Source organism: Mus musculus, chromosome 12 (assembly GCF_000001635.26).
Source record: "Mus musculus strain C57BL/6J chromosome 12, GRCm38.p6 C57BL/6J".
Taxonomy (NCBI): Eukaryota; Metazoa; Chordata; class Mammalia; order Rodentia; family Muridae; genus Mus; species Mus musculus.
In genome coordinates, this window is record NC_000078.6 from 58420692 (window position 1) to 58709049 (window position 288358).

The 288358-nt window shown below is 38.9% G+C and overlaps 3 long non-coding RNA genes across 3 annotated transcripts; 2 read left to right on the forward strand and 1 right to left on the reverse strand.

Moving 5' to 3' along the window:
- The first annotated feature begins 16238 nt into the window (after positions 1 to 16238).
- On the forward strand, positions 16239 to 228344 carry Gm30687. The gene is made up of 3 exons (XR_381631.1): positions 16239 to 16583; positions 227535 to 227599; positions 228208 to 228344. It is a non-coding gene; the product is annotated as a predicted gene, 30687 (long non-coding RNA).
- Gm40428 lies at positions 21310 to 30969 on the forward strand. Its single transcript, XR_872782.1, has 2 exons — positions 21310 to 22026; positions 30442 to 30969. It is a non-coding gene; the product is annotated as a predicted gene, 40428 (long non-coding RNA).
- Gm40427 lies at positions 87231 to 97574 on the reverse strand. The gene is made up of 3 exons (XR_872781.2): positions 97469 to 97574; positions 95655 to 95706; positions 87231 to 88826 (listed from the first exon to the last, which is right to left on the reverse strand). It is a non-coding gene; the product is annotated as a predicted gene, 40427 (long non-coding RNA).
- Positions 228345 to 288358: the final 60014 nt, after the last annotated feature.

A 288358-nucleotide genomic window follows, 5' to 3' on the forward strand; every position in this document is an offset into this window, starting at 1 on the left:
TGTGTGTGTGTGTGTGTGTGTGTGTGTGCATGTGTGTGAAAGTGTGTCTTATTTATTTTAAGTTGGTCATGAATTAATACTTTGTAGTTTTGGTCTGAAGAAATAATATCTAAATGAAGCTAATATTTCTTCTGTAGGTGCTGACATAGTGGTTAAGAATGATTTATTTGTCCCGACTAGAAATAAAATAGTCTAAACAGTATTTTGGGAGTGGATATTGTGGATCCAATAGGAAGGTCTCACAGTTTTGGTTTACCAGATCAAAGTCATTCACTGTACTACAAAGGGTTTGTACTGGATTGACTTTGTAAGGGATCATCCATAGGAGCATAATAAAGAAATATAAAATGGATGCTCTGTGCTCAATAGCTATCCCTTCTGTTCTGGTTGACATTCATGGCATGTGCAAAGAGAAGGCTATCTGTCAATTCAAAATAATCCAGAAAGCAGTGGTCAGTATTCCATACAATGTTGTTTAAGAACCGAGGTATTGAAATACCTGCTAAGATTAATGTTGAAAAAACAAGCACCTATTTTATAGCTTGGATCTGAAATGCCCTCTGAGGGCTTATACACTGAAGTCTGGTTCCTAGACCATGGCACCACTGACAAATGATAGAACCTTAAGGAAGAGAGTCTGCGTACAAGTAAGTTACATCACTGGGATGCGATATTAAAGAAGACTGTGGGACACCCCCCCCTTCTCCTTTCCATTGCTTCAAGCTACTGTAGAATGAATAGGACTATGCCAGACAGTCTCAAAATTATATGTTATTGCCATAAATCCAAGGTAACAAAGTTAGGCAGACATAATCCAAAAGCTTACTCCTTGCAAATTGATTATCTCAGGAGTTATGGCAGAGCGATGGAAAGCTAACTGGCACAACCAGGATATTCCTTAGCAGGAACAACTCACAGAACTGTGTAAATAAATAGGAAATCGTTTTCTGGCTTGATGCAAGGTGGACTATTAGGGTTTTATAGAGTGTGATCACCTGGATCTACATCAAGACAGAAGAAGACAGGATAAGTATAAGTATTTTTCAGAAAAGATGCCTTAGAATATTCATAAATATATAGTAAGACATTAATTTCATAAACTACAGTGAGATTTTGCATTGTTTGTCTTTGTTTGTGTTTGACTTTCTTTTAAGACAATGTCTCACTATGCAGCTCATACTGGCCTCAAACTCAGTGATCCACGTCCCTTCGCTTAGTCTGCTGGGATTAAAGATCTGTGTCACCATGTCCAGCTAGAATGATATTAATTGTATACAATGTGAATTTCTTTTAAATCAGATTACACTCTTACGTTCAGTTTCATGGAGCAATACTAGCTAGAGCTGAAATAATGAACAGTCCCATAAAATGGTAAGTGAAACATTGTATAAAGACAGCTTTATCAACTGAAGATCTCCCAGATTCCTTCTATAGGTTAATGCAAATAAAATCTCCAAGCTGTCAGAAGGAGCCATGAAAGCACTCATGTTTAAATGGAAACAAATGGCTATCACTGTGCTAGATACGGCCTTAACTATGGCTAAAGAGCTCTTCGTCTGCTTACACAGCAAAGAGGTGTTTCTATAATAAAGCTCAGGAAGCTATCTACTTGCCCAGGTCAGCCAGCCACTGTCACAATAACACTGCTGTAAACCCGCCAAGCCCAGTGGCAGACAAAAGGCATATGCAGCAGGTCACTGGGGCATCTGAGTTTCACATTCCCTCATGGAGACTTCCCTGTACAGGGTGATGCTCCAAGTGCCAGAGAGGTTCACAGTAACGTGCTGCCTTTGAAAATGTACCTCAAAACTGCTCTGATCAAAGCAATTCACTCCTTCACTTGGAGGGGATTGTATGTACCCCAACCCTAGAGAGGAGTAAGGGCAATATTGGAAAGGACAGAGGATGCGGATCAACAGCCATGTTATCTACTTCATTGGCACGTTCTACAATCCAATGAGGACTGAGGCTGCTTTTGAAATAAAATTCTACATCCTTACATAAATATTTCCAATAATAATATAGATCTTTCCTTATTTTAGAATATTATTAAGAAAGACACTAAGTAAATATTTCATGTGAAAGAAGCACAGCACCTAAGAAATATCAGCTAATATGATGCTTAATGGCGACCTGTGCACAAGTCACTGAGAAATCTATGAGAAAAGGAGATTATGTCATAGGCTGTCACACCCTTGTGAAACAGTTAACTACATACAGAAGGGAGGAGGTGAAGTTACACACGCATGGAATAAGTCATTCCTGATTACATTTCTAGTAGCATGTAGGAGTTATAAATTATTGTGTTAAAACAGAAGCTCATTAGAGATGAAACAAATTTATTACAAGTACCCCAAGCAGAACTGCAGAGCAGTTGCCTGGACTTACAGAATGTCTTTTAAAGGATTCAGAGGTCAGCCCTGAGACATTCTCTCTAGGAGCATAGAGCTCTGATCTCATTTAGCTCACAGTTGCCTTCACAGAGAATTAAAGGGGCTGTCCCAAAACTCTCAGACAGTTAAGAGTGAGGTCTAAAAAGATCAAGAAAAAAAAAATGTTTCTGAATTGAAGAGAAAATTGTCCATTGGACCAGATAGTTAGGATAGTGGTTGTTCAGGCTACAGCACCTATAATCTGAAAAATAAGGAATGCTGGAGCTGCTATTCTGTGTCTAGAGAAAGGGAGAAACAGAAACCAAACAGAACAACATGTCTAATGGAGCTAGATAGCAGACACATTCAAATCCAGGATACTTCAGATTCTCTGGGCCACAGTGGAATACTGTTGAAATCAAGTTTACCTTAGAAAATAAATACATTTGTTTCAGGCGGCCACAGCATTTATCTGAATAGAGTTTGAGTAGCATCGTGTATGACCCAGAAACCACTAAATCTGCAGGGATGACTGCAGCTGCAGCACTCCTCTGTGCTTTAATTTCTCTTCAGCAGTGTCATTTACCTCCAGTCCACTGTGGTTTGAAACGTCTGGAAATAAACTATTTATATAACTTAAACTTTATAGTATTCTGAGCAACACTATGAAATCTGAGCCTGCCTACTCCCTCCTACCTGACCATGAATGACCCCTGTGCTCAGAGCATCCATACTGACTATGCAACTCACTCACTGGCCACATCTCTCTCTGTGGTAGCACAGTGCTTGTGTTTAAATATCCATTTAATGGCCCCAAAATGCATTGCAATTTGCATATGCCAAAGAGAAGCCATAAATGACACCCTGAAATAACTGAAAATAAGGAAGTCCTTGACTGAGAAAAATGTTTATTAAAAAATAAAAATAAAAATGTACATTGAGGCTATTAATATCTCTGGTCAATTATTACTGGTAATGTTTTACTTTGGCTTTTTTTTTTTAACAAATATTACCATATCACAGGCTTGCATGCAGAAGAAAAATCACAACACATACAGAGGTTGGATTTCAGACACTGACTGAGGAAGTAGAATACATCCTAGTGGATAAGAAGAATCTACTGTATGTCCCTTTTTTCTCCAAGATCTGTCTTCCATGAGCCTCTATTTCATTTATGAAAGGAAATCTTATTAGAAGAAAAGAACTCAGTATATAGAGGCAAACATACTAATCAGAGGCTACTTTAAGTTCCCTTGTGAAGAATAGGAACTTTTCAAATCTATCTCATATCATAAAAAAGTAGCAAGATGCAGTAAAGTTAAGAAAACAAACTAGTGGGAGTATATACACTTCTAAGATAAACACCCAACACTTACTTAATAAATGCAAAGTGAGGTGTAATGAATGCTTAAACAATGAATAATGAATTCAATTGGTGGATTTGATGTAACTTTGCCTATTCACTATGAACCCTAACCTCTTCTTTCTTAGAATAGAAATACTAAGAAACACTAGAAATAGAAACAAATAGGTTAAAACCAAGGCCATTGGCAAGCACAGCTAACAAATTACAAATGCTATAATGTGTGACTGATATTTGTTTATATGAATATCAAAACTCTCAACCATGCTGCAGCACATACAGGTAAGGAAATATCTGGAGTCTGGGAGTTCAAATAACAGTCTCAAAAATAATTCAACATATTCTTCTTTAGCAGATAATATAAACATAAAAATCCAACAATATTTGATTCAGTATATTGGACAAAGTCACTAAAACAAAAGTTACACTTCTTGTTTTGCCTTACATACCAAGGTTTGACTCCCAAATGTTCAGAGTCCTAATGTAGCACCCTTTCTTTTGGAGAAATAACCCATTTAACCACTGTTATGTCAGCCTCCTTTTGTGAACATGATGCCCATGAAATTCATATGTGTTGATGTACATACCCTGAATTATTCCCTCTAATTGCAAAAAAAAAAAGTTCAATTAAATTAAAAAAAAAAAAAACATGGCTGCTTGTTCGCCCAGCCTGATGTTACACATTTAGTTCATCACCTGTCTTGGGCTAGTGGTGATAAAGCGTCCATGAATATTCATATCCCAGGGTTTGCGGGGCACATATTTGCATTTCCCTTGGAGAAATTCCTGAGCTGACTTTTCTGGTCAGTTTCTGGATAAGTGTGTGCTAAAACATAAAAATCTACCACTAGTCCCCTAAAGGCAGGAAATCAATGCCTATAAAGTCCTCAAAGAAAGAGCAAACGGAGATTTATGTGTCTAGTCAACACATAGATTAGATGTAAAGACAGAAAACAGACCTTTTGCAACATGAAATAGATGTACGTTTGCTGAGGCTCTTAAAAATTTGTAAGAAAAAGTGCTTCTGCTTTCCAGAGCAAAAGCCTGACTGTGAACAGAAAATCCGCTTAGCCTCAGAATTTAAAAAACAAATATGAAAATTTTTTGTTGTAGACTAGAATGCAAATGCCCTAGTCTAAAGCCATGTAGAAATAATAAAATTCATTGCTGTTGGCTAGAGAAGCGAATGGTGAAGTTAGATAGTATGAAGGAGCTGATCTTTCCTAGATACAAAATTAAAGGATATTTAAAATGGATAAAATAATAGATGAATCTATAAAAGAAATTAATAATCCCTAAAGTATAAAATCTGTGTAAAATGTCTCAGGGGGCAGGGAACAAATGAGGGTTAAAGTTAGCATGCCTTAGCTGTAAACCTGTTCATAAAGGAGGCCAATGTAAAGAGTAGATGACTAAGTATATTTCAAGTCAATCACTGAGAAACATAGACTGAACAATTCTAGGTGGGCTAGAGATAGTAAAAAGAATTTGTCTAATTGGCAGACATTTTCTGGACTTGATCTCCAGCCCTCAGGGGGCGGGGAAGGGACATACTTTCTTCTACAATTAAAACAGAAGACGTGACAAAATATGATGCCAGATTCAAGAACATTTTTGTAAGTCAATAAATTGATTTTTCCATGAAAATAAGGCTTCTTATGAGGCATAACGCCAAAGCTAACAACACTGTCTGCCAAACAGACTCATTTGCAACAAAATCCCAGTGTCCAGACAGCACTGTGAACCCAGAGCTCTGAAACCCAGACAGCACACACTGTGAGCCCAGAGCACTGTGAGCCCAGAGCACCATGAGTCCAGAGCTCACTGTGAGATGCTTAGTGAAGGTTCCATTCCACCCCAAAGTGCCCTGCCGCCTAGAGAAAAGCAGAGAGGCCTTACAGCCCCAGTGAGCTATGTTAGATTCTAGTTCACAAGCTGTGTCTCTCAAAAAATCTGCTGAAGTGTTTTTTCTTCCATTACAAGCATTAAAAATACTTTGGAGATTTATCACTTCCTGTAGAGTTAGCACCAAGGAAGCTAAGAGCTCCCCACAAGAGTGTGCTGGGCCCCACTTTCCCTGTCTGTCCACTGACCAGAGATCATGTGAGACTGACAGCTGAGTCAGAGGTATAAGAAGACAAATGGTGATCTTCCGTGACAGAAATCGCTTTCCCATCCCCTAGGCAGCCCCCGCACTCCATTTGTGTTAGGTCTTTGCCTGTCCTCATGGTTATAAGAAGCCTGGGCCAAGCAGCCCAGGAACAGAAGTAGTGCAGGTCAGCGTCTCATGGAAAGGGGCGACAGACAGAAAAGATGCATTAGAGCAATGAAGAATATGGATTTTGATTAGTCTGACCATATTTTTAACTAAAATTATGATAAAATCCAACTAAGAGTCTATCCTTGCGTACAGTAATACTACTGTGACTCCTCTTGGCTTTCAGACTTGGCCTCAGATACACGCATTAGAACCCTGATGGCACACTCGGTGCTATTCAAGGACACTCCATGTAGGAAGGGTGCTTTACCGCAAATACATTTTAGAGATTTGGATTATGCATGAAATGTGGAACATAAGGTAATAAAATGCAAAATACCATCCATCCTCTGAGTTCATTTAAAAATTCCATGGCCAGAAAAAGAGTTGCATCAGATTCAGTGCAGAGTCTCTCCACCCCCAAGGTGAATGCTTTTTCTAAGGCGACACGGGGGCTCTGAGAGGAATGAACCATTTGAAATGAAAATGCCCCCAGGGAAATGATGAAGAATGAGTGTTAAAATAAAAATGTTCTCAGCTCTCTCTCTCCCTTTGGTGTAAGACAGGATTCTATAAGCTCTGCCCCCTGACCATTATAAATAAATACACAGAGACGAAGTCACTGTCATACAGATGAGAACTGCTGTTTTCCCTATCCTGATTCATCTGATTCTCATCCCCCAAATAAAATAACCAACTAATTTAAAAAATATTACTTTTTGTAATAACAGGATTGTACAAAATCCTTATGATGTCCCTATCCAACCAACACAGTAGGCTTTCAATAGCTAACGTGCATGGAATGGCACAAATAAAGTTTATACTCTAACCTTCTTTAGGAGTTATGACTACCAAAACCCAGGCAAATGGAAAGCTTGATTCTGCTGACAGTTTAAAACTGTGGGGTTACAGAGGATGCCACACAGACGATTGTGTGTCCTACAAGTGATAACGTGGATATCCAGTGTTTATGAAAATGACAGGACCTTTCTTGGCTCTTGGATGTACTTTGAAGTCAGAAGCCAAGGTGCTTAATGAACATTGTCATGTAAACTTTCACTGACCAGTGGCCTCCAGGTTATGAAGTTCATGGATTATGGATCTTGGAGTTAATAAGACGTGGCCAGCTTTGCTGGAGAAGGGATGAGCTGGTCAGTCCAGTTTCCATTTCAGGTGTCCAGTTGCCCTACAGGTTCAGTCACATACTCAGTGTGGTTCCCAGGAAAGAGGGACTCCTTTAGGGGGAAGAGATAAGGGAAAACCTTGCTTCTGGCATCCCTCACCTCTGGCTAGGGCAGAAGCAAAGGCGTTTTGTCTTAAATATTTCTGGCATCTTTATCCTCTGGCCAAAACAAGGCTGGCCATCCAGGCTGGAAAATAGAGGAAAAACAAAGAAACAAACAAACAACCCTTCATTTTTGAGTCTTTACCCTAAAACTGCCTGGCTATTTTCTGTCTTATCCTTATTATAAAGAACTTCTCTTCTGGCTGCCAGTCTCACAGGGGATGCAACTCCAGCCCCTCAGGCCCACCCAAAGGAGGATTCATTTTAGATCTTGAAAAGGAGTATTAGTTTGTCCTTCTCCAGTAGTACCCACAGAGGGCTTCTCACCCCAAGACACTTAGTTTGGTTCAGAGCTTCATGGGAGCCTAAGGAAGTGCATGGATCCTAAGTAAACTACTCCAGCCTTACTATGGCCTCATTCTTGCCTATTTCCCTGTTTATTGAAGGGCATTATCTATCTCTAGGTGTGATATTAAGGGTTAATCTTGATTATCAATTTGATAGAATTTAGACTCATTATGGGCACACACTCCTGGGTGATTGTTTTCAGAACAGTTTAACTGATGGTAAAATACATTCAATATACGGATGGAACCATTGCACAAGCTTGAGGCCCAAACTGCTTAGAATCAAGAAAGAGGGTGGAACATCAGCACTGATCTCCAATTGCTTCCTGACTACACACACAATGTGACCAGCCATCCTCTGTATCCTTCACCATACCTGCTCTCTCCACCGTGATGAACTGAAACCTCAAATACTACAACAATAATGATGAGAAAAGTCACTGACACACTGAGTCTCAGTCTGGGAAATTGGAACTTGGTAATTGATTTCAACATCACTTGCTGCTATAGAACACTGTTTTCTGAGCACAACAGACATCACCATCTCAACGAGAGCAGCGGTGACTACCCACAAGAGACCCTCAAGATTAAGCCTATTGGTGTTCACTTACAAAAGATCGGGGTGGGGATGGTCATTAGACAGGCATCTGAGATTCAAGCCACCCACTCCTTCCTACACATTCCTCCAAGCTGTAGGTGTACATAAATTTCCTTTTTTTTTTTCTTTTTTGATTGCACTGATCTTATAGACTCATGAGATGATATAGTCTGCAGAGTGCACAAGGTCAGATGAAGAGCAAAGGATTTCTTCTATGTAGCTGAGGGCACTCAACAGGCATGATGGGGTAGAAAGCTTTGGGTCATCTATACTATAAATAAACCCTCAAAGATGCTAAGTCACCTTGCCTAGTTGTAAAGGCCCTGCTGTCAATTGTATGGAACACACGGGTGTCTAGGACTGATCTATTCCAGAAGGTGAAGCATTGAATTGGTCAAGAAGAAAGACACCAAAGAAGAAGTGTAGCTGATGTACCATGCCTCGTGCACATGCTGCACCATGCCTAGTAAACCTGATGCACCATCCATAGTGCACAGGAAACAGCTCTGCTTCCCTCACTCCACAGCATCTGCCTTTGAAAAGGAGCTGCGGTCTTGAAATAAGGAATGGGCAAGAGAAAAAGCAAGAGGGGAATGGACCAGAAAAAGAAAGAACAAAGGAAGATGAGAGAGCCAAGGAGACACAAAGGGGGCATGGTGGGTAGGAACTGAAAGAGATGAGGAAAAAAAATCTTCAATAGAAGCCAACTAATAGACAAGGAAAAGGGCCACGTCTATTCCCAACAGAATGAGACTGATCAGAGGAAAGTGTTAGTAGATTGTCACAGTGTTCTGCCTCATGCTACATAAAATATTAGGGACAGGACAGCTGATATTTAAATGCTTAATAGATTCTCAGTCTTCCAAAGCATGGAAAGAGCAGTGCCCCATGATGCACGCACATAAATAAATTAGGGAAACTATATGGTGTTCTGAGTGACTGGCTCTCAGTGAGGAGATAGAAAGGCGCCCTTGTCTCAGAGCCAGTGATCTTTGAAAAGGCGAGAGCTTTATGAGAAAATGCAAATGACTGATTCATGTGTATTTTTGGAGGGGGTATCTGGCATTTTAAAGAGTGTCTTGGTATTAAGAAGGCTAGACACAACATGAAAAATCATCCGCAAATGACCACGCTGGAGTAGAATGTTCTGACATTTTCCAAGAGCTCGTTTTTTTAGAACAATCGCTCTGTGTGTGCACTTCTGCAGAACTGCCCATGTTGCTGAAATCAAGCCCTTCTGGGATTCAATAGATGCACTATTTTTACACGTGCAAACTGTACAGGCTTTCTAAAATAAAACTGCTGGGCTAGAGACTCCATTATCCTACAACTTCCACAACTGAAAAATATCTTCTCTAGCTAGTAGCAGATTGCCAGCTGATGAAGGAATGAACAAATACAAAGGTATTGCTTTGATTTTTCAGAGCAGATCAAATATATATATATAGCCCTAGGAAGAAAACACTCCCAAGCCACTGCTTGTCCTGAATTTCTACCTACTTTGCTGTGGGATAGGGGTGGGAATGGTTCCAATCCATCCCTTTTCATAGTTGTTACTTACTAATTTGACTCACTGTGGGAGAATTCCAGTAGCAGATGTCATTCAGTTAGTGCCAGGTAAGGCTTTAAACATTTCATATGTCTTCACTCGCTGATAGACTGATTTTACCTGGCACCATCAAGGAGCGCTTGGACTCCTACTCCTAATTGGAATTTTAACAGTTATAGCTTCCTTCTAGGGTGACAAGAAATAAGATAGCAGAGAGAAACTAAGCTCATCTGTCAAGTCAGATCACACAAGTAGGTCAGAGCACACTGGCCCGAAGCCTTGGACAACTCAGGAGGCTGAGTGATTAAGATGCCTGATGCTGACATGTGAATGATCCCAAGGCTAGAAAGGGTGATATCTCCCTCAAGGCAGGGATTCCCAAAGGATGATCCATACAAGGGGGAAAAAAAAAGAAAAGAAACTTAAGCATTTGAGAATTAAAGACACTTCTATATTGTACTCCAACACACTTAGCTGGAGAATAATTTATAAAATATGTTCTAAAGCTTTTATAAATAAGCTCTCCCAAGGGTATGTCATGTAGGAAGCTATTGGTCTCAACCTACTAAGAAATCATTGCAGGGTTTCAATTAATGAATTAATTCTTAGTATGAAAGAGTTCTGATAAATCCATGAGGTATCTTGCTTGACTTTGGAAAGATGACAATATCTAGAACATTTTTAAAGAATGCCCTTACCTTAGGTATATGCTGGACACAGTAGATAGAGAAATCAAGAAATCTTCATTCCCATAACAACTAAAACAGAAAAGTTATAACTACTTCAATAATTCTAGTTATTCAAAGAAAAAGAAAACATGAACACTATTTGCCTTATTATCAGCAAATGCATGGGCTTTTTTAGAAAAAATTCCTTGCTGTAGAATTTTCTTAAGCCACAGACCTTTATAGCCACACACAGGATATGTACATCACAGTTTAAATGTATATTTTCAATGTGATAAATGTAATTTTTCTTTCATTGAAAGTTTGTCCTAACATTCTTATTCTGCTAGATTAGACTAAGGTCCGTGCTCTTCAAGATCTTCTCTGCTGTTTATAAAACAAACATTCACTGTGGTATGTATACCTGTCCTCACTGCTTCTAAATATACACTCTAAAGAGTAGAGGAGACAATACAGGCATCTAGTCGATGCACAGAGGATGGCTAGAATTTGAATGGAAGTCAATTGTACAAATTTTCTGCTGTCCCCTCAGAGGAATGAGAAGAAATTGCCATTGGAGTCAAATCTCTAGTTTCTTAGCAGCCGTGCTTCACTGTGACCACTGAAGGAAGGTTCTGAACGGTGGCGGCTCACTGCCATCCCAGGACTGTGTTCCTACAGGGACTCAGCAGCAGAACACTAGAGCTATTTCCTCTCCAAACATCAGGAATTGATGTCCCTTCTCCTGGGGTTTCTATCGGCTTTTATTACAGTGGTGATGTGATGGGTAGCGCTAGCCTTGCAGTGTGATGGGCAGATGAAATACATTTCTAATAAACGAGAATCTAGTTGGGCTAGAGATATTTTAAATTTACCCAGTAAATACTTGTTTACTTAGAATTATGTTCCTGTTAATGGTGTCAGCCGCAATCAAGCGATACAAGAGATACCAAACATCAGTATAAGATCATTTCAAGCTAATTTGTTTTTCTAAATTTTCTAATGACCTTTACTATAGAATAACTTTCCTTCAAGAAAATTATGGAATGCTTTATTTTATCACAGAAATTTAATGGGCACAAACTACTGGTGCAACAAACAGGAACAGCTTGGTTAAAATAAAAATAATAGGAAAAAAATTTTCCTGTTTTTCTAACACAAGCTAAAACTAAGATTAGTGCAACTATATAAAATACAAGATGCCTTGAGCAATGGACTTAACTTTTTAAATAAAACCTTCTACTGTGCACAACATACTGCTTTCCAGAGAGCTAGGTTTTCAAGCTGATCTTTTTTCACCATCAAGAGTAACAGTATAGCACTTGATTAAAAAATATTTGGTCCTTGTCTTAAGCATGTAAAGTTATAACAGGGATGTAGTCACCCAAATATCCATAGGGTAAAATTAAAGTAAGAGATTCAAATAGAATCAGATATACGAACCTGCAACAGCAGACAGATTCTTGAGAAATTTTGACTGGATGCTCTGAATGTTTCCAAACCAGACTGGAATGAAGCTATTCATGGCAGTACCAAGAGTTGAACAAATGGGAATGACCCATCTGTAAGGGAGTAAATAGATTTACTTCATATTACCTATTCACACCTAGAGGAGAAAACGGAATTTAAAATATATCTACATTGTTATATCTCAATGAAAAAATGCTGGATGAAACAACCAGAGAAACTGTAAATCACATACATGTAGAATTCTATAAGTTTAACACATGTATACAACACACAAGTTAGTTAAGTATTTGTTCCGTGTCTTTAATCCTAGCACTCAGGGGGCTGAGGCAGAGGGATTGTGAGTTTGAAGCCAACCTGGGTTACATAGAAAGAGCCTCTGTCAAACATCTGCAATATTTAAACATATTGTTTATAAAGAGTGACAGAAAAAAAGGGTGGCATGCAATAATATCAGGAGCACATACTCCAACTCTGGCATAGTGATTATCTGTGGAGTGAAATAAAACTGAATTGCATTTCAGTTGTGATTACAAGGCATTGCTTTGCCAGGGAGATAAAATGCACCTGTGACAAATTGTTAAACAGATGTTAAATCTGGAAAATAGCTAGATGGTGGATACTATTTTATTCTTGCTAGTCTGAAATATTATATGAAAAATTAAATGGAAGGAAATCAGTCAAATGTTTCCACCTGGCTTACTATGGTCAGACGGATATATTAGCCCGATGGAAGTAAAGCTGGGTTACATGCTAGTTTTACCACACTAGCTACTTAGTTATAACTTACAAAATACTTGTTCTCACATGTCTCCCCTCAATTTAAGGTAGGGCCCAGCCCAATCTCTATTGTGTTACCATACCATTTGTGACCTTGCCAACCCCATATAAAAATGTAAACACGGACCTGACAAGATAGATCAGCAGATAAAGAGACTTACCACCAAGTCTGAGAAACCTGAGTTTCTACCTGTGGTCTACATGGTGGGCTTAGAGAACTAATTCCAAAAAACTGTCCTCTGAATTCTGCATACTCATATAGATGTGAATATATGTGTACACATACACACACACACGCTGCAAATAAAAATACCCTATTGAATCTCAGTTTCCTGCTGTCTCAACTTTTATTAGTGTTCAAGTTATTAATTGACAGCAGAATTGTCATGAATTACACCTTCATGCTATGAAATTGATTTTAAAACATAATTAATATTGATTGAAAAAACAAACATCACAAAAGTATGGCACACATGATTATAGCAATTTACTATAATTCACACCTAAATCTATCATAAGTAAGAGAGTTTAAAATGAATTAGTCATATATATATACAGAGGCACATTTATATGGCTGAAGCTGTTGCCTGTAACAGTAATTGAAAAGTGGATTACTGTGGAGAAGAGGCAAAATGGTCATTGCTGTTCTTCAAAAATGTGTATTTAGAGCAAAATCACACTTCTGCTCAAGGCAAGAGGGTGCTGGGTTAAAATTTTCACATTTGAGAGGGAAAGCAAAGCTTTATTTGACATTGTCAGCAGGATTTGGCAAATCCTGAAGAGGACATTGACTCTGACACTAAGAGGTTTGTTTTTTGTTTGTTTGTTTGTTTGTTTGTTTGTTTTTGTTTTGTTTCTTTCTTATCTCTTCTAAAGAAACAAGTCTCTGTATTCAAACAAATGAAGGAGAAGTTCGTGGTTTGTTAAAATGATGCTGTGTGATGTTCTTCAAGCCATCTACAGAGAACAAGAACAAAAATAGAGAGAAAAATAAAACAGGCTGCTCTTTGGGGTCTTAGTTCTAAGGGAAAAATACAGCAAAAATTGTGACCCAGGTCCATAAGTGCCTGCTTATGAACCCTGAACACATGGCACACACTAGCCATGAGGAAGCTGCAGACACATTCTACCCTTCAGCACTTGTACCATTTCTGTAAGCATAAAAGGAACAAAGACAGCCTTGGGACAAGTTGTGTCTTAAAAGATGAAGGTTGTGGAGGTGTTAAACAGTGAAACTCCTCAGGAAACTCAGCCATGTGTTTTGCACCTTATCAGCTGCACATAAATAATTTGATCTGTCTGCCAAATTACGAATCTCATAATGGGCTCTTTGGGTGGTATTATTGGCGAGAAGCATGGATTGGGCTGTGAGTCCCTGGAGGAAATGGGTAGATGCCATCAGTGGATAAGAAAACTGCGTGTTAGTGGCAACAACACAAAATTAAAAACGACAGAATAAGCGTGAGATAGGAAAGCTGACAATGAAAGGATTTGAGAATGACAAAAAGGATTCTCTTAATTAAATGTGATTATGCATCTGTTATTAAAGACAGGAAATCAGACTGGCATTGGGATACACTTTCTGACTGTTATAATTAAGAACTGGGACCCCGCCCACCCTCGTTCATTTCTTTTAAAGTTTCAAATTCAGAAACTGAATACTGAAGTAAGTCAGACGTAAGTCATTTTGGCCTAACAGCTATAGGAACTACAATTTGGAAATAAAGGCTGTGGGGTGAGCTACTTAGAGCCCCTCCAATAACAGCAGCCACATAGAGTATAACAAACCTTAGTAGATTCTCATCCTAGATTTTCAAACACTATCTAACAGACTGACAGAATCCTTGTATAATAAAAATTCAAAATATCTACTTCTTTGATACCAAAAATACAGATTAGTTTTAATGCCCATGGGACCTTTAATATTTTGTTGCTATTGAGTCTTTTTGAATTAACATTTCACTAAAAATGTATTATTTTAAAAGTAGTAACTACATATTAATGCTGTTAATGTTGGAATTTATTAATTTCTCTTCACAGGACTGCCCCAAATTTATAATTCATGTTTCCTGTAATAATTGTCATTGTCAGATAATTAATCAAGAAATGATTGATTATTGGACAAGTATTCTATATAAGATAATGAGATAGATGTATAGAAGGAGAGAAGAGAGCACACAGCGTGACCTTTGCACTGGTAGCCAAGTGTCTGACAGTGCGTGTGGACTCAAGAAAGGCTTTGTGGAGAGGAAACTTTGAACTGAGGTTTGAAGGTTTCTTCAGTCTTTAAGAGCCATGGCTGAAAGCACACACTGGTTCTGAAAGCTTAAGTATCCCAAATGAGAGAAATTGCCTCAATTCCAGACCCACCAAATAACAGGTCCTGCTCCCTGACTAAGAAAGAAGAAACTTACTGCTAAATAATAAATGTATAGCTAAGCTACACATGACTTACTTAAATCAAAGTACTTGATATATGAGCATGTATCAAGTTCAAAACTGAATTAGCAATCCAGAACCTTAGACCTCAAACCCCTACAGGGACTGTTGAATTATTACAAGCAGATTATGTAATTAATAAGTGTTATCACCTACAAATATAAACCCTGTCTTTCCAAAGCTCACATGAGCAATACAGAATTATCCACTTAATTCCAGCACTGAATACATTTCGTTACACTGAATACATTCAGTCACACTGAATCAATGAATTCCAATTTTGGCATAATTTCATTGTTTTATTCAAATTAAATAAAATAAAGCATTTGTCTTCTGCTACACTGCTTTTTGTAGGATGTATTTTAGTTAACATATTATGAGTATATTCCATATAAGTACCTAGGCTACTATTCATTTGTAAATCACTAAACAGATATCTAGTATTTTATTCTATATTTTATTAGATTATTCCCCTATTACTGAAGATTTCATTTCTGATATTTTCCTATAATAAACAACAATATTGCTATAAGTAAATGTTATTAAAATCCCTAATTATTTACTAGGATAAGTTTTTGCATGGGGAAGAGCTAAGATAAAATACATGTTTTTAATAATTTCAATATATAGTGTCAATTTGTCTTCTCAAAATTTCTGTCACTGTGTACTCTTTAAATAAAGGTACTTAGAACTACTTAGAGTATCTTGTATCATCCACTACTCAGACAATTCCCTAAAAGACAGTCTGTTGAACTCTCTTTTCCTCTGTGTATCTAAAAGCATTATTATCCAAAGATGTACTTAAAAGAGAGATCAATACAGTATGAACTATTCTGGTCTCACAATATCTGCAAACATGGGAGAAAGACAGATTTTCCTTTATTTTGGCTTCATGCTGGGCAGTGGTGGCACATGCCTTTAATCCCAGCACTTGGGAGACAGAGGCAGGTGGATTTCTGAGTTTGAGGCCAGCCTGGTCTACAGAGTGAGTTTCAGGACAGCCCGGGCTACACAGAGAAACCCTGTCTCGAAAAAGAAAAAAAAAAAGAAGAAGTCACTAAATTGGCTTCATTTTTTTATCAGGAGCCACACCCACAAAGGAGAGAGAGAGAAAAAAAGAGTGGAGATGTGGGCAGGGACGATGAGGTAGAAGCAGTCCTTCAGTTCGCCAGAAAGAAGAGCACAGTAAGATTTCTCAGTCTGAGGAACCTGGTGAATGAGTCTCCCAAGAACATGAGCCCTTCTTCCTCCTCAGACAGAAACTGAATTGTTGGGTCTGCCTACAGTGAGTGAAAATCAAAACAGCCTGCTTCTCTCCGATTTTCTTTAAGTGTTGTGATGTCTGTTCCATTTAGAAAGAACTAGGAACTACCCTTTGAAAGAAAACGTGGGATTCAGGAGCCAGTAGGAGCAATTTCTGTTAATGTACACTGAATTCCTGCGACTATCCACACACCTCAGGTATGTTCACTTATGCCTGTGTTAAATGAAAACACATTGCGGAGGGGTGGGGGGGCGGAGGAGAAAGAGAAAGGATGTAAGTAAAGAAAGGGAACGTTTAGACCTTAAAGTCCTCTAGTTCTGCTTAGATTCTGTGTTGATCCTGTACCCATCTTTCCTGATGTCTGAATCTATTTTCCCTCTGAAGTGCCTGGTGATCTTTCTTTGGATCCTGTTTGCACAGAATTGATAGACCTGATTAATGGGACTCCTCATATGTGTGGTTTGTTGGGGTGGGGTGCCAAAGACATGCTAAGAATCACAGGCAATAATGTAAAGTCACTTTGTTTAAACCAACTGAACAAAAATAAAATGATTTGCCCTCCTGGAGCTACTGTGGAGATCTGTCAAGTGCACAAAATCACAAAACCAGAGACCTGGAAGCAGGTCCCGGGAAGAATGTCTGAGATGGGCAAAGCGGTACCTACTACAGGGGGTTGAAAATTGCCTAGCAGCAGAGGGGTTTCTAATTAATCAGAACAGAGAACTCCTTCATCTGGAATACTTAATCAGGAATGAGAAAACCTTCTTATGATGAAATATTCTAGGCAAATATAGAAAGTCCTTTGCTACCCTGAAATACTAGCTACTAATAAATATGACCTAAATAATAAACGTCACCCACCAAAACTGTCTTTCGGAGGGAAGCTCGTGCCGAAGCTATGCACGGCAAGATTTCTGAGAAATGAAGCCTACTGGAAAACTGAAAGGAAAAGAATATAGAAAAGTCTCAAAGACAGCTGAGAGAGCGTCCACGTACCCTTTTCAGGTTAACATCTTGTGTTGCAGTAGTATATCTGTCAGATCTAAGATCAGTGATTATTTATAGTTGATTTATTACAACTTTTATTCAGATTTGGCATACTATTCCCCCACCAACATTTTTGTTCCAGGAACTCATCAAAGACCCCACACTGCCTTTACTTACAGTATCTCTAAACTGCCTCTGACAGAGGCTCAGAATGCTCTAACCCTTGCTGACCTTGGCAGTTTTGAAGAGCTCTGGTCATGTCCTGCTGGTTTTCTCTTTGTATTCCCAAACATCTTTGAATTTTAATTTTCCTGATGTTTTTTTTTAATGGTAAGATCAAGGCCAAATAATTTTTAGTAAACAAACTCTAGAAAAGTGAAGCATTTTTCTCAGAAAAGCCACTTAGGAGTTTAACGACAAAATTAATAAATTGCCTCGGGGCTTTCGAAATTTTTCCCATAATTCTACTTCCTAATTAATTCTGCATCTTTCACCATGAAGTGACCTCAGAAAGGCTGTCATGACCTTTTCCATCAAAAACTTTGAGAAATCTGGAAGTAGAACTGTCTTTTTCAACAGTGATTGTATCTCTCTCTTTCTGGTGAAGAAACTTCTGATGCAGAAGTCCTGTAAAGAGTTACTTTAAGAAATGACATACTTATTTTGGTTTTTGTTTTCAGAGGTGTCTTGTCTGTGGTTGATGGGTTCTGTTCCACTGAGCTTGGGGTTAAGCAGGCTGTCATAGAGGTAGGAACCTGGATGCCAGAACGGAAGCACAAACCATAGAGGAGTCCTGCTTACTGCCTTGTTCCCTATTACTTACTTAGCCTACTTTTGCATACCATGCAAGACTACCTACCCAGGGATGTGGTATTGCTCATAGTGAGCTGAACTCACCCATGTCAATCATTGATCAAAGAAAATGTGAGATAGGCATGCCTACAGACTGATCTAATAGGGAAACTTTCTCAATTGAGATTTCTTTTACTTGGACATATTCAGATTTGTGCCTAGTTGACAAAAACCAACCATAAGTAAAATATAAACTTTTTTTCTAGTTTGTTATGTTAATGGCCTCTGGTCCAATTTCCTTTCTGAAAATGTTTCCTCCTGATTCTTTATTATTAGTTGTAGTATTAATATTAGTATTAATTTTATTTACATGCCAAGTGTTGCCCCCTTCTGCTCCCCCTTGTAGAGTTCTTCCCATCTCGCCTTCACCTCTGAGAGGGTACCCCTCTACCTCAGGTATCCCCACTCCCTGGGGCATCAAGTCCCTATAGGATTAGGTACATCCTTTCCCACTGAGGCCAGACAAAGCAGGCTCTACCAGCAGCTGACTGAGATAGATGCAGATACTCACAGCCAATCATTGGACTGAGGTCAGGAACTCCTATGGAAGAGTGAGGGGAAGGATTGAAGGGACTGAAGAAGATGCCAACCCCATAGGAAGAACAACAGTGTCAACTAACCTAGAATCCTTGGAGCTTCCAGAGACAGAGCCACCAACCAAAGAGCAAACATGGGCTGCTCTAGGGGCCCCTGCATATATGTAGCAGGGGGTTGCCTTGTCCTCCTTGTTCTTTTGGAAGATTCAGTGACAGTCTGATGGAAGACTGGTGGATACCCATGCCTCTTTTCCAGGGGCTTGGCATGCAATCCTCTCTGACAACTGGCTATCTCAGAGAAAAGTACAGGAAACCAGGGCATCTCTATCCCTGAACCAACTCTGGTCCCACTTTCCTAAAGGACCTTAACAGCCTTTCTGGCAAGGTACAGAATTTTTTTTGTTGTTGTTTTGGTTTTGGTTTTTGCCTGATTTCAGTTTCATAGAAGAAAGGGTAATGTACAGAACTATTTCAAAAATAATAATGGCTTAAATTGTCTGAAAGAATAAAAGTAAAAGGGATTCCATCTTTCCTCACATCATTCTAGGCGTTCTTACCCAAATTCCGAAGGCTTTTGAACTTTGATACCAGAAATAGTCATAGCATCGAAGCCACTCATGGTACCAACTACCAATCTCTACTGAGATGGTTACCCAAGAGAAACAATTTGTAGAGCAAAGCTTTCCTCTGCTTGTGGTTTCAGGCCACAGTCAGTGAGCTCCATTGTGTTGGTCTTGAAGCAGAAGGTAATGGTTGTGGGAGCCTGTGGTAGACAAGACAGTGTCTTCATGACAAACAGGAAGAAAGGAGCCAAGGGAAGAAGGTCAATGTTTCTAGGGAATGCCCCTAGGCACTTCTTGAATGTAGGCTCCTCTACAATGCCCCCAGATCAAACTAGCTCCCCAGAGTCCATCAAATATCAATCAAGTCCCTAACACAAGAGCCTTTAGGGGATATCTTAGATTGAAAGCACAAGAGAGTTATTTAACCCTAACCAAGCTATAAGAGTGTAACTAATAGAAATTCCAGCATATAGGGACTGTCTGACACAGCACACACCCTTACGGCTACCCAGCATCACCCTCAGTTTTCTGCCACCTTGCTCATGCTGTACTGCAAGGCCAAAAATGCTAGATACTGATTTTCCAGATTTCTCTTGCCTTCAATCCAGTACTGCATTGTATAATGAGAAAGCTAGTTCTTTGGAATTCTAAGGCAAAAACATTTCTTCCTTGATACAGAAAGAGAGACAGCAAGAAAGCTCTGTCCTCTGTTTTTCTGCTGTAGGTCTGTAAAGATGAAATCATAGAGGGCTATTTCAGTCCCAAGGCAACAGGTCCAAGAATAAGAACTGAAACACTAAGAGTGGTGCTAGACAAAAGAGTCAGGGAGAGGACTCTAGACAACACCCAGCCAGAGACTGGACCTTGACTTGCTGTGACCTCTCTCTGTTTTTAGTGGCCATCTGATTTCAGATAAAAGCACTAAAGTATCAGGCTTTTCTTTGTGACCCTGAAGAACTATCCACATATTTTGTTTGGCCTAGATATTTTAAAACTGTAGTGAAGCATTTTAAAATCACATATTTTACAAAGGGAAACTTCCTTGTTTCCTAAAAAAAAAAAAAAAAAAAAAAACCTGGCAAAATCTTGGCCACAGGTGGTCACAGTTTTATCCAATTGGTTATCAAATACCAAATGGTCTGAAAACATTCATTAAATTGACATTATACAGACTGAGTAGGCTATACATGAACACAACATATATGAACACATATATATTCCTAAATATTGAAACATATTTATATATTCCTAAATATAGGAACACACACATATATAATTATATATAATTTATTATATATAATTTATAATATATAATTATATACTATATAATTATATAAATTATAATTTATTATACAATAATAAATATTTAATAATATATTAAATAATATTTAATAGTATAGTAAATATATTTAATAATAAATAATAATTTATTATATACAATTTATATATAATTTATTATATATAATTATATATAATTTAATTTAATTAAAACTGAGGCCATGAATTTGAAGTGGAGCAAGGAGAGGTATGAGATAGGCTAGGAGGGAGAAAAGGGAAGGAACAAATGCTGTGGTTATGATTTCAAAATTTAAAGGAAAAAATTTAAAGTAGAAAAAATAAAAATTAGCTGTCTAACTTTTCCTTGATGTTTCCCACAGACTTACTACTGGAGCCTCTCCTCTGTTCAGTCAGAAAATAATAGAAGTCTGTTTTCATAAGTCAAAATTCATGAATCCATTTTTCCCTGTAAAAGCTCAAGTTCCTGGTCTAAAACTGGACATTTTGGATGACACCTCACAAACTCTTTTATTTCTTCTTAAAGATTCATTTTACTTTTTAATTGTATGTGGGTGTGTTAATTTCAAGTATGTGAGTGTGCTGTGTGTGTGTATATGTGTGTGTGCTCTGTGTGTGTGTGTGTGTGTGTGTGTGTGCTGTGTGTGTGTGTGTGCTGTGTGTGTGAGCTGTGTGTGTGTGTGTGTGTGTGTGTGTGCTGTGTGTGTGTGTGTGCTGTGTGTATGTGTGTGTGTGTAAGTACCAGCAGATGTCAGAGGCCTTGGGTTCCCTGAAGCTGGGTTGTCAAGGGTGGCTGTAAGCCAGGGATGTGGGTGCTGGGAACCAAACTCAGTTCCTCTGCGAGAGCAGTTTGCTCTGACTCACTGAGCCATCTCTCTAGCTCCAAAAGCTCCCACACAAAAGCTCAAAATTTCTCACTGATACTATGCAGTGCACACCGCATAAAGCCTGGTTAAAATGTAGGACACATACACAGGCAGCATCCATACCCATGAGCTGTGTGTTTATATATTCAAACTACATGGATCAAAAATATTGGGGGTAAAAATTTTGTCTTTGCAGGAAAAAAAAGGCTCTTATTTTGCATCAGGTGCTAATAGTTTGGCAATTATTGAGATAGGAATTATATTATACTCATCATGAATAGATGATTTAAACTTTTACTGCATATAGATATGTATTGAGTATATGCAAATATCATGAATTTTAATACAAGAGTCTTAAGCCTCTCTGAATGTGTGTTTGCTCAGGATGGATTTGCTTTGGGAACCAGTCGCTCCCTACATACGAACACTGTATGCGGCCATGGATTAAAGTTTGTCCCTGGGTTTGCAAAAGGGTGGTGAAAGACAGACTCGATTCATCAAAATGTGCTGGGTCATCAACCTCATTAGTATGATTGAAAGGTAAATATAAGCTTGATTGACCACAAATTTAAGTCCCTGTAAAGAACGGAGTTCAGTGGAGGAAAGGGAGTTTATTACTGCTCAACAAAGAGTAACTTGGGAGTGTTCAGAGAGAAAGCTTGAGAAATGTTTCAAACGTTCATGGCTGCCATATCTTATCCATAGCAGACATTCTCACTGTGCAGTGTCCCAGAGCAGCTAGCCCTAAAGCTTCACCCAGAGAGATCACAAGGCAGTGTTGGAAGAAATATGACAGCAAGCAAATGGAGCAGGCCAAAGTCAGCATTTGTGTTGGCTTGCCATAATGTGTCAAGTACCTGAGATAAACAGCTTACACTGAGGAACAGGTCTGTTTTGGTTCAGTTCTATGAGTTTAGACCATTTTTCTTTTCTTTCTTTTCTTTCTTTCTCTTTTTTCTTTTTGCACCCTATTTCTTAGCGCCTGTGGCAGTACAGAACCTCATGACAGGCACATTTGGCAGAGGAAATTGCTCTCCTTACAGCAGCCAAGAAGCAATAAAAGGAGCAGCCAGAGCCTCCGTTTCAAGGACATACCCATATGACCTAATTTCCTTCAACTAGGCCTTACCTCTTAAGCAGCAGTTCTCAACCTGGGAGTTGCTACCCCTTCCGGAGAGCAGAAGCACCCTCTCACAGGGGTCACATGGCAGATGTTCCCATTACAATTCATAACCGTAGCAAAATTACAGTTACGAAGTAGCAATGAAATAATTTTATGGTTGGGGCTCACAACATGAGGAACTGTTTTAAAGGATCAGAGCATAAGGAAGGCTGAGAGCCACTGCTCCTAAGGCGTGTGTTACTTCTCAACATCACCATAAGCTAGAGACGAAGTTTTGGATGCTTCCAAACACAGTAGTGTCTCAGCAAGTACTCTGTGAGTGCTGGAAGCTGGGATGGTACTAACATTTCCTCAGTTGTAGTTTCTTGCCACAAGTAGGCATGGAAGACTGCTTGTCACTTAGCACCGTTGTACTGAATCTGTTTCACCTGAACTTCATATGAGATGTTTTAAACTTTTTAAGCCATCTAACCTGATGTTACTACATAATGAGAAGCATATATATACATACACATATATATACATACACACATATATATACATACACACACATACACGTATATATATGGAGAGAGAGAGAATGTATATAATTTTCTACCTTTATTACAAATGCTCCTCAAAATAGTTTCATCCATTTATCACAGTTTGCCTATATGGAGTAATTTGTCATTCAAAGGCTCCTTTGTTGCCATAAAAATAGTGTAGAAATTAAGGAAGAACAAAATATCTGCACTATTATAGTTAATAAAAATCTTAATGATAAATACAGAAAACTACTAAATGCTCAATTTTGTGGTAAAATTGTGCTCAGGTCAAATCAAATGGATATAAATATGAAATAATCTATATGTATATAAATATAGATGATCACACAAAGTGGCTCAATCTTTGTATATCTTTATATATTTTAAATATGCAAAGAAACACTTATAAAATTGACATACTCTCATAATACATATACTAAATGTTGATAATTTGGCTATTTTAACTTCCTAACACTTAAAAGTAATTTGGGAAAACATGATCTAGAGAAATCTTTCAGGAAATATTACTGGTAGAAATTGAATTCATACACTGCATTTCCTTAGAAAACATTTCGTTTATCAAGCAAAATTATTTTCTGCTTCATTTGGCCCTCCTGCTTCCCTAACACAGGGTTTCCTGTTTGCCTCTGTCTTGTCGTGACTGTTGTATCTGCTGTATTAGCTGTTGCCGGTGATAATGATCATAACAAAGATAACAATGAAAATAATTTGCTTTGTTCTCTCTTTTGTGTTCAAGTTTCTAGAAGATGTCCACAGTAATAAAACAGTATGAATTGCTACAATTAGTCACACTTAAAATTATACACACACATATCATTAAGTTAAAATAGTGTTTATGGTAGTTTCCAGCAGTTAAATGGGAATCAGGTGCCATTAATAACCATGGCACTTAGGTAAAACTCTTCCATCTAATTTAGTTTTGTTATCTTTCATCATGGATGTGGCTATCAATGGATAAAATAACTGTAATCTTGGGAATGTTTTTTCTTTTTCAAGATTGTAAATATAGATCTTCAGATTAAAGTAGCAAATGACTCCTAAAACAGGTATATAAGCTAATTTACAGAGATTAATTCTGCCGAAGCTGAATGACAAAAAGAAAACTTTCGAAAGAGAGCAATATTGGAAGATGGTCCTCTATAAATAGGACGTAGCGTACAGAAAAGCCTCTGCTAATGCCCAGAGGTCATACATTCACAGAGCTGGACCTCAGTGCTCACAGAAACAGTACATCAATTCACAATTCTACACCAAATGCAATGTGGGCACAAGAAACACACTTCCATCTCAACCAAAAGAAGTAGTGCTTCCTTCCACTATACCCATACTTAAACCCTTGAAGGGAACATTTTAGTAGCTCATTCCCATAACTCTGGTCCCTGAATGTTGCAGTAAATCTCTCCAACCCAAATATGCCCTAGCAATGAAAACACAACACAGTTAATATTACATTCTGTACACCTAGATTGGGCGGATCTACCACTACACTACCATCTTCCACACCTTATGAGACCCCTTAGAACTTATAGTTTCTCCAGGCCATGTGCTTCTGCTCTGCTTTCCCCCCCCCCTCCCTCCCCCACCCCCTCCTCCTCCTCCTTTGAGCCCTCTTCCTCTTCCATTTTCTCCTTCTCCCCCCACCCCACCTTCCCTTTTACCTATCCAATCATCAGCTCTCCTTTATTTTACAAATTAAGGTGGGAAGCAGGTTTATAGGAAATCACCTGAGTGCTGACTCATTCCTTGTTCTCAGCCACACTCAGGAGAATGGAATTAACATCAAATATAATTAGCCCCAGGGCTATCTGCAACAGTGTCAAGTGGAAGGATTAGAAGTTTGAGGACAGCCAGCCGGGAATACCTAGTGAGTTGGAATACAGCCGGAGCAACTGGAATAGCAAGACTCTGTCTCAAAAACAAACAAACAAACAAACAAACAAACAAAAACAAAAACAATGATGCATAATAAGCATAAGATTCAACAATACAAAATATATGAACTGTTACTAATATAAGTTCAAGAGGGAATAAAATTCCAAAATATTTAATATATGAGAAAGAAAGAGGGTGATTAGTGTTAAAGCATAATCTATTTACCACAATTCCTTTCCTCAGCTCCAGAAGAAAAAATATTAACTGTAAACTTAATAAGCCAAGTATGAACATTAAAACTGTGAAATATCAAATAGTAAAATATATATATTCCATAAGCTATTAAAATGAATGTGTAATTGCTCCAATCCCTCAACTGATGCAGCACAATGAAATGAGCGAGGGGCCCTAAAGGAAAGGCACAGCTGACAGTGAAAGCAAGTGGAACAATTATCACAATCTGCAAAATAAAGTTATTAGTTAAAGGTGGGCTTTCCTGCTAAGAGTGGTGGTACACAATGCAACCCTAGCACTTAGGTGCTAGAACAGCAGAATCTCAAGTTCAAGGCCCACCTGGCCTAGTGACATGACCCTGTTTCATTAACATGAAAACTAATAAAAGGATAGTCTCAGGTAAGAAGAGAAAAACCTCAACTTAAAACATTTAAAAATATATATATATAAATAATCTCAAGATACTTATTAGTCTTCCAGATTTATAAATCCATTAACTCGCTCTCTTTTTAATTTTAAATGGTTTTTTATAAGGTTGGAAAATTTGGTTCCAAAATAATACTGAATAACAAAGCAAATTTTAGTTGTAATAATCACTTTTACTCTCTTAATCTACATATTATGAATTCTATTATATATATATTATTCTATATTGTTAAACTTATAATCAATAATAAAACTGCAGTCAACAAAACTAACTATACCACCTACTTTGTGGCATGCTGTGAACATCTGCCTAGCAGCTGTTATTTGGCAGCACCAGGGCCAGTATGACTCCACTGTCAAACATTCACTTCTAGTATCTAGTGGAATTATAAAGCTTAAAACTCCTTTATTTATTAGTCAGACTTCACAGTCGGCACAGAGCTAGATCATAGTAGCTCTGTTTGCTGAAAGAAATGAATAAGTTATCCGAACGCACTCACAGCACCTCATGACTTCTTGATGTCCTGTGATGCCAATTACCCTGCATCTATAAAGACTTTATGAAATGAGTAGCAGGCGTGATGACATCAAACCATGCAGCCACAAGTGCTTATGCTTTCTTGGCTACTTTTTGCCTGTGCAAATACACCAATACTCTTGCAGAAATTGATAGCAATGACAAAAGTGGCCATTAAGCCAGCTGCCCAGAGTAGTTTAGGTTGTAATGTGTGTGAAGGAGTAGAGGGAAGGACTTTATTTTTGCTTTCATCTTACATTGTGAGTTAAACAGCATTTTTGATCTAGCCTGATATGAACAATGAGATATTATATCTAATGAATATTTCACAATGGTTCTATTTGACATTATTTTTATTTTTTAATTGTATTTTTATGTATGAGCATTTTGTCTCCATGTTTGTTTGTGCACCAGTTGTTTGCCTGAAGGGACAAGGAGAGGATATTAGAGCTCCAGAACTGGAGTTACAAATGACTGTGGCCACCCTGCCCCCCCAAGCAGGTGATAGGGATTGAGTCTGGGTTCCCTGGAAGTGTTCTTAGCCACTGACCCATCTCTCCAGCTTCTTAGTCTTATTTTAAAAGTCTCTTCTTTTTTTAAAAGACGGGATGCAATTATGATATGAAAGAAACAGTGTCATTGGATTTAAAACATTTTACAAATTAAAAATAGAGGTCAGAAAAAAATGTGGTCATTTGTCAAAGTCAAAACTCTGTTGAGTGATGAAGTAATGGTTTGACTCCAGATCTCAATATTCAGTATTCTTTTCGTTACATTAGTATGTCTTTCACATGAATCACAACATCTGGTCAAAAATCATGGGTTGAGAAAATTGTAGCACCCAGGCAATTCCCTGGTCATCACGTTTGTGGACACTACAGCACATTAGACCTCTGCAGCAAGGAACCTTCATGTTCCTTTGACATCCTTTCTGGAGATGAATTCTCTTATGTGTTCCTCCAGCCACACTCCCTATATTAATTTTAATGTAAGTGTCTATGACTTCCTGCTCTCCATAAGACTATGAATAATTTGAAAGAGGAAATATTTTGCCCTTGACCTTTATATCATCAGTGCTTAACTCCATGCCTGTCTTACCATAGAGCACAAAGTCTGGGCGATATTCAGTGAGCGTTTCAAGTGGACAAATAAACGGAAAGTCTAGAAGCAAAGTCACAACTCCAGGCCTGTCCTTTAAGATAAATATAAGGCAGAGAATTGATTTTTCTTGTTATTTAGCCTTTAAAAGGGCACCAGATTTTGCTTGATTTTTTCCCCTGGGGAGATTTGTAGTTTCCTTTGCCCAAAGATTTTTGTTAAGGCTAGCACAAGAAAAGCTGGGGTGGGGGTGGGGGTATTTCTCAGTGGTACAGCACTTCCATGGCACGTGTAAGGCCCTAGGTTCAACCCAAGTAAAACAGGAGGTAAATGAATGTGGCAATATCCACTAGGTTTTTAGATTGTTTAAAACTAAGATGAGTTACCATTCTGAATTTGTGCAAAAAAAATGCATAAAGCATGTTTCTCATTTTGTTTTTATGTGTTTAAAAATATAATAACTTTTCCTGAACTGAAAAAAAAGTCGCATCAGTAACTGGAAGCGCTCAGTTATTCTCAAGACTGTACTAACACATTTCCCTTATTTTCTTGCAATTTTCAATCATCACTATGCAGTACAACTGAGAAGAATTGTTTCTAGGAATTAGGAAGTGGCTCCTTCCTTTGATTTCTGTTATAAAACTGAAAATTTTGGCTAATATGCCAGTAGTTATTTTCTCAGTCTATGTATTGGGAAAATAAAAACATGAAACTAGAAGCGCTATTTGAAAAATTAAAGGCTCAAGATCACCTCAGTGACCACAGAAGCTGAGCCTATTGTATGGAGCCACTCCCTTGGTGGCTGTGAGCTGGACTCATCCCTAGTGAAAGAGTTCACTCCTTACCTGCACAGAGTCCCATTCTGATGTGGCCACGCATTCTTTCCAAGGTTCCACACTCATGTCCTCTATGGCCTCTCTGTGACTACACACTGCCTGAGAGTTTCCACTCTCTCCTCCTCCATGACACAGAACCCATGAACTTCTATTCCCCCCACCCCAAGTCCCAAGAGACAAATAAGGGGAACTCCCCTCTCCCTGAAGCCCTAGGCAGTTGCTAAGCACTGATAGAGCCAAACTGGAATATAGTGATAATTTAAATAATCAACCAAGCAAGGTTATAAAAATGCACTGCTATTTTAGATGGCTAATTTGAGCTGTTATCTTTTTTATATACTTCCATTTGATCAATGGAATTCTCTACATTTTGCTAAGAGCAAGTTAAACAATTCCTCAATGGAAAGCAACATCCTTCATTCTAGACTTTGATCTACAAAGTTATTACTTTTAAAAAAATGAGATTGCAGCAACCCTAAGGTACTGGAACTCAACAATCAATATAGCTTTACTTCCAGAGCTCTAAAAAATAAAAAGAATAAACAAGTATAAATAGAAAGAAGTTATTTAAGACCAGCCTCATTCACTAGACAATTATTTGTGAGTTCCTTTATCATGAACTAGAACTTTCTTTAGTAGCCTATATACTTTTGGATAATCCAATTATAAAACAGTTAAGAATTTCTTTGGGTGGCCAGTGGTGGCACATGCCTTTTATCCCAGCATTCACAAGGCAGATGCAGACAGACCTCTGAGTTGCAGGCCAGCCTGGTTTATATAGCCAGTTCCAGGCCAGCCAGGGCTACACAGAGAAACCTGTCTTGAAAAAATAAAAAGAATTTCTTCGGTAAATCCCAAAGCCAACCTAAAATTTGTATTATTCAAAAAGTCTTATTTTCTGTAAAGCAACATAGTATGAGTTGGAAAAAGAAGTACTTGTCTCAAGAGAACTCAGCATGCTAACTTAGACATTGGCTACTTCATTAACTAGTTGTGTGTGCCTTAGAAGGTCACATAAGGACTCTAGATCTTCCTTATATGAGAAAGAACAGCGACAAGCCATTCTAAGGGCCTTTGCAGTGTAAAATTCAATTAAAACTCTCTTTTGTTGTTGTTTTGAAAACCATACTTTATTTCATGAAATGAAATTTGCATATTAAATAATACCACAGTAGAATGATTTCATGTAGTTTTAAATAGAACAGGGTAAAAAGAAAGAAAGTTTAGAATAAATTTGTTGAACAAATCACAGGGCTGGAGAGATGACTCAGTGTTTACAGCCTTGACTGCTGTTTCAGAGAACTCAGATTGGATTCTCAGCACCAACATAACTGTCTCAAAACCATATATAACTATGGTTTTAGGGAATCTGGCTTCCATGGGTTCCAGACCTATACAAATGGTGTATACATACAGGCTAAACAGCCATACCTATACAATGAAAAATATTTAAAATTTTTAAAAATCATTGTATCTAAGTAGGTCAATGCAACAAATATATTCATTTTAAAACTTCCTTCAAGATTCAAATAAAACAAAAAAGCAAAAAACAAAAAACAAATAGACACACTACAAAAGATCTTCCTTTTTATTTAAAGTAGATGGCTTTTACACAACATTCTGACAACAGTTTCCTCTCCCCTAGCTCCCAAGATTCTCTCCACTTTTCTTTCCATTGGAATTGACACCCTGTCACTCCTTAGAAAACAAATAGGCAATTAAGAATAACAATAATAAATAAAATAAAATAAGATACCACAAAAGCAAACAAGCCAAATCAGGAAGAAACAACCACACAAAACAGAAGAAAAGCAGTCACAGAAAAAGCATAATATACACAACTATGCACAAAGACACACATGTTCATGTACACAGGGGTCTGCTAACAGCACAAAACTGGAAGTATATATGAAGGACATATAAGGTATTTTTTAATGCCCTGTCAAAACCTTATGTGACAAAGAATGTGCAAAGATGCCACTGAGTGTGTTATGTATTGGCCATCTAGTGCTGAGCATGGGCTGTGGCCTTAAGAGTGGTTTGTACACCCAGTGAGACTCCATTGGGGAGAACTTGTTTTTCTTTTGCAATTGGTTGTCAGTAGGAGATAGCTTCTGGGTTAGAAATGAGGGTAGCCCCTTCTCCTCTAGGCGCTGGGACCCCATGTGGTGCAGTCCTATGCTGGCCCTGTGCATTCTGCCACTGTCTCATATGTATCAATTCTGTTGCATTTAGAGGGTTTTGTTTCTTTAGTGTCCTCCGTACCTTCTGACTCTTACAGTCTTTCTGCCTCCTCTTCTACAGGGCTCTCCATCCAAACTCATCAAAAGAGAGATGTTGTAAAACACTGTATACTCACCAAAGGAAAATCCACTAGAATGATGTTTTGGTTCTTAATGTCTGTGAAGCAAGACTACTACAGCTGAAATCACATATTGACTCTGACACACTGATAGTGCGAGATTTTAATATGTGACTCTCACCAATGGTCAGGTTATCCAGGCAAAAGCTAAACAGAGAAATACTGAAGCTAACAGACATTATAAAACAAATGGACCTAATAGATATCAACAGAATAGTTCATCTCCAAATACAAAAGAATATACATTCTTCTCAGCCCCTCACAGAAAATTCTTCAAAATCAGTCACATGCCCCATCACAAAGCACATCTCAACAGATACAAGAAAATTGAAATAATCTCCTGCTTCCTATCAGATTACAAAGAATTAAAGCTGGATTTCAACAACAGAGAGCCTACAAGCTCATGGAAACTAAAGACTCTCTACCAAATGATTATTGACTAGGTCAAGGCAAAGAAAGAAAGAAAGAAAGAAAGAAAGAAAGAAAGAAAGAAAGAGAGAGAGAGAGAGAGAGAGAGAGAGAGAGAAAGGAAGGAAGGAAGGAAGGAAGGAAGGAAGGAAGGAAGGAAGGAAGGAAGGAAGGAAGGAAGAAAGAAGTAAAAAAACAGAAACAGAGAACAATACAAAGACTCAATGAAACAAAGAGTTGTGTCTTTAAGAAAATCAACAAGCTAGACAAACCCTTTGTCAAAAAAATTGGTAAATGTAAAAGAAGTGGACAAATTTCTTGATAGATAACACTTATCAAAGTTAAATCAAGATTAGGAAAACAGTGTAAATAGAATTATTACCCCTAAGGAAAAAGAAGCAGTCACTAAAAGTGTCCCAAATAAAACAGCAGCTAGGAACCAGATCGTTTTAGTGCACAGAATTCTACTAGACTTTCAAAGAAGAGCTAATACTCAAATTATTCCATGAAATAAAAACAAAAGGATCATTGCCAAGTTCATTTTATGAGGCCAAAGTCACCCAGACACTCAAACCACATAAAAATTCAACAAGGAAAAATTATAGACCAACTTCTGTCACAAACAGTGATGCAAAAATATTCAATAAAATACTTGCAAATGAAATCCAAGACTACATCAAAACGATCACCCAACTTAACTAAGTAGGCTTCATCCCAGAGATTCAGGGATGGTTCAACATATAAAAATCTATCAAGGTAATCCACCATAAAAATAAACTGAAAGAAAAAACCTAAATGATCATCTCATTAGATATGGAAAAAGCCTTTCATAAAATCCAGCACCCTTGCGTGATAAAAGTCTTAGAGAGATCAGGGGAGAAAAAAGAACATACCAAAACATAATAAAGGCAGCCTACAGTAAACCTATAACAAACATTGAATTAAATGGAGAAAAGCTCAAAGTAATTTCACTAAATCAGGAGATAGAAAGATCTCCCGTGCTCATGGATCATGGATCAGTAGGATTAACATAGTAAAAATGGCCATCTACCAAAACCAATCCACAGACTCAACACAGCCCCATCAGTATTCTAACACAACTCTTTACAGACCTTGAAAGAAAAATTCTCTTGGAAATTCATATGGAAAAACAAAGAAACAAGACAAGAAAAACAGAAAAATTAAAACAATTCTGTACAATTAAAAAAATGGAATCAGCTCAAAGAGTCAGACACAAATCCACACATCTATGGACACTGGATTTTTGATAAAGAAGCCAGAAAATATACAATGGGGAAAAAGAAAGCATCTTTAACAAATGGTGCAGGTCTTATTGGATGTCTATATGTACATAGACCCATACCTATAAAGAGAATTTCTTATGTTATATATAGAAAGATCATCTCTCAAGAAAATACTGTTGGCCTACTAGCTAAGGTAGGAAATAGAGAGGTAGATGTTCCAGTACAGAGGCTTTTAGAGATAGAGTAAGGTACAGCATGATTCGCCCCAACTCTGAGGAAGATGGTCACATGAAACTCAAGGAAAGCTAGCTAGTCATGTGGTATGACTTAGTCGGTTAAACGGGGTAAATGAGTTATGAGCTAGCAGAAATGAGCCAAATATATTGACCATTATTTCAGAGAACTTGGGCACAGGTAGAAAACCTTGTGGCCAAAACCAAAACAAAGCAAAAACTTTAGTCCAAGTGGGTCAAAGAAGACCTCAACATAAAACCAGATACACTAAACTTGATAGAAAAGCAAGTATGGAAAACACTTGAACACATTTTTTACAGGAGACAACATCCTGAATAGAACACCAATATCTCAGGCACTACAACCAACAATTAATAAATAGGAACTCATGAAACTGAAAATCTTCCATAAGGCAAATAATACCATCAACAGGACAAAATGGCAACTCACAGAATTAGGAAAGATTTTCACCAACTCAACATCTGACAGAGGGCTCATATTCAAAATGCATAAAGAACTCAAGAAACTAGACATCAAGAAACCAAATAATTCAATTAAAAGTGGGGTACAGAGCTAAACAGGGAATTCTCAACAGTGGAATCTCATATGGCTGAGAAACACTTAAAGAAATGTTCAACATCCTTAGTCATCAGGGAAATGCAAATCAAAACAACTCTGAGATTCCATTTTAGACCTATCATAAAGGCTAAGATTAAAATGCAAGTGGCAGAACAGGATGGTGAGGATATGGAACAAGGGAAACACTTCTCTATTGCTGATGGAAGTGCAAACTTGTACAACCACTTTGGGAATCAATCTGATGGTTTCTCAGCAAATTGGGAATAGATCTACCTCAAGACCTAGCTATATTATTCCTGGGCATATACCCAAAGGACACTCTACCTTACCACAAAGACACTTGTTCAACTATGTTCATATCAGTCTTATTTGTAATAGCCAGAAACTCTAAACTACCCAGATGCCCCTCTGCCAAAGAATGTATATAAAAAATGTAATTCACTTACACAAGGCAATACTATTCAGCTATTAAAAACAAAGACGAATTGCATACAAATGGATGGAACAAGAGAATATCATCCTGAGTGAGGTAACCCGGACCTAAAAAGATATGCATGGTATGTACTCACTGCTAAGTAGATATTAGCTAAAAAATACAGAATACTCATGATACACCCCATAGGACCAAAGGCCTATAATAAAAAAGAAAGATTCCTGAATCACACTTAGAAGAAAGAACAATAAACACAGGAGGCAGAGGGAGGGAGGGAAGTGGATGGGAGAGGGGAGGGGAAGGGGGATGGAGAGAAAATGGAAGGTGTGGGGAGACACAGGAGAGACCGACCAGAGGGCCAGTAGGTGTTAGGGATGAGGGAATCTCTAGGAACTCCCAGAAACCTGAGATGGAGGAGCCCCTGAGGAGCCAATGCAAGTGGCCTTGGCCAAGATGCTTAACAGTAGGAATATGGAACCCGAAGAGGCCACCTCCAGTAGCCAACACAGAAACTCACCTTCAAAATTGTTGGCCTAAAGTTTGTTCTACCTTTAAAAAATACAAAGAAAAAGCATAGTCTAAAGGAATGACCAACAAATAATTGGCCCAACTTAAAACCCATCGCATGGACAAGGACCAATTCCTGACATTATTAAGAATATTCTGTTATGCTTACAGACAGGAAGGAGCATAGCATAACTGTCCTCTGAGAGTCTTTACCCAGCAGCTGATTGAAACAGATGCAGAGACCCACAGCCAAACATTGAGAAGAGGTTGGGGACTCTTATGGAAGAGGTGGGGAAAAGATTGAAAGCCTGAAGCAGATAGGAACTTTACAGGAGGACCAAAAGAATTAACTATCCTGGACTCCTGGGAGCTCTCAGAGGCTGAGTCACCAACCAAAGAGCATACACAGGCTGTGACACATGCGTAGCAGATTGCAGCTCAATCTCCATGTGCGTCACCAACAACTGGAGCAGAGTCTCTCCCTAAAGCTGTAGCCTGACTGTGGCATCTGTTCCACAACAGTACTGCCTTGTCTGGCCTCACTGAGAGAAGATGTGTCTAATCTGGCAGAGACTTAATGTACCAGGGTTGGCTAATACCAGTGGGATTTGGGAGCACTCACTCTCAGAGAAGGGGAGAAAGGATGGGATGAGGGACTCTGTGGGAGGGAGACCTGGAGGAGGTCAGCATTTGGGATATAAATAAATAAATATTAATAAATATTGGCATTATGAAATTTTCAAGAAAATGAATAGAACTAGAAAATGTCCTGAGTTAGACCCAGAAAGACATACATGGTATGTATTAACTCATAAGTGGATATTAGCTGTAAAGTAAAGAATAATCATGCTACAATCCACAGAACCAGAGAGGCTAAGTAACAAGAAAGACTTGATGTTGATCTACTAAATTCAAGAGTCCTGGAATGGAGTTGGGTTTTAGTTAGCACTTGATAAGCTGAAAAACTGAAAAAAAAAACTAAAGTCTCAACCAGTTCTTTTCGGTTATCCAGCAGGACAGTGGTATCATTTGGAGCACTATGTATTCAATGTCGCTTTTCAAAAGATCTGTAGGGCTACGTGGAACTTTTCCTATAAATCTTAAGGATTGAGGTGTCTGGAGTAACAGGACCAGGACTATGCTAAGACTTAGAGGGTTCTGATGTGTTCTTAACTTTAAAATATGGGCTTCTTGCACAGCATAATAATATCCTTAAGGTGAACAAACAAACTGATCGGCCCATGTAAGAGATTCAGTGCCTGCTTAAAGTACTCAACCAACAGTAACAGAATGAGAGTTGTTCTACGAGTGTAGCATAAGCTATGGTTTATGTAGCAACTGAGATGCTTGAATAGATCTGTCAAAATCTATGATCCAGGACCACCTTAAAGAAGACTTCAAATCCTATACTTCTGCTCTTAGATGCCCACTCACAGTACTTCCAACATAATTACATTTCTAACTTCGGCTTGGCAGGACTCGGGAAATTCATTGTAAGGCAACATAATTCAAATGGCAAGCTTACCAGCAGGGAGCAACACAATATAAACACACACAACAGGAGGCCACAGCCTCCTCTTGTATGTGCTCACCAGCAAGTGGTAGAGCCAGTTAGCAGCCAGAAGTAAAGAGAGCTCCCTAAGTCTCCCAGTGCCAGCTGTTTAATGGTTGTCTTACAGAGGGTAGAGTAGAGGCCCCACCTAAAGCTGATTCAGGCATCAAGGCTAATGATGCTATATGTACTCAGCAGAGGAATAAGAGGAAAAGTGATGATTCAAAAAGACTTTCTGGGGAAAGCACTGCAGACCCAAAAGCTGACTTGAAATAACTTGAACAAAGCTACAAGTAGCTTTGGTTTCACTGTGGTCCCTGGAAGCAAGGCTTAAAGATTCCTGAACCCAGACTAGAGCTTACTTTGCTTGAACCCCTCTGCCGACACCAAAGGATAGCCTGCTCCCAGCATCCTATCCTCTTGCCCAGAGATTGATCAAGAGGGAAATAGAAGGGTAAGGACCTCTGTGTTACTAACAGTGAAACATCAAAAGTGGAACCAGGCTGTTATTGATCGTGCCATTTCTTCTTTTGTTCCATCATTGTTAGATTTTGCTAGCAATGTACATAAAGTAAATAAAACTGACTAGCGCCCGATCTATTTTTCTGTCATGTAGAAATATTCAGTTAGCAAGTGAGTTACCTGACTCCTTAAATTTTGCTAGAATTTTGCTTTAAATTATAGATCGCTTTTAGAGTGAGGTTTCTGACAACTTAATTTTCTATGATTATCTGTATTTTATGGTTCTATTTCCACTGAAAACAGATTATTCTATTGAGGGCACTTATATTTTTGAAAAACAACATAAATATTCCTTTATAACACTTCCGTATTTTGTAAATTTCCTTTATGTGTGTGGGTGGAAGTACTTCAGGTTTAGAACACCAAGTAAATCATAGTCCACATTTCATCCTACACCACAATTATTGGTTCATTCTTCTCATTCTACTAATTTATTCAATCCATCAATTCACTCCCTTCCCATTTCATAATAAAATATCCTAATATGTTGGGAATATGGCTTTTAAATGGAGGTATTATTGAGGGCTCTTTTATGCATGTGTATAATGATATTATGCCATAGTCACAATTCTGAACCCGAATTTGTAACTCATCATTAAAATTTTAAAGATATAGACACATTTCCAGATATATATTTATTTGCTTTATATGCTGTCTAGCAGTCTATAATATTCATCTACATTATTTAATCTGTTCCCCTAGTGATGAACAGGCACCTGGCTTTCAGCTCATCATTACCACAAATAGCAATATAATAAAGAATGTAATACACATGCCCTCTTGGGCCCCAGTAAAAATAGCCGTAAGAATTCCATTTAGTAAAGAAGTTGTTGAAAGTCAAGGCACATACTTCACTACTTTCAGATTTCTTTCTGTAGGTACCATACCTCTCCCATAGGCTTCCCTGAGAAAATGTTATGCTTTGAAAAGTTGTTGTTATTAAGTATCAAACACATGAAACTACTTAGACAACCACAGGTAAAATACTAGTGAGAAGTACCTAAAATATTTGTCCAGTCGTTAATTAGACAAATCAGCTTCTTTTCTGAGGAAATTTTGAGTGAAGTAGAAGACACACAGACTATAGTGCAATAGTGAAATGAATGTTAGGAGAATAACCAGTTACTTTCGGACTGGGTATAAAGCCCAATCCATATATAGAACCCAAATCTGGTATAGTTACCCAATTAAGAACATGCATGATGGGAGCTAAAAAGGGGGGGCCCTGGGGAAAAGGGAGAAGGGAACCCATACCATGCTAGAGTTCCACCTATTCTCTGGTCAGGCGAGCGTGGGAGGGCTGCCATACACTTTCAACTCAGCCCCAGGTGAGCATTCAAGCCTCTGACTCACTCTTCAGGGGGTGGCCAAGGGGTAGCCCTACCTGGGAGTCCTGGAGATACTTTCCTAAAGCCCCAGGGGAAGCCCTGGTGCTACTTTGCTAAAGTCCCGGGTTTGTAGGAGAGAGGGATGAGGGAAGGATTCCCAAGAGCGGAGAGAGTGAGCGCAGCGGATTTTGATGAGCAGAGACTCTCTATGGTTTTAGAGCTTTATTGTAGAAAGGCAGGGGAAAGAGAGAAGGTAGGGGAGAGAGAGAGAGAGAGAGAGAGAGAGAGAGAGAGAGAGAGAGAGAGAGAGAGAGAGAGAGAGAGAGAAGGCTAGAGAGGGCTAGAGAGAAAGATTAAGAGGGAGAGAATGAGAGGAGAGGAGAAGACAAAGAGAGAGGAGGAAGAGAGTAAGAAGAGAGTAGTGAGTGAGAGAGCTAGGAGGGGTTGAACAGCCCTTTTTAATGGTCTTTACTGTTGCTAGGTAACTGGGAAGGAGTTTAGCCTGAAGGTCAGAAGCTTGGGACATTATCTAAGTGACTTGTAGCCATGCTTCTCTTGTGGGGGCTGTGGAGGGGAGGGGGTAACTTAGGCAGGAGCCAGAGTTCCAGGAGCATGAGGGAATGCCTCCCATGTCATGTAGGTGAATTCTGACCATTCCAGGGTTCAGACCTCAGCTCAACTGGAGACTAGCCTGTCTGTGCATAGCCCAATTCCCCACATCATGTAGCTAGACAGATATCTCAGTTGGAGTTTATATTGCTGTGATAAACACCATGACCAACAGAAAAGTGAACAGGAAAGGTTTTATTTCATCATACAGCTTGTCATTCATCAGCCAAAAAGACATGAAGGGCAGGAACCTGGAGGCAAGAACTAGATCAGAGACCTTGGAAGGGTGCTGCTTACTAGCTTGTTCTAGCTTGCTCAGCCTGCTTTCTTGTAGTAGCCAGAACCACCAGCCCAGGGTTGGCACTGACCACAGTGAAGTTGACCCTCTTTCATCAATCTTCTATCAATAAGACGCTCTACAGACTTGCCCACAGACCACTCACATAGGGTCATGTTCTCAATTAAGATTCCCTCTTCACAGATGATCCTAGCTTATCAGGTTGACATAAAAATTAGCCAGCCCAACGGGTCCTAGAAGAGAATTTACAATAAGTCAGCTAGCGAGACATGGTATTAATATGACTCCAAAGGACTTTTCATTGTACTTGTAGACTAGTTAAGCTACACCTCAACCTCCTTATTGCACTAAGTGGCAACTAACACAGAGACCAACAAATGGTCAAAATGCAGGAAATATGTGACTGAAGAGTATGCAGCCCTCAACGAGACTTCTATATGAAAGTCATTCCTCTCAGGGAGCAGGGATCGTGGCAGACGGGAGGTGGAAAGAGTGCAAGAGTCAGAGGCAGTGGATGACGATAAGGAAACTGTTTTCCAGACACATTAAAGCAATTGCACATACGAAGTACTTAGTAGTGGTTAAAATAGCGAGCACATGACCTGCATGAGCTTAAGGCAGGCAAAAATCCCATAGCAAAGAAGGCAAGTGGGCATGAAGCTCCACCTCCAGCCGGGTAACTGTTAGTTCTTAGAGCTGCTGAGAGAAGGAGGGTTTGTTTTCTTTAAAGGTGTGGACCCTGGATGGACTAACATGTCCCCAAAGTATATAAGCAGCATAAATTGATCTTAATGAACTGAAGATGAAAATAAATGAAGACACAACATTTGGTAAGTATGGCATGGGGTGGATATAAGAAGAGACAGGAGAAAAATAATACCAAAATACAATGCATGAAATGCTCAGAGAATTAATAATTTTTTTAAATCAAACAAAACAACAACAATAAAGCAGGACTTTGCATTCCAATGGAAAACACTATGTAGCTCAGGCAGTAGAAAACCTCAACCCTTTATATGTTGTCCTTTAGTCTAACACATGAATTTGGTCTCTAGAAAATCAGATGCAGTTAAAATAGCATTGAAACTTCACTACCTCTGTGCATAAATGGGAGCAGAAAGGGTTCTAGCACATCCCTTTTAAAATGAGTGTAACAACTAGGAATGGGCTTATTAAAATTACTGCATTGTGGTAGAGGGCACAATTTACATGTAGGACACCCAGGGTTCAGTTCCCAATACACATAACACAAGGTTCAATCACAGTCACTGTTAATCCCAAAGTACTCAACAATACTTAGGAAAATGCAAAAGCCAGCATTTATAAATAATCTTTGCTTTTACTATAGAAGTTAGTGCCAAATAAAATAAGTTAGGGTACGCTAACATTAGAAATCACTTAGCCATGTGCATGTTTTAAAGTGTTGCCTTGATTGATTGACTGACAAATATCCCGTGGGCTTTCAGAAAGTATTTGGTAAAGCTATGGAAATTTAAATTTAAATCTTACCCTGTTTCAGTATATTTTATTGAAATGAAGGAAAATGAGTGCTCTAGACATAGATGAGAAGTAAAAAAATTCAAGAGAGATTTTTAATTTTTTTTTACCTTCATCTACAGTGAGCTGAGCATTAAAATTGTTTCATAAAGTTTATGAGCAGAATTATACAACCTAGTAATGAAATGCAAATATCTCTGTTCATTAAGGCTCAACTGTTTCATCAATTTTTCAGACATAGTTCAGTGGGGACTGATAATTATATTGCACTATGAAAAAAAATGTTTATTAAGCACCAGTATGAGGCAGCTAGGTGTATCCAATTATTCCCATATAATGTGATTTCACATAGTGATTTGATTTTTATTTACTACTTCGTCGTGTTCATTTTACTGGACTTGATGGCGTTTGGCATATTTTCAAAGTGAATTATAAGTGATAAAAATACATTTAACTACACATACAAACAGTTCCTAGGAATCTTGGTTTGATGGCATTGTAGATATGTATGCAATATAGTGTTCTAAGATTGAACAAAGAAATGTCATCAAATATTTTTTATTCATATAACACACATTACACACACACACACACACATACACACACACAGAGTGGGGGGGCAGAGAAAGACAGACAGAAACAGAGACAGAGACAGAGAGATAGAAAGAAATTGTTTGAACTGCTAGCTATAGAAAAGAATAATATAGGAAACAAGTATGTCAAACTCCTCACTTGCAGATGGCATAATTCTATCCTTTTAAGAAATCTGATTGAATATACTATAAAATTCCTACATCTAATAAACACAACACATTTTCAGAAAATAAAAGCATCATATATTTTAAAAACAGCCTAAATATATTCCAACAGTATACTCACAAAGAAAAATATCCCATTTAAAAGAGCTCTAGAAAAAATAGGCACCTAACTAAAGAAAAGAAAGTCCCTTACAATGAAGTCAAAGAAGATACTAGACAATGAGAAGACTTCCAGACTTCTGGAATGGCAGAATCAGCACTGTAAAAATGACTATAATGCTGAAATTAATTAACAGATTTAATGCAATATTTATCAAAACTCTGATATATTTTATAATTCTAAAGAAAATAATACAAGAATTCATGTAGAACAACAACAATAACAACCACAAAACCAGTCCAAGTGCTCCTGAAGAATAAGACCAATGCTGTAGGTATTCCAATACATTTAAATTATGTCCTAGAGCTGTAGTAAGAAAGTATAGTCTGGTGCTGATATAAAAACAGGCACAGAGAACAATACAGTGGACTAATGGACCCATAAACAAACCAAGAAAACTATTTTTTTGCCACCTAATTCTTGACAAGTGAGGCAAAAGTGTACAGTAGGGGCTGGGGACAGGGGAAATAGACAAAATTATAATCCACCTGCTGAAGAATAAAACTGAATTTATATCTCTCACTTTGCTCAAAATCAATTCAAAATGAATCAAATGCCTTAAATATAAAACCTAAAACACTGAAACTTCTAAAATAAAATACAGGGAATACTCTTCGAGATACTGGGATAGGCACAAAGTTTCTGAATAGGACATCGGTACAAGAGGAACTAGCCCTAAGTGTCAGCAATAATTAAGGATTCTGCAGAGCAAAGGGAACTGTCAGCTGAACACACTAACAGACCTAGGGAGAGGAGGAAATCTTTATAACCAGTTATAACACAGACAGATGGAAAATATTCAAAATTTATAAAGCACTACAGAAATTAAGTACCAAGGAAATAAAACTGTTAATTAGCACACAGGCTAATGAACTGAGTGGACATAAACAAAGAAACTCAAATGGCTCGTGACTATTTGTAAAGGTGTCTAACATCTCTATCATGGAGGAAATGCACAGTACAACTGCTTTGAGTACCATTACACCTTAGTCCAAAAGGTTGTCTTCAATAAATCCTATAGGAAGCACTGAACAGGGTGTGAAGAAAAGGAATTCTACTCACTGCTGGTGGTAGCATAAATTAATACAGATAATACAGAAGTCAGTTTGCAGGTTCCTCAAAAGAAAATCACAAGTAGAACTGTCATTGGAACCAGCCATTTTACATCTGGCTATATGTAGCCAGAGAACTCCATACTCTTCCATAAAAAGAGTCCCCCCCTCCCACAAACACACACACACACACACACACACACACACACACACGCACACACGCGCATACATGCAAGTGAGCTCGTGTGTGTGTGTGTGTGTGTGTGTGTGTGTGTGTTTATTGGGTTTTTTCAGCCCTGGCTGTCCTGGAACTCACTCTGTAGACCAGGCTGGCCTGGAACTCAGAAATCTGCCTGCCTTTGCCTCCCAAGTGCTGGGATTAAAGGCATGTGCCACCACTCCCAGCTTGTTTTTTGTTTGTTTGTTTGTTTGTTTGACTTTAGTAAAGAAGTGGAACCAACCCAGCTGTCCATCAGCAGATCGACAGATAATATAAACATTGCACTTGTATAAAATGGAATATTATTCCTTGTTAAAGAAAATTGAAAGTTGAAGAGAAATGAATGGACTCAAAGTGTAGACTATTAAGCAAGGTCATCCAGTCTCAGGAAAAACAATACATTTTCTCCATCTTAGGCTGGTTCTCATCATCTAAAAATCTAAACATGTATTTAAGTAAACAAATGTATGCATGAGTATAGTACAGGAGACAGGAGAACAGAAGAAGGTAAATTTAAAGAGATATTTACTTACAAGTTCACATATATAAGACACTTTACATAAGTCCTGTAGCTGAACTCATAAGTATAACACATTTTCAATGAAAAAAATAAATTCTTAAATTGGCAGCACTCACATGTGATTCCATGAGGAACCTTTACTGGGATATCTAAATTTCAAATTAAGTTATCCATTAAGTATTCCTGTAAGATGTGTCTCTTTGTAAGTACTACTAAGTACACCCTCATCTTTAAGCAAGAATTTTAGCGACCCAAATTATACAGCATGAAGATTATTAGAGGTATGTTTAAAATATCAAATCATAAAGGTCTACGCACTCCTAGGCTTAGCTGTAGCTGGGGACAATCCACTGGCTTTCCCTAGCGAGTCAGCATCAGTACATCTGGGGCCAGCTCCAGAGATACAGTTCATTCTCAGGTTTTCCTGGTTAAGTACAGTTCACCCACCAGTACTCGCTGGTGAGTGCCCTCAACCTGCTGAGTCAGGCCTAGATCCAGAGGCACTGCTTGACCACCAACTTTCCCTGGTGAGTTTAACCACGCCTGCCTGCACTGGTGAGGAAAACCAATTATCGTCCTTTTCCTAAACCAGTATACAAAATGCATTCTAAATGCTTGTCCTTGTACCCAAATATAAGTGGAACATTCACCCCTCTACAAAGAAGCTTCTCTTTGTAGCAGACAGAAGCCAAAATACACAACTGGTCAAAATGTGAAGAACAATTGATGGGTGGCAGTGACCATCCCTAGTTAATCCATCAACAATGCAGCCCCAACACCTAAGCTCAGAGGACCTTTTGGAAAAGAGGGAAAAGTGATTTTGAGAGCCAGATGATCAGAGCTTCTGCCATGAGATAATATTCTGTACATATGGCTGGAAACCGCACCTATGAAATCTCAAAAATATAGTCAATGGAAGAAGACCTAAATGAAGACAACAGCAGTTGACGAGCCAAAGTTGATAGGGAAATTCTTACAAGGCTCCACCCTAGATAAAGAGTTAGAGGCAATTAATGGCTATAATCTGAGAGAGACAGAATCTGTTGTCTGGGACAGCATCCACTCCCATGCTATCAGCCCTAAGCGTGTGCGCGCGTGCACACACACACACACACACACACACACACACACACACACACACACACGCACACACACACACATATTCAGGCAAAACTAGAGACCCAAAAAGGCAGTATTTTACAGAGAGAGAGAGAGAGAGAGGGAGAGAGAGAGAGAGAGAGAGAGAGAGAGAGAGAGAGAGACGGAGGGAGGGACGGACAGAGGGAGGGACGGAGGGAGGGGAGGGGAGGGGAGGAGAGCAGAGGGGAGGGGAGGGGAGGGGAGGGAGAGATAGAGACAGATCAGACAGAGAGATAGAGACAGACACCAAAAACAATAATTAAAGAAGAAATCATGGTCTTGAAGGAAGTTGGAGGAACACAGAAAGAGTTGGAGAGGGGATAGAGAATGCTGAAAATTACGTAAATAGAGTGGTCATGCATTAAAGTTTCTAAAAATTTAAATCAAATAACTTTTTTTTATCAACTAACTTTTTAAAACTCATAATTTTGAAAACCCTGATGATATCTGGGAAGGCTGATTTATTGTCCCTGAATTTGAAAACACTGAGAAACTTGTTTATTTTTTTATGTATGTTATGATTCCAAATTGTATCATTGTTGATGAATAAATGTAGTTTGTTTTTAAGACATGTAATGTATATCTATTTACATATAACATATACATATGAAATATATGTAATATATTTTTCATTTTTCATTATATATTGTCCATTTAAGCCTTCATAGGCCTTTGACCTTAATATTAGAATTACTAATTTTAGCAAATCAGATATTAGGCATTCCATGTTTCTTTATCAACCTTGATTAACAGCATAAAATACAGTACACGATGAAAAAAACTATAATATCAAAATGAATTCCCACCTAAGAGGGATTTACTCTATAACCTCTAATGATCATATCATTGTTTCACTTTTTATTCCTTCTTGTTTGTGTAGTCGATGCAGGGGAATGCTATGCCAGAGAGCTAATGCTATGTAGAGAGCAAAGCACAGTTTGTGGGAATCAGTTCTCTGCTTCCACTCTGTGAGATTTGGAAACAAGGCTCTCAGGCCTCGCTTTAGGTGCCTCTACCTGCTGAGCTGTCTTGCCAGGTTCAATCATCTAATTTCAACAGCTAATTTAAATACCATAAAACTCACCTATTCCAAATGTATGAGTCAAGAATATTTTGCATAGGAGACTGAGTTTTTAGTTTGGGTATGTGTATCTTTCATAGACATTTTAGTCAGAGTTTTGTATATGTATTATTATTGTACATCACTCATGGACTGTACCCCTAGTCCCCTAGAGCCCCTTTCACACCTTCATCCCTTCCTATTAATCCCAGATATCCCTTTAGGCAGATCCAATTCAACTGTTGTGATTTTAAATATCTCTATAAAAATCTAAGAATCACAAATGAGGGGAAACACTTGGTGTTTATCTGAGGTTCGCTTAGTTTGCCTTCCATGATTATCTACAGTTGCATGTATTTTCCCATAAATGGCATAACGTCACTCTTTATGTGGAATGCATGTTGGGGTCCAGTTGAAGTTCCACTTCCTCCCTCTCAGTGTGTCCAGATACCATTGCATACTGAGTTGGAAGGTATAGATCTTCAGTGAAACAGCTCTCTTAATACACTCAGCTTGTGAGTGTATTAGCCTATAGCCCTGAACCAGGGCTATATATGGACCTTGGAGGAGAGTAGGAAGGAGTTTTCAGGATAAATGAAAATCATTGGCTAGAGCTTAAAGTACTGTGAATGCCTCATTTGTACAGAGAGGCATTCCAAGAATCCCAGGTACTTGCTGGGCAGAGGAAAAAGAGGAAGCTGAACTTTTAGGTCCAGCAAAGACTACTACCAGGTTGAGGGCCCTGTGGCTGGGCTCCCCAGACAAGGTCAGAGAAGTGTAAAGAGAGTCCTCCATTTTGCACCAAGCTCAGAGGAGCTATCTGGTCATGGTAGACTGAGAATTTAATTAGCAGGGTTTCCCCAATAGAAACAATTTCTGTTGGGTAAATATACTCCCTTTTCCCTATGTGTTGTTGGACAAGCATGCTGTTTTCATAACTTTGCTATTGTAAATAGCCAAACAAAATCACTAATTCACAATATCTCTGCAGTCTGTTGGAGTGGAGTCCTTTGGGGCTCATATACACTGGTAGGAATATAAACTAGCCTAGCTATTATGAAAATCAGTATGGAGGTTTTAAAACCCCACAAAACGAAAAACAGATCTTTAATATAATCTATATGAAGCTATATAACTTTATTTGCTAGACATTTATATTCCTAAGAGTGTATGGAAGCTCCCTTTTGTCCATATCCTTGCCAACATTTGTTATTTTTTTATTGATTGTTATTCTGACAGGGGTAAAATAGAATCATAATGTGATTTTAATTTGCTTTTCTCTGATAACTAATGAGATTGAACATTTTTGTATGTTTTTTGGCAATTTGTATTTCATCTTTTATCTCATTAGCTCATTTGTTGATGGAGCTATTTGATTTCTTGTGAAGGGTTTTTGAGTTCTTTATATGTTATAGATATTAATCCTAAGTCCAGTATATACTTGGCAAAGACTTTCTCCCATTAGGAAAGATGCCTCTTCCCTTAGCTAACTCTTTCCTTCACTGTAGAGAAGACTTTTAACTTCATAAAGTCCCTTTTATCGATTGTTGGCATTATTTTCTGAGAGACTTAGACAGTCTTTGCTTATGTCTGTATCTCCAAATGGTTTCCCTACTTATTCCTCTAACAGTTTCAGATCTTTTATTAAGGTCTTTGTTCTACATGGGGTTGCTTTTGTGCAAGGTGACAGATATACTTGAACAAATAGGGATCATATTATTTATATAAGTTTCACATTTGAATTTTTGAATCACTAATTAACTGTGTTGATTTTAAAATATCTCTGTTCTTTTTTTGGAAGTGGTTTGACAGACAATCATTTAACAAATTCGTTTGATGAAACCTAAAATCATATCTTATTCTTTAACAATTGTCTCTAATTAATTTTATTCACTTATTCCTAAGATTATAGAGATGCTTCCTTTTTCTTCATCTCCCAGATCAACACACACACACACACACACACACACACACACAACTATAACCCTGTAGATTACTTCACCTCCATGGAGCACAATTGACCCTCATAAGAAGATCCCTGTAGCTGCATTATCTTAATCTTTCATTCTTATTATGTAATCTGCCCATTTTTGCAGATAATATCTGTATCAGCTACTTGTGGTGTTGTTGTGTCAAAACCTACTTGATAAAAGCAACACAAGGAAGGAAGGAAGGATTGTGCCTGTCTGTGCCTCTGTGTCTGTATTTGTTTGTTTTCTCATAGTTCAGTCCCTCATGGCACAGAAGTCATGGCAACAGGAGCTTTAGGGAGCTGGTCACACTGTATCTGTGTCAGGAAGCAGAGTAATGAATCTAGTCTGCTTTTTCCTTTTTATTCAGTGCAGGACCCCAGCACATAGAAATTTGCCTCCGATGGTTAGATTTTCTCACTTTAATGAATTTGATCTAGATGGTCCTTCACCATGGAGCTAGGAAACACAGATTAGAAACAACGTGTTTGTTTGTCTTTCTGGGTCTGGATTATCTTACTCCATATAATCTTTTCTAGGTCCACTCATTTGCTTCAAGGTTCATGATATCACTTTTATTTACAGTTTAATAATATTCTGTTGTGTTTAGGTGCCTCACTTTCACTATTCATTGACGTGCGGGAGGACATTTTAGTTGTTTCTATTTCCTAGCTATCATGAATGATGTCAGTGAACATGGCTGAGGGAGTATGTGGAGTAGGATGGCAAGGTTTGCAAACCTATACTGAGGAGTGGCATAGCTGGGTCCATGTGCTAGATTTATTTTTAGTATTTTTGAAGATTCTCCACACTGATTTTCTAGGTAGCTATACTAATTTGCAATCTCATCAATAGTGAAGAATGGTCCTTCTTTCTGACAGTAGCACTTGTTGTTAGTTGTTTTGTTGATTTTTAAATTTTAATGTTTTCTTTATTTACTTTATATCCCACTCCTTGCTCCCCTCCTGGCCACAACCCCCAATCTCAGTCCTTCCCCCATTCTGTCCTCCCTTTTCCCCTGAGCTGGTAAGACCTCCCCTGGGTATCCTCCAACCCTGGCACCTTAAGTCTCTGCAAATCTAGATACTTCCTCTCCTACTGAGGCCAGGCAAGGCAGCCCAGCTAGAAGAACATACCCTACATACAGACAACAGCTTTTGGGATAGCCCCCGTTCCAGTTGATTGGGATCCACATGGAAGTCAAGTTGTACATCTACTACTTATGAGCAGAGAGGCCTAGGTCCAGCCCATGTACATTCTTTGGTTGGTGGTTCAGGCTCTGAGAGCCTCAAGGGTCTATGTTAGTTCACTCTATTGGTCTTCCTGTGGGGTTCCTATCCCCTTTGGGGCCCACAATCCTTCCTTTTCTTCCATAAGAGTCCCCCAAGCTTCACCCACTGTTTGGCTGTGGGTCTAAGTCAGCTGCTGGCCAGAGCCTCTCAGAGGACAACATGCTCCTGTCTGCAAGCATGACAGAGTATCATCAATAGTGTTAGGAATTTGTACTTGCCCATGGCATGAGTCTCAAGTTGTACCTGTTATTAGGTGGCCATTCTTTCAGTCTTTACTCTGTCCCTTGTGCCTGAATTTCTTATAGACAGGATAATTTGGGGTTTGAAAATATTGTGGATGAGCTGCTATTTTTATCACTCCACTGGGGTTCTTGTCTGGCTACAGGAGCTGGCCTCTTCGGGTTCTATATCCCCAATGTGTTGAGTCACAGCTAAGGTCACCATCATGGATTCTTAGGTGTCTCCTCATCCCAGGCTTCTGTCTTGTCCTGAAGATGCCCTTCACCTCCTCACCCCCAACAGTTGAAGATTTCCATTCATTTTCATGACCATCTAGCCATCTCTCCTGTCTTTCTCCACACCTGATCATCCCTATTCTCTTTCCTATCCTCCCTTCTTTCCAGTTCCCTCCCTCCATCTTATGACTATCTTATTTCCCCTTCTAAGTGAGGTTCAAGTTTCCTTGCTTGTGTCTTCCTACTTGTTTAGCTTCTTTAGGTCTGTGAAGTATGGCATGGCACCTGTATTTTATGGCTAATATCCAGTTATAAGTGAGTATATACTATGTATGCCCTTTGGGGTATGCGTTACCCCACTCAGGATGATAGTCTCAGGTTCCATCCATTTGTCTGCAAAATTTATGATGTCTTCATTTTTAATAGCAGGATAGTATTCCACTGTGTAGATGTGCCATTTTCTTTATCCATTCTTCAGTTGAGGGATATCTAAGTTGTTTCCAGTTTCTGGCTATTGTGAGTAAAGCTGCTATGAACATAATTGAGCAAGTGTCTTTGTGAAATGTTGGAACATTTTTTTGGATATATGCCCAGGAGTGGTATAGATGGGACTTGAGGTAGAACTATTCCCAATTTTCTAAGAAAACACCAAATTGATTTCCAAATTGGTTGTACAACTCTGCAGTCCCATCAACAATGAAGAAGTGCTCCCCTTGCTCCACATCTTAATCAGCGTGTGCTATTTTTTGAGTTTTTGATTTTAGCCATTCTAAAGGGTGTAAGATGGAACCTCATAGTTGTTTTGATTTGCATTTCCCTCATGGCTACAGACTTTCAACATTTTTTAACCAATGGGACTGGTGTGAGATGAAATCTCAAAGAAAGTTGTGTTAATTTGCATTTTCCTAATTGCAAGAATAATTAATTCTCTTTTCCCCTTCAACATATGTTATTTTTGTCTTTTTTATTTTTAATAGATGTTGCCTTTGAGATTTTAAATAAATTACCAGATTTTCTAATATTCTCCTTCCTGGTTAAAAGATCAGGATTCCAATGTTCAACAACAGCATTCCATTAAAGATTCCCTGTGGATCCTCTGTCTTCATAGCTAAGCTTCACCCTCCGTTGAACATCTCTTCTTCCTTTGGCTTCCTTTCAGCTTTCTCACATTCTGGATCAGAGTTCTCTGATCACAAAATTTTGTCCTATGGCTTTACTACTTATTTCAATCTACTTTGCATTTACTAAAATATCACATAGATAAATAAAAGTAAAAAAATGATTGTGCCACTTCATACATTTTTATAAAACATATTCTCCAGTGTATCAAACATTCAAGTTAGAAAAGAAAATGCTGCCAGCATGAGAGATTGGTGCCTGTCCCACTCAAGAGATGTCCCCAAATCAGTCCTCAGAGTTCCTTTTTCTCCTTCCACAAGAAATGACTACTAGTCCCATGACCACCTCAATATATGTGACTCCACTGAAATTTCAATGCTTGACATATTGTCAGAAATCTCTGATTCCTTCTTCACTTCTTAGAACAGACTTTTAATATTTCATATTGTTTCCTTTTTGTCCTCATGGGGCTATTACTATGTTTCAAACTAAGCTTTGAAAGCAATCTGCTGGTTCTTGTAAATAAAGTTTTATGTGAACATAGCTATACTAATTTACAAATTAGCTTTGGATATTTTCTTGATTTCAAAGCAGCCATATGAATAATTTCCACAGAGTTTACGAAGTTTAAAATGCCTATAATGCCAACATTCTTACCATTTTCAAAAAGTGTCAACATATGGATTAGGCTTTAACTATTTTACCCCAGGATGTGGCGTTGACCTTTTGTCTGACTCTATGGAATCTAGGTTCCTATCTGCTGTCTTTACAAAGCTAGCCAAATAAAGACAATAAACCATTTCTTCTTGTGTCTTCTACTATGCCTTTCTTCAGTGACTGCACTTCTAACTTTCTAACTTTCCTTTAATATGCTTTACAAATCCTTTATTTATAGCTATATCGCACTCTTAATAAGCTATCTCCATCTTCCTGCCATGAAAGCATTTTCGCTTCTGTACTGCCTGCCTTATGTATTCTTTTAAAGCTTTCATAGCCTTCACATCTGAATCAGGCTCTTTCTCCTCCAGGCAACTCCAAACCCTCTTATCTCCTCCTCCTCCTCTTATCTCCTCCTCTGATGTCTGTAACACATGGAGGTAATATCACAAAACCTGACTCTTGACTGTCATCTCAAACTATTTATAGATCTGAAGCTCTCCCCCTACACAGTATATTAATTTTTCTCCTCTAGAATCCACTGGGCATGTAGTGAAAAGTTATTACATGCTGGTGTCTTTGACTTGAGGCTTTATGCGTAAATTATTATTAGTAACTTAAATTGTTACTCGGAATTGATGTTATAATCTCTGTTACTATGGCAAACTCATGAAATTACATTTCTTTTCTTTTCTTTTTTTCTTTTTTGCTCCAAGTCATATCAGGGAATAGAACCTAAGAATTCTAGTGGCTGAGCAAACTCTGGTGAAAAAAGTTGTCTTAGTCTACTTTGTGATCATAAACACCTGAGAAGTGATGATTTATAGCAAATACAAATGTAATGGCTCTCATTTTCAGAAAAGTGTCCTTAAACTAGCCAGAGTAAGAGCCTTCTTACTATGTCCTCCCACAGTGATAGACAGATGGGGTAGGGGTTATGAAAATCTGTATTTTTTAATGAATTCTTTCCCACAATAACATCATCAACCTATTGGTAAAAGCAAAGCTGTCACCTTGCCCAGTCACCAATTACCATTACTATCTCTTAATACGATTAAGTAACAGTGCTATTTATGCTGTATTTGGAAGGGAAAACATTCAAACACAAAAAAGAAGCTTCTGAGAGCCTTTAAGCTCAACGTGCCTTTACTTCTGTTTTAAATCACCTCCAACTTATTATACCTACCGTGATTTCAAAATGGCATATTTCACATTCAATGCATACATTTTCCTCATTGACAGAATATTTATTTTCCTAGTGCTTACTCAATATATCTTACAAACCACATACTGGGTCATTTTTCAATCTGGTCTCCGAAAGTAAAAAATTAGAATTTATTATAAATATCTACAAAAATAACTTGTAAAGAGATTGAATCCAAATGAAATATAAAATTCCACAAAAATATGCATGCATGTGCTTAGAAACCTTTATCAAACCAAACAACAACAACAAAAAACTACATAAGAGTTAAGAGTCTGCTAAAAAAATATATCCAAAATCATGCAAAGAAGCATTTAAAAAAAAAAAAGCTTCTGTAAACAAGTTTGTAAATTTTCCTTTCAACTTCTGAGAAAAAAAAATATTATGGACATTGAGTCTAATACTTATTCTTAAGAACTTAGGACTCCAGAAACAATGTGCCATAAGTCAAATGGAGAATAGTACAGTCACAAGAAAGAAAATAACTGACCCAGACTGCATCCGCCTAGATACTACTGCAGTGCTGTCCAAGAAAATATTTTGGAAGTTCATTGTAACTCAGAGCTGTTTGGCTAGAGGACATTACCACCTTTAAGTCAAGATATTTTATCAGAAGTAGTGAAGAGGCAAACAAGTGGGCCCAGAACCTCCAGCACTTACGTGACAGACTTCTCTAGTCCAGCTGTCAAAACCTTAATATACATTAACACACACGTGCACACACACACACACACACACACACACACACACACACAGGGCCTGGGGGGGCCACACAGACACAAGTCCTAAGTTACAGGATGTGCCATTTGTCTCCTAAGGGCCTGTTCTTCATTCCTGTCATTTTGTGTTTCTGTTGGTTTGTTTGCTCTTTTTGCCTTTTGGCTTTTTTCCTGGGGCACAGAGCTGTAGACCACATCCTTGCCCCATCTTTCCTATGGATGATTATATAGCAGTGCTGGCCCCTTAACAGGCTGTCTCCTATGTCCTTTGCTGTCATTTGCTGGCATTCTAAAGTCTGAAGGTGAATGGCACTTAAGTGATTCAGCTCTGAATTACCAAATGATCTTTCTGAAGATTTGTAGAACCTGGAACATCTGGTGGTCTTCAGAATAGATTAGATTCTAGAAGGTTCTTCCTGAGTCTTTTATTCTATGTGTCAACTACCCAATGCATGTAAATTGCTGTGAGGTTTAACTTGCAGAAAAGAAATATGTCCTTCATATAACATCTAATTCTAAGGAGCTGAAGACACAAAGAGGGTGGGGTAGGAGAGAAACACTTGTGCATTCTTCGGAATAAGGAAGTCCCTGGCTACCATGCTAATAAAGGTTTCGGCCACTGTTTTTGGCACATCTGTTATCTCCCTAAAATAGAGCCTAGTGCCTCTGAATTCCCTAAGATGGAGTTCTGAGATACTAACCCTACCTTCATCATCTCCGGATGCCTGACCTTGAATAAAACTGATTTCTTACTCAGTTACACGGGTCTCCTGAGTGCCATCCTCAGCGCTCAGAGCAGCTGGACCTGAGACTAGTAACCTTTTAAAAGGATACAAAGGTTGATGCAGATTTGAGGGAGTGGCCTCTGGGAGGAATGGTTCTCTGCTTTCTTTGTGTTGAGAGCAGAGTATTGCAAGGTGCTGTTCATCCCACCTTACTTCAGGGTGTGCTGCCTAATCCCCCCCCCCCTTTTTTTTTTTTTTTTTTGCACTTTCAAGCTTTGAGAATGACCTTTCCCCCAAGGTCCTTTGGGGCCTCTGTTCAGGGACTAGAGGGAGGAAACATGACACCAGGGTGAAGGCCCTGAGTAAATGTAAATTCATCCTGTTCATCCTGGGTTCTGCTCCAGCAGATTTCCTGTCATTTAGCAGCACCATGAATTTTAATATGATACTTATTGCAACTCAGTGGCTCACTCTTAATCTACAGTCTTTGGGAAGTATTGATCACAGTCAACAGGTCACAGAAGTATCCCTGCGGCAAGTACCAAATCTTTTTATAAGGAGCATATTCAGTTTTAGTATGACCTATTAGCTAACTCTATTCTGCTTTCTGAAAAGTACCCCTGATTTTGAGTTTCAGCCTTTTCTAGTTCATCCTGACTACTACTAACTTTAAATTAACTGAAAAAACAAAACAAACAAACAAAAAAAAACAAAAAAAACCCAAAACAAACAAAACAAACAAACAAAAAAAAACATTGTCACTTTGTCACTGCCAGTAATGGAACACTTTAAACTTCAATTGATCAAATTTTGTGATGGTTATCAAGGTGATTAGAACTGGAACAAACTAGAAGCCCAGCCTCTGAGAAGGTCTCTGAGGTTATTTCCTGGAAGGGTCACCTGAGGATGAAGACAGTCCTCTGAGAGAATGGATAGCAGCTCCCCACTGTGACCTTGAGAAGAACAGTTCAAGAGAATGTTGCCTTTTGCTGTTTTGCCTCCACCCCTTACTAGAAAGTGCATCTACTCCACTGCTGCTTTTGATGCTGTTGCTGTTACTGTTGCTGTTGCTGTTGCTGTTGCTGTTACTGTTGCTGTTGCTGTTGCTGTTGCTGTTGCTGTTGCTGTTGCTGTTGCTGTTGCTGTTGCTGTTGCTGTTGCCAAAGCAATCATTCACTGACATGGAAAACCAGCCTGTGCTTTCCAAAGCTCACTGAGGACTGGTAGCCCTCGGAGAAGCCTCCCTGCTCTCGGTGCCAGACTGGGAGTGCTGCTGCATCTGGCTTCATGCACTGGGCCTCTGTGCTCTCATCCTCCTCAGTATTCAGACAGCCATTGTTGGACTGTGACTACCCACTGAATACCATATACGCCAATCTCATAAACCCTTTGTAGTATATATTCACTATCTAAGTTCATTTCCTCTAGAGTATCCTGAACAATGCAAGTATATACCCAAGCATTCTATGCCGAGGCCCTCATGGGTTAATTTCTTAAAATATATGCACTAAAGAACTGAGAACAGAACTCAGAACAGCATCATAAAACCAAACTTATGTCTTCAGGGAGATGCAGGCACTAACTAAATAATCACGGAATGAATCTCACATTGTCATTAAAGGGTCATGCTGGAAACACCGTTTTCTGCACCATCGTGTGATTGTTTTATGAATTAGCGATACTGGAACTTAGAGCTACAGGATGAACGAGCGTCCAGCTAGGCAGAGTGCAGCGGGAAAAGTACACTATTTAACAAGCAAAATGTGGAACCTACTGTGTAGACACACACCCTGGGTGAACAGAAAGCTGAAAGAGCATGGATGAGGCAGAATAAGCGGCAGCTTTGTGGTGGGGGATAAGAAGACACTCTGGTTATCCGTCCTATTTTCACATTGTCTCATTGCTGTCTCAGTCTTCATCCTACAGCTCTCCTCAAGGGCAGGATCAAATACGTTCCCTCTGATACTGCACAGTCACTCTCTGCTCCCTCTGATATTGAGCACTCGCTCTCTCTCTCTGCTCCCTCTGATACTGTGCAATCACTCTCTATCTGCCCCTGTTATTTCCTTTTTGCCCCCTACAACTGGTTCTGTACACCATAGCCAGTGACCTTTGTCAAATCCAAAATTCATTATTTTGCCTCTCTCCATAACAACACTGGCTGTCTAGTTTTTACAGAATAAGGCCACATGGAACTGCCTTAGCTAAACCTGATACCCTGGAAGTTTGTGTAGGTGGACTTTGCATTGTACTGACAAAATATCAATGATAAGATATTAAAATTATTAAATTAATTAATTAATATTAAAATGGGGAAAGATTTAATTTGACTAATCGTCTAGAGGATTTCAGGCCACGGCTGGCTGTATTCATTGCTTTTAGGTCTATAGTCAGGCAGTCTATCATTGCAGGAAACAAACAGTAGAACAAAGCTGTTATACGCATGCAGCTAAGAAACAAAGAGACAGGGCTTGGAGATCCAGTGTACCCAAGGGCCTGTCCACAGTGCTATAACTTCCTACCACTAAGCTTCACATCCTAGTGTTATATCACCTCTCAACATTCTACAGGCTGCTATCTAAGTCTTCACACTAAAACTCTAAATGCTCCACAGACAAGGAATATTTTTTTTTCTCCATCTCTTTCAGAGACATATGTTAGAGTTCTTTCTTCATGGACTCAAACAAGCTCTTCAACTTGTAAGTGATGTAGTTTCCTTAAAGATGGCTTCAGTGACCCACTTCCAGTGGTTTGTCCCTTATCTCATTTATATTTTTTAAATGTTATAAATGTATCTTATGCTTTCATTTCCTGATGCTTTGTTGAATTACTGGCTCTATTTTTTCAATCCCTGGATCTACAACTAACTTTCCCTGAAACTTTTTTATCCATGTTACCAAAACTATATATATATATATTTCCATGCCTCCCTCCAACCTTCACAGTGCCACCTTCTTTGAATAATGGCCTATTAACAGATATCCTCAAAGCCAGGATTTTAACAATTATGGTTACAATGTCATCACTGTGAGAAAAACTAATTGAAGTTTGTCTACTAGTCCAAGAAGGATAAGGCATGTGAAAAAGACTCAACTGTATTTTAACCTTCTTCAAATGAGCCCAGCACAAGTCAACAGACCTCATTGAAGTCAAAGGCACATGATGAGTAATACTTTTCATTCTTTATATATCACCGAGGGCTTTTGTTTTGAGTGATTATCTATCACATAAGTAACAACCAAAAAAATTCCAACATGTGTGCATTTTTTTAAAACAGAAAAGGCAGGTGTGCTATTTGTTGAAGCCAATAAACTATAACAGATAAGAACTAAAAATGTTACAGATGTTGTTTTAGAAAAATGGAAGGAGGTAGTAATTGTCAGAAAAGCAGATTATTTGTCACCACCTTGACCATGAGCAAGTTAAATAACCTTCTGTTATATACTGGTTTCCTATCTTTAAAATAAAAATCAACTCAGCGCAGGTTGTATGTCCTGAGGACTGAGGAATGCTTGCTGCAAATCTCTAGAATGCTATACTATCAAAATTTAGAATCATTTGAGCAGAATATCATGATCAACTCTTAGATTCTTCCCTGTGTAGGAGTTGAGAGAAATGGAGCCATGTTTATGAAAACCCTGACTAGCAAAACTAAATCTACTCATTCAACACCCTATGACATTAAATCAACAAATGAAGAGAGACAACAAAGTAAGTTTCAATTACAGTCTAGACAGTCAAAAAATGTCTTTCCTAAAGCCCAGAGAACATCGTGGAAGGGAACATGGAAGGAATGGAAAAGCTGGAGAATAGGGGGTAACACTAAGGGGGAAAAAACCCTGTCATCTAGATATAAGCCATACCTATTAGGATCACACAGCAATGATGGATAACAATAGTAGGCAGGCGCTTCAACTTTTCCTCACTGATACAGGAGGTGCCCATGAGGCCCTATCCCTTCCTTAGGAGTTGTTGACTCTTATTAATGTTTGCCATGATAAACAGAGGTGTCATTTCTCCTATTGTGTAGTCACTAGAACCAGTTGAGAAAGTGAAGGGGTTCATAAGAAAGGGAAGAGAGAAAACAGTGAGTAGTTGGGGCTGAATGTAACTACAATACATTGCCGTATGTATGAAATTGTCAAAAATGGAAACAACAAAAATAATTTCTATTTCCTTTGGCTTTCTCCATGTTGCATAGTAAAGTATAAGGTACTCAATACAGTTTCACCAAGAATTATTGCTTTTATTACTTGTAATACCTCCATGGCTCAAAGGTTCACTTGATGGATTTATAACACAGTAGCCTTTTCAATGCAAATAACAGAACACAATGGCTTCTTTCTTTGCCAGATTTGGGAGCTGAGTCAGGCTATAGAATTTAGGCTCTCTCTCTCCACCATTCATCTCAGCTGTCCTTGAGGACTGTGTATAGTTCTTTCCATTGTATCCAAAGACGAGAAAGGTGGGAGAGGGGATAATTACATATTTATTCCTTCATCAACTATTCTCCTAGATGATGTGGTTTACACTGGCCATGTCAGTTTTCTAACCATATTTCATTTTCTCGGTATAATTTGAATTTTCTACAATGACTTTATGATACATTTGTAAGAAAGGTATAAACATCAATGTGGTCATTTGAATGAGAATGTCCCTCATAAGCTCAAATGTTTGCATACTTGGTCCCCAGCTTGGGGTGGGGGTTGTTTGGGTAGGTTTAGGATGTGTGTGCTTGTAAGAGAAAGTATGTCACTTGGGGTGGGTTTTAGGATTTCAAAGCCACACACCATTCCCTGCTTGCTCTCTCTGATTGATGACCATGGTTCAGATATGAGCCCTCAGTTTCTTGCTTCTACTGCCATGCCCCTGTTTGCTATCATGGACTCTAAGTCTTTGGTTTTTGATACATCTAAAACTGCTTTTCAGAATACCCAAGACACAATTTGCAAAACACATGAAACTCAAGAAGAAAGATCAAAGTGTGGATACTTCTATCCTTCTTAGAAGGGGGAACAAAATACCCATGGAAGGAGTTACAGAGACAAAATTCAGAGCAGAGACTGAAGGAATGACCATCTAGAGACTACCCCACCTGGGGATCCATCCCATAAACAATCACCAAACCCAGACACTATTGAGGATGCCAACAAGAGCTTGCTGATAGGAGCCTGATAAAGCTGTCTCCTTCGAGGCTCTGCCAGTGCCTGACAAATACAAAATGGATGCTCACAGCCATCCCCAAGGAAGGATCTAGAGAAAGTAACCAAGGAGTTGAAGGGGTTTGCAGACCCATAGGAGGAACAACAATATGAACAAACCAGTACCCCCAGAGCTCCCTGGGACTAAACCACCAATCAAAGAAAACACACAGAGAGACTCATGGCTCTAGCTGTATATGTAGCAGAGGATGGCCTAGTCAGTCATCAATGGGAGGAGAGGCCCTTGGTCCTGTGAAGGTTCTGTGCCCCAGTAAAGGCAAATGCCAGGGCCAGGAAGTAGGAGTGGGTAGGTTGGTGAACGAGGCAGGGAGAGGGGATAGGGGATTTTTGGAAGGCATACTGGCTAGTTCTGTGTCAACTTGACACAAGCTGGAGTTATCACAGAGTAAGGAGCTTCATTTGGGGAAATGCCTCCATGAGATCCAGCTGTGGGGCATTTTCTCAATTAGTGATCAAGGGAGAGAGGCACCTTGTGAGTTGGACCATCTCTAGGCTGGTAGTCTTGGGTTCTATAAGAGAGCAGGCTGAGCAAGCCAGGGGAAGCAAGCCAGTAACATCCCTCCATGGCCTCTGCATCAGTTCCTGCTTCCTGACCTGCTTGAGTTCCAATCCTGACATCCTTCAGTGATTAACAGCAATGTGGAAAGTGTAAGCTAAATAAACCCTTTTCTCCCCAACTTGCTTCTTGGTCATGATGTTTGTGCAGGACTAGAAACCCTGACTAAGACAGAGGGTACACTAAGAAAGGGGATAACATTTGAAATGTAAATAAAGAAAATATCTAATAAAAAAAGAGAAAAATAAATTTCATCAATTTGAAAGCAAATGATAAAAATATTACTAATAGAAGTGATCAAAACAAAGGAGTAAGTATACAGTATCAATGATAAATCAGGAATATCACTATAGAGCCCAGAAAGACTGAGGTGGCCATGGCCATACAATTCCAAACATGCTAGATCTCATCTATTAAGACTGACAATATTGTAAATAGAACTATATCAACATACTTAATAACTAAGATGAAATGTGAAAATCCCCTGAATATCACAAACTTGAACAAAGAATTCAATGTAATATTCAGGAAACTAAGACCCAATAAAGCAGTCATGGAATGTGAAGTATAACTAATGCTGTTTGTTATACCAAAATATCAAGTGTACGCATGTGACAGAATCAAAGGAACATATTTTAATAAAACTAAAATCAATCAATTTTGAGATATTTTTGTAAACCCTGTGCTAACCACAGAAGAAAAACCTATACTAGATACAGAAAAATGATAAACAGGAAAACATCACAAAAATACCACTATCCAAAAAATAAAATAAAATCATCAGAGTTACTTTGGTTTCACAAAATAATAGAAAAGTAACTACCATATTCTCCATCTTTTAAAAAACCTTCAAGACCTGAGGGAACACAAGGTCTAGTTTGCCCTTCTTTCAACAGTATTACTGTAATGCCTTTGAGCCAATCATCTCAGACAAGATGAGATCTTAGTTTTACTGCAATTTCCCAAGAATGATATTGCAAATTAAGGCTTTTGTTAGTCTACACTATTGTGCAAAACAAAAATTCCTGCCTAAATCTACTAGACAGCTTGACGATGTGTCTTAAAAAGTACTTGATATGGTAACAAAAGAGCTTGTATATATTGATCATTTCTTTTTTTTCTACAGAGAAGACTTAGTTATTTTTTGTATTTTAAATACCACCATTAACCATAGAATCAAAATATGTTCCTAAGTCTAGAATACACATAAATGTTGAGAAAAACAGAGGGACAACAGTAATTATACAAAGTCAGAAAAGGTTTTGGGTTGATTTGAACTATAAAAAGAAGTGTTCACAACAGTCACTTTGAGTGTGCCATACACTTTAGATTTCCTCCAGAGCTGAAAGTACATTATTCACATCTAATAGTGAGTTCTTCATATTTGTCACTTGATCAGAACCATGGAATAAAACTCTAGTTAACATGGAATAGAGTCTTAACTGACAATATTCTCATCAACATCATGAGTCACCCATAGGATTAGACACCAGTAGACTCACATAGCCCTACATTTTGTTTAACATCTGAATCATAAGTAAATCCATCCTCCATAGATCTTAAACATTCTCAAGAAAATATTATGTTTGCTTAAAATATATGAGGCCATAGTATAGATACCACTTTGCTTGACTCAAAATGTCTTATTAAGATTCTTAAAAGAATACAGGCAAAGTTTTAAAATATAATATTTGTATTAATTCTTTGCAGATTTCATACATGAATGCAACATATTTGATTATATTCACCTCCCACTCCTGACCTTACCATCTCTTACCCTTGACGCAAACTTCTTACTGTTTTGTTCTCATTCTGTAATCCACTGGGTCCAATTTGCACTGCCAGTAGGATTGGAACAATTTCCTAGGACATAGTTAAATTACCAGGGACTCAGCCTTAAATAAAACTAATCTCTCTCTCTCTCTCTCTCTCTCTCTCTCTCTCTCTCTCTCTCTCTCTCTCTCTCTCTCCCTCTCTACCTCCCTCCCTCCCTCCCTCCCTCCCTCCTTCTCTCTCCCTCCTCCTCTAAGACACCATCAGCTTTCCATGGATCCTCAGATGGGGTGGAACTCATCAATTCCTACTCTTTCAAAGCTGGAATGATAACTGGGTTGATCTTGTGTAAGTCCTGTAGTACAATCACAACTGCTCTGAGAGCTTTTTTATAATGTCCAAAAGATACTATTTCACCTCCATCCTCCCCAACAATCCTCCTACTCCTTCTTCCATAGTGGTTATTGATACTGACATCCCACTTATGCCTGTCACTCAAACCCTCATGCTCTGCACTTTAAGCAACTGTTACAAGGTTCTTCATTAACAGACATCACTGCAGACATTTTTGATGATATCCAAGAGCCATACTAATTTACGAGTATCGTGACATGGATTTGGAAGATTGTTTAATAAAATGTCCACTTAGTAAAACAGTAATATGCTCACCTTGGTGCTTCATCCATGGATCTTGGCCATATTTACAATACCAGGTGTGTGCTTCTTCCTTTGTAGTAGAAATTATACCACCATAACCTTTGTAAGACTATTGTAACCACGGGTATATCTTTCCATACCTTCCATGACTGCAGTTTACAAGGTTTGTATGTGAATAAAGCTACTGATGACTTTTTGTGACCGGAATCCTGCCTAGCAACTTCCAGCAATCAGGTAGAAAGCTTCATACCAATTTGATTTCTACATGTCTTGTGACCAAAGTGTTTATCATTCTTCGACAACAAAGTTCTCCCATTGATTTCTAGTGAACAATGGTGATAGCCTGTAGTGTTTTGGGGGTCTCAGGAACCCATCTGACTAAGACCTTGTGGAGAGATATCTCATATGTGCCATTGGCTTTTTATCTGGCAACTAAGCAAAAATTTTAAACATAGAGAATAAAGATCCGATCTTAGATGAGATCTGGCCATACTCAGCAATTTGGTTTTGAGCTCTTAAGGATATACATATTTACCTAGTTAAAGAAAGAAACACAGTCAAATATCTCTAAAGATGGCATTTTCCTGCATGTCTTACCCTTCATATCACTCAAGCTTCCTCATGCTATGACACTTTAATTCTGTTGTGGTGACCCTCAACCACAAGTTTCTTTTCACTGCTGTAATTTTGCTATTGTTATGAATCATAATGTAAGTAACTGAGTTTTACAATGGTCTTAGGTGACCCCTGTGAATGGTCGTTTGACCTCCAAAAGGGTTGAAACCCACAGATTGAGAACGACTTCTCTGCAGGATTTTCCCACTGTCAAAATGACTCTTTCCTGACTCTTTCAGTCAACTTCTAACACTTCACTCCATCTTCCTTAATCTTTCATCTCTATAATGTAACCACCTAGGCTCAGATGAAAATTCACAATTTGAAAGCCATGCACATTCCCCTTCTAATATCTGAAACATTTTTCCTACATATGTGTAGAGAGCGACTTTTTTCTAAGTCAACATTCAAACAAAAAAAAAAAAAGAAGAAGAGAAAAAAGAAAAGCAAATGTTGACATGTTAGTAGGCTGCTAAGCAAAAATACATGATATATGTATATGTATTTATATGTATATATGTATATATATATCACATTTCAAGAAAATGTAAAATGTGGATTTTGTGGTGTTAAAAATCACACATGAGTGCAACAGCTTAAGATCTATACATATTAAAGCCTTCCTTATTCACCCAACTTTTTCTCAGGTACAAAATATATTTCTAGGGTTCATGGTAGAGAATCATAATAAAAATTAAACCAACAAAATAAATTATTTTGTAAGGAATAAAATTTATGTTTCACAGATTGACAAATAGATCATTAAAATTCATCTACAGAATATCTTTTTAACAAAAAAAAATCATGAAAATCAAGTTGAAAGAAACCAGGACTGATCATATAGAGATTGGTCCACCTGCCTGTCTAGACTGCTTTCTCACTTACCCCTGCCCATAACTGAAGTCTTCTTTGTTTGGAATGGTCTTCGGGAGACATGGTTTCCATCACACTGAAACAATGATCCTGCAGGTCATCCTCTACTTTGTGACTGTTGTGTCTGTTTCCTTTACTTTAGGTACAGAGTTAAAATGCTTACTTTAAAATAATGACTAATTTAGGTAAAACTCTCTGATACCATTAAATTCCTTGCTTTAGATTATAACAAGCCTTAATCACTTAAAATAATATTTCAGATGCTATGTAATATTATTCAAATATGTAGGATATTGTCATATGTATACAAAGCTGAATTAAAAGATACAGAGTAACAACTATAAACATAAACAGATGAAGGCAAGATGGAAATAATATATAAAGACTTAAAGGATGTGATTAAGTAATGTGTTTAAAAGTAATTTGTAATATTTTCCTGGATGCTTATAATAATTTATTTAAAAAGAGCACAATTCATGCCTTATAATTAGTGATAAATGTTACTAATGGATATTCATGGATATGCTTTTAATCAAATTATGGAAATAATGTTTGCCCTCTATCATCTCTTAAAATACCCTAATTGTAGAACATGTTCCCTTTAAGGTTACTTTTATTTAATTTTCTGATATGCTAGTTTTTTCTTAGTTGAAGGATGTTATCCATTAATGAATTGACTTCTTTCCCTTCAAAGGAAATATTTTAACTATTCAAATTATAGCTTGTGCCTTATACTGTTAAGTATACATACATGAAGCTTGGCTTCCTCATAGGATTTCATGTCTTTATCAGTAAGAAGCAAGTGGTGTAAATATAATTTCACAATAATCTCATAGTACATGTATGTGTATAGTAGTTTGGGTTTGTAATTAGAAAGAAAAATCAATGTTATCACTGTACAGTGCTAATGAGTGACTTACAAAATGATTAGATTACCAGATATATGGAACACTTAAACAATAATATAGACACAGATGCAACAAGAGGGTGGTGGCTTATATTTAAATATTTATCTAGCACTTGGTTCACTGCATAGGATTATTTTTTTCCCTCGGTCACTTAGGAGAATTTCTGATACCTGTCATGGTTTAATGCTGACATGCATAGAAGGCACATGAATCCCAGAATGTGTATAAGCACACAGTCCCGCTGCCATTTAACTCCCAGAAGTCATTGCTACGATCTCAGCAACCTTCCCTACAGACACTCTCTTCCTTTTTGGTCACCCCTACCACACTACCACAGTAATGTCCTTTGCAGAGCCATTCCAACCTGGCCAATATTGAGAACTACACTGTTGCTTTCTCATTCTTAAAACAGAGTTAATAAACTTCAGGAAAATGTTGATGCCGTCATTTTTTTTTTCGTTAGTGGGCCCCACAGATTGAACTGTGCATATCAGAAATTTAAATTAGACAGTAAATCTTAATGCCCACAGAACTACCCACCTCTCTCCACATCACCCAGATTTCTGACACACCTCAAAATGAAAATTCCACCACTTCATAAATCCTAGAAACATTGTTTTATTCTCAGCACATCCTCTCTTGAGAGAGGCGGGCTTTTGTGACTATAAGAATTTATCTTTCAGCCTCACGCATCTGTCTGTCTAAACCTCATTAAGGTTAATGTGTGGCTACATCTTGTTCTCTTATCCAATCAGTGTTCTAGAAATTTCATTCTGGAACTTGTGAGAAACAGCAGGAAGCACACAGGTTCATAAAATAAATGGGTTGCTCACTGTAAGAGCCCTAATTTCTGAAGTATTGGGCTAAACATTGTGCTTAACACTTTTTTTTGCAATGTTTTATTGGATATTTTCTTTATTTACATTTCAAAAGTTATCCCCTTTCCTGGTTTCCCCTCCACAAAACCCCTATCCTACCTCCCTCTCCCTGCTTCTATGAGGGTGCTCCCCCACCTACCCACCCACTCCTGCCTCACCACCCTCACATTCCCCTATACTGGGGCATCGAGCCTTCACAGGACCAAGGGCCTCTCCTCCCATTGATGTCTGACAAGGCCATCCTCTGCTACATATGCAGCTAGAGCCACAGGTCCCTCCATGTGTGATCTTTGGTTGATGGTTTAGTCCCTGGGAGATCTGAGGGGTCTGGTTGGTTGAAAATGTTTATCTGCCTACGAGGTTGCAAACCCCTTCAGCTCCTTCATTCCTTCCCCTAACTTCTCCATTGGGTCCCCCTGCTCGGTCCAATAGTTGGCTGCAAGTATCCCCATCTGTATCGGAAACACTCTGACAGAGCCTTCAAAGAGACAACGATACCAGGCTCCTACCAGCGAGCGCTTCTTGGCATCCGCAACAGTGTCTGGGTTTGGTATCCAGGTGGGGCAGTCTCTCTGGACGATCTTTCCTTCAGTCTCTGCTCCACTCTTTGTTCCTGTATTTCCTTTAGACAGGAGCAGCAATTCTGGGTTAAATTTTGAGATGGGTGGTGGCCATCCCTCAACTGAGAACTGTGCCTTACAGTCCACACAGAAAAAGCCCATTTGGCAGGAATGAACACTAAGAAGCATTCCGATTCAGGGTTGACCAACATGCTCCACTAATCCACGGCATCAATGCTAAATACGTTTACTATCCCTGAATCCAGTTCTGAGCATTTGGTTCACCTGCTAGTATTTACCCGCTGGCTGGTCCCTGATGTTAACCTGTAGGCTCCTGCACTTGTAGATAAACACGGTATTTTCAAGCCTACCCTGTAAAAGTTTGAATATGCTCTTTTGTGCTCCGTGTGACCTTTTTATTTACTAGGGTTTAAATGTTTGTATGAACATACTCGCCCATGCCTATGTCTCAGAATAAGCCGTTCCTGTCTTTTTGCTTAGCAAGATTCCCTGTTGTATGAGACTCTTCTGCACTGCCAGAGATTTGTCTCTTCCCCTGTCACACTGAGAAACCTTGACGGAGCCTTCAAGCTCTTCAGTGTTCCAAGTTGCTTCCCTTCGTCAACATTCCGTTCCTGTGCTTAGTTATGTACTGGGGAAGCATAGTACTGTTTTGTTTGTGTTTTTTTATGATTGAATTTTTTTATTAGGTATTTTCCTCGTTTACATTTTCAATGCTATCCCAAAGGTCCCCCATACCCAACCCCCCAATCCCCTACCCACCCACTCCCCCTTTTTGGCCCTGGCATTCCCCTGTACTGGGGCATATAAAGTTTGCAAGTCCAATGGGCCTCTCTTTGCAGTGAGACTAGGCCATCTTTTGATACATATGCAGCTAAAGACAAGAGCTCCGGGGTACTGGTTAGTTCATATTGTTGTTCCACCTATAGGGTTGCAGTTCCCTTTAGCTCCTTGGGTAATTCTTTAAGTCCAATTTAATGCTTGTACATTCAGTGTTCTTAGATTTAATTGTAATGTTGCTACAGAAATTTCACAGGTAAAAAGTTTCAGGCGTATTTCTATCTGTTTCCATTTTCTGGCAGGAGAAAACAAAATGATATGCTCATTCCAAGACTGTTCGGGTTTGGATGTTTGAATTTTCATTTACATATATTCTCAGGTCCAAATTTAAAAAATTAGTGTTCTAACTATACATCATGAATCACTATAAGGCTTGCTAAATAATCTATAATAAAATTCACTGATAATAATGAAGATAAATAGTGGTTATTTATCATGAGAATAAACAGCAATCAAAAAATCACAGAAAAAGGATGGGGATGTAGCTTAAGAGTAGAGCATTTGCCTAGATACTAGGTCCTAGTTCTGGGAAAAAAAAAACCACACACACACACACACACACACACACACACACACACACACAGACAAGTGAAGATCAGACTGTGATTTAGACTCTCAAAAAAAAAAAAAGCCTTTTTTCCTAAAACCTCAGGATGCTTTTCTTCTGCCCGTGTGTGGATAAGAGACATGACTACAGCACTAGTCATTTACTTCTTCTACTCAGTCTTCTTGGTTGCGTTTCAGAGATTAAATGATAGGGCCACTCCGAGGTAATAACTCTTAGTGTTCATCTTTGTATGATTCCGTTATAGGCTCACACACACTTTTGTATTAGTAAGACCCTGGAGTGTACACTTTTCCTTTTCTGACAACTCCTTTCATCCTGCCTATAGTTTTTAAAGCTCACCCATGCTGTTGCATGCATCTGCAGTGTGGTGTTTTTTTTTTTTTTTTTTTTTTTTTGAAGCACATGATTGCCCGTTTCATTTTTTTTTTTTTTTCTTTCCAGTTTTTATTAGGTATTTAGCTCATTTACATTTCCAATGCTATACCAAAAGTCCCCCATACCCACCCACCCCCACTCCCCTACCCGACCACTCCCCCTTTTTGGCCCTGGCGTTCCCCTGTTCTGGGGCATATAAAGTTTGTGTGTCCAATGGGCCTCTCTTTCCAGTGATGGCCGACTAGGCCATCTTTTGATACATATGCAGCTAGAGTCAAGAGCTCCGGGGTACTGGTTAGTTCATAATATTGATCCACCTATAGGGTTGCAGATCCCTTTAGCTCCTTGGGTACTTTCTCTAGCTCCTCCATTGGGAGCCCTGTAATCCATCCATTAGCTGACTGTGGGCATCCACTTCTGTGTTTGCTAGGCCCCGGCATAGTCTCACAAGAGACAGCTACATCTGGGTCCTTTCGATAAAATCTTGCTAGTGTATGCAATGGTGTCAGCGTTTGGATGCTGATTATGGGGTGGATCCCTGGATAAGGCAGTCTCTACATGGTCCATCCTTTCATCTCAGCTCCAAACTTTGTCTCTGTAACTCCTTCCAAGGGTGTTTTGTTCCCACTTCTAAGGAGGGGCATAGTGTCCACGCTTCAGTCTTCATTTTTCTTGAGTTTCATGTGTTTAGGAAATTGTATCTTATATCTTGGGTATCCTAGGTTTTGGGCTAATATCCACTTATCAGTGAGTACATATTGTGTGAGTTCCTTTGTGAATGTGTTACCTCACTCAGGATGATGCCCTCCAGGTCCATCCATTTGGCTAGGAATTTCATAAATTCATTCTTTTTAATAGCTGAGTAGTACTCCATTGTGTAGATGTACCACATTTTCTGTATCCATTCCTCTGTTGAGGGGCATCTGGGTTCTTTCCAGCTTCTGGCTATTATAAATAAGGCTGCTATGAACATAGTGGAGCATGTGTCCTTCTTACCAGTTGGGGCATCTTCTGGATATATGCCCAGGAGAGGTATTGCTGGATCCTCCCGTAGTACTATGTCCAATTTTCTGAGGAACCGCCAGACGGATTTCCAGAGTGGTTGTACAAGCCTGCAATCCCACCAACAATGGAGGAGTGTTCCTCTTTCTCCACATCCTCGCCAGCATCTGCTGTCACCTGAATTTTTGATCTTAGACATTCTGACTGGTGTGAGGTGGAATCTCAGGGTTGTTTTGATTTGCATTTCCCTGATGATTAAGGATGTTGAACATTTTTTCAGGTGCTTCTCTGCCATTCGGTATTCCTCAGGTGAGAATTCTTTGTTCAGTTCTGAGCCCCATTTTTTAATGGGGTTGTTTGATTTTCTGAAGTCCACCTTCTTGAGTTCTTTATATATGTTGGATATTAGTCCCCTATCTGATTTAGGATAGGTAAAGATCCTTTCCCAATCTGTTGGTGGTCTCTTTGTCTTATTGACGGTGTCTTTTGCCTTGCAGAAACTTTGGAGTTTCATTAGGTCCCATTTGTCAATTCTCGATCTTACAGCACAAGCCATTGCTGTTCTGTTCAGGAATTTTTCCCCTGTGCCCATATCTTCAAGGCTTTTCCCCACTTTCTCCTCTATAAGTTTCAGTGTCTCTGGTTTTATGTGAAGTTCTTTGATCCATTTAGATTTGACCTTAGTACAAGGAGATAAGTATGGATCGATTCGCATTCTTCTACATGATAACAACCAGTTGTGCCAGCACCATTTGTTGAAAATGCTGTCTTTCTTCCACTGGATGGTTTTAGCTCCCTTGTCGAAGATCAAGTGACCATAGGTGTGTGGGTTCATTTCTGGGTCTTCAATTCTATTCCATTGGTCTACTTGTCTGTCTCTATACCAGTACCATGCAGTTTTTACCACAATTGCTCTGTAGTAAAGCTTTAGGTCAGGCATGGTGATTCCACCAGAGGTTCTTTTATCCTTGAGAAGAGTTTTTGCTATTCTAGGTTTTTTGTTATTCCAGATGAATTTGCAAATTGCTCCTTCTAATTCGTTGAAGAATTGAGTTGGAATTTTGATGGGGATTGCATTGAATCTGTAGATTGCTTTTGGCAAGATAGCCATTTTTACAATATTGATCCTGCCAATCCATGAGCATGGGAGATCTTTCCATCTTCTGAGATCTTCTTTAATTTCTTTCTTCAGAGACTTGAAGTTTTTATCATACAGATCTTTCACTTCCTTAGTTAGAGTCACTCCGAGATATTTTATATTATTTGTGACTATTGAGAAGGGTGTTGTTTCCCTAATTTCTTTCTCAGCCTGTTTATTCTTTGTGTAGAGAAAGGCCATTGACTTGTTTGAGTTAATTTTATATCCAGCTACTTCACCGAAGCTGTTTATCAGGTTTAGGAGTTCTCTGGTGGAATTTTTAGGGTCACTTATATATACTATCATATCATCTGCAAAAAGTGATATTTTGACTTCCTCCTTTCCAATTTGTATCCCCTTGATCTCCTTTTGTTGTCGAATTGCTCTGGCTAATACTTCAAGTACTATGTTGAAAAGCTAGGGAGAAAGTGGGCAGCCTTGTCTAGTCCCTGATTTTAGTGGGATTGCTTCCAGCTTCTCTCCATTTACTTTGATGTTGGCTACTGGTTTGCTGTAGATTGCTTTTATCATGTTTAGGTATGGGCCTTGAATTCCTGATCTTTCCAAAACTTTTATCATGAATGGGTGTTGGATCTTGTCAAATGCTTTTTCTGCATCCAACGAGATGATCATGTGGTTTTTGTCTTTGAGTTTGTTTATATAGTGGATTACATTGATGGATTTTCGTATATTAAACCATCCCTGCATTCCTGGAATAAAACCTACTTGGTCAGGATGGATGATTGCTTTAATGTTTTCTTGGATTCGGTTAGCGAGAATTTTATTGAGGATTTTTGCATCGATATTCATAAGAGAAATTGGTCTGAAGTTCTCTATCTTTGTTGGATCTTTCTGTGGTTTAGGTATCAGAGTAATAGTGGCTTCATAAAATGAGTTGGGTAGAGTACTTTCTACTTCTATCTTGTGAAAAAGTTTGCGCAGAACTGGAATTAGATCTTCTTTGAAGGTCTGATAGAACTCTGCACTAAACCCGTCTGGTCCTGGGCTTTTTTTGGCTGGGAGACTATTTATAACTGCTTCTATTTCTTTAGGGGATATGGGACTGTTTAGAAGGTCAACTTGATCCTGATTCAACTTTGGTACCTGGTATCTGTCCAGAAATTTGTCCATTTCGTCCAGGTTTTCCAGTTTTGTTGAGTATAGCCTTTTGTAGAAGGATCTGATGGTGTTTTGGATTTCTTCAGGATCTGTTGTTATGTCTCCCTTTTCAGTTCTGATTTTGTTAATTAGGATTTTGTCTCTGTGCCCTCTAGTGAGTCTAGCTAAGGGTTTATCTATCTTGTTGATTTTCTCAAAGAACCAACTCCTCGTTTGGTTAATTCTTTGAATAGTTCTTCTTGTTTCCACTTGGTTGATTTCACCCCTGAGTTTGATTATTTCCTGCCGTCTACTCCTCTTGGGTGAATTTGCTTCCTTTTTTTCTAGAGCTTTTAGATGTGTTGTCAAGCTGCTAGTATGTGCTCTCTCCCGTTTCTTCATGGAGGCACTCAGAGCTATGAGTTTCCCTCTTAGAAATGCTTTCATTGTGTCCCAAAGGTTTGGGTACGTTGTGGCTTCATTTTCATTAAACTCTAAAAAGTCTTTAATTTCTTTCTTTATTCCTTCCTTGACCAAGGTATCATTGAGAAGAGTGTTGTTCAGTTTCCACGTGAGTGTTGGCTTTCTGTTATTTTTTTTGTTATTGAAGATCAGCCTTAGTGCATGGTGATCTGATAGGATACATGGGACAATTTCAATATTTTTGAATCTGTTGAGGCCTGTTTTGTGACCTATTATGTGGTCAATTTTGGAGAAGGTACCATGAGGTGCTGAGAAGAAGGTATATCCTTTTGTTTTAGGATAAAATGTTCTGTAGATATCTGTCAGATCCATTTGTTTCATCACTTCTGTTAGTTTCAGTGTGTCCCTGTTTAGTTTCTGTTTCCATGATCTGTCCATTGGTGAAAGTGGTGTGTTGAAGTCTCCCACTATTATTGTGTGAGGCGCAATGTGTGCTTTGAGCTTTACTAAAGTTTCTTTAATGAATGTGGCTGCCCTTGTATTTGGAGCATAGATATTCAGAATTGAGAGTTCCTCTTGGAGGATTTTACCTTTGATGAGAACGAAGTGCCCCTCCTTGTCTTTTTTGATGACTTTGGGTTGGAAGTCAATCTTATCAGATATTAGGATGGCTACTCCAGCTTGTTTCTTCATACCATTTGCTTGGAAAATTGTTTTCCAGCCTTTTATTCTGAGGTAGTGTCTATCTTTTTCTCTGAGATGTGTCTCCTGTAAACAGCAAAATGTTGGGTCTTGTTTCTGTAGCCAGTTTGTTAGTCTATGTCTTTTTATTGGGGAGTTGAGACCATTGATGTTAAGAGATATTAAGGAAAAGTAATTGTTGCTTCCTGTTATTTTTGTTGTTAAAGTTGGCATTCTGTTCTTGTGGCTGTCTTCTTTTAGGTTTGTTGAGGGATTACCTTCTTGTTTTTTCTAGGGCATTGTTCCCGTTATTGTATTGGTTTTTTTCTGTTATTACCCTTTGAAGGGCTGGATTCGTGGAGAGATAATGTGAGAATTTGGTTTTGTCGTGGAATACTTTGGTTTCTCCATCTATGGTAATTGAGAGTTTGGCTGGGTATAGTAGTCTGGGCTGGAATTTGTGTTCTCTTAGTGTCTGTATAACATCTGTCCAGGCTCTTCTGGCTTTCATAGTCTCTGATGAAAAATCTGGTGTAATTCTGATAGGCTTGCCTTTGTATGTTACTTGACCTTTTTCCCTTACCGCTTTTAGTATTCTATCTTTATTTAGTGCATTTGTTGTTCTGATTATTATGTGTCGGGAGGAATTTCTTTTCTGGTCCAGTCTATTTGGAGTTCTGTAGGCTTCTTGTATGTTCATAGGTATCTCTTTCTTTATATTTGGGAAGTTTTCTTCAATAATTTTGTTGAAGATGTTTGCTGGTCCTTTGAGTTGAAAATCTTCATTCTCATCCACTCCTATTATCCGTAGGTTTGGTCTTCTCATTGTGTCCTGGATTTCCTGGATATTTTGAGTTAGGATCTTTTTGCATTTTCCATTTTCTTTGATTGTTGTGCCGATGTTCTCTATGGAATCTTCTGCACCTGAGATTCTCTCTTCCATCTCTTGTATTCTGTTGCTGATGCTCAAATCTATGGTTCCAGATTTCTTTCCTAGGGTTTCTATCTCTAGTGTTGCCTCGCTTTGAGTTTTCTTTATTGTGTCTACTTCCCTTTTTAGGTCTAGTATGGTTTTGTTCATTTCCATCACCTGTTTGTATGTTTTTTCCTCTTTTTCTGTAAGGACTTCTACCTGTTTGATTGTGTTTTCCTGTTTTTCTTTAAGGACTTGTAACTCTTTAGCAGTGTTCTCCTGTATTTCTTTAAGTGATTTATTAAAGTCCTTCTTGATGTCCTCTACCATCATCACGAGATATGCTTTTAAATCTAGGTCTAGGTTTTCGGGTGTGTTGGGGTGCCCTGGACTGGGCGAAGTGGGAGTGCTGGGTTCTGATGATGGTGAGTGGTCTTGGTTCCTGTTAGTAGGATTCCTACGTTTACCTTTCGCCATCTGGTAATCTCTGGAGTTAGTAGTTATAGTTGACTCTGTTTAGAGATTGTTCTTCTGGCGATTCTGTTACCGTCTCTCAGCAGACCTGGGAGACAGATTCTCTCCTCTGAGTTTCAGTGCTCAGAGCACTCTCTGTTGGCAAGCTCTCTTACAGGGAAGGTGCGCAGATATCTTGTTTTTGGACCTCCTCCTGGTCGAAGAAGAAGGCCCAAAACAGGGCCTCTCTCAGAAGCTGTGTTGCTTTGGCAGTTCCCAGAAGCTGTCAGCTTCTGTGGTGCAGACTCTCACCTGTGCAGACTAAATTCCTAAGTTCCAGGGAGTCCTGGAACCAAGATGGCGACCACTGCTCCTGAGGCTGAGGCCGTCTCCCGAGCCAGGCGGACACCTGTCCTCTGGTCCGGATGGTGGCCGGTTGTCCCCGGCCCACCCAGGCTGCTGCCTCAGCGGCTCTGTGCTTCTGCCCGTCCCAGAAGCTGTCTGGTTCTCTGGCGCACCCTCTAACCTGTTCAGACTAATTTCCTAAGTTCTGCTGAGTCCCGGAACCAAGATGGCGACCGCTGCTGCTGAGGCTGAGGCCGGCTCCCCGCCCATTTCTTTTTTATTTTTCCATTTTTTATTAGGTATTTAGCTCATTTACATTTCCAATGCTATACCAAAAGTCCCCCATATCCACCCACTCCCACTCCCCTGCCCACCCACTCCCCCTTTTTGGCCCTGGTGTTCCCCTGTACTGGGGCATATAAAGTTTGCAAGTCCAATGGGCCTCTCTTTCCAGTGATGGCAAACTAGGCCATCTTTTGATACATATGCAGCTAGAGTCAAGAGCTCCGGGATACTGGTTAGTTCATTATGTTGTTCCACCTATAGGGTTGCAGATCCCTTTAGCTCCTTGGCTACTTTCTCTAGCTCCTCCATTGGGAGCCCAATGATCCATCCATTAGCTGACTGTGAGCATCCACTTCTGTGTTTGCTAGGCCCCGGCATAGTCTCACAAGAGACAGCTACATCTGGGTCCTTTCAATAAAATCTTGCTAGTGTATGCAATGGTGTCAGCGTTTGGATGCTGATTATGGGGTGGATCCCTGGATATGGCGGTCTCTACATGGTCCATCATTTCATCTCAGCTCCAAACTTTGTCTCTGTAACTCCTTCCATGGGTGTTTTGTTCCCAAATCTAAGGAGGGGCATAGTGTCCACACTTCAGTCTTCATTCTTCTTGAGTTTCATGTGTTTAGCAAATTATATCTTATATCTTGGGTATCCTAGGTTTGGGGCTAATATCCACTTATCAGTGAGTACATATTGTGTGAGTTTCTTTGTGAATGTGTTACCTCACTCAGGATGATGCCCTCCAGGTCCATCCATTTGGCTAGGAATTTCATAAATTCATTCTTTTTAATAGCTGAGTAGTACTCCATTGTGTAGATGTACCACATTTTCTGTATCCATTCCTCTGTTGAGGGACATCTAGGTTCTTTCCAGCTTCTGGCTATTATAAATAAGGCTGCTATGAACATAGTGGAGCATGTGTCCTTCTTACCAGTTGGGGCATCTTCTGGATATATGCCCAGGAGAGGTATTGCTGAATCCTCCGGTAGTACTATGTCCAATTTTCTGAGGAACCGCCAGACTGATTTCCAGAGTGGTTGTACAAGCCTGCACTCCCACCAACAATGGAGGAGTGTTCCTCTTTCTCCACATCCACGCCAGCATCTACTGTCACCTGAATTTTTGATCTTAGCCATTCTGACTGGTGTGAGGTGAAATCTCAGGGTTGTTTTGATGTGCATTTCCCTGATGATTAAGGATGTTGAACATTTTTTCAGGTGCTTCTCTGCCATTCGGTATTCCTCAGGTGAGGATTCTTTGTTCAGTTCTGAGCCCCATTTTTTAATGGGGTTATTTGATTTTCTGAAGTCCACCTTCTTGAGTTCTTTATATATGTTGGATATTAGTCCCCTATCTGATTTAGGATAGGTAAAGATCCTTTCCCAATCTGTTGGTGGTCTTTTTGTCTTATTGACAGTGTCTTTTGCCTTGCAGAAACTTTGGAGTTTCATTAGGTCCCATTTGTCAATTCTCGATCTTACAGCACAAGCCATTGCTGATCTGTTCAGGAATTTTTCCCCTGTGCCCATATCTTCAAGGCTTTTCCCCACTTTCTCCTCTATAAGTTTCAGTGTCTCTAGTTTTATGTGAAGTTCCTTGATCCACTTAGATTTGACCTTAGTACAAGGAGATAAGTATGGATCGATTCGCATTCTTCTACAAGATAACAACCAGTTGTGCCAGCACCAATTGTTGAAAATGCTGTCTTTCTTCCACTGGATGGTTTTAGCTCCCTTGTCGAAGATCAAGTGACCATAGGTGTGTGGGTTCATTTCTGGGTCTTCAATTCTATTCCATTGGTCTACTTGTCTGTCTCTATACCAGTACCATGCAGTTTTTATCACAATTGCTCTGTAGTAAAGCTTTAGGTCTGGCATGGTGATTCCGCCAGAAGTTCTTTTATCCTTGAAAAGACTTTTTGCTATCCTAGGTTTTTTGTTATTCCAGACAAATTTGCAAATTGCTCCTTCCAATTCGTTGAAGAATTGAGTTGGAATTTTGATGGGGATTGCATTGAATCTGTAGATTGCTTTTGGCAAGATAGCCATTTTTACAATGTTGATCCTGCCAATCCATGAGCATGGGAGATCTTTCCATCTTCTGAGATCTTCCTTAATTTCTTTCTTCAGAGATTTGAAGTTTTTATCATACAGATCTTTCACTTCCTTAGTTAGAGTCACGCCAAGATATTTTATATTATTTGTGACTATTGAGAAGGGTGTTGTTTCCCTAATTTCTTTCTCAGCCTGTTTATTCTTTGTATAGAGAAAGGCCATTGACTTGTTTGAGTTTATTTTATATGCAGCTACTTCACCGAAGCTGTTTATCAGGTTTAGGAGTTCTCTGGTAGAATTTTTAGGGTCACTTATATATACTATCATATCATCTGCAAAAAGTGATATTTTGACTTCCTCTTTTCCAATTTGTATCCCCTTGATCTCCTTTTGTTGTCGAATTGCTCTGGCTAATACTTCAAGTACTATGTTGAAAAGGTAGGGAGAAAGTGGGCAGCCTTGTCTAGTCCCTGATTTTAGTGGGATTGCTTCCAGCTTCTCTCCATTTACTTTGATGTTGGCTACTGGTTTGCTGTAGATTGCTTTTATCATGTTTAGGTATGGTCCTTGAATTCCTGATCTTTCCAAAACTTTTATCATGAATGGGTGTTGGATCTTGTCAAATGCTTTTTCTGCATCTAACGAGATGATCATGTGGTTTTTGTCTTTGAGTTTGTTTATATAATGGATTACATTGATGGATTTTCGTATATTAAACCATCCCTGCATCCCTGGAATAAAACCTACTTGGTCAGGATGGATGATTGCTTTAATGTGTTCTTGGATTCGGTTAGCGAGAATTTTATTAAGGATTTTTGCATCGATATTCATAAGAGAAATTGGTCTGAAGTTCTCTATCTTTGTTGGGTCTTTCTGTGGTTTAGGTATCAGAGTAATAGTGGCTTCATAAAATGAGTTGGGTAGAGTACCTTCTGCTTCTATTTTGTGAAATAGTTTGTGCAGAACTGGAATTAGATCTTCTTTGAAGGTCTGATAGAACTCTGCACTAAACCCATCTGGTCCTGGGCTTTTTTTGGTTGGGAGACTATTAATAACTGCTTCTATTTCTTTAGGTGATATGGGACTGTTTAGAAGGTCAACTTGATCCTGATTCAACTTTGGTACCTGGTATCTGTCCAGAAATTTGTCCATTTCGTCCAGGTTTTCCAGTTTTGTTGAGTATAGCCTTTTGTAGAAGGATCTGATGGTGTTTTGGATTTCTTCAGGATCTGTTGTTATGTCTCCCTTTTCATTTCTGATTTTGTTAATTAGGATTTTGTCCCTGTGCCCTTTAGTGAGTCTAGCTAAGGGTTTATCTATCTTGTTGATTTTCTCAAAGAACCAACTCCTCGTTTGGTTAATTCTTTGAATAGTTCTTCTTGTTTCCACTTGGTTGATTTCACCCCTGAGTTTGATTATTTCTTGCCGTCTACTCCTCTTGGGTGAATTTGCTTCCTTTTTTTCTAGAGCTTTTAGATGTGTTGTCAAGCTGCTAGTATGTGCTGTCTCCCGTTTCTTCTTGGAGGCACTCAGAGCTATGAGTTTCCCTCTTAGAAATGCTTTCATTGTGTCCCATAGGTTTGGGTACATTGTGGCTTCATTTTCATTAAACTCTAAAAAGTCTTTAATTTCTTTCTTTATTCCTTCCTTGACCAAGGTATCATTGAGAAGAGTGTTATTCAGTTTCCACGTGAATGTTGGCTTTCCATTATTTATGTTGTTATTGAAGATCAGTCTTAGGCCATGGTGGTCTGATAGGATACATGGGACAATTTCAATATTTTTGTATCTATTGAGGCCTGTTTTGTGACCAATTATATGGTCAATTTTGGAGAAGGTCCCGTGAGGTGCTGAGAAGAAGGTATATCCTTTTGTTTTAGGATAAAATGTTCTGTAGATATCTGTCAGGTCCATTTGTTTCATAACTTCTGTTAGTTTCACTGTGTCCCTGTTTAGTTTCTGTTTCCACGATCTGTCCTTTGAAGAAAGTGGTGTGTTGAAGTCTCCCACTATTATTGTGTGAGGTGCAATGTATGCTTTGAGCTTTACTAAAGTGTCTCTAATGAATGTGGCTGCCCTTGCATTTGGTGCGTAGATATTCAGAATTGAGAGTTCCTCTTGGAGGATTTTACCTTTGATGAGTATGAAGTGTCCCTCCTTGTCTTTTTTGATAACTTTGGGTTGGAAGTCAATTTTATCCGATATTAAAATGGCTACTCCAGCTTGTTTCTTTAGTCCATTTGCTTGGAAAATTGTTTTCCAGCCTTTCACTCTGAGGTAGTGTCTGTCTTTTTCCCTGAGATGGGTTTCCTGTAAGCAGCAGAATGTTGGGTCCTGTTTGTGTAGCCAGTCTGTTAGTCTATGTCTTTTTATTGGGGAATTGAGTCCATTGATATTAAGAGATATTAAGGAAAAGTAATTGTTGCTCCCTTTTATTTTTGTTGTTAGAGTTGGCATTCTGTTCTTGTGGCTGTCTTCTTTTTGGTTTGTTGAATGATTACTTTCTTGTTTGTTCTAGGGCGTGATTTCCGTCCTTGTATTGCTTCTTTTCTGTTATTATCCTTTGAAGGGCTGGATTCGTGGAAAGATATTGTGTGAATTTGTTTTTGTCGTGGAATACTTTGGTTTCTTCATCTATGGTAATTGAGAGTTTGGCCGGGTATAGTAGCCTGGGCTGGCATTTGTGTTCTCTTAGTGTCTGTATAACATCTGTCCAGGCTCTTCTGGCTTTCATAGTCTCTGGTGAAAAGTCTGGTGTAATTCTGATAGGCCTTCCTTTATATGTTACTTGACCTTTCTCCCTTACTGCTTTTAATATTCTATCTTTATTTAGTGCATTTGTTGTTCTGATTATTATGTGTCGGGAGGAATTTCTTTTCTGGTTCAGTCTATTTGGAGTTCTGTAGGCTTCTTGTATGATCATGGGCATCTCTTTTTTTATGTTTGGGAAGTTTTCTTCTATTATTTTGTTGAAGATATTAGCTGGCCCTTTAAGTTGAAAATCTTCATTCTCATCAATTCCTATTATCCGTAGGTTTGGTCTTCTCATTGTGTCCTGGATTACCTGGATGTTTTGAGTTAGGATCCTTTTGCATTTTGTATTTTCTTTGACTGTTCTGTCGATGTTCTCTATGGAATCTTCTGCACCTGAGATTCTCTCTTCCATTTCTTGTATTCTGTTGCTGATGCTCGCATCTATGGTTCCAGATCTCTTTCCTAGGGTTTCTATCTCCAGCGTTGCCTTGCTTTGGGTTTTCTTTATTGTGTCTACTTCCCCTTTTAGTTCTAGTATGGTTTTGTTCATTTCCATCACCTGTTTGGATGTGTTTTCCTGTTTTTCTTTAATGATTTCTACCTGTTTGGCTGTGTTTTCCTGCTTTTCTTTAAGGGCCTATAACTCTTTAGCAGTGCTCTCCTGTAATTCTTTAAGTGACTTATGAAAGTCCTTCTTGATGTCCTCTATCATCATCATGAGAAATGTTTTTAAATCTGGGTCTAGATTTTCGGTTGTGTTGGGGTGCCCAGGACTAGGTGGGGTGGGAGTGCTGCGTTCTGATGATGGTGAGTGGTCTTGATTTCTGTTAGTAGGATTCTTACGTTTGCCTTTCGCCATCTGGTAATCTCTGAAGCTAGCTGTTTTAGTTGTCACTGTTAAGAGCTTGTTCTTCAGGTGACTCTGTTAGCCTCTATAAGCAGACCTGGAGGGTAGCACTCTCCTTAGTTTCAGTGGGCAGAGTATTCTCTGCAGGCAAGCTCTCTTCTTGCAGGGCAGGTACCCAGATATCTGGTGTTCGAACCAGACTCCTGGCAGAAGTTGTGTTCCACTCACTAGAGGTCTTAGGATCTCGTGTGGAATCCTGTGTGGGCCCTTGCGGGTGTCAGGCTACTCCGCTGGCAAGGTAGCCCGGGGCTCGAGTTCTGCGGAAGGGGTTTGTGCCCCAGATCAAGCCCGGGTAGCCTGCTTCCCTATGTACCGCAGTCTCAGGTTCCGCGCGATTGGATTGGGGCAGGCACTATGTTCCACTCACCAGAGGTCTTAGGATCCCGTGGGGAGTCCCGTGTGGGCCCTTGCGGGTGTTGGGCAAGACTCTGCTGGCAAGGTAGCCCGGGGCTCAAGTCGAGCGGAAGGGACTTGTGCCCCAGATCAGGCCCAGGTAGCCTGCTTCCCTATGTACCGAGTGTGGTGTTTTTAATTCATGAGTAGCACTCTCAAAATCCCAAAGCAGAGATGGAAGAAAAGCCCTTTGCTAACACTGCCTTTCGGTTCTGTTTGTTAATATCTGTTCCATGTATACGGGTACACCAATGGTAGATGCATAAGTGCTATGCATTTACCATTGTTACAGTTTTTCTCATTACATAGTGATTTTCTTCATTTTTTTAATGGAAGTTTTGGACTTAAAGCCTGTTTCATATACACAAGCATAGTACCTATTCTCCTTGGTTAACATCTATATGCAGCATCCTTTTTCATGTTTGCCTGGAGTCTGTGAAAGGAGACCCTCTAGGATGCATGTTTTCTATGCATTCATCCAGTCTATGTCTTCTGGGGGAAAATTTAAACCTAGTGTTTAAAGTGATTGCTGATGAGTAAGGACTTGCTATTGCTAGTGTGTACAATGTTTTGATTGTGCAATATTTCTGATTGTTTTTGCTATTCCTTTGTTCTGCTCTTTATTTCTTATCTATAATTTGATGATTTTATCTTTTTGGATAATGGTATGTGTTGATAGTTTCCTGTTTGTTTCTTTTTGTTTCTTTCTGTATCTATCATAGGTTTTTTCTCTTTGTCATTATCACAGAGGTTATGAAATATCTCAAAATAGCTTGATTTGAATTTCATTTAAAAATATATTCCTTTGATTCCATCATATGCTAACAATTGGTGTTTTGATATAACAAACAGTGACATTTTATACATCATATTCCATGATTTTTTTATTGGGTCTTGGTTGTTTCTGAATATTTCTTATATTAAAGGCTTGCATTTAAGATAGTCAGCTTGTAATATTCAGGGGGTTTTCACATTTCATCTTAGTTGTTAAGTGTGTTGATATAGTTCTATTATTATATTGTCAGTCTTAATAGATGATATCTTGCATGTTTGGGATTGTATGACCATGCCCACATCAGTCTTTTTGTTCTCTGTAGTAATAATACTCCTGATTCACCATTGATACTGTATACTTACTCATTTGTTTTGATCATTTCTGTTAGTAATATTTTATTACTTGTCTTTAAGTTGATGAAATTTATTCTTTACAGCAGGTTTAGACTTCTAGAAAATCAAAGAGAATGGGCAGAGAATTCTCACATAACACAGTCATCTCCCAGGGTCTTCTATTCTTAATATCTTCCAATAACATGGCTGGTGTATTTCAGTTCTTGGTATGGCATTAACTAAAGTTCATAGATCACACCATTTGCATTGTCTTTTCTATGGATTTTAACACTTTACTAGAGTATCAACATTCCCTCTATCATAGCAAACCACTAGCAGCCACTTTTATACAGTCTCCATATTTTTTTTTCTTTTCCAGAATAATATAAAACATGCACTCTTTCTAGATTGGCTTTTTTTTTTTTTACTTAGCAAATATGCTTTGAAGGCTCCAGTACTTTTTCATGGCTTGGTGACACATATGCGTGCATGTGCACATGCACAGACACACACTTTTGTTTAAAATTGGCTATTCATACACACGATTTTATTTAAAATTAACTATTTTCTCATAAAATACATCCTGATTGCAGTTTCCCTTCCCTTTACTCCTCTCAGTTCCTCCCCACCTCCTCTTCCATCCAGATCCACTCCCTTTCTGTTTCTCGTTAGAAAAAACATCAGGATTCTAAGTGATAACAAAATGTAACAAAGTAGATTAGAATAAGATAAAACATAAACCATCCCATCAAAGTTAGACAAGGTAAACCAACAAAAGGGAAAGAGGCCCAAGAGAAGTCAGAATAATCACAGAGCCACTGGTTCTGACTGGTTTAGAGTCCCCTAAAAATCCTAAACTGGAAACAGTAATATATATATATATATATATATATATATATATATATATGCAGAGGACCTGGTGCAGACCTACACACATCCTGTGCTTGCTGATACACTCAGTGAACTCATAATGAGCCTTGCTTAGTTGACTCAGAAAGGCCTTGATCTCCTGATGTCCTCCATCCCCTCAGGGCCTTATAGTCTTTCTGCCTCCTCTTTCATGGGTTCCCTCACCTCTGAGGCAAGGGACTTGATTGAGATAGCCCATTTAAAGCTGTGAGTTCCAAGGTCTTGTGTTTTTCTCTCCATCACGTCTGGCTGCAGGTCTCTGTATTTGTTCCCATTTGCTGGAGAAGGAGGCCTCCTTGATGGTAGAATAATGCACTTTCTATGAGTATAGCAGAATATCATTAGGATTAACTTTATTTTTACTATTTTTTTTATTTTTACTATTTTTAGACCAGTAATATTTGGTTTTCCCCTAGGTCTCTGGGCTAGCTGGTCATTAGTTCTTTGTCACCTAAGCAGTGTTGGATACATGTTTCATCGGGTGGACAGGTCTTAAATCAATTAGTTTCTTTTCATTATCCAGTTCAAGTCCATTTTATTGATATACCATGGTCTATATAGCCATGGAAAGACATTTCTGTTGCTTACAGTTTGAATGTCTATGAATGAAAGCTGCAAGCTTTTATTTGACATAAGATTTCAACTAATTGAAAAAAAAAAGTATAGCTGTTGAATCATGTGTTAAGAACAAGTTGATGAATCCAATATAATGGTCCATGCTTGTAATCCAAAAACATGGGAAGCTCATGTAGGAGAATCTGGGATTTGAAAACAGCCTAGACAACATTATAAGTTTGAAGATAACTTGGTGTATGCACCGAAAATCTTCTTTATAATTGTTTAATATTATAAGATTCTAACAGACTGTCTTTCAAGGGGGAGTGTCCCATTTTGGATTCCTTGTGGTCATGGATGAGAGTTCCTGTCTGTCACTCTAAATCCTTGCCAACTTTGTTTCTGTCAATGCTCAGAGTTCTGGTGCATCGACATTCATCTATTGTTGAGTTTCCTTAATGATAATCTTCACATGTTCTTCTCCGTCACTTTCATGAGATAACTCCTCAGACCTTCTGAACATTTTCAGGTTGGGTTGTTTGTTTCTCATTGAGTTTCAAGGATTATTTGCATATTTTGAATACCAATTCACAATCATATATTTTTCTTCAAATCTGTGCTGTTTCAATTTTCCAGTTTTTACAAAGCAAAATAATTTAATATTAGTGAAGCCCAACTTATCAGTATTTTCTCTCAAGGATCATGCTTTGAGATTTCTTAAGACTTAACTTTTATATTTAGCAGGGTCTGTGTGTGTGTGTTGTTTGCGTGAAGAAGGCACCAAATCCCCTGGAGCTAGAGTTACTGGCAGTTGAGAGCCACCTTGATGTAGGTGTTGGGAACCATGTTGCGGTCATCTGAAAGTGCACCAAGTGCGCTCAACTACTAAGCTATTTTTCTAGGCACCTATGCATTTTGGAGATGAAGAAAGAAAGAAAGAAAGAAAGAAAGAAAGAAAGAAAGAAAGAAAGAAAGAAAGAAAGAAAGAAAGGAAGGAAGGAAGGAAAAAGAAAGAAAGAAAGAAAGAAAGAAAGAAAGAAAGAAAGAAAGAGGAAGAAAGGAAGGAGGAAAGGAAAGAAAGAAAGAAAGAAAGAAAGAAAGAAAGAAAGAAAGAAAGAAAGAAAGAAAGAAAGAAAGAAAGAAAGAGAGGAAGAAAGAAGGAAAGGAAAGAAGAAGGAAAGAAAGGAAGAAAGAAAGAAAATTATAAACCAATACCTCTGATGAATATAATTATAAAATATAAAATACTTACAAACTAAATTCAAAAATATTACATACCATGAACAAGTAAGCTTTATTCTTGAAATTAAAAACAGTTCAACATAGGTAAATCAATAAGTGTAATTGGTACATGAATAGGTCAAAAGTAGAAGTCTTGTGATCATCTCATTAAATATAGGAAAGTCTTTTGATAAACGCCAACCTCCTTTCATGATAAAAGTTCTGAAGTACATAGGGATAAAAGAAGCTTATAAATAAAATAAAGGTAATATACAGCAAGCTAACAGTCCACATCTTGCTAAATGGAGAAAAACTAAAAGCCTTGCAACTAAAATATTTTTTTTAAAAAAAATTGAAACAATGATGTCCATTCTCCCATCCATGTTCAATGTACGATTTGGAATCTTAGCTAAAGCAGTAAGTCTAATAAAAGCAATAGCAAGGATACAAACAGGAAAAGTGGAAGTCAATGTATCATTACTTGGAGATGATACCATTCTGTGTATAAAAGACCCTAAAGAGTCCACCAGCAAGCTCCTACCACTGATTGATACATTCAGAAAAACAGCAGAATACAAAGGTAAACAGCCAGCTACTTTGCTCTATTCAAATGAAAGGCACACTGCCAAAGAAACAATAAAACAACACACTCACAATTGTTCAAAAAAAGGAAAAAAAAACAGATAAAAGACTCTCTGGGTAAATATATAACCAATGAAGTAAAAGCCCTGTACAATGAAAAGTTTCAGAAACTGAAAAAGGAAATTAAAGAAAATACTAAAGCACTGAAAAACTTCATGTTAGTATGAAGAAAAACCCTAACATTGTGTCATAGAGTTTACAAGATATGCAAATAACACATATAAGAGTGCCACTGATTTACTAAGCCTCAGTGGCTCAGAGGGAAGAAAAGTGACTAAACTTGGTTGGCTGATGAATAATGCAAAACCCCAGAGCATCTTTAAATACTGTCAACCCATGAATTTTCAGGAGACATCTGACAGGCTATATTCATAAAAGACTTGAAAATCAGTCTAACTTGAAAATGCTTACATATCTCTGTGACTGTAGGGAAGCTGCAGTGTTGGTTGGTATCTCAGATATTTTGAAGGGTCCTGTCACAAGTCACAACTGATACTAGGACAAATTCCCCAGACACTTCAAGCACTCAGATGGGGTCCTTTTAGTTTCCTGGGTCCTTTCTTGCAGCATGATGCCACAGCTCATGTTATATCTATTTATCCATGAAAATTTTAAGCAACAGTTTCTAGAGATGGAAAATATTCTTCTATTGATGCTCCATCACTTCTAATGTCTAATATCTGGAAACTGAAGCAGCTTCAAACACTCTTCCTGAGCAAGCAAAGCTAAAACCTTTAAGGCTAGAGAGAGGAGTCCACTGGTTAGAACACTTGCTGCTCTTCCAGAGGTCCCAAGTTTAGTTCCCAGCACCTATGTTGGGCAACTCACAACTGCCAGTGACTCCATGTGCAATGGGATCTGATGCCTAGGTCCTCTACAGCACACACACACACACCACACACACTTACTTAAAACAATAATAAAAATAAAACCTTTAAATGAGAATGATTATAAAAGAGAATTTGTGAAAAGTCAGAGGAACTTTCTTCAGGACCATGTGTATGTTAGGAAGGTACACCTATCCTTAAAGAATAAACAAATAAAGAATAACAAAGGCACCATAAGTATGTGAGTTCATTTCTGAGTCTTCAATTCTATTCCATTGATCTACCTGTCTGTCGCTGTACCAGTACCATGCAGTTTTTATCACAATTGCTCTGTAGTACAGCTTGAGTTCAGGCATGGTGATTCTTTTATCCTTGAGAAGAGCTTTTGCTATCCTAGGTTTTTTGTTATTCCAGATGAATTTGCAAATTGCCCTTTCTATCTCAGTGAAGAATTGAGTTGGAATTTTGATGGGGATTGCATTGAATCTGTAGATTGCTTTTGGCAAGATAGCCATTTTTACAATGTTGATCCTGCCAATCCATGAGCATGGGAGATCTTTCCATCTTCTGAGATCCTCTTTGATTTCTATCTTTAGAGACTTGAAGTTCTTATCATACAGATCTTTCACTTCCTTAGTTAGAGTCACACCCAGGTATTTTATATTATTTGTGCCTATTATGAAGGGTGTTGTTTCCCTGATTTCTTTCTCAGCCTGTTTATCCTTTGTGTAGAGAAAGGCCACTGATTTGGGGGGAGGGGTGCCTAACAAAGAGAGGCTCTGCAATACTGCAACTGCTGCATCTATCCCAAGGCAGCCTTACCAGATCTGTGGGTGTGATATATCTGGGGTCAGCATGTCGAACTCATCATTCTCTTCCAGCTTCCCAATCACTTGCCCTCTGTTTACATTTAATAGGTTATACATCTTTCTCTGGACATTTATTTAGGTATGAGTTTGTCCCATGGCATCTTATACAAGAGAGAACCCAGCATTCATAGAGGGCTATTTGAGGTGATCGAAATTAAATTAACATCAGCACAATTCAGTAAATTATCTTTTAATCTGAGTGTTCCACTATCTTATTTTCTCGTGACTACTTCGACCTTAGCTCGTTTTCTTTCATCAGTGACTTTCACATTTAAATTATACCGAAGCTCTGTTATTTACTCTGAACACCAAAAATTCAATTACCGAATAGCCACTAGGCTCCTCCTCTGCAGCCTCATACCAACCCCTTCTCACCTTGCTGGACACACTCCCTTGGCCATGTTTTCATAGTTGTGAGCCTGACTTCATGGGAAGTAGATCATCTCTGACTGTACTCTTCTTAGCTGCTCAAGCATTCTAGTCTTCCGTGACCCAATTCATCTCTCAGACTCGGCAAAACTTGAGATTTTATCTGTCACTCTGGTGGAGTTGTCCTTTTCTGCATTTAATTTGTTTCTGTGTCCCTGTTTAGCTTTTAGCTGCCTTAAAGGAAAACTGTTGCCTTAATTATACCTATTTCACGCTGTTTTTTCAGAAAAATTGGAAACCAAGGGCTACATCTTCTGTGTTTTCTTCTTCCTATTCCTCTCATAAAATCATGAGTTTAAGAGACCCAGCCTTGGCTGCAATCAAAGCCTAGTCATTACCCTGAGTGCAGTCTCCTGGTATGTGAAATGGAAATAATAACATAAAATTGGTAGGAGAATCATAAACTTCTTGTGAGGATCAAATGAAAAAAATCTATAAAGGGTGCTTAGAGCGCCTGCTGCTATAGAATAAGCACTCAATAAGTAATAACTAGTATTATTATTTTTCATATGTTTTATTGCAATTCTTCTTTATTCTACACAAGTTTCTAAGGCTTAGAGATAGTTTCCAGAGCAGCAGAGGTGCATTTGGCTGTCGGCAATGAATCTAAATTTGCTTCCTTTGATCTCTGTTTCTTTGAGCTCTGAGAACTGAGGCCACTCACAACATGAGATTTCAAACAACATATGGAGTTAGGTATTTTGTGAGAAATAGTAAAAGCAGGCATTTGCCCTGCTTTAATCTGAAGCTACAGGGTCAAGAAAGAATTGCAATAATAATAATAATAATAAAGGTCTGTGGATGAGATGTCTGCAGTAACCAGATCCCAGCCATTTGTACTTGGTGAATACTGTGTAGATACTGAAAGTTGCCTGAAGATAAGGCAGATAACAAAGCTAGGCAGACATCCTCTGCCAGGTGGTCTCTACTACACTGAAATGTTCATTCACAGATAGAACTAATCAGAAAACAACAGTGTTCACAATGACTCCCTATAGAACATCTTTCCTCCCTCCCTTCCTTTCTTTTTGCCATCCTCAAGCAATCACTCACTCTATGATTTAAAAACTTCCACAAGTCCTCCATGGCCTCAGAACAGAACAGGCTCTATCAGCTGGTATTTAAAGCACACTAAAGTCTGGCTCTATATCGCCATTTGAGTCCTAACCCCAGAACTCCGTATACCATGCCTATGCTTTGGCCTCATTCATTAAGGAATAAATTGTTGAACATCTATTCTGAGCTGAGACCTAAACTAGGAACTAAAAATTCCTAATAACCAAAACCTAGTGCTTGAGCTGCTAGAACTTCATCTAATACAAGATATTACTCAACTTTTTGGTAATATTTATAAGTACAACACAAGCGTATACTATGTAATATACTGTACAGCAGAGCACCTTAACAAGTCCCCAGAGATTAACTTTGTACAGTTTTGTACAAGCTAGGTTGTGTCCGGTTAACATAGAGTAAACAAAAGGTGTATCCCAGCTGATGAAATAACATGTTCAGCTGGGTGTGGTGGCGCATACCTTTAATCCCAGCACTTGGGAGGCAGAGGCAGGCAGATTTCTGAGTTCAAGACCAGCCTGGTCTACAAAGTGAGTTCCAGGACAGCCAGAGCTACACAGAGAAACCCTGTCTTGAAAAACCAAAAACAAAACAACAACAACAAAAAACATGTTCAAAGACTTTTACATGGGAAAGTTCCTAGTGCTGTGAGCAGTGTTAGCCTCTACGTCAAGAAAAGCAATTAAACTCTAGATCCACATGCCTCCCTAAGATGCTGAAAATAGACGGCCTCGAACCAACTTTCTAAGCTCACCTTGATGAAGGTTTTAGAACACTTACCTGTCCATTTTCTCAAACAAGCACAAAGCCCTTTTCAAAATACATAAGCTGCTAAATCATGTCTTAAGTGTTATCTTCATTATACTTGTGAAATAATATGAGCTCAAGGGATGTCAGAATCACCAGCCATTGCTGGGTATGTTGAATGTATGCCCAGCAATCCAGCCCTTCCTTCTTCTAAGCATTAGCTTCAGAACTTGAATCTCTGAAACTAAAAGCTGTCTTTACTCTGAAGGCCTCTTGCCTGGTCCGTATATCATGTCCTATATCTAGGGAAGGAGCTTCACAAATACTGCCCCTACCACCTACCACAGGATTCTGCTTCCAGGTCCCTTTCACCTCGTTAATAATTCTTTAGCAGAGGGACTTTAAAGATCAGCTGAAATTCTCCTATTCAAATTATTGTTTTGAAATATAACAGCACTATATTTGATTGAAAACACAACAGAAAATGCAATGTCTCTCTTTTTTTTTCTTGTCCAGACTGCATAATTTCCCAATAGTTTTCAAAAACAGCCTCATCAAAATTCACTGTTTTACTCCAAGAATCCATGCAAAGAAAGTTCTCAGCAATGGCCTCAAAATGTTTTGGTGCCTGTATTAGTTCTCTAAAGTCAGAGAACACATGAAATGCATATATATATATATACATTGGAATGACTTAGAGGCTGCAGTCTAACTAATCTAACAGTGGTTAGTTGTGAATGGAAAGTCCAAGAATCTAGTAGTTGCTCAGTGCCACAAAGCTGGATGCATCTCGGCTGGTCTTCTGTATAATGCCAGAGTCCCAAAGAAGTGGATTCCAATGCCAGTGAAGGTATGGATGTGCTAGCAAGGGCATTCAGACAAAGAGTGAATGCTTCCTTCTTCCATTCCGTATATAGGCTTTTAACCAGATTAAAGGTATGTCTTCCAGCCACAAGATCCAGATCAAAGGTTTGTCTTCCTACCCCAAAGGCTTAGACTAGAAGTGGATTCACCCTCTTCAAACCAAGTAGAATGTAGCTCACAGGTATATCTATTTATGGCTTGGAGTGCATTCCAGATACAGTCAAGTTGACAACCAAGAATAGCCATTGCAGCGATCATCCCAGAATTCTTATCAGACCATAAGGCAAATCTTTGTTGGAGTTGTTAGAAAAAACTAGAAAATTGAGGCATGCAGCAAACATAAAATCCTGTCTAAGAATTACCATAAATAGCAGTAGTGGCTCATGTCTGTAATCCTAGCACTTGGTAGGCAGAAGCAGGAAGAACTCTGAATTTGAGGGCAATCAGCTCTACAATCTGTAGTGTCTTCGGGACTTTAGTAGCCATGTCACATACAGAAGACTGCATCTCATAGCCAGGTTAGCCAGGCCTACAAAGAGAAACCTTGTGTCAGAAAGTCAAAAAGAAAAAAGAATTCAAAAAAAAAAGAATTCCCATAAGTAAAAGTATAATACACTTGCTCATTTTCTGTCAATCAAATCTGATCATGGGTGTCATTACCCTCAAGTGTTACTGACACTCTTCTGCCTGGGCTGTTTTGGAATGTGGGGCTATGACCACCCTTTCATTTATATATTGTTCACAGTGATTTATTCTGTGAGGCCCAGCACACATGGTCCCTGTGAGTCAGACAGCTTCACAGACAATGTATACTTCCCATGTAGAGTCCAGGAGTTGCTACCCCAGAGTCTCTTCTACTCCAGTATCCAATTGCATAAACTTGTTTTCACAAAATGAATCCATACAATCCAATGAAACAATGATATTTAGTACCTTTTTTAAAGTTTTTGACCTCATACAAGCATATGTGTTGTGATCATAGCTGCATGTGCCTTATGTTATATATCTACTGAGCCTGCTTAGCTTGTCTTTCTCGCACATACTCTTTCTCCTCCTTTCATGACTTTCTTCCTGCCCCACATAGGCCTTCTACAGATGGTCAGGGCTTTAGTATCTTCAGGACTTTAGTAGCCATGTCACATACAGAAGACTGTATCTCATAGCACTCCTTCCTATTGCCTAGCTCTTCCAGTCTTTCCATCACAGCTTCTGTGATGTGCCCTGAACTTCAGACAGGGTGAGAGAGCTATCCCACTCAGGACAGAACTCTCAGTTGGCACTTATTCTAACACTTTGACCAGTTAGCATTCTCTTTTAATCATTTTTCACTGTAATTAATACTTATAATATTCTAAATAAGGTCTGGCTTTAGGCAAAACAGGGGGAGGCTAGAAATTTTGTATGGCAATGACTACAATAAAAGCCATCACCAAAGCAAGTCAATTTAGGTTATCTGTTAGAGACAGAAAAGAAAAGGATGGTAATATTTTTAGTATATTATCTATCAACATTTTGAAAAGCCTATGCTTTCTCACTATTATTGTAACTCACTATAGACTATTAGATTTGGCTTTATGATATCTGTGCACGCACACACACACACACACACACACACACAAATATATATATATATATATATATATATATATATATATATATATATATATTCAGTTAGCAAGTTTATAGAGGCAGACAATATAACAAATTCTTCTTAATACCTTAAAACAGTCAGTAATAGTCTTTGGTAACTGCCTGAAGTTTAAAAAAATGAATGTTTATAAGGCAATGACTGTGCTATTTCAACTGTTAAATATGGATGATAGTTCCAAACAGGAAGAAAATGAGGACTAGACCAGGAACAGTTATTTAGGGTTATCAGCTCGCTCACGGGGACCATGCTCTTGTTTCAAAGCTATCGGAGAAACCAATTGTCACTTTTATTTCCCCAAGTGAATGGTATTGTCTGATTGTCTCAGCCTTATGAGAATAAGCTCTGGTTTGATAAGCCCGGCCATGAGAGGCCCTGCAAGTCCCTTCCCACACCAAGACCTGACCAACAAAAAGATATTGGACAGTAGTAATACGTGAGTATATACCCATATGTGAGTATATACCCATATGTGAGTATATACCCATATATGAGTATATACAGACCCATAGATGAATACAGAATCTCAGGTTGCTTGCGGTTGGATTTTTGGAATAAATTTGTATGTGTAGCTCACCTTAGTGAAGATAGTAAAACCTTGGTTTAGAGAGAACTAAGATTGGTTTCATTTTCAAATTAAGTGATGAGCAACAGGAGAGAATTGTTCATAGAAACATGAAATTCCCTCAGGGTTTGAAGTTTAACATTTCTTCCTTAATCTCCAGAGCATAATTATTCTGGGTAGTCAGGGAAGTGCACAGGGGGACAAAATGGACTGTGCTGAGGCTTTTAAGACATGCAGTCACTATCATTAGTGGGTTTTGTTCTTCCTACATCTTACGCCCAATTTGTGCTGTCACGTTTCTAGATTAAGGCATTTCCTAAATATTCTAATGTCGAATAAAACCGTCACCATCATCAGCCTGTGGAAGTGAGAAAGATCAAATTGACGAGAAGTGTCAAAGTTCTGAGTTTTCAATTTTGATTATAGCAAGTAGTCCACCTCTGTGTATCACTTAATAGCTAAAGGTAACCTGTCAGTCACCTTCCTCATGTGTGCCAGCTTCAGAACGTATGTGTGTGAATGTTTCTGTGTGTGTGTGCCTACATGTGCGTACATATGTGGAGGTGTGATGAGTATGGTGTCTGCATGTGTGTGTGTGTAGGGGGTGTGAGGTGTGTGTGTGTGTGTGTGTGTGTGTGTGTGTGTGAGTGTGTGTGTGCATGGGTTTAATGGGATACAGAGCACGATTTGTGTATCTGGGGTTGTTGTGTTTGTGTGTATACCTGGGAGAGATGTGTCTGTCTGCACATGTGTGGGGAATGTTGTACTTGTTTGCTTATATGTATATATGTGGGGGTATTCATGTGGGTGGGGGATATGTATGTGTAGGGGGTATATGGATAGTGTGTGTGTGTGCATGTATATGTGTAGTGAGTGTGATGTGTGTATATGTGGGTATGTATATGTGGGTATGAATGTTTATAGAATATGTGGGAGAGTGGATTGAATTGAGTGTATGTGTGAGAGAGATGTATATGTGTGTATGTGGAAAGTGTGGTTTGTCTCTATGTATATGTGTGCATGTGGAGTTGCATATGTATATACGTGTGTGTGTGTGTGTGTGTGTGTGTGTGTGTGTGTGTGTGTGTTCTTAACTATCCCTTGGACAATTGATATTTGAGCTTTTTTAGCACATTCACTTGAGATGAAATCATTTTAGACAGCATTAAAATTCAAAGAAACATCAGTGTAAAATGAGCAACCTTCTTATGCTCCAGCAATGTCCTTTGGCCTGGGATGCAACTGTTCCCCCACTAAATAAACAGATTGCATGTTCTTTTTAATCTACTAAAACAGATTTTATATCATTTATTTGGCCATGGGTTAAATATGTAAATCCTTAAAGCATTCAACTCCCATGTCAAATACCCACATTTAAAACATATATATTAAATTTTAAGAAAATCTCTATTCAACCAGAACCTGTTAATCGACTTCTCTTAGAGCAAGTTTTAATGAGCACACATCGCTAGCCCTAACAGCATGCTGGGAACCAACAGTGTTAGCAAAGCTTGCAAAAGACTGAATTGTAGTGAGTAACTCATGCAGGAAAGAGATAGGATTGAAAATGAACACAAAAAGGGTTATGAGAAGAATGTGCGCCGCTTCTAAGTTGAGGAAGGATCAGGACAAAGCAGGAGAGCATAAATAATGAATTACTCTGAATTTCCCAACTCAAATTCAGGCTTATGAGCCGGATGCTGGCATTGCAGCCCCCTCCCCCTTCAGTGAGAACAAACCTCTCTAACAAAGTGGCAAAGAGCATACAGCAGCCCAACGCATGGCGTGATCATTAAGTCAATGAGCCAGCATTATAGAAGCAGCGTGCAGAAGTCAGCTGCTCCCAGCTCTCTGCTTTGCAGTACTCAGACACCGTTTTATTTCATTTGACTTCAGCATGGTGTTTCATTTTACTGTTACAAGGACAGTATTTTGAGATCAAATTCAAACTGTATCATATTCTCAAAAAAGGAAGATGCTGGAACAAAAAAAAAAATGCTGTTTTGGAATTTGACATTTTTTACTGATAACAAGTTGTCCCTGTACACAAGTTGTAAGGAAATCAAAACAATCAATCAACAAACACTACTACACACCCACCTAATAGAAAGCACTATGCTAACTAGAGTAGAGGATGAATACATTACTTTACCATCCTCTGATCCTTAAACTCTAATTCAAGATTGGCAAAATCTCCTGGAATACTTCTAATGACCAGGGACAGATATTTCTGAATTGTTTAACTCCTGTTTCTCAAGGTGACCTCGGAATTCTGGGGTTTTAAAATTATCACGAGATAAAGAAATATTTTTCACACTGATGACTCAGACGTTGCGACAGAATAAAGATTAAAGGAAACTATTAATAGGCACTATAAGATGCACTCCAAATGAATAACACAGGCATTAGGCGTTGTAGAATACCAAAAGAATAACTGCCCTTGTGGACAGAAGAAGTGCCCTTGCCAAGGCCCTTAGGTTGGGAGACTTAAGAGGACTGCTACCCATAAGGAGAATGGCAAGTACACTGAGAAGACATGACTGAGTGGCTGAGAGCAGTTCATCTGCATCTGAGCAGAGATAAATGAGGACCAGAGCAGCAAAGGGGATTTGAAAGGAAGCTTAGGGCTCAACGACAAAGGCCCCACCCAAATGCCACCTCTGGATGTTGGTCTTTCATTGAGTTCTATCTAGCACTGCTTTAACCCAGCGTCAGCTAGACCGGGTTTGGAAGTCCTGAGCTCTGAACTGGAGGGGTTTTGTTTGTTTGTTTGTTTGTTTATTCTAATTTGGCTCACTAACACCAATTCTGCCTTCTCTACTTTGATCTGTACCCCCAGGTTACTAACCTGGGACATGTACTCCCAGGCTTCCTCTTGCCTTCTAGCTTCAGTGCGGCTTTTGCAAGGCTCCAGAATAATATCAGAAGGCATAGAGAAAAACAGAGCAGATGTTTACAGCCCACATATCCTATCTGCCAGGCTGGGGCATAGGCAGCAGCTTGCTCATCTTCCTACATCTTGGCAGGTGTTTCCTTCCCATCATTGTACCTCTTGCAAAGTTTTAATATTTTCCCTTCCTTAAGATGATTTTCTTTCTCTCTCTCTCTCTCTCTCTCTCTCTCTCTCTCTCTCTCTCTCTGTCTCTCTCTCTTTCTTTCTCTCTCTCTCTCCTCTTTCTCCCCCCTCCCTCCCTCCCTCTACACACACATATACATAAATATATGCATGGTACAGCACTCTTTTCCTACTTGCTGTGATTTTTACTGTCTTCTATCAGTTAAACCCTTTAGTCTAGTCAGATCATTAGAAAATATCTCATTCTGTCTTCTTGTCAGGATTCTGACCTAAAAAAGTTCTACTTGAACTCGTGACTCTCCTGCCTCAGCCTCCTCATCGCTGGGAGAACAGATATACACATGTCCAGATCATTATCAAAGCAACGTTAATCACATATGGTGTATAAGTTTTCATTTAGTTTTAAACATCTGATAGATTTTTGTAGCAAAACATCACATTATCCTCTATAAATACTTAAGTATAATGTTTTATGCATAGCTAAAAATAAATTCAAATTTTACAAAAGTAACAAAGACTTCTACACCAAGAATTCATTCTTTCTGCATTTCTATTTTTCCAACATGTGTGTGTAGCCTGTGATCATCTTAAGGTAGAGTTGAGGTTGGTAGTAGAGACCCATTTTGACCAGGAGGAAATCCATAAGTGAAGAAGAGCATATGCCCCAGGCACAATGGCTCATTCCTACTGATCTGTTTTTTCATGCTGACAGTATCTTTGGATCTGTACTTTTTTTTTCCGTTCCGAGTTCTACTAAAAGACGTTAGAAATGTAATGCCCAAAAGCCAGATATTATAATGACTTTTGGGTGTTCTTTAGCACAATAGAGAGCAGAAAGTTGGCCATCATGTTTGAATCTCCGGAACATCTTCAGAGCTTTATTAATCATTACTTGCTGATCTCTTATTTTGATATACATGTGCTCTTTGCAATCTATCTACTTATTGGAACTTACCTATTTATATTGTTAGAATCAAATGCTTTCATTAAGCTCACAATGGATATCAGGGCTAGATATGTCAGGGGAAAAATTCTTTAAGAGCCACAACAGGTTTTTACCAATCCCAAATTTTATCCCTTAGATATATAAACATATATTATATTTATTATATAAAATATATTTCCTATATAATATATAATATACGACATAAAATGTATACATTTTAAATGTTCAATTATATATAATTATATAATATTTGATATATAATATATAATATAATAGTGTATGTATTATATGATGTATATTATATGATTATATAATATATAAATGTATATTATATGTATTCCCTTGCCCTGTCAAGTTTTTGTTTAATGGGCTATATGTCATGCCTGTAACTCTGTTCCTACGTGTTTCACAAGAAAAATTGTCCAGTCCAATTTTTAAAGTTATTTATTTATAAGCACTTACTACCCTGGCTCTATTTTGTTTGTTCTGCTAGATGATATGACATTAGTGGGCATTACAATGAGTCATGCCTAAAGCTATTTTGAAGGGAGTCACTCCTCAGAAGTCAAATAAGTTGGTCTGCTAACTGTAAGTAGATTCAATTTACCAAGAAAGTACACTCCAAGAAAGAACTCCTAACTTTTTCATCCATGTTATGACTGATATCTTCTACCCTTCCCTTGACAAGTAATTTAATGCCAAAGCAGTGGACAGCAGTTAATACCAAGAAAACAACAATATCAGAATCAAAAGCGTGGAAAATTCTCTTTAGTCCCTGTTCTCTTCAGAGTAATGAAGTCCTTATATATCTTTGTAACTTTAAGCCAATGAGAACATGTGTCTAATAAATTGTATGGGGTCAGTTTGACTCCTCAGAACTGATTTCCAAAAGGAATACATTTTGTATATTATTGAATTGTCTAAGTATATTGACTTTAAATGAATATCAGCTTTTCAATCAAATGACTTTCAAAGACAAACTGGCTTGCCTGTGTCTATGAATTTGTCCTAGCCTTCTCTTGTGTCTTTATTTTTTTCCCCTTGCTGTAATAAAATATCCTAACAAAAGCAATTTAAGAGGGAAAATATTCATTAGGCTCGCAATTACAGAGTGCAGCCCACCATGGTAGATAACAGGATCTTCAGAGAACTGGCCACATTGCATCCAGTACACCTACAATCAAGAGCAGAGAACAATAAATTAACAGGTGTTTATTAGTGCTCAGATGTGGTCCCAGATACCCTGCTTAGGGAATGGTCCAACACACAATTACAAGGTTCATCAGCATCAATTAATATAATTAAGACAATCCTTCACAGACCTTCTTGGGGGCTAACCTTAATGTAGACAATCCCTGAGAGATGTAGCAGGAGTCCTCCCTTTTAGGCAGCAAGTTAACAACAAATATTAACAATCACAACTTGTTTTTTAATATTTATGATTTATGATAAATCAAAATAATTTACCCATATTGTCATTAATAAAAAGGTAGTAGTAGTTTTGGGCACTCACAGAAAGACCAAATTTAACTAGCACAAGCATGGCAGAAAATTCATTCTTAGATTTTTCTAATTGGTTTTTTTTTTGTAGTCCTGTAGCAAGATAAGTGTCTGTCACTTTAAGAATGTGGGGAAAATGCTGTCAACAGCAGCTTTTTCTACATTCTGAATACCTTTCTAGCACTATCACAGCCCATGATTCACAGGCAACATGTTCAGTTACTGGAGGAAACTGTGGCAATAAATAAAACTGCATATGGTGTACATCTTTACAGCCTGTCCACCAATGGTAACAGCTTCCTAGAGTCATTATTCATCCAACCACATCCCCATGTCCTGGCAGCTACACATGACTCTTGCTAGCTCAGGTACAATTCACCTATGAGAACTTGCTTAAGGAACACGAGGCTTTCTCACATTGCATCACTCACCTGAGAGCCTCTCAACCTTCTGACTCTGTTCTCAAGCTGGCAATAACTCACTGCTGCCAAGCTTATCCCCGAACGAGCCCAGTGTCACGAACACCATTTATCTAAAACCTCTGTATGACTTGATGCTTTCAACACACCTTTGAGCCAAGAGCCCACAAATGTTGCAAAATATTCATCTATATGGATTGTGCTTTGTCAAAGGTGACACAACTGAGAACGTCTTCAATACAACTGAGAGAGAAAATAAAGAGATCAAGAAAAGTAGTGTCTGCGGAACCAATCTCTTCTCACATATTCATCTTCTAAGCCCAAATGTTGTCTTATGAGGGCAATTTTAAAAGCCAGGAAATGAGACAAAGTGACTAGTAGAGAAAATATTCAATAAACATTGTCTGATTAAGTGGAAAGATAATGGGAATGGAAGAGAGAAGTAGGGATTATTCATTGCCAAGCATTGCCATGGTGAGCCACACGCACACTGCATGTATTTATAAGTACTGAAATTTATTCTCTTGTAGTTATGAAAGTCAAAACCTCCAAGTCAGATTCCACACTTTCCCTGGGTTGCAAAGGATGTCATTTCTTCTATACTTCTGGTGGTAGCCCTGGCACGGTTGAGCTTGTTGCCCTTTATGCCAACTCTTATTCCATCATTTGGTGGCTATTCTATGGACATGGACATCTCTATCTTTCCTGAGGCATTGCTTTGTAACAATGCAACCATTCATATTTGATAAAGGTCTGGCTTAATAAACCCATTTATTCTTGATTTCTTCTTAAAGGTCTGTTCCTAGATAAGATCGCATTTGCCTGTTCTGGGAACTACAATTAAATTCATTTTTTTCTAAGCCATAATTCAACCGTGCATAAATAGACGTAGGATAGAAATGTTCTTTGTATAATCTGTTTTCTGCATGTACACATTTAAGATGGTCTCCTAAGAGTTTTGTTTTGTTTCATTTTGTGTTGTGTTTATTTTTGTTTTTGTTATCTGTATTTCCTTACCTTTTATTTTTCACTTTCTTTTGGCAATATTTTCTAATTATCAGAACCAATAGTTATTAGTTTTCAAATCTTCAAATTTTCTTCAGCACATGATCTTCTGATCACACTAAAAGAAAGTATTTAATTTTTAGTTGTCCATAGAAAGAGTATCAAAATATTGCTATATTATTATTATTATTATTATTATTATTATTATTATTCCTTATATCTTTTTGTATTTTAATCTAGGTTCAAGACAATAGATTACTATGTAGCTTTGTGTTTTTTTAGACAGGGTCTTACTCTACAATCCAGAATCGATAGCCTCAAATCCTCTGCAACCCTATTACATCAGCTTTCTGGGTGTTTGAATTATAAGCATGAGCCACCACATCTGACTTTAAATTAATAAAATATAAAATAAAGGCTTGTGCAAATATTAAGTGAAGAATCTATATAAAAAATTGATTTCCTGTATGACTGCCAAATCTATATCCTCTACTTTGTCTTTTCTTCTGAATTAGTATATACATTAGCAAATACATAGCCTTATAGGCTCCAAAACTACTCCTGAAGCAAATATTAATACAAGTCCTCATGTACCCAAAGTCACTAGACTTCATTAGTATTTTAAAATGTATTTCTTGTCCTAGGCAGATAATTCTGTAAATAAAAACATTTCCTTCCAACTAAGAGAATGAGAAAGTTTAAGACACTTGGACCCCTTCACCTTCAATACTCAATTAGCATCAAATGCCCACCCCCCCACACACACACACATACACACAGTGACTGTATGGTAATGATGTATTAATTCACTTGATTGTGGCAACATTCAATTACTATCTAGGTCAGAGCCATCTATTTATCTATTTTCTGTTTGCTCATTTGCTCTATTATAGACTGTGTCTCCTCTCATAAGTTACTATAATTGTGTAACCTTATTCTCCTGCATTACCTTAAGCTTTCTGGTGACAGAAGTCACACAAGATACAAAGATATGGGTTTTGAAGATAGACAAATAAACTAACTAAGAATGAGGAAAAAGAAAATATGACACTGTAAGAAGTCACTTGATATGCACTCACTGATAAGTGGCTATTAGCCCAGAAACCTAGAATACCCAAGATACAATTTCCAAAACACAAGAAAATCAAGAAGAAGGAAGACCAACGTGTGGATACTTTATTCCTCCCTAGAATACAAAATAAAATACCCATGGAAGGAGTTACAGAGACAATGTTTGGAGCTAAGACAAAAGGATGGACCATCCAGAGACTGCCCCACCCGTGGGTCCATTCTATAATCAGCCACCAAACACAGACACTATTGCATATGTCAGCAAGATTTTGATGAACGGACCCTGATATAGCTGTCTCCTGTGAGGCTATGCCAGTGCCTGGCAAATACAGAAGTGGATGCTCATAGTAAGCTATTGGATGGAACACAGGGCCCCCAATGGAGGAGCTAGAGAAAGTACCCAAGGAGCTGAAGGGGTCTGAAACTCTATAGGTGGAACAACAATATGAACTAATTAGTACCCCCAGAGCTTGTGTCTCTAGCTGCATATGTAGCAGAAGATGGCCTAGTTGGCCATCACTGGGAAGAGATGACCCTTGGTCTTACAAACTTTATATGTCCCAGCACAGGGGAATGCCAGGGCCAAGAAGTAGGAGTGAGTGGGTAGTGGAGCAGGGCAGGAGGAGGGTACAGGGGACTTTCGGGATAGCATTTGAAATGTAAATGAAGAAAATATCTAATAAATTTTTTTTAATTAAGTTAGATAAACTATGTTGGCAGACAAATGACAGGAAAAAAAGAGAAGTGGTTTCCTGGAACACACTACCCACGGTAGCCTGGGCTAACATGCCTCACTTACTATTTTATAGCCTGGGATAGCATGCTTTATTTCATATTTGAAATGCCCTTAATCTGTCCCTCTACAAAAATGTGGGTTTTGAAGATAGATAATTAAATCAACTAAGTATGGGGAGAAAGAAAATAAGACACTATAAGACAAATATAGAGAATTTTAATGATGAAGTTCCATTTAGAAGACTAATATGGACTCAACCACCTGAAAACGCAAGCCCAAATTAATGCTTTGTTACATCAGACACGAGAAATGCATTACTTAGCCAGCCTAATAATTACATTTGAATAGCAGTTCAAAGCTTTCTACGGAATTTTTTCATGTTTATCTTATTTCACTGTCAAAATCACTGTTCTCAGTCAGAGTAAAGCAGAGTTATCTGAACACCTGTAAGTATTACACAAATGAGGACCTTTGATGGGAATTGAATATATATAAATGTGCTAGAAACTGACACTCATTAGCCATGGCAGCTGCAGTGACAGCTCAAGGAAATAGGAGGCAGGCTTTGGGAAACCTGGCAGCCATGCCATGTCTGCGGATTCCTCACCGCAGTAGAACAGTGACAAGTTGCTGCCTCAGAAATGTTGGGTCTGAAACAAGGTGTGTGATAGAGGTAGGAGAAGGAATTGATGATCAGCAGAGCCGCCATCAAGACAATAAGAAACTTGCTTGACTTTCTTTTCACAAACATATCTTTCAATCCTTTGCCTCAACTTACAGCTTACTGGCCAAGTACTACTGAGCAAGTCCTAGTGTCACTTCCTCATCTTTAGAATGGGCTAAATAAAAATTTAAAAAAATCACACTTTGGTGTCAGCACAGCAGTATCAACTAGCAAATACATGTCTGCATATGTGTTTAATATTATCTTAACTTATAATAGTACTATTATCCTTATTACCATCAGCCTCCAAATATAGACACCATTGCATACACCAGCAAGATTTTTCTGAAAGGACCCAGATATAGCTGTCACTTGTGAGGCCATGCCAGTGCCTGGCAAACACAGAAGTGGATGCTCATAGTCAGCTATTGGATGGAACACAGGGCCCCCAATGGAGGATCTAGAGAAAGTACCCAAGCAGCTAAAGGGGTCTGCAACCCTATAGGTAGAACAACAATATGAACTAACCAGTATCCCCAGAGCTCGTGTCTCTAGCTGCATATGTAGCAGAAGATAGCCTAGTCAGCCATCATTGGGAAGAGAGGCCCCTTGGTCTTGCAAACTCTATATGCACCAGTACAGGGGAACACCAGGGCCAAGAAGTGGGAGTGGGTGAGTAGGGGGGCAGGGTGGGGGAAGGGTATAGGGTACTTTCGGGATAGCATTTGAAATGTATATAAAGAAAATAATAAATAAAATTTTTTAAAATAATACTACTATTATAATACTATTAATAGTAACTTAAAATGGAAAGCAATCTAAATACAAACATCCATCTTCAAAAGGAGAGAGGTCATTTTCTACATACTCTTACCATAAAATACTGCACAAGGCTAATGAATGACTGGCATTGCATATATAAACACGGCTTAGCTCTTAAATATGATGGAACAGCAATTCTACATTAATGAGCATAGTTCTCCAATCAAACCATGAGAATCCTCACACTGATATTTTAAAAAGCTAGGATTGCAATTCTGTACAAGAGGCATATGAAATGATTAACTATAAAAATGATATACTGGAAAAAATGTTTTGAAAGTAGCAGGCTCAGTTCACACATGACAAAAATGAAAGTCAGACAAAAATGTTGAGACAAGTTTTTTCTTTAGAATAAAAACAATTGTTGAGAAAAAGTAGAGTCATTGTGGCATATATATTTATAAAATAAGATATAGTCTCAGAAAAAAGATAAGAAGAAAACCCCAAAACTGTCAAAATGGGGAAATTGGTATAGCAGTTATACAAACCAACATGCAACTCCTTCAGAAAACTGGGAATAGACTTACCATCAAGTTCCTCAGAAAATCGCAGCACTAGTGTATACCCAAATTAATCAAATGTCAAAAAACGTCTCAAGCCAGTTTTGGTTACACACACCTGTATATATGGCATTGGGTCAAGCAGGATTGAGAGTTAAAATCTAGCCTAAGTCATACAATAAGTTCTCAACTAGTCTTGGCTACACAGTAAAACCTGCTTCAAAACAAACAAAAAAATCTATGCTCCAGCGTTTACGAAATTGTTATTCATAGTAGCCAAGATCTGGACTCCACCTAGGAGTCCACTGATAAATAAGAAAAAAATAATTTTAAGTGTGTGACACATTGTACTATTATTTTATAAAAAAATGAAATTCTGATATTTATATTAACATGTATGGATTTGGAGGATGTTGAAATAAGTGCAGTGTCATACACAGAAAGGCAGATACCAAGTGTTCTTATTAATATGTCCATAGAACTAAAAAGATGATCTTGAAGAAGTAGGGAATAGGATACAGTGGCCAGAGGAACCTGGGGAAGGCTATAAGGAAAGTCAGAGTAAGAGGGGTGTTAGTTGGCACAAGGTACAGGAGGATAGGAGGAATAACTTCAAACATTGGACAGCACAGTAGCATAGCTATTATTAACAAGAGTTAATTGGGAGTTTCTAAATAGCCTGTAGAGAGGATTCTTAATTTTCCCAACACAAAACAATGATAACTGTCTGAGGTCTCAGACTTGCTAATAATGCTAATTTCATATGGTATATATGTGTGTTAAAATGTCACATTGTACCCCATAAACATCTATAAATACTAAGCCACTTAAAAATAAAAATAAAGATTTCAAAGGTTGCCTCTGATTTTATAAAGTCAAATTGACAAACCTGTGGAGAAAAAATAGAATAATTAACAGTTTTATTTGGAATTTCTTGAGAAATGTTTCTGTAGTCTTAGCAAGTACAAAGAAAGGAGTTACGCAGAGACATGGTGAATGTCTGAACACTATTACAAATAATAAATTTTAGCTAATTGATACATTGTCATCATTCATCTAGTTGAACTCCTTTCTTCTTGAGCTCTTAACATCAAAAATGTAATTGCCATTAATTTCAATGAGAAAAAGATAATTTTGTCTTGAATACTAAATTTAATGCAAGTTTTTGCCAAAAATTTTAAGCAACATTAAATGGACATGACCATTACTGGCTGCTGTGGTCTAAAGCAAGAAAATTAATAATAACTACAATATGGCCATATATAATCTTTTCCTTGGGTGTTTTTAGCATTTACATGTTTACCTCAAGAACATGTCTAGTGATAACACAGAATAGTCCATATTTGTATGATTCCATGCCCCATGTTGAAACCTGAAGCAAAAGACATATTGGAATTAATGGACTTTTATGATATCAAAATTATCACAAGCATCACAGACCTCCATGGTCATTCTTCCCATGCCTGTCAGCCCAGTTAAGCCCTTGTACTTCCAAAAACCACCCTCCAAACTAAAGTAGACAGCATAAAGTAGGTTCTTTCTAAAACCCATATCTTAAAATCCCATATGCTTGCATTGAAGGTTTTATTATATGAGAATATTCTGGTTCTTTCTAGCCATTCTCAGAGCATCCACAAAACTATCTTTGCCTTTGGTGTGCCACCTGATCCCCTTTACCAGAGTAATATGCTCATCATCTACAGTGGATTTGTGGTGCTAAATGGTTCAGCATCTGCACTCTTCTTTGTAGAATTGCACTAACTCAAAAACTCACTTGGCTTTGGGATGCCTAGGTTGTCATCACCACTCCCTTAACTATAGAGTCAAGATGGCTGGCTGATAGAGTATAAACCCAGCCCAAAGTGCTCTTAGACTGCCTAGATGAATATCTCCTTGCCAAAGTAATAAGGGATGCCAAGTGATGACCATGGTCATCAATAAACTCAAGACTAGCTTTCTCTGTAAACCAGTACTGACAGTAAGAGAGGGTTGAAGAATTTGGATTCTCCAGTAAGCATAGGGATAATAAGAAGCTGAGGTAGAAAAAAGCCAAAAAGCCTACCTCATCATTATTTTTAAAAAGATAATTGTTGGCAATTGCCCTAGGCTCTATCCAACAGCTACCTAGCAACAGTTTGCATTGCCACCCACCAGGTGCAAGCTAACCTGGAGTATAAGGACAGAATGGGTTGCCATCCCACAGTCAAAACTCTGACCCAGAATTGTTCCTGTCTAAAAGAACTGAAAGGACAGAAATGGAGAAGATACTAAGGGAAAGGAGGTCCAGTGACCAGCCCAAATTGAGATTCAGCTCAGGGGAGGGCCCCAAGGCCTGACATTATTACTGATGGTATGGTGTGCTTACAGACTGGAGTCTAGCATGGCTGTCCTCTGAGAGACACAACAAGAAGCTAAATGAGACAGAAGCAGATACTTGCACTCAATCACTAGACTAAAGTCTGGGACCACTGGGGTTGAATTAAGGAAAGGCTAGAAGAAGCTGAGGAGGAGGACAACCCCATAGGAAGACCAGCAGTCTTGACTAACCTGGACCCCTGAGATCTCTCAGACACTAAGCCACCAATCAGACAGCATACACCTGATGATATGAGGCCCCCAACACATATACAGCAGAGGATTGCCTGGTCTGGCCTCAGTGAGAGAAAAATGCACCTAACCCTTGAGACATTTGAGGTCCCAGGGAGTAGGGAGGCCTGTTGGGGGGGATCCTCTTGAAGATATGGGGTGGGAATGAAATGGGATGAGGAACTGTGGGAGGGGAGACCTGGAGGGAGGCAATGACTGGACTGTAAAAACTTATAAGTAATTTCTTTTTTAATTTTTTTCTCAGCTACTTCAGCTCACTCTGTCTTTCTGTGTGTTTTTGTCTGTCTCTCACTCTGTCTCTCTCTTTCTGTGTCTGTCTCTCTCTGTTTTTCTCTCTCTCCATCTCTCCCTCTGTCTCCTTCCCTACCTCCCTCCCTCCCTCTCTCCCTCTATCTTTTCCCCATTTGTTTCCTACCAGCCTCTTCCTCTCTATCTGTCCTTCTTCTTTCTCTGCCCCTACCCCTTTTCTAGGTCCCCTTCTCTTCCCCCAATAAAATTCCTTTATATTAGGCCCATCGCATGGTGGTGATGGCTGGCCCACTGAGGTACTCCCTCTGGCTGCATTATACTGCCATTTACAAAGCATAACAGTAATTATATAAAAAGGTATAAGAAGCAGGAGAGAGGACTCAGCAGTTAAGATATTCGTTGTTCTTGTTGAGGTCTTAGTTTCGGATCCCAGCACCTACATGCTAACTCACAATCATCTGTAACTCCAGTTCCAAGAGATCAAGATCTAGTACCGATTTCCAATCTCTTCTAGCACAAAGCACACACATGGTCCACAGAAACATGCAAGTGAAACACTCACACACATCTCTTTAAAATATTAAAAATAAATGAATCAAAAGAGGCATCAAGCTGAACTGACAACCCAAACAGCTCAAGCCAAAGAAATTTATGAATATATCTCACACACATTCAGAGAAACTCAAGATCCAGGAAAGAAATAGTAAACTGTTGCTTATACAGAGTCAAACTGGAGAACTTTTACCACAGAATTATCTTTTAGAAGAAAGTCTCTCAAACCCTATTTCTATATGACAAAATGTTACTGGGCCATTGTATAGTGTGTTTTTAAAATTGATTTAGAGTGCTGGATAATATCTCACATTATTTAATTAAAGTGTAAAAACAGTATGCACATTTATCTCATTATATTTATACAAATTTCAACGCAGGAAGGAATCCATCAAAGCGTTAAGGGCTCCTCTTCTGGGAATAAGATCCTAGGTGATTTACCTTTTTATGTTTCTTACTTCTCATTGCTTCCTTAATTATTATTTTCCTTCAAAAAGTTGAAAATATGTATGTACTTAACATCAATCAGAAGAAAGGATTCGAATGAATTCTCAGGTTCTAAGGCTTTATTAATATCTTAGAATGCATTCATCAGTCTGGCACATTTTTAATAATTTGTATTTCTCTTCACCTTCAATGGCTTTGTGAAATCAATTGCTTTTAGCTCACCTATTGAGTCCAAGAGAGGGAGACAGAATAGTGTGCAAGTAATAATGGTTTTATTGACAAAAAAAGAGCCAGACACTCAAAGAGCTTGTATCTTTGATATTTTTTACATGTGTGCAAAACTAAAATTCCAATTGACTTTGAAGCCTAGGTCTAACACCTTGTCTTTCAGTAAAATGAAGTCAGATACAAATGATACCAGGGAGGACCTTGAAACCATAGAAGTGGCCTCAAAAATGCTATTGTTGCTCTTTGTATTTCTTCCCTAATTGCCTAGTTTCAAAGAACTTTGAAAATTTCTTATGTATTTTTTTTTGCTTTAGCCTATATTCAAAGGTTTAAAAATAAATACAACTATCATAATTTGGTCAACCCTGAATGCTCATGGCAATTACACACATGCTCACATGCTAATAAACACCAAGTGGTCATTGCTTCTAACTCAAATTATTAGGAAGAATAAGCAATCTATTCTCTTAATCAAAGCAGGACCTGTAAATTATTTTGCAAAGAGCATCAAGGGACATTTGAACTTTGCAATAGACAGAAATGCATCATCTTTTCTGATTCCCCAAATAGATAACCATTTCAACAGAAAAGATTCAAACTGAAAATACTTGGGTCAAGATGACCTGCCCTTTCTTGGCTGATTCCAACAGCAGAGTCTATATTCAGCCCACAACCTCTGTTTGCAAGGCCCCTGCACACAGGAGCTGGGGTTAAGGCTAACCTCGGAGATTTTCAAGGTCAAAAGAACCCTTCAAACCATTGAAGGTTCATAATTTCTCAAGAGCTAGTTGGTGCTGTGATTTTAGTTTTGTGTGAAAGCAAGCAAAATGAAGACAAAAGTAGCATGTTTTTAAAAGTGAATTTTATTTGGTTTGCAGCTATGTCCTTCTAATCTGAGAAAAACACATTTAATTTCTTTAGGATTGAAACTTTTTAAAATACAGGTGGCTGTCTTTATTTATAATGTTCTTTCTTAGAACACTGATGAGTCATCTGCCCTTCCGAGATCCAGGTGCTGGATAGAGACCTAAGTCTAAGGTCTGATAAACAAGCAACCGCTGCCCCACCTGAGCACCAAGAGCAGCTTTGGAGGAGAAAAGAATGGAAAGACTACACACCCAGAAGAATCCATTAATCTTTTTGAATAACAAATTCCTTTGTCCCTATTACACTGTCATCTTTGTCTCTAAGTGTGGAAATTGGACAAAATGTGCTTAACTCTTTAATCTTTCAGTGCAAATGCCACTATCTCAAACAGGATTTGTTTGTTTGTTTGTTTGTTTTTGTTTTTAATGTACCATTTTTATTAGATATTTTCTTTATTTACATTTCAAATGTTGTCCTCTTTCCTGGTTTTCCCTCCAAAAACTCCCTGTCCCCTCTCCTCTCTTCCCCTGCTCAACAACCCACCCACTCCCACTTCCTGGCCCTGGCATTCCCCTATACTGGGGCATAGAACCTTCATAGGTCCAAGGGCCTCTCCTCCCATTGATGGCCGACTAGGCTATCCTCTGCTACATATGCAGCTGGAGCCATGAGTCCCACCATGTGTGCTCTTTGGTTGGTGGTTTAGTCCCAGGGAGCTCTGGGGGGGTACTGGTTAGTTCATATTGTTTATCCTCCTATAGGGCTGCAAACCCCTCCAGTTCCTTGGGTCCTTTCTCTAGCTTCTTCATTGGGGACCCTATGTTCAATCCAATAGTTGGCTGTGAGCATTCATCTCTTTATTTGTCAGGCACTGGTGGAGCCTCTCAGGAAACAGCTATAATAGGCTTCTGTCAGCAAACATTTGTTAGCATCCACAAAAATGTCTGGGTTTGGTGATTGTATATGGGATGTATCCCCAGGTGGGGCAGTCTCTGGATGATCATTCCTTCAGTCTCTGCTCCACACTTTGTCTCTCAAACTCCTTCCATTGATATTTTGTTTCCCCTTCTAAAAAGAATCGAACACTTTGGTCTTCTGAGTTTCAGGTGGTTTGTGAATTGTATCTTGGGTATTCTGAGCTCCTGAGCTATTATACACTTATCAGTGAATGCATATCATGTGTGTTCTTTTTTTTCTTTTTAACAATCTTTTTTTCCACCCTGCTTCCCAATCCACCCACTCCTGCTTCCTGGCCCTGGCATTCCACTGTACTAGGACATATGATCTTCACAAGACCAAGGGCCTCTCCTCCCATTGAAGGCCGACTAGGCCATCCTCTGCTACATATGCAACTAGAGACACAGTTCTAGGGGTACTGGTTAGTTCATAATGTTGATTCTCCTATAGGGTTGCTGACCACTTTAGCTCCTTGGGTATTTTCTCTAGCTCCTTCTTTAGAGGTCCTATGTTCCATCTAATAGATGACTGTGAGCATCCACTTCTGTATTTGCCAGGCACTGGCATAGCCTCACAAGAGAAAGCTATATCAGGGTCCTATCAGTAAAATCTTGTTGGCATATGCAATAGTGTCTGGGTTTAGTGGTTGTATATGGGATGGATCCCCGGGTGGGGCAGTCACTGGATGGTCCTTTCTTCTGTCTCAGCTCCGAACTTGTCTCTGTAACTCTTTTCATGGGTATTTTGCTCCCCATTCTAAGAAGGAAGAAAGTATCCACACTTTGGTCTTCTTTCTTCTTGAGTTTCATGTGTTTTGCAAATTGTATCTTGGGTAGTCTAAGTTTCTGGGCTAATATCCATTTATCAGTGAGTACATATCATGTGTGTTCTTTTGTGATTGAGTTACCTCACACAGGATGATATTTTCTAGTTTCATCCACTTGCCTAAGAATTTCATAATAAACTCATTGTTTTTAATAGCTGAGTAGTACTCCATTATATAAATGTACCACATTTTCTGTATCCATTCCTCTGTTGAGAGACATCTGGGTTCTTTCCAGCTTCTGGCTATTATAAATAAGGCTGCTATGAACATAGTAGAGCATGTGTCCTTATTACATGTTGGAACATCTTCTGAGTATATGCCCAGGAGTGGTATTAGTGGGTCCTCAGGTAGTACTGTGTCCAGTTTTCTGAGGAACCACCAAACTGATTTCCAGAATGGTTGTACCAGATTGCAATCCCACCAGCAATGGAGGAGTGTTCCTCTTTCTCCACATCCTCGCCAGCATCTGCTGTCACCTGAATTTTAAATCTTAGCCATTCTGACTGGTGTAAGGTGGAATCTCAGGGTTGTTTTGATTTGCATTTCCCTGATGACTAAGGATGTTGAACATTTCTTTAGGTGCTTCTCAGCAATTCGGTATTCCTCAGCTGAGAATTCTTTGTTTTGCTCTGTACCCCATTTTTAATAGGGTTATTTCGTTCTCTGAAGTCTACCTTCTTGAGTTCTTTGTTATATATTGGATATTAGCCCTCTATCAGATGTAAGGTTGGTAAAGATCTTCTCCCAATCTGTTGGTGGCCCTTTTGTCCTATTGACAGTGTCCTTTGCCTTACAGAAGCTTTGCAATTTTATGAGGTCCCATTTGACAATTCTTGATCTTAGAGCATAAGCTATTGGTGTTCTGTTCAGGAAATTTCCCCCCAAACAGGACTTGTAGATTACACACTATTTAACATGTACTCTCTCCTGACCTAGATAGCCATTCTTTATCCCACACCAACCCAAGTCAGAATTGTTTTATGCCTTATTTATTATTGTTTTTCAGTATCCCCTTTTCCCAGCTAGGATATAAGACCCATGAGGAATGAAACATCTGTTTTATTCTCATGAAATCCTCCTAACAAATCCCTGGCCGAGATTTGACAATATTCAATAAATAATCACTGAGTATTAAATTAATAAAAAGGTGTTCTATTAAAAAGTATGCAATAAATGTTACTTCTCTTCTTTTTAAAGAAAGAAATCTGTCCTCCTAGAATATAATGCTGAGCATGTAACAATCTAAACCAACACATAAGCTTCTCCTCTTTCTAAACATATTATTTAGTAGAAAGTAATTCTTTATAGAACTTAAATAATGAGTTTGCCTCTAAAAGTGGTTAAAAATAAGAAAGACTGTCTTATATTAACCCCAAATTGGTGTTTGGATGTAGATTTTGTTTACTGGATAAAGTGCAGGAATAAAATTTTGAATTTACACAGATTGCCAGGGAAATGTCATTAAATCCTTTCATTCAAATATTACCTGGTAATTGCTTGTACTAATTTGCATTTCAATCAGTACTGGAAAAAAAATCTCACCAGGCAGTAGTCTTTAGCTAAATTGTCTTATTCTGCTAAAAGCTAACATTAATGAGTAAATGCTTAACTTAACACAAACATACCAAATGCTAGTAAAAAGAAAAGCAAGGAAACCAAACAAAGACTGACAGGGGGAATGATGGAGGACAGAAGAAAGTGAAGGTGTTAGAAAGAAATCGCTTTTGAGCAGAGAGCAAACTCATAAGTCAAAGGGTACACTCAGTCTTCACGCCACAGAAACCAAAACCTCAGGGAGGATGTCAACATCTGACATGGGAAAGAAATAGAGCTTCCTGGGGAGGCTGGAGGCATTGTTAACACAGCAGCAGAAAGGTGATGTGCAATTAGAATGGAAGTACACAGCATGGACAAAGACAAAAGGAGCTGAGTCAGTCAATCCCAGACTGACTTCTGATTTGAACTCTGTAGTAGTTTGAGGATCATCCCCCATAAAAATCCTGTAGTGGTTCCCGTTTGATGGCACTGTTGGGGGACATGGTGGAACCTCAAAGTGATAGAAAGACTTGATAAAGAAAGTTGGTCATTGGAGGCAGGCTTTGAGTTTTGTAGGTCAGCCCTACTACCTCCCTTCTCAGCTTTCTAATTGTAATCACAATGCAACTAACCATCTCCAGCTCCTGCCACCATGTCTTTTCCACCATGATAAACCTCATCTGCTCAAACTCTGAGCCGAAATAAAACTACCCTACATGAAGTAGCTCCTCAACAGGTGTTTGATCACAGCAGCAAGGTAAATACCTAATATGAGCTATAAAGTCATGCTCCATTCAAGGGAAAATTATTAAAGAAACAAAATATTACAAGAGATACCAAAGCAAAGGTGTTAGAAGAATTAAAGACTCTGATATCTTCAACTACTGCAAGTATTAAACACAAGCCAACTTCTGCCAAACTAGCATAAATGTTCCCACTGAAGGCTCATTTACTTCAGTTTCTATTACCTAAAATACCATGTCCAACTTTCAACAGCAAAAAAAAAAAAAAACAAAAAAAAACTACAAGGTATTCTACAAGGCAAGAAAAACTGTACTTTAAAGAGAAAAAAAACAAGCATCAGAATTGAACTCAAACATACTATGGATGCTGGTATTCTCAGTCTTTGGATTTTTTAATAATTGACTAATCTGTTTAGAGCTGTAATAGAAATGAACAATGAAAAGAAGTGACGGCTTCTACCACCAGAAAGATGGGGACACTGCAATCAAAGTTAAAGAACAGCTTTGACACACCAATAAACTGCACATGCCCAGAAAAAATCAAGTTAAAGTTGGATCAATAGAAATTTCCAAAAGTAAAATGCAAAGAGAAACAAACAAATGAAAATAAATTGCCCAAGAACTCAGGGATAAGTTTTAAAAGTATCTCATGCTCATAATTAAATACTTAAAGAAAAAGAAAAAATAGGCAAAACTGGAGAAATGTTGAAGTAATAATGGCTAAGTTAAGATCAGATGAAATCATGAAGGTAGAATCTTTGTGGCAAGGTTAGCATCTTTGGAAAAAAAACAGAGATTAATTTTTCTTCTCACCCCATTGCCACCATGAAAACATGGATTGAAAGAGATCATCTGAAGACACAGCAAGAAAGGATCTTGCTTATAAGCCAAGGAGAAAGGTGTCACCAGGAACTGAAAGGTTGACATCTTGATCTTGGACTTCCCACATTCCACAACTATAAGAAGAAAAACTTTGTTTTCCTTGAACAGACTTAATACATGTGCTTATTCTGTTAGGCACTACAATAACCACAATAATCTTACACTTATGAAGTAGCAATAAAAAGAAAACAAGTTAAGAAATAAAATATTACATAAACATGAAAATTATACATAGAGCTTAAAATCAAATGATATGATTGATTACAGATAATCAGTGAAGAGTTAAGGATACAGAGAGGGGGGAGGGAGAAATGATAGGTAATGGTGAGGATTCAAGCAAGGTATTTTCTGACAGACTGTATATGTTGTGTATAATACACAACAGGAAGAAATTAGCTATGAAAATATTAAAGATAATGTTTTAAACACAAGGAACAATTAACAAAAGTGTTACACAGGCAGTTGAATATATAATTTTCAAGACAAAGGTAAGAGCTGGGTGCGAAGCCTCTGTGTGATATTTAAAGTCATAAGCTTGATCGGGTTACTTCTACAGGGTATGACAGAGGGAAAGACTGGGTCATTGAATAGAATGTTTATTAAATAGAAAATTTGATGAGAGAGACTTGAGACCAGCAGAAGTACACAAGAATAGATAATGAGGTAAACGTAAGCCTTGGTTTTAATTTTCCTCAATGGGAAATGTGTTATCAGAACAGTGAAATGTTTAGTCCTACATGAATAAAATTAGATTAGGTGAACATTATGATGAACAGGTTTGTAGAAATAAAGAAGGCAAGGAAACAGACAGACAGACACACACACACAGAGAGAGAGAGGGAGAGAGAGAGAGAGAGAGAGAGAGTTTTAATAAGATGGCTCAGATCTCAAGATGATTAAATGAGGTTCACCCTCCTTTAAAAAATGATACTTTGTTTTACTCAAAACCACATGGATTAAATATGGATTCAATGCGAATTCTGTCTTTTATTAAAAGTACCACCACAACATGCCAGTAGAGGATTGTGTTCATTGTTAATTAATGTAGGTGGGCCCAGCCCACTGTGGGCAATACCATTCTCTAGGAAGACAACTCTGAGCTGTGAAAGAACATTACCTAAGCATAGGCTTATTATCAAAGTTGCAAGCAGTGTTTATCTACAGTTTCTGCTTCAACTTAGTGCATGGGTTCCTGAGTCCCTTCAGTGATGGTCACACCTGGAAGTATAAGTCAAAGATATATTTGCATGATCTAAGTTGATTTTATTCATCATATTATTATAGGAATGGTAAGAAACTAGAACAATGTCCTGTTACTATATCTATTAACTGTAGATAGTAACTAATTGGCAGGAAAAAAATGTCAAAAATTTACCTGGATTACAAAAGTACTTCCTCAGCCAAATGCATTGAGCAAAATGAGGGGAAAAAAAAAGTTCAGTGTACAATTTTAGAATGCAAAATGTTCCTAAATAAAATATTCACACTTTAAAATTTAAAAGTACTACCACAAAAGCATATAAAAGAATATTCATTCAACTATCAGGTTGCTGCCACCTAGCCAAGTTGGAATATAATGTCAGCCATAACAAATTCAATCTTGTTAACTAGCCTCTGTAGATATGTTCTTAAAACATACCAGTCTACCATGGTACTGAAAATGATAGGGTAGGAAGTTTAGGAGGGTTACAAGTTCAGAACCAGCCTAAGTTATACTAAGGCCATATTCATTTCCCAGTAAAAAGAGGAAACAGTAAATTGACAGGTCAGTGTAACATGGTGAACTATGCTGTGTAACCTCTCCAGAGAAGCAAGCACAAAGGTCAGTGGTTTGAAGATTGTGGCTCACAAAGCCCATGGGGGTCACACATTATATAACCTTTATATCAGATATTTACATCATAATTCAAAACAATAGCAAAATTACAGTTAGGAAATAGCAACAAAATAACATGGCTGGGGGTCACCACAACATGAGAAGCATATTGATGGGCCATGGCATTTGGAAGGTTGAGAACCACTGGTCGTGGTGATGTGATCAGCCAGCCAGCAGATTCCAGTTCTCAGAAGTCCTTGCTGAAGAGAACTGTAATGAATACATTGCCTCCCGTGGAATGTCAATTCTAAGGCTATTTTAAGGGCTCCTGTTGTTACTTGCATGCTGGAGCAGCAGGTTTGCACAGTAAATCTTCCAGTTCAGCTCTTGTTTCTGACTCTGATCTGAACAATGGGGGGTAGGGGGGGTGTGTGGAATGCTTCATGAATTCAATTCTCGGTTCCTCTTGTATTTTCTTTCTCTGTGTGTGGCACTTTAGAGCTTGGGGGCGGGGGGAATGGATCAAAACTGGGGTTGAAAATATGACTGATTAATTTGAAAAAAACCTGTGCTTTAGTGCCTTCTCTGGAGTAAAGACTGTCTTCATGAGATGCATGTCCATCTAGAACCTCAGAATGAGGCTTGTAAAATGATTGTTATGGCAACACCATTCAGTATTGGAATGGCCCTTAATTCTCATGACTAGGAATCTATGTGAAATCTATCCAAGACAGAGAGAAGCCCAATGGATGGTGGGACAGAGATGAATAATGTGCCCACAAGCCAAGAACTTTCAGCAGCTTTGAGGGGCTACAAATACCAAGGGGTTTCCTCAAACCTTGGGTAAGAACATGTCTACCAAAATTTCTTTCTCTACACTGTGCATTGCACAACTATGAAGAATAAAGTTCTCTATTGTTACATGACCTAGATTGTACTAATTTGTTATAATACCCCTAGAAAAGTAATAGTAAATTAACCTTAATAAAATTTGCAATTGGAATATATCATCTCATGATTCTCTAAATTATTTATTTCATTAATTTACAAGACTAATATGAATTAAATCCAAAAACCAAAGTATAGAAATTTATAAAGCTAGGAGTAAAAGCTCTCATTTATATAAAAGTTCATATCTTGTTGGCCTTTATAAATTTTATTTTTCCTCATTTATTTTATGTTTGTGTGTCATGTGGAGGTGACACATATCAGTAAGGATATTTGCCAGCAATCTTTAGGAATGGACCATCTTTTCATCCCCATCACTAGCCTTTTGGGCATTTTTATACAAACATAAAAGTAAACATTAATTTTTTTATAAAACAATTTTCATCCTGGTGAACTTTCCATCGTTCTATGTTTAGTAGGCATCACCTATGAATAGCCTCTTTTCTTCAAACTGTACTTATCCTCTTGCATTTACTGAAGGGGCTTTAGCCAGCTCAACCATGGCCTTGCCCTCCCTCTGCACCCCACCCCTTCTTCCTCTATAACAACAACAACAACAACAACAACAAGTAAGATTATATTCCTAAAGCAAGTTCCTAAGGTCTATTCTCTTATTTGGTCACTTTGTCTTTCTTAAGTTGACTACCAAGGTCCAGCAATCAAAGCATTGAGATCCAGCAATCAAAAGACCCCTTTGGCTTACCTAATTAATATACCCAATTAAAATTAAACACTTGATCCTTACACATAGTTTCTGAATTTACCTTTATAGACTGCTATTGGCCTATGTGCCATGTCTGTCTTCTCTCTATCCAGAGATAGTTCTTTGTTCCCTGGGGCAAATACCCCTGCTTCCTCTCCCTTCCCTCCCTTTTTTTCCCTCTCCCTTGTTCCCTTCCCCTTATCACTCTTTGTCTATTTCCTGTGTTTATATTATTTTTTCCTGCTATCCATCCCTCTGGGGCAAATAAATCTCCTTTGTGGTAAGAACTTGGTCTTGAGGTGTCTTGAACTTCAAGATTCCTACACTTACCCTAGCATAGTCTACAGTTTATTCAGTATATATATATACCCTACTAAATACTAGGTGGTATGCATAGAATCCCTGTTTCAAAGTCATGAAGGAGAGAAGTGAGTAAACTATTACAGTGCAGGGTAAGTAATGTTTCACCTGTCACACACAAGAGACCATAGGGAAAATGGACAACATATTCTGAGCACAAGGAACAGCTAACACGGGACAGGAAACAAAGAATCAGTGCGTCATTCTTGCAAACGACTGCTGTCTTAGTTAATTTTCCTGTCGCTATCACAGGAAAGGCAGCTTAAGGATAAAAATTGCTTCTTGCTCCCATTCAAAATAAAGTCTATCAGAGTGGGGAAGTCAAGACAGCTGGGATACTCACACCCAGCCACTTTCTCCTTTTCATAGATCAGGACCCTAGAGACCATTTCTACCAGAGTGACCAAGTCTTTCCACTTCAATTAACACAATCAAGATAACCCCCAACAGGCAGCACAGAGGCCTCTCTCTCTCTCTCAGAGGATTCTAGCTTTCTTCAAGTAGAAGATGAACACTAACACAATTGTAAGGAAAGAATGTCCCCCAAGAGCTCTCCTCAATCCTACACCTGCACATGCTTCCTGGGTGACAACAGATTCATTCTTAAGATGGACGAACGAAATTATTTATCAGTTGGCTCAGAACTATTAGGCCCTGAGTCTCAGCAGCCTACACAAGCATAGTTTGCTCCACTCAACTTTCAAGAGACATAGCCTTCATTATTTTACAAGTGCTGGTTATTGGCACAGGACTGCTAATGAATCATAGCTTCAGTGTCTAGGAAACCTTTTCACGGATGCAGCCCCAGGATGGAGCATCCTAGAAGTACAACCATAGCAAATGAGGTCAGCGGGCACAATGGAAAGGATGTTGACAGAGCTGACAAAAGGCGATGGCAGAATGTTCCCTCTCAGCCTAAATGAGCCCTATAGAAGGATGATTTATTACCAGAAGACAGAGGGAAATGATTAGCCTTAATGAAGTGCCTCATAGTTTATGCAAATTGAATCTGATTCACTAGTGATCTTGGATTCAAAATTCTCAGTGACTTCTAGCTAATCAACGTTAATCACAGACAAGCCTAAGGGGCCTTTCATCCGAAGCCTTGAAGACGGCCTGGCTTTATGGTGAGGTGATGGGATGGTAGAGCACACACACACACACACACACACACACACACACACACCCTCAGGATGAAGAAGTCTGAAGTCTTCTGTTGAGCCTATTTGAAGTCTTCCCTCCATCTCTTTTTTTCTCATTCTCAGTTACTAGGAGGAAAGTAACTATAAGTTCCCACTTCCAAAGACGAAAATCAGCAAAAAAAAGATTCATTGTGGAATTCAGTTCCGGAATCTAAGCTATTTTTTTAAAAGGCTTTCTGTGTGTTAAATGTAAAATTCTTTTTTTTAATTAATTTATATTTTACACTCCATATTCCATCCCCTGCTCCCCCAATCCACCCTCCGACAGCTCCACATCCCACACCTCCTCCCCACCACTCCTGTCTCCACGTGGATGCCCCCAGCCCCCACCCCACCTGACCTCTAAACTCCCTGGGGCCTCCAGTCTCTTGAGGGTTAAGAGTATCATCTCTGATTGGACACAGACTCGGCAGTCCTCTACTGTATGTGTTGGGGGCCTCATATCAGCTGGTGTATGCTGTCTGTTTGGTGGTCCAGTATCTGAGAGATCTCGGGGATCCAGATTAATTGAGGCTGCTGGTCATCCTACAGGATCACCCTTCTCCTCAGCTTCTTTCTGCCTTCCCCCATTCAACAACAGAGTTCAGCTGCTTCTGTCCATTGGTTGGGTGCAAATATCTGCATGTGACTCTCTCAGCTGCTTGTTGGGTCTTTCAGAGGGAACTCATGATAGGTCCCTTTTTGTAAGTATTCCATAACCTCAGGCCTTGGGACCTCCCCTTGAGCTGGATCCCACTTTGAGCCTATCGCTGGACCTTTTTCTTCTCAGGCTCCTCTCCATTTCCATCCCTTTAATTATTTTAGACAGAAACAATTATGGGTCAGATGTGTGACTGTGGGATGGCACCCCATCCCTCACCTGATGTCCTGTCTTCCTGCTGGAGGTGGGCTCTCTAAGTTCCCTCTCCCTGCTCTCAGGCATTTCATCTAAGGTCCCACCAGTTGATCCCTGCGAGTCTCTCACCTCCCAGGTCTCTGGTGCATTCTGGAGGGTCGTCCCCCCCCCGTCCCCCCCCCCCCCCCCCCCCGCAACCTCCTCTTTCCTGAGGTTGTCTGTTTCCATTCTTTCTGTTGGCCCTCGGGGCTTAATCATCAAGGCACTAAAGCAAAGAGCACACTTCCCAGACAGGCACACTCTGCTCAGGGTTAGCATGCTTAGAGCCGAGGCTGATATTCACAGCCAGAAGGTGAGGAAATGGAGAACGAGAGGCAGAGAATTCCTTTTCAGACAATTTTACCACACTCGATTTTTGTTTTTAAGGCTGATATTAATCCATAATGAAAGTGGTTATAGGGTAAGTAATCAGACGACTATTCTCCAATGGCTGAGGCCACAGTAGCTGTAAAATCCCACACTAGGATGCTCTCAGAACTCTCACTTAAACACTATCTGCACACCACATTGCAGCTCTCTGAAAGTACAAGCAGACCTGTCAGTCTTCTGGGACCAGTATCTTATCCAGCCTCAAAAGCAATTTATCAGCTGCAGGCACGGGAAACCTCCTCCATGAGTTAAGGCTTGCATTGTGTTCCGTAGTCTCTCAGCCCTGCTGCTATTAGAACGTGCTTCCGTTGAGTACATTCCACTTCCTGGTTTTATTGCTGACTCATCAAATAATAACTAATTTTAAGTCTCCTTTGCCAAGATGGCTTATTTTTAAGGAAGAGAAAGCTAGTGTGTCTGCCAATCAAAGCAGTCACACTGCATAGTGTCAAAGGAAGTTTTTTTTAGGAGGAACTTAACTTCAGCTGCCAGGAAGTCTGGTCCACAGAGAAATCCAGGCAAGCACTGCCAAGTTCCTCCAGTCTACACCTGAACTCTCGGCCTTACCAGTCCTGTAACATGAGGGTCTCTGAATGAAGGCTTTTAAGGTTCTGTGTAAGAAACTACATATTTCATCTGGTCAACAAATTAAAGAAAGCCACTTCTTACCTGATGCTGCTATCATCTCAGGAAATTACATTTTAAATAAACAAAACAGAAACCACTCCTTTTTTATTGAAGTTAGAGCATGATGAGTTTACCATATTCATTTTGGGTTTTTGTTTTGTTTTATTTCAAATTGTTAGAAATTTTCTACAGCAAAGTGCTCTGGAGACCAAGAACAACTGTTTTTCCAGTGCCTCAAGGAGTAAAATAAAGAGGCATATATGGGAAACCAGAGTGTGATCTTCTGTGGCAGGCTGCCTGTGGCCTCTCCAGTCAATGGACCAGACACAATCTGTGGCCGCAGTGTCTGTGCCCAGGACTGTCCAGACTCTACCTCAGGGATCCCTCTTCAGTTGCACATGGATACTGAATTTTCATAAGTGTAATACTTACTTATTCTATTCCAAACTGAAAATGAATTTTGAGTGGAAACTTCCACTTACCAGTATATATTCAGGAATAAGAGGCCATGCTATGTCATTTCTCAAAGTGTATAACCTGTAATAAAATGCCAGTGTTCTCTCAAGGCAACCTAAGTTTCCTCTAAAGACACTTTCATCTTCCTAGTGCTGCTGTTCCTTGCTGTTAGACCTCAAAAAACCTGCCTGCTGCTGTGTGGCAGAGGTGGCCCCAGTTCTTGTGCTGGGCACCACAGGGTCAGGGAAGTACAATTCATCTGTGCTAGTCCTTTGGACAAACAGTTCTAAAACTCACTTACCTCACTTCAAAGCGCCTCACCTAACAGGCAGTCCAGTGTAAAGAAAATTCTGGAATGTTAGTTTCTTTAAAAAAAAAGAAACCCACAGAAATATTAAAATAATGCACTTTCATTTTAATCCCACATGCAGGGATATGAGGCTGCTTCAGACTGTCTGCAGCAGCTGACTATGATTTGCCTCGTGCTTTGGCAGAGACATGGGTTTGTCAGCTGTAGATGGATTCGGCAGTTGTGTAACATTTAGAATTCTGGGAACTTTTCAGAGGGTATATAAATTCTAGGACCCTGAGAAGTTGGTGGGTAGTTGTTGATTATTTAGGGAGGTTGGTTGTTGTGGGAAATATTAAAAAGCACAGCCAGTTCCTGTGCTACTCCCAGTGGCAGTCTCACCACCTCTGTCTCTAGTCTAGCCCCAGCAGTGGTCTTCCCAGCTCTAGGTCACTTGTCTCAGTGCCGCCCGTACCTTCTCAGCCATAAATCCCCTATGGTCAGAGGTCCCACATTCTAGTAACCCAGTAAAACAAAACTCTAGAAGCTTATAATTAATCAGTCAGATTTATATATCAATAAAGTCTTAATATACAGATGCTCACACAATAAATTCAGGACCAATTGATAATGATACAAGCTGCCCACCTAGATTAGGCAAGTTACCCTAATTGTTCCATCCCTATATGATATTATATCTACCTATATGATATATATCTATCTATTTAAAGCCACACTGAATCTGAATCATCCTGTTCATCCTCCATCTTGTTTCCTTCTCCCTTCTCCTGTGTCACCCCCTGTCTCCAAAACTCTTAGTTCTGCCTCCCTTTCCCTGTCCAATCACAGGCTTCCGGCTGCACTAATGTTTAAATTAATTGGACAGGGAAAATCCTGCTACAAAAGAGTGGGAAAAAGAGGAACCCACAAAGTAGCAAGAACCACTATAGAAGAGTAAACTGTGACTTAGGTACACATTTAACATATAATTTGTGAGCTTTCAACAGAGATAAGTGATAAGAAATCAGTATCGACTTCATTAAAAGAATATAAGATGGTCCAGAAGATGGGCAGGATAGCAAAACTGAAAATAAGGAAACCAAGCTGAGCAGCACATGTTTTAACCCCAGCCCTCAGGAGCCTGAGGCAGGATTGCAGCAACTTTGAGGTCAGTATTATTGAAACCCTGTCAAAAAGAAAAATGAAAACTAAATATCATTCCTCTCCTAGTTTTTGTGTCAAGTACTTATTATTCTAAGGACTTTTCATGCTACTATCTCTGAAATTATATAAATATTTTCACATATAAATTAATTTGTAAGGAAACTAAATTTTAAAGAATTTGCTAGACTGGTGAACTTCATGCAATGAACATAGTAAAACAGAGGCTCAAACCCTAGTTTTGCCTGATTCCATAAACCCAAAATCAAAGCCAAACAGAAAAGTATAAAGGTTCTCCCACAAAAGACTATGCTGTGGTGTTCTTAAAGCTAAACTTAGAGCAGTGAGAAAAGACTAGTTAATGTTTGACCTACGTACCAGAAAAAAGATGGAATGGCAGTAATGGATGATTGATGGAAATGTCCAGCTCTACTACTTCTTCTTCTTCTTCTTCTTCTTCTTCTTCTTCTTCTTCTTCTTCTTCTTCTTCTTCTTCTTCTTCTTTTCTCCTGTCCCTTTCCCCCTACCCCCCTCCCCCCTTCCTCCCTTCCCCCTTCCCGTTTCCCCCTTCTTCCCCCTTCCATCCCCCTTCCACCTTCTTCCCCCTTCCCCCCTCTTCCCTGTTCCCTCTTTCCCCTTCTTCCCCCTTCCCCCTTCTTCTTCTTCTTCTTCTTCTTCTTCTTCTTCTTCTTCTTCTTCTTCTTCTTCCTCTTCATCTTCCTCTTCATCTTCTTCCTCTTCTTCCTCTTTGTCTTCCTCTTCTTCTCCCTCTTTGTCTTCTTCTCCTTTCTTCTTCTTCTTCCTTCTTCTTCTTCCTCTTCATCTTCTTCCTCTTCTTCCTCTTTGTCTTCCTCTTCTTCTTCCTCTTTGTCTTCTCCTTCTTTCTCCTTCTTCTTCCTCTTCTTCCTCTTCATCTTCTTCATCTTCTTCCTCTTCTTCCTCTTTGTCTTCTCCTTCTTTCTTCTTCTTCCTCTTCTTCCTCTTCATTTTCTTCCTCTTCTTCCTCTTCATCTTCTTCCTCTTCTTCCTCTTTGTCTACCTCTTCTTCTTCCTCTTTTTCTTCCTCTTCCTCCTCCTCCTTCTTTTTCTTTATGTGTAATAGTATTTACCTGCATTTATATTTGTGTACCACGTGGCCAAGACCAGAACAGGGCATTAGATTTCCTAAAGCCTTACAGATGCTTTTGAGCTTCATCACAGGTACTAAGAATCAAACTCGGGTCCTTTACAGGAGCAGCCAGTGCTCTAACTGCTTAGCCATCTCGCCATCCCTCTTTTGCTTCTTTTTTTTTTAATACCATCTTGAAAAATAATTGTCAAATTAAAAGAAAGGAAAGAAGGAAAGAAAGAAAGAAAGAAAGAAAGAAAGAAAGAAAGAAAGAAAGAAAGAAAGAAAGAAGAGAGAGGGAGGGAGAGAGAGAGAAAGAGAGAGAGAGAGAGAGAGAGAGAGAGAGAGAGAGAGAGAGAGAGAGAGAGAAATGTAAAGATAGACTAAATGCAGTTAAGGTAAAAGTAAAATGGGATTTTGAAAGGAGCCTCAAAAGATCATTTGCTTCAGTTTTCAGCTTGTAGATAATGAACCCATGGAATTCAGTGTCATGCTCCAAGTCAGAAGTTAACAGCACTGTTTATATAGAAGTGAACTGGCTCCTGGATGAACACTCTTTCTACCTGTATATATGAAAGATGATAATGAAGTTCTAATCCCTTGATTCCAATGAGAAACATTGCATAGCAATACTGTTGATGTTCTGATGGTATCTTTTGAAGTCATGGAGAATTAGAAATGGTTTAGAAGATAGGGGTTGTCCTTAATCTGTATTGCAGAATGTGCATCATTAATTCAGTAAGAAATACTGATTTCGCCAGTCCTCTCACTTTGCACAAGAATGTTGTCTCAAACACCACTGAGTACTCGCAATTCATGTAGCAATATATCATTATTACTAGAGAGTTCTTTAAATTTAAGATGCTATAAAAGTTAATTAAGTGTGCACACTTTTACCAAAGTCAAAGAATTGTATTTATATCATTATGTATTCACTAGTTATATTACCTGGCATGATTAAAACTATCCTTAACTAATTTTAAATAAAACCTAATGGAAACAATTAAAGATTAATGTCATTTCAATAATTTCCTAAAATTACAATAATTAATTTAAAGTTGTAATGTTTTCCAACTTTGTAATAAGTTACTGTGTTCCTACATTTGTCATTGTATGTCCAACATACAAAGAAATAAGCCTAGGCTATTTCCACATCCTGAGCATGCCACAAAGAATTGACTCAGAAGGAACCATGCTACACTATCTCTGCCTGCCTGGTGATCATGCAGCAGCAGATTCTCCCAGGATCTGCAGCAATCTGAGCAGAAGAATCTTTCTTCAATGCCGTACTGCCACCAAAATCCACAGAAATACAGAGGGCTCTTGTGCTGTTTTTGTATTGCCTAAATTTGAGCTTTTACATGCTGAATAATATTACTTTTATTATTAGAACAGTATATAGATTTAGATCCAGTTTTATGTTTTACATATCGTCAGTTGGGAAAATGTCCAGAAACAGAATATTAAAACCAATATAGGGCCACCAGTTTTTGTCAACAGTTTTTAATGAGTAGATTATATATTTGCAGACAAACATCCCTCCATTCGGACTTTTCTTGCCTATGAAAAGTAAAACATTGCTTTCTCTCCTGCTCTCATGACCCTCCTAATCCCATAACACCATTTTTTCTAAAAAGTCAATTCTGAAACATTGTTTTGTCTCTCTGCTAAGCTAAACAATTGCAGTGTAGCAATGGTTATTGCATAGTCATCCTCTATACTGGACAGCTATACACATACTTTATTTAATGACATTGACTTGGATTTCTGGAATAAGCATACACCATTTCTAAAGTAAATAGTGACGGCCTGTGGCTGTGAACTTTTCTGAGATTTCAGATTGAGCATTTTCTGTAAATCTCCTCTTCTGTGTTCCATGCTGCTTGCTTTAGAGCTCTGAACTTACCTGTTCTCACCTATCTGCCTTTCATCAGCTATCAGTATCATTAGGGTGGATAAGGCATAAAAATCAAAGGAACCAGCTGGTTTGTTAGATCACAAAACCAAGACAAAGGAAGCCAATAAAATAACACTTAGCAAAAGAAAGCATGCTAAGCCTTATCATATATTTAACAAAGCTAATCTCTAGGCACAAAAGAAATCCTCCCATAAATGTATATGGAAATATTAAGCTCTACTTTTCAACTAAAAGCACGGCATGAGGAAATGTGTGTTCCCCTTCAAGAAATTGACCCAGCATATATATCCAAACCAAGGAAGATACAGTGAGTTCAGACTAAGGCTGCATCATAAAGAGAGGAGAGAGGAGCACAAAACTAGAAACTTAGGTAAAGTAACTCTGGTTTTCAGGAGTCAGACCATCTCTACAGAATCTAGCTGTGCTCTGCCATCTCATTTTAAAGTACACCTTGGCTATGTAGGGCACATTTAGTGAACCATGGCTAAGATAGTAAATAAATCATATTGTGAGACCTTTGTTAAATTAAATATATAACCCATAATGACAAAAATGTGGGAGATGAGCAAGAAGGAAAGACAGCTATCATAATCCATACAAATTAAATGTTAATGTTTATTGATCACAAGAGTCTTGTAAAATATTGAGAGATTATTATTCATTGACTAAGAGATGAGAAAGAATCAATGGCTCAATTTTTACAAAGCCAGCTCTTTGCACAATGAGGAACTTGTTCATTGATACAGCTACCTAAAACTTAAATGGCTAATAAATAACAAGTCAATGGAGTCCTAATGTATTAAATAGACAACTGATACATAATGCATGGATTAAAGAAGTTCATGTGTAGAATTCACTTTAAAATGTTATAGCAAATCATGTAGGTAGGAGGTAACTGAAGCAAGAATAGCAAAATATCAAGACTTGTTTACAGTAGATTATCAGTACTCAGAGATTCATTACAAAATTTACATTGACATGTAACAGAAGTTAAGTACTTAATCAAAATGAATAAATTATCTCAAGAAATAATCAAAATAATCAGACCTTTTATATGCTCTCATTGACAATAAATATCTACATGAATACTTTCATGGTGAGTTGAATGTTGGTTTTCAAGAATCATTCTAAGATTCTGACTATGGAACAGAAGTTAGAAATCCTATGGGAAAAAAAATCCCAATGGTCCAACGGCTGGAACTAGAGGAGTGTCACAAGTTAGAGGTCTGGCCTGACTACACAGCGAGTCCAAGCTACAGAGTAAGACACACAAACACAGAGAACAGAGGATGGGGAGAGACAAAAACAACAAAGTAACTTAGAAAAGACAGTCCCTACCCACCTCTTTCACTGCTGACAGATTTTGCCTGCCCACATTTCACGCCTCCTCCTTGTCACATCTCTGGCTTGCTACCTTTTTGTGTTCTCTGGATCCCCTATTCCACTGTGGGGATTTGGACGCTGTCAAGGTCAATTTTTGCACAACAGCAACTTGCACAGTAAGCCATGTAGCTAAGAAACCAATAGCTGTCAGTTGTCAACTGACAACTTTCTCAACATGAAACCTTCACATATAAAAATAGATCACTCTTTGAGCATAGAATCAAAACATTTACCTTCCGTATAAATATTCCATGAAATTGACTACCAGTTAATTATGAGTCAATCTCTAAATAAGATACAATTTCTGACATATATACTTGAGAAGATCTTGAAGAAGCTGACCTGTAACAATCTAAATATATAAGTAGATCAAAGTGGTTCACTGGACATTTATATTCCTAGGCATGGGGATCATATTACACTTCTTCTGAGTCTTTTTCTGCTTGGATGTCATCATATAATACTGGTCCGTAACAGTAAAGCATTTCATTGTCAGATGAAAACACTTAAGAATTCTCCTTTCCCACAAGCATGGCCACCATCCATGTTTAAGTGGCAGCTATATTTGTCCAAAGCACTTCTGTTCTGAAGACATTTGTCACAACATGGTGAGCAAAGAAATTTGAAATACATATTTATGATGTGTTCCCCTTGGACAGAGACCCTATGACTATGTGGTAGAAGAGCTCTCCCAAGGTTGGATAATGAAACTTTCTTGGTATAATAAAGAATTTAATCCAATGAGTTTGGGTTATTCTAAAGGGATATTTTGCTAGGTGATCTTCACCTAATTAGTTGAGTCCATCAGCACAAGACACAGTAACAGAAACAGTGACACCTGTTCCTCTAAAGAAGTCGCTATTCATCGGAGTCACTGTTTATAGGGACAGGAGTTTCTAGCCTCTAACCTTAGTACCTAGCTGTCTAGCCAGAACATGGGCACTGCCACCACTCTGCTGTGAGGCAATTGCTGCCAACAGTTAATGAGCTTGGAATGAATCCAAAGCCCCGGCTGAGATCACAGTCCATGCCAATATTTTTATTTTCAGATTAAGGAGACCCAGAATAGATTTCCTGGTGAACTCACAACAGAATTCTACATACAGAAACTGAAGGTTCATAAATTTCATTCTTTCTTCTTTTTTTTCAATTTTTTATTAGATATTTTCTTCATTTACATTTCAAATGTTATCCTGAAAGTCCCCTATACCCTCCTCCATGCCCTCTTTCTTCTATTTACTTTACATCCGACTCACTACCCTCCTCCTTCCAGTTACCTCCTCCCACAATCCTTGCTGCCAATCCTCTTCCCCTTCTTGTCTGAGTGGGTGGGGACTCTCTAGGTATCCCCCATACCCTGGTACATCAAGTCTCTGTGGGGTTAGATACATCCTTTCCCACTGAGGCCAGACAAGGCAGCTCAGCTAGAAGAACATATCCAACAGACAAGTAAAAGCTTTTGAGATAGTCCCTACTTTTGAAATATTGGGTTCAGGACCACATGCAGACCAAGCTGCACATCTACAACATATTTTCAGGAAGGCTTAGGTCCAGCCTGTGAATGCTCCTTCTTTGGTAATTCAGTCTCTAATAGCACCAAGTGTCCAGGTTTCTTGAGTCTGCTGCTCTTCCTTTGGAATACCCATCCCCTTCGGGATCCATAATCCTACCCCATATTCTTCTATAACAGTTCCCTAGCTCCATTTTACTGTTTCACTTTGGGTGTCTGCATCTCTCTAAGTCAGATGCTGGGTAGATCCTAGCAGATGACAAACATGATAGACTTCTGATACTCTGTTATGCTTGCAAAAAGGAGTCAAACATAATTGTATTTTTTAATGTGTTTTAATTGAAAGAAAATTACACCACTTTCCCTCTTTCTTTCAACGCTCAAGACCCTAACTACTGTCCCTCAGGCCCTTCCCATGTCCCGCAACTAACAAGAGGATAGACATGTTTTCTTTGACTATTATTATTAAAAACACACATATGTTGGGTAGGTGTGTGTATGCACACACAAATATACATAAATGCAAACTGCTGAGTCTGTTTTTTTGTTGTTTGTGTATATATGACTTCAGAGATGATCACTTTGCATTGGACAACTGATGAGGGGGCTTATCCCTGGGACAGCCTAGTTCTCCTCCAAGTGATTAGTTGCCTATAGTTCTTTGTCTAGAGATGGGACCATACAAAAATTTTCCCCTTGCACATTAACATGTCCATTGACATTTCCATTGTTCAAGTTGTTTATGCAGTCATTTTAAGAGAGATTGTTTTACAGCAGACTTCCTGGTATTCTGGCTCTTAAAATCTTTCCAGTTCCTCTTCCAAGATATTCCCTGACCCATAGATTCAAGAGTGGTGGTGTAGATACATCCATTAGGGCTAGACTGCCTGGATTCCATTTATCTCTGTATTGTGTCCAGTTGTGATTTTCCATGATATTTTCCATTTGCTTTATGGAAAGACTTCTTTGATGAGGGAGTTAACCACACTTCTCGTAAAGAAAGTTAAACCACTTGTGCTGATCCAAACAAGAACCACTGACTAACAAAAATCTCAGTACCAGGCATGAGAAACCTCCTCTTGAATGGTTGCCCAGAGTAAGTCAAGTGACTCTCAAAACAGTGCAAATTAGTGTTTCTCAATCTGTAGACTGAGACCTCTTTGGGTCAAATGACCCCTCCACAGGGGTCATCTAAAACTACCAAAAAACACAGACTTTTACATTATAATTCATAACAAAATTACAGTTATGAAGTAGCAATGAAAATAATTTTATTGTTGGGGGCTACCAACACATGAGAAACTGTTATTAAAGGGGTCACAGCATTAGGAATGATGAGAACTACTGATTTATATATTTATACCTTGGCTGCCACTCAAGGTTTAAGGGTGGCTACCTATTGCTGAAGACAGAACACACAAAATATAGGACTTGGAAGATGAGAGCTGGATTTGACTTGAAAGCCTCTTTTCCATAGTCTAGCATCTTTGGGTCAAGAAAATACTGTGTAAGCTGCCAAAGAAGGGAAGCAATTAAATAGTCCTACTCAGCTGCAGCACCTATGAACCATGACAAATAACCAGCCTAGCAAAATACACGTAGGTACAATAAGTGGCACTCTCATGTTGGTAGCAACCAATAGACATCTAATTGGACTTAAGGCCCACTTAACAGAATGGAAATTATGCTTGGTACTGAAAACATAACCAAGGATGGTGAAGCTAAAGACTTCCAAAATATTCTACTACCACAACTTTACTAGACCAGCATAATTCCTTACTATATTCTAAATCTTATTCTTAAAAATATTCACTCAAGCTTTTAAGTTTATGATGATTTGTCATCACAAGAGAAAGCCCAATACAGTGCAATGGAAACTATGTTGACTGATGAAATTGGTAAATTAATAATTTTGTGATTATTACAGTTCTAGAAACATTTAAAAAGCAGGAAAATCAGATTATAACTAACACATCTATACAGCAGAGTGCCATTTAGCTAGTAAAAGGAAAAAGGGATTTTAGAAAAGAAAACTAGAACTACTTGTGATCCAGCAATCCAGCTTCTGTTATATATTCAAAGGAAATGCTATAAGGGTATGCTCATTATACCACTGCTCACGAGAGCCATAGTATACAGATCAAGTGTCTGCTGGTGAGTCAATGAAAAAGAAAATGTGCCATACATGCGTAATAGAATACTACCTATCTTTTAAAAAGAAGGAAATTCAAACACGTGCATCAACATAGACAAGCCTGGAGATGGAACTCTAAAATAAAATAAGCCCAACCAAAACAAGAGCTGTGTGCTAAATGATTCCACATAGACTTGGGATCTAAGGACATTGAATGTAAAGATGATTGGTGGCCAGGGATTGTCAGAGATGGGAAGGGCTGGGAATATAGATAAAAATATATAAAATTTCAGTTGTAAGGTGAGTAACTCTGGAGGTCCAGTAAATAAAATGGTACCTCTAATAGTATGTGCTTGTGGGGGCCACTCTCATTCAAAGCAGCACCACACTCAGTATTCCTGAAATCTGCTGAGAAAGTAGATCTTAAGCATTCTTGCCACACATGCAAATGCTAATGATATTATTTGATGGATATGTTAATGGTTGTGATATCACTTCATAATGTATACACATATCAAAACATCATGTTGCATGCCTTGAGCATATATAATTTTAATTTGCCAATTATACTTCAATAATGCTGGGGAAATAAAGTAGATGAGATAGATATATTTTCACATCTGTTCAGTGTAAAGGAGATTGCAGATTATATTATGTATATTGGAAGATATATCTGCCTGTGTGTGTGTTCTCTTATTTTCTTATGTGTGTGGTATATACCCATGTACAAATGTATGTATATATGTATGTGCATGCATGTGGAAGCTAGAGTTCAATGACAAATGTCTTCCTTTTTCAATTTTTATCTCACTTTGTAAGACAGTATCTTTCACTGAACCTGGCACTCAATCAGCTATACTGGCTGGCCAGCAAGCTTTAGGCATTCTCCCATCTCAGCTGCCATCCCTGTGCTAGGATTACAAGCATACATGAAGTGGTCCTCTTCTTCCATTTTTTTACTTGAGTTCTGATGATAAACTCAGGTGATTGGGCTTGCTCAGAAAGCCCACTGAGCATCTCACTGGCCCTCTAAACTTCTGTACTGTTTGCATTTTTACCATGCTCAGGTATTACTTCTTCAATTAGAAGTAGGTTGAATGAGAAATGAACAAGCCTGTGTTTACTGAATCTACTGAGTACAGAACACTGCCATGTACAGGGCCACATGGGAATTGATGGAGTAATGGCTTGTTTGACAGTCCATCAGATGGGACATGACTTCTGCATAAAATTGGGGAAAAGGGAGCTGATGAAGTCCCATGAGGGAGAAAAAAAAAAACAGCTTGCAGATGTTGTGAATGTAGGAGAAATAAGGTTTGAAGAATAGTTCCAATATTGCAGGGTTAAAATGGCCACCTAACACACTTTGTCCTCCTGGCCAGGTCTGGAGAGTGTGAGGCTTTGAATGAGAGTGACCCCACAAGCCCATCTGTTTGAATGCATGGCCAGCATTTGGTAAAACTGTCTGGGAAAGATTAGGAGGTGATTCTCAAAAGCCTTTTTCATTCTCAGGTTAGTTCTTCCTCTGCCTACAACTTGCAGAGAAAATGTAAGCTCTCACCTACTGCTACAACACCTGGGCTACCTGCTAGCTTCCTACAGTGCTGTTCACACTCACCCTCTGAACCTGTAAGCAAGCCCCCAATTAAATACTTTCCTTTATAAGTTGCCTAAGTCATGGTGTTTGATTACTACAATAGAAAAGTGACAGAGACAGGGAGGAAACCTCGATTTGTCGCAGATGTTGTTGGTACCCAGTCCCAAATTCCCAGCCCATTTCTAATTGTGGCCACAGCTCAGCTAGACCTTTCCATTCACCCTGCCATCAGCCCACCCCAAGTCTTTTGTTTTCTGCTTGGGGATTTTTGCCATAGTTGCAAGCACTAAAACTACTAGAGAGTTAATGTTTCTGAGAGTGATGTTCAGCCAATGCCCATGAGTCCCAGAGAATAAATACTTTACCTTTCCTACTAAAGAGAGAGACTCTAAGAGCACTGAGCCCCTCACTGCAGAAAAAAATTTTAAAACATACATTTTCTTTCCCCATACCTGTTTTCTCCTTAAGCTTCCTGCAGTCAGTACCAAATAATCAAATGCCTCCAAATTCTTATGTAAATCTGTAGTTTTCTCCGGGACTCAAACCAAGGCGGTGTATGTTAAAGAAGAAAACTAAGAGGGAAAAAGAAAAGTGCCGTTTTCAAATGTTGATTTTGCCAAGCCACAGAGAGCTGCTCCTTGTGCTATTATTTCTGGTGGCAGCCTAAGTTAATCCCGTCTCCGGAAGCACTGGTCAGCGTGCCTCTCTGGAAGAACAGAGTCTACAGTGTAATAGATGGCATTCAATCATCAAGAAAGCTATTGTGCTAAATGAGGCTGTGCTAAGAAGGCTAACCTGTAGTTCCTGGCAGGAGGACGTTTCAAATACTCACTAAATTCTCCTTAGTTTCATTTTGCCTTGTTATGCCTCATTATGCCCCAAGTAATACAGCCAATCATTCCCCTAGGCCCTTACTGTTTATTGCCTTCCTAATATGGTACAAAATGCTTCCAATTTCTTCCTTACTCTCTAGTCAAACTTACTCATCACTGCTCTTATTCTCATCTTATTCAGTCATACTAATTACCCTGCTGTGATTCCCGCTTCTCTGTCTATGTGTACCAAGAGTTCTACATAAAGACTCTCATTAGAGAAGTGGAGTGCAGGAGACAAGCCTCTTCCAGAAGACTCGAATTTGAATAATGGCAACAATGAAGAAAAAGTCCCTTTGTCTGCCTTCAAAATCCTTGATACATCACAAGAGCCTGTAATTTGTAAGCCATTTAATTTCACAGGGAAACCTAGGGTTCTCAGATTCCTCTCCATCAAGGCAACTATTTACAGTAGATTTTCCTTAGATATCCCAGTTGGCTTTGTGTTCCTCCTTTGATGTAGTTACAATTAAGGGGCTGATTGCAGCCCCAGTTGGCCACTGTGTTCAAAGAGAAAATAGACCAGCCCCAAATCTAAATGATTGCTCTACCTACACACCCTCCGTCTGCCTTGCTCACCCTGAAGGTAGTTGTGTGGCCTCAAACCTTTCATCACTAGTACTGGAGAAAGTTTTTTTGTAAATCTTTATCACCCCTTTCTCTCTGTCCTCAAAGGCTTCTTCAGGGGCCTGCTTGAACTCTCTTGATGAACATATTTATTTCCTGAAGATCCAGAGGATCCTGAAAACCTGAGTGAACATCAAACTCAATGTCTGCACTTTGATCGCTGCCCCCTCACAAAAGCTTCTTCTCTAAAGCCATGAAGATTCTGGTGCTCATTCCATGGAGAATGAAGCTGCTGTAAAGTATGCAAGCTTCCCAGGCAGCGGAGACAAAGGGCGAGGGGTAGATCTTAATTCATTTGGCAACTATTAATTTGGGGGAAAGTAAAAGAACACACTGAAAAAGTTTGATACCACTAGAGTTAAGAAGGAATTAAGATGTTTTCTGACTTTATATAATCAAGCTATTGCTTCCCTGTGAATAAATGAACCTGGATTTGGAAATGTGGTGACATCACTGTGAGTGACATCATTCTGACTTTATTTGGGAGCACGTTGAAGTGCACTGCAGCAGTAATGACATGATCACTCTGCACCAGTTACCTCACAGGGGGACTCATTCAGCTCTCAGAAATTTTCATTTTGTATAACCATAATGACCTGCTTAGCTTGTAGATTATAGCCATGGGTAGAACAAGCCTGTCTGTTTTCCCCATCCCTGCTCTGCTTCACAGTAACCAAGTGTGGGCAATTGCAGGCTGGTCTCCAGTCAAGCTAAGGTCTGAACCCCAGTGGTCATAATTCACCTACATGACACGGTAGGCGTTCCCTCATGATCCTGGAACTCTGGCCCCTGCCTAAGATACCACCTCGTACAGCCCCCACAAGAGATGCATGGTCAGTAGTCACATAAGCAATGGCCCAAGCTTCTGACCTTCAGGCTAAACTTCTCCCCAGTTACCTAGCAACAGTGAAGACCATAAAAAGAGATGCTCAGCCCGCACTCACCTCTCTCTTTTCTCACTTCTCTCTTCCCTTTCTCTTTGTCTTCTTCTTTCCTCTTTTCTCTCTCTCTCTCTCTCTCTCTCTCTCTCTCTCTCTCTCTCTCTCTTCCTCCTTTCTACCTTCTCTCTTTCCCCTGCATTTCTATAATAAAGCTCTAAAACCATAGAGTCTCTACTCCTTCAAGTTCTGCTGTGCACTCTGGTCAGTGTTGGGAACTTATTCCCTCTTCCCTCTCTCCCACAACCCTGGTGACTTTAGCAAAGTAACTCAGGGGTGGGGGATGGGGGTGGGGTCCCCAAGAAGGGCTGCCCCTTGACTACCCCCTGAAAAGTGAGATAAGAGGAATGCCCACCCAGGAATGAGTGGATAGGGTAGATAGCAGCCCTCCCACGCCTGACTGACCAAAGAATAGGGAAACTGGCAGGCTGTGGGCATCATTTTCCTTCCGTTCTTCCCCAGGGCCCCAGGCCCCCCCTTTTTTTTATTTTGTTCCCAACAACCAAGTTTAACGTTGCGCTTTGCGGCCACAGTCATTATTATCACAACTGACATATGTAACACAGATGAAATGTGAACTGCTTCCTAGAGTGTCATTCTTAGGAATCTGGATGACCAAACAGGCAAATGTTTATTGAATAATTAAATTTAATAATTAATTGAATGTTTATCAGTTTTCAAGATCTCTTGATTATACCCTATGTTATAAGGAAATACTATTTATAAATTCTATTGTGAAGCCATAGTGGGCATATTCACTGGTTGGTAGTATAGTTATGATTTCTAGCACATTAAACCTAACCATCTTCTACAAGGAGGCAAAGAAAACTATTTTGGTCAAGATGAGTGCCTGGTTAAGAGACTTCTGGAAAAGCTACAGTGTTTCTTGTGCAGTGCTATTATTCTTATTACTTCTGTTTTTGTTTTGTTTTTAACATAAACTTCAGGTGTAAAGAAAAAATTGACAGAAATAATTTCATTTATTCTTTTATGTAAGTATGGATTTTGTGTGTATGTGTCTGTGTGTGTATGTGTGGTATATGTTCATGTGTGTGCACATGTATGAAAGCCCAAAGTTGATACTGGGTGCCGTCTTTCACCATGCCTCACTTCATTTATCGAGGCAAGCTCTCTCCCTGGACTCAGTTTGCCAATCCCAGCTTGTCTAGGTAGCCAGCTGGCCTCTAGTGCTGGTGGGATCACAGCCAGATATCACACCTGCCCAGCTTTTACAAAGCATTTATTTACTTATTTTATGCGTGTCAATGTTTCTCTTGTATTCTTTTGTGCACAGTGTACACAAAAGATCTCCTGGAACAGGACCCAAATTAATAATCAGAAATGAACAGGAAAGAATTACAACAAATGTCAAAGAAATCCAGGATATTTAAGGAAATATTTTAAGAATGTGTACTCCATTAGGCTGGAAAACTTAAAAGAAATGGATGAATGTATCCCAGAAGGCTGCATGTTTCAGAGTCTCTTGAACAACACCCACCAACAAAATGATACTGAATAACGTTCCTTTTTCTCTGTGTCCACCCCAGCCTTTGCTGTTGTTTGTTCTCTTAATGATGCCAGTTCTGACTGGGGTGATCTAGAATCTCATTGGAATTTTGATTTGCGTTTCCCTGGTGACCAATGTCCTTGCTTTTAAATCAAAAACCAGATTGGACCAAGTTAGCTGTATCTGAGTTCTAATCTTCTGGGTTATAAACTTAGATAATTGCTGCGCTTGCTGGAGACTATTGTTTCTTCATTTATAAAACTCTAATAATGGTAGCCCCTCTAATGGTTTAGAATTGTCTTGATAAGAAAACAATTTCATGGGGCTGTGTTTTGACTACGACAGCACTCTGTCATTTTAAGGTAATGGTGTTTTGTTTTATTGTAGCTAAAGGTTAAAGTGAAACTTTTATTACCCGTGATGGCTTTATTCTCAGACCAAGTCCAATATATCAAGATAGATATAAGAAATAACTTATTTTAAACCCAAACTGAGCACCAGACCCAGCCATCTCAAGGGAGAATATCGATGTGCTGTTGAAGGGGTTTCGATGGAACGGCTCCTCACATCTGTGTTTATGTTGCTAGTACAGTCACTGCCTCTGGCAAAGAAAATAGAAAATCTGTAGCTCATTTCTCCCTTGATTGCAAAATGACAGATAAATGTTCATATATATCTGTCTTTGGGTGGTTCAAATAAACTTAGATTGTACATCCAAACCAAACCCTGAGAAGCTATTTGAAAATAAAGTGTAAGAAACTATCTCCTGAGCATCCCAAGGCCTCAGCAAGCCAGATCCTTTTCACTGGAGAATTTTATAAGGAAAAAAAAATCTTTCTGATTTCTCCCAGCTACCACAAAGGGGTAGTGAGCACTGGGCTGTTTCCAAGCCTGATATTTCTCCTCCACTGAAGAATTTGTACCAGGATTAAGTAGTGTGTGTAACGGCCAATCACTAGAGAAGTTATGTTGCTGGATATGCTCCACAGGACGACCATCTGCCGTGCTCTTAATATTTTACTACCAAATTTACTCACATGTAAAAATTTATGCCATTTGCTTATTAAAATCAATAAGAACATCGAAACCCTTCCAGTGGTCCAAACAGATGAAGTCAAGCTAGCAGTTACAGAGTTCTATAAGTCAAGATGGCAGTTACAAAGGTCTATAAGTCCAGCTGGCAGTTACAGAGTTCTATAAGCTTCTGCTTCACATTAATTTTGTGTTTTATTTAGCTATGCGTGAGGAGCCTCCCTAACATAGAAACTTGAAATTGGAAATGTTCGAAAGCACAAAACTTTTTAAACACTGACATGAAGATGCAAGGTAAAAATGATCACTACAGAGCTTTGTTTCAACACAAATTTTCGAAGAAAACTCTAAAATTATTTTTAGGCTATGTGCACAGAGTATCTATGGGGCACATTAGATTTAATGTTCACATTCAGATCCTACCCCCAACATATCTCAGTAGAAATAGAAAAATATTCTAAAGTCAGAGAAGAAAGCCTGAAATCCCAAACACTTCTGGTTCCTACAATGTTGGATAAAGAATGCTTTACCCTTTTCATTTTTTAAAACATAATTTATACAGATGACTAATAGTGACAGCATGAGATGTAGCGTTAGGGTGCACATTAATTAAAATGCCCAAATCTCTGAACATTTTTGTTTTGTGGGATTGAGGACAGGAGACATTTTTGGTTTTGGGGAATACTAAGCCCAGTGTAGTCTGACTTCACTTTGCCTCACCCCCCACCCCCCCAAAAAAGAGAAATTTAACTGTTTTTAATAACTACTACATTGGGAGGTTAGTAGGAAACCATCTTTTCAAAATTGATTTTCTATCTAAAATCATTTTATGTTACTTCTTAGGCAAGAAATGTGTAGCTGGGCCACTGGTGAGGGCATTGCCTCTCAGTTTCTGACTCACCCTTCCTTCCACACTGGGTTTTTTGGCAATGCTGAATGTGTGCATTAGCATTCCACAACACAGAGCACTGGGAAGAAAGAACATCTGCAGAGAGATTTATTTGTTTGCTGTTCCTGTGAGCATCATCCCAGCCAACTTTCTTTATCTTATGGCGAAAGCACTTCCCCACCCTGAAGCTCAATCAGTTTGCAGTTTTGCCAACCTCTGTAGAACTGGCCTCATTCTCTCCTCCTTCCCTGGAGATACCAATGCCATTCAGAGAGTTCTCAGACTTGGAAGCCTGGATCTCAAGTTTATGGAGAACTTCCTCTGATCATAGAGACTCTAATACAGCATGCCCCAGTTCTTCCACAGAACTCTGGATTCCAATTCTTACAGAGTAACACTAGCAACATATCCCCTTAGCTCAGTGATTCTCAACCTTCCTAATACTGTGACACTTTAATACAGTTGCTCAAGTTGTGGTGACCCCAGCCATAAAATTATTTCATTGCTACTTAAAAGTATAATTTTGCTGCTGTTATGAATCATAATGTAAATATTTGGGGAGATAAAAGCTTGCCAAGGAGTTACAGCCCACAGGTTGGGAATTGCTGCCTCAGCTCATTTAGCCCTAAAAGTAGGCCCCATTCCTCCAAATTTATCATGCCTCGGGATCATCTATAAACCCATGAGCCACATTAGGAGACAGTCTCATTCGGCATGTCTGTAGTGGGTCTTGATATTTCCTCTCTAACAAGCTCCTAATCAACATAGCAACCGCAGGTGTGAATTTGCCTTGGATCCTGTCTGGAGGCTTTAACACAGTAGGTGCATTAAGGTCTTAGGCAAAAGGAAAACAGAATGTGGTTAGGCTGGCACTTGCCGTGATAATACTGTCAATCAAATGATTTCAAGATAGTTATCATGGAATCCTTTGTTGGCCCAGAAAGTAGCTGAACATGAACAGTAATGTGGATAAATTCTTCTGAGTGCACCGACTAGTTTACAGAAAATAAATGGTCACCGTGAGGTTCTCTTTTAAAGTCATAGCAGAGAATTCCTTTTCCTCTGCAGCCCTAATAGTAGCTAATTTCTTTTGGCAACAGAACTGATATAAAGAAACACTAGGTGTATTGTTGTGATTAAAAGGATTGGTAATCACTAAAAACATCTGCAAGTTTTGACTCAGGACCCTGGGGAAGAATAAAGACATCTGGCTGGACTGGGGTGAAGCTCAGATTTTCAACTCAAGTATTTCAAGTTACTCCGGAACATTTTGCCATTGGAGGTTTACCAGCTGTATCTGGAGAGAATAATCTGCCTGTGAGAGGGTAATGTCCTCATCTAAAACGATTGTTTAGGGAAAACGCCCTCAAAAGGAATGTCCATTATACCAACAATCTCTTATTACCAACCAGTAAGCTGCTAACTAGAATCAGGTCTCGGTATGCTATTATTGTTATCATTTGCTACTGCTGTTGTTGTTGTTATCTGTGAGGACACATGTGTGTTCCATTAGTTGACTTTTTTATTCCCCTGTAGTATCTGGGAATCAAACACAGGTCATCTGGTTTGTGCAGCAACAGTTTTATCCACTGGGTCATCTCACTGCACGCCACACACACACACACACACACACACACACACACACACACACACACACACATTTGAAAATCTGATTAAATTAATGATGTATCAGTGAGAGACAGAAGAGGATGGTTTGAATTTTTTCTTCTATTGACTTTAACATGGAAAATTTTTTCCCTTGGATAAGCAACTGAAGATAACCTAGAGAAGCTGAAATAAACCAAGAAATTGGATTTTCTCTGAGGCCACAAGGAATACAGTCTTGCCAATATCTTGATTCTAAATCTAAGACAATAAATTTCCCATGGTTTCTTACAACATCAAAAGAAGACTATGTACTAGCTTGTCTTTAGTATCCACCAAAGGCACTGGTTTAAGAGTTGGTCCCCAGCTAGGCACACTGGAGAGGTGATGGAAACCTGAGAAGGTGGGGCGCATGCGCATGTCTTCAGGTCACTGAGGGAATCTCGCCTGAAGGCTGTTATATACAATGGAGCATCAGCCTCTTCATAGCCCTTTGGCTTCTCAGACATGAAGTGAGTGGTTGGCTCTACCACATCTTCTTGCCATGACATACTGCTACTGTCCAGAGTAACAGGGCCAACCAGTCACAAACCTACACACCCGAAAGTGGGCCATAGTAACCTTTTTCTCTTCATAAACTGTCTCAGATTTTTTTTCCTCCAGCTACAGAAGGTACATAGTATATATTATAATGACCATGCTGATTGCACTCAAAGCCAAGTATCTTATCTGCCTAAATGCAATATAGGTAAAAAAAAAAAAAAAAGTGAGAAGAGAAGTTCTAAAAAAACTTAAGGACCAATAAAAGTTCATAAAATATTAAAATACTGTGGTTACTAGTTACTCATATAGTGGTTGTGGTGTGTACAATTTTATCTGGTTGGTATAGAACAATGTATTCTGCTATTTTGACTTTTTTTCGCATGTTTGTCAGCTTTAAATGTCATGTTGTTGCCACGGTCTCAATAAGTAACTCAGGCTGATGGGTAACAGAAAGCCACCTGCCTGCCTCTGCCTTTCAAATGATGGGAATGCCGGCAGGAACCACCAAACATGCTGCAACTGACAAAGAACTCCTTTAGAATGTATGAGCCAACTCCGAGTTTCCACCAACCAAAGAGCTAAGAATGCTGTTAGCTAGCACCCATGCCTGAGTCTTTTCTGCTTTGGCTAACCCACCCACCTGATGTGCCCATCAATATATTTGTATTTAAAAAATGTCTTGATTTAGGATGTTTTTGTTGTGCAACGACTACAACTCCAGGAAACTGCTCTCATCTGAGAACATGAAGATTTGGGGTAAACTGAATCTGTGTTTCCAGGGCCATGGTTGCCCATATTTGGCTCCAGGATAAACTCTTATCCTCTTTGAGATAAGATTTATGTTTGTTGCATAAACAGGTATAAATTTTGTCCTTTAACTTTCTTCCCATATGTCTAAAATGTGTTGTGTTTTTCCTTACCTTTCCTTCTTTGTTCATCAAAAATCCAAAGCCTGATAACTCTAAGGTAGGCAAGGAATGGCTATTCAGACTAGACATAGACCATGATAAATTATATTTAGGCTCTGATCCTGCAATGTTCCAATTCCTTCACATTGCTTATCAGCCTATCTGCTTCTCAGACAGTTTGGTTCTGAATTCTCCTTCACCCTCCATTTTACAAAGAGTTCGAGGCTTAGAAAGAAAAACATTGTGTAAGTCTGAAATGTTAAGATGTATTTCTGACAGCTTCTGAGATTCAATGGTCCTTAAGTCTGTAAGAGGTGCAGTCATCCAGCACACCCATTTCCGGATCATAGGAAGTGATTGCAAAAAAAAAATTGGAAAATTAGGATTTTATTTTATTTATTGTTTCATTTTCTTATAGGCATTTACTTCCAAATTTGCAGATTAAGTCATTTTCATTTTTGTAAGACAAGAAAGCAATACAGGGTGGGAAAGCCTGACTAAAAGTTAGAACCGGACATCTACCCAGATCCATCTGGACAATATCATTTCTACTTTAATATTTTAATTTTAATTCTAAAGTCTTATGGCAGTGTGGAATCTCAGCTAGGCAAGTTTAAAAAAAAAAAGTCCAGTAGAACCCTAGTTTTCCAACTGTAATCCCAATGCTATATTGAATTTTCTCCCAAAACTAATTAAAATAACTCCCTCTTTTAGGGCAACTTGATCTGCATATCTGCCTCGTTTTCTTGCAGTGGTAGAAGTGGGGAAAAACACAAAGGAGTATAGTTATCAGCCCATATGGTCCCATCTGTATGCAAATCACCCAACAGAATGCAAAACACTTAACACCAATAATGGCAGAGTTATTAAAGAAGTAATCTTATCCTGACACCATTTCATGAACCTTGTCAAAACAGTCTCTTGCAAGTTATTTAAGGTCTAAAAGGCTTTTCCAGAGAAATGGTCTCCCATCTTAAAGCACATACATTCAAGTTTCAAGGGGAAAAAAAAGTCAGGACTCTCCAGGAGAAAAGAATGAGTGATCAGACAGTCGATCTCTACTCAACTCTGAAAACTCAACTTTTCTCATGATTTCCATTACCACTGCCCTAAGACTGCAAGCAGACCCCAGCCGCCCTGGTTTTGATGCAAACAGGAGTCTTTATCATTTTTAGGGCACATTCAGGAGCTATCTTAAGAAGAGCTTTATAAATCAAAACTAAGTCAATCAAAAGAAGAGGGGAAAAAAGCCAAAATGCAGCCACTTTGCTGAGGGCACCTGGTGACTGAAACAGCAGCTTTCCTCAGGAAAATTTCACCAGCAGCCACTCCAACCCGCTTGTCTGAAAGTAAAAATCCCTCTTTCCAGGCTCATGTGTGGCTCTCCATACCTTGTCTTTCCCTCCTTATCTTCTGTGTGGGCTCAGAAGGTTCACGCTTGGCATCAGGACTTCTTAAGAGAATGAGTAGCTAGCAAACCCAATGTACCAATGTACAGACATGCAATACAATGTTCACATTCTAGTAAGAAAGAGCTCATTACCAAAGACAAAACTATCTAAATTTCTACATACATCCCCCAGATCTGGAGATAGGCCTTCACTGCTAATTTTTTAAGGTCCTTAAAGTTGCATCAGAAAAAAAAATCCAAAATTCCAGGAGGTAATTCAAAAACTATATAAAGTAACTTTTTAAAATGCCATGTTTTTAAAACTCAGGGAATCACTAACCCTTCCCTCCCGCACTGTACCGAAGACATGCATAGAGTCCCCAGCCTCTCATTTCTGCTTTCTGAATCATCATACCACGATTCACAGATTTAGGCAAAACTGAGAGTGTTTGTCTCAAGCCTGAGACTGAAACATTCATCACAGTTACAAATCTCCCCTCTGGTCTGATGCAGGAATGACATGCGACATTAATCTCCTCTTCCCCGCAGGGCTTGCTGGAGATTAAAAAAATATATAATAATAATAAAAATCTTTTGACTGTAAATGGCTCCTAGCCACTGATACATCCTGAACCCTTCTGGGTGCATCCAAAAAAGAGGATGCTAACATGTGTCTAGGAAAGAAAAAAGGAAAAGCATGATTTTCATGCCTACAGCCTTACTCCCAGGAATCAAGTTGCAAAACACCATTTCAAAAAGCACATTCAAAGATAAAGATGATCTGAGAAGGGGAAACAGCTGCCAGAAACAAGTAAACAATTTTAAACTTTGAGTTTTTGAAAACAAGATAAAAGTACTTTTCAAAGGAACAGAATCTAAGGATTCTCATAAAACTCAAAATTTTTTTATTAGATATTTTCTTTATTTACATTTCAAATGTTATCTCCTTTCCTGGTTTTCCTCTGGAAACCCCCTATCCCATCCTCCCTCCCCCTGTTCACCAATGCACCTACTCCACTTCCCTCTCCTGGCATTCCCCTACACGGGGGCATTGAGCTTTCTCAAGACCTAGGGCCTCACCTCTCCTTGATGTCCAACAAGGCCAACCTCTGCTACATATGCAGCTGGAGCCATGAGTCCCTCCATTCATAGCAGCCATATTTATAATAGCCAGAAGCTGGAAAGAACTTAAATGTCGCTCAACAGAGGAGTGGATACAGAAAATGTGGTACATTTACACAATGGAACACTACTCATCTATTAAAAACTCATAAAACTTAAAGTCAGCCAAGTATCTGATTTGTCGATTCTCTTCCCATGAGAAGAGAATGTGATGTTTGTTTTTCTTAACTTTTGCTTTTTCTTAACCTTTACTTTAGAAGAGATGCAGGATTTTTTTTCTCATACTGCACCCTTAGAAACTACAGTTCAAATATATTCCCATTGCCTACAAAATAAAGACCATACTTCTTATAAGAAAAAGCTCTCTGGGATCTGACCCTAGTTTACTCTCTGTCTATATCCCCACTGATCCCATATGTACCCTGTGCTCCAGCCATGCCATATTAGTAGTTGCCTATGTTTGCCATACCTTTTTGTATCTCACACCCATCATCTGCTGGCTTGGAAATGCTCACTTCTCCCAGACACTGTATAACTCACTTCTCTTTCTCCTCAGGACAAGTGCCATCTATTGATACTTTTCTTTCTGTACTGTTACCTATACTGTTGGTGTCAATGTGCACTTAATGAATTAAGGCCAAAAAGAAAATCTCCTACAGACACAATAATCTTAATTCATCCTCACGGGTTGAGTTATCTCTGAATAGATGGAGCTCTCTGAAATATATATATATATATATACACACACATATATATGTATATATGTGTGTATAGTGTGTATATGTATATATAGTATACAGTATATGTATAAATTATATATATATATACACAAAAGATATTTGATAAATGCAAATACCACTAATATCTCCATACAATATATAATATAACAAAGTAATACGATTTTTATTTTTTACAATTTAAGTTATATGAAGCTTTAATCTTCTTCCATATATATTTGATGTGATTCATTTTATTTATTTGCACACATTGATTTATAAGTACATAGAAACTTCACACCCTTGGAAACAATATTTCAGAGTTTAAACTTTTATAGCTTACAAAAAAATGTAAGTAAATGTTTTCATGGATCCTGTGGTGAATCAAATTTTAAAGATAATCTTAATCTCACATGCATTACAAATGCTTGTGCATTGCGCCTTCTTAAATAACGGCTGCCTTATATAATCAGTCACAACTGGATCATTAGAATCATAAATCTGCTGAGATGTTAGAGAACATTGAAATAAACAAACTTCCTACCCAGTATGTACGTTAGGCATTGGTTGAGAAGGCAGAAGACGAGTACTTTTTTATAAAGGAAGAGATAAGCACTGAACTCTAAGTCTGCAAGATGATTTGCAGGTAAGCAGTGTAGACTTGTGCAATAATCCTGCCTTGCTAAAGTAAAAATATATAAACCACTTTGTTTACACTTAAGAGTATAATTTGTACTTTACACTTGAAATACAAACACAAATAGTTCAAATAAATTAAACACTTCTACTATAAAGCAGAGATTATGAATCAATAACTTTGGGGATAAAATATGAATTTGATGTTGAGAGGGCTTGAGTGGGAGATGGTCAGGAGACAGAGACTTGTCCAGATGTCCATGTCAGAGATGACAGCTGAAGGAGTTTCCCAAATCTGAGTACAGCTCTATTTGTCTAAACTAAGCAAATGGACTCATCACAACTTATAAGAAGGCAATGAATGGGATCAGCCAGTAAAAATAATTGTGATGATAAGAAGCACAAAAGAAGATAATGCATGTTGAGAATAAAGCAATTATTTGGAGATAAAGCCCTCATAGGGAAGGATGGAAGATGAAAAAAGGATCTGAGAAGTATTGACCTAAGAAAACCTTCAAGGAAAATTCCCTGGTTACATTTAAGACTCCCATAATCTACCAATCAGCAATGAAAAATAAGCTCCAGGCGAGGATAGCACTGGGGATGGACTGTACCTTCAGTACTGAAAAATATGATTCCATCTCAAAAGCTTATATGAACTTATTCTAGACAAAATAAAATAAAATCTCAAAGGAAATTTGGAGAGAAGTTTGTAAGGGACCCCAGATACACAAAATAATCTTTAAGAAGAACAAAATAGGAAGACTCATACTTTGTTATTTCAAAACCTAATACAAAATTACCACAATCAATAATGTGGTACATAACTACAATCACATAGGTCAATAGGGTAGAATTCAGTGCCCAGAAATCAATCCTGAAAACTCTATTCAACTGACTTCCAACAAGTGTGCCAGGATCATCCAATGAGAGGAAATTATCATTGAAACTAATTATGACAAGACAAACAGCCACATGCAAAATGAATTTGAACCTCTCATATTTAACTCAAAATTATATATACATAAAAGTTCAACCTATGAAGCAAGCATAAGGAACTGAGAGCAACTCCCCATGGCTTTGTGTCTGGCCATGTTTGCTTAGAGTGGACAGGAAACAAACCGAAAGATAATTGGAGAATTGGAGTGTATTTTTTTTTTTTTTAGAAAAGACCTTCATGCATCCTTCTCCACCTGTAAGTGAAACGGCATCCTGCAGAAAAGTCTGTTCAACTCATCCATCTACTAAAGTTTAGTATCTCTAAAACATTTAAAGAACCAAAACCCAAGAAAAATAATCCGATTTCAAATGAGAGCCCCTAAAAAAAGATATTTTTCAAAATATCAGTATTGGTGAGTATGTATGCAAAAGACAGAAAAGCACATATGAGAAGATGTTCTTCACTGCTAGGTACCTACACTTCAGGTCTAGTAGAATATCTATAACAAGGAAGAGGGGAAGAAAGAGGGGGTGGAGAAAGTAGCAAAGAGGTTGCCAGGATGTGAAGAAATTGGAGCCCCACAGCTTTCTAGAGTGGGTGATACTGTAGAAAATGTTGATGGTTCTTCTAAAAGCTCAACAGAATTATGAACATGCTTTGTGGACCTAAGTTCCTCGATATTATTGGAGTCACCCCTTTAACAGCATTTTCTAGTTCTCACCTCTCCTCAATATCTGGAAAGGTATTTTGGAGTTTGGACAATATGGGAACACTCTTCCATGTTCAGTCAGGACAGGCTTAACGAACATATTCCAAAAGTACACTCGACATCTGAGAGCTGTCAATGTCTGCTATTACTTACATTCCTCAATATTACTAAATAATAATTCTATACAACTCAGTAATTCTCATAAATATATGCCTCAAGGAATCACAGACACTAAGACTAGTATGTGTGCATGAAGCTTTATTGTATTTTATTATTATATCTATAATATTACTTTGCCAAAAAAGGAAAAAACTGATAAAATAACTGAACATGTATGAACTCTGAAAACAGTATGCTAAGTGAAAGAAGCTAGTCATAAAATACCAAATAAACAATATTCCAATAAAATGACCATAATACACAAATTTAAAGAGGCAGAGAGTAGATTAGTCATTGCTTAGAGCTGAGCCAAGCAGTTAGGGACAGGCAAGGAACATGGTGGACAAGGACTGGTTCTCCCATTCTGAAACTAACCATGCCAATCTCTGCTTAGTTCCTTAGTTTAGATGAGATTGTGTGTGTGTGTGTGTGTGTGTGTGTGTGTGTGTGTGTGTGTGTGTGTTTAGGATGGTATGGCCATAGTTTCTCTTAATGGTAATAAAACAAATATGAATTTGATTATGATAGAGATTACATGTATATATCCATAACTTTACTTATAGCCATTGAACTACTCTATTTAAATGAGTCATGTAGTATGTAAATTTTATCTCAATAAAGAGGAGGGTGGGAAGGAGGGAGAGGTGAAGAGCAGAGAGAGAGAAAGAGAGAGAAAATATATACATCAAAATGTAGACGATACTGAGACTGTGAGTGAACAAATTCAATGACCAAAGGCTGGTAGCATACATTAATATCTTATGTTTAATAAAGAAAAACAATTAAAATATCTCCACTTCTGATTTTTTAAAATGAATTAAAAATCAAATTTAGTCTCTTGCCTAAACTAACAAAACTATAGAAAAACCATTTTCAGGACACTTGATATCAGAAAGTAGTAAGGAAAAACTGACTGAGCTCACTGTCTTGAATTTCTAAGCTGAGAAGTGCTCAGCGTGCTCCCTGGGTTGAGGAGGCAGGCAGCAGTGTTCCGAGAACATCATAGGAAGCTGAGAAAAGTACACAGAAGGATCTCCAGAGACCCAGAGAGAGGCCTTCCTACTGATTTCTGCTTAACACAGTTCCTTGAAGAAACTGCTTGAATCTGTTACCAGATTCAGGTCGCAAGTCAGGTCTTGCTGCCCGTCCTCAATAAGCCAATAGAAAAGAACCAACTTAACAGTGGGAAGTAGAAAAGGGAGATTTGTTCAACGTGGCCACACTGGGAAGAAGGACGAGGAGATCCAGAAAAACCTTAAATCCATCTATGGGGCCTGAAGTGACATCAAAGTTTAAATATAGAACCAAGGACACGCCCACTGGAGCAGAGCCACACACCATTGATCCTTTTTCATATGGGTCTCAGTCTCATATGCTATGGTAGGCTGACATGTTGTTAAAACTGTTTGATATCTCTTTCCAGGAGACTAGTTCCCCCTGTGATTTGCACATGTTCTTCCTACATGAGATTCCTGGGGGAAATTCTCATTTCTTTAGGTTCCATTTTCAATAGACTAATAGTCAGATGGAGAGACTCATTTAGAATATTTTCATTTCTGCCAGACTTGTTACTAATCCAAGGAAAGAACAATGTCATAGCATATAGAGGGCCTGGGTTTTCCATTGTTCTGGGATAAGGTCCAATTTCAGCATCCAGCATCAAAAGACTCATGATTCTCCAGGCTTTCGTGCAGAACACAAAAGCATCTTGCTTCTATACCTCTATAAAACAAGACTATTGGCCCTAAATATCAGACTGCTAGCATTCCACTTGGCAAATTTTAAGTATAAGAATATCCACAATATATGTTTTTAAGAAGTCTCAGATTGCAATTAAACTATACAAACTAATTTTTTAATGGGTAGGAAGAGTATCTTAACATCTTCATTTTAGTGGAGTAGATAAATAGAGGTCAAATACACACTTGAAGATTCTTAATATTATGTCATTAGGAAAGTACAAATGATTAAAATCACAAAGAAATACCACTTCACACCCACAAGAATGTACTAAAATATAAAAGAATGCTCACACCTACACCTTTAGTGGCAATAACACATTAGAACTGGAGTTCTCACACATTACTGTTTGTAATGTAAAACAACCATTTAGGAAAAACAGTTATATGTTTTCTTTAAAAACTTAAACATACAACGTGATCCAGCCATTCTCTTTCAAGTATTTACCTCAGAGAAGCCACAGATTTGTACAAAGACTCATACTGGCTATCCTTGGAAACCTTACTCATTATAGATTAAAAGCCTGAAGCATGAAAATATCTGTGCTGGTGAGTGGATAAACTGGCCTGTGTATCAGTGCAATGGAGTGCTACCCAGCAATACTAAAGATCAAACTGTAGATACTGCAGCAACACACAGGAATCAAAAGAGTTCTACAGATGCCAGCCATGTTATCTGTTCCTCCACACCAAAAGAGACTCCTGCTTATGGTCACATTTCTGTGAAATTAAATTAAACTATAGTAAGGAAAGGAGATCAATGCTTGCCAGACACTGGCCAGAGGGAAGGCGAGGAGAAGGGGAGAAAGGCATGAGGAAGTTTAAAGAAATGCCAATGTTCTTTGTCCTAATTTTGGAGATAATTCCACAGATATATATATAAATATCAAAATGTTCTCACTGTTTATTTTTTCTCACTGTTTACTTTATATATTTATCTGTTAAAGTGTTGAGGATCGAAGCCCTCCACATATAAGAAAGGCACTCTGCCACTGAGCTACACACAGCCATTGTCCACTTCCAGAAAGTTCAATCAAACAGGGAGTTGCTTCAAGGCAAGTCTATGATTTTGTGTTATATAATGAAATCCATAGTTTACAGTACACAATTTCCCAAAATAAGAACTAATTCTGATAAAATAAAAAAAAAATGTAGTCATTGCACACAGCAATATTAGCATTAGCCGATGCTGTATGACTGTCTCCACCCTTTTTGCATCCAAGGATCATGCTGACCTGCAAGGCCAGGTGATTTGCTCAGGATCAAAGTTAGTAACAAGTAAAAGAGAATCTGTTAGTTCCTGAGTGGCTTGAACCATGTTAATAGATCCTATTGCTCATTGTAAGTGCTCATTTGGTACGTATGTTTGCGAGAATAAGTTTTAAAAGATGTTTGTGTATTTGTACCTATATCAACTATACGTTATTTGCTAGGTGCTTATTTACTTTGTGATCTTGAGTTTTGGAGCACAATACTTTCTTTTTAGGTCAATAAAGTTAGCATATGTATCTGATAATAGGAATTATATAAGGTAGGTACGACATACTTGAATTTCCTTTCTATGCCAACGTGTATGAAGAACTATAGATCGTGTCATTGCATTGGTTATATCACTGAGTTTTTATATACTTGTATGTTCAAAATAGAATTTAGCTTAATTTCCAACTATAGCCAGTTAAATTAAAAATAATTTGGTGCCAGTGATAGTAACATGTGTCAAAATTACAAATAATCTTTTGAAGTAGAAATGGACCTATTAAGATGACTCCTTACTGTTGAAATCTAATCGCTGGGATTAGGAATGTTAATTTGAGTATTCTAAGTTATAGGAATAGAAAAGACACATCTGAGAACTCTATTTTGAAATAATAACCAAGAAGTCTGCGTTTTCTGCTCTAAAGAGTTAATGCTACCGTTCTGCACACTGTATTGCACTATTGCCTCACTTACATCTCCCTCTGTCTGTACGCTCTGTCCAGAATCTAACAAAACCCAAAGAAACAGCATGTAATTCTGTCTTCTGGTTCCCTCACTGTTCTCTAGTAACATAAATTTCAGCAGAGCCAGTTAAAAGCAATGGTATTATGGGGAAATGCTCAAGAAAAAAAAAAAAACAAAAACCTAAGCATATTTACAACTCCTAGGCACACTGGGATTCATCCTCAGCTATTCTGAAACAGTTCCTAAATGTGCTTTGCTAAGAGAAACTTAAATAACAGCAGGCTTTTTGTTCTTTCCTTAGTCATAAATGTTTACACACCGAAAGAGAATTAAGGATAATGGCACTAGGATACTCTGTATTTGCAGCAGTTAATTTTAACTACAGATGCTGGCATCTTCTTCTTCTAGGTATCATAGCATAGTTCTTAAAATACTGCCTTGAACCAGTTTTTAGGTGCTGGCTAAAGGCCTGTCAGTTGCATAGCTGATTAAGTCCATATTACCAAACCACTTTCCACCAACACTAACAGCCAGGGTCAACTCCTAAACCCTGCCCCCCTCCACTTCCCAACTGAGATTATTGTCACCAATCAATCCTAAACCTTCTTCCTCTGCATCACTCCCTCAGTGCCACAGACACCACAATAAAAAGGCCTTCTTCCCACAGTTGACCTCTCTCCTCTGCCTCAGGGCTGATGCTGAGACTTCTGCCAGAGAAACCCATGAGGCATGCCATGTCCCTCCTTGGAAGCATGAGTAATAGAACTGAAAAGCTCTAGTCTAGCTCTTCCTCTTTTTATCCACTCTGGCCTCCTTATCTAGATGAAGGCGAGGATCTCTGAAATTGTTATGTTTTACCTTACTGAAATGTAAATTGACAATGTTAAGGATATAGGTTCTTCTTACTCTTTAGGAGATAAGGTTAAAAGTAGAAAATGTTTCCAGCCATGACAAATTATGGCCAATATGAATTGAACACCGAGAGAGTTGTGTGCATACATTCCAAGACATTATGACATGTTTAAGAAGATCTCAAACTGCCCAGAGGGGTGGAACTATCATTATGTCCATATACCCACAGGACTCAGAGGCACTGGGAAGTTCACAAGTTCTCTGAGATCACGCCATTAGCAATCAACGCTCCACACAAGTACTTTTCCTCCAGGAAATAACTACATTTGTGTAAGCACCAGGTACTTTGAGGGTTTTAGATGAAATTTTATCCAGAGAATTATGAGATGATTAGGTAAGATCTGGGTATAAACAAGCAAATATTTTCAACAATTATTTTCACTTTGTGTATACACACACACACACACACACACACACACACACACACACACTTCACCGCTGTGGCCAGTTCTGCTTCTGTCATTGGACAGAATCTCAGTTGCCCTGTAATACCTTTCCAACTACTCTCAAGTACCAAGCAAAGTTGCTCGTTCAGTAATCGATAGCATGGTGCTCTGTGATAATTAAACTCTTCATGTGCTTCAAAGTTAAAATGTCCTGTAAGTCAAACATGATCCCTGCCTTGCTCCTCCGCTCTTTCTGTCCCTCTCCGTGTATTCTGACTCCTAGAAGGAAAATGAGCTAGACTGCTGTCTGAATTTGTTTACATTCACAAGACCCTGCTATAAGTTTCTCAGGATTCATTGTCATCCACTGGACACCCAGAGCACATCTAGTGACTGTAGTCCTGCTGGCCTCTTCCGAATCGCAACTTCCGCTGCACACAGTAACAACCTACCCACACAGATTATTTCCTTGGGATCCTGTCAATATCCTGTTCCACCACATGAAGGCCCTGTAAAGGATCCTTAAGCTGTTTTTGTCATTTCCATGGTACTTAGAGAACATATCGTCACTTTTGCCATTGGAACAAACACAATACCAGGGGCAAATCGCTTCCTGTATACAGAGCCTTAAAAGTCTGAGGTTCACTCACTTTTGTATGCCAAGTTCAGGCTCCCTCTGGCCTGAGATAAATTAGAAGCATGTAGCTGCCCTCCAACATGGAGAGGAGTTGTGGGAGGGATCAGAATCCCAGCATCCTCTCTAATGCTCTGCCTCAGTGTCTTTCATGTCCCAGATGATGAGAGCATCCTCAGCATCCACTTTGGAACACAGGGATGATTGGCAAATACTGTCTTGTTCTTGCCTTTGAGGACATATCCAAATCCGACATGATTTCATTTAATGTTGTTTCAGAAACATGAACAAGGATGCTCAGGAGAATGAATAATTTACTAACATAACAAAAACTGGCTGCCTCGAGGCAACCTTTTTCTAATATTCTCCATTGAGAAAATAGATTTTTCTCTTATTCTGAATATGCCCCTAGAAATGCATTGTGACTCATTAGCCTTTAGTCTTACCCAAACTGAACAAACAGCATAAATGTTTAATTTGGGGGAGTGGATGGATGGGAAGTTAGTAGGCACTCCAAGAAAATACAACTCTGTTACTTGATCCTCATACAGTTTGGTCTTTTTAGTGCAAAACATGAGCAGAAGACTGGAACCTTGTCCGAGGACCTCCAGATTGGGTGTCCTGTGCATTTCTGGCATTCTGACTTCCCTAGCCAGAGCGGCCAATTCACAAATCACAATAAAATTCCTGTGTGCTGTTTTCTTGCACTGGGGCTAGACTCATTTCTCTTGCCCTTCTAGGACAGTGCCTACCCTCCCAAGGCACACAAAGCATAGCCACTTTTCAAACCTCTTAGATTAGACAAAATATCGTCTCTAGTATTTTATTGGAGAAATACGGAGTCACTACCTTACCTTAATTAAAAATTGAAACTGCATCATTTTCTCCAAGGCTCATAGAACACAATTTCCATCAACATAAATTACACAATTTATGTGATTTTTATGAAATTTACTATGAGACAATCAATAAAAATAATTATTACAACTCTAAAATAGAAGTCCCCAGTCCAGTGTTTCTCAAAAAGTTTTGGCAAGATCCAAAGTTGTATAAAAAGTTTTGGTAGTGACATCTCAAATTCTACTATTTTCAAGAACTGACCAAGTATGGAAGCGTCTTGTAGAAAACTGCTTAAGACGTTCCAGGATGCAAATCTTTAGCACCTGGTCCTTTGCCTTATGCTGATACCTCATTGGAGGCACTGCTATTTGTGACTGCACAGCTGCAGATTCTATAGGTGCTGGATTGAGACAATCTCCCCAGAGGTGTGATCTGAATGATTATGTCCTCTGCCCTACTCCCTCCCACCCAGTTTCATACACTGAAGGCTGTAGTTAGAATGAGAAAGATATTAAGGTTAGAGGAAAGTGGACTCTGGTTTGATAAAACTAGTGTCCTTTTAGGAAGAGACTGCAGAGAGCTTATTATTCCTCTGGGCACACAGTAGAAAAGACGATGAGGACATAGCAAGATGAGCACCCTCTGCAGGAGATAAGCACAGCCCTCAACCGCATGATGAACCGGATGTGCCTGAACCTTGAAAACTTGACCTTGAACTTCGACTCCCTAGAATTGTGATGAAATAAATATCTATTATTTCAACTCCCTAGTCCCGCAGTTCTCAACATGTGGGTTGCAACCCTTTTTGGGGGGTTCGAAGGACCCTTTCATAAGGGTTGCATATCATACATTTATATTACGATTCACAACAGTAGTAAAATTAAAGTTATGAGGTAGCAATAAAATAGTTTTAGGGTTCAGGGTCACCATGACAGGAAGAACTGTATTGAAGGCCACGGCATTAGAAAGATTGTTTCATTATGGAACCCTGAGTCAACCCAGTAACTTATCAGTGGAAAGAGATAAAGGGCATTTTCTTTCTTTCTCCTACGAGTGTGTGTGTAAAATTTTGCTTTTTGTGCGTGTTGTTTAGAGACATGACCCTGTTCTTCTTCACAGTTTTTCAGTCAGAACTAACATAATGAATCAGATTTTATAGTGAAATAGAAAGCCTCTAAGTCAAAATGTGGTTAGAGATTTTCTTTTGTCATGGTGCTCTTTTACTCCACCCCAGGCAGACCACCTCTGCAGCTCTACAGACAATCTTTTTGAGCATCTGGGGGCTCCTGGTCCTGATTCAAGAACAGGACACTAGATGAACAGTAACTTCTTTACATTTAACACAAAGAAGAAGCGTAATTACCTCTTGCAACTCATAAGAACCAGTAGCCTTGAAAGTTGAAGAAAATAATATTAAAAGTAAAATGAACATTGAGCTCACATTCAATAATTTAATTATTAATTTAAACCTGACATAAGATTCACCTTTTAACAAAAACTTCTTCATATCACATATTTGAACTTTGCTGAATATCTGTCTCACAGAGGAATACATGTTGACCACTCCCTGAGTAGTGTAATTTTTCATGAGGACATCCGAATGACCATCTTCTCACCAGAGATAGGGCATTTAGACTACACCAACGAAGTGATTCCAGCCAAGTCCAACTTAGTGAACCAATGGGTTTCTCAGGATAAGTTAGAGTATGCTAGTTCAAAAACAGCCCTATCAGTGTAATGCCACTTGGCAGGAGTGATGACTCCAAGAAAGCTGTGTCCCTAAAGCTCTCTGACTAACTTGTAGGTATTTTTCTCCCCTAGACATAGCTTCGGTTTACATAACTGCAGGAAGGCAGCCTTGCGAATTTCAGAAGCTCCGGGAGCTGTCCCACACTTGTAAGCTTTGTGGTCTTCCCTGACACTCATAAACCTCTTTGCTAGGAAGTATTATTTCCATTCCTAGGAAAAAGATACACAACATCTTGTCCTGGGATATATTATGTAAAGCCCTTGTTAGGAGAAGAAACTCAGCTGTAACCAAAATCTGAACTCTTCAACCCTTTGGATTAACGTGAACCAATAGTGCCTTGAAAGAAGCATATGCTATCTACAGGGTTAAAATTCTGCTACTCCTTTAAGAAACCCTCATATAGCTCTCATGTTACTTTCTAAATATCTGGCTCTAAATGCCACACCACCAATAAAGATTTCCTCAGATTACTAATTAGCACTGTGCAGGCTAGTTTTTAATGTCAACTTGACATAAGCTAGAGTCATTTTGGAAGAGAAAACCTTAATTAAGAAAATGTCCCCACAAAATTGGCCTACGGGCAAGCCTATGGGGCATTTTCTTAATTGCTGATTGATGTGGAATGGCTGGAGTCACTGTAGGTAATGCCTTCCCTGGACTGGTGGCCCTGGGTTCTATGAGAATGCAGGCTGAGAAAGCCATGAAGAGCAAACCAGTAAGCAATAGTCTTCCATGCCCTCTCTGCATCAGCTCCTGCCTAAAGGTCTATCCTGCTCAAATTCCTGTCCTAACTTTCTTCAGTGATAAACTAAGATGGTGTAAGCCAAATAAGACCTTTTCTCTCCAAGTTGCTTTTGGTCATGCTATTTCACCACCCTAAGACAGAAGGCATGTTGATGATATATGTGAGATAAAACAAGAATGAAAAACAAAAACAAAAAACCAATGCCCTTGTGCTGTGGATACTTGGCTTGAAATCAATATAGATAAGTTCTGACCATAATGGATCATGAAGAAGAAGACCCTGAGACAGCTCCATGAAACTTCATAGAATAGCGAACCTAAAGAGAGTATCATAGGACCTGCCAGGAAGAGGCTGTGGGAATAAGTTACATAAGATCCTTCGTGACTGATTCATTATCTGAAGTCTTTAGTCCTATGTTTGCTCATAGTGTTTATTAATGGACTGAGCACTGGTAAAATAAATGCTGACTCAAATGCTCACCCCATAGTTTAATAAATTTATAATAAATATGAGACATACATTAATTTTGAAGTAACATTTCAAATTTGGAAAAAAATACTAGATTCACAGAGTTGATAAAAGGTGTTTTTGACTTTGTAACTCACCAACAAAACAAGTACAATAACAATGAGATATGTTAAGGTTGTTACTACGTAAAGGAAGGAATCAATTAGAAAAGTTAGTAAAATAACAACAACAACAAAAAGCTCAAAACAGAAAGGTCTTTAATGAAAATTTCTTTTCCAATGAAAAGATTAATTATATGCTATGAATTAAATCTTGAAATGTGCTTCCAAAAATTACTGTCTTCATAGAAGGGTTGCAACATATACTATGACCTTGGAAGAGGACAGGCGGTGGTATCATTTGCTTTTCCAACAGAGCTCAGTAACTCGGGGCAATCCATTTTAACTGGGCTTATATTACATGGACTTTCCTGGTATTCAATTGCAGAAATGTTAGTCTTGTCGTCATCAACAATGAATTAGCAAAATTGGAAAGATTGAAGAGATGAAGTGCCTGCCACACAAACATGAGAATCTTGTTTGTGTCCCTAACCGGCAATAGTAAAGTATATTATGCACACCTATAATCCCAGCCCTGGGAGGGGCATGCACAGACAGACTGATATCTGAAGCTCAGAAAGCCTAGCTGATTTGATGAGCTCCGGGTTCAGTGAGAAACCCTGTCCAGAACACAAAGTTGGAGAATGACCAAGGAAATAAAAGAGATATCAACGTCTGGTCTCTACACATATGCACACATGTGCACACACTCACATTAACAGTACATACAACACACTGCACATACAACACACCATGTCTGTGTGAGCACATGCTCACACACACACACACACACACACACACACACATACACACACACACCAGAAAATAGTAAAAATATCCATGATGCCTTCAGAACTGTGTTATAAAATAACTTTAATCAATAATTCTATGCATAATTAAGACTGGTCTAAAAAGAAAAGAAAATAATGAAATTGAAAAATCAGAAAGTTTGTCTTCCAAGTATTTAGCAAAACACAAAGCATAACAGGAATCCTTATGGGAAAGAAGAAAGGAAGGTAAGAAAAGGAAGTAGAAGGCATGAGGAGATGTCTATTTTAGAGATTGAAAAACTATGTAATTCAAACCAAGTCAAATTGCTCTCAGGTAACCAATGTACAAAAGCTTGCTAAAATGCATTCTTAAACATGTTTCATATACACAAGTAACATTACATGGACTAAGGAGGTTGTAATTACACATTTAGCGCCTTCTCTCTCTCTCTCTCTCTCTCTCTCTCTCTCTCTCTCTGTCTCTCTCTCTGTGTGTGTGTGTGTGTCTGTGTGTGTGTGTGTGAGTGTGTGTGTGTCTGTGTGTGTGTGTGTGTGTCTGTGTGTGTGTGTGTGATGAATTTAAAAGAGAGGGTTTACATGATAGGGGTTTGAAGGAAAAGGGGAAGGAGATAAGTGATGTATTATATTTTAATTTCAAAAAATAAAAATGTACTAATTTAAAAATAAAGAGTACTAAGAAATTTCTACTGAGAAGAAATGAAGAGAAATACTGAGGAATTCATTACAAGGCAGAGCCCAAAGCTTGGGAATGGTGCATCACGAGAATGTTCAATGATCTGGAGATGACCTCAAAGTTGCTCTTGACAAGATCTGGGAGCAAAATGGTGAAAGTCAAAAGTGGAGTCCTGGACATTCTAGGACTTGGCTATGTACCAATAATAATAAACCAAACACAAGCCAACTTTATCTTGTCCGGAGTTTTACTTTTCCCTTTAATGTCAGCCTTGTACCACAAGTGAATATGAGCTTGGAGTAAGAAAACCCTAGAAGCTTAGCAGCTCTCTTTAGAGGAAAGGAAATGTCACCCTGGGCCTCGAAGGCTCTGATAAATACTTTTTCAAACATAACGTCAGCACCTGCAGGCACATGAAGAAAAAAAGATATCACGTATGTGAAACAGGAGTGATAACAGCAAGCAAAATAGCCAAAGGCTTTGTCAGACCCAGTGAAAATAGGCTCCACATCTTCAAGAAGAAAAATAAGCAGGCACCATTTCAGTAGCATACAGACAATATAAACAGTGACAGCAGATATCAAAAAGAGTCATGCTAAAACCCCAGGACTGGAAAATTTAGAACAAAATTAAGACTCATTGGCATTATTTCAAAACATAATGGACAGCTGAAAAGACAGGAAGTAAACTGAAAACACTCAGAAGAAACTGGAATGCCAGATAACAGCAGCCAAATAGGGAAACCATAGATTCAAAACAAAGATACAAACACATAAAACACAAAGTCCACAGGAAGTATGTTCTGCCACCTAGAAAACGAAAAGAATGGATACAGACAATGTGTGTAGGAAGTTTTGCCTTAGGATTCCTAAAATAGATAAAACTATCAGTCTTCAGAAGTAAGAATGCCAACCACTTAAAATCAGAAAAACATAAGGATAAATATTTTTAATGGGTGAAAAGCTGATGTGTTAGCCTCTAATAGACACCTACAAAGAGAGGAATTTGTAAAGGACGTTCCTCAGATACAGGAACATCTTGTTGGGAAGATCGAGATGTCAAAGGCACAGGGTGGTAAAGCACAAAGGAACTCCAACCCCATGAGTAAATCTTGTTAAATACTACTCGCAAGAAAACAGTAATGTGCAGATCTGGAGTCAAAGATCCGACCACTTCACTACATCTAGGAGAATGATCAAATTATTCACATGGAGTGTGATATCAATGATGCACCATAAAAAGAATCTAATGTAGTCAATTAAAAGATAATGAGGAGTGTAAGAAATAAAACTAAGATAAGTCATGAACACCAGATATTGTTCATCCACAGGACTTGAAGATGGTTGCCCTCGCATGCTCTCTGTTGGGGATCTGGGTTGACCATAATCTCCAGTGATGGCCAATTTGGCAGGAAAAGCAAGCTTTCAATAAACTTCTGTTTGGTTATTTAAAGGCACACTGCTATAATAATATTAAAATGGTCTGCCTATTCATGAATTATTTAAACAAATTTTCTATAATGTGCAGATATCTTATATAGCTCTTTCTCATATATTGAAAGATAATAGCAGATATGGAAATTTCTTTACAATTCATACACCACATGTAGCTCAAGAGAAAGGAAAACCAAAGTGTGGGCGCTTTGGTCCTTCTTAGACGGAGTAGCAGGAGCAAATACAGAGACAAAGTGTGGAATAGAGACTGAAGGAAAGGCCATCCAGAGACCTGGGGATTCATCCCATATACAGTCACCAAACACAGACACTATTGTGGATGCCAAGAAGTGACTGCTGACAGGAGCCTGAAATAGCTGTCTCCTGAGAGGCTATGCCAGAACCTGACATATACAGAGGTGAATGATTGCAGCCAACCACTGAATTAATGACCGGGTCCCCAATGGAGGAGTTAGAGAAAGGATTGAAGGAACTGAAGGGGTCGGCAACCCCATGGGAAGAACAACAATATCAACCAACCAGAGCTCCCAGGGTCTAAACCATCAACCAAGGACTATATATGGAGGGACCCATGGCTCCAGCTGCATATGTAACAGAGATGGCCTTGTCGGACATCAATAGGAGAAGTCCTTGGTCCTGTGAAGGTTCGATGCCCCAGTGTAGAGGAATGTAGGGTGGGGAGGCAGGAGTAGGTGGGTGGGTGGGGGCACACCCTCATAGAAGCAGGAGAAGGGGGGTTAGGATGGGGTCCCCTGGGGGGGTGGAGAAATTGGGAAAGGGTATAACATTTGAAATGTAAATAAATAAAACATCCAATAAAAAATGACTAAGCATAAAAAGAGAAAGAAATTATGGCAATAGTTATGTTGACGTTTCTGCCCCATAATGAAAATGGAAACTATTGTCTAATAAGAGCAGCATGTTGGGCTATCCCTGAAGAAATTAAAGACTTAATGCCAAGGAATGACATCATACGGCAGCAAAAACACAGACTGATGGCAGGATTTTTTCACCAACGTGATTTGTTCCACCCATAGAAGAATACGTTAAAGATAGCCCAAAAGTGAAAGCAAGGATATTAGTTATTAAGGATCCAAGAAGATGTACAATAGTCCACACTTGACCAAGGATTTGATCTTTGCCATCAGAGCACATTGACTGATGCTAATATTTTGTCTCCCAACTTGACACAGTCCAACAGAGTTGTAATATTACAAAGGAATGGACCTGTATGTTTCTTCACAATGGAGATCACAGCTCTCCATTAATCCTTTGTCATTGATTTGCCTTAACTACAGAGATCAGGAAAGCCTCATCAAACTTTGGCGTCTGTTTTCTGCATGTCCCCATTCCACAATTCCAGCTATATTTGCATTGTACTTGAGTTTAATTATTTCTCTGATTCTTATTTGAATTTAAAAATTGACTGAAAAATGAAAAAATATTTTGGTCTTCTGGGTTGTGAAATTGCTAGAAAGAAATCACATAAAAATCTTTAATGAGAAACAATATTTAAAATCACAATTTTTAATTATTTGATTAGAATACTTAATTTCTTAAAATTATTTGCAAATCAGCACCCCCATTGTCAACATTTGGTTACAGTTTTAGTGGTAACTGAATCCCTTTAATGAAGTTACACAGGACTGTTGTCAATTATTAACTTTGATAACCATGTAAATAAAACTCTAATTTACTATCTTAAAACTAACCAGATGCAAAAGCAGATATTTTCTCTTTTAACAAAAACACACAGAGAGAGACTTGGTTTCCAGAGAGAGAGAGAGAGAGAGAGAGAGAGAGAGAGAGAGAGAGAGAGAGAGAGAGAAGAGAGAGAAGGAGGGGAGGAGGGAAGGAAAGGAGGAGGAAGGAGGGGAGGAGGCGAGGAGGAGGGGAGGAGAGAGAAAGTCAGTCAGGTAAAGAGACAAAAATGATTTAACACTAATGACTGCAAAATCTCACTTTAATTGGTGAAGTAAGCCAAGCTATCCATTGATGTAAGTTATTCATTTAATAATAAAAAGATCTTTGAGCATTCACTTATGTGTTTGCTAGGCTCCGGCCTAGTCTCACAAGAGACAGCTATATCAGGGTCCTTTCAGCAAATGCTTGCTAGTGTATGCAATGGTGTCAGCGTTTGGAAGCTGATTATGAATGCTCACAGTCAGCTATTGGATGGATCACAGGGCTCCCAATGGAGGAGCTAGAGAAAGTATCCAAGGAGCTAAAGGGACCTGCAACCCTATAGATGGAACAACATTATGAACTAACCAGTACCCTGCAGCTCTTGACTCTAGCTACATATGTATCAAAAGATGGCCTAGTCGGCCATCACTGGAAAGAGAGGCCCATTGGACACACAAACTTTATATGCCCCAGTACAGGGGAATGAATGCCAAGGCCAAAAAAAATGGGAATGGGTGGGTAGGGAAGTGGGGGGGAGGGTATGGGGGCCTTTTGGGATAGCATTGGAAATGTAATTGAGGAAAGTACGTAATAAATAAATTAATTAATTAATTTAAAAAAATCTTTGAATTTATTTTTTAAAACTACAGCCCGAGTCCTGCTGGGGATTTCCAAGGAATATCAACTCTCTTTTTCATAGTTAGTACTGACACCAAAAATATATATATTTATTTACATTTCTAAGGGGAAAAACTGTATTTGTATTAGCGCCTCCTGTTCTGTTTTATATGTAAATTTAACAAAGAAAACTCCTGTGTGATTTTAATATCAAAAGCAGTGTTTTCCTTCTTGCCCTTGAAGTTCTTAAGACGCTTTGAAGTATGACCATTAAGAAGAATTTGATGTAGATAAAGAAAAGCTGCTTGACAAAACTCAACATCCTTTTAAGACAAAACAAAAAAAGAGAGAAAGAAATCTCTCTCAACTAATTGTGGAAAAGATGTGCATTTATTCAGTAATTGTTATGTATAGCAAGCTTACCGGTAATGGCTGCAGAGATGGCTCAGTGGGTAGTGCTTGTCTTACACTTATAGGGACTTGAGTTTGAATTCTGAGAACCCATATAAAAACCAGGTGTGCATGGCAACATATTTGCAACCCAGGTTTATAGAAGAGACAGGGCATCACCAGAGCAAGCTGTCCAGGCAAAATAGCCAAAATGGGAGCTTGGGGTTCAGTGAGAGATTCTGCCTCAATACCTGCAAGATGGAGAATGATTGAGGAATATATCTGACATCAATGTCTGACCTCCATACCTGCACACATGTGCAGTCACACAAATATTATCAGGCATACACACATGCCACACATGTACATAAGTAAAGAAATTGCAACTTACATCATACTGAATGGAGAGAATTACAATTTTCTTCTTAGATCAGAATCAAGACCATGCCTACTTTCCTACTTTTATTCACCATAATACTGGAAGTCCTGAGATGGTGTTAGAAGTAGTTAGGAAACAGAATGGAATAAAAGGCATACAATTCTCAAAACAAGGATTCAAACTGACAGTGAATGCACAACCTACATGGCATGATCATGTATGAAGGAGCCCACCAATAAATCTTCCACATTGCAGGTTATAATGTCATGTTCAAAATCATCAGCAGTTAAATATATTAATAAATAGTTACAAAAAAACAAATTAAGGCAACAATTCTATTGACAACAGCATAAAAATAAATAAGCTGTACATTGAAAGCTGCACAACATTAATAAAAGAGAATAAAGAATGCTCAAATAAATGTAAACATACCTTATGTTTTTGGATAAAAAATTGTTTAAAATATTCACACTTACATAAAGAAATCTATAGATTTAATGTCACTTTTATCAAAATTACCATAGCATTTTTCATAGAAAGGAAAATATAACTTTGTGGTCACAAAAGGCTTTGAATAACCAAAGCGACCTTGAGCAATGAAGGCAAAGCAGAGCCATCACATTCTCTGATTGCAAACCATGCCACAGAGCTACAGTAATTAGAGCAGTATGACACATGGGGAATAAGACACTAATCAGTGGAACAGAGTGGAAAAGCCAAAGATAGACTCATACATTTGTGGTCAGCTGATCAATTTCTTAAAGTTGTCAATAGCATAGACTGGGAGAACAGGCAATCTTGTAAATCAAAGATATCAGGAACACTAAAGATATTTACATGTGCAAAAGACGATTTATCCATATCTCACGGTGTACAAATAGAAACTCTAAATAGATGAAAGACTTAAATCTAGAGCATGAAATCTCTGGGAAAATAATAGTGAAAAGCTTAATTGCATTGATATGGATAATGATTTTTTTTAGGATCCAGAACACCCACCTACCCCCACAAAAAACAAACAAACAAACAAACAAAAAAACCATAGGAAACAAAAGCAAGGTAAATAAAATTTCACCAGAGGTTTTTTCTTAAAAAAAAAAAAAAAAAGACTGTCCAAAATAAAGGTTATGAGTCATACAGAGAATTAACTCCTACATTAGGAGAAAAAAGAAAATACCCACCCATACAACTGAGGAGCTAGTGTCCAAAGTGCATAAGGAATTCAAACAGCTCAGCTACAAGGGAAAGATCCCCAGTCTTAAAATGGACACATGATCTAAACAGCCATTTTCCCAATAAAGACACACAAATGGGCAAATGGGCAATAGCTACCTTAAACGGTGCTTCGTATCACTGTTGACTACGTAGGACTGGGCACACTTCATGGTGACAGAGCACTAGACTGGCATTTTCAATGGACTCAGTTTGCACTCCTGAGCCAATACATAAATAAAAACTAAGAAAACTACAGAGAGAGAGAGAGAGAGAGAGAGAGAGAGAGAGAGAGAGAGAGAGAGATTGCCCTAAGCACAGTAAAATGGTTTTTACCAAAAAGATGTAAGAGTTGGCAAAATATGAACACCAACCCTGTCGGCTATGGGTGAGAATATAAATTTGTATAATCATTATGTGAAATAGTGTGAAGGTTGCTCATAAAAATAACAAACAGTCATGCAATCTGCGAGCACTATTTCTGGGTATATGCCCAAGGAAAATGAGATCAGTAAGTCTGAAAGCTGTCTGTACTTGGTCCAATGTGTATAGCAGCATTAGTCACAGATGCCAAGGTACAGAATCAACCCAGATGTCCCCAAAATGGATGAATGCACAAAGATGGTGTGTGTACATAATAAGAAATAACTCACTCCTGAGGGGTAGAGAAAGTTCTGACATTTGCAACAAGATAGGTAAACCTGAAGGGCATAAACCAAGTGAAAATAAGCCAACTACAAAAGGAGAAATATTTCCTGGTCTCCTGCAAGCATGCAACCTGAAAATATACACAAGTTTGAGAATAATCCATAGAACCTAAAGACGAGCAGAAATGGAAAGCTGAGGATGAGGCAGTGTAAGACCAGCTGAACAGGGTAAGTATCTGAGATTTAATACCTTGTATGATATTGAGTTAATAACCATCTTTCAAAATTATTCACAACTAGAAACATTAAGTTCATGAGGTAAGGGATATGTTAACTTATTTTAATTATCATACAATGTGTACATTTTCCAAACCATCACACTGTAAATATGCATAAATTTATATATTTAAATATTTACATATAAATATGGCTATTTGTTAAGTAAAAAATAAGGCAAAAAAAAAACCTTGAACCACAGCTAGTTTATTTTTTAAAATAAATTAATAAACTTATTTTAGATGAAATTCCTAATATATAAACTGCATTATTTTATACTATCTTAGAAGCCATTTTATGTAAGAAACTATTGTTGATAACTATTTTCAGAGAAATTTTATATCCTATATTTTTATATTTATTAAATATGGAAATATTTTAGTGGTCAGTTGTGATTATTAATCCTTGTTTTAAAATCTGCTAACATTTGTGATTTTTATAAGTACTGTTCAATATTGAGTAGCCTACTTCATTTTTAATGAAAGTTGATGTTTTAAGTCTGAGACAATTGTGTCAATTCTGGAAAAAAATTATCACAACCATACATAAAAAGGACCTTTCCTTTTTTTTTCTTTTGAAAACAAGTACATTTTGTTTGATATTATTTAAATTCACTTTTGATCATATACTATGCAAATGTTATTTTTACTTTCTGTATAGTCGTGGAATAAAATTATCACCATTTAAAAAATCAAAAGAACAAATGAGAAGCAAAAAATGATAGTCAAAGCAGAAAGTAACATAGGGCCAACGGAATGGCTCCGCAGGCAAAGGTGCTTGCCACAGTCCTGATGACCTGAGTCCTGTCCTTGGAACCCACTATAAGCAGGTGACAGGAAAAAACTGAGCCTACAGAGTTGTCCTCTAACCCTCGCATGAGCACCCCCCAAACACACCATTTTAATAAATTAAACTACATTTTCTAAAAGAAAGTAATATAGAACAAACACAAAAGAAAAAGAACATCAAAGTCTTTATTTATAGTCAATACATAAATAAATACATTGAATATTTGCCTCAACAAAAGATTCAGTTAATTGTTAACAATACTAGATCAGAGATGGACTTATAAAAGATGTAGAGAACAATCGCTTAAAACATCCACAACAAAGCTGACATTTTAAAAAAATACTATAAAACCAGTTATATTGATCTTAGTACACATTAAAGTAACAGAAAAAATGATGGTCGCTGGAGCTCCAAAAGGGAATACAGAATATTAAATGTGACAGAAACTGTAACATAATTCCAATATTTCTAGTGACAGAAGCCAGAAGCGTAGAAAAATGGCATTGTTAGATTATTTCCATACAGTGTGTGAATCAATAGGATACAATATTGATATTGATACTTGCCTAAAATATGATGTAGTTAATGTAAGATTCTCATTTATGTAAGCTACCCCCTTCTTTTGCCCTTTTTAAGAAAATAATCTTGGATACATTTTTTTGCATATAGCTCTCTTATTTTCCTACTTTAGATTATAAATCACTGAATTACTAGGATATCAAGTTCTTTTCAACTGATCATTTTCCTCCGACAATGTCCCAGCAATTCATATTTGTGATTTTTTTCTTGGTGAAGTATTTGCAGTTGCACACAAAAACAGAATAACTGAAGGGTTTAGGTTTCAACAAACGGATTGTCTTCTGCTAGAATACCGATTTCTAAAAGTCACGTGCAAAATATTTTGTGTTATATGTTTAAGAGGTAAAGTTTACTGGAAGAAATCCATACTCAGTACTCCAGGCCTTAATATATCTGTGTGTCCTTTAGAAAATTCTGTAAGAATACCCCTAGGCCCTACCAGCCAATGGCCTACTAATAGTATTGGCTCAGGCTAATAGCATTGGCTGTTAGTCTGGTGTTAGTCCTTTTAAGTAGTCTCTGTCAGTTATCCTCCCCACCAATGATAATGAAGCTGAGTGGTGAATTCACTTCATCAGCCAGCCATTCTAGCATGCAGTGGTTTCAGCACACAGGACCTAATGTCCTGGCAGTCAGTTATCAAAGGTGCATAGACACTGTGTACCGCTTTGGTCTGGCTAGCACATTGGTAGAGCCATAATGCCTGGTTTATTCCAGCTAAGCCCAAATAATTCAAGGTGCAAGGGTGAGGACCTGGCTGATAACAAACAATGAAGACAGAGTGCCTATGTGAATTCCTCCTATTGTAAAGTCTGACTATGCTTATTGATCTCGAGTAACATCACAAAAAAAAAAGGACTAGAAAGAACAGAGTCCAGGCAGGCTCAGACAGAGCAGGGCAAATTGGAGAAGAAATCTGAAAATGGATCCCCTAAAGACAATTAGCTTAATTGTTTCCATGGGCATCCACTGAATTCTGTGCCTATTGATCAGCTTTCCTGATAATTAGACTAAACGACCTGGACCATCTCTATACAATCACTTGCATTCTACCGAGCACATAGTTAGTTCCTCTTGTCTTTTGATATGGATTCAGCTTTTATGTCACAGGCTGGAGGCAATTCTTTTGATATTTAAAATAGAAAAGGCAAATATATGAGTTACCATCTTCGAGAGAAGAAATAGATGAAGAAAATCAAATATGAGTCGTTTAATAAGTTTCCTCTATTCTGAAATTCTAAAATCCTATACTCTGTCTCTAATAATTTATTTATAGCTATACACAGACTTCAAGTTTAGCTTTGAAGGACACATTTGAAGAAGGCGAAACTTGTGCTTTCCCAGAAAAACAAAGTAATTTTTAATTGTTGAACTTGCAGGGAAACTCCTGATTAACTGATAATTAAAGAAACTTAATATATGGAGCATATTTCAAGGAGTTAGAGCTGGCCTTCCAACACGGGCTAAGAGGAAATGAGTTTCTGAAGGACAGCAAAGCTGAAGGGGCATACTGGCAATGGAGAAGAGATCTGGCCAGGTGACCCCAAAGGTCCCTTCCAGAAGTGACATCATGCAGATAGAGAGCTGTGAGAGGTGTGCCCGTAGAGCAAGAAAGCAGCCTAGGTCTCATTCCCATTGGGCTGAGAAACAAGGCAGCGAAATCTACTTTTGCAACTGGATAAATCCCTGTAAATTAGCTGTTAAATACAAAAGCTACTACACAAAGACCTTTTAAATATCATTATTTTGGGTGTTGGGTGGAGAAACCTCCACAGTCTGTTTCAAACCCTGATGCCATAGAAGCAGAGAGTAGAACCGGACAAAGGTATGGCAGAGGAAGGGAGTAGTGAGGACGGTTAGGAATAACCTCTAACGTTCTGTAGTATAGTAAGAGAGCTGAGGTTGGCAACAATTAATAGTATATTTCGATACAGCTAATAGAGAGGACTTTTCCATCTTTTGTGTCCTTTTCTTTTTAATAATTAAAAGATATTAATTAATTAATTAATTTCTTTATATCCAACACTGCCCTGCCTTCAGGTCCCTCACTCAGAGTTCCTCTCCTATCCCACCTCCCCCTTTCCTCTGAGAGGGTGCTGTCCCCAACATCCATCCCAACACACACACACACACACACGCACACGCACACGCACACGCGCACACACACACACACACACACACACACACGCACACACGCATGCACGCACGCACGCACACACGCACGGACAAGCGCGCACACCCGGCTATCTCCCACCCTGGTGTATTAAGTTTCTGTAGGGTTGTAGGTGCATCCTCTCCCACTGCAGCCAGTCAAAGCAGCCCTGTTGGAGAACAGATTCCACAGACAGCCAGTAGCTTTAGGGAGAGCCTCTACTCCAGTTGTTGGGAGACCAACATGGAGACTGAGTTTGTAAGTCGGCTGCATATGTGCGGGGAGACCTTGGTGAAGATGTAAATGACCAATGTTTGTGGCAATGGATACACCATTTGTGCTGATCTCACCAGTACACATGAGACAGAATCCATTGAGATAGCTGGTGGGGTTCATGAGACTGTTCCCCCGTAGGCGCTGCATGTGAGCCCTCCGCCCCATAGTAGGGACTGTTTGAGGAGGTTTCACATGTGTGGCCTTTTTGAAAGAAGTATGGCACTGGGGACAGGTCTTGAGAACTTGAAGACTTACAGCATTTCTTGCTTCTCTCTCTTGCTTTGTGTCTGAACTTCCAAATGCGAGCACTCAGCATTCTGCTCCAGCTGCCCTGCCTGCCTTCTGCCCTCACCCTGCTATTATGGACGCCAGCTCTCTGGAGCTCTAAGCCGAAATAAAATTTCTTCTATAATTTGCCTTGGCCATGGCATTTTATCACAGTGACAGAAAAAGAACTAATATAAAATCTCACTCTGTACCTCATTAAATAAGTATCATAAATAGATAAAATTATAAATATGCAAGCAATCCTTCCTGAGATCACTCCATGGTGAGAGGGAGGGAGGGAAGGAGAGCGGGAGGGAGGGAGGGAGAGAGGAGAGAGAGAGAGAGACAGAGAGAGAGAGAGAGAGAGAGAGAGAGAGAGAGAGAGAGAGAGAGAGAGAGAGAATTTTCAAATACACATACATACACACAGAACCTACAAGAATCGTGTTGCTGCCGCTTCTAATAAAAGCTTTAAACTCCAAATGCCATTGTTTACTTCCACTCACATCCAGGGTTCATTTGGCACATGAAGAGATGAAGGGTGAAGAAAGGCAGGGTCACAGTTTAGGTGCAGAGCAGCATGAACAAACAGCCCTGGGAAACAGTAAGGAAAGGGCAGCCAACCACTGGGGCCAACACTGATGTGTACACCGGTCTGCTTTTCGTAGGGCAAGTTGGAGTCTTATTACAACTTTATTGACTCAAAAATAAACAATTTTGTTTATTAGGAAAACTTTTCAGCAGAAAATAACTTTCTACCTTACATAACCAAGTCGATGTGTTTTTAAGTATCCCTTGGCAAAGATTGAACAAATTTGATAATTAAAAACCTTGTTGCTTGCACATCTAAAATAATCTGTGCTTTTATACCAGGAATTGCATTTCTGACCAGTTAGTATCTTGGGGTGCCAACAAAACCACCCTGCCTTATCATTAGCACACTGATTAAACCTGGTGTTCTCGGGGGAGTTCATATTGTCTCCTGTTTGTTGGCCATGTCAGAATGATATCGCTGAGGCTTTAATTCAGATCTACAAATATTTTCATGATGACATAAATCACTATGAAACTACAAATATTTATTTCCCATTAATAATGTACAAAGCAAATATTACTTAGACATAAGTTATAAATTAATATGTAATTTTCCACTTAATATAACAATTGATTGTTTTGCTACGAAAATTCTGGCAGTACAAATATTAACTACCATTAAAATATTGCAGTCTCCTGACACACGGGCATTATCTAATGCTATATCTGAAATGTTCAGGAAGCAAGACTCAATCAATAGTTCCCTTGAAAGAATCAAATGGAATAAGACATTCTTTATATAACTTGGGGAAATGCTGTTCATTAAAATTATATTACTGGGACTCGAGTAAATTGTGCTTGCCGATCGTCCACTGGAACCATGTTCTGTTCTCAGAACCCATGTTGGGTGGCTCAAAGCCACCGGAAACTCTAGCTACAAGGATCCGGAACTTTCTTCTAGGGCATACACACATGCCATGCACATAAATGAAATTATATTACTGATGTTGAGCCAGTGGTAGCTCATTGTCCCTAACATAAACTTTTCCAGCACTGAATTACAAATAGAAGGAAAGGGTCTAATTATCTGAAGTCTCATTATTAATCCTGCTACATAATATTGAAAAACATCTTCTAAAAATTATGTTCTCAAGTTAGAAGAGATGGCTCTGAGGGGGAAAAAAATACTTGCTGTGGATATGAATTCAAATCTCCAGCCCTCACGTAAAAAATAGAGCATACCTACTCATGTCTCTAATCCCAGCACTGAGCCAGAGACAGGCAAATCCCAGGACCTTACTGGCCAGAGAACCTAACCAACTTTTGGTTCATCAAAAGTCTGTATGTCGCGAGGCAGTAAAGCAGAAAACAGTAGAAAAAGACATTTAATATCTTCCTCTGGACTCTGTATGTGTGCATGTAGGCCACATATGCACTACACATACAGTCACACACACACACCACCACCACCACCACCACCACCACCTCCATTTTCCCACTGTTAAGTGGATGTCTACTCTCCTGCATCAGAAACTAGACACCAGTGGACACCCTAGGTTGCTTACGGAAATTTTATGATCATAAAATCAACAAAGTATACATATATGTGTGGTTATAGATGCAATATCATGTACAGAGAGAAGGTATAAAATAGAAATGAGTTTGTGTTATTTTATAATTCTTTGAACCCAAATAGATAGTTTACTTTTCATAACTTCAGAGTATGTTGCTCTTGAATTGACAAGTCGAGTTTTGATATTAGTATTATTAGAAAGCTATACCTTTAAAAAGATTTTACTTACTCCTATGCAAAACATGAAAAAAAATAGTTCTTCAATATTGGATAAAAGACTTTTTAAGGTCTTCTCACTGTTCTAGAGATTCACTACTCAAGGTTTAGTCCATGACAGTATATAAGGGCGACAAAAGTATAAAGGCACTCAAATGGGCCTGTTCCATACTAAAAGCACGAGAAAGAAATGGGAAGGAAAGCAGCCAACAAAGTGAAAGGGCAAGCTGTAGATGGAATGAATATCCTCGCTAACCATGTATCTGATAGGAGGCTAATATCCAAAATCAGGAATTCAAACAACACATTAACCAGGAAAGAGAATAGACCAGTTCAAAAGCAAGAGTAAACCCTATGACTAAAGTAAAAGGAAATCTGTAAAACTGTTGGTGGGAAATTAAAGTCATCCAGTCACTGTGAAAATCAGTATGGAGGGTACTCAGAAAAACTAAAGTTAGACCTACTATGCGACCCACATACACTACTTATCATTATTTTCCCCCAAAGACTCCACCTCAACATATCATAGAAATATTTGCAGGTCAATGTTTGCTGCATCATTACTTACAGGAACTAAGTTGAACCAACCTATGTGCCTGGCAACTGAGGAATGGAAGCAAATGTCATATACACAATAGACAAGATTAACTAACATTCAGATCAGTGGTTGGAATAAAACTAATCCTATTCCTTAGCATGGCTGGACATTTTCCAATCAGGAAAAGGAAGCAATGGCATAAAAATCTTGACTCTTCTCCGAGTAGGATAGAATTCTTCATGCCTGCCTTCAAAATAGAATATTAATATTTTCTTGATTTTACGCTCACACTTAGCCATCTTTTCTTCTCGGATCTGCAGCTTGTGCTTCTTCAGATTAAACATTCTCATGCTGAGTGTTCAGCTTCCCACTTCCTCTGCAAATATCAGAACTTGCAGACCACCATAATTACATTAACAGTTTCTTCTTAAACACACACATACATACAAAGAGAGACGGATTCGGAGACAGAGAGAGACTATTTGAGTAGGTAAATGGATATGGGGATGATTGATATAGAGATAATAGATTAATAGAGGTGGTAAGTTCTATTTTCACAAGGAACTTGAACGAACCCAGACCTGCTGTCTTATCTTTGACTATTTGATGTGGATAATCCCTACAGAATTCTAGTTAAGGAAGATGCCAACTTGACTATAGCAGACTTGGGGTGCAACCAAGCACTGTGAAGAAATAAAAAGCCAGCTTTCGAGCCTGACTTTAGAATTTGATTTGACACCCCTGGGCTCAGTAATCTTGAGTTTTCCCCTCTGAGTTAGTTTCCTCGTCTTCTTTGTAAATCTGACATTATTTGAACAATTTATAAAGGCATAAAAAGCATTTAAAGCAGGATAAGCCAACCCTCTGTAACTATGAACAGCTGTTATCATTCTTGGTATAAAGTTCATATTACAGTTCTAAAACTGTTGTAGCATGAAACACACAATATCCATTAGTTTTTAGAACCACCTCAATTCAGGCAACTGAAGAGACATGACAGGAAAACCACAATCTTTTCTGTGAACCTTTGATGTAAACATGCTATGTCACTGATCCTAACTTTAGAAGTTTAGGGTTTTTTTTTTTTCTTGTGTCCCAAAGCCAAGATAATATTATATGTAACCTGACTTCTTAACATTAACATTGCCTGATTTTTTTTAAAAATTATAATTATCCATCCATTAGTTTTCCGTGTTTAAGCTGCACAGTGAATATATGTGGCTCCTGACCTTAAACATCCCTCATTAACACAGGCGATTATTAGCATGGAAAGCAACACAGCAGCCAAATCATTAGTTGCCTTTTCTAACCACTGCAGGCTTTAAATTCCAGAACCAGCATGATCAAATAGAAGAGACTTAGAAATAGAAGGCAGTGCGAGAAAAACTGTCAAGGGCAGCACTGGCCAATGTTATTACTTGATCCTTATCCAATAGTTGGCGTTCTCTGATGACACAGCTGCACAGATGGTATTATGGAGAAGAAAATTCAAAACGTGATCGACAGACTGCATTAGAAAATAGTATACTGATTTCATATTATGTGTTTCGAGACTATTAGGGCTGACAAGGATAGTAAGAGGCTTTATCACATGGGAAAGCTCCTGCACCAACTCTGATATCATTTTAAAGGGAAACAGGGTCATTTGTCTATTGGATGAGACTGCATATTCCTGCAGCTCTACTCCAGAGTCACAATGCCCATGTTATCACTGCAGGTCCAGGATTAAAAATCTGAGCTAATGAGTTGTTGCCTCACCCCAGGCAGGAGAGAGAGGAATTCTTTTAGATTTCATCTGCCTGGACTATTTAAATGAAGCAGCTGCTGGGTTTTCTTTGCTTCCATAACTAATTAATAGCACACAGAGAGACAGACCTGGTCTCCTTCTGGGTCAAATATCTGAGAAGAAGAACACGTACCTCCTAGTACCTACTCAGCTCTAATCTGTTCATAGAAAACTGGACTGTGTGTCCATGGCCAGCCATGCTGGAGCTGGCCTTTGCCCCTTGGCACCAGTCAAGGATTCCCGAAATCCCTTGGCAAGTACACTAACCCACTCCAGCCCACTGGTGGGTGTATTTTGCCTTACCAAGCACTGTATAAATTGGGGTAGTTACACAACATTCTCGCTGCTTTTATAGATGGACCTCTCAACAGTCATCTGACTTAATTTGTTCACCATTAACACTTCTCTTTCACCCCCTCACCCACAATTAGTGCTTTTCCACCCTTAGTGAACGAGGAGCAGTGAGGATGTCAGAGGCAACAGAAATTGATGTGTATAGATACATGTAGAATTAGTAGTCTCCTAATTATTCTTATTCTTTTTCAGTCCCTCACCCACTGCCCTCTAAGGATATCACCGTCCCTCCATCTGGTTCTCTTTCTTTCCCCAGTTTATCCCTCTTCTGCTTTCTTATCAATGTATCCCATTACTTCCTCAGTTTTCATTCTTTTAGATATCTTCTTTCATCTTATTAAACCCCTCCTAGTTTCATGCCAATAAACACACATATAAGTACATATAAATTATATATGCATGTATGTATATATGTATATAATTTTAAATCCAGGTTCCACATATGAGAGAACATGTGTCATTTGTCTTTCTGGGTCTGTGTATTTCATCCAATATGATCATTCTCAGATCCATCCATTGCCATACAATACCGCAATTTTATTTTTATGACATAAAATTCCATTCTGTCTACAAGCCACATTGTCCTTGTCAGTTCTGTCTGTATTTCTGTCTGCTCATATATATATAAAGCAGTGATAAGCACAGGAAAAGAGGGATTTCTGGGTTACACTGACTCACAACCCTGTGGGTATATGCTCAACAGCAGAACTGTTGGCGTATATGGTAGTTCTATTCAGTTTTTGATGAACGCCCATCCTCATTTCCATAGTCCCAGCACAAGTTCACATTCTAGACTAATACAGGACTTTGATCTTGGGCTTCCCGGTCTCTGGGATTGTGAGGAGTAAATTCCTATTTTGTAAGTCAAACATTCTGTGGTACTTAGTGTAGCAGCCTGAAGTGACTGACAGGACATAAAACAGACATCATGCTATCAATCTGATTTCTAAATCTTTAATATATAAATATTTTTCATTTATAAATATTTCTGAGTTGTCTATTGTCTCTGGAATATGAAAACAATTGCTTTATGTGTTTTTGTATTTATACGAAGAGCTACAAAAGTATGAGTTTTAACCACATGTAGAAATGCCTTAATTAACCACTCTGCAAATCAGTGTGGCGGTTCCTCAGAAAATTGGACATAGTACTACCTGAGGATTCAGCAATACCTCTCCTGGCATATACCCAGAAGATGTTCCAACTGGTAATAAGAACACATGCTCCACTATGTTCATAGCAGCCTTATTTATAATAGGAAAGAACCCAGATGACCCTCAACAGAGGAATGGATACAGAAAATGTGGTACATTTACACAATGGAGTACTACTCAGCTATTAAAAACAATGATTTATGAAATTCTTAGGCAAATAGATGGATCTGGAGGATATCATCCTGAGTGAGGTAACCCAATCACAAAAGAACTCATATGACATGCACTCACTGATAAGTGGATATTAGCCCAGAAAATTAGAATACCCAAGATACAATTTGCAAAACACATGAAACTCAAGAAAGAAGACCAAAGTGTGGATACTTCATCCCTCCTTAGAATGGGGAACAAAATACCCACGGAAGGAGTTACAGAGACAAAGTTTGGAGCTGAGACAGAAGGAAGGACCATCCAGAGACTGCCCCACCTGGGGATCCATCCCATAATCAGCCACCAAACACAGACACTATTGCATATGCCAGCAAGATTTTGCTAACATGACCCTGATATAGCTGTCTCTTGTGAGGCTATGCCAGTGCCTGGCAAATACAGAAGTGGATGCTCACAGTCATCTATTGGATAGAACATAGGGCCCCCAATGGAGGAGCTAGAGAAAGTACCCAAGGAGCTGAAGGGGTCTGTAACCCTATAGGAGGAACAGCAATATGAACTAACTAGTACCCCCTGAGTTCGTGTCTCTAGCTACATACGTAGCAGAAGATGGCCTAGTCAGCCATCATTGGGAGGAGAGGCCCTTGGTCTTGCAAAGATTATATGCCCCATTACAGGGGAATGCCAGGGCCAGGAGGCAGGAGTGGATGGGTTGGGGAGCAGGGTGCGGGGAGGGTATAGGGGACTTTCAGAATAGCATTTGAAATGTAAATGAAGAAAACATCTAATAAAAATGTTTTTTTAAAAAAAAATGCCTTAATTAACATTTTATAAAAGACATCGACAAAAAATTTTAAAGCAATATGTAGTCATCATAAATTTAATAAATATGTTCCAAGAAGTAGTGGGACCAGCCAATACAAAAAGTCTAATGTAAACTCCGTTTAGTTGAAATAAATCATTTTCAGCCATTCAGTCAAATAAGTTAAATTTCTTATAGATCATATAATACTAGGTACAGTGTGTTCAAGGTCCTGGGGGCACAAAAACATCAACTCCATCTTTAATGGACTTAATCGCTCACATCTAAAAACCACTCAATATGTTTCTTCAATAATTAATTTATCTGTACCCATAATAGAACAACTCATTATTGCCTCTGTCTTTCAAATTCTCACATGTGCTGTTTATTGTGACTTCAAATTCATACTGTAACATGTGTGTTCTTATTTTTTAATTCAGCATTTCTCCATAGACAGAGATAGGAATCAGTTTAATTTTACTTAAAACAGCCTAGCAATGCATCAAAGGGGGGGAAAGGAGAAAAAAGAAAAGGCTAAACTTGAAAGTTATTCGTTTTTTAATAAATTACACAGAAGCAGAGGATTCAATGGCTCCCAGGCTGTGTTCAAGGCTCTTTGCTGGAGATAATGAAACATAATCTGCTTGTCACTCATTTGAACACGATGCAGCCAGTGACAAGTGATCCAATATCCATCTGGAGCCTGCAGTACCACTTTCCTATGGCACAATATATACCATTCGTCATGCATTTATTTGTTTTGTAAACTCAAATTTTTATTAAAAGAAATTCTTTCCATTGCATCTAGTTAATCTCTTAATAGCATCTTCCAGCTGAGAAAACACTATATTTTCTCCTCCAAAGACGATTTGAGTCAAGCGCTTATCTTCACCTGCTTCCCATTTGTCTAAGGGAAACTGTAATGTCTCCTCAAAGATGCCTGGGGGAAGGTAAAATGAAAATTTAACAGCAACGGCAGCATAGGCGAGAAGGCAGAGAAGTGTTTCACCAACTGGGCAGAGAGCGAAGAGCTCCTGGGGAGAGGGCATCTGTCTGCAGGGCAGCCATGAGTGTGGACAAACATGTAACATATGAGCACATGGAAACTGAGGCCAATGTTAAGTATCTTTCTCAGCTGCATTCCTCCTAATTTTTTGAGAAAGATTTTCGCACTGAACCTGGAGTGCTACGCTCTCTGGTCGAGTCAACTGGACAAGCCGAAAGGCTTAAAAGTCACTCATGAGGCAAAAGAGTTTCAAGGAAGCTCTCCTCCTGGAGGCTAGTGTTCTCTACCCATACATTAATTTTTCATTCCCGAGTTCCAGTACTACGCTAGTCTAGAGTATGGATCCATGTGCTCTCTTTCAGTATTTTCCTATAAGTGCTCTGACATGGCTAAAGCCTTCCGCCAGTGTTCCAACAGTCCAAGGGCATCCTTGACCAAGATCAAGGGTTTAGAATTCAGCAAGATTGTAAAAGCTAAGTCACTCCCTTACACAGGAATTTACCATCGCTTAGGAAGAAGGAAGTTTCAGACCAAAGGAGAAACCAGAATAGATACTATAGCAGAGTTACACCCATACACATATTTACAATGGCCTAAGGGGAAGGTGGACTATACAAGAGACTAAAATAGGAACTATGGCAAGGACGTGAAGCCCTTGACCCTGGCTTCTAAGATTAGTGAATTTTAGGTGGAGCCTTTGTTGATCCCAGCTGATATCAATGTATTCTATCCTGGGTGGTTCCCGTTAGACCTTTTGTGTTTGCATTCCTCTGTTTTATGTAAGATTCCGGTTACCTCAATTGTACCTTGCGAATATGTCACCCAACTTCCTTATTGTCCTCTGCATAAAAAGTCTGATGCTTGAGTTGTAAAATTACATTCAGATTCCACACAAACTCTCCTGCGTGTGTGTCTGTCTGTCATCATCCACGCTTTGCCCACCCGCGTCGAGAGACCCCGTTCCACGCAGACATAGGGACCCAGAAGGTCTGCGGCACTGGAGCTTATTAATTCTTGCTGGCTGACAGCAAGATCCAGGGCCACATGCCGCTACTCCCAACCCTTGTCACTGACCTTACAGACCTCACTCAGTTTTTTTTTTTTTGTGCCCTAAATGTGTACTGGGAGTTTTACATCTAAAAAATAATAATAACAATAACAGTAATAATAAATATGATTTTAATATATCAAACTATTTCAGGATGAACTACGAAATATGAACTTATTTCCATGTAAGGAGAGAGAAAGTCTCTGAATGGTTTTAGACTCCACAACCATTTTATCATTGTGAAATGACATACAGCAGCAATATTGGTTCCAGGGAACTATCAACACAGCTTTTTTTTCTCTCTCACATGGGACAGTATTAGAGAAATGAGGAATGGGCAGGCATAAACTTCACATACTACTGATACAAGGAAGAGACTGAGAGTCAGTGCTAGAAGGCTTTTAAAGGAACCAAAAGCATTCTGTGGATATTATTTATAATGGATGTTAACCTTTGGTAGAGAAAGAAACTTGTTTTCAGAAGAGAAGTCACCAATAAGTCCACAGGAAAATGAGTGAAACTACAGAGCCTAGAGGTTGAAATTTTCCGTAGATAGGAGAGGTTCTTCATCAGATACTATCTGCCATTTTTGTTTCATCTCTTACAAGATCTTTAGTCGGTCTCTGTGGTTACACTTGAATCATCTCCATATTGAAATATTCCTTCATGTTCCCAATGGTGTCCAGTTACTGATGTACCTACCTTCCCCCATATAATCTCATTTATGGTGAGGACATCCAGGAGGCTCTTTCTCTACATCACAGCCTGGTACAATTTCTGGTATACAGTAAGATATCAGTGCTTTGATATCTTTCAATTGCTTTTCGTCCTCAATATTTCCACTCAACAGGACTAAAGTTATGGAATAAAGAAAAAGGACTGTCTAGAGATAGCAAATGAGAACTTCACGTGTAGAGGCTAAGATGACCTTATAGTTTCATTCTCCACAGCTCTAAAAACAGCACCTGTGCTTAGTGGCATGAGGCAGGTATTTGGTTGTTGGAGTTACAGTATCCCTATTTTGATAAAAGACATTTCGTAGATTCTGTTGAATGTGGTTTTGCAAGAAGAATCCTAATATATTGAACTTATAATAATCCTAGTATACTGTTGAGATAAACCAGAGTTTTACACTTGGGAGCTTTTGTTTTTAACTCTATATATCCCCAAGCAGGTGACTTTGTTTATTCTCACCTCTACCATATCATCCCACCGGTCATAGCATCTCACAACTCTATGAGCCATGCCAAGAATCTTTGTGTCAGTACTAGTAGTAGCTAGCCAAAGTAGCCTCTCAGTAACAGTGCATAAAGATTCCATGAGAGCCCACTGGAGTTCACTGATCTTCTTCCTTTCTTTGTCTCTAAATGTGTTACTGACCTTACTCCCAGTTCTCCAGCTTAGACACTGAGGTTCAGCTTTCTAGTCACTCTGGATCTTGTTCTCCTGACCTTATGTTGTTGTGCTCAACTGGCAAATTCCAGGCTTGCTTAAAAATTTCTTTCCATCCACACCTCACCTGCACCTAATGGGCTACAAGCATGTGAGAGTACACAAGATATCTGTCTTTCCATAGGATGTTCATTCAGTCCTTCTGGATAAAAACATACTTGCTTCCTTCCAAAACTCTAGCACCTCCCATGACTTCATCACTCTCTGCATGCAACGTTAGTTCTTATTGTGAAACAGAAGCACTTAGAAGATGCCTAAAGCATTCAAACTGCACAGCCAGGACTGCTACCCTGCTTCCTTTCTGGTACTTTTATGGATGGATTGCTCCTACACCTAAGTCAACTCTGTTTGTGAGCTGAACTCATCTCTACTGCCTACTCTAGGACGTGTCCAGAAGCTCTGCTCTCTCCCCTGCATCTATCACACATCTCTCGACAACTTCATTCTCATCTATATGAAACTATGCAATCACTTCATCTAAGTAGTTGCTCTTTCTCTCCCCACCTCGTCTTCCTCTGCTTCCATATCATGTACATATGCCTACACACACACACACACACACACACACACACACACACACACACACACACCATACATATATACGTATGCTATAACTAGTATCCAAATTTCCACTGTCTTCTTAACCTATTCATGAAACTACAACAAAAGTGATACATTAGAATATAATTTCAAATCATGTCTCTACATTTGTCAAGACTCTCTATATTTCCCCTTGACTTAAAAAACAAGATTTTAATAATGACCTAAAAGGCTTTCTGTAATCTGAATCTTTTTACTTCTCCAGCCATCAATGCTATTATTTAAGTCTTGCTTATTCCGCTCTGATCACACTATCCTCTGCAGGTACCAGGATTATCCAATCTCAGAATCCTTTGCATTCCATCTGACTAAAATCTTCTTACCCCAGACAGCCAAAGAATCATTTCCCCACCTCCAGCAATCTGGTCATATATTGCCTCCCTGAGGCCTGCTGCTATGGTTCATATGCTGGTGTCCCTCTAAATTTCTTCTGTTGAAATGTAGCCATCAATGTTACTAAGTGATGACTTTAGGCAGTAGTTAATTGATACAATCAATAAATCACGTAATTAAAAATGTAGAAGGAATCTGCACGACCTTTTGGGCAATATGATGAATAGCAAGAGGCCCCATCTATAGGGAAGAATGCAAGCCTTTATTAGATACCGAATCCTCTGAGATCTTGATATTGGGCATCCCAAGCTCTACATACAAGTGTAAGAAGTAAATTTATTCTATTTAAAAGCATCCAGTATTATTTTGTTTTAACAATAAAAACAACTAATAAACCATTCTTGCCCACTTTGTTTTAAGTGACAAAGCAGATTGCCACCTCTCTGGTGCTCTTTACCCTTGTTCCTGTTTCACATTTCTTTGCAAGTGTCATCATTTGTCACACGCTGAGGCCCTGGGACTAGGGCTGTCAGCTGAAACATAGGACACCCAGTCAAAATTGAATTTCAACTCATTTACAGGTTTCAGAACCTCACCTGTGATGTGGGATGGTCCTTGGCATTTGATATAAACATGAACAATTTTATTCTCGCTGAATTATTTAGAATTTGAGTTCTCTGTATGGCTTCCAATATAAACAATGAGAAAATCCTAATTCTTTGATTTATTTTAAAATTTTAATGATTTTTTTCAACACCAGGATTTGTAAAATGCTTGGATTTTCAAATGTACAAATCATACTGCATTTCTGAAAACGATTCTACAACGTGGGGTCTATTTGATCATTACAACCAGAAAGGGCTCCTACTTTCCTTCTCACATTGTTGGTTTCTATATTGTATACATTCAAAATAATTATAAATGTTGAACATATGTCCACTGGATTTTGTAACAAAAAGAGGCATAAAACAGGTTTTAAATCTGAAAGCACATTCACAGCATGCTGAGAATCATTACAAATAAAACTTACCTAAAATATCCCTTAATAAACAAAAACCTGTGTTAACAAAATTAAATTGGAAAGTCTTATAATTTGACACCTAAAAAAACATTTTGATTGAGAAAAATTACATAATCAAAACAAATACAATTATAATCCATGTATGGGTCAATAGATTAAAATACTGTTTTGCTGGCTTTGTTTTAAAATGAAAAACAATAAAATTTTATTTAAGTTATTACTTTACAATTTCATACATGTCTATAATGGATTCTGACTGTTCTCTTTTCTCTTTCTCTCCTACCCCTGCTACCCTACTCTTCTCCCCACAAGTACAATCCCCACATTTGGGTCTTTTTTTCTTTGGGTTCTAAAACACCAAGTTTAGCCAGAGTTATTCAATTTCATGTTCAGGTCTTTGGAACTGTCTATTGGAGTCTGACAGCTCACCAGTAAGGACACAACTGAAGACGGCAATGACTGTCCCTTCCTCAGAATCAATCACTGGCCAATAGCTGAGAAGAGGAAGGCAAGGACCCTTCAGCATCTCCCCAGCTCATGATTGACAGTTAACAGGCCATGCCTCTTGCAACCCAGTTCATGCAACTTTAGGTGAGGTCATGGTTGCTGTGGCTGTGTCAGGACAGGAAATCAGCATCTCACAGGTCTGCACTCTGTCTTCTCCCTCTCACATTCTCTCTACACCTCCTCTGTAATGTTCCCTGGGTCTGAGGTAGTTCCCTTTCCTCATCATCTTAAGCAATCATGAGTCTGCATTCATTTCTGTTCCCAACGAGGAGCTTCTCTGATTAAGGCTGAGAGATGCATTTGTCTTGGGTATAAACAAATTAAAATGAATATTTTGGTGGACATATTTGAACTTTTGTTAATATTTTAGTCAACAGAGTGGCCAATAGAATATTTCTTCTTGCCAAATTGCCAACTCTGGGTAAATAAATTTCTTTTAAATCGTATTTGTAATATGAAATTTTCCTCCCTAAACAATGGATTATGTATTTAGCCATAAATATTTTTTAATGTCTTAGAAGGTAAAGTCTTCCTCTGTGTGGTTTGTAATCAGAATAGGGAGATAAATCATTAACAAGAAGAATGGATTCGGGTAGAAGTGAGTATCCCTGGTTAGAAGAGCAACAGGAGGAACATCCACTTTTTGATAACCCCCAGAAAAAACTTTATGGAAGAAATAAAACTGTAGAAGGGAAAACCATGACAGATTTTTACACCAGGAACACCCTATGTTTCCTGGGATATGAACTTTCTCCCTAAAGTTTAGTTTTCAAATTGCTCATTGGTGTCTCCTCCAAGGCTTGGTTCTGGAGACCTCGCTGGGGTGATGTGTAAATGAAGAAATGACAAATACACATGCAGAAAATCTGAGGTCAGATAGAGGGTACGCAGTGTGATGGAGGGTACCTATTCTGCTACCTGAAAAATTATCAGGTTTGTTATGTGCAGCCCAGGGAGGAGGGGTTAGATAGTCTCCATGGGACGTCTCTGTAGGTGAATTCATGTTATAAAATTCAAGATAATGAAGCTGTAGTTCATAGTTTCTTCATACATTAATCGTTCATAAACAGTTGTATGTCGATCAGAGGAAGGCTCTGCCACCTCTCTGAGCGCCACCTAAGCAAGACTTTGAAGCATCGGTGTCCTTGACATGACTGTCCTTGTGCCAATAACACATACTCATTATTTCATCTGTTCCTATGCATTGCTTCAGGGCTGTCTCCACTCTCCACAGCTCATGGTTGTATATGACTTTCAAATGTTCAGGCTTTGATTAATCATATTTTAATTCAATTTCTCATATCAAGATTTTCAATTCTTACTTCTCTGTGATAGTTAACTTCAATTAGCAACCTGGTTAGATAGTGAGATGCTTATGAGATTAGTAAATTCTCTACAGAGATCTCCCATGAAGACTAGCTAACCTCTCCTCCTTGAGCTACACGTAATAAAGCCGACAAGTTTCCAGAGAGCAGAATAGGTACCCTCCATCACACTGAGCTCACCCTACCTGAACTCTGATTTTCTGCATGTTTATCTGTCATTTCTTCATTTACTCATCACCCCAGTGAGGTTTGCAGAACTAAGCCTTGCAGGACATGAAAACGAGCAAATTGAAAACTAAACTTTAGGGAGGATGACTGTGTGTCACCTTCCTATTGCAGAAAGCATATGGTGTTCCTGTTGTAAGGTTGTATTTCTGGGTGTGTCTGTGAAAGCATTTCCAGGGGAGATTAACTAAAGAACATTACTTAGTGCACTGAGTGCAGGTGGCACCATCCAATAGGCTGAGGTTGGAATGAAAGAGGGTATGCAGGAGTCGCCCGACACCCGCAAGGGCCCACACAGGATTCCCCACAGGATCCTAAGACCTCCGGTGAGTAGAATACAGCGCCGGCCCCAATCCAATCGCGTGGAACCTGAGACTGCGGTACATAGGGAAGCAGACTACCTGGGCCTGACCTGGGGCACAAGCCCCTTCCGCTCCACTCCAGCCCGGGCTACCTTGCCAGCGGAGTCGCCCGACACCCGCAAGGGCCCACACAGGATTCCACACAGGATCCTAAGACCTCTAGTGAGTGGAACACAACTTCTGCCAGGAGTCCGGTTCGAACACCAGATATCTGGGTACCTTCCCTGCAAGAAGAGAGCTTGCCTGCAGAGAATACTCTGCCCACTCAAACTAAGGAGAGTGCTACCCTCCCAGGTCTGCTTATAGAGGCTAACAGAGTCACCTGAAGAACAAGCTCTTAACAGAGACAACATTAACAACTAGCTTGAGAGATTACCAGATGGCGAAAGGCAAACGTAAGAATCCTACTAACAGAAATCAAGACCAACACCATCATCAGAATGCAGCACTCCCACCCCACCTAGTCCTGGGCACCCCAACACAACCGAAAATCTAGACCCGGATTTAAAAACATTTCTCATGATGATGATAGAGGACATCAAGAAGGACTTTCATAAGTCACTTATAGAATTACAGGAGAGCACTGCTAAAGAGTTACAGGCCCTTAAAGAAAAGCAGGAAAACACAGTCAAACAGGTAGAAGTCCTTAAAGAAAAACAGGAAAACACATCAAAACAGGTAATGGAAATGAACAAAACCATACTAGAACTAAAAAGGGAAGTAAACACAATAAAGAAAACCCAAAGCGAGGCAACGCTGGAGATAGAAATCCTAGGAAAGAGATCTGGAACCATAGATGTGAGCATCAGCAACAGAATACAAGAAATGGAAGAGAATCTCAGGTGCAGAAGATTCCATAGAGAACATTTACACAACAGTCAAAGAAAATACAAAATGCAAAAGGATCCTAACTCAAAACATCCAGGAAATCCAAGACACAATGAGAAGACCAAACCTACGGATAATAGGAATTGATGAGAATGAAGATTTTCAACTTAAAGGGCCAGCTAATATCTTCAACAAAATAATAGAAGAAAATTTCCCAAACATAAGAAAGAGATGCCCATGATCATACAAGAAGCCTACAGAACTCCAAATAGACTGGACCAGAAAAGAAATTCCTCCCGACATATAATAATCAGAACAACAAATGCACTAGATAAAGATAGAATATTAAAAGCAGTAAGGGAGAAAGGTCAAGTAACATATAAAGAAAGGCCTATCAGAATTACACCAGACTTTTCACCAGAGACTATGAAAGCCAAAAGATCCTGGACAGATGTTATACAGACACTAAGAGAACACAAATGCCAGCCCAGGCTACTATACCCGGCCAAACTCTCAATTAACATAGATGGAGAAACCAAAGTATTCCACGACAAATCCAAACTCACACAATATCTTTCCACGAATCCAGCCCTTCAAAGGATAATAACAGAAAAGCAGCAATACAACGACGGAAATCACGCCCTAGAACAAGCAAGAAAGTAATCCCTCAACAAACCAAAAAGAAGACAGCCACAAGAACAGAATGCCAACTCTAACAACAAAAATAAAAGGAAGCAACAATTACTTTTCCTTAATATCTCTTAATGTCAATGGTCTCAACTCCCCAATAAAAAGACATAGACTAACAGACTGGCTACACAAACAGGACCCAACATTCTGCTGCTTACAGGAAACCCATCTCAGGGAAAAAGACAGACACTACCTCAGAGTGAAAGGCTGGAAAACAATTTTCAAAGCAAATGGTCTGAAGAAACAAGCTGGAGTAGCCATTCTAATATCGGATAAAATCGACTTCCAACCCAAAGTTATCAAAAAAAGACAAGGAGGGACACTTCATACTCATCAAAGGTAAAATCCTCCAAGAGGAACTCTCAATTCTGAATATCTACGCACCAAATGCAAGGGCAGCCACATTCATTAAAGACACTTTAGTAAAGCTCAAAGCACACATTGCACCTCACACAATAATAGTGGGAGACTTTAACACACCACTTTCATCAATGGACAGATCATGGAAACAGAAACTAAACAGGGACACAGTGAAACTAACAGAAGTTATGAAACAAATGGACCTGACAGATATCTACAGAACATTTTATCCTAAAACAAAAGGATATACCTTCTTCTCAGCACCTCACGGGACCTTCTCCAAAATTGACCATATAATTGGTCACAAAACAGGCCTCAACAGATACAAAAATATTGAAATTGTCCCATGTATCCTATCAGACCACCATGGCCTAAGACTGATCTTCAATAACAACATAAATAATGGAAAGCCAACATTCACTTGGAAACTGAACAACACTCTTCTCAATGATACCTTGGTCAAGGAAGGAATAAAGAAAGAAATTAAAGATTTTTAAGAGTTTAATGAAAATGAAGCCACAACGTACCCAAACCTTTGGGACACAATGAAAGCATTTCTAAGAGGGAAACTCATAGCTCTGAGTGCCTCCAAGAAGAAACGGGAGAGAGCACATACTAGCAGCTTGACAACACATCTAAAAGCTCTAGAAAAAAAGGAAGCAAATTCACCCAAGAGGAGTAGACGGCAGGAAATAATCAAACTCAGGGGTGAAATCAACCAAGTGGAAACAAGAAGAACTATTCAAAGAATTAACCAAACGAGGAGTTGGTTCTTTGAGAAAATCAACAAGATAGATAAACCCTTAGCTAGACTCACTAAAGGGCACAGGGACAAAATCCTAATTAACAAAATCAGAAATGAAAAGGGAGACATAACAACAGATCCTGAAGAAATCCAAAACACCATCAGATCTTTCTACAAAAGGTTTTATTAAACAAAACTGGAAAACCTGGACGAAATGGACAAATTTCTGGACAGATACCAGGTACCAAAGTTGAATCAGGATCAGGTTGACCATCTAAACAGTCCCATATCACCTAAAGAAATAGAAGCAGTTATTAATAGTCTCCCAGCCAAAAAAAGCCCAGGACCAGACGGTTTAGTGCAGAGTTCTATCAGACCTTCAAAGAAGATCTAATTCCAGTTCTGCACAAACTATTTCACAAAATAGAAGTAGAAGGTACTCTACCCAACTCATTTTATGAAGCCACTATTACTCTGATACCTAAACCACAGAAAGACGCAAAAAAGATAGAGAACTTCAGACCAATTTCTCTTATGAATATCGATGCAAAAATCCTCAATAAAATTCTTGCTAACCGAATCCAAGAACACATTAAAGCAATCATCCATCCTGACCAAGTAGATTTAATCCAGGGATGCAGGGATGGTTTAATATACGAAAATCCATCAATGTAATCCCTTATATAAACAAACTCAAAGACAAAAACCACATGATCATCTCGTTAGATGCAGAAAAAGCATTTGACAAGATCCAACACCCATTCATGATAAAAGTTTTGGAAAGATCAGGAATTCAAGGCCCATACCTAAACATGATAAAAGCAATCTACAGCAAACCAGTAGCCAACATCAAAGTAAATGGAGAGAAGCTGGAAGCAATCCCACTAAAATCAGGGACTAGACAAGGCTGCCCACTTTCTCCTTACCTTTTCAACATAGTACTTGAAGTATTAGCCAGAGCAATTCGACAACAAAAGGAGATCAAGGGGATACAAATTGGAAAAGAGGAAGTCAAAATATCACTTTTTGCAGATGATATGATAGTATATATAAGTGACCCTAAAAATTCTACCAGAGAACTCCTAAACGTGATAAACAGCTTCGCTGAAGTAGCTGGATATAAAATTAACTCAAACAAGTCAATGGCCTTTCTCTATACAAAGAATAAACAGGCTGAGAAAGAAATTAGGGAAACAACACCCTTCTCAATAGTCACAAATAATATAAAATATCTTGGCGTGACTCTAACTAAGGAGGTGAAAGATCTATATGATAAAAACTTCAAATCGCTCAAGAAAGAAATTAAAGAAGATCTCAGAAGATGGAAAGATCTCCCATGCTCATGGATTGGCAGGATCAACATTGTAAAAATGGCTATCTTGCCAAAAGCAATCTACAGATTCAATGCAATCCCCATCATAATTCCAACTCAATTCTTCAATGAATTAGAAGGAGCAATTTGCAAATTCATCTGGAATAACAAAAAACCTAGGATAGCAAAAAGTCCTCTCAAGGATAAAAGAACCTCTGGTGGAATCACCATGCCTGACCTAAAGCTTTACTACAGAGCAATTGTGATAAAAACTGCATGGTACTGGTATAGAGACAGACAAGTAGACCAATGGAATAGAATTGAAGACCCAGAAATGAACCCACACACCTATGGTCACTTGATATTCGACAAGGGAGCTAAAACCATCCAGTGGAAGAAAGACAGCATTTTCAACAATTGGTACTGGCACAACTGGTTGTTATCGTGTAGAAGAATGTGAATCGATCCATACTTATCTCCTTGTACTAAGGTCAAATCTAAGTGGATCAAGGAACTTCACATAAAACCAGAGACACTGAAACTTATAGAGAAGAAAGTGGGGAAAAGCCTTGAAGATATGGGCACAGGGGAAAAATTCCTGAACAGAACAGCAATGGCTTGTGCTGTAAGATCGAGAATTGACAAATGGGACCTAATGAAACTCCAAAGTTTCTGCAAGGCAAAAGACACCGTCAATAAGACAAAAAGACCACCAACAGATTGGGAAAGGATCTTTACCTATCCTAAATCAGATAGGGGCCTAATATCCAACATATATAAAGAACTCAAGAAGGTGAACTTCAGAAAATCAAATAACCCCATTAAAAAATGGGGCTCAGAACTGAACAAAGATTTCTCACCCGAGGAATACCGAATGGCAGAGAAGCACCTGAAAAAATGTTCAACATCCTTAATCATCAGGGAAATGCAAATCAAAACAACCCTGAGATTCCAACTCACACCAGTCAGAATGGCTAAGATCAAAAATTCAGGTGACAGCAGATGCTGGCGTGGATGTGGAGAAAGAGGAACACTCCTCCATTGTTGGTGGGATTGCAGGCTTGTACAACCACTCTGGAAATCAGTCTGGCGGTTCCTCAGAAAATTGGACATAGTACTACCGGAGTATCCAGCAATACCTCTCCTGGGCATATATCCAGAAGATGCCCCAACTGGTAAGAAGGACACATGCTCCACTATGTTCATAGCAGCCTTATTTATAAGAGCCAGGAGCTGGAAAGAACCCAGATGCCCCTCAACAGAGGAATGGATACAGAAAATGTGGTACATTTACACAATGGAGTACTACTCAGCTATTAAAAAGAATGAATTTATGAAATTCCTATCCAAATGGATGGAACTGGAGGGCATCATCCTGAGTGAGGTAACACATTCACAAAGGAACTCACACAATATGTACTCACTGATAAGTGGATATTAGCCCCAAACCTAGGATACCCAAGATATAAGATACAATTTGCTAAACACATGAAACTCAAGAAGAATGAAGACTGAAGTGTGGACACTATGCCCCTCCTTAGAATTGGGAACAAAACACCCATGGAAGGAGTTACAGAGACAAAGTTTGGAGCTGAGATGAAAGGATGGACCATGTATGTTGGGAGCCGCCCCCACATTCGCCGTCACAAGATGGCGCTGACATCCTGTGTTCTAAGTGGTAAACAAATAATCTGCGCATGTGCCAAGGGTATTTTACGACTACTTGTACTCTGCCTTTCCCGTGAACGTCAGCTCGGCCATGGGCTGCAGCCAATCAGGGAGTGATGCGTCCTAAGCGAAGGATAACTCCTCCTTAAAGGGGACGGGGTTTCCGCCATTCTCTCTCTTGCTCGAGCGCGCCGGCGCTCTGGCTCCTAAAGATGTAAACAATAGAGCGCGCTCTGCGCTTTGGCGCGCCGGAGCTCTGGCTCCTAAAGATGTAATTGGGGTGGCTTTCGCTTTTGGGGCTGGGGGTTTGCGCTCCTGGCTCCTGAAGATGTAAGCAATAAAGTTTTGCCGCAGAAGATTTTGGTTTGTTGTGTTCTTTCCTGGCCGGGCGTGAGAACGCGTGTAAGACATGTAGAGACTGCCATATCCAGGGATCCACCCCATAATCAGCATCCAAACTCTGACACCATTGCATACACTAGCAAGATTTTATCGAAAGGACCCAGATGTAGCTGTCTCTTGTGAGACTATGCCGGGGCCTAGCAAACACAGAAGTGGATGCTCACAGTCAGCTAATGGATGGATCACAGGGCTCCCAATGGAGGAGCTAGAGAAAGTACCCAAGGAGCTAAAGGGATCTGCAACCCTATAGGTGGAACAACATTATGAACTAACCAGTACCCCAGAGCTCTTGACTCTAGCTGCATATGTATCAAAAGATGGCCTAGTCGGCCATCACTGGAAAGAGAGGCCCATTGGACACGCAAACTTTATATGCCCCAGTACAGGGGAATGCCATGGCCAAAAAGGGGGAGTGGGTGGGTAGGGGAGTGGGGGTGGGTGGGTATGGGGGACTTTTGGTATAGCATTGGAAATGTAAATGAGCTAAATACCTAATAAAAAATGGAAGAAAAAAAAAAGAAAGAGGGTATGCTCTTCATCCACGGTGTACTCATATACGTTAAATAAATAATATATTTATTTATATATTTATTTATATTTATATAAATCATATATATGTATATATGTGTGTATATATATCAGATATAAATATATATATATATATATACACACATATATACATATATATGAGAGTTGCCTTGGTCATGGTGTCTGTTTAGAACAGTAAAATCCTAATTAAGACATGTTTACTTAGGTTTGATCCCCAGTACAACAAACCCTATATCCTAGGGTCCTCCTGAAAAAGTGGAGATGCTTAACACCAAGCATGTAGTTTGGGAGTGTTAGGGATGTGGTTGAGGGAGCACCCCTGTCTAGGAGGAGGAAGCTGCTAGCATAGACATGCTTCTCTGTTTCCTGGCTGCCATGGTGTGAGCTGCTCCACCCACATCTCACCGTGGACAGACAGAAGCTGCTGAAGCTGGGATCCCATCAATCCTCCTTCCCTTCCTTTTCGTTCTGAGGTACTTCATCAGAGAACTGAAACAGCTAACACATTCAGTTTAGAAGTTCTACACACACATCCTTTGTCGATATGCACATTTCTGTAATTCCCATCGTGGGATTTAGTATTCTGAGTTCTCTACACGGTCATATTTCTAATTCATACAAGGTTTCACAGAGCTCTCTGGTCTTAGTTTTGGTTCTTAGTGATCTTTCATAGTTATTTCAGTATCAAATCTAAACTGCATTTTGTTGTGTCTTTATTGAATACACACAATGGGCATAAATAAAAATATCACCGAATTGTTCATTGAAAGATGTTTTTCAGGGCTGCTGAGATGTCTCAGCAGGTAGCGTTGCTTGCTACCAAGACTAATTACCTGAATTACATTCCTGAGACCAACATGATAGGAGAGAGAGCTGAGTCCTTGAAAATTACCCTCGAACCTCATACATGTGCACGTTTGCACATGCCCCCTTACACACAAGCAAGCACAATACATAAATGTTTTTAAAAATTAAAGAAATATGGCTTACATTGTTTTTGATTCAAATACTAGGATGCTACAGTTAAAGAGTCTTGCTATTCTAGATTTAAAACTCCTAAGCACTCAGGCAATTACTGTGTATTCCAGAAATTATCTGATAGCCATTTTTCTACCATTGAAAGAGCCATTTATTCTGAAACCCTGAGCAGAGCTCTGAAAAGCAGGGCATGGGTCACTCATGATTTCTGTTTTCCCCTTAGCCTCTCTAATTACCTACACTTTCACTCTGTCCCTAAAGACCCCCCATTCTCTTATAGAGTTTAGAGGTTATTCATAAAAAGATTGTAGGGATTTAATATGTTACCCCAGTGGACTTTTCCATTTTAAAATAAAGATGACACAAAAGGCCAAAGCTTTATCTGAGACATGAATAACTATAAATGGAATAAAGTCAGGTGTTTTAAGTGTGTGGTAGGTGAGGGGATTTTATTATTATAAAGAGGATATATCCTGTTGTATCACTCATTTTACAAGAAACCGTTTGCCATATATTACTTTTAATGATTGAGCTGTAGTAGTTATAACGAGGACAGTTACAGCTAACGTCAGGTTGTTGATAAGTATGAACAGTTGCTATTTGCTGCATCCTGGCCTAACCATTTAAAATGCATTGTGATTTAATCCATATCATTTATATCTTAAAGACAGAAATGATAATGCCTCAAGATGTTACAAATGTACCCAAAGAATTCAAACCAGAGAATGTAAATAGCTGTATCAGAACTGCTAAATGTTCCCTGGGGGAAGAATAAGCAGTCCTTGTGAGCAGAGTGCATGCTAGCGCTCAGAGATGGGTCTTTTCTGAACCAGAATGTTCTTAGTCCTCAGAGGTATCATGGTCTTTTATTCACCTGTCCTCCACGACCAGACCCAGGATCTGGCTGCACTTTTCTATTTGCTGTAGCCACAAAGAGTTCAATACCATCTCACTTCATCCCTTTCCTCATATATATCTCTCTCCCTCCCCTGTACCAATTCTGTCCTTCAAAATCAGGAAGCAGGCTGAGGTGCTGGTACCTTTCCCATGAAATTCCAGAAGGATCTAATTAACAGTATATGCTTTTATTATAGTCAACCACTTTCAACTGGCATGCTAAATGTCTACAAATATTACACAATTCTTTCTCAAAGTAATGTGCTTTGAAACCCATGTTCACGAAAACTTATGGCAGTGTCAGCTTTAGATAATACCATCCCAGAGGTGACAAGACCAAAGCTCAACATGTTCTAGGTACTGAGCTATGGTCAGTTTGTGCCAGCATAGAACCTGAGTTTTCTGACTTCTCATCCAAATTACACAGCAAAACTTTTTTTGATCTTTTTTTTTTTTTTTTTTTTCAGATAGTGAGGATAAAGAAGGAACACAAAATCTGGCACTCTTGCTTCTTTATTTTTCTATTACTAGAGTCAAGTTGCAAGCATCCTTGTGCTAGCAGCCGTGTCTTCATGTCTCTTGCTGCCGTCATACATATTGCATGTCAACCCACTGAGGGGAGAGCTACGCATCTTTCCTTGAAGGAAAAGTCCAGGTATTAGTTCGTGTTCACAATCTAAGCCAAATTCTTCATTTCACCAGGAAAATGAGTGTGATTTAGTGAGGCTAATTGGTTTCCTACCCTTCCCACCACATCAGAAACTTCTACCTTCTTCTAGCCAGAAGTACAATTTTTAAGGGTATTTTTAAGATGCCCAAATATTGTGTGGCTTTTGGTTTGTTTATTTGTTTGTTTTTACATTTCTGTAATATGAAGAAAGATGAAGCAGAAGAAGGATGGGCAGAGGGTGATGCAAACTCTCCTTTGGAAGCAACATGTTGTGCTGGCTAGGAGAGGAAAGAAGCAGAAGCCCAGAGCCATGGGTGAGCAAGGGGCAGGCCTAGCATTCTAGATAGTTTTCGCTGGCAGTTTTAATAAATCTCATGATCATTTAACTCAAAACATGATGCTGTGTCAGAGCCATGGAAAGTCTCAGACACCTTTGACTCTAAGACAAATATTCAAGATGGAAACAAGCTTCGTAGCCCGATGCTGCCACCCAAACGTCGCAATGACTTTTCTTAGAGAAGGATCTATAGAATGTCTAGGATTTTTACCTTCTTTTCTAAGCATGAAACTAGACACATCTTTTGACATTGCTTTCATTTACATAACATTATTGCTTCTTCTAGATTATTCCTCTTATGACCTGATGTTTGGGGAAAACCTTAGTAGAAGTGGAATGTATGTTGCTCAAATGGGATTGACAGTACCCTGCCTACCAGGGATGTTCCTCAGTGGAAACACCACAGTTATTACAAAGTCAAAGCAATTCTACAGGCATTTCCCAGGACCTGTGGCATGCAGAAGAGCTTAAACTAAAGCATGAGTAATGTTTTTGAATGCACAAAGGCTGTATGCCTTAAGCTGTTTTCTCAAGTTGAACCACAAGAGGAGTGAATGTTACATGTCATTCAAAACCTATTTCAAGACAAGCACCAATAATAAATTATGAATACCTTAAGTAATACAAATATGCATAAACAAAATTATTATTTTGCTCATAAAATTAGTCAATATAAAATCCAAACAGAAAATTTCTAGAACTCTCTGAAACTATGAATATACTGGAAAATAATGTTGTAAGCAGGATGAAGAAAGTTGCTTGACAAGAAAGTAATTGTTAGGGTGAGAATGTGTAGGACTGACCTCATATTCATACATAGAAATTGGTTTCCTTCAGTGATCATTTTATTCAAAAATCATCTGTTGAATGCTATATGAAAGGCATTTTCATATAAGAAAGGGAATCTAATGTTTATGGAGCATCCCATGTAGTGGGAATTCCACATATTGACTTCACCAAACCCTCATAATAATTCGCTAAGGTAAATTTTACTCTGAGTCACATGAGATTTCCATTTTGTGGGTCAAAAGGCTGAATATTGGCAATTCATAGAGTTTGACCTGAAGGTTAATGTTTTCATTTCATAGGTGGCTCAGAGAAATTAAATTTGTCTAAACTTATACAGCAAATAACTGGCAGGGCTGGGATTTCAATGCATGCTCTTTCTTAGTCTCCCATCATCTTTTAGTTTATCTAAGGTGATAATGATTAAATCAGAGGACTCCACCCCAACCCAAACTATAATCTACTGCCCTCACCCCCAATTCAATCAATAAACCTGAATACTTGGAATGCCTTACTTTTGAAGTTGCGTGATTCTACCAAAATTCAACTTTTTCTACAAACCTTCTTTTATTCGCTTCACTATAGCTAATGGCTACTCACTAATATTCACTGTTTGTCAGAACCAATATCTTGTACATCTTGTACATGTGATCAGAGGAAAAAATCACAGGTATTTATGAAGACAAAGTTACAAACTCATTATAAGCAATGCCAGTTCTTTAGTTACTGTCCTTTTGCTGTGAAGAAACACTATAACCAAGCCAACTCTTATTAAAGAGGGCATTTAATTGGGAGCTTACTTACAGTTTTGGATGACTAGTCTATAAACTGCATGGTAGAAAGCAAACAGGCATGGCACTGGAGCAGTAGCTAAGAACTTCACATCCTGATACACAGGCAGCAGACAGAGAAAGACAAAAACAGAGGCAGACACACACACACACACACACACACACACACACACACACACAGAGAGAGAGAGAGAGACAGAGAGAGAGAGAGAGAGGCAGACACAGACACAGACACAGAAAGAGAGAGAGACAGAGAGAGAGAGAGAGAGAGAGGGAGAGAGAGAGAGAGAGAGAGATGGAGACAGAGAGAAAAAACAGAGAGAGACAGAGAAAGACAGAGATAGAGCCTGAGCCTGCCCACCCCACCCCCCAATGTCCTACGTCCTCTAACAAGGCTATATATCTCCTCAACAGGATATACCTCCTAGCCTTTCCCAAACAGTTTCATCAGCTGGGGACCAATCATTTAAGTAGCCTATAAGGTCCATTCTCACACTAACCACCACAGGACATGTTAGGAAAAAGAAAATCATAGTTTAGCCTTCTGCCCACTGTATTATACCTGTTTGTATTTGTCTTCATTCTCTACTAGTCACTCCCTGAGGTCAAATTCTGGTTTTGTTGCAATGTAGAGAAAACCTATAATTTTTATAACACCAACCACTAGAGCATTTCCAGCATGAGTGGTGGTAATCAGAAACACCAGGGCTGGGCAGTGTGAAAAGATACTCTGCTTCTTCTCAGAAATTGCATTCGCAGAGCTGTTTGCCACTCCTTCTCACGCACAAGGTATTTTGCTAGATGTTGAATGATACACCCATGATTCCTCTAGGAAGAAAAGAAAGACAGGCTATGGTCTGAAAAAATAAAATATGTTAAAACAACAGTAGAGGTTCATGGCTCTCATATATGCAGGTAGATCAAATTCTCCTGGAGGGCTCATTAAAACATGAATTGTCAGGACTATCCCAGAGTTTTAATGTAATGTATAGAACTGGGGCCTCAACATGTTATGCTCATGCTGCACATCCTGCAAGTATACTTTGAAAGTCTATAGAGTGAATCATTAAAGACTGGAAAGGCACGGTTATCACTAACACTGGCTGACTCAACTCAAAGAATCTGGCACATCTGAAATACACGTAGAGCTATTATGTTACAGTCCTTGGTGCTTTGAAGGCACTCTAGCTCCATGCAACATGAAGCTTCTCTTGACTCTGATCAAATGCTACCTAACACACCCTCAGAATCTGGCAGGACCAGAAAGAGCAGCCAACCATCTTTACATTAGAAGATTTAGGCACATTCCCAATGGAGTCATTCCCTAACCTCTAGTTTTCTTCAGTTTGTCTCTGATGAATTGCTTATTAAAAAAAAGAACGAGTCTGTGAGACCCTTAGTAGTAATTAACTTCCTGAAGGCACTAGAGTGTCTTGTTGCTTTATAAGCCCTTTCCAGAATTCTTAGATTTGTAATATAACTATAAAAGTCAGCACAATTTCCTTTCATAACTACTTAACATCTTGTTTCCAATGATCTATAGAAATCAAATTTTGTAAGTCTCTACCAGCTAAAGCTGGTTTTTAATCTACTATGATATCCTTGTGTCTTTGGTGATCCAGCTTAGTATGGTACAAGATATTTGTATCACACACTCTTACCAATGGGTCCCATCAGTGTATCTGAACCTCAGTGTGGGTTGTTGATTTAAAAAGTGAGAGGTCTGAGGTTTAATCAATAGTTTTCACATTGATTAATGGACCTTGATCCATATATGCAGTGAAGTGCAATGTTCAGAAAGCACATTCAATGAGGTAGGATCACATTTTTCTTTTTTATCTTACCAAGTAAGAAAATGGAATCAATAAAGGGAGCAAAGGGCCTAATGAATAGCCCTCATGATGCAGACTGTAATACCTGACAGAATTTGAAAAGTACAGACCTTCATCTAAAAAGAGAGCTGAGGCTAAAAAGATAGCCTCAGAAATTAAGAACACTTGTTGTTCCTGCAGAGGAACAAGTTTTTATTCCCAGTATCCACGTAGTTGCCCACAACCATCCATAATTCCTGTTCCAGGGAATTCCTCTCCTTGGATCTACACACACACACACAAACACACATGCAAAAACAAAACACTCATACACATAAAAAATAAATAGCATTTTTAAAAGCCTTCTAATCCATATGTTTATCTGTTTAGCTGTTGTTGCCCTTTTCCTGTTCTATGATCAGCAGCAACCCAAAGTCTATTTTTCAGCTTAGTCATGGTACTAGTCATGTGTCAGGATAAGCAAATGGAATAATAGCCAGAGCAATAAAAATCAAAGAAGAAACACAAGACGAAGCAAGGTGACAGAGATTTCCTTACTATAAGAGACAAAAAATTTAGCCCAGCATACTTAAGAATTATAACAATGCCATTCTATTCTCTCTTGAATTCTTCCCTTCATGAGGAATATCCAGCATTTTGTACAAACGTGAGGAAGAACCTCATGGTACTGCCGAATTTTAAGCACAACCTTGAAATGCCCATGGCTGTTCATAAAGCACAATAGTGAACTACAGAGAAGGGTGAAATTTGTTTCAACGAGACACTTGGATTATTTTTATGTTTTTATGATCGTATCAGTTTTGAAAAGAATGCAATCACTGTCACTGTAGAACACATCTAAAATAAAATACTTCAATGTTTAAAATAAGAGTTGCTCCAACTACTAAAATACAAACCACTTTCCCACAGAAGATAGAGAAGCCTAAATTTTCAAATCAACAGAAATGACTCTAGAATATTAGCATGCCAGGATATCCGAACACAAAAATCATTTCTCCCAAAATATTTTCTCTTAATTTATTCTGTTTATATGGCATGCAGTAGAGCTAAAAGTAAACCTAAAAGCAAACATGATTTGCATTTGTGTACAGTAATGTGTCAATAATTTAGAATCAACTAAATTAGACTTTCATCAACAGAACAGGTTGGGATCAATGTTCATTCTACCTCCACGAAATAATTTACTAAATAATTCAATAACACAAACATGGTTCTAAGACACATTTAATGACTTTGCTATGTAATTCTTTGCATGTAGATGATACTTCTGGGCCAAATGGTCTTAATCCGTTTCCCAATTAAACAAGGACCAACCCTCATACAACTGAATGTGTGTTGGCCTAAACTCCTCAACATTTCATTAATTTCTGACTTTCAGAAGGCTTATCCACAATCCTCCGTCTTCCACCCTTTGCTGTTCATCATAATGGTAGTTATAAAGAGCCGCATCCCTCTTCCCACAGGAATCATGCAGAAAATGCAGAATTCAAAAGTAGAGCTGATTCGCATTCTTCTACATGTTAACAACCAGTTGTGCCAGCACCATTTGTTGAAAATGCTGTCTTTCTTCCACTTGATGGTTTTAGCTCCCTTGTCAAAGATCAAGTGACCATAGGTGTGTGGATTCATTTCTGGGTCTTCAGTTCTATTAGCCTCCAAACGATGACACCATTGCATAAACTAGCAAGCGTTGGCTGAAAGGACCCTGATATAGCTGTCTCTTGTGAGACTAGGCCGGGGCCTAGCAAACACAGAAGTGGATGCTCACAGTCAGCTATTGGATGGAGCACAGGGCCCCCAATGGAGGAGCTAGAGAAAGTATCCAAGGAGCTAAAGAGATCTGCAACCCTGTAGGTGGAACAACATTATGAACTAACCAGTACCCCAGAGCTCTTGACTCTAGCTGCATATGTATCAAAAGAAGGCCTAGTCGGCCATCACTGGAAAGAGAGGCCCATTGGACACGCAAACTTTATATGCCCCAATACAGGGGAATGCCAGGGCCAAAAAATGGGAATGGGTGGGTAGGGAAGTGGGGGGGAGGGTATGGGGGACTTTTGGGATAGCATTCTAAATGTAATTGAGGAAAATACATAATAATAAAAAATATTTAAAAAAAGTAGAGCTGAGATGAGGAGTCCTTTAGGGTTGAACAACCTACATAGATTGCAGTTCTTGCTAAAGCCTCTGACACTAAACCCTATGCTCATCCCCAGAACTTTCGTAACAAAATGCCACCTGGGATACTTTACAACAGAAATATGTCCTCTAATATTTCTGGGAAGGAGAAGACTTAAACAGGGATATTTCCAACCCATACTCCTCCAAGGAACTCAAAGACTGCAAAGCTAGTCCTTACAGTGCCTCTCAGCACAGGATGGCTACAGGTGATCTTGACTATCCACCCATGGTCTTCTATGTGCATTTAGCAATGTGCTCCGCAGTTAACCCAGGAGTTCTACATATGTCATCCTACTGGATGTTCATACTTAGCTGTTCAAGTAGTAACATTTTCATGGCCCATAGTCACATAGTCTGGGCATTCCAGGGTCCAATTCTGTGGTATACTATGCTATTTCCCTCTTCCCTCAAAGTAGTTCACACTGAACCTAAAATGTTTTCATGGCATTTTCCCTTGTAAGAAAACTATTACCAATTTCAATACCAGTGTTGAAAACTGTGGCATATGAGCCACTTTGAAGTTGAAGGGATGAGAAGCAATCACTTACATTTAGTGGAATTTTCAAATGTCTGCATAAGAGTAAAATACAACTTTAATTTTCAAGAGTTGGACAAAGACAACCATATTTATTGAAGGTTCAAAGCTTCAGTCAGAACAGAAAAGTCATGGAAAGGTGAGAAAGTGACTTTGTGGCAAAAGGGGAATCAGAGAAAGTAGAGAGAAAAGAAACATTAGTCAAGGACTTGGTAAGTTACAACCACTGACTCATGCCTTCTCAAGCAGACTATGGGTGTAGTACCTAACTGCTCTCTATGACAAGAATGTCAAGCCATATTCAAATACTGTCTTCAAACACACATACCATGATACCCTTAACCAGATGGTATTTATCCAAGAACATGACAGGGGAGAAACCAGTTGTGACATTCTGGATTGGAGCTGGTCTGACTTTCCTCCTGCCCATGTGCCACATGCCTCTCCTAGGGTAGTTCTCCACTCACACGATGTTCTTCTCTTCTTGTGTCTCGTTGCTTCCTTCTGGGAATGCCTCTACTCCACTCCTCCACTAAGAGAGCTGCTATTCACTCTAGAGGTAGCTTTCTTCTATGATGGCCTTAAATTAACCACTGTCTCCTAGCTATGTTTCTGAAGACTCAACTATTATTTTGTTTGATAACATTGTGATTGTTAGATCATACATTTGATTCCCTTCCCAGAAAGATAAGAGATTAAGAATTCTCTTTAGGTTACAAGAATAAAGCATGCTTTTAGTCACAGTTAAATATCAGGGAATTGAGATGAAACTCTCCCTCTTTGTAGTATGACTTTGCTTTCTCTCCTAACAAAAATATGTGGAAGTGTGTCTGTGTCTCTAAGATGGTGTCTTGTTCTTTGTACTGTCTCATCATTGTTTCACTTAACATTATATTTAACATAATATACTATCTAAAGTTAATGCACTTTTATTTAAATTATTTCTCTAATACCATGAGTTATGAAGATAAGGAAAAATAATTCAAACAGAATAATTGTTGGGTATAGTCAAACATTTATCTCTATGCTTTTCAGCAAACAAATTCAAATAAGAAAAGATGGTTTTACTATAATTAAAAATCAATCCAATTGCTCAAAAGGGAAATTGTCTTAGGTCATGTACTGAAGAAAAACTTATCACATGTTCCTCAAAGAGCAACAATTTAGCTCTAATGAGCACAGTGCCCAAAACATCATTACACCTTCCTGGGGTAGACTGACAATGTCCATCAGAGTCTTCGTTTCCTGTTCCTCACTCCATACCATAGGGCAGCAGTTGCAAATGATCAACTGGAAGAAGAAACATGTACTCTAAGGTCTAACGGGTTTACTCATAAGTGAGTATATATAAAAGTAACCGAAATCATGACCATGCATGCCCATGTGAAAAGCATTTACATACCAAAAAATAAGTGCAAAGTTTGGCTGCATTTGTGTGTATCTGAGCTTTTCAGGGAACAGTGCTTATGAAGATTTATTAGATTCTCAGACAAGCCTGTAGGGTAAAAATAACAGAAAGCACTAATGTGGGGGAGCACACCACCTGAGGATGCTCCCGGAGATGTATTCATTTATCTCTAGTAAGATTTTTGACATTCATTTGTTCACCCATATTGCCTTATTCTTTGACATAGATCCTGATGCCAGGCTGGGCTATGGATATCTGCCCAAATTCGTGTAGTGAAATCTGAATTCTTAACGTAGCAGTAATAGAGAATGCGACCTGTAGATGGAACTCCTCCAGGAGGGTACAAACCTTGAGAGTAAGATCAGTGTCTGTATGAAAAGAAACATAGATGACTTTCCTCATCATCATGTGAACATACAACCGAAAGACAGGTGTCTGTCAATTAGAAATGTGCCACCAACACTCAGTCACTTGACCTGCAGACACCTCAAGCTTTAGACTTCTTTGTCTCCAGAGCTGTGAAAAATCAACCCGTGTTGCTGAAGCCACCCAATCTATGGTGGCCTATAAAACAGCCTGTATTCAGCTGGAGAGAAGTGCCACATGAGCAGGAACGGGCAGGTACTCACAATGGCTGAGAGGACCTCCAAGTCAAATAGTTCTTTGCAGCTCTAACAGTAACCTGATCTGAAGAAACTTGAGGAGCCATCCAAGGATGGCTCCTGATTACAAAGTAGTAAGAAAGTATTCTGGGGTAAAGCCAAAACTGCCCTGAAGAAATCATTTGTAAACATCTCGAGTGAATGAATGATCAAGGCCTCAAAGTTCCTTACCATAGATCAAGATTACCATAATTTTAGTCGCTTTTATATCACTTGCCTACAGAAGTATGTCAGCCTATTCAATTATATATGTGTGTTCAATGGCGGCAGTTGGCAATATTGATATACATTTTCCTTTTAAATGGACTGATCACTCATTTAGCTGTCATTTCGCATCTGCCACCAGAAGAGAAAAGACAAATTGAGTCCATTTTTCAAACTCAGCAGACTTATTTATTTTGTTAAGCACAACATATTCATCTCTGCTAGTTTTCACATGGCAATGAGAGTCGAGCCATTTGAATGTAAAACTAATTAATGGAAATAACCTTTGAATTGCTAAACTGGCTGTCTGACATTGCTGATTAGATTATCATGGGAATAGCGAGTTGTGAAATGTGTTATTAAAATAAATCCAGACTTTCATTTTTATCCTTGGAGAAGGATTTAAGCAGCTTTCTAATTGAGAATTCTGTGTTGGGTAGTGGTGCTGTTTTTCTCGTCATTTATTTATGGTGTGTGTAAATGTAGCCCAACACCATGTGTTCTGTTCAGAAAGACAACTCAGAATGAGTTATCTTGAAAATTCTTTACTAGAGTTAGAAGGAAGAAACTTCAATACATTGGTTCTAATCAAGAGAAGGGGGACAGTGAAGGTCTATTTATTTAAAAAGGAAAAGGGGAAGGAGGGAGAGAAAGAAAGAAGGAAGGATGGAACAAACAAAAAAAACCTCAAATACCTACCAGTAACCCATACTTGTTCAGGAGTATGAACACCCTGTGCTGGCATGACCAATACACACAGTTCCAGAGCAGGACCTAAAAATGCATCAAGGGAGGACATTCAACAGCTGGCTTCCACCTTCTGTTCTGTTTTATTTCTTCCACCCTCTTTCCTTGACATGAAAATGTGAGGATTTTAATTTCTTTGCATTAAAAAATGGCATCTAAATGAATCCCACATTAATCTCTCTATATAATTAAGATCTCACTGTTGCTCAAAAGCTGTGAAAAAATATTTTATCAGAGAAGTCTAGGAGCTGGAGTCTGTGTCATCCTCTACAGTCAAAAGAATCAAAGATGCTGAGCTCTTGACCCCATTACCAGCCACTGCCAGAACACAATGATCCCTTTTAAAACACCTTCCAAATGTACAGAATTCTTTTTATTCTTTCTTTTTTACAAGAAAATATTCTGTGGTTAGCTAATCATTGTAAAACAATCTAAGAATTATTTTACATGTCCTAAGCAATGACTAGCCAATGTTGACATTCCATGAACAGTTCCGAAAAACCTTCAGTCATCCAAGGATTCAATGACATGGAACTTGATGGATGCTATTTTTGGTGCATTAGTAGACATCCTAGAGCCATGCACAGCTAGAGAATTATTCCTACAGAATTAATTGTGCATGAAATTTTCATAGCCCAGAGAAATAAAATTTACAGAAATCACTGATGTCAGTGTGAGCCATAAACATATTATCCAACTCTATGTCTTCATAGTCCCTCCCTCACCTGATTAAAATTCCATCACTGGGTTCTAGGCCAATCTTTATTAAAAATTCTGATATTTTGTTCATTATATATATATACTTTAGGATGCTCTACAGTAGTATGTTTCCACATAACTTTTTCTAGGAGGTCATTAGTGTTATATCTTTCCATATTTCCTCCTTTATTTTCCCTTTCCATCCCCCACCCCATTTCACCCTTCCTGATCCAATATTCTACTTTCCCCCCTTTTTAATAAGATCACTCTCCCATGACCACAGACTTTTTTCCTAACCTCTATGAGATTTCCAAATGACACACATGTATCTGAAGATTCAAAGCAAACATCTACATATGAGAGAAAACATGCATGCTTGTCCTTCTGGCTCTGGGTTCCCTCACTTATGATGATTGCTTCGAACTCCATATATTTATCTTCAGATTTCATTATTTAATTTTTCTTAATGCTGAACAATATTCCATGTAGGCTTAGATTTTTTTGAAAACTTACTTTAAGAAGGATTCTTAAATACATTAATCTCCTTAATATACCCGCAACCTAAGGTAGGGGAGGAAGATGGTTAATAGGACAAGGGGGATGTGGACCTACTTAGAAGTAGTTCTTTAGAGCTATTTCCACCTTTGTTATCAGGATATTAACAGTCCAGTCCAAAAACAGCAAACACTAATCAGTAGCAGTGGCTCCATCCAGAAGAAACCACAAGGCTCGACCAAACCTGCACAAGTCCATAGAGGAGGCAAGAAGCAGCTGGAAACCCATATGAAGTTTTTTTGGTGAACTTCTCTTTACAAAGTCATGACAAGTGAAGATCAGGGAAGGCCAGCAAAGCATTGCAAGGCAAACCAATGTCAGAGCATCCTCTCACTCTCTGTGGGGTTATATTTATATTTTTTTCTAAACATCACTTGTCCTCTCAAGTGTTTGTTCCAGGAAAAAAAAAATCACGTCCTTTCACAAGACAGCTTCCAGAAAAATACCTCATGCCTGTTCTCAGAGAAACATCCTTTCATGTGTCTGCTCCAACAAAACTTCTTCCACATGTCTGCATCAATAAAACATCCTGTCGTAGACAGCTTCCAGAAGACTATCACATGACACACCTGAGTCTCCCAAAAAACCAGAAATTTCCATCATGTAAATGTACCATATTTACATTATCTATTCACCAGTTGATGAATATCTATACGGTTCCCATTTTGTAACTATTGTGAATAGAGTAGCAATGAACATAGATGAGAAACTATTTCTGTAGTAAGATAAAGAGTCCCCTGGGCATATGCCTAAAACTGATAGAACTGGATCTTGTGGTAAACTTAATCTCAGCTCTTTGAGAACCTCCACATGATTTCTATAATGGATGCACTGAGTCATACTCCCAACAGCAGTGAATAAGAGCTCCTTCCCACTTCCCCAAAATCCATACTCTTTAGATCTATATCCCAATTTTAATGGGTTGTTTGGAGGTTGTTGGTTTCTTTATTTGTTTATTTGGTTTTGGTGTTTAGGTTTTGTTTCAGTTTTAGTTCTTTGTATATTCTGCACACTAATCCTCTGCCATATATAAGTGAAAAGATTGTCTCCCATTTTGTAGGGTGCCTCTTCAATTAAGTTTTCCTTTCAGTAACTAAATTTTTCTTAATCTTTATCTTTTTTAAGTTTCAGAATTTCAAGTCCATTAGGTTCTTTGGTTCATTTGGAATTTATTTGTGTGCAAAATAGGAAAGACGGATCAATTTTCATCCCTGTATATCCAGAACTTTGTGTTTAATTGTAATGCCTGTGTAATTAGGAAACTAGAAACGACCACTCTCAGAGAGGTCTTAAGAGCAGAGGATAGTAGCACATAGGTTAATATGAAGATAAAGAAGTAATATGAGGAGAAAGGTTTAAGTGGAGAGATGGGAAAGAGGGAAGGGCAGAGTAGAAGGTAAGGAGGGATAACTAACATTAAGGATATTTGTAAAAGCCACATGAATATATATGTGTATATATATATATATATATATATATATATATATGTAATACATTTACAAATGTGTGTGTGTGTGGGTTAAATTGAAATTACCCTACACAAAAGATAAGTTTCCTCCCAAGAAGCCATAGATTGCCAAAGTAAAAGCCCAGTGCAAGATGTTGGATCCTTCCCCTTGATTTAGTCATAAGTGTCCCAGAGACTACCAAAACAATGCAGGCTATTGCTATTTCCCCTTGTTGCACACCGAAACTTGATGATAAGATTCTACATGGAAGATACCACACACTTTGACCATAGAACATGAAAAAAATCAATTTTTTATTAAGCAGGAAGTTTTCTTCCTGCTAGCTTTCATAGTACCAGAAAGTGTTTTCTGGTCTACTCAGAGAAAATGTAAACAACGGTCCCATCTCTCTCTGAACTCTGAGCTTCAGTAATGACCAGAATGGATTCAATAGTAGCATGAATGTTATAGGGATAATGAAGCACTTTCTGATCAGATTTAAGGCCTGCATCATAGGAGGAAACACGTACCTGTTACTGTAAATCTGGCAAAAAAAAAAAATCCACATCTGTACATCAATACATAAGTGTATCTCTCAGACCTCGACAGGTTTTTTGTGCAGTGAATAGTGATTAATAGAGAAACCCATAACTGGTCAAAGTTCAAACAAACCTCTGTGGAGTTCTCAGCCACAAATGAGATATCTATATTACCCCCCAATACCTCCCTAGGCTCAAGAACTATTGTGGAAGAGGGAACAGAAAGATTGTAAGATCCTGAGTTCAGGTTTGATTAGATCAAAAAATGTCTTCCAAATGTGGCAGGACCACCATGTTCATGAGCTCACACAAGCTGTGGTATCTGCACACACACACAAAAATCAATGTACTTCAATTTTGTAGTCTGGAGGGGCTAGGAACTTACGAGCTCCCACACCTAACTTAAGAACTCTTGAGAGTTGATGGGTTTGGAGGTGAAGGATAACAAACTTGCTTAAGGGTTTGACTTCTGGTAGGTTGGCCATGGCCTAGTGGGTAGGCAGACACCTTCAGTATCTGGGCAGTGTGAACTGGACTTCATAATTTTTTTTAAATGAAGGTGGACACACATCTTAAGAGAGATGTAAGTGGATCTAAGAGAAGTAGGGGATGAAATAATCAAAATATGTTTTAAGTATGCATAAAGTTCTCAAATAATAACAATATTCTGTTAAACAGCAAGAAATAATTAAAACGACAAAATTCTAGCCACTGATAAAAGAATAGGATGGCCTGATTATCACAGGCCTATAGCCCATATCTGAGTTAGCTCTAGAGTTACAATAAACATGAAGCAGGTGACTATAGATTTGTGTCAAAAGTCACCAGCCCATTTACCTTAATTTGACTTTCATGGCATCATGATTCACTAAGGAGGTTTCCATGGAGCAGGTTGTCTCTCACTTCTTCTAAGTGATCAAGAGCTCCAAAAGGCCATGAACACTCTCTGCATACCTACCATCGTCAGCAGTCAAAGCTCAGTAACTGAGTAAGAGAAACCAGTATCCAGAGAAACCCTGTGATATATATACTGAGGTCTGCATTAAAATCCCTACTCAAGTAGCCTATAATGACACAGCTGTTTGCCTGGACAATTAAATCTATCCTTCAGTGAAAACATGGCTTCAAACAATTACCTCTCATTGGATCCGTCTGAATTTACACTGCCCATAGCAGTGTGAATATGCTTGGCCAAGGGAGTGGAACTTTTAGGAGGTGTGGCCTTGTTGGAATAGTTATGGCTTGTTGGAGGAAATATATTACTGTGGGATTGTCTGGAAGCAAGTATTCTGCTAGCATCCTTCAGATGAAGGTGTTTAACTCTCAGCTCTGCCTGTACCATGCCTGCCTGGGCACTGCCATGCTCCCCATCTTGATGGTAATGGACTGAACCTCTGAACCTGTAAGCCAGCCCCAAGTAAATACTGTTTTTATAAGCAGTGTCTGTTCACAGCAGTAAAACCCTAAGACACTGTCCAAGTAAAAGCTCACTTAGAGAAACAATGACTGTATTATGTATTGTATTAGTTGTGCCCCCACTTCCTCCCTGGAGACTGTTGGCCACCAGCCTGAGGGAAGAAAGAAGCCAAAGATAGAGTGCAGGGTAAAGATAAAGATAAATCTACTTTATTGTTTTAGGGATGGGTTATATGAGGGCTTTTTTTAGGAATATGGGTGCAAAGGGCTAACTGGTCATGATGTCAAGCGAGTAGGAAGGGCTGACTGGATACAATACAGCACCTAATTATCATGTGAGTGAGAACCCAGAGTGGGTTGGGTGTGCTGAGTTATACAGCCTTGAAGAGAAGTCTGTACAAGGTCACTTTTTAGACAAAGCCATCCAAGGCCAGCCGCTGTGTTCAGAGACCCTCTTCTGACAAAGACAGGCAGAGACAGGGAAGCCCCCCGCTGAGAAATGGAGACCCCCATTTTGCACTAAGCTCAGAAAGCCATCCAGTCGTGGGAGATGGCTACCTTAATAACAAGGTTCCCCAACAATTCATCACTTTCCTGTCGCTGTGGTAAAATACCACAAGCAAGGCAATTTATATTAAAAAATAATAATTTAATTTGGCTTATGGCTCCCAGAGAACTGGAATTCATAGTGAGGGGCAGGGGACAGTTTGCCAGCACAAGCAGGAACCTGAGAGCTCACATTTTGAACCATGAACATAAAACAGAGAGATTGGACTGGAACTGATACAACGCTTTTAATCTCAAAGCCAGTGACAGATTTCCTTCAGCAAGCCTGCCCTTCCCAAGCATTGCCATCAACTGGGGACAAGTTCAAATCCCAGACCCTACGGAGACCATTTCTCACGTGAGCCATCAATGTTAACAGAGAACAAAGACAGTTGTTAGATGCCATAGGATGATGCTGCAAGAGGCAGCATTAATAGGGTCTATTAAAGGCTAATAACTAACTTTGGATTTGTCATCAATATTTTAATCTAACCCTCATTACAACAGATATTTGAGCATTGCTTCTATAAAAAAAAGTAAAATATGAGCAGAAATTCCTCCAGCTAATTAGAGATACAATATTTTTAAAATTATACTTGCTTTTTTCTGTATAATTAATATTTTTAAGCAAGTATCTCTGCCAACAGTGAGCCCCAATCTTCTGAAATTGTGTTTACTTAAGATCTCATGATAAACCACTACTTTAACTTCAGTCTAGGAAAACAATGGAGGACACCTGGCAGTGCTTTACATCCTCTGTGAGCCATGGGCTCCTTGTCTCCTTCCATAGACCACAAGTCAGGAATTACGCTGGCTTTCTATCTTTCTGTATGGAATAACAGGAAGTTTATTCTTTCAGCCAAATGCTGAAGACAATCGATGTGACTTTCTTTTGCCTCTCTCTGTCTTGTATACCACCTGCCATGTTATAAAGAACTTAAAACTGAAGTATCTAAACCAGTGGTTCTCAATCTGTGGGTTATGTCCCCTTTGGGGGTGGCATATCAGATATCTTGCATATAATATATTCACATTCCATGATAGTAGCAAAATTACAGTTCTGAAGTAGCAATGGAATGATGTGATGGCTCAAGGTCATCCTAAGCAGGAACTGAATTAAAGGGCTGCAGCATTGGGGAGGTTGAGAACTGCTAATCTAGACTGCTCTAGACTCTTCTGCATTCTGCTTCTTAAAGCTCCTGACCATAACCCTTGATGTGCAGCACATTTTCTCCTGTTTTGAAACCGTACACTGACTTCTTTTTCTCGCACCTTCACTGCCATATCAGTAACATATACATACATAAGATTGTGGCTGACCTTGAGGTCTAGCAGGCATAGAAACATCCATCTGAAAACAACACTAACCAGTTTGCTTTATTTCCTTTTATCTGAAATCAACTCTAATAGGAAAGCGTCCTGTTGAGTGCAAAGTCCAAGAACAAAATGCACCCAGCTCTCTGGTCTAATGAAAGTATTTTAAATGGGTAATAAGGCATGAGAAGAGAAAAAAATTATATTACAGGTCACTGAGCTGACTGATCAAGTACAGAATTCTCTCCAAGGTAACAGTCAATACCCAGCATGCACTTAAGGGGTTGTCAGGCAACGGGAATTTCAGCAAGAGACTTTCTGCTCAAATAAGTTGAAGCTCAATGAAATGGATACACAGCAGATAGGCACGTCAGTGCCACAATGACGCAAATCACATTCTATAGGCCTGAGCTCTAGTTCAGCTGAGTTACAGTCACGGCTTAAAAGAAAAAAAAAAAGCCCCCAAAGAGAAATAGAAGTTATACTTGAAATTTGTTTTTCCAATGTGCTTTAAACATCCATGGTCTGGGATCAATATTACCTTTAAACCTGAAAGTGCGTCTAGTATTATAGACTAGTCAGCCTCAGATTCTCGAGTCTACAACTATACTGTCAGTCCCAGAGGATTTCAGCATGCCATTTTTAGCCTCGTTCTTTGTCTTCAAGAGGAATTAACAGTTCAACTACTGACTTATTGCTGCTAACAGAGAGATCTTCTGCCAGGGTAGCAATGAACAGGGGAAGCACAGGTGAGTGAGCCCTGAAGATGAGTGAGTGGCACATTGCTAAAGAAAGCTTCTCCGTTGTATTCAGAGGCATCATTGTGGGTTTCTAACAATATTGCACATTGCCCAACCTGAAGTTGCTCATCCTATGAGCTCTCTTGCTGTGAGCATGTTACTGCAGACCCATCAGAACCACCTTTTGCAGTACCATACAAATCACCATCACTTCTTGGCATCCCTAACAGTGTTAACATCAAACTCCCAGGTACCTAATGTTTTGAACACAATCTCTGTAATTATCCCTTCCAGGACATCTCCATGGCTACTATACAACAGACCCCTTGTATTGTGTTGCTATCACAAAATACCATAAACTAAGTACTTTATAAAAAAAATAAATTTTTCCCTTAGTATTCCTAAGACTGAGAAATTCATGATCAAGGAGCTATCAGGGTGGGTGTCAGGTCAGGCTTGTTCTCTGGTTTGAAGATTAGGTATGTGGTACAAAATAATTTCTAGTCGGGAATAATGCTATAAATTTCCATTACTGTTAGAAGGAAAGACTAAAGAGGTGAGCAGTTTCCTCCTCCTATGATGATCATTTTATTTAAGGAAGTATGAAACTAAATGAATAAATTAATAAATATTTTAGGTTTATAATCATGCACTACTTAAACCTTAAATCTATAATAAAACTAAACTACGCTGAATGACAAAAGAAAAAAATCACTCAGATGCGCTTTAGAATGCTGACATACCACGATATACAAACATTCGCTACATCACTTTTCTTTTGAAAACACAAAGAAAATAAATGTCTTCCTCTGGGCTGTACTACTTCTGTGTCCCCAGGGGATTCTGGGAAGGACACTGAAATATTGTGTGAGATGGTGAAAAACTGACTCACACCAGCTGAGCTGTGGAAACAGCGTGCTGTAGTTTTTCCCTTATGGAGTCCCTCCTGGGGAGATCTCATAAAATGGCAACATGTCGTTGCATTTTAGAGAGTCTGCTTACCTGGAACTGTAAGTTGTCTTAAAATATAACAATTATTTATTTTATCTTACATTGCTGGTTTTATTTTAATCTCATTAGTCAGTTAGCCTACTGTTCTCTCACAAGGGAATGACACTCTGAGTCTGTGTGTTACAATATTGAAAAGGGAGTAGAAAAAAGAAAAAAAAAAAAAAGCTGCTGATCGTGATCTGCTAGGCCTGCTGCTGTTGCCTGCAGAGGGGCCATGCAGGCGATTAATGAGAAATGTGAAGCCAGACTTCCCAATGAAAGCTGCTTCCCTTGAAACACTGGACAATCTATGACCCTCTAGGCCTCTAGGTGTATACGGTGTTTATCTCACAGGGTGGTAGGAAGGATTTAATGAGTGCTCATGTAGTGTGTGCTCTTAACACATGAGCATCCACTAACAGCATCTTCAGCATCTTTGTTCGGCTGATGCCCCACACACTTGATTTCTTTAACTCCTCAAACATGACAGGCGTATTACTTGTTTGGGGGATCAGCACACATGATACTTCCTTCATAGAACTTACCATGTGGATAATTAGGTATGCATGTGTGTGATATTGTGCTCAGTTGTCAATTTTCCTCCAGGTATAATTTGTCAACAATTTAGTTGTTTCCACTGCAAACCTAGGACCACATATTTGTTAAGTAAATAAATAATAAGCCTCAGAGTAATATCGACATAGCTTTTAAACTTTTATTATTTTATGTGTCTGGGTACTTTTCCTGCATGTATATCCATATATCATATGTATGCATTGTTCATAGAAGAAAGAATAGGATCAGGTGCCCTGGAATAGAGTGAGACACTTGAGAGCTATCATGTGTGTGCTAAGACTCAAACCCAAGTCCACTATAGAAGCAGACGATGCTTTTAACAGCTGAACCTGTCTGCATTCCTCACATACATTTTTTCATCCATTCATAGGAACTTGGATTTGTTCAAGTCTCCATGTCTAAAGTTAGTTTCTTATCTTTGTATGACATTACTATATCAAATCTCAATTTAGTTTCACATGTCAGAGGTATTTCACATTTTCTTTCAAAGTGCTCCTTCAGAAACCATACTGCAGAAAACAGTCATATCTTTTCAAGAGCTCCATGAACGTATGATAGGATCTATAAGATTACCTCATTTGCTTCCTCTTTAGAGTTATAGGCAGCATGAACAAAACCTAATCAAATGGAACCATTCAGTAGTAAACAGAGTGCTCCCATAGCGAAATTTCTTGGTAGACAATGCAAGCATTTGAAACTTAATGTTTTTTTCCCGTTAGGAAGTAGAGACAAAACTCCGACACACTCAGTATACCCTAATGATGTTATTATTTTGATTTAGGAAATGCTATTTGAAATTAGGATGTATTTGTGGAGCGAGGAAATAATGTGCCTTAGAGAGTAGATATCTGAATTTTCACTTTACTAAAATATCATTACTATTTTCCTATAAGGAAATGAGTACCCTCGGAGGATGATGACCAGATGGCTAATGTTATACAAAGCAGCCTGCACCGCTGTGAGAGAGATTTTATGTAACAACATTATTCAAACCATCGTTCAACATACACTTGGAGGGTCTTAGAAACCTTCGGGCCATGGAGAAAGAAAAGGCTTGATAAAAAGCTCCGTTGAGTTAGCAACTTCGGATTGCATGGCTTGCACCTGGCCCTATTCAGCTCACTCAGTTGCACAAGCTGCTCACGCTCCTCACGCATTTTATCTTCCTACCTGTGCAGCCTGCAGGACAGCAGCAGGACTGTCACCTCAGCCCGTTCAAAATGCAGACCGTTGAGTTCACAGTTCCATGCGCTGCGGTGGAATCAATGATTTAACAAGCTCCCCAGGTGGTTGGTATGCACATTAACTTTGAGATGCACTGCTCTAAATGGTTATACCCCAAGCCATGAGAATTAAACAGAATTTCAGAGTAAAATGAAATAATACAATGGCTCATGTGAAAGGAGTATTAGTTAATGCTCAGGCAACGTTTTGTGGGCTTCTGTAGCAAACAGCCGCACATACGTTCTTTCATTTCTGCTATGCCTCTCACTAGCTTTATGTACCGAAAATTCCTGTCCCCGAGTTAGACCCTCTTGGTCCACATTTTCCTCCAGCCATCTCTGTGTTGCCTAATATCACACATCAGTAACCTAACAATATCTCACCTCAGCTGCTCCAGGCGCATACCCTTTTCCATGCAGCCTTCTTCGTTCTCCCAGTGAGAGATGCTTCTGCAAACCTGCCTAGTCACTCTGACATCCGTATTGTTCTAATGAGAGTTCTCCCTTCATCTTGTGTCTTTTGGACTAACCAAGAATAATAGCTGCAGTCAATTCTGAGGTACAGTTTGTAAAACTCCTTCAAGGTGTGTCACCTGCAGGACACGTCAATGGGATATGTATGTAGGTATGGCTGTGTATAGGAACTGCAGCATCATTTTAACAGGTAAACTGTGTGAAGGTGGCAAGATACCACTGGGGTGATACTGCAGTGTCTGCACATCTGTCTTGCTGTCAGACTCACTCTGCAAGTTCTCTTTCCTCAGCTGATTCTGAGGACTCAGATTGGTCATGGGAGATACTCAAGGTGTTGACAATGGCTGGGCAAGACTGCAGCCAACAGTCAGCATAAAGCCCCATGGCTGTTAACATACAACAGCAAAGACATTAACTTTGCCCAAAAAAGCAACTAAACTTACCAACTGACGCTTGCCTAGCTGAGTCTCTAGATAAGAGTACAACCTGATGACACCTTGTCTGAAGGCTTTTGAACGTAAGCAACGACCTAACCAAGCAATGCTCTGTATTCTACCAACAGCATGGACCACTTTAAGCTGCTCAGTATATTGTAATTTCATATGCAGAAGTAGAAAACTAGTGGACATATCCACTACACTCTAAGTCCCTTGAGGTTCAGCTCTCTATTTGATAAGTCTGGATACTAACAAAATACATGAAACATAGTAGTTGTTGAAATAGATCTCACGTGTTAAAATATATCTCTGATTTTCTTGATACATAATTAGCAAATGCTGATGTCTATAAGTATATTCTTCCAGGATTAGTGTACTATAAGAGGCAATAGCCGGGGCTGTTGTTAAAAGCCTATACTACTCTTTTAGAGGACCTATGGTCTGTTCCTAGCATCCACACTAGGAAGCTTACAACTGCTTGTAACTCCCGCTCCAGAGGAGCCAGCTTCTTCTGGCCTCTATGAACACCTGCGTGCATGTGCATCTCTGCCTACAAAGACATGAACATACAAATAATTAAAAATAAAATAAAATGAGGTACTAACAATGTATTAAATGTCCATCTTTAGGCTATATGTATGAATTATAATTCAAAGCTGGCAATCAAAAAGAGAATAAGCCCATAAATAATTCTTGTTTTCAATACATGTTCTAATATACTTTTTGTTGCTGAAATAAAACAATGACTGAAACAGGCTCTGTGGAGCCAAGACCTTGGAAGCAGGAACTGAAGCAAAATCCATGGAGGGATGCCACTGACTGCCTGGTTCCCCTGGCTTGCTCAGACACCTTTCTAATATTGCCCAGGCCCACATGCCTATGGATGGCACTGCCCACTGTGGCCTGTGCCCGCCTGTATGAATTAGCAATTAGGAAAATGTATCACAGGCATGGTTACAAGCCAGTCCAATGGAGGCAATTTGTATATTGAAGTTTCCTCCTCCTGGGTGTGTGCAGTTGAAGTTCACAATGACAACAGCCTTAGGTCTGATTAAAAATTGCCTCAGTAATTTGAGGTTCAGCACTGTAAGCAATCATACAGTTCCCTCTATGCTGTTTTCCTTTCAAAGTAATATGCCTTTCAAAAATAATAGCTGTTAGCACACTTTACACAAAATTTCTTTCCGGGTTATTTCACTCAATATCCTACCATAGGCATATTCGTTGCCATTATAAAACCAGCCATCTCCAAGAACGCATTTGAAGCATATGGCCTTACTTATATTCAGTACTGTTCTCTGTCTGGTCTCACCACATGGAAATAGTCAAATCTGACAGACAAGTGTAGTACAGCTGGCTTTCCTGGAGCAGCCTATGTTTCCTAATTTGAATCCCATCTCTCCCCTCACCAGAGTATCCAAGTGAGTGCCCAGAGGAAAGCCCAGTACACTTACCAAGCCTTGCAATGCACTAGCTTACAACAAACTCAAATCTTGAACCTCCTTGGCAAGATCTCCTGTAAGCACTGCAGCAAAGCCATAAATATGTAGCTGTATGAATGTGTGCATTCGCTTGTGAATACATGTAAATTCTAGCAATTTGGACATCTGCTTACAGGATATGTTTTTTCATTTTCTCACTTGAGAAAATGAGAAAAATGTATTTTTCCTCATTCCGTATAGTTTCTCACCCAGATGCCTAAGTATTTGTGAACTAATAACTAGCTTGAGTTGGTCTCAGAGACTGCCTGTTGTGTTATTGAATTCATCTGTGCCCTCATAAAGAGCTACTAACAAAACATTATTAAATACGATGGAGGGAACAGAGAATATGGCAAAAATAAGAGCTGTTGGATACTTTTAAGATAATCAGGATCAACAAGTGTTTGCACTGGCAAATCTGCTGACTTTTTTTTTGGTCTAAGAGACCTTCCCCATATGAAAAATGGCCCTCCTGTTGAATGTCAATGGATGGAAACTTATAATCCTCGGAGGGGGGGGGAGGGGGGAATCCTATGCCTGTATTGTTGAATTGCTTATTTTTGGTTCTAAATTAGCAAATATTCCCTCAAATGCTGCACAGTAGTGCAGAGGCTTATGGGTATTAAGATTTATTCCTCAGGGTAGACCAGATGGTTCAGTAGGTAAGAACTCTTGCTGTGCTGTAGGGAGCTGAGAAATCCCTAACTGAGTAAAGTCCTGAGAGGATGTGTTTTGTTGACATGAGCCAACTATGTCAAAGATCCTAGAGTCTCAGACCCATGGATGGATGGAAAAGCCATCATCCTGGTGTAAGACTTGAAGCAAGGAAAAGCCTCCCTGTAGTCCAATTGTGGATTATGACAGTGTGTGCAGAACACGTCCACCAAACCTTTAAACTCCTGAATATTTCTGGTCTGAACTGCTTCCCTGCAGAGCCTGCTCCTGATCCAGCTGTACACCATAAACCCCAAATCCTTGTTTATCAATACGTAATGACTGTGCCTCCTTGCCTGCTATATGCTATAACCCCGCCTCTCTGATCATCACTATCTAATAAACGCACCAAGCTTCTGAGCTACTGAAACTTCTCCAGCAGAAAGCCCAGACCATCTGATCCCAGCTTGTTCTGTGTCCATGTGACTATATCTATCTTTGCTTCACTTCCTCAAAGCCCCAGTAAAGTCCATCCCTGGAAACTGTGCATGGCCATAGCACTTCAAAAACATGGCACTCTGAGTTAGATCACAAGAACCCATGTGGATAAAGAAGACTGTTAACTCTATAGCGTTATCCTCCAACCTTTATACATATGCTGTGGTATGTCTACCTCCCACACATTGCTCTCTCTCTCTCCTCTCTCTCTCTCTCTCTCTCTCTCTCTCTCTCTCTCTCTCTCTCTCCCTCTCTCTCTCTCTTTCATTAAAAAAACACCTAGTTCTTTTTATTTCATTTCTGAAATACATTAAAAGCAACAAAAATATACTTAAAATTAATAATCAAGCCATTACTTCCAAGCCTGATTGAATCTAATGCTTCACCCACCCTACATTTGCACCCATGTAGCCAATTATGTATGAAGAAAAACATGTAATTGTGTTAATTGATTCCATTTTTAAATTCATAAATCCCAATTTTCTAGCAAGGCTGACCCATCCACTTGATCTCCAAATCCAGTTCCATCTCTCCTGCTTTAAGAATCTAACTTCTTCAACCCCCAGTTTATGTGCAGAATTTCCATTACGTAACAAAAAATTTCATGACCTCCCCTCTCTGCTCCAACTGTGACCCTGATTCAATATCTCAAAAAAGCATCCTGAGTATATTTATTGGACCCAGTTTATCTCTTCCTGGTTTCACTTTCACTGCCCCCCATAACACTTCTCCTGCTTACATGCCCATCTAAAGTTCTCTAGACACATCTCTACAGCTCACCACAACCTACATATGCATTTCCTCAGCTTATTAAGTTACATGGTTGAACACTGATTCTTCCTGGAAACCCATTCCTCATTTGACTTCAAGAATGCCACCCACCCACAAATGTTGGTTATTAGCCATGCTAACTGGTTCCTATACAGGCCAACCTTTTCAGATGAGTGCCTACAGCCTATATTCATCTCCTAACTTTTCTCTCCCATCATCTATCTACAAATCTACCTACATCCAACTGTCTGTCATGATTCCTGTTCAAGTAAGAATAAACTACTGCATAGATAATAACACCACATCTCAGGAGTTCAGTGAAAGACTCGCTCCTCATGCTACCTGCCAATAATTTCCTTGGGGTTAATAGCTCACATTGCCCTCTCTCTGGGGAATAACTGGGTAAAAAGGTTACCATCTGCAGCATTGCCACAGAGGTAAAGAAAAGTGTGAACTCATTATGAAAGTATCCCTCCAAAGGTTACAAATAGCCTTTTCATTTGATTTTAATTAGTTGCCGATTAAAATAGCTACCCTGGGCAGTAAAGTACAAATTCAGCACAAACTACAAAGGGAAATGAAAACACATGGTGAGTAGCTAACGATACCAAAACTCACAAATTTATATCTTCTGTGTAACCTTCCTCGAAACTCTAGATCTGTACATGTATTCCTCTACCCAGCATCCCCACTCAGACAGCTTCTGAACCTCACAGTAAATGGCTTCAGAATTCTGCCTCTACTCCAAACCCAGCCCTCTGCTTTCAAGGTTTCTAAACCTCTTTGTGTGCCAACTCCATGAGGTCCACAGGCAAGTTTCATGGAATTGATTACTGTATCCCCAGGACCCAATAGTATGTAAGGAAATGCAGGTTGAACAATTGAATTGATAAATAAATCTTAGGGTTTTGTCTTAGTTCGTCCAAATTGCATTAGATACTTTTAAAGAGGAAAAATAAATTGAACAACTTACTCAAAGATGGGGGCTTTATCTGGATTAATATATGATCAATATATGTCACTTAGATATATGTGGCCAATTATGAGATTTAAATATTGTGTTTTGTTCCCTCTACTTTGCCTCCTCTACCTACAATGAGACTCCTGTCAAAACAAAGGCTGTACTCTTTTTCTCTGTCACTGTGAGCCTGAAAACAGAGTTCTTGACTTCACTGCTAGGTCCATCTCTCTTCCTCATGTGTCCACTCCCTCTCTACTTGTGAACACAAACCATCCAGGCAGCTGTACAACACCGCATACCTTTACCATGGGTTGACCAGGGATTCTCATTCAGTATCTCCAAGGCAACAACTCAGTATAAGCTACAACATTTCTACTTCAGAGTTAATTGTCTTTGCTTCTGGATTTGACTCATTTTTGTCTCATCAAGGTTCTCAAGTCATCATGCCCTTCCTCATGACACACATGATATTCCAGGTATGGAAGTTTGCTTCCTAAAGGCCTGAACTTTTAATAAACTATCTGCAAATTATGTTATTTTCTGAATCTGGCATACGAGATGAGACAGTTGTCAGCTGTAAGCTGACAGTTGCAAACCCAGGGGGCCCTAAATCAAGACTCTAAATACAGAAACACAGCAGCCTAAACTACAGATGCTATCTCATAGATCTATCAATATAGCTGCTTCTCTTTTTTAAAATGATAAAGTTTTGTCTAAATTCTATTCTTCCACAGCAACTGCTCCTGTTGTGGTGATTAACTCAATGGGTATGTGAAAAGTGGTTAAAACATTACAACTTAGTTTTTTCCTTGGGATCAATAATTATTTAATAGTCTAAATAAATATGCTCTATTAGGTTATAAGTCCCTCACTCACATGGTGTTGTTACTAACATTTTAAATCTTTACTCACTAGAAAATTAAGATTTATAAGCATGGTGGTCTACAACTTCAATCATAGTACTTAAGAAGCCTAGCAGATGGATCACTGTGAGTTCTAGGCCAGCCTGGTCTTCTTAGAGAGTTCTAGGTCAGCCAAGGCTACATAGTAAGACCCTGCCTTAATAATAATAATAATAAGCTGGGCATGGTGGCGCACGCCTTTAATCCCAGCACTCAGGAGGCAAAGGCAGGCAGATTTCTGAGTTCGAGGCCAGTCTGGTCTACAAAGTGAGTTCCAAGACAGCCAGGGATATACAGAGAAGCCCTGTCTCGAAAATAATAATAATAATAATAATAAATGATAAAATATTTAAACATATTGAGCTCACAGTGAAATTGTGTTTATGTATATGTTAGGACACAAGTATATGTGAGACAAAAATAATTTGGTTCTAAGATTCACACAGAGCCAAGAGTTCTGCACTGTGGTGGAGCACATAAACAAAGTGAAGTTCAGGGGAGGTCACCTAACAAATCACCCCCAAAGGAAGATATCCACCTGGCAGGAAGTAGTCAGATGTAGTTTTTGGTTCCCATAGTTGCTTTGAATCACAATTCAGTGTTTCAAAAGTTATACATAAACCTTCCATTTTGAGAAAGCTGGAGAAAAATGACCAAAACTCTGAGGGTGAAAAGGGGAAGAATAGAGACTCACTTGAATAGAGGTGTGGCCCTGAAATTAAAGCTAAAAAATAAATAAATCCCTTGGCCTTCTGACATCTGTGAAGCTATGGCTGCTACAGTCTTGGGACTGCGGGAAAGCTTCTTCAGACCCCAGGGTTTCCAGGCACCTTTTCCTCTCTGAAGTTTCTCTCATGCTTATTTTTCACTCACTCATTTCAGCTACTTCCTGAGGCCTTTGGTGCCGCATGAGTTATTACCACCTTCAAAAATTCTCCAAGAGTCAATGTTGCCTTCTCCTTTTCTGATGTGGATCTCCTTGAGATTCTTGCAAAAGCAACAATAAGCATGTACATTTGTTGAGCCTCTGTTGTTCTGACAGTTTCAAAGGTCTCCCAGGTGTTGTCACCCAAGGTCTTTTAGGGACAGAGCAGCCCTTCACAGCCTCCCTCTGCATGTCCTAGATCAGACAGCTGGGTCTATTTTGTGAACTAGAGACTACTCTAAAACCAAATGTCACAATATAGAAACACTGTATCTGTCTTCTTTATTTGTAAATGCAGCATAAAGAGACACTTTTTAATTACCAGACAAGACTGCTGCTTTCGTTTGTAGCTGGATCACCAGGCAATCCCCTCCCTCTGTCGTGAATTCATTGATTCACTATCACGGCATCACTTTGCATAATAATGATTAACCATTTCTATCATCCGGACACTTCCACACGTTTAACCAAGTCTCCTTCCTAACACTCCTGAGAGGGAGATAAGCTTATTATCACTTTATGGGAAATCAAGCCAGAGCAGAATCATTAAAATCATCTCTGTGTGGTGGAGAAAGCTGATGTAGACATTAAGTTAATGGCTCCCTCTTCTGAGATTATCGAATCACACCTAACTCCTTTAGGAAAGTTAGCAGAATTTTACTGATCTGAAGAATGGCTTTCTCATGTCCAGTGACATAATGGATTTGTACAGTATCTAGAAAAAGTCATCTTTAAACAGAAACTCTGACAACTGAATATTTCAAGCATTAGTATATTAATAGTAGAATATGATTATAATTCATATATTATATTCCTACAAACTTGCTCCATTTTATTCATAATGTTCGACTGTTGTTGAACTTGTGAGTTGGTTTAAGCTTCAAGAACAGAGTGGCCCCTAGTGGTGAACCACTTCAAATTTTCAACAGGTACAAGTCAAATGTGTCACTAGTTATTTGTTATGATAACCACTTCATGAATGAGAACCCTACTGTCGCTACCTGTCAAGAAATGTGATTCTTTCGGAGTTAGGAATCTCACATTTCAAACATGTACAATCTAAAAATGTTGACAGGATGCAAGCAAACTATATGTGTGTATATACATACATACATGCATACATATATACATATATGCATGTATGTATACATACATACATATGTCCTATCTGACATGCTTTAAAACATGGTGCAAAGGGCAATTTGTTTCTTCCTAAATAATTGCACATGTGTAATAATATGATAATACCCCTCCTAAGATAACAACTCAAGAATTATCTACCACCAATCACCTGTGTAAGCAGTACCTTGACTTTAAAGCTCTTAAAAATGCAAGCATGGAGACCAGGGAGCTAGTCATGCTAATTAACTCACTGTGCCCATAACAAATTAATTTTGAGTGAGGAACAAGCAACTAGAGAAAAAGGCCAAAGTCTCAATTAGTTAATCCAAATGCAACATAATTATTCTCAGAAGTCCTTTGCCCTTTAGAATAAAATAATCAAGTCAGAGTGTCAGGAGCAGGGATCAACCAATGTTGACAGCTTGGAATTGTTCCTTTGCATCCCAGTTTGAAGCTCTGTTCCACAATAGAAAGATTTGTTGACTGGAGACAGCAGCATTGACAGGGTGTCATAGACTATCCATAACAAGCTCCACCCTCAGAGAACTCATCTAAGAGGAGAGGCTGGCAGTTCCTCCACTAGCCAAATTCCTGTTTCAAACTTGCTTCTCACAGGAGAACTAAATTGGACAGGTCCTGCTCAAGGCACTTGGCAACCATCTTCAATCACAAAGTTGTGGACATGAGTCTGCTGCACACTTGACAGTATTTTATAAAACATATTTTATAGTTCTAATAAATTAATGTGGATACTGTTTTGAATGTTTAGAAAGTGAAAGTATGAAGGAAAGTATTCCTAACAACTGGCCACCTAGTTCTTTTATCAATTCTTCTCCTTATCAGAATCTCCAATGGCAAGGGAGGCAGCAGGGGCAGGGGCAGGGGCAGGGGCAGGGGAAAGGCAGAGGCGCAGAGGCAGAAGCAGAGGCAGAAAGGCAGAGAGAGGCAGAGAGAGGCAGAGGCAGAGGCAAGGCAGCAGCTGGGAAAGCAGCAGCTACCACAGGGCCTCTTGGGACTCTCACATTTATACCTTCTCCAGACTTTCCAGAATTAAATTATCTCCAGCTGACAAAAATCATGCCCTTGCCTTTGCCAGAGGCAAATCATAATCACCTGTTGTGAAACAGCCTCTTAACCCATACCTGGAACAAAAACAAAAACATTTTCACATAACTGGGTTTTTAAGAAACCAAAATTCTCTCTACACATTCTTACTACACATTATGAAAATACCAATTAAAAGACAAGATAAACAGCTTGGATTAGAAGACAGAATTTATCTTATTGCTGCATCCAAAAAAAACCACTTCCCTACTATGTTTTTACCATCAAGAGACCACTCCAGGGGAAAGGTATTCCAAGCAAGTGGACACAAGAAGCAAGTAGGTGTAGCCATTTTAATATCTGATAAAAATAGACTTCAAACCAAAACTAATAAAGAGATGGAGAAAGAAACTACATTCTCATCCATGGAAAAAAATCCACCAAGATGATATTAAAGTTCTAAGCATTTATATGCTAAACACAAGAACATCCAAATTCATAAAAGAAGCACTACTATACCTAAAATCACATATTGATTCTCACATAGTGGCTACCCTCAATCCTCCACTCTCTCACCAATAAATATGTTACCCAGAAAAATAACTAGAGAAATCCTGGAGCTAAATGATGTCAAAACCCAAATAGACCTAACAGATAATTACAGAACATTCACCCAAACACTAAAGAATACACTTTCTTCTCAGAAGCTCGTAGAACTTTCTCCAAAGTTGACTACACATTTAGACATGAAAGAAGTCTCAGCAGGCACAAGTAAATTAAAATAACCCTCTGCATCCTATCTGATCACCATAGATTAAAGCTGTATATCAACAAGAGAAATATACAAAATTATAGATATCGAACAACTCAGTACTTAATGAAAAATGTATCAAGACAGAATTCAGGAAGAAAATTAAAAACTTTAGAAGTGGACAGAAAGAGAGAGAGGGTTTGGGGCAACAGAACCAAAATATGGAATAAAATGAAGGAAGTTCAAAGAGACAAGTTCATAGCATTAAGTGCCTACATCAAAAAAAGAAAAGAAAGAAAAAGAAAAGAAATTTCATATTACTAACCTAGTGACACATCTGAAAACTCTATAAGAACAAGAATGAATAAGATCCAAAAAGAGAAGATGGCAAAGTGATAGTAAAGCTCAGGGCTGAAGTCAGCAAAGTAGGAACAGCACAGCAAAGTACGAAGAATCAAGGAAAGGAAAAGTTGCTTCTATGAGAAAATCTACAGGACTGCCAAATCCTTAGCTAAGCTAATTAAAAATTAGAAAGAGAATGTACACATCAATAAATTTAGAGATAAGGGGGATAACGAAAACCAACACCAAGAACTGACTCATAAGGACATACTTTTAAAAACCTGTACTCTACCAAACTGGAAAACATAAAAGTTAATTTCCTAATACTTTTTATGATACCACTACCCTGATATCATTGCCATACAAAAAAAATCAACAACACAAACAGAAAATTATAGACCAATTTCTATTATGAATGTAGAAGCAAAAATTATCAATAAAATACCCTCACAAAAAAAACAAACCATATTTAAAAAAAAAAAATCCACCATGACCAAATTGGCTTCATCTCAGAGATGCAGGAATGGGTCAACATATTTAAACCAAAAAGATAAATCCACCACATAAAGAAATTAAAAACAAAAGCCACATGATCATCTTCTTCTATGCAGGAAAGTCTGTGAAAAAATTCAACACCTCTTCCTTCTGTTGAGATTAGGGATGTGGTGGACAAGCCTCAGCATAGTGGCAATTTACAGCAAGCCCACAGCCAACATCAATCTACATAGGAAAAACTCAATGAATTTCCACCGAAGTCAGTAATAAAACAAGGATGTCCACTCTTTCTGATCCTATTCAATATAGCACATAAGAATCTTAGCTGGATGCTTACCCCTGTGGTTGAATTAGGGAAAAGCTGAAACAAGCTGAGGAGAAGGGAGACCCTGTAGGAGGACCAGTCTCAGTTAATCTGGACCCCCAAGATCTCTCAAACACTGGACCACCAACCAGGCAACATACACCAGCTGATATGTGGTCCCCAACACACATACAGTAGAGGACTGCCAGGTCTGTGTTCTTTCAGAGAAGATGCACCTAACCCTCAAGAGACTGGAGGCCTCAGGGAGTTTAGAGGTCTGGTGGAGTCAGGGTTGAAGGATGGGGATTGTCTCCATAGAGACTGGGGGGGGGGGGTGGCAGGGAGGAGGTGTGGAATGTAGAACAGTCAGAGGGTGGACCAGGAGGGAAATAAAATCTGAAGTGTAAATAAATAAATTAATTAAATATTAAATTAGAAAATCTTAGCTGGAGCAATTAGATGACTAACTGAAATAGATCAAAGGGATGTAAATAGGAAAGGAAGAAATCAAAGTACGGCATCTAAAAATAATATACATACCCTAATTGACCCTAAAAATCCCACCAGGGAACTCCTACAAATGAACACAGAAAAATCAATTGATTTCCTATATACAAATGACAAAGAAAGAAATCAGGAAAACAATACCATTCACAATAGTTCAGAAAATGTATTGGGATAACTCTTACCAAGCAAGTAAAAGACTTTTATAATAAAAACATTAAGACATTATAGGAAGAAGTTGAAGAAAATGCCAGGATATAAAAAGATCTCCCAAACCCATGAATTGGTAGGATTAATATTATGAAAGTGGCCATCCCATCAAAAGCAATATACAGATTTAATTCAATCATTCAAAATTTCAACAATTCCAACAGTTATTCACAGAAATTCAAGAACACTGCTGGAAAATTAAAATTAAAAAACTACTGGAGGCAACACAATCCTTCTTTCAAGTTATACTACAGAGCCACAATAACAAAAACAGACACACTGATCAATTAATTAAATTGAAATTATACATAAGTCCATATACCTATGGTCACCTGAAATTTTATAAAGAATTAGAAAATAAATACTGGAGAAATGCTAGCATCTTCAACCAGTGGCTCTTACCAAACTGGATGACTTCAAGAAGAGTGCAAATAGATCCATGCATTTCCCGAACACAAAACTCAATTCCAAATAGATCAAAGACATCAACATAAAAACAGAAGAAAAAGTGGGGAATAGTTGAACACATTGGCACTGGAAAGGCATTTCTAAACAGAACAGGAAAAGGTCTTTACAAATTATGTATCTAAATAGAAAGTTAATGTGGATAGATAAATAGATAGATAGGAAGATAGATAGATAGATAGATAGATAGATAGATAGATAGATAGATAGATAGATAGATAGATGGATAGATGGATAGATAGATAGACGATATATAAAAGAGAGACAGGCAGACACATTCACATGGATATACACATTATTTGTATATATACACATGTACATATATACATATAAACATTATATATAGAGAGAAATAAAAACACTGAACCTCAAGAAAACAAATAACTCAATTAAAAAATGAGGTACAGAAATAAGCAGAGAGTTCTCAAAAACGCAAGTGCCGGAGAAACAGTTTTAAAAATGTTCAAGATCCTTAGCCCTCAGGGAAATGCAAATCAAAGCTACTCCGAGATTTCATCTTGTACCAGACTGAAACACCAAAGTTAATAAAACAAATGACAGCACATGCTGGTGGTGAGGGAGCTGGGAAATGGGAACACTCATTCATTGCTGGTGGGTTTGTACAAACACTATGGGAGTAAGGATGGCAGTTTTTCAGGAAGCTGGGAATCAATCTACCTCGAGATATACACCACTCTTGGGAATATGTACAAAAACTCTACGAAGACATTTGTTCATCCACATTTGTTGCTGCTCTCTTCATAATAATCAGAAACTGGAAACATCCTAGATGTCCATCAATTGATGAATTAAAATATGTTACATTTATGCAATAAGACGTTATTTCAGCTCTAAGGAAAAAATTGAGATTATGAGAGTCACAGGTAAATGGATGGAGCTAGAAAAAGTCATTCTGAGATCAGTGCCTTGCCCAGCCCTCATCAAGAGAAGCTTCCTCTTGCAGTAGATGGGAACTAACACAGAGACCCACACCTGCATGATGTGTAGAGAGTGGTGGCTTCGGCATACTCAGTCCTAAATGTGGTGACTTCCTGAAACCCCTCCCATCAAGGCTCAGGAGTCTGTAAAGAAGAGGAGGCAGAAAGACTATAAGAGCCAGAAGTGAAGACTCCAAGGAAAGAGTATCTTCCAGGACAGAGAAACTTAATATATTTGTGAACTCTCAGAGACCGTGGCAGCATGCATAGCATGTGCACAGATTCAAGCCAGATGGGGTCTCAGCACTGCAAGGGGAATTGGTCACGTGCTTCACCCCTAAGCAAGAAGCTATGTGCAGGAAATGCCTGCTGACAGAGGGAAAACCATTTTCTCCAGGGCAGCCAGGCTCAGTATGTTAAGGATACTTCAGCACAGGGCCCGTGATCAATTATATTCTTTCAACATTTTGTCTTATTTTGCTTTGTTTTGACATTTTTGTCTTATTGGCCTTTTACTTGTTTATTTTCATTTCTTTGAGGGGTGTTTCTTGGGGATTTTTGGGTTTGGTTTGGTTTGGTTTGGTTTGGTTTGGTTCTCTTCATTCTGAGAGAGAGAAAGAGAACATAAAGTTGGGTGGATAGGTCATTGGGAGAATCTTTAAGGAATTGGTGGTAAGGAAAAGTGAAATCAAAATATATTGTGTGGAAAATGTTTTCAAGAAAAAATAAGCATAGGAAAATCATTTCATGTCTTATTAAATCCAAAGATGCTCCTAAGTGAACCCCTTCAAGTAAATCTCAAATCAATCAGGTGTGTTAAAAAAACAAAATGAGGTTTTCCTTTCTGAACCGTTTGGTCTCAGTAACTGGAAACTCCACCAGAAGCCATTCAAGTACATCATTCAGTAGATTATATGATTATTAAAGTGTGGTCTTTTGTGGTGTTTAATGAGCTGGAAACTCCATTTTTAATCTTGGCTAATGTTCTGTCAGGTGTCAGTCATCATTTTATTAATGAATCTGGACCATACTGTATATTAAATTGCTCTGAAAATTTATTAGATCAAGAGAGGAGCAAAAATAGCCAATCTTTATAGCCCATGGAGACAGAACTCATGGAAGATGTATTCTAACATCACAGTTGGAAGATGAATATGATAGTAAGAATAGCTGCAGAATTGCAGATAAGGCCACGAGAGTCATATCAGGAGGATAATCCTGAGAGTGGAACTTTGGTAGTCATTGTGACTTGTGCATAAGGTGACACGAGTCCAAAGCACAGTGATGACTTCCACATACTAGACACAAGGCCAGCAGTGTGAAATGTATATTCCCTATCCAAGTGGCACTTAAAAGTTAATTTGTGAATGATCTTAAGGAAAGGGAGATAATAGAACACAGGTGATATGAAAAAGGAAAAATGAACACTTTGGGGTGGTTTATGTGGGGGGAAGGTAGGGTTAAAAAAAACGGGCAGGGAGCAGAGAAAGAATAACTAAAACTAAGGACATTTGAAAACAACATATGAAAACCTACTGTTTTATACACACATACACACAAGTTTAAGTAGAATTACCCTACATGAGGCTGGGGGTAGCACTTTTCCCAGAAGCCATATATTGTCAATAAAAGGTCCAGTGCCAGGTGAGGGGTACCACCTGTCATGGGGTCCCAGAGAACCCCAAAATATAAACTGTTACCATTGCTCTTGGTTGCCCATCATAGCTTGATGGTAAGATTCTACTGCTGAAGACATTGCATACATTAATCATAAGACATGGATAAATCAAGCTAATACTGACCTGGAAGCTCCGTCCCTGATGCTTAGCTTTCATACTACTAAAAAATGCTACACAGGCTGCCAGGGTAGAAAAGCCATCTCAGCCTTGGCCAACTGTGAACACTGAGAGCTACAATAACGACTGACTTGGACATATAAGCCCATGAGTACATGAATATAGAATGAATAGTAGCATGAATGTTACAGTGATAAGCAACCACTTTCTGATTGGATTTAACAACTGTTTAGCAGGAGGAAATTTATAGTTGTACTTAAAAACGTGGCTAACAACTTGGCTGGAACACTCATAGGCCGCAGGGGTGAACCTATTACTGTTATTTTGTTAAATGAAATTAGTATCGAACTGTCTTTTAAATGTGTATCTTTAGAGCCATAAATTAGTGCTGCTATTTCTCAGTCATCATCAGAAAGGTGTGTTTGTGCAGTAGGTGGTGACTGGTGCAAAAGTTTATAACTGATCTAAGAGAGCATATGTCTGTGGGGAGCTGTTGACAGCTAATGCTGCTAATGGAAATAGAGTCAGTTTTCTTTAAGGGAGTGATCTCTGGTAGGTTGGCCATGCTCCAGGGGAGAACCACACACCCATTAGTAGCACTACTGAACTCAGTAGGTTATTTTAAAATGATATGAAGTTAGAAGGGAGATGAGGGAATCCAAGAGGACTTGGAGAGCATGGACCAAGGGTGAAAATGAACACAATATATTGTGTACATGTATAAAATTCTCAAATAGTAGATAAAAATATCACATTCAAAGTAACAATGCCTAAAAACATTTTAACATTCCATTTTATATTTTCTGTTGGCAAATTTGTGCATCTCTCTAGCCAACCAATTGGCTATTATCCTTTCCAACATAAGTCTTATTGCTGTATGGTATTTTATGTGCCAGAAAAAGCTAACATCCCAAACAATTTGTAAAGTAAGCACCTCTATAAAATCTCCTTTTTATTCATGCCATGCTTTTTTCTCAATTATACTCACTTTGGATATTACTTATCTTTTCAACAGTATTCTGGCATGTATTACTTAGCTTGTAATAAATAACTGTATGTGTTACTTTGGTATATGTCTTATGTATACCAATTCCTGGTCTGTTTTTTCCCATCAGCATCTAAACAAATTTCAGGTGAGAGACTAATGTGGATGATGGACCTTGTGTGCAATGACAACATAGAATGAGTCCAGTCACTGCTGCAAAAGAGCTGGTCAGTTGTGTAAGAAAGAAAACACCCAGTGTAACAACTAGACACACATTTTACTCTCGTCACTAGTGCAAGGTTTTCCAGTGGCTCAAGAACAGAAAGTAGGCAGCCCCTTACCCCAATGAGTCCTGGGGTAGAGGGAGAAAAATGTAAAACAAAGGAGGAAGCCCTATAGAGATGTATTTGCTCAAGTAAAGTGGTTACTTTTACTGACTGAAGTGGATCATATTAAGAGAAAGATGCTTATTTCTCAATATGTAGATGCCAGAAATAAAGACGCATGAAATAAAGGGAAATGAGCCAAAAAGAACTTTATAGTTTTCAAGATTTGATATTTTTGGTTATTTACACATCCACAAAGAGTTGATAATATACTCCCATTGTCATGCCTGCAGGGAAAGAACTCAGAGATAACAGACCGGGTCCACATAGTAAGGTCAGAGCTCAGTAAGGTCAGGGCGTTGACTGCTGACTGATAAACTGAGCAAATCTATAAATGTTTTTGGAACATGGGAATCTGAGGATTATAAACTTGAAAAGAAGGAAGCAGAAATAGTCCTACTGTTTTTTTTTTTTAAATTAGAGTTGAAAGTACTGGAATAAACCCATGGTTTTCAGTGGCTATCAAAACAAGTAGATACAGAAATGTAGAAAGATATATAGTAATACATGTTTATGCACATGGATACCCATATTCTATGGATGTGAAGATATGTATGCACTTGCAGAGATTGCCTCGGTCTGTTCACAGAGTACCTAGGGGCAGCAGCCCTTCAATTATACCAATGCACACATAACATCTAGAGCTTGGCTGTCAAATGATACCTTGCCAAAAAAAAAAAAAAAAACCAAAGGAGATCTAGGATAAATAGTTAATGTGGGGAGCAGATGAATTTATAGTCCTTTAAAACATCAGATCAAGGAAGCTGCCACTGGCCAAATATGAAACAATCAAATCCTCAAATAATACTCGTGATGATGAATTTTTAGCACATTAAATAGCATGTAAGGACCTATCAGCAGCAGTGCATGCACATACACAGTATCCTTGCTTACCCCAGGAAGTAATGAGATGAGGAAATAAATATTTAAACGCTTGTATAGTAACAAGTAACTCAGATATGAAACACCAATGGCTATTGAAACTAGTAAAAGTAAGGGTGGTACATTGTAGCCATCTCAAAACGCCTCTCTATAAAATATCCATTACAATAAAGAGAAGAAAAGTATGTTTACAGTAGAAAAACCTGATAGACATCTTCTAAACTAAGTGTAAAGATTAACACCTCTAGCAATGAGATAGACCAGCAACTGCCATCAAATAGAGTGAAATAAGAAGGCAGAACCATTGAACAAAAGTTTGAATCTGATCAGGAAGAAATATCCCAGGACTGTAATATTTGCAACTGCTTTGGGGATTACCAAAGATGTCTGAAGAGGTGGGTTTTTTGTTTGTTTGTTTGTTTGTTTGTTTGTTTTCCAGTTGGAGGTTTGACTGACCGATGAAGAGGGTGAAGTATATCACAGATCGTATAACATTACCATAAAGTAAGTTGAAAGGGAGTCTCTGTTAAAGATGCATATGTATCTTTAATATTGATTAATTTTCCTATAATTTAAAGTTATTTCATAATTAAAATTGCCATAAGTTGCCGTGATAAAAGCATTTGGGCAGTGTAAGGAAAGTGAGTTGGAGTTCAGGAGAGTCACATCTCCATAGTAACAGAGTTCCCAGATCTGTCTTCAGCATGTCTGTATCCTGAAAGCCCAGTCTGATCCTTCACATAACTGGGATGTGGTGGATGAATTCATTGGTTAATTAAACAGGGAGAAAAGGAGGTGTCATCCAGGAAAGGCTTCATAAACAAAACAAATGAGAAGAGAGGGCAGCGGAAGCACAAGGGACAGAGTCAAAGAATTACCCAGGTGTGAAAACAGAAGCCCATAAAACTCCGAGTGGCTGCAGTCTAGACGCTATTCAGAGATACAGGAATGGATCTGACTGGAAAAGTAGTTTGTACAAACAGACAGATGACCTTCAGTGTCGCTTTGAAGTGAGAAATGAAGTGTGAATTTAAAAGGCTTTGAGAGAGCTTGCTAGCTCTTGCTAAGAAAAATCAATTTAACTTTTCCCTGCCCTAAACTTTCCCTAACAGGAGTACCAGTGCTCAACAGAGGCTCTAAAGACAGAAGAATACAAGCAAAACTGGGCTCATCTACCATATTTCTCAGTGAGCTTGTGTTCCATGAAACCCTGTGTTAATAAATATATCATGATAGAATAACTTGGGGAAGGGGGATAACATTTGAAATGTGAATAAATAAAATAACCAATAAAAATAAAAATATTTAAAAAATAAAATATAATAGTAACTTTGGGTTACTAAATTCATCATATCACTCTCCTAAATAGCCTTTCACTAGGTTAATTCATATGAAAGAGAATACATCATTTAACATTGCTCTAGACCACCCATACCCGGCAGGATTGTGTAGAGCTGTGATTCTCTTCCTAACACTTCAGCCTTTAATACAGTTGCTTATGTTTTGGTGACCCCAATCATAAAATTACTTTTGTTGCTACTTAATAACTGTAATTTTGCTACTGTTATGAATTGTAGTGTATCTGATATACAGGATATCTTATATTGAATGGCTAAGAAAGCATCATTTTACCCCCCCCCCCAAGGGGTTGCCATCAACAGGTTGAGAACAGCTTTATCTACAGGAACTGTAAGTGTTTTTCAGACTTCAGTCTTTAGTTCAGTATTTAGAAAGGGATCGACACCAGGGATTTGTAAACAGACAGGCCAACTGGTCAACATGTGAGGACTTTAACTTCTATCAGAGATGAAGTGATGGAGCTCAATTGTGGCATGCCACAGAGCCTACTCCTCCTCCTCCTCTTTGGGGCTTGGTTAGTCTCCATTGTAACAGCTACAACCCAGAGATGTTGTAGAGAACATTAAGTTCTTTCCAAGACAGTCATGAGTTAGCCTCTTCATGGTGCTTGTATTAACTGAGGTTGGGCTACCATGCATATCAGGTGCCTTAGAGGAAGCTTGTAAGAGTTATTTATCGGTGGCTAAGGTTAGAGTCTATGTGATAGGAAGGTTAAATGAAAGAGAAAAAAAAAGAGAAAATGAAATTAGTAGAGAGAATGGTCCAGAGGCCAATTTGCTGGAGGCAGAAAGTGCCAGAGACCTGGACTCCATTTAACTAAAGCGATGGGAACACCTTCGTTGTTGAATGTACACATTCAAGGTCTGGTGCCTCTGCTGACAGAATTGCAAACACCCAGCCTAGAGGGCAATGACTGATGGCTTCTATGGAATTGAAATCCAGCAGGGTGTGAAGTAGGTATAGCACCTCTTCAGCATCTGCACTGTACAATCACCACATTGAAAGGTAAGTAAGTCCCATGCAAGCTTTGCAGATATTCATGAGCCAAACAGCTTTCTCCTGCACAGTCTGGCTATGCCTAATATAAGAACGAAAAACAACATGAACTTGATTATCTGAAAACAAGGAAAAAAGTGGAAGATAAGGAGGGTCATGTGATTTACCCTTCACCATACTGTAGAAAAGGGGAGGGTGTGGCGACAAAGGAGAAGGGAGGAAACATGTGCCGTATGCATGCAATTAAAATTTCTAAAAGAAACCTGGTCATCGCAAATATCTGTATGAGCAAAGCTCCCTGGGAATCTCCCGAGACCTTGGGAAGCTCACTGGACACCTTAGCATGTGCATCCCCCCAGTAGGGTTGGTAAGAGGGAAAGGGAGCAAAGAGCTTACTAAGCACTGCCACGTACTATGTGCTCTCAAGCAAGATCCCCTTGAGGAACTGTAGTTGGTAAGTTTGGAACAAGCAGGCTCTGTTCTCTCAAGTCCCACTGTGCTGAGGAGCAGTCCCCTCACATGCCTGTGTGATCCATGCGGCATACAGAGGTTGGAGGAATGTGTCAAACAGAATATATTTAGCAGTCTTCTAGAGAGGTGGTCACAACAGATGATGTAAATCTCAAACGCCTGATTGGACCATTTTAAGGAACAAATTGGTTAAAAAAAATTAGAAACCATCAAGAGTGATTAAGCCCAAATTGATGCTGAGGCAGCAAAAAAAAAATGTAAAATGTAAACTATACTATTATCAGCTACAGTCCTGATGCCCCAGTTAACAATATACTATTATTAACTGTCATCCAATGCCTTGCTTCAAGTCACCAGGTACATTCAACCTACATAACTCCATCTTTAAACACTTGGACCTACATCTCTTCATATTCTCCTACCTTCAGCCACCATTTTTTCTCTACTTTTGTATATTTGACTTGGTGTTTCAAATCCCACAATGTGTTTAAGAACACACAATGGTTTGCTTTTTTCTATGCAGTATTTGACTTAACATAGCAATCTCCAAATTAATATATGTTGATACAAATGTAACACTCTTCTCTTTCAACCCTGACCATTATACATACTACAAAACACATAATCATATATATGCACACACATATAGATATTTTTACCCAATCACCTGTCTATGGGCACATATTGTTACCATATCTTGGTTGTGGTGGACAATGCCATGACCAAGAGGGAGTGCAGATCATTCCACAGAGTCAGTTCTATTCCTTGGGTGTGTATCTAGAGGAAGGGTTGCTCATTAGGTTGCAGCTCTATTTTTCAGAGTTTGAGGAAGCACCATTCTGTTTTGCACACTGCACTGGTACCAGTGGCATTCAGGGGTGGGACACAGATCAAGACCCACCTCCTGCTCAGAACGGTTGAAGCTACTGATTCCAGTAACTCAGGTAAGGTGCCACCATGGCAGGTAAGCACTTCATTGATGCCAAAGGAGCAGGAAATTGGAACTGATATTCTCTCTGTTAGACTTTTGCTGAACAAAGTAAATGTAGTTCTTTAAGAGAAAGGAAATCGATCCTACAAAGGTGAATTGCCTGCCTCTGTAACCATCTGTGTGCCACTGCGCCTGAAGTCTTCACAAAGATGGCAGGCCTGTAGCTTTAATTGTTTTAAGATTAAGGGCTCTTTCTTCCTTTAACTTAACAAAGAGGGAATCTACTTTCACAAAGCTTAGAATTACTTATCCCAAATCCTACAGGGGACTGTGGTCCAGGCCTCCCAATTCAAGCCTCTTGATCGGACACATTTCTGCCCTTTCTCCTGAGATGGGCCACTCCCCAAATGCTCATTAACCATTTCACTGGACTTAAAAGCCCAAGTTCAACTTACTTCCAGGTAAGAACACTTACCAAGTCCCCTGTCTTTAAGCAACAGCTTCCACTTCTATAAAAAGAAGACGCCCTTTTCCAAAGCAGTCATAGGATCTGGTGAGAACTTGCATGTCTCAAGAAATAATGTAGACATTTAAGGTATTAACTTATGCTGTTAGTGTTGTAATTCCTAAGAGTAGATGGAAGCTATGGAGATGGGATTTTAAGGCTGAGTGAAAAATGTACTGACACTTAAAGCCAGACTAAGTTTCAGGGTAGACAACTTATTTGTTCAATTAACTTATGAAGTTCACTTTCTATCTCACAAATCAAAAAACTCATCACTATGGCTGGAATACTTATTCCCACCACAGTTCATATGTTAAAATCCTAAGCAAGAGGGTAATGATATGAAGTACGGTAAAGCAAATGAGTGGCTGGGGGATTCCTCAGTGTGTAAGAACACTTGCTGTGTCAGAGGACCTGACTTCAAAGTCTCAGCACTCTGGTGGGGGATGGAGACAGGAGGGTTTCTAGGGCTAGCTGGCCGCCAGCCTAGTCCCAGGTTTAATCAGACACACTGTCTCAAAGGAATAAAGTGGAAAGTAGTAACATCTGCTAGGCCATCCTCCCCCACCTTCTGTTCACACACGAACACACACACACACACACACACACACACACACACACACACACACACATACACATACACACTCTCTCACATACACACACACACACACATACCACACACACAACACACACTCTAGGCCATACACACAATACAGACACAGCACACACACACAACATACACACTTAGATCACACACATACACACATACACCCCATACAAACAACATGTACACATAGACCACACAGAAACACAACACATACATATACCATGCACACATAATACACATTCACACATAGACCATACACACATATAGCATGCACTTATAGACCACACACACACACTCACACACACACACACACACACACACACACACACACACACGTTCAATGATGCTAATTCGCCCCATCCTCTATGTGAGGTGGCAGCAGAATCGTGAAGTGCAAAAGGGGCTCTCGGGCCCACTGTGGCACAAAAGGGGCTCTCAGGTCCACCGCCATCAGCACCTTCACCCTGATCTTCCTTGCCTCTGGAACTGTGAGAAATGAGTTTCTGTTATTTCTGAGCTACCTAATTTGTGCTGTTTTATTTTAACAGCGCAAACTAATTAGTACCCAATTCATCCATCCAGCTAGACAATTTTCTAATCCTATGAACAAAAAGGAGACAGAATTGAAGAGTCCAGCTTTAGCCCGGTCAGTCATTTTGCTTCCCCTACAACACAAAACAAGTATCTGCCGGGTGCAGAAGCTAGCGGCTGTCCAAGCTTTGTCTGCACCCCCATCCACCTCTATTCTGTGGACTATTTGGCAGAGCAGAGGCACAGGGCAGCATTTCAGGATGGCCATCCAGGAACACGGTCCTCTAGCCCTTCCCTGGCCCCCAAAGCCGAGGCAGAACAACAGCCAAGGACAAACAGCCCCGGGTTACTCAGATTGCAGGGTCTGAAAGGGCCAGCAGCTGTGGCAACAGCAGCTTTCAAAGCTAAGGCTACCATCTAGCTGCTACTCACTTGGGTCAGCTTGGAGGAAGGGCTTGTTGCTCTCTCTGAAGGTACGGCAAGACCTTTGCAAATCATCTTTACAGCCCTCTTGCAATTCAGAAACCTATAGAGCTTGTGAGTAGTAGTGTCAGAAAGGGAATACAAAGACGATGCCACCCTAAAAAGCATTGCTTGTTGTCTTGGCTAAGAACAAACTTTATACTCCTTTTTTTTTTTTCTGATATTTTTAATAATCTCTTTACCCACGAGCAACTTGGAGCTGATATTAGGTTTTCTGTTTCCAGGGGTTGCTAGGCAACGTTTCTAGGCAGCTGGCGTTATTTCCATAGTAAGCGAGTCATGTTCTACCACAAAGACCATGCTTTGAAAACTAGATTTTTCATCTATCATCTATAAACCCACTGTTTTAATACTAGAGGGCTTTATCATAGCTAAAATGAGATTCAGCATTTGATACTAGTCACTACAAAGTGCTTTAGCATGGGGTCCCGGGAGAATTCTGCTCTGGTAACTCACAGACTAAAGAACACACTAGTTTTTACTGGTGCCCAAAGTCAACCATGGTCAACAAGATGCATCAAAGACTGTACATGTGCAGAGATTTGTTTTAAATACATGGAAGGGATTGGTAAAAGAGAACTTTAGAGGTTTTGAACTGTTCTTTTTCTTTCTTTCTCTCTCTTTCTAGAGTTTTTTAAGATTTTGCTTTCAATTTTTTTATTTTAAACTGGGAAGAGAGTAGGCCTTTCCCAGTTTTCCTTTGTCTTTGCTTTTAAAAGGTGTGATAACCCTCTAATGCCACAGAATCTACTTGTGTTGCTTTTTAATTAGAAATATAAAATATAGCATCATTCTATATATTTTTGCTATGTTCTAATTTTGATTCTCTTTAATTGAATGCTAACGAATGCACGTGGGGCTGCTTTCGATTTTTTGTAATGTAGATTTTTGTCTGGAGGATTAAAAATTTTGAAAAGGAAAGCACTTGAGAAACCATAGGGAAGGTCTCTGCTGTTACAGAAAATTAGCTCTTCACAATAAACATGTTAATCAATATCAAATGAAATTATTTCTCATTCTGGCTCCAGGCCATTTCTTTGGAGCTAGGCAGCTATTTCCAGTGCTGAGCCCTCTTCCCCTCTGAAAGGCCAGTGGTGCCAAGATTCTTTTCAAAGAGTCACATCTCCTAGGTTCCAAGCATCCTCAGAAATGTCTTGTGCACAGAATCATTTGCAGAATTTTCTGAAGCATAAATTCACCCACTCTCTTTCCACCAACATAGCATATGTTGAGAGCTAGCAATGCTTGTCGCTTGCTCCTAAAGAAGCTAAAAATAACACTTAGGTGTGTTCACTTTTAAGTTTCAAAAACAAACCCTTCTGGAACCCCATTGCCTCTCTCCCCAATTTATGGGGCTTCAGAGAAGGTTGCTTCCAAGATAAACTATTTACATCTGATTCTCTTCTGACTGAATTGTATATGGGAAGTAAACAGGTGGGTCTGCAGAGATGTCTCAGTGGTAAAGAGCATTGGCTGCTCTTCCAGAGGACCAGGGTTCAATTTCCAGCACCCATGGGGCAACTCATAACTGTCTGTAACTCCAGTTCCAGATGATTAGACAACCTCACACAAATATACATTCAGGTAAAACACCAATGCACAGGGGAAAAAATAAATTTTAAAATAGAAAGAAGAGGTACAAGATGAGTATATAAAATATAAGATGAAATTATCTTTTAAATGTATATGCAATCTGGTTTTGCATCTTTCTCAAACTGGAGAGAATTTTACAGAAGCAAATAGTGAGTGTCTGTACTCTTAACAATAAGACTTTTTCTATCGTGGACAATTTTTAAAATTAGAAAGATATTCAAATGCAAGTAGCTTAATTCTGTGTGTGCTTAAGCACCTGTCACAATTAGAAGTATTTCCTTTTCCTACTAAACCAGTTTGCCTTCAATTCATTCAGTAACCTTGAGGCCTCTCTATACACAAGGTAGTCTGCCAGGCCCCTGGGAAGCAAAACCTTCAAGTAGCCAATGGCCCAGGGAGGAAATGCAGAAGGCCAGACAGTACAGTGATGTGACCAGAACTGGCCACCAGTAAATGCAGAGAGCTGGAAAGGCAGGGCTCGGGGGAATTCTCCCTGAGGACATCGCTAATGTGAGACCTAAAAAGACAATGGAGTTGCCCATTAAAAGGTGAGAGGTGGGGGTGAGTGGAAAGACCTTAGACATCAGCGCCTCTACAGAAGGAAAGCAGCAGCTCTGTGCATCTATGAGTGCAACGTCCTTCTTTTAAATCACCTGATCTGTGCCCTGTGCCATATGGATGTCAGCATCTCTTTCTTTTCTGACATAGTCATAAGAGATGAAGGCTCATCCTAATGGCCTTACTGTAGCTTCCTTACCTCTTTAAAGACCTATCTTCAACAGTTACACTCAAAGGACATGAGAGCTAGGACCTCATCACAGGCCCTCGAGAAACACAAACTCAACTCATAGGATACTCATTAGCTTTAAAGGTAGCGACTAGAGAACTGGAGAAAGGACAGATGGCCAGAGGACACAGATGTGTTTCTGGAAGTGGGGGGTTCAAGGACTCTGAGTGCTGCTAAGTATTAAGCCACCACTGAGGTACATAAAATATATTGGAATTGGGGGTTATGAAGGCATCATGATTTTGGAAAGAATGGTTTAGAGTGACTTTGGGTGCCAAGGTCACCCTTCCTAGTTCATGAAGTATCCAGCAGTACAACAAGATCCATGGCAGTTCATCTGGGAATAGAGTGGAGAAAGAAGAGCAGCTTCCAATGAATATTAATCATCATAACTTTTATTATATAAAATAATTTATGTAGTCCTTAAAGCATAAGCTAAAATGTCTATTCGTACAATGTCCCTTCTCGAGCACAGGTTCTCTCTCTCCCCCTTCCCCTCCTCCTCTCCTTCACCCCTCTCTTTGTCTGTGTGTGTGTGTGTGTGTGTGTGTGTGTGTGTGTGTGTGTGTGAGACAGTCTGGTTAAATCCATCTCTGGTAACATGCCTCCCATGCCCTCACCCTAGGACTGACTCCTTCCTTAAGCTGCTTTTGCCTGGTGTTTTGCCACAGCATGGAGAAAAGCAACTAATAAATACCAGAAAAAAATCACTTCTATATTCTCTGAGCACTCATCATCTACACTACAGAGCTAAGAAGTTGGTTGAGTTCTGTTTTGAATCAAGCAACTTCATATACATATATATATATTCATATATATTCATATATATATTCATATACATATATATATACATATATCTCACCTACCAATCTGATAGACATAAATCCCTACAGTGTTTTGTTATTTCCAGAAGACCAAGCCCAGTGGGCTCACTGTTCGAGTCTAATTAATACATAATAACTGTTCACTTGTCTGTTGAATTACTGAACACTAAACAGAACATTAAGACAAAGCATAAAATAGGATTATACAGTACAAGGACTATTTCATAAACTCTATTCCCAAGATAGTATTTTTTAATTCTTGTTTAAATACTGCGGGTTTGTGGTAATACTCTATGGCATTTCTTAGTACTGATGCACTGGCTTTGGAAGTAGGAATGATTCTCCTCCTGACCCTTCCTGCGCACTGATACATGGAGGACTCCTAATACTTTTAGAAACTGAACAGAGACTCCTTCCTTGCAGTGTTTTGTTAGATTCAATTGCCAACTGTGCATTCATCAATGGTATGTCTTTGTTTTCCTAAAATTTTTAATGTACTTGACTTTTAGCCATCAAGGTAATGTGTAAATGTAACAATTACTGGTAACAGCTTAACTTCCAGAACTGTTTACTGTGCAGATTTGTGTGTGTGTGTGTGTGTGTGTGTGTGTGTGTGTGTGTGTGTGTGTGTGTTGTATGTGTATGCATTTTTTGGGTTTAAAATCTGTGCACATGTATATGTGAAGCCATAGATTGATATCCAGTGTCTTCCTCAATCATTCGCCACCTTATTATTGAGACAGTTTCTAAATGAACCATGAGATTGCCATTTTACCCTGGAGATCTCCTAAGAACATGGATTATAAATCCAGCATTTCTGTGTGTAAATTGCTGTAATCCCTTCATATCCCAAGTTAGATTGCTTTGTTCATAAATCACCGATTCCATTTAATGTTATCCTTCCTTCCTTTGGTAGATTCCAATTTTCTTATAGGGTACAATACCAATAGGGTACTGTCTAATGAATGATACAAAAGAAATAGCATTCTAAGTAAAAACCACATAGACAAAATAAATGTTCTACTTGCAGACAACTGAAAGATGAATCAAAAGGCTGATTTTCTTCCACATGTATGCATCACACACGAGAGCCATCATCTCAGACAGTGCTCAGAAAAATCATTGTTTGTGCAACCTGTAGAAACTTGAGGCCAATCCTAGGCTTAGTACTGTGATCTTGAGAAAGGTAATATGGGTGACTTCTTAATGAGACAATAATCTAATGTCTTTATTGAGGTAAATTTATGTAATATAAAATTCAGCATTATAAGACTTTTATGTTGTACAGTACAGAGCTTTTATAACACTCAGAATGCTGTCCTCTGTCACCATGATCTTATTTTAGAGCATGTCTATTTCCCCTTACCCAAGAACAAACCACATCCCCATTAAGCAGAAAGGAGTCACTATAAATCCACCCTCTGTCTCCACTGGCTTTCTATTCCCCATGGAGAATATATTAAAAATGTATAAATGTATAATAAATACAATGTGTGTATACGTGTGTGTGTATATATCAATATATAGACAGAGAGATAGATAGATATATAAATGTAATAATATAATAGAGATTCAGCTGCAGTTAGGAAACAAAATGTTAGCATGTATCTGGCATTGCTATGGTTAACATTAATTGCCAGTTTGACAGGATCTAGCCCTCTAAGTATGCCTAGAGGGAATTATTAGTAGTATATTAATTGAGGAGAGAGGACATGCCCACTGTGGGAAGCACCTTTCCCTGGCTGGGATCTGAACTGTATAAAATGGAGAAAACAAGCTAAGCCTTAGCAAGTATCCCTTCATTTGGTGTCTTTGGACTGCAGACCAGCTGGTTCAAGATTTGGCTATCTTGACTTCTCACCACAATGGACCCTATCTTGAACTGTAAACTAAAATAAATGCTGTTTCATTTAAGTTACTTTTTGTGAAGGTATTTTATCACAACATTGGGGCAGGGGAGAAGTCTCATACAATAAATTTAAACATAGATACCAAATAATTAGAGCTAAAGTTTTAATATATTTCACACGTTTTTATATCATTTCATTTATTTTTGAGATTATAATGTGTTTTCATCATTTAGACTTTTGCTTTCTCCCTGCAAACTCTCCCATTTACATATTGTACTGGCTAGTTTTGTGTCAACTTGACACAGGCTGGAGTTATCACAGAGAAAGGAGCTTCAGTTGAGGAAATGCCTCCATGAGATCCAACTGCAAGACATTTTCTAAATTAGTGATTAAGGGGGAAAGGCCCTGTGGGTGGGACCATCTCTGGGCTAGTAGTCTTGGGTTCTATAAGAAAGCAAGCTGAGCAAGCCAGGAGAAGCAAGCCAGTAAGGAATATCCCTCCATGGCCTCTGCATCAGCTCCTGCTCCCTGACCTGCTTGCGTTCCAGTCCTGACTTCCTTGGTGATGAACAGCAGTATGGAAGTATAAGCCGAATAAACCCGTTCCTCCCCAACTTGCTTCTTGGTCATGATGTTTGTGCAGGAATAGAAACCCTGACTAAGACAAATTGGTACCAGCATAGTGGGGTATCCCTGTGACAGCCTGACCATGTTTTGGGGAGGACTGTGGAAGGACTTTGGAACTTTGGGTCAGAAGATCCGTTTGCTGTTAAGAACTCTGTGAAATGTTGTGTAGGAGCTTAGAAGACAATGTTGAGAACAGTGCAGAAGATGGAGGCCTGGCTTGTGAAATTTCAGAGGGAAGATTAAAGACTCTTTTCAGAGCCATTGCTAATTTGATTGTAAAGGTTAGGTGGTTCTGCTTAGCAGGGGCTGAAGAATCAGCTGTGATTAACAAGATACCAGAGAGAGTCTTGCCCAACACCCGCAAGGGCCCACACGGGACTCCCCAGGGGATCCTAAGACCTCTGGTGAGTGGAACACAGCGCCTGCCCCAATCCAATCGCACTGAACCTGAGACTGCGGTACATAGGGAAGCAGGCTACCCGGGCCTGATCTGGGGCACAAGTCCCTTCCGCTCGACTCGAGCCCCGGGCTACCTTGCCAGCAGAGTCTTTCCCAACACCCGCAAGGGCCCACACGGGACTCCCCACGGGATCCTAAGACCTCTGGTGAGTGGAACACAGCGCCTGCCTCAATCCAATCTCGCGGAACCTGAGACTGCGGTAAATAGGGAAGCAGGCTACCCAGGCCTGATTTGGGCACAAACCCCTTCCACTCCACTCGAGCCCCAGGCTACCTTGCCAGCAGAGTCGCCTGACACCCGCAAGGGCCCACACAGGATTCCACACGAGATCCTAAGACCTCTAGTGAGTGGAACACAACTTCTGCCAGGAGTCTGGTTCGAACACCAGATATCTGGGTACCTGCCCTGCAAGAAGAGAGCTTGCCTGCAGAGAATACTCTGCCCACTGAAACTAAGGAGAGTGCTACCCTCCAGGTCTGCTTATAGAGGCTAACAGAGTCACCTGAAGAACAAGCACTTAACAGTGACAACTAAAACAGCTAGCTTCAGAGATTACCAGATGGCGAAAGGCAAACGTAAGAATCCTACTAACAGAAATCAAGACCACTCACCATCATCAGAACGCAGCACTCCCACCCCACCTAGTCCTGGGCACCCCAACACAACCAAAAATCTAGACCCAGATTTAAAAACATTTCTCATGATGATGATAGAGGACATCAAGAAGGACTTTCATAAGTCACTTAAAGAATTACAGGAGAGCACTGCTAAAGAGTTACAGGCCCTTAAAGAAAAGCAGGAAAACACAGCCAAACAGGTAGAAATCATTAAAGAAAAACAGGAAAACACATCCAAACAGGTGATGGAAATGAACAAAACCATACTAGAACTAAAAGGGGAAGAAGACACAATAAAGAAAACCCAAAGCGAGGCAACGCTGGAGATAGAAACCCTAGGAAAGAGATCTGGAACCATAGATGCGAGCATCAGCAACAGAATACAAGAAATGGAAGAGAGAATCTCAGGTGCAGAAGGTTCCATAGAGAACATCGACACAACAGTCAAAGAAAATACAAAATGCAAAAGGATCCTAACTCAAAACATCCAGGTAATCCAGGACACAATGAGAAGACCAAACCTACGGATAATAGGAATTGATGAGAATGAAGATTTTCAACTTAAAGGGCCAGCTAATATCTTCAAAAAATAATAGAAGAAAACTTCCCAAACATAAAAAAGGAGATGCCCATGATCATACAAGAAGCCTACAGAACTCCAAATAGACTGGACCAGAAGAGGAATTCCTCCCGACACATAATAATCAGAACAACAAAGGCACTAAATAAAGATAGAATATTAAAAGCAGTAAGGGAGAAAGGTCAAGTAACATATAAAGGAAGGCCTATCAGAATTACACCAGACTTTTCACCAGAGACTATGAAAGCCAGAAGAGCCTGGACAGATGTTATACAGACACTAAGAGAACACAAATGCCAGCCCAGGCTACTATACCCGGCCAAACTCTCAATTACCATAGATGGAGAAACCAAAGTATTCCACGACAAAAACAAATTCACACAATATCTTTCCACGAATCCAGCCCTTCAAAGGATAATAGCAGAAAAGAAGCAATACAAGGACGGAAATCATGCCCTAGAACAACCAAGAAAGTAATCATTCAACAAACCAAAAAGAAGACAGCCACAAGAACAGAATGCCAACTCTAACAACAAAAATAAAAGGAAGCAACAATTACTTTTCCTTAATATCTCTTAATATCAATGGACTCAATTCCCCAATAAAAAGACATAGACTAACAGACTGGCTACACAAACAGGACCCAACATTCTGCAGCTTACAGGAAACCCATCTCAGGGAAAAAGACAGACACTACCTCAGAGTGAAAGGCTGGAAAACAATTTTCCAAGCAAATGGACTGAAGAAACAAGCTGGAGTAGCCATTTTAATATCGGATAAAATCGAATTCCAACCCAAAGTTATCAAAAAAGACAAGGAGGGACACTTCATATTCATCAAAGGTAAAATGCTCCAAGAGGAACTCTCAATTCTGAATATCTACGCACCAAATGCAAGGGCAGCCACATTCATTAGAGACACTTTAGTAAAGCTCAAAGCATACATTGCACCTCCCACAATAATAGTGGGAGACTTCAACACACCACTTTCTTCAAAGGACAGATGGTGGAAACAGAAACTAAACAGGGACACAGTGAAACTAACAGAAGTTATGAAACAAATGGACCTGACAGATATATACAGAACATTTTATCCTAAAACAAAAGGATATACCTTCTTCTCAGCACCTCACGGGACCTTCTCGAAAATTGACCATATAATTGGTCACAAAACAGGCCTCAATAGATACAAAAATATTGAAATTGTCCCATGTATCCTATCAGACCACCATGGCCTAAGACTGATCTTCAATAACAACATAAATAATGGAAAGCCAACATTCACGTGGAAACTGAATAACACTCTTCTCAATGATACCTTGGTCAAGGAAGGAATAAAGAAAGAAATTAAAGACTTTTTAGAGTTTAATGAAAATGAAGCCACAACGTACCCAAACCTATGGGACACAATGAAAGCATTTCTAAGAGGGAAACTCATAGCTCTGAGTGCCTCCAAGAAGAAACGGGAGACAGCACATACTAGCAGCTTGACAACACATCTAAAAGCCCTAGAAAAAAAGGAAGCAAATTCACCCAAGAGGAGTAGACGGCAGGAAATAATCAAACTCAGGGGTGAAATCAACCAAGTGGAAACAAGAAGAACTATTCAAAGAATTAACCAAACAAGGAGTTGGTTCTTTGAGAAAATCAACAAGATAGATAAACCCTTAGCTAGACTCACTAAAGGGCACAGGGACAAAATCCTAATTAACAAAATCAGAAATGAAAAGGGAGACATAACAACAGATCCTGAAGAAATCCAAAACACCATCAGATCCTTCTACAAAAGGCTATACTCAACAAAACTGGAAAACCTGGACAAAATGGACAAATTTCTGGACAGATACCAGGTACCAAAGTTGAATCAGGATCAAGTTGATCATCTAAACAATCCCATATCACCTAAAGAAATAGAAGCAGTTATTAATAGTCTCCCAACCAAAAAAAGCCCAGGACCAGATGGGTTTAGTGCAGAGTTCTATCAGACCTTCAAAGAAGATCTAATTCCAGTTCTGCACAAACTATTTCACAAAATAGAAGTAGAAGGTACTCTACCCAACTCATTTTATGAAGCCACTATTACTCTGATACCTAAACCACAGAAAGACCCAACAAAGATAGAGAACTTCAGACCAATTTCTCTTATGAATATCGATGCAAAAATCCTCAATAAAATTCTCGCTAACCGAATCCAAGAACACATTAAAGCAATCATCCATCCTGACCAAGTAGGTTTCATTCCAGGGATGCAGGGATGGTTTAATATACGAAAATCCATCAATGTAATCCATTATATAAACAAACTCAAAGACAAAATAAACAAACTCAAAGACAAAATACACATGATCATCTCGTTAGATGCAGAAAAAGCATTTGACAAGATCCAACACCCATTCATGATAAAAGTTTTGGAAAGATCAGGAATTCAAGGCCCATACCTAAACATGATAAAAGCAATCTACAGCAAACCAGTAGCCAACATCAAAGTAAATGGAGAGAAGCTGGAAGCAATCCCACTAAAATCAGGGACTAGACAAGGCTGCCCACTTTCTCCCTACCTTTTCAACATAGTACTTGAAGTATTAGCCAGAGCAATTCGACAACAAAAGGAGATCAAGGGGATACAAATTGGAAAAGAGGAAGTCAAAATATCACTTTTTGCAGATGATATGATAGTATATATAAGTGACCCTAAAAATTCTACCAGAGAACTCCTAAACCTGATAAACAGCTTCGGTGAAGTAGCTGGATATAAAATAAACTCAAACAAGTCAATGGCCTTTCTCTATACAAAGAATAAACAGGCTGAGAAAGAAATTAGGGAAACAACACCCTTCTCAATAGTCACAAATAATATAAAATATCTTGGCGTGACTCTAACTAAGGAAGTGAAAGATCTGTATGATAAAAACTTCAAATCTCTGAAGAAAGAAATTAAGGAAGATCTCAGAAGATGGAAAGATCTCCCATGCTCATGGATTGGCAGGATCAACATTGTAAAAATGGCTATCTTGCCAAAAGCAATCTACAGATTCAATGCAATCCCCATCAAAATTCCAACTCAATTCTTCAACGAATTGGAAGGAGCAATTTGCAAATTTGTCTGGAATAACAAAAAACCTAGGATAGCAAAAAGCCTTCTCAAGGATAAAAGAACTTCTGGCGGAATCACCATGCCAGACCTAAAGCTTTACTACAGAGCAATTGTGATAAAAACTGCATGGTACTGGTATAGAGACAGACAAGTAGACCAATGGAATAGAATTGAAGACCCAGAAATGAACCCACACACCTATGGTCACTTGATCTTCGACAAGGGAGCTAAAACCATCCAGTGGAAGAAAGACAGCATTTTCAACAATTGGTGCTGGCACAACTGGTTGTTATCATGTAGAAGAATGCGAATCGATCCATACTTATCTCCTTGTACTAAGGTCAAATCTAAGTGGATCAAGGAACTTCACATAAAACCAGAGACACTGAAACTTATAGAGGAGAAAGTGGGGAAAAGCCTTGAAGATATGGGCACAGGGGAAAAATTCCTGAACAGAACAGCAATGGCTTGTGCTTTAAGATCAAGAATTGACAAATGGGACCTAATGAAACTCCAAAGTTTCTGCAAGGCAAAAGACACCGTCAATAAGACAAAAAGACCACCAACAGATTGGGAAAGGATCTTTACCTATCCTAAATCAGATAGGGGACTAATATCCAACATATATAAAGAACTCAAGAAGGTGGACTTCAGAAAATCAAATAACCCCATTAAAATATGGGGCTCAGAACTGAACAAAGAATTCTCACCTGAGGAATACCGAATGGCAGAGAAGCACCTGAAAAAATGTTCAACATCCTTAATCATCAGGGAAATGCAAATCAAAACAACCCTGAGATTCCACCTCACACCAGTCAGAATGGCTAAGATCAAAAATTCAGGTGACAGCAGATGCTGGCATGGATGTGGAGAAAGAGGAACACTCCTCCATTGTTGGTGGGAGTGCAGGCTTGTACAACCACTCTGGAAATCAGTCTGGCGGTTCCTCAGAAAATTGGACATAGTACTACCGGAGGATCCAGCAATACCTATCCTGGGCATATATCCAGAAGATGCCCCAACTGGTAAGAAGGACACATGCTCCACTATGTTCATAGCAGCCTTATTTATAATAGCCAGAAGCTGGAAAGAACCTAGATGCCCCTCAACAGAGGAATCGATACAGAAAATGTGGTACATCTACACAATGGAGTACTACTCAGCTATTAAAAAGAATGAATTTATGAAATTCCTAGCCAAATGGATGGACCTGGAGGGCATCATCCTGAGTGAGGTAACACATTCACAAAGAAACTCACACAATATGTACTCACTGATAAGTGGATATTAGCCCCAAACCTAGGATACCCAAGATATAAGATATAATTTGCTAAACACATGAAACTCAAGAAGAATGAAGACTGAAGTGTGGACACTATGCCCCTCCTTAGATTTGGGAACAAAACACCCATGGAAGGAGTTACAGAGACAAAGTTTGGAGCTGAGATGAAAGGATGGACCATGTAGAGACTGCCATATCCAGGGATCCACCCCATAATCAGCATCCAAACGCTGACACCATTGCATACACTAGCAAGATTTTATCGAAAGGACCCAGATGTAGCTGTCTCTTGTGAGACTATGCCGGGGCCTAGCAAACACAGAAGTGGATGCTCACAGTCAGCTAATGGATGGATCATAGGGCTCCCAATGGAGGAGCTAGAGAAAGTAGCCAAGGAGCTAAAGGGATCTGCAACCCTATAGGTGGAACAACATTATGAACTAACCAGTACCTCGGAGCTCTTGACTCTAGCTGCATATATATCAAAAGATGGCCTAGTCGGCCATCACTGGAAAGAGAGGCCCATTGGACTTGCAAACTTTATATGCCCCAGTACAGGGGAACACCAGGGCCAAAAAGGGGGAGTGGGTGGGCAGGGGAGTGGGGGTGGGTGGATATGGGGGACTTTTGGTATAGCATTGGAAATGTAAATGAGCTAAATACCTAATAAAAAATGGAAAAAAAAATAAAATAAAAAAAAAAAACAAGATACCAGAACTACTAAAATGAAACTTTTGCATTGCTGGGACTATTGATGCTGGTTAGCTGGAGCTAAGAAATTAACAGTGATTAAGAAGAGACCAGCATCATTAATTTGACATCTTCTGGGAAGTATTTTTTTGAGAGCACAGAGTCTGTGTTCCAGAGATAACCAACGTTGTACCTTATGCTGTGGCTGGACTTGGTAATGTGTAAGAGTCACCCAGGTGGTACTGGTTTTGGAGGCATGAAGGTCAGGCAGAGCAGCTGAGGCTCAGCGCTGTGAGAGGCTATGGAAGGCCATTGGTGAAGGTGCAGCCTCAGTTGCAATTGACAGCCCAGGACTGAAGGGGTCATGCAGTGTTTTGGATATGCCAGTACCATGAGATGACCACCAAGAGCAGCAGCAGTGGAGTACAGGCATCTGGAGCCTGCGTGTGCTACAAAGGGCATGGCTGGAGAAGTGACCCAAGCCCTTGGAGGAGTCCAGAAGATTGTGAGTTGGATCCCAGACATTGGATGGTTGGAGAACTGTGCCCTGATATTTTTCCCTCTTGAAGGAAGTATTTTTAGTGAAGTCCACAGTTAAGAGACTTTTAATTGTAAAGACTTTGGACTTCCATTCACAGCTACTACTGAACCATTGTTGGGAATTGGACTGCAGACTGTAAGTCATCAATAAATTCCTTTACTATATGAGACTATCCATAAGTTCTGTGACTCCAGAGAACCCTAACTAATACACATATACATTATACATAATACATATACATCCTGCTGTGTTCAGTCTCTATAGTCTTATTTGTATGTATGTTTGTTTTCAGGGCTGAACATTTAGAATTTTATAAACTGAAGTAGAAATTTCTGGTTTCTTTGGAAACTCAGTTATTTCATATGATGTTTTGCTGGGGAAGATAAGTGAAAGGATGCTTTTGCTGAAACACACAGGTGAAAGGATGTTTTGCTGAAGCACACATGGGTGAAAGAATGTTTTGTTGAAGCACACACAGATGAGAAAATATGTGATGTTTAGAAAGAATATAAATATGACCCCACCGACAGTGGGAGGAGGCTCTGACATTGGTTCACCTTGCTCCGTCTCACGAGTCTTCACTGACTACACTCTTGTCTTGGTTCAATTTGCATCCCATTGTTTATCATTACTTGTCATGACTTGTGACTTCATAGAGAGTAACTTGCCAAGGAACTTCTCGTGATATTCCAGCAGCTTCTTGCCACTCTGCAGACTCGGGCTGGTTGGTGGGGCCTCCCAGTTTCTTCTGGATCAGACTGCCATTGTTGACTCTTGAGTGGTGATTGCCTAGTGGACTGGACTGCCACTGCTGATTTGTGTTCATGTTTTACTACAGAACTGGGCTGCTGACAATGAAAATTGGAATTGCCACAAAGAACTATTTTTAAACAGGTCCACACCCCACTTTGCCCTATTAATCTTCTTTCACACTACCTCTGGTGGGTGGTGGGCTCAAAGGGAGATTGAAGTATTTAAGAACCCTTATTAAAATAGGTTTTGAAAAATCTAATCCAACTAGTTGGTGAACTGTTCCCTTAAAAAGACTATTTCTCCTGCTCTCATCATTGCCTGTAGTTCTTTGTGTAGGGTTGAGGCCTGGTGACATTTCCCCTATCCATTTTGGCATGTCTATTGACGTCTTCCTTGTTAAGCAGTCATGTTAGTGAGAGTTTATGGGTGTAGCTTTTGGCAGTACTAGGAGGCATAATCTCACAGCAGAATCCCTGATCCTCTGGCTCTTACAATCTTTCTGCCTTTTCTCTTTAAAAGTTCCCTGAGCCTCAAGGTGCCAGAGCTGTTTTATAGACTTATCCACTGGAAGTGGGATCCACAACTTTGTATTTTGACTGGTTGTGGTTTTCTGTACTGATCTCCCTCTGATGCAAAGAGAAGTTTCCTTGATGATGGATGAGGTCAAAACTTATCTGTGGGTATAAAGACAAATACTTAGAATGTAGTTAGGGATTATGCTGCACACCTATAATCTTAATACTTGTGAAGATGAGGCAGGTGATTCAAGAGTTTGAGAGCCTGGAGTATATAGTAAAGGAGCGTGTCAAATGAACAAACAAATGATGGATGGATGGATGGATGGATGGATGGATGGATGGATGGATGGATGGACAGACAGATGGATAGATGGACAGATGGATGGATGGATGGATGGATGGATGGATGGATGGATGGATGGATGGATGGACAGACAGATAGGGATAAAATTTATTTTTTTAATAATTAAAATGAGGACACTAAGTAGGATAGTTCTATGGTAGAGCATTTGCTTTTCATGTGTAAAATCCTAAATTTGGTCTCTAGCATCAATAAAAATAAAAATGACAATGGTACTCAAATCATCAGGTTGTTCAGAAACTAAGCATCATCATATCAGTAAAACATATGATCCAGTCCTATAATACAGAAGGTACTCAATAATTATGATATCATGATTATTTCTAATAATGATTTATCAAATTATCAAAGTTACACAGCGATGGAATCAGAGCTATTCGGAAGACAGACATAAAATTACTGTGACTAATAATGAACAGGATAGTAGTGAGTAATAGTAATTAAAATAATTTCTAATACAATAATTCCTAAGTTTTTTTTTTCACCTACTATATGAGTAAGTAAATTTTCCGTAAGAAGAAAGTAAAACTAAAGCTGAAAGTTTGATCCTATGTGCTCCTATGTGATGTCTGGTGAGATATTCTTAGACAAAGGAAGAGAACGATACTTTGTGGAGCAAATAGAATTGTGTCAGAATATGAACTATGCAATCACTTCTGACCAGTTAAAAGTCATAAGCAGGGATGTGTCTTATATTATTTTTACTTTCTGCACAAGTTAACAAAGTAACATACTAGATTTGGGGATATGCTTTGTCCCATGCTATTTGTTAATGCTACACATGAAAATGACCCATGTTCATCACCACGAAATGAGACTACGTACAGGGATAAGGACTCTTTAAGTTAAGGATGAGCTGAAGGCAAAAAACTAAAGTGCACCTTGATAACCTCCCAATACTCCAATTCCATTTATGGCAAGTACCATGCCTAAAATACCCAAGAATCCACAGAGGAATACATCATAGGCCATAAAAGTAATCATAAGCAAATAAAGCAAATAAAAGCCTAAGAGTTCCCCGAATGGTACTCTTCTAGAAGACATGGAGGTATTATATATGATGCTGAGCAAACAACTCCAATTCTTCTGTGACCTGAGACCCTGAATCAGCAACATTAGAGAGCACTAACTATGCTCTATTCTGTTGCTATTAAATGAGCCTCTCAAGACCCCAACATCATGGTGCTTTTGTAAATATAATAATGATGATGACAGTGATACTAATATTCTCGGGGCATTCTTCTTATTCTCACAATGAGTTAAGTGCTCATTAAATATATCTTGTTATTAATAATAATAGTCAAAAATATCCCTAGTCAAAAATATCCCTAATCAAAACCACATACTCACTGAAAGAGATACCCTTCTGACAAATTAATATCTTGAGGTTACAATTATAAAACAACTTTATCTGTCAGTTTGACCTTTGAGCAATTAAACCTTTGAGATCAAATGCCATCACTTTCTCTTACTGAGCTCGGCTGAATGTTCAACACTTCTGAGTGAGCAGAGATGTAAATTTCAATCCCAGGATTCTCTCAGAATCTGCCCAGACAGGATAATTGCAGAAAAGAACAAACAATACAACAGTCTACTAACTTAACATGGGCATCCACCTAGTTAGCAAGGTAGCCTACAGGATTTTGAAAAGGTAAAACCACTCATGTTATATCTCGTTGTATCTCTTTGTAGAAATTCTCTCTTTAGATAGTGTTTTCCACTACTCTGGTAAAACAGTTTGCTTCTGCCTCTCTCCTCTGACTACTGTTCTGTTTCTGAGCTCAATCCACACACTCTCATAAAGCTTGAAAGCTGGAAAGGATTCCAGAGAATTCATAACAGTCTCATTATGTCACAGATGAAGAAACTGAGGCGTGAAGCAATTAAATAGGTTGCCCAATGCCAGCATTTAAAGATTGGGTGACTAGAATTCTAATCCAGGCTCTGACTCTCATACACTTTTCATTTTGTTAGAAATGGAAGGAACCAAAGTGCATGAAGATAATTTTAGCCTAGGTGAGACCAGGGACCATATTGTTCTAGTTGTTAGCATCCAGAATCACTAGCCCTCAGTGCTCTCAGCCCCTGTTCTACAGCCATGATGAGCAAGTGACATAATGACGAGCCATACTGAAATGGCTACTTTGTTTACTCTCAGCCACCATAGGATGCCAGGTAATGCTAGCATGCTAATTAATCCTGCCCATCTGGCTAATGCAGTCTTGATAATTTATAATCCAAAGCCTTTGGGCACAAAGACCTATTAACATGCTAATATACCTTCTGACTATTCTAGTAGCTTTTCAATTAGTAATTATCTATAGACTGAGCCAATGAGAGGAAATTTTTTTCAAGTGATTAGCACCTTGGAAATCATGACCAGTCTGGTTTCTGACTAACATTCTTTGGTTTTGGCAGTTAGCATTTCTCATTCCAGAAAATTACTCTGGTGAGTTCAGTTGATGGCTTGGGGCCATGAAAACTCAAACCTATTTGATGGCCAATTACTATTTTGAGAAAATAGAATTATAACTTATTGGTATAAGTACTTGATTTGCTTAACAAAATATTATAACAGAATACTTATTCTGGTTCTAAAAGGCACTCCAGAACTGTAAAAATATAGTATGGATGTATATTAGGTTAATATTGTTAAATGTCTAGTGGTTGTCTTAGATGTAACAATGGTGTTATGGCTTACAAGACTGATGTTGGCATATTTAGGGATAAAATATTATGATATCTGAAACTAACAATCAAATGGCTGGAGACCTAATTAAGATAGATAGGACAAGGACACGCAATTATGGTGAAGCATAAAGTATTTTCTATTTGTGAAAGAGATATGTGGGTTCACTTTGATGCGAAAAAAACTTTTACTACAAATATTTATCTCCAGAAAACTATCAATATAACAAAAGGCATATATACTTTAAAAATCTGTATGTATCTGATCTCTCTACCTTCCTGTGCTTCAGCTCTCCCCTCCCCAATCACACCCAGAGACAGCTTGACCCCTAGGAATTCAGACACTCCCAGGCTCCAGGTATCTCTGTGATGATTTGATTTAGTGTCCTTTGGACAATACCCAAGAGTCATATGGCTGGACCATGTAAGAGTTTTATTTTCAATTGATTGAAAACTAATTTCCCCCATGGCTATACAAATTCACATTCCTATCAGCAGTAAATAAAGATTGTTCTTCTCCCACGTCCTCACCAGCATTTGTTTTTATTTGTTTCATATATGTTTCTAGGCTAAATGGAGAGCGATGGAAGATCAAAGCAGTCTTAATTTGTGTGCCCCTGGTAACTTAGGATGTGGAACACCTTCTCAAGTTTTTATTGGCTATCTTTGTTTATTATTTTGAGAGGTATCTAGTCAGTTCAGGAACCATTTTATTGGTTGAATGGTTTGGGTTTGGGAAGTTTAGGTTTCACCGTTTTTTTTATATAACCTAGAAATGATTCCCTGGCCTGGGAGTTAATTAGTGAAGATACATTTACCAATCAGTACTGCCTCCTTACTCCACTGACTATTTCCTTCACTATGAAAAACCTTTCTGCTTTCCTGCACTCCCATATTTTAATGCTTGTAATTATTTCTTGTGCTTTTAGTATAAAAAAATTCAGAAAATCTTTGGCTATGCCTATGTCTTCAACTGTCTTCCCTGTTTCTCTGAAACACTTTCAAAGTTTTAGGACCTAGATTCAGGCCTTTGATCCATTTTGCATTGATTTCTGTGCAGGATGAAAGAGATAAATCTAGTTTCATTCTTCTATGTTTGGAAATTTGGTTTTCGCAGCACCATTTGTTGAAGAGGCTGTCTTTTCCTCTGTGCATGGTTTTGATACATCTGCCAAAGCTTAGGTGATTCACTCAAGTTTATAGAAGCTTCAAAACCAAAATACCAGAGAATTTGCTGTGGAACAACCTCATCTAGAAATGGCTGCATAAAGCAGGGCAGTGGTGGCACATGCCTTTGATCCCAGCACTTGGGAGGCAGGTGGATTTCTGAGTTCGAGGCCAGCCTGGTCTACAAAGTGAGTTCCAGTACAGCCAGGGCTACACAGAGAAACCCTGTCTCGAAAGACCAAAAATAAATAAATAAATAAATAAATAAATAAATAAATAAATAAATATTTTAAAAATTAAAAAGAAAAAGAAATGGCTAAATAAACAAGAGCAGAAGCACAGCTATATCAATAGACATGTTAAACTGGAAGAGAGAAAAGTTGACAGGGTCCCACCCTCTAGACAAAGAACAGGCAACTACTGCCTGTTGGGATAATTGGTCTCCACCAAGAATCACGCCCTTTATTAGTTGTGCAGTATGGAGTGGTCCTTGAAACCATATGCACACAAACAACAAAAATGGACTCAACAGCATATATATATATATATAGATAGATAGATAGATAGATAGATAGATAGATAGATATAGATTAGATATAGATATAGATATAGATATAGATATAGATATAGATATAGATATAGATATAGATATAGATATATATCAACACACACACCAAGATGTGTGTGTGTGTGTGTGTGTGTGGTGTGTGTAATAAATAAAATGGAAGTAAAAGAGACTTTAAGCTTGTGAATTGGGGGGAGGGGCATTGGGTTTCCAGGGAGACTACCTTGGAAGGGCAAGTGGGAGGAAAGGAAAGCACAACACTTCAGAGCCACTATTAAGTAGCCTCCTCAGCCACTCGGAAGGCCTATCATGATTGTATTTCATAATCACCTTCACTTTCTTCTACGTTGTCATTCAGTCAAGCAACAACAAGCTTCAAAATATGTCTTCCCATATCCATAAACCTAGGTCTCTTCACTCTCCCTTTTAATAGAATTCATTGATTTGAACAGAGTGATCAAATTTATGGTAGGAGTGAATCTCTCTGCCATAGAAATTAAAGACACAACAGGCCAAGTAAACAAGGATACATTCAGTCGATCCTCACAATCCTGAAGGATTATAATGAGTTATGATATTCTTCATGTTTCTATTTACAGTCTTTCTGGAGATGTTAAAGATGTAATCCTGAAATAAAAACGACCACTGAATAATGATTGAGGAATAAACATTCACTGAAACATCAGAACACCACAGCTGACATTTTCTTGTACATTATAAATCCTCTTAATATCTTGCTCTTGATAAGACAAGCATGAAGCTATATTGGTACAATATAATGCTGTAGCTCTTTTTAAAAACCCACCCAGTTTTCATTTAATAGCAAATTAAGCCAGCTTAGACACTTTCAGAGAACTAAATGTCAATAAATAAAATTTAAAATGTCACATTATATATTCATTCACATACTTGAAACTTTTTCCCTTTATTTTTTTTCCCTGAAAGAAAATGAATTACTAGTATGTATGGAATGATTGAAAAGTACTTTGCTCTACATTAAAGGATTAGATTTAACAATAATGCTAACGCATTCTATAATTGTTTCTACGAAGTCAGAAATTTTGATTCATCAAGGATATAATTCAAAACCTTTATCATAGCAAAAGGTTGTTGTACAATAAAACCAACACACACACACACATACACACATGTACCCACAGAGATCCGCACATGTCTTCTAGACATCAAAATCTGATTCACCCTAAAAGAAATACACTAAGGTTAATAAAGCCAAACTATAAAATTATCATAATAGTTCATTAACATGTTAACTTAGTGGATTATCTAAAAACAAAACAAAATAGCAGCCCATAAGTTTCTTGACCTAACAATATGTTATTAAACCAAAAAAGTGGAAAAGGCAGTAAGTGTTCTTTTCTCTTTGACATTCATGTAAATTTGCATTTTTGAAAGATTTATTGCTCAATATAAAACCATATCTTCATTTCTTTTTAGAAGGGTAATAAGTTTTAGAAGGGGATGAAGGAGTAACCGAAAGAAGGGAAGACTATATGAAAATAAAACTACAAACAGGACTTTAAAGCTGGAGAATTGTGGGGCTGGCTAGCTCAGTGGTTAGGAGTACTCGCCACTCCTCCAGAAGACTGGAGTCCAATTCCAGCACCCATATCTGGTGGCTAACAGTCATCTACAACTCCAGCTCTAAAGAATCCAATGCCTTCTTCTCACTTTAGCAGGTACCTCCATACAAGTGACATGTGTATACACACACACACACTTTTTTTAATTTTAAAATTCAAGAGAATTTTATCCCTGTGATTTGGGTGAATCTAATATTTTTTAATATAGAATATAGTATAATGAATCAAATAGTTGTAAAAAAAAATCCAAGATCCATTTGCATGGGTAAAATTTCTAACCCCTGAATCTCCTAAATGGTCTTCTTGCAGAAATCTTTAAAATAAAACAAACCTCTGAGATTAAGGTGAAATCTCTCAGTACTAAATGGTAAGTTATTACAGAATAATAGAACTGCAGTACCATCAACCACAGTAATAATGATTCTCCATGCTCTCTGATTTCATGAGAAATTTGACATATAATCTGGAAAATAAAAAAGAAACATAATCAAATGTCACTGTTAATGATATTCTCTTATTCCACCTGTGACCTGAGCTAATAGAACTATTGCCTTATAATTGTAACTCATCCATTGGGAAAGCCATCTTCAGAAATAATCATAGCTGAAAGGTCACACAGAAAATATGCAATTATAACATAATTTATGGCACTTATGAAAATAAATTCATTTTCTTATACTTAGCCTCAGATAGTATTTGTTCTTTAAAGAATAAGCCATAAAATTGTAAAATATGAATGAATGTGTCATATTTGCATGTAGCCCTCACATTTTTTAAAAACCATCAAGAACAAGACTTTCAGACATACTTTTTCTAACTACTCCTGTATTTTCATCACATCAGCTGCATCCATGGCTCTCAGACCATTGGGGTCTTTTGAGCATTTACAGGAGTAAAGTCAGTTTCTCCACTTCTCACTAGGTAGTAGGTTCTGTGTCCTGATCACCGGTAATAGTAAGGTTCTTTTTGTTTTCCTAAAGAAAGGGTTTTTTTTTTTTTCTTTTGGTCTTTATTAACCTAAACCCAAGCTGGAAAAAATAAAGTAAAAAGAAATAAGACATGAAAAATCAATTTTTCTATGTAGTCCCACTTATATTTTCATAAGAATTACCACTTCTTCAGACCATTCTGTGCCCAGGCTCTCTTCTGAGTACCCTAAATCCATCTGTCTCAAGCTGTCTGTTTCTTTTTCTCATTTGATTTCCACATGCAAAAATGTTCACTAAGAATTTTGGTCCACTAAGGAATGAATAAGAAGGAAGGAATGATTATCGAATCCATTCCAAGCAGCCTCGGCAGTAATTATTGTACAACTAAATGGCCAGAACCTGTTGTAGATGGCCCTGGTGCTGTTTGTATTTTGATGTTAATTCCACTTTCCCAAGAGGAGTTGTCTGGACTGAGTCATGTACCCAGGTGACTTCTTGTAAACCTTCCCCTAATGAATAAAGAAACCAATCATTGGGCAAGTAGAGGGGACTTCAGGTTGGAGAGGGAGAGAGGGGAGAGGGGAGAGGGGAGAGGGGAGAGGGGAGAGGGGAGAGAGGAAAGAGGGAGAGGGAGGAAGGGAGAGGGGAGAAGAGGGAGAGGGAGGAGGGGTACTTTTGGATGAAGACAAGGAGAGGACAATATGTAGCTACTGGTGACTCCCGGTTTATATCTAAATCCCTGAGGATTTAGATTTAATATGGCTTACAAGATTAGGATTCTAGTTGATATGCCCAGTGATTGAGTTACCATTGATCCTGAACTAAGTTTGTGTGGGGTTTTCCTTCACATGGCAGCTCTGACTGGATTTCAGAGAGAGAAAGATGTACAGCTTTTGCCAGAAGTGTACCACAAAAGGCCATGGGAGTTTTGAAGCACAAGGCTGCTGTGGTACTGACCTGCCAGTGGGAAATTAGTGAGCTGGGTGGAGAGATTTAAGAGTTCTTGGTCAGAGAATCTCCATGAGATGAGAACAAGCCTGCCATTGCCCGGCAATAGCATGGAATTTTTGTTTGGTGGTTGGTTGGATGGTTGGTTGGTTGGTTGGTTGGTTGGTTGGTTTTGTTTTTCAAGATAAGGTTTCTCTGTATAGCTGTGGCTGTCCTGGAACTCACTCTGTATAGACCAGGCTGGCCTGGAACTCAGAAATCTGCCTGCCTCTGCCTCCCAAGTGCTGGAATTAAAGGCGTGCGCCACCACTGCCCAGCTTCTTCTTCTTTTTTTTTTTTTTTTTCTTTTTTCTTAATACTTCCCCGCAACAAGAACTTAAGACCTTAAGGAAGGAATTCAAAGGGAGAAACAGAACTGGAATACCAGAGACAGGGCAATCCTTAGGATCCCTGAGCCTCTTCTAAGTTCTAAATCATAGGGCAGAATAGTTAAAAGGGCTGGTACCATGGTGATGAGGTGGTTAGAACAAACTGTCTGGCAAAGAAGAAAATGGAGCAAACTGGAGGCTAATAAAAATTCGAAGCACAAAAGAATGTAAAGTCCTAAGGAGATAGGAAGTCCCATTTTTGCCAAACATAGAATGTCAAACCTAGTCACAGCCTTCGACGACGGCTTCTTGCTGACCAGATGGTCCCTACCAAAAAACCTGAGCAGTTGCTTTGTACAAGAGAAGAAATGGTGTTAGACTGAGAAAGGAAACTGATACCAGATTTCCAGAGACACAGCATGGACTTCCAATATTTTACTCTTTAAGAAAAAGTGAAAAATGAATATTTATATGTACATCAACAAAAATGATAAATACTAACCTAAGATTGATGGGTAACAATGTTTTTCCATACTCTTTTTATGTGCATTAAGCATGGGTAAAATGCTACATACTTTTTATAAATGTACTTATATGTATATTCAAGTATTAAAAGGACTGGGGTGACTTCTTTGTCCTCCAACATTAACTTTCTTGCTAATGTTTGTGTAGCAAAACAGTTGTTCAAATTTAGCAAACTAAGTTGCTGGGGACGAAAGAGGAGGAGGTAATTAACTGTCACCCATTATTTCCTCAAGCATCATTAGATAGATACTTTTCTCTTGGATGTTTTCTTTTTATTATTGTTATTATCATTTGCTAATTTTTTGAGAACCTCAAACATGAACATAGCATCTACGTCACTCCCACTCCCTCTTACCCCCTCCAGCTTCTGCCATGTTCCCCTCTTAAACCCCTAATCTCTTCCTTAATTGCTATTGCTATGTGGGTACTGCATGTGTGTACTGCATGTGTGGATGTTTATGGGCATGTGTTTATACACCTTACTCAGTCCATGTAGCTTTGTTTGTATGTGCGTGTATCAAGAGGTGACCCTATCTTGTGTGATTTTTTTTCCCCTGAGCCTTTAAGTATAGGGCTTTCACTGGAGATGTATCAATTAGGGGTCAGCACTACACAGTCATTAATTCTCTGTGTTTTAACAGTTGTGGGTCTCTGTAATTGTCTTTGTCTCTTGCGAAGAAGAAGAAGAAGAAGAAGAAGAAGAAGAAGAAGAAGAAGAAGAAGAAGAAGAAGAAGAAGAAGAAGAAGAAGAAGAAGAAGAAGAAGAAGAAGAAGAAGAAGAAGAAGGAGAAGAAGAAGAAGAAGAAGAAGAAGAAGAAGAAGAAGAAGAAGAAGAAGAAGAAGAAGGAAGAAGAAGAAGAAGAAGAAGAAGAAGAAGAAGAAGAAGAAGAAGAAGAAGAAGAAGAGGAGGAGGAGGAGGAGGAGGAGGAGGAGGAGGAGGAGGAGGAGGAGGAGGAGGAGGAGGAGGAGGAGGAGGAGGAGGAGAAGGAAGGAAAGACAGAAAGAAAGAAAGAAAGAAAGAAAGAAAGAAAGAAAGAAAGAAAGAAAGAAAGAAATTTTCTTTGATGAGAAGTGAGAACAATACTTATCTGTGTAGAAGGATGAATTAGATATTTGTTAGTTAAAGAACATTGCAGTAGTAAGTTCTCCTCATGGTCTGTGACCATTCAAGCCCTAGGTAGTTAGGTAGATGTATGGAACTAGTCATGAATTCCTACTGTTGTGGTAGTTTTAAATCCAATAATGCAGTTGTTGATTATCCTCAAGATAAAAGTCCTGCTATTTCAACACTGTTATCTTACCAGTCCAATAATTATCATGGTTCATGGGCTTTGCAACCGGGTGGGACCACCAATTTCTCCTCTTCCTTGGCAGCATGTACATCCTTCTGATATTATGAAAGTCACCACTGTGATCTAGTGGTTTTTAGGATACAACACTAGAATATTGCTAATGAGAGTCACACAGAATAAGAGAAAATCAGTTCAGATTGTAGGGGGGAAAACAGTGAATTTTGTTTTGTTTTGAGAGAAGGCAACCCTAAACTAAAAATCCTCCTGCCTTTCCTCCCAAATACTGGGATCATAGAATTGTAGTTTGTATCATAATGTTTCTTGCCCTTTTTTAATGCTTTCCTCATGGTTTAGCAACATTATATGGACAGCATCTTATTTAACATTATTCTATTATTATAATTGTTATAGCAAGTAGCATTAGCATATAACTAACTTCTGCTTCTCATCTACTTCCATCATGCATTAACAAAGTTCTTCATAAAGACTGGGTTTTATTTGGTGTGGGGAGCAAGCCCTCAGAGACCAGAGGTGTCAGACAACAGTGGAGTTGGAGTGACAGACAATTTCAAGCTGAGACATAAGTACTAGGAACCAAACTGGAGCCATCTGCAAGATCAGTACATGTTCTTAACCAATAAGTCATCTCCCATGTCCCTATATGTAAAATTCTTAATTTAGACTTAAAGTAGCGTTTGAGGTACCAGGAAATGAACACAGAGCCTTGCATAGCTAGGCAAGTATGTCCATCACTAAACTACATCCCAGTCCAGCACAGCTTTACTAAATCGTTGTTGAATCGAATTTCATCTGAACCATTGCCTATAAAACATTCTTTCATATAGATCACTGCAGGAATTCAGAACACTGTTTGATATCCTTGACCAAGCAAAGCTCTATCTAAACACGCACACACACACACACACACACACACACACATTCATGTAGTCTTCCAAGAGCTAATTCTGTCTTAAAAGATTTATTTTATGAGTGTGTGCAAATTCCTGAATATAAGTAAATTATGATACCTACCCTGATAAGAGACCTTCTACAGAGACCAGAAGAGGGTGTCAGATCCCCTGGAACTGGAGTTACAACTGGTTGTAAACTGCCATGCAGTTGCTGGGAGCCAAGTCCTCTGTAAGAGCAGCCAGTGCTTTTAAACACTGAGCTCCAATCCCTAAAATTAACTCTTTAACAAAGGGAGGTTTTTTTCCTTCAGTGTGTCAGGATGAGTTTCCAGTCTTATTAATCAAGTCAGTCAAAACATGCGAAGTAGGTAGGTGTCTTAGTCGGGGTTTCTATTCCTGCACAAACATCATGACCAAGAAACAAGTTGGGGAGGAAAGGGTTTATTCGGCTTACACTTCCATACTGCTGTTCATCACCAAGGAAGCCAGGACTGGAACTCAAGCAGGTCAGGAAGCAGGAGCTGATGCAGAGGCCATGGAGGGATGTTCTTTACTGGCTTGCCTCACCTGGCTTGCTCAGCCTGCTTTCTTATAGAACCAAGACTACCAGCCCTGAGATGGTCCCACCCACAAGGGGCCTTTCCCCCTTGATCACTAATTGAGAAAATGCCTTACAGTTGGATCTCATGGAGGCATTTCCTCAACTGAAGCTCCTTTCTCTGTGATAACTCCAGCTGTGTCAAGTTGACACAAAACTAGCCAGTACAATTGACCCCTTGTCAACTTGACACACAAAAACATCACTAGTAAGCCTCAACCCTTACAATCTTATTCATCCCCATTCTAAATAACTTTAAAAGTCCCACAGTCTTTACATATGCTTAAAATTTCAATCTCTTTAAAATATCCATCTCTTTTAAAATCCAAAGTCTTTTTACAATTAAAAGTCTCTTAACTGTGGGCTCCACTAAAACAGTTTCTTTCTTCAAGAGGGAAAATATCAGGGCACAGTCACAATCAAAAGCAAAAGTCAATCTCCAACTGTCCAATGTCTGGGATCCAACTCACGATCTTCTGGGCTCCTCCAAGGGCTTGGGTCACTTCTCCAGCCAGGCCCTTTGTAGCACACGAGTCATCCTCTAGGCTCCAGATGCCTGTACTCCACTGCTGCTGCTGCTCTTGGTGGTCATCTCATGGTACTGGCATCTCCAAAACACTGCATGACCCCTTCAGTCCTGGGCCATCAATTGCAACTGAGGCTGCACTTTCACCAATGGCCTTCCATGGCCTCTCACTGTGCCAAGCCTCAGCTGCTCTGCTCAACTCCTTCATGCCTTCAAAACCAGTACCACCTGGGTGACCCTTACACATTACCAAGTCCAGCCACAGCACAAGGTACAACTTTGGCTATATCTGGAACACAGCCACTGTGCTTTCAGAAAATACTTCCCAGAAGATGTCACCTCAATGATGCTGGTCTCTTCTTAATCACCGCTAATTTCTTAGCTCCAGCTAACCAGCATCAATAGTCCCAGTAATGCAAAGTTTTTGCTTTAGTAGTTCTGGTATCTTGTTAATCACAGCTGATTCTTCAGCCCCAGCTAACCAGAACTACAGAATCTTCACAATCAAAACAGGAATGGCCCTGAAAAGAGTCTTTAATTTTCCCTCTGAAATTTCACACACCAGAGCTCCAACTTCTGCAGTGTTCTCAACATTATCTTCCAAGCTCCTACACAACATCCGACAGAGGTCTTAACAATGGATGGATCTTCAAGCCCAAAGTTCCAAAGTCCTTCCACAGTCCTCCCCAAAACATGGTCAGGTTGTCACAGGAATACCCCACTCCTGGTACCAATTTGTCTTAGTCGGGGTTTCTATTCCTGCACAAACATCATGACCAAGAAACAAGTTGGGGAGGAAAGGGTTTATTCGGCTTACACTTCCATACTGCTGTTCATCACCAAGGAAGCCAGGACTGGAACTCAAGCAGGTCAGGAAGCAGGAGCTGATGCAGAGGCCATGGAGGGATGTTCTTTACTGGCTTGCCTCACCTGGCTTGCTCAGCCTGCTTTCTTATAGAACCAAGACTACCAGCCCTGAGATGGTCCCACCCACAAGGGGCCTTTCCCCCTTGATCACTAATTGAGAAAATGCCTTACAGTTGGATCTCATGGAGGCATTTCCTCAACTGAAGCTCCTTTCTCTGTGATAACTCCAGCTGTGTCAAGTTGACACAAAACTAGCCAGTACAGTAGGCATAGTGGCTTACAATCTGTAACCATGGCTCTGGGGAAGGAGAAGCAGGAGGATTTTAAGTTCAAAGCTACCTTGGGCTAAATAATTAAAACCTTGTCTCAAAAATAGAAAACCATAGGTTTGTCTGAACATGTAGACCTGGAATAAATCCTGTACTACTTCTGTGATGGAGAAGTCTCTGCATATATTAAACTACTCTGCCACCGCGTTCTCATCTTTCTCAGAGTATCTCTTCGTGTCATCATGATCCATCAAAGAAAGTACAGTGACTACATAAATGAGGGAGGCTATTAAGGTGAACTATTCGAGAGATCGGTGCCCTGAGGAAAGAAGTGCTTGCATTACGCATGGCTTTACACTTAGTTCTCTCCCCAACCACAAAGAGAAGATGGATATTCTTCGGTCAGATGAACACTTTATGAGATTTTGTACTATATAAAGAGACGTCTTCAGGGCCTTGTGTATGCACATTGTAAAACCTTGAGATATTTTATGTTACAGCATACATATTTAATGTGATAATAAAAAAGCTTATTTATTTCAAATACCCCCTTTATCCTTGCTTATATAACCAAACAGCTTGATGCTATTGGCTACACTCTTAAAACTTTCAATATTCACATTGGCGATGGGAATGCACCCAACTTCGAGGATATATAAATCACACTGAGGCAGAAATGACATAGCTAGAATGAATGATTTGACATCCATTTGGAAGCACTGTGTTAGAAGATTGAAAGCTACATGTTGTTTTAAGGCCCAGTGGGTTTCTTTGATTCCACTATCCCTACAGCAGCATATTATTCTTGCATGTTTATTTCCAACCATGGTTAAATTACAAGCCCCAAACTATTTAGTAAATATAACACCACACCATAAAAGAACAGGGGATGGCTTTAATAAAAGACAGAAACAACACTGAACTAGTAAGCTGAATTTTTTAAATGTTTAAAAAATCAGATCAACAAATGAAAATTCATTTAAACGATACCAAATGGTGCCTTACTATTCAACAAATGCAGACTATTTAAAGACTTACAAGCTCATCAAGGCCGTATCTGTCACTGACAGCGGAGCTGGTAACAACAGAAATTGCTCCAATCAATGATTTTTTACAGCTAATGTGAGGAAGTTCTAGAGAAGCGGCCACCATTGTTGAAGTTTACTAGGGGTACTTAAAGGTCAAAATGTAAATTGTGGGCTGCTATCACGCAGCACATCCTTCCACAGCCGACATATGATAAAAGACACGAATTTACACATCAATCTTGCCTAGCTCTATTCTGCAGGCTGAAGAGTGAAAGGGAAAAGAAGTGTCCCCGAGTTCCATGGCTTAGCAGGGAGAGCATGCCTAGAAAGAGTCGAAGTCGCCATTGTTGTTTTATATTTGAAGAAGACTGCTCCCCAAATCATTAGAATAACTTGTTAAGCACAATATAAATCTGCTAGCTCTTTAGCTGTGTCCATAAACCAGGCAGGCATTTGAATAAAGTTGAGTAAGCACTACTCAAACCCACAGTAATCAAAATTTTATAACTAAAAAACCTCAGCCATGTACAAAGCTATGGGCTTCATTCCCTTAAGTGCCACAAAATAATCATGATGATGATAAAGCAAAAATTCTAAAAATAAGCATGATTTTTTTAGTGTCTATGTGTGTGTGTGTGTGTGTGCATGTGTGCGTGTGTGTGTGTGTGTGTGTGTGTGTACAAACAGTTCATGTGTAGATAAATATAGGTCTGGTTAATTTTACTTTGAAAAACATAATTTTGTTTTGATATATTACCTAATTTATTTTTATTTTTATCATATTTAATACTTTTATTTATCTGATGTGTGTGAGAGTGTGCATACAGGCATGAGTATGTGTGTGTTTGTGGATGTGTAGCTCACTTTAAGCACTGACAGATAAGCATTCGAGTCATCAGAATTCTCCCAATATATATATTAAATCAAATTCTGCCACAAGTAAGAGCAAAATGATGTTGCTCACAGGAAATGAATGTAACCAGAGAGTATTTTATTGAGTGAATTAAATCAGACTTGGAAAACAAATATCATATCTCTCATTTGCAGATTTTACACAAATAGATAAAGTCATGGATTTAGATATGACATGAAATAGGAAGCTATAGGATAACAAGGGGGTGGGAAAGAAAGGATAGGGGTATGGAGGGCAATGAAGTTAGGGTGCACTAGATACTTATATGAAAGTTTCTTAACTAGAGTCAGGTGCAATGAAAGGCTGGGCACATATCACAGTTGGTAGAGTGTTTGGCCCTGAAGTCCATCCCCAGCATCCTCTATGACATATACAGGGCATGGTGATACATGCCAGTAGTCTCAGCACTTGCAAGACAGAGCAGGAGGATCTGAAGAATAGAGTCATGCATAGAAAATTCAATTCAAGCCGGAGATGCATGAGACTTTGCCTTAAATATAAATGTGTGAGACGAAGAGCATGCACAATGAGTAGATGCCAATGTAAACATATATAACTATGAAAACAAACAAAAAACAATCTCCTCTCCTAATCCCGTTTATGATCAACATTAAGAGGTTGGTGTCTCTTGAGATCTGACATGATCTCACAAGATAAGATGATGGAAACAGCTATTCTGCTGTTTAAGTTGTTCCCTAATCTATCTCGGTGCTGAGGATCTGTGTGGGAGAGTGCATGCCTACCTTCTGTGAGACCCTGAGTTCTGTCCTCGGGGCTGGAAAGGAAACTATCCTCTGCACTAAGTTAAACACCACCTGTCTCACTGAGCCTCTCCATGGGGCCACTCTGCTTATTTCTTTCCTTCTAAAGATACTTTCGGAAATTATTTCAGGTAATCGTTTCCTCTATTTCTCTTCTGGTTTTAGTTGCTCAGAAGAGAAACGGGAATTTTTTCAGTGCTGAGACAGAAGGAAGGACCATCCAGAGACTGCCCCAGACATTTTCTTATAGCCGGAGAACCATAGCCATGAAATCTAGGGAAACAAAGGGAGATGGGAAAGAAAGGAAAGGGACTATAGAGAATGATGATGTTAGGGTGCATTATATACTTGTATGGAAGTCTCTTAACTAGAGCCAGGCACAGTGAAAGGCTGGGCACATAGCAGAGTCCGTAGTGGTTATCACTGCTGAGAATCATTGATATTTACCCTGCAGATGCTGGCATAAGGTGCTTTTATTTCAGGTGTTCTAAAAACACATATTGACAAGATCACAATTGTACTAAAAGCATAAGAAGCTATGTTTCCAGTGAACCTCTTCATTATGTTTTAGCAGAGTGAAGGTATGTATAAATCTGTATTAGATGTGTCAATGGTGGGACTCAGTAAACTAAGGTGATTTGGTTTTGGCGGTTTGGGGTGTTTGTTTGTTTGTTTGTTTGTTTGTCTTTTGCTTTGGGGGATTTTTAAAATGTCTATTGAAACAGTTAAGACCTCAGGGCAGGTCTCAGGATATGTCACAATGGCACAGTACTTGCATGTACAGGGTCCTGAGTTCAATCCCTCACACCACACATGTGCATGCACACACACACTTTTACACATATGTGCACACACACAAAGAACTTGGAAAATATTCCATTTTGTTACATGTTCATGGAGGTACTCCTTTATCTAACTCATTCCAGTGTATTTTAGCAGGGAGAAAGAGACAGACAAAAAGAGAGACAAAGAGAGAAATCAGAGTTTAATATGGAAAAGAACATGTAAATAAATCAGTAACATGATGTCAAAGTCCATACATTAACTTTATGAAAACCCAGAGAAGGTGCTTAGGTTTCAATAAAATTCTTACATATTTTAGTATCTTTAAAATTGACTAAAATGTCCTTAAATAGAAAAGGGAATGACAAAGAAAAAGAGAAGAGAGAAGAAGAGAAAGAACCATGTGGGTAGAAGGAAGAAATCTTCAGAGGTACAGAGAGAAGGAAAGCACATCTGGTGTTTGGAGCTCAAGCTGAGTGGAGCAGAGGGGCAGGTGAAGGAATGGTGTGTCTCTATAAATGTACATCTGGAAAGAAAGTATTGCCACATCTCTAGTAGCTCGCTTGGCAGAGACTGAAAGTCACTGCTGAGAAGAGACAAGACATACGAGGAGAGCTAGAATTGGAGCTAACATTTTTCTGAAAGTGAGAGATAACCCAAGGCTTCCATGATGCGACATCTCTTCTAAATGAGGAAGGCAAGTTCTGGATAGTAGCATTGAACATTCTTTTAGAAGACAAAGCAAATCTCCTGTGTCCCAAGAGTACTGAATCTTTCTTTCCTTGCTCTTCTCTCACATGACAAAAAAGTAGAGGAAATGAAATCCCTGCTTGGAGAAAAAAAAAGAGAGAGAGAGAAATAATCTTTTTAATGATATACTGGGGCTTCTACATCCCCAACCAAATGTGAACCAAATAATCAAAGAGAATTTAACATGCACAGACAATTTTGTTACCATCACTCACTAAGCAACAAAGGACAAATCCTGTTTCCAATTGTATTTAGTACTAAACACTAACCAAGAGATGTATAAAATATACGTAAGGAGTGGTATAAGTTATCACCATTTTTCATAAGAGCCTTTAACAGGCAGCCATTTTGGTGTCCTTGGGGAGTCCTGGAGCCAATCACCTGTGGGTACAGATGCATAACCTTACTCTGAGAAGGAGGTTAGGTCATCATCCATACAAGTTAGAGTTAATACCCAGCAGCCAGAGCCACTGAACCTTGAGCAAGGTAAAAAGAAGTAGTACTGGAATGCAAGTGTGACAGGCAAAAAAAAAAAATGTGCAAGAGGAGGTCAAAAGAAAGAAACCAAACTATAAAAGACTTGTAACTCAATGAATAGTAATAATCCCATTAATTGCTCCATGCCATTGAAGGCAATGACAGAAATGACAAAGGCTGTGACAGCACAAACTCTGCACAGGCTCAAACCAGACAAAATCCCAGCACTGAAAAGGGAAATGAGCAAAGCCACATCCCTAACCAAGAAGCTTCTTGCAATTGGTACCTACTGGGAAAGGGAAGATCTGTTGTTTCCAATGGAGCATCACTGGATGTATCCACTTTACTCCATGACAGACTGAATTATCACAAGTTGTTGAGCAATACAAAACCTATGCACATTTATCTGTGCACATTTTGTTTTGTCCTTTTTGTTTGGGGGGTTTTGCTTTGTTTTTTTAATTTATTTTTAATTTTTTGTTTTGGTTTTGTTTCTGTGTTGGGTTTGTTTGTTATGAGAGAGACAGAGACAAAGAGAGAGAAAGGGAGACAGAGAGCATGAATCTGAGTGGGTAGGGTAGGATAGATGAAGAGGAGTTGAGGAAGGATAAAGAATATGATAAATATCAAAAAAAGAAAATAAAAATAAAATACAGACACCCGCAAGGGCCCACACAGGATTCCCCACGGGATCCTAAGACCTCTGGTGAGTGGAACACAGCGCCTGCCCCAATCCAATCGCGCAGAAACCTGAGACTGCGGTAAATAGGGAAGCAGACTACCCGGGCCTGACCTGGGGCACAAGTCCCTTCCACTCCACTTGAGCACCGGGGTACCTTGCCAGCAGAGTCGCCTGACACCCGCAAGGGCCCACACAGGATTCCCCACGGGATCCTAAGACCTCTAGTTAGTGGAACACAACTTCTGCCAGGAGTCCGGTTCGAACACCAGATATCTGGGTACCATCCCTGCAAGAAGAGAGCTTGCCTGCAGAGAATACTCTGCCCACTGAAACTAAGGAGAGTGCTACCCTCCCAGGTCTGCTTATAGAGGCTAACAGAGTCACCTGAAGAACAAGCTCTTAACAGAGACAACTATAACAGCTAGCTTCAGAGATTACCAGATGGCGAAAGGCAAACGTAAGAATCCTACTAACAGAAATCAAGACCACTCACCATCATCAGAACACAGCACTCCCACCCCACCTAGTACTGGGCACCCCAACACAACCGAAAATCTACACCCAGATTTAAAAACATTTCTCATAATGATGATAGAAGACATCAAGAAGGACTTTCATAAGTCACTTAAAGAATTACAGGAGAGCACTGCTAAAGAGTTACAGGCCCTTAAAGAAAAGCAGGAAAACACAACCAAACAGGTAGAAGTCCTTAAAGAAAAACAGGAAAACACATCCAAACAGGTGATGGAAATGAACAAAACCATACTAGAACTAAAAAGGGAAGTAGACACAATAAAGAAAACCCAAAGTGAGACAATGCTGCAGATAGAAACCCTAGGAAAGAGATCTGGAACCATAGATGCGAGCATCAGCAACAGAATACAAGAAATGGAAGAGAGAATCTCAGGTGCAGAAGATTCCATAGAGAACATCGACACAACAGTCAAAGAAAATACAAAATGCAAAAGGATCCTAACTCAAAACATCCAGGTAATCCAGGACACAATGAGAAGACCAAACCTACGGATAATAAGAATTGATGAGAATGAAGATTTTCAACTTAAAGGGCCAGCTAATATCTTCAACAAAATAATTGAAGAAAACTTCCCAAACATAAAGAAAGAGATGCCCATGATCATACAAGAAGCCTACAGAACTCCAAATAGACAGGACCAGAAGAGAAATTCCTCCCGACACATAATAATCAGAACAAATGCACTAAATAAAGATAGAATATTAAAAGCAGTAAGGGAGAAAGGTCAAGTAACATATAAAGGCAGGCCAATCAGAATTACACCAGACTTTTCACCAGAGACTATGAAAGCCAGAAGATCCTGGACAGATGTTATACAGACACTAAGAGAACACAAATGCCAGCCCAGGCTACTATACCCGGCCAAACTTTCAATTACCATAGATGGAGAAACCAAAGTATTCCACAACAAAACCAAATTAACACAATATCTTTCCACGAATCCAGCCCTTCAAAGGATAATAACAGAAAAGAAGCAATACAAGGACGGAAATCACACCCTAGAACAAGCAAGAAAGTAATCCCTCAACAAACCAAAAAGAAGACAGCCACAAGAACAGAATGCCAACTCTAACAACAAAAATAAAAGGAAGCAACAATTACTTTTCCTTAATATCTCTTAATATCAATGGACTCAATTCCCCAATAAAAAGTCATAGGCGAAAAGACTGGTTACACAAACAGGACCCAACATTCTGCTGCTTACAGGAAACCCATCTCAGGGAAAAAGACAGACACTACCTCAGAGTGAAAGGCTGGAAAACAATTTTCCAAGCAAATGGTCTGAAGAAACAAGCTGGAGTAGCCATTCTAATATCGGATAAAATCGAATTCCAACCCAAAGTTATCAAAAAAGACAAGGAGGGGCACTTCATACTCATCAAAGGTAAAATCCTCCAAGAGGAACTCTCAATTCTGAATATCTGCGCACCAAATGCAAGGGCAGCCACATTCATTAGAGACACTTTAGTAAAGCGCAAAGCATACATTGCACCTCACACAATAATAGTGGGAGACTTCAACACACCACTTTCATCAATGGACAGATCATGGAAACAGAAACTAAACAGGGACACAGTGAAACTAACAAAAGTTATGAAACAAATGGACCTGACAGATATCTACAGAACATTTTATCCTAAAACAAAAGGATATACCTTCTTCTCTGCACCTCACGGGACCTTCTCCAAAATTCACCATATAATTGGTCACAGAACAGGCCTCAACAGATACAAAAATATTGAAATTGTCCCATGTATCCTATCAGACCACCATGGCCTAAGACTGATCTTCAATAACAACATAAATAATGGAAAGCCAACATTCACGTGGAAACTGAACAACACTCTCTCAATGATACCTTGGTCAAGGAAGGAATAAAGAAAGAAATTAAAGACTTTTTAGAGTTTAATGAAAATGAAGCCACAACATATCCAAACCTATGGGACACAATGAAACCATTTCTAAGAGGGAAACTCATAGCTCTGAGTGCCTCCAAGAAGAAACGGGAGAGAGCACATACTAGCAGCTTGACAACATATCTAAAAGCTCAAAAAAAAAAAAGGAAGCAAATTCACCCAAGAGGAGTAGACAGCAGGAAATAATCAAACTCAGGGGTGAAATCAACCAAGTGGAAACAAGAAGAACTATTCAAAGAATTAACCAAACGAAGAGTTGGTTCTTTGAGAAAATCAACAAGATAGATAAACCCTTAGCTAGACTCACTAAAGGGCACAGGGACAAAATCCTAATTAACAAAATCAAAAATGAAAAGGGAGACATAACAACAGATCCTGAGGAGATCCAAAACACCATCAGATCCTTCTACAAAAGGCTATACTCAACAAAACTGGAGAACCTGTATGAAATGGGGAAGTTTCTAGACAGATACCAGGTACCAAAGTTGAATCAAGATCAGGTTAATTATCTAAACAGCTCGATATCCCCCAAAGAAATAGAAGCAGTCATTAATAGTCTCCCCACCAAAAAAAGCCCAGGACCAGATGGGTTTAGTGCAGAGTTCTATCAGACCTTCAAAGAAGATCTAATTCCAGTTCTGCACAAACTATTTCACAAAATAGAAGTAAAAGGTACTCTACCCAACTCATTTTATGAAGCCACTATTACTCTGATACCTAAACCACAGAAAGACCCAACAAAGATAGAGAACTTCAGACCAATTTCTCTTATGAATATCAATGCAAAAATCCTCAATAAAATTCTCGCTAACCGAATCCAAGAACATATTAAAGCAATCATCCATCCTGACCAAGTAGGTTTTGTTCCAGGGATGCAGGGATGGTTTAATATACGAAAATCCATCAATGTAATCCATTATATAAACGAACTCAAAGACAAAAACCACACGATCATCTCGTTAGATGCAGAAAAAGCATTTGACAAGATCCAACACCCATTCATGATAAAAGTTTTAGAAAGATAAGGAATTCAAGGCCCATACCTAAACATGATAAAAGCAATCTACAGCAAACCAGTAGCCAACATCAAAGTAAATGGAGAGAAGCTGGAAGCAATCCCACTAAAATCAGGGACTAGACAAGGCTGCCCACTTTCTCCCTACCTTTTCAACATAGTACTTGAAGTATTAGCCAGAGCAATTCGACAACAAAAGGAGATCAAGGGGATACAAATTGGAAAAGAGGAAGTCAAAATATCACTTTTTGCAGATGATATGATAGTATATATAAGTGACCCTAAAAATTACACCAGAGAACTCCTAAACCTGATAAACAGCTTCGGTGAGGTAGCTGGATATAAAATACACTCAAACAAGTCAATGGCCTTTCTCTATACAAAGATTAAAAAGGCTGGGAAAGAAATTAGGAAACAACACCCTTCTCAGTAGTCACAAATAATATAAAATATCTTGGCGTGACTCTAACTAAGGAAGTGAAAGGTCTGTATGATAAAAACTACACGTCTCTGAAGAAAGAAATTAAAGAAGATCTCAGAAGATGGAAAGATCTCCCATGCTCATGGATTGGCAGGATCAACATTGTAAAAATGGCTATCTTGCCAAAAGCAATCTACAGATTCAATGCAATCCCCATCAAAATTCCAACTCAATTCTTCAAAGAATTAGAAGGAGCAATTTGCAAATTTGTCTGGAATAACAAAAAACCTAGGATAGCAAAAACTCTTCTCAAGGATAAAAGAACCTCTGGTGGAATCACCATGCCTGACCTAAAGCTTTACTACAGAGCAATTGTGATAAAAACTGCATGGTACTGGTATAGAGACAGACAAGTAGACCAATGGAATAGAATTGAAGACCCAGAAATGAACCCACACACCTATGGTCACTTGATCTTCGACAAGGGAGCTAAAACCATCCAGTGGAAGAAAGACAGCATTTTCAACAATTGGTGCTGGCACAACTGGTTGTTATCATGTAGAAGAATGCGAATCAATCCATACTTATCTCCTTGTACTAAGGTCAAATCTAAGTGGATCAAGGAACTTCACATAAAACCAGAGACACTGAAACTTATAGAGGAGAAAGTGGGGAAAGGCTTGAAGATATGGGCACAGGGGGAAAATTCCTGAACAGAACAGCAATGGCTTGTGCTGTAAGATCAAGAATTGACAAATGGGACCTAATGAAACTCCAAAGTTTCTGCAAGGCAAAAGACACCGTCAATAAGACAAAAAGACCACCAACAGATTGGGAAAGGATCTTTACCTATCCTAAATCAGATAGGGGACTAATATCCAACATATATAAAGAACTCAAGAAGGTGGACTTCAGAAAAGCAAATAACCCCATTAAAAAATGGGGCTCAGAACTGAACAAAGAATTCTCACCTGAGGAATACCGAATGGCAGAGAAGCACCTGAAAAAATGTTCAACATCCTTAATCATCAGGGAAATGCAAATCAAAACAACCCTGAGATTCCACCTCACACCAGTCAGAATGGCTAAGATCAAAAATTCAGGTGACAGCAGATGCTGGCATGGATGTGGAGAAAGAGGAACACTCCTCCATTGTTGGTGGGATTGCAAGCTTGTACAACCACTCTGGAAATCCGTCTGGCGGTTCCTAAGAAAATTAGACACAGTACTACCGGAGGATCCAGCAATACCTCTCCTGTGCATATATCCAGAAGATGCCCCAACTGGTAAGAAGGACACATGCTCAACTATGTTCATAGCAGCCTTATTTATAATAGCCAGAAGCTGGAAAGAACCCAGATGCCCCTCAACAGAGGAATGGATACAGAAAATGTGGTACATCTACACAATGGAGTACTACTCAGCTATTAAAAAGAATGAATTTATGAAATTCCTAGCCAAATGGATGGACCTGGAAGGCATCAACCTGAGTGAGGTAACACATTCACAAAGGAACTCACACAATATATACTCACTGATAAGTGGATATTAGCCCAAATCCTAGGATACCCAAGATATAAGATACAATTTCCTAAACACATGAAACTCAAGAAAAATGAAGACTGAAGTGTGGACACTATGCCCCTCCTTAGAAGTGGGAACAAAACACCCTTGGAAGGAGTTACAGAGACAAAGTTTGGAGCTGAGATGAAAGGATGGACCATGTAGAGACTGCCATATCCAGGGATCCACCCCATAATCAGCATCCAAAAGCTGACACCATTGCATACACTAGCAAGATTTTATTGAAAGGACCCAGATGTAGCTGTCTCTTGTGAGACTATGCCAGGGCCTAGCAAACACAGAAGTGGATGCTCACAGTCAGCTAATAGATGGATCACAGGGCTCCCAATGGAGGAGCTAGAGAAAGTACCCAAGGAGCTAAAGGGATCTGCAACCCTATAGGTGGAACAACATTATGAACTAACCAGTACCCCGGAGCTCTTGACTCTAGCTGCATATGTATCAAAAGATGGCCTAGTCGGCCATCACTGGAAAGAGAGGCCCATTGGACATGCAAACTTTATATGCCAGAGTACAGGGGAACGCCAGGGCCAAAAAGGGGGAGTGGGTGGGTAGGGGAGTGGGGGTGGGTGGCTACGGGGGACTTTTGGTATAGCATTGGAAATGTAAATGAGCTAAATACCTAATAAAAAATGAAAAAAATACAACATTATAATTTTAAAAAGAATATGATAAATGCACATGTCTGAATTTTCTTAAAAAATAAGTTAATTTAAGAACAGAAACTACATGCTTAATCACATGGTATATTTTGAGTGTTCAGGTGTATTTAATTTAAAATGTCCCGGGTTTGGACAGTCATGTTGATGAGACTTTATAAGTGTAGCTTCTGACATTTCTAGGAGCCACAATCTCCCTGATCCTCTGGTTCTTATCATCTTTCTGCTCCCTCTCCCACAGTGATCTGAGTCTTAGGTGTAAGAGTTGTGCTGCAGATGTATCCATTGAAACATGAAGACATGGAAAAAACAACAGACATGCTAACTTGGATGAGGCAAAGACCATGAAGCATCAGTCCAACACAAAATTACAGGCAGCTAAGGAGATGTTAAGAGCAGACAATATAGTCTCCCACAGGGATTAATTATCCAGCAATTAATTATCCAATGCCAATGGTCAGCCCTGAAATGTACAACTCTTGCACTTACACATTTAGGAACATGTATGTGTGTGTGTGTGTGTGTGTGTGTGTGTGTGTGTGTGTGTGTGTGAACAATTAACAACAACAATAATAAAAGAGACCATGAACCAAAAAGAAAACAAGGAGGAGTATATGGGAGGGTTTGCAGGGAGGAGTATGCTGTGCATTTTATTGTTGTTTTACTTTTAAATAAATACAAACTTGTAGGGTTTTAAAAAAACGAGCCCAGAGGCCAGCTAATAGAATAAACTTAATTAAATTTGAAACAAAGAACTAAACAGACATGGCTGAAAATTATCTTTGAGAGTTCAAGTGTCTGCAGAGGATCTTCACAGATGGTAAGGATGCATATAAGCAGGAGGAGCTTAGGAAAGCCATGAGGACTGAGACAGAGTGCTCAAGAATTGTTAACACATAAGGTGTCATTGAAATCATGCAGGAATAACTTGAAAAGTTTGGATATGAAGCAAAGGGAATACCCTGGGGAAAGAAGGGTAGAAAAGAGCAATAAACATGGGAAAAGATCAGAAGAGAATGCTGACCTCAAAGATGAAGACAGGGACCAGAGACGGGCAAACTGATGTATACCACCATTCTATCAATGTTTCCCACAGTGTAATGACGTCAAGAATCTCTTTAAGATCCTATATAAAATTAAAGCATTTAGTCCCTAATGTTTTGTCATTGTAAATGTAATGTAGAAATAAAGTCCTACTGTACCTGTGATGTCATTTTGGTATTTGTTTTATGATTTGTATCTGTCTTTTACAGTCTTATCTAAGAGTATACTAAAATGCCTTTTGGATATTACAGCCTATATAATCCATACTACATTGCATGCTTTGTAATATAAAATCTCTCTTTCTGTCCTATTAACATTTCTCTAGTCTTCCTTAATAATATCCCTTCCTTATACAGTACTATCTGCAGTAATATACTCTGAGTAAGAAAGTCTAGACTAATGCCTGTCCAACTCCAAACACAAAAACAAAAGCCCCAGAAGCCCAGAAGCTTGGAACACCCAAGATACAATTCACAAACCACATGAAACACAAAAAAAAGGAAGACCATAGTGTGGATACTCTGATCTGTCTTAGAAGGGGGAACAAGACACCCATGGAAGGAGTTACAGAGACAAAGTGTGGAGCAGAGACTGAAGAAATGACCATCTAGAGACTGACTCACCTGGGGATCCATCCCATATACAATCACCAAACCCAGACACTATTGTGGATTCCAACAAGTGCTTGCTGACAGATGCCTAATATAGCTCTCTCCTAAGAGGCTCTGCCAGAGCCTCACAAATACAGAAGTGGATGCTCACAGCCATCCATTGGACTGAGCATAGGGTCCCCAATGATGGAGCTAGAGAAAGGACCCAAAGAGCTGAAGAGGTTTGCAGCCCCATAGGAAGAACAACAATATGAACTAGCCAGTACCTCCAGTGCTCCCAGGGACTAAACCACCAACCAAAGCATACACATGAAGGGACTTATGGCTCCAGCTGGCCTAGTCAGACATCAATGGGAGGAGATGTCCTTTGTCCTATGAAGGATCTATACCCCAGTGAGGGGGAGTGCCAGGGCCAGGAAGTGGGTGGGTTGGTGAGCAGGGGGGGGGGAGGGGATGGGGGAAGGTGTATTTTGGAGGTGAAACCAGAAAAGGGGATAACATTTAAATTGTAAATAAAGAAAATATCCAATTAAAAAATAGCATGGTATTGACATTAAAAAAAAAAGAAAGGAAAAGAAAGGACTATAAAAGTTTGCTCTAATAATTAGCAACTCCACAGCAGTGCAAAGGCAAGTTCATATACTGATGATTTTATCCTTTTTGTATAAAGCTGATTATCAGATATAAATATTTTCTACTGAAATTTTCCTTTATTTTACTTCGATGGATATAGAAAAACACCTTTTTCCCAACTAATCCGTGATTGACACAGCATGAGAAGAAGCAAAGAACCTTCTATCTTTCTTTCACCATAAAATATATTTATGATGCGAAAGCAGTGATTAGCAAGAACAATTTGACACCTCCCTAGTCTGGATGCTATCCTTGCACACATGCACAGAGTTCTCTGCCATCCACCCTCGAGAAGAAATAGACAAGGCAGATTCCTTATTTTCCTAACTTGAAGGTGACAGAAACCCTGGCATCTGCCATAAGGGATGCTCATGGACATTTAGGATTTACAGTCTTCAGGGAAGACAGAATTCATACATTTTAACACCCAAATCAACCTTGAGTGCCCTTCCAAGCCTCTACACGTAATAAAGCTGTGATGATCAATTTCGCACATTTTCACAATGGCATCTTACATGGGCTGTGAACGCTTAATAGGATCCTATTTCTGAAAATTATGCCGTGTTGCTCTAGCTACTCTGACACCAAGGATTTGGAAAGGTGAATCATCCATTCTGTTGCTCACAGAGACAGCTGCAGAGAAAAGGAATCTGAGTTCCTTTTCTTTTTTTTTTTTTTTTTCAAATCTAAAAGTTTCTTTCAAAAATCTGTTTTGTTGAGCACACGGCTACTTACCAGGTGTCTATCAAATAATGTCTTCTATTTTGAGAGGGCAATTTCAAGCTAATACACTTGCAAGCATCCTTTGTATAAGACATGTTATTTCTGTTAACAGTTCTATTTAATCAAATGATATTGTGTTCATTTGGCCACACACTGTGTCCAAAAACAACAAGTATTGATTTTCCCAGTTGTAAAGTCTTCCAATTAGCTGAGAAAAGAACAGACTTTTGAATCTACTTTCGTCTTTCAACCAGACAAACATAAAATACAACGGGGATTATATCCCCGTAGCATAGGACATAAGCATTACTCTAGAATTAGTTGGGGTGCTAGTTCTGATATATTATATGTAGCCACCATAATCACACATAAACCTGAATAAACAATTAGATCTTATCCATACCCTCTGACCTGGTGAATCACAGCATCTGAAGGTGGGGCCTCTGGAGTGCTTTTGATGAAGTCAAATCTGAGAAGCACTGAGGCTCCTGTTGTAAGACATGCCAGGCACATCTAATGAAATCAGGGTCTCTGGACAGGTGCACTTTAAAGCTCTAGAGCAGTGGTTCTCAACCTTCCTGATGCTAAGACCCCTTAATACAGTTCTTCATCCTGTGGTGATCCCCAACCATGAAATTATTTTCACTGCTACTTCATAACTGTACCTTTTCTACTGTTATGAATCATAATGTAAACATCTGATTTGCAAATGGTTTGGGGTGACTCCTGTGGCCACTGCTCTACTGTGATCCCAAAGACAACCAGATCAGAGAACCAGTGATCTAAACATCCTCTTAAATGGCTATCTGACCATGCTGTTCTGTGGCCAGTTCTACCATGCTGCCAAGGTGAGTGAGGTACAGGACATGCTTTCTAGAGGGCATAAGAGCAGGAGAGATGGTTCTGTGCCTTACTGCTTAAGACACTGGGTGAGCTAGCCCAGGCAGTGCTAGAGAGCCTGACCCTAGAGATGCAGGCACAGGTGAACTGGCAGGATGATCACCTTAGCTACCTTCTAGGTCCAAATCCAAAACTGAGTTGGACTACTGCAAAATCTACCCTATCTATGATCTGCTGGAGTGTGTGAAAGGGCCAGTTCTGCAGACCCAAAGCTGCAGATTCTCCACGGCATAGGGCAATAACAGGATATCTGAGAGGAGTCCCCATGAGGATCCTGTATAGACAGTGTAACAGAAGCAGAGGCCTTGAAACAGACCAATGACTTACTGAAATGAACATCTGCAAGTAAAGATGTGTGGACAAAGGGGTACACTGTGGGGCACATTGTGACACAGTACAGCTTCCACAACAAGTTTAACATTTTTTTTAATTTGGGGATGGAAGCAGCAAAGTCAGAGGGCAGATACAAAGGGACTGGAAAATGAGTGGGTTTGGGGTATATGGTGTGAAATTCACAAAGAATCAATAAAAATTTACAAAAATCAATTCTTGGTCTTGATTAATCAAATTCTTTCTGTTTGGAGGTTGTTTGCTTTGTCTGGCTGCCTTGAAGTGAGAGTTCAAGTGTGGATCATATGGCCCATCTCTGAAAGGTTTAGCACAATTTATTCATATTGCTAGAATGAGAACAGATTTTCACACTCAGCTAAGCAAATCATCTTATTTGGTCCTGGGAGCAAAACTCTACCATGGGTAGATCCTTGAGAAGATCGGAAGGGAACACTTTAAATGGGTTCCCAGATAGTGAGTGACTTTCCCATAATCCCTTAGAACCCAATCCAGAGATCTCTCTTACTAGGGATAGCCTTTTCCTTTAGCTTCTATGTGAGATGCAGTTTCTCTTTAGACAAATTTTCCACTTTTGCTCACAGCTGTCTCCTAGCTCATCTCCCCACCACCATTTCTGGGTCAGAAATCATATATACAAAAGGCATCCAGGGCTGTAGCATCCTCAACTGGTCCTCGGTCTCTCCATCCTGAGGTCGCCAGGCATCTTGCATTTACAGATGCTGAAACCTAGGGTACCAGATACAACATGCAGTAAACCACAACTGAAAGGAAGAGACGTAGCTTGTAAAACAACTCATCTCTTGGTCCATTGATCTTTACCGCCAGTAATTCTCAAACTAAAAAGAATCAGCAAGTAGATATGATAGTACACCTTCCTTCTAAATGAATTTGTTAATAGATTAACCACATCCTTTAGATAGCTCAGTACTGACTGTCATGGAAATGTGGATCCATTAAGGTTACTGCCAAGTAACATACAAATATAAGCATACACCAACGATGTACTATCTGCAAGAAAGTCCTAAAAGTAATCTTTCCCATCCGTCCAAACCAAACAATTATTCCATGTTCAAGCTATATCTGTAGATGGATCACTGTACACTTCCACTAGACGTTTTGAGTGTTATTTCCTTCATCCTACCATCAAATGTTGAAGAGTCTGTCTGTACTCTTCAGGGTCTGGGTGCTATGTGCAATATTTTGACTTTGATCAAGAACCATACTCAGGGTAGCTGCCCACTGGCAAGAATCAGCACTGCTTGGATGGCCCCGGCATGCTAAGGATGTTGTTCTTACAGCATAATTGACTTTTGCTCCCAGAGCTGTGCAGTTCTAAAGATTTTGCAAGTTTTATTTGACTGCTCTGCCATAACTAAGTCTAAACCTTGTTAAGCAAACTAGGGCATCAAGATAATGAAGCACGATTGTACAGAATCATTTGTGCACTACACCTCAGATGAGATTGTACTGCTCTCCATGAGAAAGCTCATGAACTCACTGGGATGATGTTGTTCCACATACTCTGACCTGGAGTTAACATGTTCTCCTTGATGACTGGCAAATGAGCAAAAGCAAGTAATTTGGTAAAGATCTAGAGAAGAACATAATGGTAAAAATGAAAACCAAGATTCGAAACTGAAACCCCTGCTCTGTCAGCAGCTGCATCTGCATAGTAGAAGCTCTGTCTGGATGCAGGTAATGTGGAAATTACGCTACACTTTATAGATTCGGTAGCCCAAATTCCATGCACGTAGCCCCTGAGCTGTAGATCTTTCTGTGCTTCCAAGATCTTCATCTGTGAAGTGGAAATTTCTGGTTGTGTCATGTAATGCTTTGTTGACGCAGTCTCATGGGATGTTTTACTGAAACCAGTGACAAGTCACATGATGTTTGGAGAGAGTATAAGCATTGCTAGCTGAGCAATGTCTCATGTCTTTGCTGACCTTCACTTCATAGAGAAAGGCATAGCAGAGAACTTCTCTTTGCATTCTGGCTGAGTCTAGTTGCTCCCATTGGTTGACTCATGTGGATTTGGCAGAGACCTGGCTGTTTCTGGTAGATTGTGCTGCCACTGCATGTTTCCTAGTGCTTTTGAACTACACTACTGGGATCCTGACAATGGAGATTGGAATTGCCCCCAAAGAACTACGTCTAAACAGAGCTACATCCCAATTGTCCTACTACCCATCTTTTCTCCCCTACCTTTGGACAGTGGGCTAGAAGTAGGGTCAAAGGATTTGAGAACTCTTATTAAAGTCACATTTGAAAATAATCTAAGCCTACAGGTAAGTGTTGATAATGACAGATTTTATCTTTCAAGTTCTACTGGTAGAAATCTTGGAAATATGCTTAGTATCTAGTATATATCATCATCATAATCATCAATATCATTACGGGAAGCCAGCCCTGCCACTTCTTTCTTGGTTTTCGCTTGAAGGTAGTCAAGGAAGGAAAGTGTTGCCAAGGGCAAGAGTTGGTGTTTAAAAATAAATATTTGCCAATCTCAAGTCTAAGTCCCTTTGCTGTGGTAGCTGACCTGCCTGTCTGAGTTGCTCTGAGGCCAGAAGTTGTAGTTTCTGGTATTTAGCACCTCATAGTAAAACTGAGGGGGATTAAAGTTACCTGTGCTATCTCTGCAGCCTAACTCTCAGCCTGCTAGTCAAAGTTGCAGGAAGAAAAAGGGACACTGTAAAAAGTGATTTTAGCCTTTATTTCTAAGTTCTCTCTATAAAGTTCTCACTACAATGTTTTCTATGAAAGTTCTCTAAGAAAGGTCTTCTCTAAAAGGTTCTTCTCTCTAGAAAGTTCTCATCAATCCATCTAAAGAATTTTCCAAAAAGCTTCTACAAAAGTTGCCCTCCAACACAGGTGAAAGTGCAGAATACAGAAGCGACACAGCTTCTGGGACAGGCAGAAGCAACACAATTTCTGGGATAGACCCCATTTCAGGATCCAAACATCCGGGCACCTTCCCTGCCAGAGTAGAGGTGTCTGCCCGGGAGGGCTCTGACTGCCAGAGCAGGTGAGAGAGCCATCTTGTGTCCCACATGCCTCAGAGACCAGTCTGTGCATGTGAGCATTCAGACTGCAGAGGCAACACATCTTCTGGGACAGGCCCTGTTTCAGGCCTTTTTCTTCTTCAGCCAGGAGGCAGGTCTGAATGCCAGACCTCTGTGCACCTTCCCTGCAAGAGGAAAGCTTACCTGCAGAGAGAACTCTGACCACTGAGACTCAGGAGAGAGCTGGACTCCGAGGACTGCTGACAGAGGCTAACAGAAACACAGGAGGAACAAACTCCAACCAGAGACAACTATAACCACTAACTGCAGAGATTACCAGATGGCAAAAGGCAAATGTAAGAATCTTACTAACAGAAACAAAGACCACTCAACCATCGTCAGAAACAAGCACTCCCACCTCAGCCAGTCCTGGATATGCCAATACACCCAAAAAGCAAGACTCGGATTTAAAATCATATCTCATGATGATGGTAGAGGACATCAAGAAGGGCATTAATAACTCACTTAAAGAAATACAGGAGAACAGTGCTAAAGAGGTAGAAGCCCTTAAAGAAGAAATACAAAAATCCCTTAAAGAGCTACAGGAAAACACAACCAAATAGGTGATGGAATTGAACAAAACCATCCAAGACTTAAAAAGAAAAGTAAAAACAATAAAGAAAACGTAAAGTGAGGCAACTCTGGAGATAGAAACCTAGGAAAGAAATCAGGACCATAGATGCTTGCATAAGTAACAGAATACAAGAGATGGAAGAGAGAATCTCAGGGGCAGAAGATTCCATAGAGAACTTGGGCACAACAATCAAAGAAAATGCAAAATGCAAAAAGATCCTAACTCAAAACATCCAGGAAATCCAGGACACAATGAGAAGATCGAACCTGCAGATAATAGGAGTAGATGAGAATGAAGATTTTCAAATTAAAGGGCCAGCAAATATCTACAACAAAATTATAGAAGAAAACTTCCCAAACCTAAAGAAAGAGATGCCCATGAGCATACAAGAAGCCTACAGAACTCCAAATAGACTGGACCAGAAAAGAAATTCCTCCCGACACATAATAAGAACAACAAGGTCACTAAATAAAGATGGAATATTAAAAGCAGTAAGGGAAAAAGGTCAAGTAACATATAAAGGCAGACCTATCAGAATTACACCAGACTTCTCACCAGAGACTGTGAAAGCCAGAAGATCATGAACAGATATTATGGAGACCCTAAGAGAACACAAATGCCAGCCCAGGTTACTATACACAGCAAAACTCCTCTCCAAAATTTACCATAGATGGAGAAAACAAAGTATTCTATGATAAAACCAAGTTCACACAATATCTTTCCATGAATTCAGCCCTTCGAAGGATAATAAAAGGAAAACACAAACACAAGGATGGAAACTACACCATAGAAAATGCAAGAAAGTAATCCTCCAACAAACCTAAAAGAAGACAGCCCCAAGAACAGAATCCCAACTTTAACAACACAAAAATAACAGGAAGCAACAATTACTTTTCTTTAATCACTCTTAACATCAATGGACTCAATTCCCCAATAAAAAGACATAGACTAATAGAATAGCTACAAAAACAGGACCCAACATTTTGCTGCTTAAAGGAAACCCACCTCAGGGAAAAAGACAGACACTACCTCAAAGTGAAAGGTTGGAAAACAATTTTCCAAGCAAATGGTCTGAAAAAAACAAGCTGGAGTAGCCATTCTAATATCGAATAAAATTGACTTCCAACACAAAGTTATCAAAAAAGACAAGGAGGGACACTTCAACTCATCAAAGGTAAAATCTTCCAAGATGAACTCTCAATTCTGAATATCTATGCTCCAAATACAAGGGCAGCCACATTCATTAAATAAAATCAGGTAAAGCTCAAAGCACACATTGCACCTGACACAGTAATAGTGGGAGACTTCAACACCCCACTCTCACCAATGGACAGATCCTGGAAACAGAAACTAAACAGAGACACATGGACACTAAGAGAAGTTATGAAACAAATGGATTTAATAGATATCTACAGAACATATTATCCTAAAACAAAAGGGTATACCTCCTTCTCAGCACCACATGGTACCTACTCCAAAACTGACCATATAATTGGTCACAAAACAGGCCTCCACAGATACAAAAAGATTGAAATTATCCCATGCATCCTATCTGATCATCACGGACTAAAACTGATCTTCAATAACAACATAAATAATATAGTTCCAACATTAACTTGGAAACTAAACAACAGTCTATTCAATGATACCTTGGTCAAGGAAGAAATAAAGAAAGAAATTAAATTTTTTAGAGTTTAATGAAAAGGAAGCCACAACATACCCAAACTTATGGGACACAATGAAGGCAGTTCTAAGAGGAAAACTCATAGCCGTGAGTGCCTCCAAAAAGAAACTAGAAAGAGCATATACTAGCAGCCTGACAGAACACCTAAAAGCTCTAGAACTAAAGGAAGCAAATTCACCCAAGAGGAGTAGACAGCAAGAAATAATCAAACTCAGGGCTGAAATCAACCAAGTGGAAACAAAAAGAACTATTCAAAGAATCAACCAAACCAGGAGCTGGTTCTTTGAGAAAATCAACAATATAGATAAACCCTTAGCCAGACTAACTAGAGGGCACAAGGACAGTACCCTAATTAACAAAATCAAAAATGAAAAAGGAGACATAACAACAGAAACTGAGGAAATCTGAAACATCATCAGATCCTACTACAAAAGGCTACACTCAACAAAACTAGAAAACCTGGATGAAATGAACATCTTCCTAGACAGATACCAGATACCAAAGTTAAATCAGGATCAGATTAATGATCTGAACAGTCCCATTTATCCTAAAGAAATAGAAGCAGTCATCAATAGTCTCCTAACCAAAAAAAGCCCAGGACCAGATGGGTTTAGTGCAGAATTCTATCAGACCTTCACAAAGACCTAAGTCCAACTCTTCTCAAACTGTTCCACAAAATAGAAACAGAAGGTACTCTACACAATTCATTCTATGAAGCCACAATTACTCTAATAACTAAACCACACAAAGATCCAACAAAGAAAAAGAACTTCAGACCAATTTCCCTTATGAATATCGATGAAAAATACTCAATAAAATCGACGCAAACCGAATCCAAGAACACAAAACAATCATCCATCATGACCAAGTAGGCTTCATCCCAGGGATGCAGGGATGGTTTAATATACAGAAATCCATCAACATAATCCACTATATAAACAAACTCAAAGACAAAACGCACATGATCATCTTGTTAGATGCTGAGAAAGCATTTGACAAAATCCAACACCCCTTCATGATAAAAGTCACAGAGAGATCAGGAATTCAAGGCACATACCTAAACATAATAAAAGCAATATACAGCAAACCAGTAGCCAACGTCAAATTAAATGGAGAGAGACTCGAAGCAATTCCATTAACATCAGGTACTAGACAAGGCTGCCCACTTTCTCCCTACCTATTCAATATAGTACTTGAAGTCCTAGCCAGAGCAATTCGACAACAAAAGGAGATCAAGGAGATACAAATTGGAATGGAGGAAGTCAAAATATCACTATTTACAGATGATATGATAGTAAATGTAAGTGACCCCAAAAATTCCACCAGTGACTCCTAAACCTGATAAACAGCTTCAATGAAGTAGCTGGATATAAAATTAACTCAAACAAGTCAATGGCCTTTCTCTACACAAAGGATAAACAGGCTAAGAAAGAAATTAGGGAAACAACACCCTTCACAATAGTCACAAATGATATAAAATACCTTCACATGACTCTAACTAAGGAAGTGAAAGATCTGTATGATAAGAACTTCAAGTCTCTGAAGAAAGAAATTGAAGAATATCTCAGAAGATGGAAAGATCTCCGATGCTCATAGATAGGCAGGATTAATACAGTAAAAATGGCTATCTTGCCAAAAGCAATCTACAGATTCAATGCAATCCCCATCAAAATTCCAACTCAATTCTTCACTGAGTTAGAAAGGGTAATTTTCAAATTCATCTGGAATAATAAAAAACCTAGGATAGCAAAAACTATTCTCAACAATAAAAGAACCTCTGGTGGGATCACCATGCCTGACCTAAAACTGTACTACAGAGCAATTGTGATAAAAACTGCATGGTACTGGTACAGTGATAGACAGGTAGATCAATGGAATAGAATTGAAGACCCAGAAATGAACCCACACACCTATGGTCATTTGATCTTTGACAAGAGAGCTAAAACCATCCAGTGGAACAAAGACAGCATTTTCAACAAATGGTGCTAGCACAAGTGGCAGTTAACATGTAGAAGAATGTGAATGGATCCATTCTTATCTCCTTGTACAAAGCTCAAGTCTAAGTGGATCAAAGACCTCCACATAAATCCAGAGACACTGAAATTAATAGAGGAGAAAGTTGGGGGAAACTTTGAAGACATGGGCACAGGGGAAAAAATCCTAAGCAGAACAGCAATGGCTTGTGCTGTAAAATCAAGAATAGACAAATGGGACCTCATAAAATTGCAAAGCTTCTGTAAGGCAAAAGACACTGTCAATAACACAAAAAGGCCACCAACATATTGGGAAAGGATTTTTACCAATCCTAAATCTGATAGGGGACTAATAGCCAATATTTACAAAGAGCTGAAGAAGCTGAACTCCAGAAATTCAAATAAGCCCATTAAAAAATGGGTTGCAGAGCTAAACAAAGAATTCTCAATTGAGGAATACTGAATGGATGAGAAGCACCTGAAAAAAATGTTCAACATCCTTAATCATCATGGAAATGCAAATCAAAACAACCCTGAGATGCTACCTCATACTAGTCAGAATGGCTAAGATCAAAAATTCAGGTGACAGCAGATGCTGAGGAGGATGTGGAGAAAAGGGAACATTCCTCCATTGCTGGTGGGATTGCAAGCTGGTGCAACCACTCTGGAAGGTATTCTGGCAGTTTCTCTGAAAATTGGACATAGTACTACAGGAAGACCCAGCAATACCTCTCCTGGGCATATACCCAGAAGATGTTCCAACTGGTAATAAGGACACATGCTCCACTATGTTCATAGCAGCCTTATTTATAATAGCCAGAAGCTGGAAAGAACCCAGATGTCCCTCAACAGAGGAATGGATACAGAAAATGTGGTACATTTACACAATAGAGTACTACTCAGCTATTAAAAAGAATGAATTTATGAAATTCTTGGGCAAATGGATGTATCTGGAGGATGTCATCCTTAGTGAGGTAACCCAGTCACAAAATAAGTCATTAGATATGCACTCACTGATAAGTGGATATTAGCCCAGAAATATAGAAAACCCAAGATACAATTTGCAAAGCACTAGAAAATCAAGAAGAGGGAAGACCAACGTGTGGATACTTCATTCCTCCTTAGAATAGGGAACAAAATACCCATGAAAGGTGTTAAAGAGACAAAGTTTGGAGCTAAGACAAAAGGATGGACTATCCAGAAACTACCGCACCTGGGGATCCATCCCATAATCAGCCACCAAACCCAGACACTATTGCATATGCCAGAAAGATTTTGCTGAAGGCACCCTGATATAGTTGTCTCTTGCCAGGCTATGCCAGTGCCTGGCAAACACAGAAATGGATGCTCACAGTCATCTATAAGATGGAACACAGGGCCCCCAATGGAGAAGCTAGAGAAAGCACCCAAGGAGCTGAAGGGGTCTGCCACCCTATTAGTGGAACAGCAATATGAACTAACCAGTACCCCCAGAGCTCGTATCTCTAGCTGCATATGTAACAGAAGATGGCCTAGTCGGCCATCATTGGGAAAAGAGGCCCCTTGTTATTGCAAACTTTTTATGCCCCAGTTTAGGGGAATGCCAAGGCCAAGAAGCAGGAGTGGGTGGGTAGGGGAGCAGGGCGGGGGGAGGGTATAGGGGACTTTTGGGATAGCATTTGAAATGTATATAAAGGAAATATCTAATTTTTAAAAATACAAAAAAAAAAAGAAAAAAGAAGTTGCCCTCCAAAAAGTTTCCTATGAAATTTTTCTAAAGGGAGTCCTCTTCTCTCCTTGTCCTCAGCACTTATAAGTCTTACAGAATACATGCTCACATGGTAAAAAATTCATTAGAAGTTTACACATAAATTCAATCATAAATTGAATAAGAAATTTTCAACAGAGAATGTTTCCATGCATATCCATTAAGAGTCATTATCTGGCTAACCATTCATCATGTGTCACTAGTCTATGGGTTCATGGAGAGTCAGAGACGACAACTAAGTTATCATTGAAGTTTTGTATAGATAAACCCAGTCAATATTTCATCTGTCCTTGCACCTATAATAAATCATTAGTTCTTTTTTTAAGACTTTTTGTTAATTGTTTTACAACCTTTTGGAATGTGCTCTAATTATAGGTGCCTGCTTGCTATCAGAAGCAATTAACTTGTGACACTTGAAAATTGAGAGTTCTCATTGCAGTTTTGACATCAGAAAGGACATAATAACCGTCCTGTTATAAAAGATCTTAATAATTATTAATATAAGTTTAGGGATTCTTGTAGAATCCTCATTAATAGTTAAGAAATTACGTACTCATCTGTCTAGCATCACTAAGAGACAGTACATTTCTGTTGTTGAATGTCACTTGTTTAAAAAGTGTTCTTTCATGAAACATACCAAAAAAAAAAAGAGATTTAAACAGATTCTTCTTGTCTCTCTGAATTTAAACCTGTGGTCTTGGCCATAATAACTTCTTCAATGACCCACTGCCCTAGTTAGCCTCTCTGGTTATATGATAAAACATTGACCCAAAGCAATTTGAGGATGAAAGGGTTTATTTAGCTTATGGGTTTGCAGCCTGTCACTGGGGAAAGCCAAGGTCGGAACTGAAACCATGAAGGAACCAATGCTTACAGCTCCTTACCCTGGCTTGCTCCCCTATGCTGCTTCTGTAGTCTTGCCAAAGGATAGTACCAGCCACACTGGGATAACCCTTCTACATCTATCAGAAATCAAGACCTTGTCACACAGACATGCCCATGGGGCAATCTGGTGGAGGCAGCTCCTCAACTGAGGTTCCCTTTTCCCAACTGTGCCAAATAGACAGAGCTATCACACTCACGTGCCTACTGTCTTTACTTTCTAGCAGCATTTTGCTTCACTTATATCTGTTAGATGAGGTTCTTGGCTTCCATGTCTAAATCCTTCTGGTTTATGAGAGCTCTGTGTGATAAACTAGAAAAATGAGTGGGTTTTATTTATGAGGGGCATAAAAATCATATTCAGCTTTTGAATTCATGGATAATCAAATTAAATTACTACATCTGGAGAGGTGAGCTGCAAGAATAGGCTGCTTAGATCCACAGTTCATTTTGGAGAGAAGATACCCAATTCAAAGTAGTATTTGAGGTGGGCATGGGCACAATCTAGGCTAAGAGCAACACAGTATTGAACATTCATGCACACTAACACAAGCACTTTCCAAATTCTCCCATGTTGTTCACTTGAGTGTTTCCTTCCTCTGTAATGTTAATCTACTCAATAAATATTGAATAGTTAGAATTAGTACAAGCCTGATGGATGAGTCTGACAAGAGGTCATGGTCTAATCAGCTCTCTTTAATGTAACAAAAATGAATTGTTTTTAAAGCCAAGACTCTGACCACATATTTCAGAACCTGGTGTGTCAAAGTTTTATGCACCAGTTAAGCTTTTTACAAAATGTGCTCACAAGTAAACAAGGCTGGAATATTTATTTAGGCAACTGCTGATGTCCTCTTAGCTTCCAGTTGATAATATGTCTAAGACACCAAGCAAGAAAGAACTTAATATGTGAGTAGGGTTGTGACTAAATTGAATTTTTAAAAATTATTTCCAGGGTCTCGATAGGAAACTGGTTATTAATAGCACATGTTCTATGTGAACAGGTACCTCACTCCTCATGACAATTCAACACTATGCTATTTTATTAATAGAGAAAAAATAGTTAGAGAGACTTATAGCCATTCCTATTTGTTTTCATTTTAGGAATAGCAAAACCGGCATACCTAACTACCCTGGAAGATAGATACCTCAAGTGTTACTTCACAAAACCAGGCAAATTCCACATAGAGTGCTGGAGAGGGTGAATATGACCAGTTTTCCATATTTGCTGCTGCAAGACTGCAGTGTTAGCCTGTCTCTGCTGGGGACTTGTTGGAATAAAGTGACCAGCAGTACAGAAAAACCTCCCCCAGAAAGTGACAGATGAGATCTTTCCCGAGATCCACATGCTTTTCCCAGCCTCATTACCTCTCGTGTTCAAAATGCCATTACGGCTAGAGCCTTGTGGAGACCAGACCATCAAAACAAAGGAGGGCATGAATCCAACCCTGGTCTGAGCATCTCTGCTATCTCAATGGAAGGTGGCAGAAGTGACAGAGACACTGTGAAGAACATTTTGCATTATCCATGAAAAAGATCAACACATGATAACAAAGAATGTATTTTCATACGTTGTGCTGCTTTTCTCAAGCGAAGGAAACTCCAGTTTCACTTTTTTTTTTTTTTTTAGCTAAGTTGGGTATGAACTACTTTAACTTAATCTCTGCCATATTTGAATCATTAAAGTGAGAGTCAGTTTGGAGAACAATTCAATAAATATTCTTCAGTGAGTCTGAGATTGGTTGGCAAAATCGCAGCATCCTTATCCTAAGTGGGATTTGTACCCAAGTGAACATACACATGGTCATAAAGCAGTCAATGCCATTGAGAGAAGACTAACGCGAG